Consider the following 258,884-nt stretch of genomic DNA (forward strand, 5'->3'; position numbering starts at 1 on the left):
AGGATTTTTTCATTTTTCATGGCTGCTGATGATCATTGGTTGTTTCTTTTTAGGATTTAAAACACCACTTTTCAAAGAATCAGAGAATATTCTGAATTGGAAGGCACCCACCCAGATTATGAAGTGTAGCTCTAAGTGAATGGTCCATACAGGGCCTGAAGTCACAACCTTGGCATTACTAATTTTGCACACTGCTTTTAAATGCCTTTTCCTCCTTTGAGAAGAAAGTATTCATTATACACCTTGTGATGTGAGGTTTGCAAACTTAGTGGAATGAACATGACACAGCTTGAAATAATACAGTGGAAAAAAAATCCCTGGCTCAAGGTAGTTTTAGAAACAAATTAATTTTCTGTGCCTCTGACTGATTTTTATTGTGGTGCTTTGGTGGTTTTTCCCTTCTTGTTACCCCCTTAAAAGCTTCAAGGAGCTATCAGATAACTTGTGGCCTTAGAAAAGCACAGTGCCTTCAGGTATAGCTGAAATTTCCTAAGATCTTGTCAGCTTTAAACAAAGAGGAGGATCAGGCAGGTGTCAATAGTGACAGTTTCAATCCTCCTTTTCATGGCTCCTATGTAAGTACCAGGAGGATGTGTTGTAGAATATTATTTAGGATGATGAACCTGAGTCAAAAAAGGATATTTGTAATTCACTGAAGGAGTTGTTTTGTGGCTGTGAGGATGTTTGAGCCAACATGAACCACACCTGAAACCAACTTGTTTTCCTATTGTTGAGCTGTTGGTGATTCACTTACATTTTGTGACAGGTTAGTTGCAGCCTTCATTAATGAGTGCTTTGAATCCTTTAATCGAGCTCTTTCTCATAATTCATACATTCAGAAACTTTTAAAATGTATGGAGGGGATGGGAAAGAATGTTTTTGCCAGCATTTCAGAAAAAATAAAATCACTGTCATCGAAATTTTGCATTCAAGACCAACAGGACTTTAGGGCTCTATCCTCCTCACATGGTTTTATTTAGAGACTTTTTATAGTTTCTTTTCTTTGCTAATAAACCAGTTTGTGTCCAAGTTAAATGATTTGACCATCTAGTTTTTAAAAATGCATTTTTAAAAATCCTTTGCCTGGTTTATTTGCAGTACAGGAGAATCTGGCCAGCCCAGCCTGTGCTCCAGGCTCAGCCCTTTCCGGCTCTGGGGATGAGCTATGCTGACTTCATGGGAAAGGGAAAGCTTTCAAGTGAGTGGGTTTTGCTCAGCTCCCTTCGCACTTCTGGAGGTGCAGAAAGCCAAACATTTCAGCAACAATTTGCTTCGTTCCCACTACTCATTGAAGTTGCAGATGCACTTGATTTAGGAGCGTGCTCCAACACTGCTGAACCATCAGCACAGCCCCACTGGTTCAAGGGAGGGCATAGATTTAACTTGAAGCATATGCTGAGCTGAAATGGCATGTAAACCAGGATATTATTGCATTTTTGTCAATTATACCATTGCTCTGTATTTCTAGGAGTAAAAGGGCATTTTCCCCATGCTTGGTTATTCCTCTTTTTTACATTTTAAGATTTATAGTTTTTTTTTTTTTTTTTTTTCTGAATAGGAAACTTTATAGTTCTTCCCCACTTCTGTAGTTGAACTGTATGGAAAAGACTTCACCACGATAACATATGGGGAAAAAAGTGGTTTGGGTTCAGTCTGAGCAGGAAGACATCTCAGAACATCCATAGATCAAGTGATAAGGGAGAGTTTCAGTCAGAAACCTGCCAGGTTTGAGTGACTCCACTGTGCTGACTTTCCTCTGCTCATCAAGAGATGTTGAACATAAGTTTGAGTTCAGGCCACAGCACTAGTTCTATTTTTCCACCTTCTTTCTCCTTTTATTAGAGCAAAATTTTGAAGCTTATCTTGTCTGGACTTGCCTCTTTAAATATAGATTATTTTATCTGACAAATGCTGGATTTTGGCTGCACCTTCTCTTCAGCGACTTGTGTATTTAAGAGGAGGTCACCACTTGAGCGTGAGAAAAAGTGGGTTATTGAATTGCAAAAGAGCATACTTGTCTCTTTGAATTCCTTTGAGAACAGCCTACTTTATGTGTATTGCTGTTTGGAATTGGCCCTGTGCATTTGGCAAGCACAAATGGAAATGGGTAATAGAGCCAGAGAGAATATTGTACTCACTCTTCCTTAGTGCTGCATCCTGGAGTGTCTTTAGGTTTTATTGAGGTTATTAGATTATTAAATTAGTGAAATGTGTGTTTTTGTGTATTGGAAGGAGCTTTTAGTAGTCCGCTTTGTTTCAGTGTTTTTGGAGACTCAGAATTTTTCACCCTAAAGTCACATAGTATAAATCATGGCATTAAAAATCTTCTTTTAAAATAGAATAATTTATGCCTTGCAGCAAATACTTTAGCAAGATGAACTTTTGAAATTAATAACTTTGGAGACCTGTCTCTGTTTAGCATGTTGTAGTTGTGATTTGTTTTCCATGGATGTTAGAGCAAAACAGTGGTGGCAGTTTATGATGCAAAGGAATGTCCTCAATTACAGAAAAAATAGAACAATGGGAGAATTCTCATTATTGTAGTGAAATTTAGCATTGCTTTCTGCTTCCACTGAAAGTTTTAGGAGAACTTCTGTTCAAAGACCACAGAGAAGCACTGGGCACACAGAACTCATAGAAAAGAATTTTGAATTATTACTTGGAAAAAAAATCTGTGCATTTCCTCTCTTTCCTGGCTTTCTTCCAGCTGCTGTTGGTGACATCAAAATAAACTCTGACTTTTGGGCAAAGGTGGGATTGTGGGTTGGATCAGATGCTTATTCCAGCTGCGAATACTTGTTTATTCTGGGGCTTGCAGTCGTTTTTGTTTATTGCATGAAGTTCCTCCTCCTTGATCTGCAGCTCCAAATGAGGGTTCCCACATGCCCTTTTCCTCCCTCTGTGTGTGTGGAATCTGTTCCTGCGATCGATGGAGTCGGAAATGCTCAGCACAGGCTCCAAGCTGCTCATAAAACCAAGTGAGTCTTGGAAAATGGGGCCTGGAGGCCTCGGAATCAAATGTTTCTCTGCATTACTTCAAACATAAACCTCCAGCAGCTCATCCCTTATGATTTTGCACAGCACACTTTGGGTTTTAAAAGCTCCAGCAGATATGAAAGCATTGATTATTGGCAAACTAATAGTCCCAAATTCATCTGACATTTCAAAGGCTTTCTCTAATTGAGCTGTTTAGGAAATTGGTTAGTCAGAAGATATGCAATGATAACACCCATTTTCTTTGGGGAGTATTTTTAATTCGTATGTTGTATATTTGATACTTAGAATCAAATAATGGGGAGACTAATAACTGCAGAATGTTCCAAAGGGAGCTACAAGCAAAGTATGGGAATTTTCCTGCCTAAAAATTGAATTTCGGGGCTGGCAAATGAGTGTTCTCTTTATTCCCAGACTGATATTTAAAATGTATTCAACTTTGCAGCATCATCCTTGTTTTGAGGCGTTGTCTGCCAAGGGCTGTCCAGGTATTATTACATTTTGGGATTATTTTTTTATCTAAACCACAGATATTTAACTGAAGTCAAGCACTCAGTTACCTACACCTGGCTCAGTGAGATTTTGCCAAAGAAAGGTTTCCAGAGAATTGCTCCCCAGCATAAGGCAGTTGATGTTTTAGTTCTCAGCTCTTTGTTCTTTAGTTTAAATACTACTCTTTTATACACACACACATATATATATATGAAAGTATAAAGAATCTCAAGGAAGACCTACTTAGTTGTAAAACTGCTTGAAATTATTTGAATGCTGCTTAACAGGCTGCTGCAGCTTCCAGTTTTAAGATGATTTAACAAAAACAATCTGTGGTGGTTAAGCTGCAGGAGTCACATATAACTAATCTTTCTTCCAAAGTTTTTTTGTCGTGTTTATTTTTAAATTGTTTATTTCCCAGTATTTTAAATTCTGACTGTTTGGCTACATCTTATTTTGTTCTTTTGCAGAGTATGTACACAGAATACATAAAACTTTGCAGTTACGGCTTTAGTGTAGAGCAGGAAGTGGAGTGTTCCCATCTCTCTTGCAGAGGTTCTCTGTAATGAGGTTTCCATCCACCGCCCTCCCTGGAATCAGATTTCTGTAAGTGACCACCTTGTATGTGATGGCTGGAAAAATAAATAGAATAAATAGGATAATGAGAAATTTGGGGTGGAGATTGGGGTACAGAGGTTGGTAGCCAATATTGCTGACTTGCCCCTTAGATTTAAATTGTAAAGTCTTTGACAGAGAGTAGGGATGGGGGATAAGATGGAATTTAGCTGAGCCTGGTGCTGTCTCATTTTCCTTGATTTGCATTGGATATCTGCAGAGCAGGACGCCCAAAGATGCTTTGCAGTGATGCCGTTGTGGGTTGGTGCCTCCCAGCCCTGCCCTGGAGGCACCGTGTCCTCCTCAGGAGACACCAGACACATCTGAGTTGTTATTTAATGCAAACTGAAGGTGTCTGAAGGGCCATTCCTGCTCCCATTCTAAAAAGACAAGACTTGTGAGTTTCACGGGCCAGTTGGCTTAAACTGATGCATCTTTACGGATTTTTAGTGGAGCTGAAAACCAGGTGTGCCTCTAGTCCGTGTTGTCTTTGGAAAAACTGCATCACAATAGCGTAGGACGGTGTGTATGTGTTTATAGTAATCCATTAAGAACCACAAACCACACGCTGTGAATACATTTACCTAAAGCATTGTTCAGTGTTCTGCTCTGATTTCTCTTAATGTTCCACTCTTACTTTTATAGCGTTGGTTAATTTACGATTTGTTTAATATATCAAATTCTAAACCCACTTATAGGCAGCATAAGGTCTTTCAGCTGAAGTGGCCATTATGCCTTGGAAATACTGGGATTTCATTTTGGCATTAAATTCCAAGCTTTGGCATAGGCTGCATATGTCTTAGAGATGGGTGTGAGATACTGGATCTTCTAGACCTGGGAGGCAGTGAATTGGAGGTTACCTGAAATGTTTTGACCAGAACTCTGTTCCAGATTCTGTATTTAGCTCAGGATTTTGCCATGGATGTGGCCAGGCACAGAGCATTGCTCCGGAATGGTGGAACCTGCCATCCAGTGTGTTTTCTGAGACACCAGAGGCACCTGAACCAGGATATAGTTCACTTTAGCTGTTTGTCTCTCAGGATCTGTAAACTGCTCCTTTTACCGAGGCAGTTCTTATGGGGAATAATAACAGAAAGGCTGAATTCAACTTGTGCAGTTAACAAGCACATCAGGAACAGGTGCCTTTCAAAAGGCTTTATGTCTCTCTCTAGTTAGCTTGCTTCCCTTTTCCCTTAGGTTTTTAGTTAGATATAAATACTTGGAATTAGGTTTTTTCCATGGTTTAGCCTCTCAATGGTTCTAATGGTGCTGTTGAAAATAGTGAAAAGCTTTCTGGAGAGGGATATTCAAGCAGTGTATGTGTTAAGCCTCTTTCTTCCAAGCTCTAATTCCAAATCAGCATCCTATACAGATCTGCTGCTGCATTTCCTTAATCCTAAACAGTTCAGGATTTTTCCCCCCTTCAGAGGAATTTTCATTATTTTTGGTGCCACATGTGTGGAAAAAAAAAATTAAAAAAAACCCTTTTGCTGTAGAGTGAATGACAAGTCATTGCTATTGTCAGCTCTCAGTGGGTTACTTGCATATAAATAAATTACGGGGGGGAGGGGGCGAATAATCTTTTGTTAACGTTGCATTCTGTTTCTCGTGGCTGCTATGGCAACAGATGAGCCAGAGCTGGCGTGGAAAAGCTTACTGGCACAGCAGAATGGAGTGATGAATTTAGCAGGAGTAAGAAGGGAAGAGCACAAATCCTTCAGCAGTGCTGTGAAATGAGTCACCAGTTAACCCGCAGATGGGGAAGGGCTTCCACATGTATTTACAAATTATTGAAATCAGATTTTGGCGATTGTATTTGGAGCAGGAAGAGTGACAGACTGGAACTCTGGGGAGCAGTACATTAGACGGTGTCGTTTGCAGATGATTCTGACTTCCCACCCCAGTCAGCTCCTTTATGGTAGCTCATAAAGGTGGAATTTGCTATCCTGGGTGTTTCTTAAGTGGAGTCTTCAAAGACTGCACCACCACATATTCCTGCCTCTGGACATTGCTAAGAAAAGGCAGTGAAGGACTTCTGTCCCTTGCCCTTCTAAGATTTCTGGGCTAGAAGAGGTGCCTTTTCCTGTTTTCTCCTGTTAGGCTGAAAATAAAGGGGGCTAACCCTCCTTTAGAGGATAAACAGTTTTAACTCTGCTTTTTTCTTTTACTCTTCAGTAGTAGAAAGCACCTCACACACTTCAAAGCTTGGCTGGGGTAGCAGTCTTGGTCATAAATCAGGATTTCGTTGGGAAGGGAAGGTTTTATTGGAATGACTGCAAAATGTCATCTTGGGCCATGCCTGGCTTTAGGTGATACTTTGAGCTTGATAAATGTGATGGGGCCATTCTGCTCCTGGCTGGTTCATGGCCCCTACTTTTTAAACTCACAAACTTTGGTTGTGCGGTGGGATATTTCCCCCCACATCTGTTCTGGCATGACTTATGAGACAGGGATTACATTGAGCCCTTGGGGAGAGTACTTGTCATCTCAAGTTCCTGGTGAAAAGTCAAGTGGGCATTCTAATTGCTGCTCCAGTGGCCGTGTTTGTGCTAAGGAGAAAGCTCCAGAGCATGGAATCTTCTCTGCAGAAACTTCACCCAGAGCTTTAGCACTGGGGATGGCATGTAATGGAAATGGTTCCAGAAGTTAGTAATCGGATTATTTACTGTCAGTAAATAGTGCGAGACAGTGCAAATTGCACAGCTGTGAAGTTTTTAGCAATATGGAGTTTTCAAAAACCTGGAGGGAGGGAATATTGGGCACCAGAGGAGAAGTAGAGGGAGGGCTTTGCCCAGAGAAAGGGAAAGCTTGCAGGGAAAATCAGTGAAGGATGTTCAGAAGGCTGTCAGAAGGGGGTAGAGGAGTGACAATAGGCTTATTTTTTATTTTAGTGGAGAGACAAGAACACTTCTGAAAGACTTTTAGCAAGAAAAGTTAGAGATGGATGAAGGATCTTATGTGCAGAGTGTTTTGGCCAAACAAGATAAACAAGGATAAACAAGAAAATACTTTAGGGGAAACCACTGATGCTATAGGTGATGCTTCCCTCTTGAAAACTGAAGTGCTGGGGGAGAGGGTGAAAAGCTACAGGAGGCACAAAAATGCCTTGTTCACTGCAGACACAGACTGTAGGGAGTAAAGTATCCTTGTGTACCCTAAATGGTCCTTTTGGAGATGCTGTTGGCACTTTAAAAGCTTCAATCTGTGTTGTCTCTTTTCAGATTTCGACTTCATTAAGGGGTTTGAACAATGTGGCTTGACTCTTGTCCGAAGAGGCTAAGGGCTTTTCTGGGTTGCTTTGTGTTTTTGTATTTCTGATGCTCCCAAATGCAGGCAGAAAATACCTGAGGTTGCTTTGTGGGAGTTGAAATAGATGGTGGTTGGAACAGATGGGAGAAGAATTAAATGCCGTGAAAAACCAATTTTTTTGTATTCTCCAAAACTGAGTAGAGTTGTAAATACTGGGAAATGAAATTTGTGCATCTACTATGTGCTGAGAGTTTGTTAAAATGAGTCCTCTGACCTTCCTGGGCAGGGAATGTGTCCTTGCCATCCTTTGGGAAAGAAGTTTGCTTTGGCAAAGTGAGAGGCTTTGTGGGGCCTTACCTGCCCTGCTTGATTGTCAGCCCCTCTGGGGAGAGAGTCTGTAAAGGATTCTTGATTTCCATTTCAGGACTGGCCTTGCAAGAGGATGTGGGAGGGGAATTCTCCTGGGTCCTTTGCAGCCTAATTCTGCTCGTGGAATAACCTGATTTAGTGAGATTCTGTGTTTTTGAGATGTGCCCTGAAGGATAAGGTGGAAAGGCTTCACTGTAAGTCCTGCCTAGGATGAGGAAGGAGACCCATCGTCTTGCCTGCATCAGCTTTGTTAGTCTTGGAAATAATTTTGTCATTGTTTGAAAGTCCCATTAAATAATGTATTTCAAACCGTGCTGCTGTGCAAATGTCTAATAGTAACACCTCAGATTATTTCTGGATCACCATTTCCTTTCTTAACTCAACTTGTAAGAAGTGTATTTCAACCCTAGACGCTTTTAAAAAATTATTTTCTGCTCCATAAACCAGCACAGTGCTGAATCTCTGATTTGAGCAAGAAGCACCTTGTTAGAGGTGATGGTAAACTGAAGGTAAATTTTGTTGCCTCTGACAAAGTTGTCCCTTCTCTTGACATCATTATACCATTCCTGCTAAGGCTGGCTTTCTTCCCAGATAACTGAAAAGCAAAATTATTTCTGAAGAGTTGGGATTATGGCTTTGGAAATAATTTAAACCAAACCAAATTGCAGAGAGGAATTTAAAACTGAAATATTTTTGTAGCACCCACTTCTATTACAACCTTTGATTTCTCAGCCCCTATGTGTGTGGATGTGGGATGAGCTGAATTTGTGCTGCTCTCTTGGTGGAGGACAGCGTTGACTGCCAGAAGAGGGGTAAAACCATGTATTGAGAGAGTTCAAGTGCTACAGGAAGTTCACACAGTTACTTACAGCATGTTTGATTTGATGAAGTCAGGATTTTGTAATTATTGATCTGCTAACAGTGCTGTGAGATAATGAGGGAGCTGTCTCCAGTCTGGACATGGAAAAGCAAAAGCACAGAGAAACTAATCATTTGAAGTCATTGGGAAATAAAGGTGCTCAGGGAAGCCTTTCCTGTGTCAAACCAAAAATTAGTCTAGAGTTTGAAATACTGAGCAGGGATGCCTGACTTGCAGAATGCTCTCTGTGATGTTACTGTCATTTTCTAGCAAAAATCCTGCTGGTGTCATTATAGTGTTGGTAATAAATTAAACCAGAAAATGTTCATTTCCTCCTTTATAGCCATTTGTACAGAATTTTCTCGGCTCTGAGTAACTTTTTTTTTTTTTTTTTTTTGGGGGGGGGGGGGGCGGGAGTTTTCTTGCTTTGGTTGTTTTTTTGGTTTTTTTTGCTTTTGTTGTTGTGGGTTTTGTTTCATTCTTTTTAATCTGGCTATTTGGAAGTTCTCATTTCCTGACCCTTCATACAACACTTCAGGATCTGGGTGCTTGCCTGAGTTTTGGGTTGTGGTTTTTCTTGACTGGAGTGAAGGGACTGCACGGAAGAAGTTGTTCTGAGTTTTCCTCATTTTCATAGCCAGCTAAGATCTCTTCTGACTGAGAGAAACCGTCAGCCTTAACTCCTGTGCCTGGATGTGCTGCAGTACTTGTGTTTGGCTGTTGCAGGATTACCCTCTTTAGCCTGTGTTTCCATACCCCAAATCGTCCCCAGCTGCCTGAAATGTGGGTGGACAGCTCAGTACATTTGTTTTCTGTGGAAAGGAAACAGCTACTTTTGGCTCCTTGCCATCCTTGACCTTTAATACTATGAGGGGCAAACTACAGAGACCCCTTTTTGAGCAGTGTACTGCCAGCATTGCTCACAAATGCAAAAATAATTCCTTTTTACCTGGCAATTCCTTAATATGCAGGTATAGCAGCACACCTGGAAGGCCTTAAAAAGCTTGGCAGGATGAGACACGGCAAAACCCATTTGTCTGAACATGTTTCAAATTCCCTACTAAAGAGAAAGTGTTTGTATGTTGCTCTCCAGAAACACATTATTCTCCCTGCTCTTTCTAGTGCCCCATTTGGCTTTGTAAACTCTCAGGAATATTTTGTTACCAATCAGAATGCTTTTTATCTTTATTCCATATGTTTTTCAGTGTCTGCAGGTTGTGACACTCAAGTGGCTATGGTTTCTGTATTTTTCTTAGACCTTGTGTTCACTAATCAAACATATTTGTATGGTTAAAGTGGGCTTAGAGGTGTGATGCCCTCAAGGTTTGACATCCATTTTCGCAATTAAATAGAGGATTCTACAGTTATTAAATATCTCCAAGTGCCATCAAATATGAAGATACAGGAGACAAAACTTCTCTTACGTTCTGAATGCTTAGAGCATATCATTAAAAGAGAAGAAAAAAGATACAAAGATCAAATATGCAAAATTCCACTCCAGCCCTGCAAATCCCAAAAGGTTTGACCAGCCAACTAATGTGTTCCTAGTTCTTTTTAGTCATAAGATATGAAGTCGTAAGATCGAGATGATAACTGCTTTTCCCTTTTCCTACCATGTGATTTTAGCTGTGAGAAGCCATTGCTGAAATTCTAAAAGAACATATATTGAATTATACGAAGCATTAATCTTTACATCTAGCAGGTCTACAGGTCTACTGAAATCGTTGGGATTATTAGGCTTTTCTGGTAGCACATGTACTCATGTGGATCTGGTGTTCTCAGTTACCAGGCCTTAAGGGCTGTCTCTGGTCTTGTCAACTCTTTATTTTTGATAGGCGAGAATTTCTAGCCAAAGCAGTTTTCAGGCTCTGAAGACTAAAAAAAAAAAAAAAAAAAGAAGGAAAGGATGAGACCAGTGCTAATTGTTGGTTTCTTACAAGCAGGGCTTTCCTGCAGGGCAGTGGCTTGAGGGTGTTCAGGTGAAATTCAGTGCTCCAGAATGCTGTAAGAAGCTTTCTTATGGTTTTGGGCAGGTTTTTGGAGTGTCTGAATGACCTAGCCTCCCTTTGAAAGGGCAGTTTCATTATTTAGTGTGAATTTTATGCATTTTTTAGTGAGAACACATTCAGCAGTACCTTATTATGCTTCTAATGAGGGCCAGATGTGTTTCTGTTGCAAAACCATGCAAAAAGGGACTTGCAACAGAAGTGCCTTTCCCAGGGAGAAGAGCAGATCGTTTGAGGTGAAGATATTAACTTCTATTAATAATTAGGGGGGGAATCCATGGGGATTGTTGTGAAACCATGGGCAATACTGATTTGTACAGAGACAACTGCAGGGCCCTTTATAATGAGAAGCAATGACACTGCAACTCTCTGAAGACAATTACATGGCAAATAAACAACTTCTGTCAGCTAAGTGGTGTTTATTGCCATAATGGAAATTGAAATTAATTTCAATTAAATTAAATTAATTAATGAAATTAATTTCAAGGGCTTGAGGCAAAGTGAATGTAGCCTGGCCAAGTGGGGCATCCCACAGCGAGGTGTTCCTGTCCTGCATTGCCAGGCTCCTGAGTTCCCGTGGAGGGCAGGGAGTGCAGTGCTTGCCTGCCAGGTGACATGCTACCAGGTCATTTGGATCCATGTGCTCAGGGATGTGTTAAAGACATGTTGGAGGACACTCAAATATTTTTAATTACCGCGGTCTGTGTTGGCATAGAGAGACTTGGGCTGAGAGAGTGGTCCCTGCAGCTGAGACCTTAATTTTGAACCTGCTTTATTCACTTGCCGAAGTTCTCTCTGTTACCCAGACAAACTGCACTTTTCTGTCTGTTTCTGTACAGGAGGAATGATAGCACAGAGTTTCCTGGCTGGAATAGGTGCATTTAAAAGGCTGTAGTGCTCCCATGTAGTGTGGAGATAGGGACTGTAACGGGACTTGTCAGCTTTATTTCATTTTTATTGTTCCCATTGACTGTTTCCACAGGCTTGTGCGTGGGCTCTGTGCCTGTCACCACGCTGTACTCCCAGCAGATATGGTTTTCCTTCTGCTGTGTTTTTTGAGATGCTGTTTCTGTCACTCTTCTGGAAAACTTGCCCAGGTTTCTTGGATGAGACTGAAGACTTGTGATTAAAGGGAGCATCTCTGCATTAGTGCATGATCAGCATAACTTTAATACAGAATGTAAATTCTCCAAAATGTATCTCCTTTTGAGAGTGCTGCTGACTTCCTCATGTTCTCACCAGTTGGAAGAAGTGAAAGTTGTATTTTGAAGGAGATTCATCTGAAGTAACCCTGTGTTTGATTTAAAATTGCTGCACTTTGCAGAAACCTCTCATTCAACTGATGAGCTCTTTGCAACAGGTGAAGTTCTCTCTGAAAAGACAGAATTTTGTGTTTCTGTATGAATGGTTTCATATATCAGGCCTGAGGCTTGAAACATCACCATGATTTTTCTTCAGAAGGCCATACCATAGCTATGTATTTCAGCTGTGCATTAAGCGTGTTTTGTTCTTCTAAAATCTAGGAAAAAATAGTCAGAAGACCAGAATAGGCATGTTTTATTAAATCTTTCATTTGAGTGAGTAGGAGTTGGTCCTATTTCTTCCTGTAATGTCAAGGATTTCAAACTGGGAACAGTTTAAGCTGAATTGAAGATTAGTAGCTGGGTCAGGATGCATGTGGATAACAATGTATCCTTTCAGAAAGAAGCAAACAGATGTCCAAGCAAAAATAATAATAAAAAAGACTAAAAATGACCTTTCCTCTGCATTAGCTGCCATGAGAAGAGGGGAAGCCTACACAGGGAAAGTTTTGGTCCAGAGAGAGGTATTCGGGAAGTTCAGCCATGTCCTGTTGCAGAAATAGCTCCTGTGATGGATTGGCTGTTTCCTAACTGTGTTTTCAGCAAATCTGGAATCTTGTATGAGCATTTTAAAGCATTTTCTTGAGTTACCATTTGGCTCGCAGTCCCCCCTTGTTTGTTTCTGAATGAATACCTTGATAGGAGGACTCTGGAGCAGGGAGGCATCAGGATTGTCATGGAAACAGGAGCTGCAGCACTGGCTTCCAGCCAGGAGATGTGATGATTCATGGCTTCAATGTGGGTGTCTGGAAATGAAATAAGTTCCAATTCTCAGGTGAATCAATGAAATAGTATTTGAGTTTTGAGTTTTTATTTTCCCCTAGGAGGTGTTCTGAACATCCTCCCCACATATGCTGTTTTATTTCTACTATTTTAAAAGGTAGGAAGGGTGTTCCCTAGGTATATACTCAGCATCTGAGCAGTAAATACAGCTCTGTGTGGGGAATACTCACCTGCCTCTTGTTTTCATTTTAGCTTAGCCTTAAATTGAAAAAATACAAAACCTGTAAGCTGGAATTTGGTAATGCAGCAATTTGATTTAATTCTGGATGAGTTTGGGAACAGGTTTGTGCACTGTACATGTGAATGTGGTCTCAGTGTAGAACAATGCGAGTGAGGTAATTGCAGATCAGGGTTTCTAAACGTAACCTCAATTTCTATAAATGGTATTTGTGCCCACACTGAATCCCACGTTTTGTTTGTATTCATATAAATATAAAGTAAGTAATTGCAGGGCACATACACAAGTGTAGATGTGAACTGCAGCATTCTGCTGTGAGCACACGTAGTTTGGGGCACTGCTGGTGCTGGGAATGATTGAGTGGCTCATCCCTGAGAAGTGCCAGGAGGTTGAATCCTCCTCTTGAACTGCAGGATCCCTTCAGTGCTATATATCATATATTTTCAGAGCCTCATCACATCCCTCAGTTGTATTTAATAGCACACAAATTGAGTGGAATTTTAGCCTCACATTGCATACTCAAGATGCATCATCAGGGTTCTCTTTAAAATGAAAGAAATTTATGAATGAAGATACTTTATATTGTGTTCATTAGGAAGAGAACCTCTTGCTTATCTGCTTTTATTGGTTTGTTTTTAAGTAGCTGCCATGGTGGCCAAAGAACTGCGTTGCTCTGTTTTTTGACCTTTGTGGATTTGTGGGAGTGAATGGGTACAATATAAATTTACTTAAGCTTTGGGAAAAACCTTGTGTATCAAAATTTTTCACTGCTGTCTTTGAGTTGAGGGTGCCCTATCAATTAATAAGGAATCACTCCTGTCAGTAATTAAGACTGCAGAGAAGTGATTTAATAGGTTTTACGAATTTGAGTGCCATATATTGTTACTGATTGCTTTTCTGTTTAAATCTTCAAGTCACCCATATGGTGATCTTTTCCTCCATTTCTTCCTACTTATGCTTTTGCTATCAGCTCTGTGGTTTAGGTGATCAGTTTTTCTTTTAATAATTTCTGTTGCAGTGGGCTGTGCTGTTCCCTGGGTATCTTTTTCCTACAATCAGAGTTCATTTTGTTGGTGGAGCTGTGGTTTTACCTTCTGTCAGGACTGTTAAAAATCCACATCTCTGAGCTCTTGGAATAGTTCTTTCACCAGCTATTTGTCATTACACAGGCTTTGATGTGTGGCGTTTTGGGTTAGCTGCTGCTGAGATCATTTATCCTGGAGAGGTTTAGCAGGGTGGGTGCTGCTGTGAGTTCCACACCCGTGGTGTATCGCTGCTCTTGAGGTTTGAAGTGCCTTCTCTGGCTGTGCATCAATGGGAATATTCCTGTTGCCATCCCAGGTGCAGTGCAGCAGAAGGTCCAGCCTGGGTGTCTCTGCTGTGGAGGAACAGGAGCTGGTTTGCATTGCAGCAAAAATGTGATCCAGGAGGGTCTGCTGGGACCAAATTCTCTTAGCTTTCCCATCTTGGAATCTGCTTCCAACCCTCCCCCTCTGCCTTTTAGTTTTCATAAAGCAAAAGTTGTTCTTTCACACAATTGTTTTGTTGTATTCTAAGCCTCATCTGTTTACATCATGTGGAACTGAGAGAGATTAGGTGTGGGGGAGAGGGGAAGAGAAACCTCCGGGGCCCTTGTGGGCTTTGAGAACCATCTCTCTGTGTTTCTGAGGTGCCCTAAAATGCCTCTTCTCTAACATGAGCTGCTCTGTTGGGGTTTTCTCAATCTTCTGTTAAATTAGTAGGGCTATTTTTGTTTGGCTTATTTTGATTGGGTTTTTTTTCCCATATTTTGCTCTACTGTAGATGTTCTTCATCAGGAGGCAGAGCTGTGGAAAAAAAAGGGAGATGTCCCTCTGCCTCCCTGTTTTTCCTGCACTGTGTATTGGCACTTCATTTGGCTGTTGTCTTTTATGAATATTGTGGCTTTTACATCATTGCATTTGGGAAACAGTGTGGAGGATGGGAATGAAGTAGTCCTTCCAGTCCTTCCTCAAAGGCATCTCTTGCTGCTGAATTAGTCAGTGCTGTGCTTCTGCCTCACCTGGTGAATCTGCTGGCTCATACCTGCTAGGGTGAATGTCACCTGGCACCCCGGGGAAGGGTTTAATTTTAGATATTTTAGAGTTGGCACTGAATATTCTATGCCTTTCTTGTTTTACTCAGACTCACCAGGATGCCCAAAGAAGCCCATGTAGAAATAGGTTCCATAGAATATCTGACAGCAGCTGAAGGAGATGTGTCTGGAGGACAGCAGTGTTTTATTCTGACTGCTCAGAAAACAGAAAGCAGCACAAGCATACATTCCTATCCCTGTAGTCAGATGGGAGCAAAACTAATCAGTATTTTTAGTATGAAAGTAAATTTGGGATACAAAGTAAAAAAGGCACACAAATCATGGCAATTTTTGGTTCTTTGTAGAAACTTCGGTGATATTTGATTAACATGTCTTGTTAAATGCAGACAGACAACAGAGCACATCATTCTTTTGGAGAAGAGAGCACTTAACTTTCACAGTTAGGACAAAGGGCAGAATTAGGAGGTAAAGAAGGAATTGTGTGTCCCTTGATAAGATTTGACAGCACAGCAGCTGTTCTGGAAGAAACTTCATGTGGACAAGTTCTTTTGCAGAGCTTTGTTTTTATTTGTGCCTAAGGTCACTGAATCCACCTGAGTCAGCTATTCATCCCCTACCTGTGAAGCTTTTTATACTTAACTATTATAAAACCAAATCAACAACAACAAAATCCCTGAAATGTAGGCTAGGAATGGATGTGACCTAATGGAATATTTAAAATTAGGACTGTTCAGTTGGTTTTGTATGGGATTTTTTATCGCTTCAGCCAAGTCTAAACCTTTTACATTGTACAGAGTCCTGAAATTTTTCCCAAAAATGTTCCAGTCACTGGACCAGATTAATGGGGTTAGAATACTACCTCCTCTAGTAGGATACATTTGCCCCAACATCTAGTTTAAATATTGGATGGCTGTCATCTCTGGGCTTCCTCAGTAGCTGATGCTGAGGAACAAGGACCTCCCCAGGGTGATGAAGCTGGCCTGTCTTTAATTCTTGCCTGAGGATAAGATTAATTCCCCCTGAGCAGGTGTCAGGGTTTTTGCATTGACTCTAAATGTAATCTAGGACTGAATAGTTTGCACCTGGATTTCTTACACAACTAGTAATAAGTGTTTAGCATCGCTATATCTCTGAACAAGGTCTGCAGGTAAAATATAACTTTTTAAACACTATGCACCCAAAAAAAAAAAAAAGTTTTGGAAAGGCTACAGGATTTCAATGATAATCAATGCTTAATTTTCTCATATGTGTCAGAGGAGAGGAGATATTTTAACTCATCTTGAGCTCTAAAAGTCCATGTCCCCCAGAGGAGAACTGGGGGGGGCTGCAGAGACCAGGATGTGATTGCAGTCGGTGGTGGAATTGTTCTCCTGTGCGCTGAGATTGTGTTTATTATCCAGCTCTGCAGCAGGTGAAGCACAACAATAAACTGCAAATTAGCAAACAGACCCTCTTTGCTCTTTTCCTTCTATTTCTCTCCTTTCCCCCCCCCCTTTTTTCTGGCTTCCCCTCCTTTTGTTCCCCCTTCTTCTTCCCCCTTTTCCTCCCCTTTCTGCCCCCGACCTTTTTCCTCCCTTTTTTCCCATTTCCACCTCTTTTCCTCCTTTTCCCTTCTTATTCTTCATTTTTTCCCTTCTCCTTCCCCTTCCCTCCTCTTTTTCCTCCCTTTCCACCCCAAAGATATCCTCTAGTCCTCATTCCTGAGCATCCTCTGCCCACAGCGAGCAGAGCAGGAGATGTTTGCATGCTTTGCCTCGGAGCAGCTCGGCAGGAAGGCTGTTCCCTGCTGGGGCCACCCCGCTCCTTGAAACCCATGAAATGCTTTGGAAATGACCGTGCTTGGTGCTTTTGGCTTCTCTGAATTGTGCACACTCCCGAGGGAGCCAGCCCAGGGAAATACAGAGGAGGAGTCTCCGGATGAGCCGGGCCTGTTGGGGCAAGAACTTGTTTTGCCTTGAAACTTCATGCGAAGCTTAGGCAGAGCTGGAGATGAAAGGCAGTGGGTGAATGATGAGTGTTCAGTCATATCTGACATGTATTGCTGTATCTGAGGGGCCAAAATTCAGCCAGGATGGCTTTATAACTCCCTTGCTTGTACTGGGCAAGTGAAACAAAGATTAATCACAGGGTTGAACTTTGTATTTATTTCCCATGCTGGGTTGGGATGCGCTTGTAGTGTCAGTGTTTGGTTATTTGGGGTTTTCCCCCTTCAAAACTCAAGATAAAGTTGGACTTTTGGGAGATAGGGCAGATCTTGTTAGCATGTTAAGTTGAAATAGCAGAATTTTCCAGGAGGACTGAAGTGATACTTTACTGCTGTTGTGGTTGACTCCATTGTTTCTACAATGTCTGTCCTAGGATTGGGAAGCTGCACATTTTCCTTTGCCCTTCCCTCTAAACAGCTTCTTTTCTTCAAAGAAGTGAGTACACCAGAGAGCTTCAGGCACTTGAGTTACCAGGCAGCTTCAGGTACTAAAAATGGGCAGGGAGCCACTTGTAGTTACTGAGAATTCAGCTGATAGACTTAGAAACTGTAAATTGAGACAAGTCAAACCAGCTCTGAACAGGCAATGCCACTGTTTGTGTTTCTGTGTTTAATGAGTGATTATTTATTTCCTGGGAGTTCCTTTGTGAAAGGGGAATGTTTTCCATTTTCCAGCCACAGTTCAGTGATGTGGTCAGCATGGCTTGTGTTTTGGTTGGGCAAAATACGAAGCTTGTTGAGAGCCACATGATCAACTTGGAAAAGTATACTGTTTTTCTGGGATGTTCAAAAAGGAAGCCCCTCTGCCTTCCTTAAATACACCTATAGTATGTTAAAGAATTAATGGCACTGCTCTTCTGCCTGTCTGTTGTCCCACTTCTGCAATGCCATCACTGTTGCATGGTATGTAAATCTCTACAGCCCAGAAAAACAGCTGAAAACTCACTTGACTTGGATGAAAAGGCATTTATGTGGGTATCAGTCTAAAGGCTGGAAAGATAAAAATAGTATCTTGGTTAAGATAAAGGGGTAGCTGGAATTCAGAACAGGTGGCACTAGTTTGGTCAGCTGTCAAAAAGGCAAAGTTCTGATTCAAGCTCTGAAGGCTAATGATGCTTTTTTAATAACTGCTATCTTTAAAAGAAGCTTTTTTTCTTGGTGGCTGCTCCTAGATGGCCAAAATCCCCATACTGTCCTTGGTGGGGGTCCTGGCCTGTTGAGAATGGTGAGTTGAGTGCACAAATAAGAAACAGTCAGAAATAGGAGTATTCTTTATTGTTTAGGGTAAGAAATAGCTGCCACCACAGCAGGAAAAATGGAAACCAAAGAGGAGTAATAGAAAATGGCGATGACAGCAATTGCTGCTGGTGTAAATAATTAATGCTATTCATTTTGGATAAATCCCAGTCATAGCATTTCCAAGAAAAGGATGATTCTGCCCTACCTTCTGCCCATCTACAAGCAACCACACCAAGCATGTTGTGATGCACACTCCTTGGTTCCTATCTCTGGATCCTTTTTTGCTTTCCTTCTTTTCTTATTCCAGTGCTGTATTTCTTTCCTGATGTTTTTGTGTTATTCTCTCTGGTCCCTCTGATGTGTTTGGGGTGATACTTTTGTTGTGAGTGGATATTTGGGGGACATTTCAGTCAGCTCATTGTTACTACCTGTCTAAGAGGGCTGATGTGGAAGCAGAAGCAGGAGGTGAACTGCTGGGGCATCTCTGGAGCTTTGGGGAAGATTCTCTCTCATGGTTTGAAGTTGCTGGAAAGGACAAGGAAGGAACTGGGAATAGGGCACATCTGGGTCATGCAGCTGTTCCTGTCCTGGCTCTCATTGAATCATTCCTTTCAGTTTCTCTGCACTTGCAGTGTGCTGGAAATTCACTTACTCTGTGGAGTACCAGAGCTTGGTGCCTTTTTGTGCACATCCTCGGCATTTTCAGGCACATCCCAGTGGTCTTTTCCCACTGAAGTGTTTCTCTGTTGCTGGTAGGGAGCTCAACTCAGAGCCACAGAGGTGTGGATGCTTTGGAGCCCAACCCTCTTACACTTCTGCAGTGCTCTTCTGCTCATACTTCATACTCCACTGGCGAGTTTGGGCTGTGCTTGTTTCTCCTCAGCTTCATGATGATTTTGGCTGAACATTGCCTAGTCTGGTTTGAATGAATCCAAAACTTTCTGAACAGCCTTGCAAGGTGGAAGTTGCATCTGTGTTTGCTGCATTTATTCATTTACTGTGGTGCTGGGAACTCACTCTGCTTTGCAAGGAACTGTTCTAATGAGAACAAAGTTTTCTTGGAAGCCAAAAGCAAAATGGTGCCATTTAACTTGCAGAGAGGCAAAATAGTTCTGTCTGGGCTGTAGGAATGACAGTTACCCAGGAAAAGTTAATACTTCCAAGTATTCCTTACTCTGTTTTTACATCATCAGTGACTATTTATGCTCTGTCAGCTTGAAGTTACATTATCTGAAGTGTGTCAAGTCAGGATGGTGTCATTGCTTTCATAGTCTCCCTCTTCTTGAATGTCACCTCATCTACTACTTCTTAATTCCATTTCCGTCACTCTTCCCATCCCTCATCTCTTTCCTGGCTTGCCAGACAGCACTGCAAAACTATCAGACTTGCTTTCCAATTGAAGTCACTGCAGCTTAGCTCACAGCCAGGCTTTGCAGCATTAGTCAGGGAAACTTTGGCAATGCCTGATGCTGAATTCCAAGGCAGATGTGGCTGCCTGCATCGGAGGGATGTGCTGGAGAGGAATCCAAGGGTGTTTTTTGTGCAGGTGCTGATACAGATAAGGGCATTGGGAGTTTTTCTTGTTTTCCTCCCTTACAAAAAATTTCACAGGTTTATTCTTCTTTCCTGCACAAACTGCTGTCTTGTCTCAGGAGTTACCAGAGAAATAGAAGTTTCCAACAAAGAAGAGATGCAAAGCACAGAAATGCAATTAAAGTGGCAAAAGGGAGGTGCAGGGCAGACAGATTTACCCAGTTGGAACACTACAGTATGTCAAGTTGTGATTCAGAACCTTGTGGGGTTCTTCTGGTTTGCTTTGCCATGTTGTTGGTAAAAGGGATTTTGTGATAACTACCCTACAGCAGAGAAAATTTTGTATCATAGATAAGAGTGCCTAGGAAGGAGGAAAAAAGAGAGGCCTGGATGTAAATGAGTAAGAGTTTGTTCTTGTGGTTTTTCCCTCGGGGAATGTCCACATGAGGTTCTGAAACAGGGCTTTCTTCTCTTTATTTTCACTGCTGGGATTTTGTGTGACACTGGGGGTGGCAGTGGAAGGGGAGGCTGGAAATGGTGTTTTTTTCTTGGGTAATAAAATAGGAGAGAACAGAATTGGAGATGGGAAATAAGGCCAGGTCTCACCAGATTTGAAGATCTCATTTGAACCTAAACACAATTGTGCTTTATGTCACAGCAAAAAAACCCAAACCCAGCCAAATTCTGAAATTTAAGCCTCTACTGCTGCTAAGAAAGCAAATATTAACTGCATTTTTATTAAAGGGAAATTGAGTTTTTCAGTGTATGAAATCACATTCTGTCTTTGTGCTAAGTTTGAAACACCATAAAAGCCTCTAAAATATTTACCTTGGAATTGTGTTGGAAAGATTGTTATATAGAGCCAATATACAGTGTGTTTTTGTCTGACGTTTGAACTTAAAAATAAATGGGTTTCTGACTTTCTTTAACTTTGGAAATTGCCCTGCTTTCTTTTTTTTTTTTTTTTTTTTTCTTTTTAAGCAAGCCAGTTCATGTATTAAATTGAAATCTGTACAAATTACAGTTAATTATAGTCAGCTCAGAGTGAGAGAGTGAGGCCTAAAATAGGTTGTGTGCTGTTTGGAATAAAATGTGCTGAAAATGATTAAACCTGTTTGGTTGGGCCTGAAGTCCATTCTGAGGTGTTTGATCCTCCCCTAGCTGCTGCTCTCCTATCTTCCTCCTGTCTGCTGGCTGGGCAATAAAATGACAAGATTCCTTGGAAGGAATGAAGGAGGGTGTGAGACTGTTGAGCCTTCTGTCTTTAACAAAAGAGGCTGAAATGGTTTCTCACTCCTATTCATTTGAGACCAACCAAAATTCTTCCTCGATGTTGTCACATTATCCAAATACCAAGGGGAAAGACATTCTATTTACTAAAATAAAAAAACAGCTAGCATTAAACTTACTGAATTCCTGTCTTTTCCCCCCTTGGAGTTGCATTTTGGGTCCTGACTTTCAGGGGACATTTGCTGTCCCCCCTGTTTGGAAGGGATGGTGGCAGAGCTGCCCGGTGAGTCAGCAGGGGTTGCTTAACCCCGGCCCAGTGCAGCACTGCCAAATCTGTCATGGTTTTGTTTATGGATGATACACAGTCTGTGGCTGCTTGTTGTCCTTCAGCTGAATTAGTACTTTATGCCAGTTTTTATTATTCTGAATGCTACTGAATTAATTACATTAAAACAACTTCACTAGTGACCTTGAGCAAAAGTTATTTCCAGCAGCACATCTTCCTGCATTTATGCAGTGACTTAATGAATGCCTGCACACTTCCACTGCTCAGCTATTGTTCCACATTCCTGCATGCATGTCCTTGATGGGAACTAATTATTCGTTTAATTGTATGCAGAAATATTTATGCATTACATTTTTTTGAGCATTATTGCACTAGGTACTTGTAAAATCATCTGCCAATAAAAACATGAGATCTAAAAGGGCACATGCATGTAGGGACTGACCTGCAGGTACACCTGGGAAGCTTTATGGAAAGCAAATTACTTTGCAAATAACTGTGGACCTGAGCTTAGTCATTCTGCTTCCTGACCAAGTGTGGCTGCAGTGTAAGTAGAAGGGTTTTATTCTCTACCTTGCACAAACCTGGGTGCTCTGTAAACCCAGCTGGTTTTTTTCCTCCTGTTCTCTCCTCCATCACTGGCCCAAATTTCTGTGTCATTGCTAACAGAATATTCAGCCAACTTCTGTGCTCAGGTAAGGCTGAGACTAAAAACCTGCCCTCGGTGTGTGGTGCAGCCCTGGCACATCCTGGGGGATCCGCTGTGGGTGAGGAGGTGAAGTTGCAGTTGTGCTGACTTGGTTTTGTGACTAAAGGAGGGAGCACATTTGACCTTGGGCAGCTTTCAGGAGCTGTGTTGTTTGGCAAGAGGCTGCTTGTGTGGAGTTATTTTGAAGGATAAAACTGCTTCAAACTCTGCTCTTTCATAAGAGGTACTTTCTAATAGAGGTTGAGATGTGCATGGAGGAACCTGAGGAACACACCCCACACCCCAGCCTTTCACTTCTGATAGGAGCCTGATACAGTGTGGGAGGCCTTGAGCTCCTGACTGGAGGGGGTAAAATTTCTCCCAGTCACCAGCACCAGAAGTGTATTATGAATGTTCTTCAGACTTGTCCATCCAGGGCCATGGGGCTGGTTTTGATGTATCTCAAGTCATAGAGGAAGTTGGCTTTGGGTTAATGTTCTGTCTACCCCTGAATGATTTGGGGAAGTCAAAACACAAAAAGTAAAACCATTGGAGCATCGAGGTCATTCATTATACTTTAAGTTTTGTTGAAATCTCACCAACAAAGTGCATTTGTTTTCCTTTGCTGACATCATTCTGCTTGGAACTGCCGGAGCTCCAGGAGTGGTTGGACAATGCTCTCAGGGACAGGGTGGGATTGGAGGGATGTCTGGGCAGGGCTAGGAGTTGAACTCAGTGGTCCTTATGGGTCCCTTCCAGCTTCTGTGATTCTGTGAAAATGAGGAATGACTTTCATACTCACCAAGGCTGTAGAGCCCTGTTAGTTCTTAACCAGAGCTGCCCTACCCCCCGGCTGACTGAGCTGCCATTGTTTCCCCTGTCTTTCCAGTAGCACTGCTGTGCTTCCTAGGGATCATCGCTTATGAGGTTAAGCTTGGAGGAAAAAAAAATGACTTGCCATAGGAACCAGCTCAGGTAATGAGGTGGCTGATGATGGCATCCTGTTAAAGCTTCAAAAAATTGATTATAAAAGATTTCCTATCCTTGAATGTTTCAGTTTGTGGCCTTTCTTTTCACCTTGTGTCTTTTGCCGTTGTGGTTTAGCAGGATCTCTGAGGAAACAAAGGTTTAAATTTAGGTTTAAATTAATGGCAGTGCTAAGTCTGTTGGGGTGCTCTCAGCTCAACAGGACACTCAAGTGTGGGGTTGAGCTTTGCAAGGGATGCTTGTGCATGTCCCACTCTAAAGCCATGAGCTGCTCTCTGTGAATTTGCTCAGGGGCTGCATTATGGGTATATTAGCCACTGATCTACAGTTTTCCAAGAGAACAATTTATAGCCCCTGTTTACTTAGTAGTAGGTCAAGAGACCAGTTCTGCAAATCACTTCTCATTGTAGTTGCTTCAATATGGAAAATATTTCAGGGGAGCGCATCCAGATTTTTTCTCTTCATTTTTCTGTTTCTGTCTGCTGTTCTTCGAACTTGCAACACTGGAGGCCGCAGAGACATTTTGTGGGGAATATAATCTCAGAAAGGAGCACTTGATGAATGCAACTTGTACAAATGAAATGCTCTCTGTAAAAGGAAATAATTCATGGCTTTTAGCTCTTTCAAACCCATCCTAACACTCCTGCTGGGTTCCTTTCACTGTGAAGTAATGCAGAGGATTAGTCAGCATCATCTAATTAGGCAGCGGCAAAGCAAAAATGGTGTTCAATAGCCTCTGCCCTGGTTCTGTTTCCATTCATAGGACTTGCCCATGGAAGCCAAGGACATCTGAGTGATGGCACTGGAAGTGTTGGAGCGGCTGTGAGGTGAGGTGAGGCATGCTCAAATAGGATTTCACCTTAGGTGGAAATCCAAGGTCATCCTCTGCAGTTTCTATACCAGAACAGTCATCCTGTGGTCTGAGTGAGTCTGCAGGTAACTGCAGCACCTCCTTGTTCCTTAATAGCTCTGGTCATGTCAGAGCTTTAATTGTGCTCCATCCTGCTGGAAAAGAATGGTGTGAGAGTTGCTGGACAGCAATTCCTTCCTATTCCTATGGGTCTGTGCTGCTTTGATGTCCATATTGGATTGTTTTGTGATGCATTTGTGGCTGAATTCCTTTAAAATGTGCTTAGCAACAGTACCTGGCAGGGCTGAAATGGGAGAGCTCACCTTGAATTCTTCCAGGGTGGGCTAATGGTGGAGTCTCAGCGTCCAAGAAAATTGTATTTTACACTATAACACACAGGGAGCAGGAGGAATGGTTTGTTGAGAGAGGGTTCTCTTGGCCTTTCACTTCACAGCAGCACTTCAGCACGTGGTTAGCTGTGCTGAAGGGCTCCCAGTGACCCTCACTGAGGGACGCTGGCACTTCAGCTCACTTGAACCACAGGCTGGATTTCACTTCTTTCTCAGTGGTTGACACAGGATTACTTACAGCTGGGGAATTGGGGAAGAACAAGTTGGCCTCTTCCCAGTGAAGATTATTACTATTAAGCTTTGCCCACTGGAGCATTAGATCAGCATAAAGGAAGAAACTCATCTATTTTGTATTGGGCTTTTGAAACAAGCAAAACACTTTTCTTATTAGAACATGGGAGTTTTACCAGCAATGCAGTTGACACTAAATAGTTTTAAGCAGAAGACATTGCTGTAGATGAGGATCATCTGCAATTAACTGACAATTGAGAGAGGACAGCATGGGAAAGTGTTTTGCTTATTTCTGTCCAAACTGCTTTTTTGGTGTGACATTGTTGATCAAATCAGCCTTATTGCTGATAGTTGATATTGATAATGAACCTATAAATTTTTCCATTGTGACTTTTTGTGACTCTCCCAATTTCAGTTAAGCTGAACCCACAAGCTCAGCTCCTAGTCCTGTGTGGGAGGAAGGACGTGTATCCAAGACTCCCCAGTTCATGGAATGCCCATTTTGGTGCCTGTGAGTCAGTCTGGCTCTTCTGACCATGTTACACAGAGGAGAAAAGAGGCAAAATTCCTTTCTGATACAGCTGCTAAGAAGCTCTTGGGAGGAAAGAGCTCTTGAAAAGTGGGGACTGTGAGACTTTGGTGATGAGGTGCTGCAGCCCTGGGATGGTGTTGCCTTGATGAGGGGGATGAGGTGTAGTGGAGAGGGAGCATGTAGATGGGAATCCACAGAACTGGGAGAAGGAAGTAACCAGGGCTGAATTAAAAAAAAACCAAAAATGCAGAATTTGAAGAAGTGAAAGAAATCCATTTACTTTTACACATTATAGAAAGGCTGAGTCTGGAGAAATTATTTTTCCCTGCCTCCCACACCCCCTCAGGAACACCATCTGCAAGTGTTTCTCTTTTCCAGTCTAAGGAGTACCAGAGGAGATTAGAGCTGTTTTTTCCCAGACTTTAGATGGGAGATCTCTAGGGACATGTCTGCCCAACATTCCAGCCAAGCTTCACTGCTTTCTTCCTTATTTTTCTTACTTTAAATTAATGTCCTCAATATAATAATAAAAACAACATAACAATTCACTTAGGGACTGCAGTAAAAAATGACTGTGACATGTCTGCCCATTCAAGACACCATTGAAACGATGTTCTGAATGCAGATGAGGTTTGGATCTTCCCATTCCTGCTGCTTTTGCGAGGCTGGGCACATGGCAGTGTCAGGTGGGGTCAGGGTGACAGTTTCTGGTCCAACAGTTCCCCTTTGTGCTCACCCCAGATCCCCATCGCAGTTCTGAGCATTCCCAACCTTGTGTATCACCTTGTCTTTACAGCCCTGTCACTGTCTGGGGATGAAGGAAGAGATCTTACTTTCACCATGTATTCCTATTGTTTTTTGAAGGGAAGGTGGAAGAGGAACCTTGTGCGAGGCAGTTGTAAGGTGAGCCATGTCTGTATAAATAGAAGTGCTGAGCACGTTGGCTAAGCTGCAGCAGAAATGCTTTAGAGGCAGGAGAGCTGCCTTGGTGAAATGATCACAGAATTGTGAGGCCTGTCCTTTCTGGCTGCTGCCATGGGGACCTGCACATCAGTTTTTCCTCCCCCCGGTCATCCTTCAAGTGAAGCTTCATTTAACATTATAATTAATGCATTTTAGACCCCTAAAGTTTGACCAGAGAGCACAAGGGGCGGGGATGGCTGCAGCAGAGATGGGGATGCTGCACAGGGACTGCGCTGTGCCAGGAGGAAAAGGGTGTCCTGGCCTCTCGGAGCTGATGCAGGGATTATCACCTCATTTCTACCTGTGCCTTCACTCAGGATGGGCTTGGCAGTCCACGGTGTTATTTCTCCAGTTTCCAATGATTTGCAGAGTAGAGTAGGAGAGTCCTTGACTTCCTTGGCAGTGCTGTCTGCAGAAGAGACACCTGGCAGTGTTGAGGCCCCTTCACTCAGGGTTATTTGAGCACACACAGCTTCTCCTCTCCTCTGCAGTTCAGGGTACTGGGAACAGCTCAGCAAATCTGTGTTCAGAAGCCTCAGTTTGGTCTCTTCCAGAACACTGAAAGCCTCAAGTTGTCATTGTGAAACCGACTTTGCCCAAGAAATCAGATGCAGACTGTTTTACATGCAGAGTGTCTGATCTCTGTAGCTGATCCCACTCTGCTGCTGAGCAGGTGAAATCCCATGGTAATGGAATCTATTTGTGATGTAATTCCCAAGTTTTTGTGTTCTCATTTAATTTGTCACTCAGTCTTTATTTCAGTCATCTTGGATGTACACTGGCATAAAGCAAGTGTAAGGTAAGTTGGTCCTTAAGGAAAAGGAAGATTCAGGATAGTACAAATCTAGGCAGAGCTGGGTCTTCACTTATTTCCATGGGGGGGACCTGGTGATGCCTGTGCAGTTCCTTTTCTCCAAAGCTTCACTTGCTCCTGGCCAGCTGCCTCCATGTGACCTGTCAAGGTTTGTTACCAGCCATTCACCCTTAATCATTGGGAAAATTGATCAGGGGATCAGGATGTTGTAACTGAGGGTTCTGAAAATCTCTCTTCTGCATGGAACTGCAGTTAAAAATAAGCTGGGACAGTCTGGCAGGTACCTGCTTGTTCAGGAAGTCACACACAAACAATTAAACTGAATCCACCCAAAGTGAATTGGGCAGGAGTCCAGAAATTCAGTCACAGCCAAGATGTCCCAGCAGCATTTCCCAGGAGTGCCATGGCTGGGTGCTGCTTTAGTGCTGCATTGAATGCATTTCAGCTCCAGGATGGCTTTCTTTCCCATCTCCTTTCTCTCCAGACTTCACACCACGCTGGGTGCTTTGCTAACAGCTCTTGAAGAGCCTGTTTGCCTCAATAATCTGATCAAGGAGGAACAGAGAGATTTCCTTTACTCTTTCAACAAAAAAAGAGGAGCCTGTCTTACTATTTATTGCTGGGCTCCCTTTGTTTTTTTAACTAGGCCAGCACTAAAAATGGAAGTGAAGATCCCAGAAATTTCTTTTGATTAGCTGTAAGTTTGAAGAACGATGTGCAGGGGAGAAGGTGGAGGAGCTACTGAGGATGCTGGAAAACACTGAAATAATCCATTTGGGTCCTCAGATGCCACATAAAGCAGGAGCTTGTGGCTCCAAATATGAAAACAAAATTAGTGTCTCAGTAATGTGCGCTTTTTAAAATACTTTATTGGATTTTTCTTTCTGTTTTTGCTTATGTTAAAGTGGCATTTCAAGCCTCTGTTGGAACGCATGGACTTATATATATTACTTAATTTCATCAGTCCTTCTGTACAGAAGCACTGGGAGAAGAGCAATGTTTTCTCCTTTTTTCAAGCTCTAGTTTATTTTTTTCCTCTCCCTCTTCCTTCTTCCTCTGTTTTCTTTTTTCTGTAGAAGTGTCATGATATTCAACAATGATAAAAACATATTGAATCTTACAAAAATGTAATTTGAAAATTTGGATAATTTTTTAAAAGATTCTTATTTACATGCACTGTGAGACACCCAGGAGAAATTTTTAAGGAGATGGTTACTGGCTTAAATGTTCAATAGGATTATTTGTTTGATGATTATTAATAATTATTATTACTTTTTATTGTAAATATTATTTCTAATCCCCTTGCATCTAGATCAAGTCGCAAGAAAGAGCAGGACCTCTGCCCAGCACTAAATGTGGGTTTTGCTTTCACTGTTGACAGTAGTAAGTTTGACATGGAAACAGAGGCTGAATTTACATGATAGCAATTATTCTGGAGCAGAGCAGGAATTCCATCAATTTGATTGTGACTAGGAATGTAATTCAAAATAATTCTCCAGAATGTGATTACTTGTAGTACTGTCATATATAGCCCACCTAAAAGGGCTAAATTAAATACTGCATCACTTGACAGGAAATCTGCAAAGGTTTTAATTTGAGGTCTGTGGCTAAATCAGTCATTATTATGTCCCATGCCCAGGAATCCAGTCACAGCAAGGATAACATTTGCATTAGTCTGCTCTAAAAGCTTTAGTTTAGATAAGAGGGAAATCCTGTGCCAGTAGATGGGCTGTGTGTCAGGACTGAAGGCAGACAAGGCTGATGCACCACGTTGGCTCGTGTACACAGCACTTTGTGCATCTTCCCGAAGGAAAACACTGCCTGGCACAAGTCGAGTGATCCAGGATTCCGTGCCAGCCCTGAGACTGCAGCTCCTTCCCTGGAGCTGGGCTGGGCTCCTGTGCTTTGTCCTGGCAGGCAGAAAGTCCTCAGCTGCACCAGAGTCTGAGCTCAGCTCTGCTACTGCCTTCAAAGTGAGAAAACCTCCTTTCAATCTCCAAAGGGGCTCAAACATTACTTTTGCTGCCTCAGGAATGTTCTTGGAGTAGATTTTGTTAAGAGACAGGTTATATTGCTGAATGCATCAGATCCATCAGTTTGTCTGCTGTGTAGGAATTTAAATCATGAATATTTGTAGCCATTTTCCTTCTTCACCTGTCTTTCTCCTGCCTGTAATAGTAAAATTATGCCAAGTGATTTTTATTTTATCTTCTTTGTAATAAATGTTTCTGTGCTTTTTTCTGCTTTGGAAGCAGTGTTGGGAAATCATTTGGGCATCAGGCACTGGAATTGAGATTGCTGAGGAACATAACTTACTGCTTTCAAACTTCTGCCTAAAGATGTATTTGGAAACATTGTTTTAGTTAGTGGTGACCCTTCCAAAATCCTGTTCTAGGCATGAAATGTAAGTTCTGTTCCTGTGTGGAACTTCAGATTGTGGCACATTGGTTGTTTAGAATTAACTTTGTAACAGAGAGCTGTGGATCTCCATCCCAAGAACTGGTCAGGAATGGTTTGGGTTGGGAGGGCCCTTAAAAGCCCATCCTTGCATCCCTGCTGTGATGCACCTTCCACTAGCCCAGGCTGCTCCAAGCCCTGTGCAACCTGCCCTTGGACACTTCCAGGGATGGGGTGGCCACAGCTACTCTGGGTGGAATAGACACATAAAAGGCAGCAATTCTGTAGCTGTATCCCAAGGTTGATGTGTTGGTCACTGTGTACTTTGGGAGAGGGAACTTGGCCCAGAAGTGTCCAGGAGGGAAAAAGCATCTGGATGTGCTGGTTCACAAGGGTGTGGGGTTGCACCTAGGGAACCTGCCTAGTTGCATTTTTCCATAAATTACGGTGCTTCAGCATGCCCAAACTTTTCTTTCTGCAGTGTCTGCTCTCCATTTAGAGGCAAACTTTTTCTAATGCTTTTAACTTCCACTATTGTTTGGGTTGTTTTTTCATTTAATCTCTTTCTTTTTTGAAAATGTTTTCTCCTTTTTTCTTTTCTCCCCCTCAGTATATCTTCCCCCCCTTCTCATTCACACTCAAAGCCTCTCTTCCTGAAAGTCTTTGTTTCTCCGCCTTTTTTGTGTCTTGTAGGTTACTTTGTCATGGGGTGGGAGTGAGGGACGGCAAGAAAAAAACATGTCAGTCTTTAGATCTTTATTAACACCACACTTGCTAAGACTTAACATTTTTAGAAATGCTTTCCCTGAGCAACTGTCACTTTCAATGCTCACTTCTCTAGTCAGAAAGGTATTTTGAGTTCCTTTCATTTTCATGATCTTCATTTAAATGCAGCCCCTTGAACTCCAAGAGTGATAATTGGACACACAGTTTACTAGTTCTGGAATGCTGGGTGTTTGGCACTAACAGAATTGGAATGAAATCAGCTGTGAGTCCTATTTGATCTGGCAAAGATGTGTCTGAGCTTTTCTGTAGTGATTTAAAGTGATGGGGATGGTTTTGTTTTAATTTGCAAATATTAGGCCTTCTTGCAGGTAAGCCCTGTATATAACCTATGTATAAGGTTATATATTGAAAGCAAATCCATAAGCAAAAGCTGATCATTTGGAGAGCCTGCAGTGAGCATTAGAAGACTGAGAAATAAATGTGTTCTATATGTGGTGCAATGAGTAGAGTTTAAATTTTCTTTCTTTTATAAGATCTTGATTTTCTTAAGCTTATTGCATATGTTTAGGATTTTTTTTTTAATTTCATTTGTAAAATTATTCTTTGTTTCCCAGATAATAGGACACAGAAAAAAGACTATTAGTACCACTGCAGATTAGAGGCCCTTAGCAGAGGCACCAGCTCTGCCACCAGTTCTGGTTCACAATTGCAGCCCTTAGGCGTGAAGTTGTCAGAAACATCCAAGTAATCACCTCGTGTGCTTGAAATCTATCTGGTGCTTCCCCAGATTCATCCCTGAGGAGTTGTTGGCAGTGTTTGTTTTCACACTGGAAATATGAACATATTTAACAGTTGCATAATAGCGCTGATCCTTTTAAACAAGTTTCAGAAGTCCCCCATGGAGTGGTCACAGAATCACAGGATCAGCTTGGATCTAGGCTGGAAAAGCTCTCCCAGGCCATCGAGTCCCTCCTGTGCCTGATCCCCACCTTGTCACCGGCCCAGAGCACTGAGTGCCTGTCCTGGTGTGACGGTGCTATGTTCAGGCCTTCCTTGGACACCTGCAGGGATGGGGACTCTGCCCCCTCTCTGGGCAGCCCCTTCCAGTGTTTAACAACCCTTTCTGTGAAGAAATTCTCTCACCCCGTGCTTTTGGGTGTTGGTGCCAGTGGGGTTGTTCTAGTGGTCCTTTTGACCCAGGGTAAATGTCCATCTCCATGGTCAGGTTTGAAGATGTATTTATGTTTGAAGACATATCTATTTTTGAGGGCCATGCAGAATTTTTCATCTGATGCTTTTTTTTGCATTCAAAGAGCAGTCTCTAAATCTGTTGTGGCAAATGTGCACATTTTTATAAAAATACCTGTAAATATTGATTACGATGACTTCTTTGCACCAAATTACAGTGTGCCTGTGCCAGGGCATGACTCACCTGCCACCCCACAGTTGTCACCCAGGAGTCTGACACTTGTGTTTCTTTTTATAGGTTTGACTTAAACATAGTGACTTACTCATTTCCCTCCATTCCTCTTACAGAAATTGAGTCTCAAGACATCTTAAAAGCCATGTGTGGATTGTTGAGATGTTAAAAAGGGACAGCCTGTTTTTCCTGGAGAGAAATCAGAGGTTTTGGGTTTGAGGGGTTTTTGGTGGGAAAAATAGGCACAAGGGATTCCACATTATCCATGTGTGTTCCCCTGGGAACAATGGCCCTACCTTGCCATGTCACCACATGCAGGTACTGTGTCTTGCTCACAGTAGTAAGAGCTGGTGGTTGGTGTAGGAGCTCTGCCATGGTGCAGGTCTGATTTTCAGCTGCCCATGATGTATTGAAAGCTTGTCTGCTGATGCATAACGTGCTGCACTGCTATACTATTTACAATTATCTTATATTGGGTCAAATGAAACACTCATTTCCTTTCACAGGTCTGTGAAAAAAAATTGTTACTTGTTTGGTTTTTGTGGGTTCTCAGGGATGAGGTCAAAGGGCTTGTTCTGGCTCAACAAAATGTGCAGGAGATTGTCTGCCTTCCTTGCTGGCCCAACGTGATGATTTTTCTTCCTCCTGCTTTATTGAGGAAGAGGAGTCTGTATCAGTGAGCCAGCATGGCCTGTGAGGGATGGGGAGACAGAGCTGGGATTTTGGAGACCTGACTGATATCCCACAGTAATTAACTGTGTGCCCAGACTGGTCATTTAATGCCCCATTCTTTCGTTTCTTCTCCGGCTTTTCTGTGCAGACTCCTCAGTCGGGTGAATGTTTCTGCTGGAACTCTGGAGTTCAGTCCATGCTGGGACTGCAGAGTTCAGTCCATGCTGCGACTCCCAGACACAACTGGAACTAACTCATTGAATGGAAAAGGGGTTTATTTGCTTTCTTTAATGATAGTAATCACTCAGGTGCTGGTATCTTATCCTGTATTCTCTTCTGATTTGCTGACATCATTTGTCCTGAAGTTTTGATGCTGTTGAGCCCTCATGTCCATGGAGAATAGATGCTGGAGATCTGTTTAAAATAACTGGCAATGGATGTCTTAGAAATCCTGTCCCTGTCCCCCTGAAAGACTACCTTGAGCCAAGGTTCAGGTACTGCTTTTCAGGAAAAGCTTGTATTTAGCAGCTTATGTTGGATTCCTTCTCTTTAATCTGTGAAGAATTTGATTTATGCCAGCAGCAGTTCTTTATGAATAATGAAAGTGAGTTTGTGAACCAGAAGAGAGGGTGGCCTGACCAGCGAGGTGGCTTTAAGGGAATGTTACTTTCCCATATTTAGGATGTTACAAAGGGTACAAACAAGTGTTCTCTTTTGCTCCTCAGGCTGGGTTTGTCTGCAGTCTCTTTTTTCCCCCTAGAGCAGCATCCTCTCAAGCACTGTTCATAAGCCTGTAACTCCAAGCAGTCACTGAGATCTGTGTTTAAAAGTCTGTGCATGACCAACTGCAGCAAGGCAGGCAACAGTGGAGCATCCTTATGGATCCTTTATCTTATACCTGTAGGAGGGTCTTGAATCATGACTTGGGAGCTTCAGGTTGTTGACCCGCACTCTGGTGATTTAGTCTGTTACCATTAAATCTGTGATAACCCCTGAGGGGTGTGTTGATTTGGCACAGCCTGGTTTTTTAGTAATGGCAGGGGAGGAAACCCTGGGTGGGGGCACAGGGATAGCTTCTGTGAGAAGCTGCTAGAAGCTCCCACCATGTCCAACAGAGCCAACCTCTGATGGCTCTGAGGGTGGACATGCTGCCGGCCCAATTAGAGAGGCTGGTAACGCCTCTGGGATGACGTACGTCAGGAGAAGATCAAACGGCACACGCACAGTTTTTTCTGAGGGGTGGGGAGGTGTCGTGGCCGCGAGCTGTGCCCGCCTGGCTGCCCCAGCCAGCCGTGCTGCGGGCACACGGGCAGGGCTGGTGCCAGCGGCTGCTCCTTCCCAGTGCCCGTGTGAGGAGAGGCGTTGGACAGTGCCAGCGCTGCGGCAGGAGCTGCCCGCGCCGTGCTGGTGGGGCCGTGTGGATGACGGCAAAAACGTGGTGGGCAACTCCCCTAAGCAGAATCTGCATGAAATCAACCTCTTGGTGCTGTGGGATCTGCAAGAATCTTTAAATTAGTGGAACTTGTTGGCAATAGTACCTACAGGCAGCATTTTTCTTCTAGTCAGAGAAGAGGAGGAAGTGAGGACCTGTGAGGGAAAACAACATGGCAGTACCAAGGTCAGTGGAAGAAGAGGGGGAGGAAGTGCTCCAAGTGCCAGAGCTGAGATTCCTCTGCGGGTCACGGTGAGGACTGTGGTGAAACAAACTGTCCCCCTGTAATGCATGAAGTAATGCCTGAAGTCCATGGGGGATGCAGAGATCCACTCGCAGCCCATGGGAAAATTGCTCCCACCGGAGCATGGATGCCGGAGAAAGCTGAGATCCAGTGAGAGACCCAAATAAAGAGAGAAGGCTCATGCTTCCAGAATAGACAGAGAAGGCCCTTACATCCAAACTAGAGCAGTCTAGCCTTGAAAGACTGCACCCTGTGGACAAGTGACCCACACCACAAACAGTTTCGGGAAGACTGCCCATGGGAGGGACCCCCGGCATCGCAGAGGAAAGACTCTGCCCCGAGCGAACAGATCTCGAGTGATGGACTGATCAAAACCTCCATGCCTTGTCTCCCTGTGCTGTTGGTGGGAAAGAGGGTAGAGCTGGGGGAAAAAAAGATGTTTTAAAGGCTTATTTTTTCTCATTATCCTCGTCTGACTCTGTTAATAATAATTTTACTTTATACCTTTAAATTTGAACCTGTTTTGCCTTTAGAATGTTTTCTTGTAGTCCTTATTTCAACTCATAAGCTCTTCATTCATTTTTTTCCCCTCCTCTGCTCAGCTGTAACAGAAGAAGGTAAGCAAACAACTTTTGTAGGATGTCCAGTATTTGTTAAAGAGTATAGCATGTGTGTAAAACACTGGGTTTTACCCATAACTAAATTATCAACTACTACATTGCATGAATATGGAGTGTAAAGGGCTGTGCTTAAAGTAAAACTCAGCCTTGCTACAGAGCTGTGAGCATGAAGAGAAATAGCACATGAAATCCTCAGTTCATTCCAGTTACTGAGAAAATGCTTTACATCTATTTTCCCGTTTGTGTTTAATTTTAGTTACCTGTGGATGTGGGGATGTCTAGAAGTGTTACGTCGTGGAGACAGAAGAGATGGGGTTTTAAACTGCTGTTTTTACACCTTGTGTGCTCATTACATTCTGGAAACTTACTGTGGAAGGAGCCTGGTGGGGATAATTCCCAGCTTTTTAGCCTGGTGAGGACAATTCCCAGCTTTCCTGCTGCATGTTCAGCAGGGCTTGTTTGGGGGCCTGGTGGCTGGGGCTGCCCCAGCCTTGCAGTGCGAACCAGCCTGGCTGAGCTCTCCTGACTCTGGGGTAAATTACACTGGGCACACCTTGATTTTTAGTTCTCAGACATATTTTTGGGACATCTTACTGCTCACTTTTCTAGTAGGTGTGTTCAACAGCTTCTGTTATTCCCTTTCTCACCAAACCAATAATGAAATTCCAGAATGGTTTGTGTTGAGAGGGATCTTAAAGCCCATACTGTCCTACCTCCTGCCATGGGCAGGGACATCTTCCACTAGACCAGATTGCTCCAAGTCCCATGCAGCCTGGCCTTGGAGACTTTCAGGAATGGGAGTGTTAGGAATTCTGAATGTTGGGCCTGGGGAGCAGGGCTGGAATATCCTTTTCTGTGTGTCCTTTTCCCCTGACCATTACACTTCAGTGTTTTCTGGCTATAACACACACCCAGGCTTCTCACATAGTGTTCTCTATGCAAAACTAATGAAAAATTTTCTAGAAGATTCCCCAGGCTTTTTCTCTACTATTTTCCTGTGGTGCTTTATCGGTTTATTATATCTTAAAATGTTTAGATTATACCTATGAGGAAAGCAATTAACAAAAATCTGTGCATCAATGGATTATAATGAGATAAAATTAGATTTGTCTTTCATGTTTTTTTTCTGTTTCAGAAAAAGTGTAATCTCCTTCATGTTCAAAACAGCCATTTTATTGTCATTTAACTGTGTGCTGTGTTAAAAAGCTTTCAGTGGTGTTGAAAAAAAATTGCAGAAGCTGTACTTAGAGAAAATACAGAACTTACCTTTTAACAGAAAGCATTTATGTCAAATTTTTAACAAAATCAGTGATTTTTCATGAAAAGATTAGGATAAAAATGCATTCTGTGCTTTGTTTGTGTATTTTTCTGAGTGGTAGCCAGACTTGATCCTTACCTTGGAACATCAGAGGATGAGCTAAAGCTTGGAGGTGCGCTGGTTTTCCTTGGGGGTAGGAGCAGGAGCAGCATTTCTTGCTTTGCAACAATTGTGTTATGTTGCATAAGATCTACATTTCCATGCATTATCCCCTTCTCCAATGTTTAAACACAAAAATAAACCCCCAGTAACAGCAGAACGATCCTTTCCTGGGCATCTCAGTGATCTTGTCCTTCTTGATGCAGAGTGAATGTCAGCATGAGAGAGAGACACTGAGTGACAGTTTCCATGAATATTACTCAAGCCTCATAAAACAGAATATTCATGTGTTTATAGCACTGGAATGGAGGGGAATTTGCATATACAGAGCTGAGACTTACCAAATAAATGCCCTGCAGGCCAAGATAGGACTATCCCTGAACAACGAGAAATTTCACCTGTGTTTTGGAACTTCCTGCATGTTGTGTTTCTGTCCTGTTGGCTGTTTCTCTGTGTTGAGGCAGCACCTTCTGTGAAGGACAAACTCCACACCTCATTTATTTGGGGTGTTCCAGCTACTTGTGTTTCAAAGTAATTGGTGCTTCAGTGCTGGGCGCAGGTCACAGGCTCTTCCAGAGGGTTCTGAACACTCCTATCCATGCTACTGGCTTTTCCCTGGGTTTTTCTGGGCTCCCTGATTTTCTGTGTAGCTCCAGGCCTTCCCAAGGCTGTGAGAGTCACATCCAGGTATCAGCAGTGTTCCAAGTCACTCCTGAGCTTCCAGTGTAGCTCCCTCATTTACTTACCTCCCAAAAGCCCCGATACCTTTACACAGCTGGAAAAAGCCTTGTATAAAGGTGAGTTCCCAGTTTGAGATAACCTGTGTGATGCTGCTTGATACAAAAGCTTTAAATCCAAGTTTATACCAAGAATTTCCTAATTTCCTCTCCCAGTCTGCCCTGCGGTGCAGACCTGTCTGGATTTTGTGAGACTGAGCTGATCCTTCTGCTGCTTCTTCTGTCTCCCACTTTGACAGTACAGTGTGTTGTCTCCCTTCAGCAGTCCCAGCTGATTTAACTGGATTTCTTTCCCTTCTTCAGCTTTCAGACTTGCTGTGGAGTAGGGGAGATACTGTCACCTGTGTTGTGCTTGGAGAAGGAATGCTTTGCATAGCCTTATTTCCATGGCCAGGAAAATAAATCTCTATTAGCATAACAATGTGTCCCATGTCTGGATAAATTACCTGGGAGAGCAAAGCCTGTACTTTGTCAAGTGGTCTTGGTGTCAATTCTTGTGTCAAGACCTCTGGATAATTGATTTAACTTTGGCTGGATTTTGTTAGCATTTCATTTGCCATCAAAGCAGTGGGCATAAAATGTTGGTTTAGGGGCAGTAGAAGGACAGTGTTAAAAACTAAAACCAAGTGATGTTCCTCAGCTTTTTCCAACCTCTCTCCATAGGTTTAAAAATTGCAAGACTTGCTTGAAAAAACTTGCTTTTTAAATTGTAGCAGGGTAAAGTAGTTTCTTAGAAAGCAGCGCTTGGGAAAGGAGATACAGGACATTTTGTGATAATGAAGGAGTGAAAGAAGAATACTGATAAAAGGTTGTGGAAGGGCTGAGGTAACAGGACAATGAAGGATGCATGTGGGAAAGTGGGGTGATAAGGTGGAGAGCAGGAAACAGGGTGAGAACTTGAAAAAGAGAAAGCAGTTGAGTAGGAACCTGATGAAGTAAAGCAATGGAGAGAGACGTGAAGAGCAGGGCAAAGTGAAAGTTGGATGTCAGGTTTTGGGGCATTTAATATGGCTTAAAACACATCTGAGTAAAGGAGGAACGATTCTGAAAATGTCTTCTAATAATATGAGAGCAAGGCAGAGGTCATGAGGGGTCATTTAAAGATACCTTCCTGTGCAGTAGTGTCTGTGCAGAATCCAGCTTCAGTCAAATGAAGCTTCCTGCAGGATTCACTGGCTCACCTTCTGGGATGTGTGGCCTAACTTCCTCATCAGTCCCAAATCACTGATCTCTGAGGAAATAGTGCACATTCTTTTATGGGCTGATGTGGAGAACTGGGCATGACACTCTGAGAGGTTACACAGGCAGCTTTGGGAATGTTTGAGTAATCACAGCTCTTCTGACTTTCAACTCCCTGCTTTTCACAGGGAGAACATCAGCAATATCCTTTACTAGATGAAGTGCTTGAATGCTGAGTGTGGAGAAGGAAGGTTTTACTGCTTGCACATGATTAGAAAGAACAGAACTGAGAGATTGTACAGATGGAGGTACTTAAACCACAGTATCTACAAACTTTAATGTCTGAACAGGCAAAACTACAGCCCTGTTTCAGAGAGGGTCAGTCAGAGTGAAAGGAGAATGACGGCTGTGATAAGAGCAGGCAGTTGATGCAGAAGACAGAAATTCTCCTCTCTTTCTCTCCTTGCAACTGTCTTGGAGGATATTTCAAATAAAAGCTTTCATCCAGGAGGAGGCTGAGGTGAGATAGAGGCAGAATTATTGCTAGAGCTATTACAGTATATTCCTGTGAGTCAAATAATGATTGCTAATATAAAAGCAGAGCAGCTCATTGCCAGCTTTACACCTGGCAAAAAGCAAACTGGAGTCCTTTGTAGGACTGTATTTAGACAGAGTGTATTTAGTGCCTGACAGCTACACCAGAGATGCTTAATGCAATTCCCAGCTCTTCCACGTGGGCAGCTCCCTGCTGTGCAGGTGTGGAGTCAGATCACTCCTGTTGCAGAGGAGGGACTGTGCAATCCCATGGGACACTTTCCTGCAACCTGAAGATGCAGTGCTCTGGTGGTCTGGACTGTCCATGGCGCTCACAACCAACACACATTTTTCAGTTCATAGGACAAAAGAGAGGATCAGCTTCTACTTAAAGAGTGGCTGGGCTGAAAAGGGTCTTTGGGAAATGTGGTATGATGCTCGGAAAGAGAGGGATGGACAGATGGGGGAAGCATTTGAAATTTTTCAACTCTTGTGCAGTCTTCTCTGGTTACAGATATATGGATGCTCAAATCACTTGCAGGATGTTCTTTCTGTGTCCTTGCTAGTGCAGAGCTCTTGCTCTGAAGAGGCTGCTCCGTGAGTTGCTGTCTTTTGGGTGCCAGATGCTTTTACCTCGGGGAGCTGTGACCTGGGGGCCCTGAAATGTGTCTGTGCTGCTGCCATTTGATGTGTTCTCCCACTGCTTGGACTTGGTTGCTTTCCACCACATTCAGTCTCAAACTGTGGCTCTCCCTTGTGGGCCCCTTCTGTCATCCAGCTTTAATGAACAGAGTTTCTCTCTTGGCCATGAATTTTAAGGGTGGCAAAGCTCTTCACAGTAGTGTCAGGAGCTCAAACACTTCTTTCCCCTGAGCTGCCTCTGCTCCTCCCTGCTGCTGAACCTGTTCTTGTTTTCTCCAAGGCTGGAGAAACCCAGACCTTGTGTGTGTGATAATTACTGTGCGTGCTTCCCTCTCTCACATCTCTGCTCTCCATCCCTCGGGAGTTTTTTGTCCTTGTAGCTTATCTTGCACTTTATCAAGGTTCAGTGAGATAGGTTTTCAAGTCTTAAGCCAGGTGAAAACAAGTCCAAGGAATGAGCTGCTCCTGAGCACCTGTGACACTGATGATCTATTTCTCCATAGTGAACTTGTGAAAATGTAAATTTTTAACAGAGGTTGCTGTTTACTTTGCACTACAGAGTTCTCTTTTGCCATGTCTAAGACACTTTTGAAGGGAACACCTCTGAGTGCCTGTTCATTCCCTGAGGGCAGGTGCTGAGGTATTATGGACAGCGCTGAGCAGAGCAGGTGGGTCACACACAGAGACACACCTTGGGCACAGCACCACAGGACAAGCACAAACTTATCCTGATCAGCAGCTTGCTCAGACTGTTTGGGGGAGGAAGAAAGTCAGTGTGGGAATGCTGCAATTACTCATCTAGTTAAGTGTCTGCTCCACAAGGCTAGTTTCCCTTTAGCCTGGAATAAGGTTTTGCTAACAGTAAGTTGCAGGGAGTATCTGTTTCTTCTTCTGGCAGGGATTCCACCAGTGAAGATTGTGGTTCATGACTAAAAAACACATGCTCTGTGTGCCATGCAGAACTTTGAGCCAGGCAGGGACTCCTTTGCTTCCTCTTTGTGTGCTATGTCTGGTCTGAAGTCTGAGTATCCTATTGGAGCTTGCCACTTGCATTTTAAATGCAAACTCATAAGAAAGGATCTGAGTTTTCAGTGTGGGCATGACTGCGGAATGTCAGGCTTTGCCGCATTAGGGCTGTGCAGGAATGCCACACAATGTGCCAGTGTCTTTGCACAGGTACAGCACCTGATGGCTCAGCTTGGCTCAGGTTTAGGAGGGGGAGGTGGGACACTCAGTTCCATGTGTTTGCTCAGCACCTCTAGCAATGGCTGTGCTGCTGCTGAGTGATCCTTTTACAGACTTTGTTGCAGCAAAAACTGCATTTGACACCTTTAAACACAAGGCTTGATTGGGAGCTGAAGATGTCCCACGTTATGTACCCAGTGTGAGTAGAGCTTGGTCTCCACATCCCAATCACCCTTTTGCTATGAGGTTTGCAGGGCTAGATTTTCACTGAGATTCTGAATCGTTTCTTCTCCCCTTCCCTTGATAAACACGTACACTCTGCAGTTTATGAAATCAGTAACACACCTGCAGTGAACTGGTTGAGCACCACAAACCAAAGGTCTATACCAAGGAATTCAGCAGGACAGAAGTCTGGAGATGCAATAACTGTCCTGGAGGTGCAGTAACGCATAGCTGGGTAAATGGCCCTTAGGAAGATTAGCTGGGAGGTGTGCAGCAGTGGCAGTACACTTGTGTTTAAAGTGGAACCTTGGGCACAGCTCTTGCCTGGGAGAATGTGCAGGATGTCCCTCTGGACAGGGACAGGGAGGTACCTGCTCAGCACTTCTGCCTTGATGTGGGAGCACTGCTGCAAACAGCCTTTCAGAGGCTCATCCAGCCCTAGCTGTGCCTCAGGAGCCTCTGATGTGGGCACAGCTTGAAAGGCTTTTACATATGTTTTGTCAGTCACAAAGTGCAGCCTAGTTTTCTCTTTCTTGTGCTGTGATTCACCAAGTCCTTCCGGTATAACACCACCATTTTTCATCTAAAAATTACATTAAACAGGCCCTGAAGAACTGCACTCTGTGGCTGGGGGAGGCAAATGTCCTGTTATAATCCTCAGGAGAGAGCAGTTTGTGACCTATATCATTAATTAGCAATGAAATAGTTCTCAGCTTGGGCTAGCAGCAAGATTTTCTTTTAAATATTTTAGTTTCTTGGTTCCAGCTGTCCAGTTGGTCTTTGTTTCCTGAACTTGCTTCAGTGTGTATAGAGCAGCACCTCAGCTAAAATAGTTGTTGTAAAATACCCTACAAGAATGGTGGTGCTTCAAATAATTTACTCAAAAATTTGTATATCTTAACATTGAACTATTTTCGCATTAAATTAATTTACTTTTGAAAACAAAAGTGATCCTACAGTGTCTTCTTCTGCGTGCATTATTAATGGCAATCCATTTTTAATTTAATGAAAAATTATGCAAAGAGCAAGGGAGGAAGGCTTGCAGCATCCTTGGTCTTTCCCTGCCTAGATAACCTCAAGCAATCTAAGAGGTTATATTTAAAATCCTCTCTTGGCTGGCACTTTTATCTTCTTAAATGGAATAGTGTTTAAACTCAGAGAAACTATCAAAGGTGGAAAGAAAGTACTGGCAGAGGCGAGAAATGGTCAAGAATTGTGTAATCCTGTTCCTTAAGTGGTTGACAGAAGTTTCTGTTAGGTGAGAATTGTATGAAATAGGAATTGCTGTTGCAGCTTCCCAAAATTTATTTACGTGGTAGAAAGCTGAATCATTATGTAATCAAATTATCCGTGTTAGTTCTTTCAACCTGAAGTTAAACAAATTGGTCATGGGTTCAGCCGTGTCATAGAGCAGCTTTCCAGGTTGGAGATTTGTTTTGAATTTGATTCTGAGCCACCCCCTGTTACTCCAAGGATTAAGAGATAAAATGTTTCCAAGCCAAGTCCAATTTTAACAGCAAATTAGAGTTTGCAGTTAGTGATACCTCTTTGCTCCGCTCTCCTAATTGAAAAAACAGGAACAAACCCCCATTTGAGTCACTTGTTATTGTGATAATTCAAGCCCTAACTAGAGGGAAAGCAAAGCTGACTGGAGAGAGATCTTGTCTGCATTGGAAAAAATGATCCATTACTGTCAAAACTTACCTCCAACAGAAACAACCCAGCCCATGGGCGGGAAACTTGTGAGATTACATCAAACCATAGCAGTTTTGAGCCTGGTTGTCTAAGAGACATCTTTAAGACCTTTTTAAATGTGACACTTGGACATGCACAGTGGTGTTCCTAATAACTGGTGAATTCTAGTTAGCTGTGAAACAAAATCCTTATTACTGTTTAACTGTACAGTCCTGAGCCCTGGCCTTGGAAAAAGGCTGTGCTGCACTGAAAAACGTACAGATAAAGAGCAAGAGAGGCTCTGGCCTTGGCGGGTTTGTAGCTAAAATGCAGGAAAACAGGTAGCCCTGGATGAGGAGAGAGGAGCACACAGGAGGAGCTGGAGGTGGGATCTCAGCATGGAAACACAAAGCCAGCAGCAGCGCAAAATCCTCTGCCATGCCCCCAACACCTGGCTGTGTGGGGAGTGCATGTGCTCAGTCTGTCTGCACTGAAATGCACCTTCTCTCTGCTTGTCAGAAGTTCCAGGTAGTTGGAAGAGCCTCCTGGAGCAGTAGTGATTTCCCTAATTTTTCCCCACAGCTATTTCTACTCCTCTAAGCAGGGTAGTAGACCTTAAGCTGTAGCAAATGCTGTGTGGACAGTCTCTGTTGTGCTTTTATGCTTTATCACTTTCTGAAGTGGCAGCTTGGGTTTTGCTTTGGTTCTCTTTCATTCAGCTTGGATTGAACACTGTTCACCAGGAACTGTGGAACCGGGTTTTAGTCTCACTCCTTTAAGCAAAGGTTTATCTTCTATCTGTGGTCACCTCAGGGTGCAGTCTTTTATTGTAGCACACCTGGGTGGAGAATTTCCACAGTTTCCTACCTTGTGTTCTCATTCTGTTGGTGCTTTGGGGCCTTGGACCACTGGGGACCTCCACCCTGGCTCTGTCCCCATCACTTCATGCAAATCCTACACTTCTCAGTGTGCTTCTGTTTTCTCCTGTCTTGGAATTTGAATTGATTTCCCCACTCAAGTCAGAGAGGTCATGCCCACCAGTTCAGGTATAAAATCCCTGGGATGAATCCACCCAGTATCCCTTGGTCTCTGTCACTGGGAGCTGCAGGTGAGGGGTCCAGGGGCAGGAAGGGTGTTTAACAGCTTCTGCAGCCCAGCAGCCACTGATGCAAAATGAGAACAGCTTTTTTTCCTCAATGGACATGTTGTTTCCTATTAAGTTCTTCTATCTTTAGGTTGTCCCATTCCTGCATGTGTGTTTTGGTGAAACAAAGAAAAATTAGCATTGGGAAAGAGGGATTTGGAAAGGATCATTAAGCTTTCTAGGCACAGAACGGGTATAACCTGTTTGACTTTGCTCAGCTTTGCCAAGCTTGAATCTTCTCTGTCTCCTGTAAGTGCTGAGCTCATGCTTGGCCTGGCTGTGTCCTTAGGCATCAGGGCTGATGAACGGGGTCATTGTCACTCGGTTATACAGCATTTAGCAAGCAGCGCTGATCCAACCATTACAGACTAAAAAATAACAGTTTTACAGACTGTTCTGTATAATTTGGGGTTGTGCAGCCTCTTCTGTTGAATTTTAAACCGAAAGATGTTGTTTTGGAAATAATTTTGTCTTTCTGAACATGGTGTTTTGCTGAGTCCAAAAAGCATACAGAATTTCACACACCACCCCCCCCCCCCCAATCTTCACGTACACTGATAACCCTCAGCGTCCTACCAAATTGACAGGAGTTATGTGCAAAACCTTTACCTTCCACATGGACTTTCCATGGGCTGCGGCCAGACAATAGCCAGTATTGCTACAAATTCTAGCTTGTACCTTTGAGCTTCAGGCAGGAGTAGCAGTGATAACAATACAGAAATTCTTGGGCTGTTTCACAAAAGTGAGAAGAGCTCTACATTCTGTACTGATACAGAAAGATTAAAATGACTTGATGAAGGTCGCATAACAAGATGATGGCCGAACCAGGACTGAGGGTCATCCATCATCCAGGCTTTCCTCTTACTTACTAGACCTCAGTGCCTTGGATGGAGAGCTCATCATCCTCACTGCTGCATTGGTGGTCTGGTGAAGGATTTCAGTCTTTTAATGGAAAGTTGGGTTGTAATAATTATTTCTCATTTCTGGTTTGGTGTATGAACTAGAAATTGTAATAGCAGTTTTTACACAGCTCCTTTTCAAACTGGCTGCATAAACAGAGAAATAAATTAAGGCTTACAAGTCTCCTCTGGGAATGCAGTAAATATTACCCTGTTTTCCAGAAGGAGGGAGCAGAACAGCAAACACATTAATGTGATATATCCAAGGTTAACCAGTTGGCAGAACTGGGAATAACTCCTGCTCGTATGGTCCTTACTGGTCACTTGTTTAAGTGTTATTTAGGGGTTGGACCATGCAGAGCAGGTGAAAACACCCCTGCGTGTATCCGAGGTTCGGGGATGGAGGTGATCAGGACAAAGAGATGCCTTTTCCTCCTGCAGCCGGGAAAGGGTTACAGCTGAAATGCCTGTAGCAGCCTCAGGAAAACATGAATCGGTGCTGCTGAGGGAGGGCAGGATGGGAGCCCAGACCCGCGAGCTGCCTTGTGCTTTTCCTTTATAAACACCCCTTTTTGGGGGGGTTAAACCCGGGGCTCCGGAGCATCGCGGCGAGGCTGCCGCGGGAGCAGCCGCTGCCCCTTCCTTGCCCCGGCAGCTCCATCCCGCCGCTGCCGCGGCTCTGTGCGTGCTGTGTGTGCTCCGCTCTGCGCTCTGTGCTGCCTGCTCTGCGCTCTGTGCTGCCTGCTCTGTGCTCGCTGTGTGCCGTACACGCAACATGGAGGGAGGGACCGGCGCCGCCGCCGCCTTCCCCGGCAGCCGCTCGGCCGCGGGCACCGCCGGAGCCGGAGCCGGAGCCGGGAGCGGCCTCGATGGATCGCACAGGTCAGTGCCAGCCGTACCCTCAGGACGCTCCTCCGGGACGAGCCTCCCTTCCCCTCCTTTATTTTAACCCTCATCAATGGCGTGCTGAGACCGTATCTCCGAGGGATGTAATTGTTTCACACTTGGTCAGAGCCGGCGATGCCTAATAAAAATGTAGAGCGAGATTAAGGAAGGCAAGCATGGCGTTTCCACCCAGCAAATGCAAGTTCATTTTAATATTTGCTGTATTTTTTAACCCATGTAAATGTGTGTCTTAAATGGTTGAGTGTTTGAATGGAGAAAGGTTAATTGCCCGCTTCAGCCTCGTTACACTGTGTAGCTCCCACCAGCATGCAGAAAGCAGACAGTCCAATTTTGCATCCCATCCTTTTTGTGACAGCAGTCCTTGAGGCATTTTCGGGTAAAGTGTGTAGAATGCGGTTATCAGCATGACAGAAAATGCATTTTTTTCTACTAAAAAATGTACTATATCCTGTGCATAGCAGAGAGGAGCACACAGTGTGTACTTTGTGTGAAAGCAGCAACAGTCACAAGGGCTCTTTGCTGAGAGTATTTTTTCCCTTTCTAATGGATAACTAAAACTGTTGATGGGATATGGGTTTAGGAGCAGTAGTTCTGGAGGGCTAAGTTATCTTGTGTGTGTTGTTAAAATTCTTGTGGAATGAGGCAGTGCTGATTATCTTCAGGGCAACTCATCTCCTTCACCGTGGGCTTGGGTCTGTGCTGTGCCTGATAGGAAGTATGCCTGGTGTTGCTGCAGTTCAATTGGGATTTTCTACTTCAGGGCTGAGAGTGAATAAATATTTACTGCTGAGGTAAAAAGGAGGGAGCTGTGGACCTGGTATCATTTATAATTTGCTGTTACCACCTACCTGGGTTACAGATCAAGGTGGTTTTACCACATCAGAAGCTATTTATGAACCAAGGTGCCAGAAGCTGGAGACGCAGATTCTTATTTCACTGTTTAACACATTATCAACAAAGTCTTGGTAATTTATGCTGACTCCTCCTACTTCACTTACGCTGCCAGAAACCTAAGGAGAGTAGCTCACATCAGTACTGCAAAATTTCTTTGAATTTGTCTGTGTTTTCTTTCTTCCTTGAAATATTTATCCTTAGGAAAGCTGCTGCTGAATATCTGCTCATTGTTTGACTTGGGCACTGTGAGAAAGGTAGTTGGAAAATTTTGGTTCCACTTTCTTGGGAACAAAACTGTATTTAAAAATTAACTGTGTCTAGTGTACTAATGCTGAAGGCTTTACACTCCCCGGCTTCCTTTGTCATGGAAAAAGCACAAAATGCAATATATTGGCAATATGCTGTTACCCAAGGATAGAGCCACAGTCTTACCAGAGGGAATTCTGTAAATAGCAACTGCAGGATTTGTATTTGGTGTGAATTCCCTTGGGAATGAGAGCTCTGATATTTGTGAGAAGCTGGCAATGTCAGTATGTGCAGTATGAGGTTTCTGGCTGAAGACAGTTTAGCAGTGGTTTGATAAAATCTATGCAGTTTTCCTCTAAATAGATCTTGTCATCCATGAAGTCTGCAGATTAAATAGGTTTCAGTTCTAGCAGTGACTTCCCCTTTTTTTGTCACTTGTTCAGAGAGTCCAGAGTATGACAGAACTAAGGATGAGCTTATTTTGGTTGGCTCTCTGAGTGCAGATTTCTTGCTCATGTCCTGCCTTTCAGCACAGAGATAACAATACCACAGAAATTGGTATTGTTTTTTGGAAGCAAAGCTTGCATTTAACAGGATTACAGGAGTATTTTTAACTTCCTCCTCTCACTCCAGTGCTCCTGATGGATGCTTGGAGTGCAGGGAGTTTGCTGGTTATTGATGTCAAAGTGAATGTGCTGTGCTGATGCAGATTTTCTTCAGGAAAAATGTCCTTTTCTGAGTGGCACATCGGAGGGCTGCAGAGTCCTTGTCCTGCCCATAGCAGTGGCTTTGGGGCTGGAGGGAAGAGGGGCAGAAAGCAGCAGTGCTGAGCTGGTGCCAGGGCAGTGGTTGGGAGGACAGGGGCAGAGCTGTGTATGTTCCAGGGATGGGGAATATCTTCCGAGCCAGGCTGGGGGATTGATGTTCAGGACTGGTGCTCAGCACGGGCAGCCCGGGGTGACTTGGGTGTCACAGCGTGTCCCCTGCTCACGGCTGAGCTGCCTGTCCTCCTGACCTCTGCGTGCCCTCCAGCTCCAGCACACAGCTTTCCCAGGCTCCGGCCCCTCGGGATGCTTTCCATGGAAAAAAACTCACATTTTTTCTTATGCAAGGAGGGGACAATTTTATCAGTCCATTAGTGAGCACGTCCTTGGCTCCCCCAGGTCTTTTTGCAACAACCAGTGTAACAATGTCCTGTGTGACATATCCTCGGTATTTATACCAAAAATACAGAAATAATCATTTAATCCTGCTTTGTCAAGCTTTTTGGTTTAATCTGCCTTTGTGTTGAACCGTGTTTCTCCTTATTATTTGATACTTTATGAAAACTTCATGCTCTGGTGTCAGGGACCACAGTCTAATCTTTTGATATTCTGCTCCTGATAGTTGTCAATAAAGGGAATTAAATCCTTAGTTTTTACCTATGTTGAAAAAAAGGAATGTTATTCCCAGTTTCCATTCAGTTATCAGCCTGAAGAAAAGAGGAAAAAAACCTCACAGAATCCCTGGTGAAAAGGAGAAATAAGGTGAGTTTGAAGCAGTGGATGTGATGGACAGAAGGCAGAACTGGGATGGGATCTGAGCTCCCCAGTCCTGAGGATAAAGACTAAAGCAGGCAGCTCCTTAGCTGTTGAGTCAGAGCAGGGTAGACTCCAGTGTCTTTTCATGTAAAGAGAAAAACCAGGCAGATGTACACCTTTCGTGTGGTTTTTTGAATATTGGGAATAGTGACAGGATGCAGTGGCAGGGGCTGAGAAGGAGTGGGCATTTCTAGAATTCCATCCAGCTCCTTAGGATGGAGTGGTGCAACTACTCAGCTGCTCGCTGTTGTGTATTTGTTGGAGGAGGTTGTGTGTGCTGTTTGTGGATCTTGCAAACATGCCTAAATTGGGGATCCAGAAAGAAGCTGAAGTATAGCCCTCAGCACCTGAGTGCATTTCACACTGCCAGCTGCTTCTTTGGCTGATGGGAAGATCCAGTGTGATTCAGAGTGGGGATGACAGGAGAAGGAGGAATTTGACCTTGGTACCTTGCTTTAAGGCACCATTTGTATTCCAGCTTCTCTTACATCCCATGTTCACTCCTTCTGAAAGTGTGACTGTGGAATTAGTTATCCCAGCACCTCTGGAGACACCTTGGAGGTGATGTAACACCTGCTTTTCCATCTATTGCCTCTCCTTATGCAATCCATATCTAATCTAGTTTGCTTCCTCCCCTGGGTAAAACAGCAGTAAAAGTGCAGTACTTGCTAAAAGATCTGTTCCAGTTTTCCTTCAGTCTGGTCCAAGGAGCTTTGTGATGGCAGAGGCCACCCTTGGTTGCAGTGGCTGTACTGGGCAGAGCCAGGCATGCCCAGGAACAGGCTGGATGTGTTGGATCATCTGTGTCAGATTTTACTGCATTTATAAAGGGTTGGGCCTTGCCTCTCTCGTCAGCAGGTCCCACGCCTGACTAAACTGCTGAGGCGTCCAGAAGTGACACAGCATTGCTGCTCCTTGGCTTGCAGACTTACTCCAGGTTCACTCCGAGGCTCCTCAAAGGTCTAAATTCTCCAGTTAATCCAGCTCGGGGAAGGACTTCAAACCTGATACTACCTGTAGTGTTAAAGACCAGAAAGCCCTTGTACATCAGCACTGATGAGAGCTTAACTCAGCTCTTTGTTCTTGCTTCAGACAGTTCAAGCTGGGGGCAGTTTTAGCTGAGGGATCCTGTGGCTTTTCTGGAATAAGAGATTATGTTTTCCTGGACACAGAGCTGATAAACGGGCAGTGGTGGTGGCTGCTTTCTCCTGGCAGATGGATGTAGTGCATTGTGCAGCCCTGGTAGGATTTAACCCCCTTTGGAAGGGGCAGTTTTGTGGCTGTGACTCTCCACCAGATCACTGGTTGCATGTCCCTGTTCCGAGTGTGACACTGATGAACACCAGCGGGCTGGGGTTTCTCCCTTTCATTGTGTGTTATGCAGAGATTTTCCTACTCACAGGGCTATTGAATAGTCAAGGATTTCTCAGAATTTTTCTCCCTGGGTTTATAAATCAGTGCTCCAAACCTTGTTCAGGACTGGAATGTGGCAGATGAGATTTCAGCCCTTAAGGAGTACTTTAACCGTGCAAACAGGCTTGATTCTCTGGCGACTTGTTTTCATTTGTGTATTTCAGAAGGCTTTGTCCTTTTAGAAGTGAAACATAACAAGATACCACACAAACTTCTTCCAGAAATAATAAATACAATATTTCCAAGTATTTTCAGTCTGCTGTTCTCTGTGCATTTGCTCTTACTGATACTTTAGTGGAATAGCTTTGCTTGCTGTATGAGATAAATGTCATTTGTAAATGAGCATTGTATCTCTTTGCAGTGTCACTGTGCTGGCTTCTGTTTTCGGGTGTAAATGTGCTGGGCCAGTGCATTCCATGCTTTTAAAAAAAACTATTTACATAAAATATCCAACTATTTTAAGTGCATATGCCTACAGTGGCTCTGTGAAAATCTGTTTGTGTTCTAATAAAGATGTGCTAGGAGAAAGCTTTTGACAGGCCAAAGTCCATATAATTGAGAGTCAAAAAGTAAATAAAAAGAGCACTTAACTACTTGGTACATTTTTTTTTTCATGGTTTCTGAGCAATTCTCATAATTTGTAGTGGGAAGAGGGACCAGGGCCAGATTTTCATGTTTTCCTTTAGCAGAACTTTGAATGGCATCAAGCACCCAGCAAACCCCTTGCTACAGGTGAAATAAGAGTGGGTTTTGACCTTGGGCATGTAACAAATTTGATACCTGGTGTTGGATACTCGGGCACACTCCTGTGAGGATAAAGGCAGTCTTAACATACTTCTGCATAAGCAAAATCTACTGCAAAACCAGCTCTTGGTGGTGTCAGCCCAGGGAACAGCCAGAGTGTAGGAGCAGATCTGAGCCTTTTCTGCTGTTAAATGGGTCTCATTTGGAACACTGAGAGGGGAGCAGGCTGGCTGGAGGACTTGCCTAGCCAGAAACAAGGCATGGCTTGTGAAAAATAGAACAAGAGGAAACTGTGCTAATGTCTTCATCTTGCAGAGTCTCATCTGATGCTCAGTGTTGACAGCTTCCTTTGAAGGGACTTTCCCAGCTCCATGTGGTACCGGGGGAGCTGCTTCTGGGCACACATGAAAACACTTAGATTTTCATGGGCTGGCAGTCTCCATTCACTATTAACGGTGGTGGAAACAAGGCCAGCACACACCAGATATCAATTTCAGAGGATGGTCGTTCTTAAATCCTGGTATTTGTGGTTGCAGAGAGCCATTAAATTCATGCCCAGAAGGTTAACCAAAGCTGTGTTGAGTTTTTCGTGCACAAACTAATTTGTTTAATACTGCCACAGTTGATCATCACTTTTTGCAGGAGCGATATGATGAGATTAACAAACCTCTTCCATATCTGATCCTCCAATCCCCCTGGGAAGCTGTGAAAGTGTCAGAGCTCTGCTGCTCGTGTGTGGGGGCTGCTCTGGCAAAGCCCAGAGTTGTTCTTTAGGGGACGTGTTAGGATGTGGTTGCTGGGATGATGGAGGAGCTGAGCTTCCATCTGCAGCCTCGGAGCCAGCGTGAGTTTGGGAAACAGCAAAGCTGCTGAGGCTGCCAGCCAGGGGCTCATTATTGGAAAGAAAAGACAAACACCCCCCTCCTTTTACCCGCTGGACTCTGGAGAGGGAAGCAAGTTTCATAGGGAGATAATTACACTACTGGAAAAACTGCTGTGACAGCTCCCAGCACCACAAGTGAAGTTCTTGTGGGGAAAAAGCCATGTTAGACATACCAATTCCTTCCTTTTTCTCTCACAGTTAATGTGGTGTGCAGGCGCAGTGTTGTCCTGGAGCACTTGGAACTTCCTTACCTCCTTGCCTTGGCTTTCCTTACCAGCTACACCCTGAAAAAGTTTGCTGTTTCTGATGAAGTTTGTTGTTTTAAAATGACACACTTCATGGTCTGGTTTAGGAATGCAGATAGACACCTGAATTATATTTTACCCTGCTTATAAAAGCATCCATGATTGATTGCCTCTGAGTGCAAAACGGGAAGCTTTTTCTTTAAAACAGAACCAAAATGAAGGAGAACTCTCAGCGTTCCTGTGTGTATATATAGATATGTATATATATTTATGTGTATATATAAGCAGCACAGAATGAACCAAAACTCCAACTAAGTATTGATTCTGAAGCTGTGCTGTGCTCCTGGGCTTTGTTTATGGTGTGTTTTTAGCCTTGTTGAGGTGATAACAGTTTTGTCACATACTTCATGGAAACTTGCCTGAATCTGTGTATTAGATCTCACTGGACATCTGCCCAGCTTACAGCCCTTTCTGTGCAACGTCCGTGCCTCATTTTTAATTAATTTCCCCCAATTTCCCAGTGGTGTCTCTGCAGTTGACAAAAAAGGCTCTTCCTCGGTTCTGGAGCAGTAGAACCTGGAAGGAGATGTTGCTTCTTCCCTTGTGTGCAGGACTGATGACTTGCAGAAATAATACAGCTTTTTTGCACTCTTCAGCGTTAACAAACATTAGAGACACACGAATCACACAAAAACCTTTTCTCCAGCAAATGTTCCTGGGTTTGAGCACATTCAGCCTTTTCAGTGCTTGACCACACATGGAACTTCTCAGGAGCAGCTGCTCACAAATAATTCCAGATGCTGACAGACCCTGAATACAGTGTTCTGTTTTGTATGGAGCCTGTTTGTGTTGACCTTTTCCAATTCCTTTTCTTGCTTTTTAGGCTCAGGGTCACCTCTTTGCTCATTTAAAATACATATTCAAGACACTTTTAATTCTCAAAATTCACAGACAAAAGGCAAAACTCCTTTTATTTGTTGTTCTGTTCTTCTCTCCATTTGGGGCTGGTAGACAGAGCGCGCTTGGCTGCTGCTGTCACTGTCCCTTTAGAAAGAATTTTGGGATTTGCTGGGTCTGCACAGCTGTTGGGTGTGCAGACATCAATCCTGGTCTTGGCTTTGCTGCTTATGAATTTCAGGAGAGAACTTTATTTCCCTGAGAATTTGTTACCCAGTTCAGCGCTCAGGTTGGAACCACTGGCAAAGGAAAATCTGAGCCACTTGGCACAGGACTCTTGAAGATAAAGATTTCCCTTCCAGAACTATTGAATTCAGCTCCTCGATTCTGATTTTCCTTATTTCTCGTGTCTTGTTTGGCAGGGCAGTGTCAGAGCAAGGGTGGTTACAAACGCTGTGAATCAGTTTCAGACGAGCCATCGGGCAGTCAGTGAGCAGCGGGATTTGTGCTTGGCTGCGCTGCCCGGAGAGCCCCCGGAGCAGAGCCAGCCCTGGGAGCGCTGGGCCCTGCCTGAGCTGCCTGAGGAGCAGCAGGAGCAGGGCTGCCAGCTGGAATGCAGCTGCTGCTGGGGCTGCCTCTGGTGCTGAGCCCTGCCAGCGCAGAGCCCTGCCAGCGCAGAGCCCTGCCAGCGCAGAGCCTGAGCTCCATCGGCTGCGCGCACTGAGGGCTCGCTGCGGGCTTGGCTTGCAGGGCTGGAGGGAAGGGCTTTAGACCTGCTGCTGTGAAGATGAGTTTTGTGTGGGTTCAGAAATCCAGGATGGGTTGATTTGCAGCCAGAGGACCCAAAAAGGAGTGTATTTGTGCAGAATGAACTGTTCCAGGGGTTAGCAATGGCTCTGCTCCCCGTGCTCTCTAGCACCAGTGTGCTTCAGAACAACTCATACCTCCTGAAGCACAACCCTTTGAGAGAGTGCGGTAACACTCAGGGATTTTACCACGCACTTTTCCTCTGGATTCTGTGGAGACAGGTTTAATGGCACATGAGGAGTGCTCTGTAATTGCAGATTTCAGTGGCTTTAGAACAATGGTGAAAGTACACCCTGCTGGTTCATGGGGTGGGAACCTCCTCCTGGGCCTTGGCAGCGCTTTCTGTTCCTTTGAGCAGTAGGAAGAGTGTTAAAAATTATGTACTTGGGTGCTAACACCACCTAGCTGTGATGGCAAATTGCTGGAAAAACATTATTGAAAGGGGAAAAGTTCAAGCTGACTTGGTAAACTATTTCTCAGGTTTTTATTTGTCTCTTCATGCCTTATAAACTCACCTCCTCACACTCTGTGAACTCTGCTCTTCACACTTTATAAACCATCATGGCAGAAATTAACAACAGAAAATTCCAGTGTGTTTTCAGTGACGTGTTTTCTTTGTGTTCAGTCCTCGTATCTGTGTACAGTGGGGTTAATTCTCCTAGCAAATAGCACAGCCAAGCACCAGAAGAGAAAAAGTATCTGGAGTGATATGAGGTAATCATGTATTTTCTATTCTTCCGTCACAAGTGCTGCATTGGCAGATCTGACTGGCTTTTGGAGCAGCTGTTAGATCAAGGAATGAGATAAAGCTGGGTGAGAGAGAGGGCCTGTCTCACAGCTGCCATGCAGTGCTGTTAGAATGCAGTACCTTTGGAATGGACTAAAAATTACTAAAATTACGTGTATACACGAGAGCAGAGTGAACAAGATAAAATGCAGTTGCATATATTGCACCTTCTCCCCTTCCTTCCCCCTTCCCTTCCAAAATGGAAGGCAAGTCCATGAGTGGAAGCAGTATGGATTTCTCCTTCATGTTCTTGTTTGGTTTATCTAGTGCAGTGAACTGACCTTTTATAAGTTTGCACTTGTGCCTGAAATTTATTTGGTTAAAACATGTTCCTGTCATCTCCCAGAGAGGGTTTAGGTTTTCCCTCGGTCCATTGATGTTGAATTTCCTCTGCCCAGGGTCCATGGCCACCTCAGGGGAAGAGGAGCGAAGGGTCCCTGTGGTCCGGCACTGCCTCCCTGCCCTGAGCCCGAGCAGAGGGAGCAGAACACTTCATTTCTGCACCCAAGGACTCATTTCTTCACCCAAGGACCCACTTAAAAGAAATGCTCACCTTTTGTAGTGACTTTTCATCTGTGGTAGGAGTGACCCCTCCAGCATTTAAAAAACAGCCATCAAGTTTCTGAAAATCACAAGTCTGACTTTAAAAATTATGCCTTTCAAGGTGTGCTTTGATTATAATTTTATTTGCTCTCCAGTTTGAGTTTTTATGTGCAAGATGGGTCATGTTGTTCACCTTTTCTCCACAAGATAATTTAATAATTATACTGAAAACTGAGAATATTTCATCACTGTTTGACTCCATAACTGGAGGTTTGAAAATATGAAATGCTGACAGACTTGCAGTGAAATGGTGAGAAATTTAAACAATGTTTTAATATGCTTATAATTCAAGGTCATGGCCAGTCCCAAGGACATTTGTACAGGTCTTGTAAGTCCTGGGGGTCGGTCTGGCAGTAAAAATATTTCCCCATTTCTCCTCAGCTCCTTGAAAATCAGCAGCAGGACATTTTTTTCTGAATGCATGTTGTTAAATGTGCACACACTTCTTGTTTTCTTTGGAGATCTGGGATTTCAAGTACAGCTTCACACAGATTTGTGAGGTTCTGTGGCAGCATCTCCTGTGCTGTGTAGGGCTTTATAAATATTTGCAGAGGACCAGCAGGTAACCTCATCTTCCCTTCTGCCTGGGTCAAGGGGGAGGTTCAGGTACTGGAAGAGGCACTGGGGTAACGTTCCCTGCCTGGATAACGTTCCCTGCCTTGTGGAGTTATTCTGTGCCTCCCACAGGGAAATGACAGCAACTTGGATCTGTACTTTTTGATTATTTTTGTGTATCCTGTTGAAATAACTGAAATACCACCTTGACTTTGGAGTGTGTAACATGTTGAACAAACTCCACAGTGACACTGGGAGAAAAGGTGCTGCTCTGCCTGATGCAGACTTTGTAAATGAGAGTTTGGATCTGATTACAGCTAACAAGGAATAGACATTGGATATGGCACTGGAAACAGACACCGCTGAGATGTAAAACCCTTGCTGCTGCACATACAGCATGTTTAATTAGTATCTGGCCCCTTTCTGAATCAGGACGAGCCTCTGCTTGGGAAACATTTTTGACAAATCCCCAGTGGCTCACAAAAGAACAGAAGGTAAGGGTTTTAGCCCATTCTCTCTTGTGCAGACACAGACATTTCCTTGGTGCCAGCTGAGGACAAAGCAAAGTCTGGGTGCAAGGAACAGGAAGGCTCATGGGAAATAACCTCAGAGTGCTGCTTTCTGGTAGAAAGGAGTTCTGCAATTGTGGATGAAATGGATGCTGTGGTGTTGGATGGACTTTGGAGGTGTCACCTGCTGAGCTCTGTGCTCCAGCCCCTTTGGCTGCCAAGTCATGTGTGGGAAGCTCTGGCCCAAGTGTTGAGATTCCTGTAGCAGCTGGGGCTTTAAAGGTGTTTTATCATCATCCATCAGGTTCTGAAAGTGCTAATCAGCAGGAAGCTCAGTCACCTGTGCAGCACAGGGAACAAACAGGAAATACTGGTTTGGGAAGAAGCTTTCATGTGTTCAGCACAGTTAGAGAGGGGGAATACTGAAACAGAAACTGCAGATCCTTCTGGATACTGTTGTTTGCCCACTCTTGATTTTACCTTTGCACATGTATTTCTTAAAAATTGGGATACAGATCTCTTTGGAGAAATAAGGAATTCAAAGGAAGCCAACAGCCAATGCATACGTTAGAATATGTCCAGGTGTGTACTCTCATGGCATGAAATATTCTTGCTTTTGCTGGTGCCATAAATAAAGCATTTATAAGGCTACTGATGCCTTGTCTCTCAAATATCCTTTCCCAGCTATCCTAAAACACTCCCCTAAGTCAGTAAATCAGAGAAACAGCACCCACTGATGTTTGACACTTTCTGTGCCAACAGAACAGGAAGGAAAAACAAGCACACCAAGGGATGCCTTTTGCCACTGTCACGAGCCTCAGAACTTCATAAAAATAATGCTTTTTGCTACTTGAGTGTGCTTACAGAAGTGAATTGACCCTGACTGGCTTTCTGTGCAGTAATGAGTGTGTGGAACCATATCAAGGGAAAACAGATGTCAGATCTGAGAAAGGGGCTGGTTCCCTGTTTTCTGTCACCATTCCTGCTGTGTTGCTTTGTGTGAAAGGGTTGGTGCTGGCTGTTTGTGGGAGATGGGAAAGTGGGAAGTGTTGGCATGGTGTGAGTGTGGTCTAACAGGAAGCTTCACGTGCAGACACATTTGTGTGGCAGCGCAACTTCTGTTCTAGCTGTGCACTGGATTTGCTTGCAAGGGAAAATAAAATCCTGTTATTTTAGAGAACATACTTAATTACTACTGCATTTATGATAAAACAAGTGTGTTGAAAGCTTTAATTATATAATGGGAATGCAAAAAGATTTCAGTCTCCATTCAGGAACAGAAAGGTTTGTATTTTTCATTAACTATGCTCTCTTCTATGGGTTTTCCATGACATAATGGGAGGCATCAGGTCTGGGTTGTGTTGCCTGTTCACTTACTGCTTGAAAAATAAAACAGAGCAAGCTTGAAGAGGTCACTTAGATTGCTTAGAGATAGTTAAATTGAAGATCCTGGAGTGCCAGGAGAAAGGGGAATGGCTTCCCAGTGCCAGAGAGCAGGGCTGAATGGGAAATTGAGGTGAAATTCTTCCCTGTGAGGGTGGTGAGGCCCTGGCACAGGCTGCCTAGAGAAGCTTTGGCTGCCCCTGGATCCCTGGCAGTGTCCAAGGCCAGGGGTTGGAGCAGCCTGGGATAGTGGAAGGTGTCCCTGTCTGTGGCAGGGGTTGGTACTGGGTGGTCTTTAAGCTCCCTCCCAACCCAACCTGTTTTTTCGTCTCCATGGTTTATGAAATGTTTTTCCAAATAAGGAAAAAATATTAAAAAAAACCCACCCCCGATTTCTGCACAAAGTTTGCAGAGAACATTTCAAATGTGCTCGTTTGTCTCTGGGAATGAAAAACCTCAGAGGAGAGAAGGAGCTGTGGCTTGGGCTGTCACATGGAATAGAGTCTCGCTCTGTGAGCTGCCTAGGAACAGAAAGGGAGACACCGATCGCTGAGTCACATCCCTGGGGGAAGCCACCAGCCCGTCCTGGGGAGAGCAGGGAGAGGAGCCTGGCACGGGAATGAACCTTTCCATGACCTGAGAGGGACTCAGCTCCTGGATCAGTCAGATTTCTGACGCCCGCATCATGGCCGGAGGAAATCCCAGTCCTCTTTAGCAAGGAGATTTAGGGATCAGGCTCATTTTTGTTGCACTGGACTTTGCCCTGCCCTGATGACAAGAGGAACTGTCTTTTCTGAGGGTTCTGACAGCGTGGGGGTAATGTGGGAGCAAGGAACAGGTGCTTTTCCAGGATGGTTCCTTGCCTGTTCCATGGCTCTGTAAGGCACATCCTCACCAGGAGTCTTTGGAAGTGCTGCTGTCAGGCTGCCCTGTTCGCTGAGGCTGCATTATATCTTGTAATTTTACTCCTTTGTTCACTATAATTTTACCCATTCTCTCACAGCCTTCTCTTTTTGCCGAGTTACTCATTATGCACTAAAAAGTCTCTGTTGCAGGTGTCAGTTCTAAAATGATCCTGGTTACTGAGAGAGGGTAAGAGCCTGGCAGAGCACTGTTTAGTGCCCTTTCCCTGGGCACTGAGATTAATGTGTGCTGCTTTCAGCAAGATCTCATTGCTTTGGGAAGGGCAATAGCCCAGTCACTTCATTATCCTGCTGCACTGCACAAGTGCCAGTGGAATAGAAATGCTTTCATTTTCCAGACGACCCTTTGGGTGCTTGAGACAAATGCTTTCAAAAGCTGCTCCACGCTTTCTTTTTTTTTTTTTTTTTTTGGGTTTTTTTTTTCCTTGTAAAAGTGACAAAGCTGTAAATCCCTTCATCACTTGCTCTAGCACATCACACCTGCAACCTTTCTGAATGCCTTCAGAATAATGGACAGTGTGCTTTCAGTGGTAGGTACTTAACCAAATCATTTGTCTATTTATTTGTTTTCCCAAGAGGGTATTTTATTACTGACAGCATGAGTCAGAACAATTGAAGGTTGCAGTGAAATATTCCAGCTTCTACTGTGATGCAACTGGAATGAAGTGTTACCTTAGTCATGCTGAAAATAAACAATTAATGTGCCTTATGTTTCCTTAGCCCTTCCCAGCTACTCCTTCCTTCAAAGCACAGCGTTTTGGGAGTTCCTGGGAGGGGGAGTGTTGTTCCTCAGTGTTTGTGTGCAAAGAGGTTGTCAGCATGGGTTAAAAAAGTGTCTGTGGTTTTATGGAGAGAAGGCTTTTATGGAGGACAGACAGCAGCTGGCACTCTTGGGTTTTTTTCCAGACTTCACTGACTAAGGCAATGCTGAGTCTTCTTGTGCATTATTTGTGCATTATTTACACCACTTTTAAAGAAGGAGTAACAAAAATAGCTGTTTTACAGGAACATTTTTACTTAATTGTGAAAAGCTGCATGGCTCAAGCAGAAAAATGACTTCAGGGAAAATTTTTATTTTATTCCTGTTGGTCTTTTGAAAGAGGGTTGAAAGGTGGGTTGTATTTTCAGCAGGATTGTCCTTGTTCATCCCAACCCCTGAGTCCCTTGAGCTGTACCTGAGGGCTGGAGGGGCTAGATGTTGACACAGATGTTAGGAGGATGTTGCAGATGTTGTGATTGTCCTCACCCAGGCTTCCTGTTTTTAACTGTAACTGGTTGTGATACAGCAGGCCAGGGTCCCCCTTGATCTCTCACTGCCAGCTCTTCTAACACACATAATTCTGTGTGCCAGTCGTGAAGCCCCAGCTTCCCTTGTCTTGAAGGGGTTAATTTTCTCAGTAGTTTTCACAGCTTGTGTTGGCTATCAGGGGTGGTCTGGTGGCAAAGGAGAACGTTTAGAGTGTCATTCCTAGTGCTGTTACCTTTCAGCTGCCCTTTTCTCCCCTTCCCTCTGATTTTATAGTTCCCTGCTCCAGCCAACACAATTATACAGTTATTCTGCTGTACAGAGCAGCTGTTGGCATCCTCTCCTCTTTTATTACCCTGGTGCAGAAGCAGAGTGGTGGCAGAGATGCAGAACTGACACCAGTGGAAACAGGCCAGGTGAGATTCAAAAGGCAGAGATAAGACACAGTGCTTTTCAAGGGCTTGGGTTTGCCAGGGAGAAGTGATGGAGAGGAATTGCAGTTACCTGATCCATCTCCTTTCTGCTCCTGCCTTGCAGAGCACATGAGCATCTGCTCAAATGTCACTGAATGTCACCTGGCTCGGGCCAGGCAGATGCCCAGTGCCTTGGGGTCTCTCTGGGCTCCAGACTGAAGGGACAGGGATGCTGCTGTGGTAATTTGCGGGGGTGGAAGATTAAATGTTCTTGAAAAGCTATTTGCATAAAGGTTTGCAAAGGAGAGTGTGAGTGAGAATATGTTCAAACTGAGCAGTGAAATCTGCACAGCTTGTCTTGCTCATCCATCTGGTTGGAGCATGTTATCTTTATTTTACAGATTACATTTAATCTTCCCATTCCAGGAGGATCTGTTGAGCCTCAACAGTCATGGCAGAGCCCTCCTGGAAAGTTATACAGGAGAAGCAGGAGGTGGGATTTCATGCTCAGGAGGACAGTTGAGGAGGTGCAGTGATGCTCTGTCACCTTCCTGGGCCTGGCAGGGCAGCAGGCTGACTCTCCTGCTTTGCCACACTCCTGCTCCTTTCCCTGGCTTCCCCAGCCTGGCATTCTGTCTGCTCTGTGCTTTCCTGACTTCTGGCCGGGCTGTAGCTTCCTCTCACGTGGCTCACCAAGAAAGTCACCTTTGCAGTGAGCCTGGCAGGTGCTGGGAGGCAGCAGGGGTTAAAGCCAGGCTTTCCTGCTCCTCTGCCTGCTCAGGTGTGCTGGGAGGGGATTGGAATGGATGAGCAGCAGAGACAGCTCTGTGCACATAGGCAGAGTTCCAGCCTGGGAACTCTGCTTCTGTCTCTTTAATACTTTACTTACTTTTTTATGGTACCTATCCTTACTGAAAAGACTTGCCTATCAGCTGCTGTATTTTTTTTTTCTTCCTGCTGAGTCATTGTCCAGCTCACCAGTCCTTCGTGAGCTTTGCTTTCTGGAGGTCTGACTCAGTTGTCACGTCCCTTTCTGCTTTCCTCCTGTGTCCAGTGTACCAGCACGCCATCCAAGCACTCCTGCAGTGCTGCTCCCATGGTACCCTCTGTGATCAGGGTGAGTGAGGCACGTTCTAGTGGCAGGATTTGTCCTGTGCTCAGGGACCTCTTATTCCTGTGATGTTCACATTTTGAAACTGTTCATTTTCCTTGCACAGAGGCAGCTGGTGGATGCAGACACGAGTCGAGGGCACAGGAAACCTTGTTTGCTTTTGATTTTCCATGCATGGCATCTGCTTAGGCAATTCATATTTTTCATCCCCTATAATGTATTAGAGAGGGTCTCTGTTCTTTGAGTATCTTTTCAATCTTGACTATGTTTTCCTCTTTCTTTACCCCTCCTTCCTTCTGCCTTTGAAACTGGGTTGGCATTTCAGAGACTTTCTTGTCCGCCCTGTTATAAAATTAAAGAGGTTCCATAAGCCCAAAAATTTTGAAGCAGTGCAATTAAAATGTTTTGTTTTAAAAGGTTGCATTTTCCTCAGTTTTAAAATCTTGTTCTCAGGCACAGGTTTTTTCTTTAATTCTTACATTTTGTTGTTTATAGTTTGCTTTTAAAATTAAACCACAAATGTGACCTCTCATTTTTTATCAGAAGTGTTTGTGTTTCAGATGCTTCCTCCCCAGTTAATTAGAAATAACAACCAACAAAGCTATTCCTTTTTCCTGATCTGTGGCATTTCCAGGGGATTAGGGAGTTGTTGCATGATGAGGCACTGCATGCCCCTCCATTGGGCACGGAGCTCCAGCTCCAGCATTGGCAAAGCAAAGATAAATGTCCAGATTCTCAGTTAGTAGGAGGAGACAGGCTGAGAGCAGGGCAGGATCCTGGGTCTGGTTTAGCAGCTGGATCTAGTGAGTGGCATGCTGCCTGTGACAGGGAGCTGGAATTACATGATCCTTAAGGTTCCCCCCAGCCCAGACCTTCTAGGATTCTCTGAGGTGCAAAGGATTCTTTATGGCTCATGGGGCAGGAGGTGGCCCAGGTCAGAAGGAGGTCCCTGAGGTGATGATGTCCCTCATGACCTCTCTGTGCAGCCACAGCTGTGCAGGTGACCCAAAGTGCTGCTGTGGCTGCACCAGGGTCCCCACCCTGGAGCTCTGATCAGCCCACAGCAGCTCCCGGGGCCTGGCAGCTCTCCTGGCCCAGCACAACGCCAGCCCTGTGTGGAATGGGTTCACTTTTCCTGCAGGGCAGTGTCTGTAGAGATGGGTAAGCCCCTCTGCTGGGCATCAGGTGGAGATGGGAGCTGCTCCCTGCAGGAACACGGCCGGGGCTGTGTCCCTGGAGCCTGCTGGAGGTATTGGCTCTGAGCTCTTTGGGGGTGCTGCTCTCTGCAGCCCAGAGATTCCCTGCTCAGTGATCCTAGTCAGTCCTTCTGTGCGTATTGTGCTGCTTTCTCTTCTCATTTTCTCCTCTTTGGAAGGAATTAGTAATGAGTGAAGAGGAGGCGTTGCATAAACTCTCCATGCTCAGAGGCACAGGTTGGGAAAGGGCAGAGCTCCCCTCCTGAGCCTTCTCTGAGAGAGCCTTCTCGTATTCCTCAGGAGAGTGCCCTGAGTGCCTGCTGGGAGCTGGGCTGGCTCTTGTCTTTGCTCCATCAGGATACAGCATCTCATGGCAAGGAGTGGGAGAGAGCGGGATGTGATCCCCTGCATGGCGGGGTGTTGTTCTCCTTGAGCCTCGATTCTTCTTCCTCCAGGCCCTGATAAGATATTTGATAACTCCTTATGTGATGGACTGGGAAATGGAATTTATTTCCTACTTTAGGGCCAGTCTTCCTCAGAAACACTGGACAACTTACATGAGCTGTCAGTTACTTTGGTTTTTGGAAAATGGGTGGAGATACTCTACATGCCTCTTGCCTGCTTTGATGTAGGCAGTCCTTGCATTGGTGTTTTTGGTCTCCTGGCATATCCAAGTACAACTTTCAGCATAACTGGAGTCACTGTTTATTATCAGAAGTCCATGTAATACAGGTTGCACCTGGTGTTTCAGTGTTGTGCTCCTCTGAGCAGCTTTAGAGTTAAGGTTTGGGTTTATGATGTACCATTTTTCAGTCTCCCCTCCAAAAAGAAAAATACATCTAAATTAGTCTGAAGGCTTGACTAATTATTCTTTCTGTATTCATCTGTGAGGCAGCAGGAAACCAAGCAGCAGGGTTTCCACTGAGAGCAGCCGTGTGTGCCAGCTTGGCTGCCTTTGTCCCACACTGCTGTGGGTGTTGAGGAGAGAAGGGACAGTAGTGGCTGCAGCTGGACCCTTGAGAGCCAGGCAGGGGAGAGCGAGGAGCTCTTTCCTGGTTATTGAGGGTTTTATTATTCACTGAAAGTGCTAATTAACAATTGTAAATTATTCCAAAAGCCAAAGTAAATGTGTTCCTGGTTGTTGAAGACTTCATCAGTGCTGGGTGTGTTGTCACTGAAGGGAAATGTCCTCAGAGACACTGCAGGAGGGTTTGACCGCTGTGCCCCGGAAGGTCTGCGGCTCTCAGGCACTGCTTCTCCTTGTCCCGCCTGTGTCTCTGCTCCCCTCCCACTTCCATCTTCCCATTCCCTGCTTCAGAAACGCCTGTGCAGGGGGGTGGCAGGGCAGGTCTGTCCCAGTGCTCTGGGAGCCCAGGGAATCATGAAAGGTTTGGATTCACGGCTGTGCTGTTGAGAATTAATTACTGTGTGGCTTTGCACATTCCCTGCCTGTGTGACCCCCACCTGCTTAAATCTGTCCCTGATGATGACTTGCTGCAGTTGGAGGCCTCCATTTAATTCCATTTAGCTGGTCAGGAGCTATCCAGTAGGAACAGTAATAGTGAAATATATAAGTAGTGATTTCTAGATGGAGAGAGGACTGAGCAGCCTCCTGTTTACTTTTGATACCACTGAAGTGCACTGATAATAGGAGGGTAGGAGGAGGGCTGTTGTAAATATGATGCAAGGACCACCCATCATTTAAGACTCTTTATTTAAGTCAGAGTGACTGAGCTACTCTGTTTATTTGCTTATGCTTATCTTTTATTATTTGTTCAGCTATTCAGGTTCTGGTGTCCCAGAGTTCATTTCCATTCATTTCCTTGTAAGAATTCACTAGCGAGTCTGCTTGGGGTGGATTTTTTCCCCTGGATTAACCACAGAGTGCCCCATAACCACATACACAGGCAGTTTGGATGTATTGGATGGATCGAAGGTGTGGGATGGATAGAAAGTGTAGCTCTGGGTGGGTTTCAGGCTCCATATAAATATTTTAGTTGGAGAAAGGTTTCCCTGCTCAGCAGCTGTCTGACTGGGCAGGTTCTGAACATTGTTTCATGTTCATGTTTCATGAACAGTTGTCATTTTACAACACATGGGGCTGATTGTAACTGATGAAGTGATTGCTCTTGATCATTCAGTGTGCTGAAAACATCATTTTCCAGGATGTGCTTCTGTGAGGGAAGAGTAAATTTGCTATGGCTTTTCATTGGGACTGAACTACAAAGAAACCCCAGATGAGCCCAGATGTATGTCCTGGATTAGGTTTAGGTCATTCTGTACAATATGGGGTCTCCCTTAATGTGTGCTGCATTGGAATCAGCTGGGAGCAGGTGGGGTTTGTTCCTGCTTTGTGTGATGGTGAGGTCTGAAGGGTCCAGCCAGGGGCAGAACAGCACTTGCTGGGAGAAGGGCTGGTTGGGAGAGAGCTTGGTTTTACCATGGCAAACAAAAAGAGATTGCAGAGGAAGTGCAGGGAACAGCTTCTGACTGAGAGCCTGCTGAGAGGTCTCTGTTGGTGTCACTTGGGTGAGGACGGGCAGCGAGGCTGAGCCCTGCTGTGGGATGTGGATCATTCCCACCACAGCCAGTGGGGGTGGGAAAGGCTCCAAGGCAGGACATCGCTCTGGCCCACGAGGAACCTTTGCTGACGTGCCCAAGTTCAGACTCCTCGGCGGAGCAGGAGGACAGGAGCGTCATCTTTTCCCATCACCCTTCTGTGTTGCTTGTAGAGTTGCTTGTAGCAGTTTATTAATGGTAAATATGAGGTTCATGCCCTTTTCCCTAGAGGTATTTTTTTTTTATTACTTTTATACTTGTTCCTGAGTCAAACAAAAGAAATCCAAGCCAGGGCTCAGAGATTCTGATTGTTCAGTGATTTCCTAATTATTTTTCTCATCCTGGGCAAAGTGATGAGAGAAACCTATTGCTGAGGAATTTTTTTATTGACTGTCACTGTGTTCTTCTGAAAGAAAATGCCGAGCACCTACTAAAATACCATCTTTTATGTGTTGCCAAATAAAAGAGCTGGTTTGTTCAGTAATACGTATGCAAAAGCATGAGGATTCTGTGATTATTTTTATAAAGCTTTTTAATAACTAAGAACATGTCTCTGAGCTTGCAAAAGCCAAACATTCCAATAACTTACTCTTTCCATGAAGTGCTTAAAGAAATGCCAGTTATGCAAAACCTGGATGCAGATTCTTACAGCCCAGTTGCACAAAGCTCTTAGTTCCATGTTCCAGTCCCTTCCAGAACATGGAGTGCATCTCTCTGTACTCACTTATGTACTTGGAGATGGATGGTACTGAGCTGAGACCTAAAACACAACCAGGTGAGACAAGAGGCTGCCAAAACCATGGTGGAGGGGTAGGACAGACGAAAGTGAGTCTATTGCTTTTTTCTGCTTTCAGATGTAGAGATTTACTGAAGGTGGTTTGGGGTTGACTTTACTGTGTACCTACAGAACTGTGCTTGGAGGAAAGGAAACAATCAGAAGGTTTGTTTATAGTACAGTGTTGGCTTCTCCTCTTCCATCCTCCTTCCCTTCCTTGATGGATGGGAGAAATTTTCAGTTGTTTGGTACCTTGGAACCCACCCAGTAGTGCCAAGGTCCTGCTGGGACAACCCTTTGATTACGTGAGAGCATAGGCAGTGCCCTCAGGCTCTGGAATCACAAAATCTTGGACTGATTTGGGTGGGAAGGGACCTCAAAGCCCATCTCATCCCACCTCTGCCATGGGCAGGGACATCTTCCACTGTCCCAGGGTGCTTCAAGCCCCCTCCAACCTTGGGCACTGCCAGGGGTTCAGGGGCAGCCACAGCTGCTCTGGGCACCCTGTGCCAGTGTAAGCCTTAAAGAAAAGAACTACTTACAAATATCTGATCTAAAGTTACCCTTTTTCAGTTTAAAGATGTGTTCCCCCCTGGGTTTGGGGACTTTGTTTATGCAGTGAGGGTTAGGAAGGATTGGGAGATGCTCAGTGTCAGGGACACCAAGAAGTCAATTGGGAATAAAAAGCTGATTCCCAAGGTGAGAGAGGCTGCCTGTGGTACCTGGAGATGCCTTTTTTTTTGCTAAAAGGGGAAATGCCCTGCCCAGACTTGCCCTTTTGCCCACAGGTTTTAAATTCCAGGTAATCTGGTCTTGTTTGTGCAACTTTTCTTTGAGAGCTCTGAAAATGTGGTTTAAATGCTCTTGTAAATGAATAAACAAGACAGTTTGGAAGTCTGAAACCACAGTAAAGCCCTTGAGCAAAGATAATTGTCTGACTATATTGGAGCTTATATTTAAGCATGGCCAGAGAGCTGGAGCAGGGCAGGAAACCAATATGTTAATTAATCTCTGCAGTGTCACTGGCCTTATCTGCCTCCCTCTGCAGAAGAACATACACAGTGGAAGGGTTGTCATGTCCACTCTGGCATTTTAAAAATTAATCAAGTGATAGTGCTGATTGCAAAGAGATCTTCATTTAAAACTTCCTATATTTAATTTTTAAAAAGTTTTTCTAACTTCATATATTCTTCATCTAAGAAGAGAAGTTAATGAAAAAAAAACCCCAAACCCCCACATTTCTTTTCCTTCCTTAGAGAAAAAGATTTCAGGCAGCTGAGAGTCTCATTTCACAGGTAGAGATGGACATCAAATTGGAAGTGATTATTTTCTTTAAAAAAATAATCTTTGTAGGAATAGAAACCCCAGAACTGCAAGTTTGTGTGAGGTGGTTTGTGGTGACCAATTGCCTTCTGTAGCTGAATGTCAGTAATTGGTATTGGGGATCCCATGAGCCCTTCCACATCGCCCTATTGCATTGGTGATCTCAGGCTCCCTGGGCATAGGTATGCCATGAATTTGGAATTTGAACATGGAGAATAACAGAACATTTGGTATTTAAAGTATTTTAAAACTACCTTTGTGGCTGTAACTAACATAGTTAATTTTTGAAAGCCGTCACAACCAGTAAAATGGGATTTCATTGTAACAGTGCCGATGCTGCTTGGACCTCTATTCCCATGGTTTAGAGTTTCCCAGCCTCCTTTATTTGGGCACATGGATAGATCTGCCAGGGAAGCCTACATTCCATGAAAAGGGCACATGAACTAAAGAGCTCCACAGCACAGTGAGCTTGTTTTAATTTTTTTACTCCAGCTGCTCGCAGTTGCAGTTCTGAGACCCTCACATACCCACATCCTCCAGGCTGAAACCCACTGAGCTCAGCTCAGAACCAGGCAATGAATAAATGCATCATATGAGTAGCCCTGGAGCACCCAGAGTGCAGAGGAATCCAGTTTGCTCTGTGCTGTTATTGGAATGACATTTCATTCCAGTGATTTTTAGATATCCTCTTATTGTAATATACTGTTACTCTCCTGATTTTCCTTGTGCAGTGCCTTCCCAGCTAATTGGATTTTGGCTCTCCTATGATGAACTTCCATCAAAAGTAGCAATTACAGCTTTCAACATTGTCCAATCAATCAGAGCAACCCTTTAGTTGTGCCAGGTTCTCGCTCTGTGGCCAAGGATTGGGCACAATCCATTTGGCATTATTTATGAGGTGGGCTTGGAGCTGCCCTTGCCAGGCTTTTCCAGCTTCGTATTGTGTGATCCTGGAGTCAGACTTCAGAAATCTTGTTTTATATAATACAGATGGACATAATGTAATCAGGGAGGTGTTGACAAAGCTGATTTGAAACATGCGAAATTAAATCCTCATCAGGTCAGCACTGTCAGCCTGCAGTTCCCATCTCTTCTTTCATTTTCCCTGGGGCTTGTCTGGGAGCAGAGCTATCTCTGCTTTCCATATTGTGTGATTATTTTCTTCCTTTCCACTGTATTAGCTTTAATTTCATGGACACAGAGTTTACTTGGAAAATTGGGCTGAGAGGGCTATTTGGTATTTTCCCCATCTCCCTAATGTAATTTCCTAATTTTTGTGTGTGTTTGTGGTAGAAGTCTGAGGTCAGAAGTGAAGTTACATCAGGGTTTCTCGCATGATTCCAACTTCTTGCCCAAGTGTTTATAAACTTTGGGTCAAATCTCAGTTCATGTTTAATAATTTTTCTTCCTTTCCTGGTGGCAGTGGGTAGCTCATGAGATGTGAAAAGTTGGCTTAATTCTGCTGTCATATATTGTAGAGTGACACCCACAGCACTTTACATCTTGATTGACTTGTTTCAAACCTTCTGAAACAGAGTTTTCAAGGTATTTCTCTGTTGATTCACTTCTGGATTATGTTTCCAAACTGTGATTGAGAGTAATGGGATCAAAACTCTACTTGTTACATTTGGAAAGACAGGGATGCTCCACCCAGGCTAGGATGGGTTATTTTTTGCCTTTTGTGCAAGTTATTTGAACAAAACAAACGTGAGATGTTATCAGATAGTGTTTGAAGCTCGTTGGTTTTCAATCTCAGTTGGTGTCAGCACAGGCCTTAATTAAATTGTAGCCTTTGAGGTAAAATTTATATCTTGGGAAGCATCACTTTCTGCAGAGCTCTAAATCCTCTTGAATTGTTGGTTCTGTAGGGCAGAGCTGTGCTTTTCCATCGGGGGAGCAATCTCCAGGCACAACAACAGTGTGATAGAAGTAATAAATAAACCAATAAATCAGTTCTCATGGGCTCTCACCTCTCAGCTGGAGGTCAGGAAGAAAAGTCACTGGTGGGGGGAGCAGCCAGGAGAAGTTGCAGTGCCTGATGTCCCCGGGGAGGAGAACAGCTCTAAATCATATTTGGCATTTAATCTAAGGAGTCCATTGCCTGTCCAGCTGGGATGGGGCAGGCAGAGAATTGACTCTCTGACCTGAGGCTGGCGGGGCTCTCACACCATCAGCACCTGAGGAAGGAATTTGTCACCATCCTGTCCTGCCATGAACTGGGGTGTCACATGGCACCGAAGCCATGACAATTGTGTTTCTCCTCTGCTGTGGCACTGGGGGTGTGCCAAAGAACCTGAGTAATGGGAACACACTTGTAGGGGTCCCACAATGTTTTAAGAGTTCTGTTCTTGTTTGACTTGAGGAGCTCTTTCCACAACCCCCCTTTTTGTGATTCTTCCTCTCTTATGCAAACAGAAATGTGAAAATATGTTGGATTTGTGGATGTGGGACTCCCTCAAAGCCATGGGGGAGGTTCTCGTCTAGTGAAAGGTGTATTTAAAATTTACAATATTATAAACAGGCAGTAACTGTAGAGTTTAGGGACGTCAAGCTGAATATTCATCTATTTAATACAAAGTTTACATTTACTTGAGATGAAGTTTACTTAATACAAATCACCCTACAGACCTCCTGTAGGTGTTTTCTGGCCTGTGACACAGCTCAGTGTGAACAGGTAGGACTTGATGCTTGGATAAGGCACCAGAGGGGTTCAGTTCCTGATAGGACACAGAAATACCATAAATAAGGGGAGCAGCTGGCTGGATTTGAGAAGGAGGAAAAGGACATGAGATGTTTTCTCGACACAGTTGTGTCATGTACAAATATATAAGTTCTAACTCAATTAATCAACTTGACCTACCAGAGAACTTCAAAAGGGTGGGTGTGAAAGTGGGCAGGGCCTTTTGTGAAATGTCCTGTAAACATTTGTTCCAGTACATTTGGTTCTCAATTTACAATGAAGAAGGGTTCATTCATCTGCAGGGGAATTGCTTAATGGCCTCTGTACACCAGAACTTTTATTAATGTAACAGTGTCACATTTCATTGCAAGGGCAGAGCTGCTGAGAGGTTGAGGAAGTGGCATTTTAAATAAAATTCTATTTCTATTCTAATGGCCAGGATTAAATTTTGTAGTGACTTCTCACTCATTTACATCTGCCCCAAATGTATATACCCAAATGGAGCTGTTATGGAGCAGTTCTTTAGCTGGTTTGGCCTTTAGTGTTTACAAGATCCATGTGTCGCTGTTTTGTGTAAGTGCTCCTGGGATTTGAGGTATTTTACTCTCCTGTGGAAAAGAATCCAGCTTGACACGTGTGGTGAATCAGACATATATATGTTGTGCTATTTATTATATAAATTAAAATAATGTCAAATATACATGATGCACATGCATATAAAGATGTGTGAATGTGGTTATATCTAGAGATAATATTCCAGGCTTGTCTTGGGGTGAGGCCGGAGTTTTCCCTAGGCCAGCTGGGAGGAAAGCTCCTTCCCCAGCTGCTGCTCTGAGGTTTTACATGCCCAGAGGAAACATTGTGTAAAGGAGAGTGTGCTCAGAAGCTGCTTTTCTTCCTACTCTCCCTCCTTTCTGCCCCTACTCCTCTCCCTGTTCATTGCTGCAAGTTCACAAAGTTGTTTTCCTTTCCATCCCGGGCACTGATGGGCAGGAAAATGCCACCAAACTTAATCCATAAAGGACTAATATTACCTGCAGCATCTTCAGCCTTCCTTGCTCTCTGTCTCAGATGGCATTGAATTAAATAGTGGCTATTAAAAATTAATAAGGGTGCACAGATGGTTATCAAGTGCTGATAATTGTGTCAGAGAGAAAATCTTCAGTATCATTTCCAGTGTTTCTGTGATGTTGTGACCAAGTTTGAATTTCCCTCAGCAGTAGAATATTCTGAATCTGGCAAAAGCTCAAAGAATTGACTGTTTTAAAGGCTAAATTTTGCATGTGGAGCTTTTCCAATTTGCGGTAAAAGTCCAGAACACCTTCACAGGATGAATAATGGGACTGCATTTTGGGATCTCAGTGGGAAGGGTTTGTGAAGAGTTTATCATGGAAGTTTTATAGACATAGATTAAAGAAATGATGTGAGTAGATAGATTGGAGTGTGTTAAAGAGCTGGGTGCTGTGACATCCATGTTGATCCAGTGTGGGGGTACAGACCCTGCACATGAGCCTGGTTCCCAGGATTATTTAAAATAGGATGTACCATCCTCTGCACTCACTCTCACCACTGCAGCCAGCACATTTCAGAGCAGAAGTCTGGCAGGAATTGCCAGAAGCCTGAGAAGCTGTGTAGTGAATCCATTTGTACTCCCAAGTGCTGATAAAGGTGTAAATGCAGTCCCATTATTTTCAAGTCTTTAAATGAGGGTGCACTTTGATTGCTTTAACTGCTGGAGAAGGTGGGTCTTGATCACATCACCCTTCCTTCCACTCCATCACCTCAGGGAATTAGACTGAACTTGCTGTGTGAATTTGTGTAGAATCTTTTTATTCAGCTACAATGTGGTCAAACCCCAACATCTAGAAATCTTCAGGAAAACTGTATTGAGCCTTTTTCAAAATCATGACATTGATTAAAAATTTTGAGGTTTTTTTTGCAGTTTTTTTTGTTGTTTTTGTTTTGGTTTCGGTTTTGTTGTTGTTGTTTTTGTTGATTTCTTGTTTCTGAGTTGCCAAATTGGTTTCCTCTGCTTTAAGTTAAGTGGGAAACCTCTCCTGTGGTGGATCTGGAGCTGTGAAGCCAGGTCACCTCCTCTTGATGTGCAAAGGAAAATTGAAGCAGCAAATTTTTAGTCTTTCAACCCCCAAATTCTTTCAAACGTCTATTGCAAAGGTGAGGGTCTCCTTTCTGCGCTGACATTTCACCTCTGTATTCTAAATCATGGTGTTTCCCTGCAGATTTTTTCCAGCTCTCTGCAGCTTTCCCCAGGCAGGTGCATTTCTTCCCTCCTGAGGACAGTGGGTGATGCTGGGAGTGGGAATGGCACACAGACCCCACAGTGAGCAGCATTTCCTGGGGCATTGTTACTTTCGTTTTTGAGGCTCATTTTCTCAGGGATGTGTTTTTTATTGGAGCAGAAATACGATCACAAAGCTGGGGATGAAATGATACGGGCTGTAATTCCTAACCCAGCCGTGCCATTAACTGCAGTGTTAATTACTTCATCCTTAACCCTCTTGGAGAGAACAAAGCAGAGTTAAATGATTTGGCCCAGTGTCAAGCAGCATGTTGGGGTTTCAGAACTTCACATCTTGGATCTGAAGCAAAGGAGTTTTATTAACTGGCTTTCACCAGGCATGTTTCAGTCAAGTGGTGCATAAATCAGCAGGGTTAGAAACCAGCCCTTCTTGCCCATGCCTTTGCACTGCTGATTATCAAAATGCTTATCCTAAATACATAAGTGGTGATCTATTAAGGGAATAAAAGCCTGCCTGAATATGATGTTTAATGAAACTGGAATGGGTGATACCAGACTTTGAACAGGCCTTCGGTACTTCCAAGTCTACGCCATAACCTCTGCAAAGGCACATTTATGCAAACAAAAAGGGAAAAAAAAATACATATCTGCAGAGTGCTGTCATGTGGAAGGGCTGAGGAGCTTTTATGAATTCTTTCTCAGTTTTCATTTTGAGCCTCTGATCTCTGTGTTGGCTTGGAATAACCTTCACAGGGTGTTTGGAAGGTGGCTCCGTATCTGAACAAAAGTTTCTCCTGGTCACATCAGGCTGATTTGAGGTGCTCACTCTTCAGGTAAAATCAGGAAGGGATGAGAGCTGATGGATCAGGCCTTGGGATGTGGAGTCAGACTAAGATTTGGAAGCTGTTTATCCCCATTTCAGGCAAAACCTCCTGAAAGGAGGAGGAATCAAATGTGTGTATTTCTCCGTACAAATGTGTGTTTCTCTTGCTGTTTGCCTGGGCAATAGGAGCCATTTTTCTGAAGTGGACTGAAAATCACTCCTATGCATTTTTCTGTGTTGTGAGACTTGCAAATTGTGCAGTGATTAAACAAAATTATCTACTGATTGCTTAGGAAGTGCAGATTTCTCTCCACCAAATTTACACTCTTGTCCTGCTTGTATAATGAGGAAGTGGGAGAAACTCAGGAGTCTGTGGGATTTCTGGATGTGTAAAATCATTTTATGTTGTCACATAACTGAACACTGTAACAAACTGGGTGTGAGATTACCTAGGAATTGTCAGTGAATATCCAACTTCTGTCCTTTGCAGAATGATGAAGTCCTCTGTCCATGCAGAAGAAGATGACTTTGTCCCAGAGCTGCAGAGGAGCATCCATCCCAGGGAGAGGCCGGACTGGGAGGAGACGCTCAGCGCCATGGTAAACACCTGAGCTGCATCTTCTCTTCCCATTATTTCCCATTCTGAACACTCTGCTCCTCTGTTCCATTTATACTCCCTAAGTTTCAGCTTTTTAAGTGGATTGCACAATACTTTGAACAAGGCCAAAATGCTTCCCTTCCTCTGGCAGTTTGTCAAGGAGAGGGAAGGAGCTTTCACAATGCTTCTGCCCTATTAATACGTGCCCCAAAGCAGGTCTTGTAACCAATTAAAAGGTCCATAATGTCACAACAATTTTCAGTCTGCATTAACCTCTTTTTCAGCAAGACTTCTGAGCATGAAGGGAACTTCTTGTAAAAACATGCTCTTTGAAGCGTGCAGCATTGTGAAGGAATGAGATTTTAGCAAAATGCTGGCTAAGTCTACATGAATAAAACCTTAGCCTGAGAGCAAACCTGCCATCAGAGGGACCAGAGGTGCAGAAAAGCACACACAAAGGTGCTCTTATCATCTCAGAGAAGGCACTCACGTGGGCAGTGGGCTACAGACAACTGGATTACCTTAATATAAAAGGGGGTTTTTGAAGCCACAGTTTCTCTGAGCACCCTGTGCCAGGGCCTCATCACCCTCACAGGGAAGAATTCCTTCCCAGTATCCCATCCTACCCTGCCCTCAGCAGTGGGAAGCCATTCCCCCTTGTCCTGTCACCCTCTGCCTGTATAAAGTCTCTCACCCACCTATTTATGAGGCCCTTCAGGCCCTGCAAGTGGCTCTGAGCTCTCCCTGGAGCCTTCTCTTCTCCAGGTCAGCACTCCCAGCCTGTCAATTTTTGCACTTTTCACTTTGTAATTTTTTTCTTTCCTCATGTGTGGCTGTTTTTGCCTTCTCTCCACCTTGGCCACAGTTGGGAGCAGTGTCTGTTCCCATCAGTGTTGCTCAGGCAGCAGCACCTGCTCCCAGCTCGGAGCTTCCCACACCCTGGAGTCTTGTGGGAGTCGCTGTGTGACACCTCACTGCTGTCTGTGACCTCCAGGTGTGTCTCAGAGCTGTCAGGCTGTAATTCAGTGTGCTCACCTGTGACACAGGTTTCCTGGCATATCTCATTAGTGTTGTTTTTTTTCTCCTGGTTGATTTGCAGTGAAAGCAATGTTCACCTGCTTGAGGCTGTTGTGCTCATGAACATTGCTCAGTGTTTATTTTACCCTGCATCATGCTCCTCTCACTGCCCAATTAAATCACTTTTTGGAACGTGCCCTCATGCACAGCTCTGTGCCAGCAATGCCAAAACTGACTGGTCCAGTAGAGAAGAGATTTAGAGGATGATAAACAGGGAAATTCCCAGCTGGAATTGCTGCACAGTGACTTGGTGTGATGAAGGACAGTAAAGCTGCTGAACCTGTATTTAAAGTGGCTGGATTTGTGCTCACAGGGTTGGTTTGACCTCAGGGTCCTCTTAATACAGTGTGAAGAGGAGGGAGAAAAACCTCTCTTGTTTGTGTTTACTGTGTTGAGTGAATCAAATTTCAACTTCCCTTACCTCCACTCAGGGGCAATATTCAGATGTAAATATTTGCAGGACCTTGTTCAGCACTGACAGTGTTCTCTGTTTAACCAGCATATCTTCAATATTCTGCCTTTTCCCTGATCATTTGAAGCCTGAGGTTTCTTCCCTCACTCTGTTCCTTCACTTTGCATTTTTAGCAGCCTCTGCTTCAGCCTTGTCCTGGAGATTGCTCTTTCCATGGTATGTGACTGTCTCAGAGTGCCACAGTACATCTAATTTTTGGTTAGTGGTCATTGAAGATGCAGATTTTAGGTTTTGTTGCTGCTTGAAGTCCCAGCCCCCAGGGAGTGGAGGATGCAGGGTTGGAGAAGTTGTTCCCTCCATTGGTTCCCCTGGCTGCTGCTGGAGCTCTGACAGGCACCAGGCTTTGTCACCTCCTATGAATTTCACCTTCTCCCAGGTGGGCAAAGGCTGAGACAAGGGACACTCTGGAGAGCTGGGGGAGTCCTGACACTTGTCTCCTGAACTTTGCCTTGTTACATGTTTTTATTAAGAAAAGTCAATTTATGCATTCACAGGTACATGAACAAGTTGTCCCTACTCTTCCTTCCCAGTTGTATCCATAATACTTTTTCAAGGGCTTGTTACTAATTTAGAGAAGTGCTTTGTTTCCAGAGCTTTTTCTTAATAAGAAATAAACTGAAAGTCTTTGTAAATGTGTGGAGGTTGAATGTCCTCCTAAACTGTAAATATAAGGTGACAGAAACTCTTTATTTTTAATGTTTCTGTCATTGCCAGTTCATTCTTGGTACCTGAGTAGCTTCAGTCCTTTCTTTGATGCAGCTTCTTTTGTCTTCTTTAGTTTATTATTTATACTTTCATCTGCTTTTTAACATTGCTTGTTTTGTGTTTGTGGTTCAGCAGAAGGTCAAGTGATTCTGTGTTGGAAACCTGTTTGTTTGGGGGGAATCCCAGAACTGTGAAAAAATTCAGGTTGGAAGAGACTTTGAAGTTCCACCCCATGCCATGGGCAGAGACACCTTCCACTACCCCAGGCTGCTCCAAGCCCCTGCCAGCCTGGCCCTGGGCACTGCCAGGGATCCAGAGACATCTCTGCCTCAGTATTTCTGGTGCAATTCTGTGTTGTAGGCGAGGTCCAGGCTGAAGGAGAGGCAGCCCTGGCTGGACAGAGTTCCCAGGAGCTGGGTAATGAGGCAGCTGCCTGTAACTCCTCAAGCATTGCTATATTTTGTACTCCCCCCCCGACTCATGCTCTGTATTTTTAGAATTTGGATGTATTAGACACAATTTTTCTGTCTCAGCCCCCAATTCCCACTGTGCTGCACCTGCTGGGTAACCTTCACACATCCTGGGATTTCTGCCTCTGCTCCACTTCGGAAAATGCAGTTGATGATATTGACTTTCTTCATAGAACACTTCTGAGTTCTGGAGCTGCAAAGCCCTGTGTGAGCCAAGGAAAATTGCACTTTATGGATTTTCTAACATTTCTCCAAGACAGTAATGTTATTTTAAAGGAAAGGGGTATCTTTTCCTTGTCAGGCCCTGCTGAGTGCTCTGTTTCTGAGTTACAAGAAATGAAGTTGTGAAAGAGCCTTTATATAAAATATCTCACATGAGCCTACAAAACAGCTGTCCCCAGCCTGCATTAACTTTAGCATAAATTGATATTTGTGCTTAATATTGCATTTACCACATGTTGCTGACCTCCTGAGTTCCTGCCTTCTCCTCTCCATGAGTTCAGGGAATTGCACTGTTTGAAAGCACTGAGCCCATGGCTCTCCCCCCATCCGGCTGCTGTGCTTACAGACCCTCTGTTCCTGCCTTGTCTGAATTTCGTGGTGAAGCAGGATTAAAATGCTGAGATAAATACAGAAATCTTCATTTATGCACCCATTGCAAATGTGCTGACACAGAGAGGTGCCACGTGAGCTGCATTCCTCTGACACTGGAGATCAGGGGAGTGCACTCAAAACAGAACCTGGAGCTGCTGGAGAGAGTCCAGAGGAGGCCCCAGAGCTGCTGCAGGGCTGGAGCCCCTCTGCTCTGGAGCCAGGCTGGCAGAGCTGGGGGTGCTCACCTGGAGAGGAGAAGGCTCCAGGGAGAGCTCAGAGCCCCTGCCAGGGCCTGAAGGGGCTCCAGGAGAGCTGAAGAGGGACTGGGGACAAGGGATGGAGGGACAGGACACAGGGAATGGCTCCCAGTGCCAGAGGGCAGGGATGGATGGGATATTGGGAATTAGGAATTGTTCCTTGTGAGGGTAGTCAGGCCCTGGCACAGGGTGCCCAAAGCAGTTGTAGCTGCTCCATCCCTGGGAGTGTCCAAGGCCAGGCTGGATGGGGCTTGGAGCAGCCTGGGACAGTGGAAGGTGTCCCTGCCATGGCAGGATGGGAGGAGATGAGCTTTAAGATCCCTTCCAACTCACGTCTTTCTGTGATTGTCTACGTGCTTCTGAAGAAGTCACTTTTCCTGCACTTCTCCAATTCCTTCAGCTTTGGAAACCTTCAGAATATGAGAATATGAGTCTCCAAGCCCATGGAAGGTTTATTGTCCCCCTGCTGCACCTCTGGCTGGGATCTCATGGGATCTGGGATTCTGCTGACCATAGCAGGGTCAAGAGGTGACAGCAGGGGTCAGGTGTTACTTGTGTGGAATCAGGGTGCTACAAAAGGGGAATCTCTAAATTAAAGTAGAAGACTCTGAATTTGACCAGTGCCAAGAGGGTAGCAGCTGCAGTTGGTACCCATCATTTTAGGCTTTTGCTGTTGGAATTTTCTTAGGAGAAATACAAGCTTATAAATGCTTTAGAAAGGCACAGGGTTAGAGCCTGTCCTTTGAAGTCCCTGGAATAATCCTAGTTCTTAGGTCAGAGGACTTCTGAGATCCATAGTATTTTCAGCATTTGATGCCAGATAGGGAAGGTTCCATGGCTTGTGAAGGTAATAAAGGCTTTTTAATGAGACCTGAATATATCACTGTTAAATCTGGGACATGACTGAGGAGGAAACTATTTTTAAATGCAATTATGAATGTGTGCAGAGATTAGTGCATTGTAAGGGTTTAAAGAAAGATTTTTATGTCCTTAGTATTTGTTTCTCATTCTTTGTACATCACTTGGCCAGTGCTGCCCGAGGTCTTGAGTGGGGCTTCTGCAAGAATAGATGCCAAAAATAGAATACAAGGGGCTTCTTTTTTAATTAGTGTTGGTTCATTGGTTGGTTTTTAATTCACAGAACATCAGGCCTGTTTCTGCTGCAGACTAACCTCCAGGAGTTGTGGAAAAATCTGCATAAAAAGAGAATGTGGTAAATCCATTTGCTTGGCCTTGTAAGCTGTAGTGATTTCCAAACAGTGGTTTACTGAAATGATCTAATTTTAGCTTCTGAGATATGTAGATATAATACCTTTAAACATGTTAAAATTGATATTTTGGATTTTTTTCCCCGTGTCTGTTAATGCTTTGTATATGTGTGAACCAACACCAGAATTTTACAGCTGAGGATGTGGTTGAGAGCTCTGAAGTCACTGACAGAGTTTTGCCAGGCTGATTCTCTTCTCAGATGGGTTCCACATCATGGAGAAAATTTCTTGGGGAAAAATGTGCTTTTGAACTCCGAGTGCCCAGCTGCAAGTTCTTTTTAAAAGCCTAAAGTTTTAAGCTCTCAAGTGCAAGGGGAAGTTTTAGGAGATAAGAAGCTGAAATTGTGGGGCTTTTCTGCTATCTTTTAAAGGGCTTGAACAAGTTAGTAGAAATGGACTTCAGAATCGTGGAATCTCCTGAGCTGGAAGGGACCCACAAGTCATTGAGTCCAACTTCTGGCCCTGAACAGGGGGGCAAAGGATCCCAACAATCCCACCCTGTGCTGAGAGTGTTTTCCAAATTCTCCATGAGCTCTGACAGCATCACAGCCTGACTTAGGTGGTTCTCCACCTAAATGCTCCAGCATTTGTCTTCTGGCTCTGAGTCTGAGGGATCACTGCCTCAGTGCTATAGAAAATGTTACCTGTAGGTTTGGAGGTTGCTTTTGTGCTGCTGAAGGTCCTCAAGCACTTGACTTGCCTGGATTAGTGAGTCAGAGCTGTGTTAATCCTACAGGAACTGCCGTGTGTCTGTCTTCTGTGCCCAGCACTGGGCAGCATTTTCATGGAATTGCTGCAGCTCAGGCTGGGGAATAGGGATAACAGAGGGAAGGGTGGAATAGGAGTCCAGGAAGTGTGGGCAGCATGGGTACTGATCTGACACAAATGTTTTGGGACAGGCCAGCACACCAGGCATCCATCAGGTGCAATAATATTTTGGTCCAAGCAGTTCTGGTTTGGCATTGCACCAGTAACCTGTTTCCTTTTCAATCCACATAACTTGCTTTTCTTTCTGACTGCTGCATGAATCTCACAGTATTTTCCCTCGTTAAGCTTTTGGCAAGGGTTTCTGTTGCTGTGTGAGGTTCTTTCTCTGCCTCTTGGTTAGAGGGGCCTTTTCATTTCACAGGCTGGCTCCCAGCACAGAGCTTGTCCCCGAGAATCTTCGGAAATTGGGGCAATCACTTAATTGGCACATTGGCTTCCATTTGGCTTTGCCAATTAAATAAGTTCAATTCATCCAGAATGGATACTGTATTTTTGGCAGGAAGTATTAATTCATAGTAATCATTTAGTTTTCATAGGCAAGAGCAGCAATAGTTTCTGGTTACATTTAAAGCCTTGCCAGTGTGTGCACTCTGGTACTACAGTGGTGATCCAGGAGATCCAAATTATGTTTTGTAAATATCTGTTTGAAAGTCTGTTTCTATACAGCAAAATGAAGGAATGATTTAGAATTTGCTACAGCTGGATCAGCAGCTTGTTGTGCACCATCACCCTGTTTGTCATTTCCCAATTCTGGCTCAGCCAGGCTGCTGTTGCTGGTGGTGCTGTTCCTGTGGTGCTGGAGATGCTGCTGTTGCTACTCCAAGTTATTCTCTACCCTGAGCTTTGGAGTCAGGATTACACTGTCATGACCCTCCACCTCTTTCCCTCCCACCCTGTTCCAAAGCTGGTCTCTTTCTATGCCTGTTTTGTTGTCAGATTACAGGAAATGCCGCAGTTGTTCGAAATGTACTTATTTGGGAGATAAAACTTATAATTTATTTACTGTCAATCACTTTTCCCTAGTCCCAGCTGCTTAAAATAAGGTGAAACATTAAGGAAGTGAAAGAAGTCTCTGATTCATAAGTGGTTCATTTTAACTGGCTTTTTTTTTTCTTTTAATCAGTGTCCATGTCTTCTTAGTTACCATAATGCAGGAAAGATGGAACAGTTTTTAAAGGGTATCAACAGTCTGCTCATCCATCTCCTTCCATTCCCCACCCCAATGTAAGTCCAAGAGACAAACAAATCATGTTAGAGTTTGTCTTTCTGAAGATTGTAGGCATTAATGTTTGGAGGTTTTTGCCATGATTCAGCCTTCTTAATTACAAAATGATGAATTATTCCCTGAAGATGTTGGTAATCATTAGCCTGACTTTTTTATTTAAGTCATTCCCTACATTTCTGCCTTGCTGCATTGTATTGGTCAATGCTGTGTTGGTGTAAGGCTGCACATTGTTTTTTGAGATTTGATCAAATATCATGGTTGCCAGGGCACAGATTATTCATGGAATCATGGAATGGTTTGGGTTGGAAGGAACCTTAGAGTATATCCAGTCCCACCCCTGCCATGGCAGGGACACCTTCCACTGTTCCAGGCTGCTCCAAGCCCCATCCAACCTGGCCTTGGACACTCCCAGGGATGGAGCAGCTACAACTGCTTTGGGCACCCTGTGCCAGGGCCTGCCTACCCTCACAAGGAACAATTCCTAATTCCCAATATCCCATCCATCCCTGCCCTCTGTCCAGTGGAAGCCATTCCCTGTGTCCTGTCCCTCCATCCCTTGTCCCCAGTCCCTCTCCAGCTCTCCTGGAGCTCCTTCAGGCCCTGGCAGGGGCTCTGAGCTCTCCCTGGAGCCTTCTCCTCTCCAGGTGAGCACCCCCAGCTCTGCCAGCCTGGCTCCAGAGCAGAGGGGCTCCAGCCCTGGAGCATCTCCATGGTCATCATTCACCTTCCCAGCTCTTGCAGCATCAAGTGTCCTGGTCTGACCTCCAGGTCGTTTCTGGAGAGGAGTGTCACCTCCCTTTTCCAGCTTGTGTCACCTTTTCTGGAGGGCGTCAGGAGTGAGGAGTCATCCCTGTGTGTGATCTCAGGCCCAGCTTTCCCCTCCCCTTGGGCAGAGTTAATGACTCTTCTGTTGTGTTGTTCAGAAGTTTATGGACACTGTGTGGTATAAAGTGCATGCTAGAGGCAGACACATTCCTCACATTGCTGTGTTGTCACAGGGCTTTGGGCAGGGAATGCAGCGGATCCCAGTTTTGTGTTCATGCCATTGGACACAGCTCTTCTCTATAAACAAAAGCTGAGCCCAGGTTGGCTTAACACACAGAAATACAAATTCCTGTTAATTGTCCCCTCTCAGATGCTGGGGTTGAATGTCAGGCTGCTGTTTTTTTCACCTTCCCCATCTTGCTGCTGCTGCACTGGGACAACTCCTGAGTTGCTAATCCAATTTATACCTATAACATAACATCACATTGTTATTTGCATAATCACTGGCTGTGGTCAGGGGACTTACCAGAGTGGAATTTGCTTGTTTGAGCCTGAATCTATCTCTGTTGTATTTTATGTGATGAGAAATTGCTTTCTACAATAACAACCCAAAGCTCCAATTGTCCTTTTATATCTAAGCCATAATTAGGATCCTCTCCTCCCTCTGTGCATCAAACAGTAGCTGGAATCTTTGGGGTCTTTTTTTTTACCAACAAGAGACTGGAATCAGAAGTATTGTTCTTGTTGGATGTTCTATTTTCTGTGGCTTTTCTCTATAATTTATTTTGTAGGCTGTACAGAAGCAGGACTCTAACCCTGTCTGCCTTTCCCACGCATATTGTATGTGGGATTTTTGTTCTTAAAGAAAGTACATTCCTGAGCCACTCTGCCATTGTGTGAGGTTGTGTACTGTACCCTGCAGCTCCTGGGCCCAGGCTTTGGGAATGGTAATCAGGTTTCACTATGGGAATGTCAGATCCAAACTTAGGGCTGTCAGAGAGTTATCATGCTAATGCTGCCCTCAGTAGCTGACCATTCACTTGTGCTTGGTTGCATCCCTTTCAGCCCTAAAACTTTGAATTCTGTGAAGGAAAACACAAATGTGAGACGGTTCTGCTGAAAATCCCCAGCACCCCTTGGGTGCACTGGATTCACGTGCAGAGAATCAGGGAGAATTGGGTGTCTCTTTCAGGCTCACTTGGGAAGTGTTGCCATGGCACAAACTCACGCTGCTGAGCAGAGGTGAATTTTGTGGCAGTGACAGTGGCAGAGCCAAAGGAGGTGCTCAGAGCTGCCAAGCTGCTTGTTCCATGTCTTGGATTCCACTTCAGTGGTTTTACATGGGAGCTGGAGAAGGTTTCACCTACATATCTGTGAGCTGCAGATCTTCATTTGAAAACAGAGCAGACAAATAGTTAAGAATTTGTTCTTTGCTCATTCCAGGCTGATCCTTTAAACTGTGGTAAATGGATGCCCTGGACTAACTCCTCTGTGATGCTAAGTCTCTGGAATGAGAGGTTTCTCTGTATTTGCCAGCTCATGGAAATGCTTTAAAGTGTTGGGTTTTTTTTGTTTTGCTTTTTCTTATTCCCCCACCCCCCACCCCCTTTTAATGGAGATGCTGGAAGTAGAAAAAACACGTTCTGTGTGGTCCTTTCAAGAAAAAAGAAGAATCCTCTTTTATACATGCCATGAACTAAGTACTGGTTGGAGCAGTTTGGAATTGAGAACCTGAAAAATAGAATTAAAAGTTCTAAACTCAAAAAATGATGCATATTCAAATGTCTTTATTGAATGCAGATTTCTTAGACATGGGATTAAGAATGTGCATTGCCAGTGTTAAAAGTTTCCTTACTGTAAGCACTTGTCATTTTTTCATTCCTTTTCTCTATCCCATTATCTCAGTTGCCATGAGATTTTAAAGGCATCTCTGGCTGGTGAGTGTTTCTGCACATTCCACAATCCCCAAACTGAGAGCTAGATTAAAAGGTCAGTACTGCCTCTAATTACTTAGGCCATCCTGGCCTTGACCTCTGCACCTAAAGCCCCCCTCCAGCCCGAAAGGATATGTGCACTAAGGAAAGAGCTAAGTGATGATTTCAATTAAAAAAAAAAAAAATTTAAAAGGTTTCAATATTTCTCACTCTGGAAAATGTCCTTGAGCTGGGTGTTATTGAATGTGCCCGTGCTGCGCTCTGCTGATGAGAACATGAACAGCACAGGATTAATCCTTAAAATCACAGAATGACAGGATGGTTGGTGTTGGAAGGGATCTTGAAGCCCATCAAGTTCCATCCCTTGCCATGGACAGGGATACCTTCCACTATCCCAGGTTGCTCCAAGCCCTGGAGCGCTTCCAGGGACAGGGGGACAACAACCTCCCATGACAATTAAGAAATGCTGAATTGGAGGGGGATATTTAATGTTATTTTTACTTCTTCAGTAAAGCTGCTGTAGTATGACAAGCACATATTTTTGTTTAAGATGGCATTGTCAGACCTGGGTACCTAAACTGCATGTTTCTTCTTTATTTTAAATGTGTACAAATATCTGCAGCAGCTCTGAAAAATGTAGCTGCAACATGCTAACATGACAGAGCCATGCTGTATGAAAATGCTTAAGAAATTAATTCAGTTCCACTAAATGAATCCATGGAAAGTGGTAACATGAAGAACTTGGCAAATATTTGCATTTCCATCATATTGCCCCTGTACCTCTGACATTTTGGGGTGAATGTTGTCTCTTCATACATTCCCATATATTTGTGCCATTCAAAACAGTGACCCAGTTATAGCCTTCCTGTGCTCAGTACATCTTAATCCTTTTAGGGATAAATGCTGTGGAATTGGGACCTTTCCTTCAGAATTATTTGGAGCAGCTTGGACATGGTGACTCTCAGTTTAGTGAAGCATTTTCCCTTTCCTTCTGTGATTTATTTATTATGGAGAGCCAGGGTAGTTGTCACAACATCTGAAGGAGGAGCAGAAAGGACTTTGTCTCCCTGGAGTGTGTTAAAGGCTGCATGGTCAAAGCTGGGATGACCAAAATTCTTCCTTCGTTGTGCTCCAGGTGAGTTTCTGGGCAGTAATTCCTGAGAGCAGGTGCTGAGGGAGCCATCACCTTCCACCTCACAGGGAGCAAGGAGTTTTATGGGACACTTTCTTTTTAGTGCTGCAGAGCAAACATCCTGATGGAGTAGATGCTGATCCAGCTCTGTGTAGTGAGCTGGTACCCAAAATTTGGGGTAGCTATTGATGTACTTGTACATGAGCACCCACTTCAGCCCTCTTCATTCCTCCTTGTGCCAAGTGAAGAGATTACTGCTCCCTACAGAGTAATGACTTCTCCTGTAACAACATTTCTGTTCCCTGCTGTTCTCCAGCAAAGAAGTAAAACTGAAGCAAAGCTTTAGGGTTTTTGAGAGCTATAAAGGGGGTTTAGTTTTTTTTCCCTCTCTTTGTAATTTTTCCTTCCAAGAAGATCGAGGGGAAATGAAGATGATGTAAAGGAAAGACTGTCATGGAAACCAAACAGCATTTGGAATCAGCTCTGCTGTTTTTAGAAACAAGGCCATGTGCTGACAGAATCCAGAGCAATCTGGTCCCTCCAAACTGGTTTTGTTGAGAGACTGACAGTAGAAAATTAATATATATGTTACTGCTTCTCTAATAGTTATTCTTGCTTTGTGATAGCATTGGATTAAATTCCTGCCTTCAGAAATCTCACCTGGGTTCAGTCACCTGCCAAGGTGTATCTGTGGTGCCTCCCCAGGGGTCTTCCTGTAGTCCTGTGGAAAACCAACTGTGGGATTACTTGTGGGATTCCAGGGTTTCTTGTGCATCCCAGAGTAAGTCAAAAGCAGCAGGAAGAGGGCTGTGGGTTCTTCACTGGTTCACTGTTCTTCCTGTCGAGGATACCAAGGTGGAAACTTCATCACATTGTGTTCACTGGACTGTTGTGTTGAGTTGTACACATATTTCAGGTTGTGGTACATCTCTGCACGTGAGAGAGACAGGTTGACATGTTTTCTGATAAATGCAAGGGGACATTTTAGGAGAAAATCCTTTCATATTATTCTGTGGAATCGTTAGATATAAATTATTTATGACTAAGGTTTTGTGTGCTAGAGAGCACAAAGCTGAAGTTTTCTAAATCATGTCTATAAATAAAAAGACTAGAAATTTCAAATGCTTAAAGCTAAACAGTCTGATTTGTGCGAGCTCTCAGATTCCACTCTCGGATTCCCAGGGAGATTAGGAGTAGCACTTGAATATGTCCAGGGAAGGGAACAGAGCTGGGGAAGGGGCTGAAGCCCCGGGAGGGGCTGAGGGAGCTGGGAAGGGGCTCAGCCTGGAGAAGAGGAGGCTCAGGAGGGACCTTGTGGCTCTGCACAGCTCCTGACAGGAGGGGACAGCCGGGGGGGTCGGGCTGTGCTCCAGGGAACAGGGACAGGAGGAGAGGGAACGGCCTCAAGTTGCTCTAGAGGAGGTTTAGATTGGATATCAGGGAAAATTTCTTCCTGGGAAGGGCTGTCCAGCTGCCCAGGGCAGGGCTGGAGTCACTGTCCCTGGAAGTGTTCAGAAAACGTGTGGGTGTGGAGCCTCAGGACACGGTTTAGTGCTGAGCACGGGGTGGCAGCGAGTGGTGGTCTTGATCTTAAAGGCCTTTCCCACCCTTAGCAATCCTGTGATGCTGTGATCCATGGGAGGGTTGGACAGGCAGGCAGGCGTTCTTCCTCCTCCCTAGAGGAAGGGTTTAGTGAGATCTCCCTGCCTGGCAGTCCCTGCAGGTATCTGTGACAAAGTACTGACTCTCTGCAATATTGTCTCAACTACTACTGATACAAGTCAAGCTTTTGGAAGGAGAATTTCTTGGTTTAGGGCAAGCTGCTGAAGTGGTGTTGCTCCAAAGCCTTCCCTGCAAAGGTAAGTGACTGAGATTCCTGATAAATCAATTCTCTGAGTTCTGCCTTGAGCTCTAATTTGTTTACCAAGTTTTGGAGTGGAGCAGATTGATACAGCAGTGACGTTCAGCTGTGAAAATGGGACTAAACAATTTGCATAAACAGATTTGCTCTGCAATTACCAGGTTTCCACAGCACAGCGATGCATGGAAAATAGGGAAGTGAGAAGCCACTGATGATGCCAGGTAGCTAATTTTCAGGTGTAAATAATCCAACTGTTTCAAAATGATTTTTAAAATTAAATTACTGTGACACCAAGCACAAAAGATGACAAATTTCATTTGGAGGGTTTTGTTTGTGTTTTGAGGGGAGAGTGACCTGCATGCTACATGCCAAGTTTTGCATCAAAACAGGTGCAAAATAGTGTATGAAATCTACCTTATGTAGCTGTGTATCTTTGGTTTGAATGAAAAGGAGTTGTGGTTATTTAGGAGTAATGCGGTTTCTAAAATTGCAGTAAGTTTCTCTTTTGGTTTCTGTCTCTTCACCAAGGTTTTTTCTCTTATTGGTACCTCTTAATAAAGATCTGAGCTTGCACAAGTTCTCTGCCCTTACCTTTCTGTGCTTTTGTCTCCACTGTGAACCTTGGAGAGATTGTTGTTCTGCAGCAGTCCATGGAGCTCAGATCTAATTGGAAAAGCCCCTGGAGTTAATTACTGCCTTGCATCTCATTGTGGTCCAGTTAACTGGTTGCAGAAAATGGGAGACGCAGAAATCCAGCTCAATTTGGACTTAACTCCACTGGGAAGGAGAGGATAATACAACTTTTCCAGGAGAGGTGCTGGCATTGTGGGCTCCTGGAGGTGTGAGTTTTGCCTACGCCACTTTGAGTCAGATCCAGGGAGGTCTCTGCCCACTGCTGCAAACTGGCTTGAAGCCCACATTTTCTGTCAGATTGTTTATCCATTTTTATATCCCACCAGCTCCTGCTGCTGATGGAGAAGAAAAATTACTTTTCTTCCTACAGAAATTCTGTTCCCTAGGAAATTAAGCAAGCGCATCTAGCTTGGCCTAAAAGCAGCTTATTGGAATGGCACAGTTATTCTTGTAATTAGTTGTTTTCTTATGTAAAAGACCTGTAAGGCTTATTAAATTGGTGATCCTCTTAATGCTAAAATTGACAATGAGACGCTCAAGTGTCCTATTACATCCTGAAGTGATTCTGTGCTCAGTAAGTCAGTCAGCCCAGGGTAGGTTTATTTAAGTGTATAAATACTGTTCCCGTTTTCCTCTGGTGAGTGGCTGTGCCTGTGCAGAGCTGTGGGACAGTGGGGTCAGAGCACTGGCTGTGGTCAGGGCTGTGGAAGGTGCAGCTGGCAGAGAGAGAGAGACCTGGGTTCAGATTTCTTCTGTGGTGCTCAGAGGGTAGAGCTCACTCAGAGTAGATTTTCCAAGGGCAGTGCTGGAAGCACCAGGAGCGGGATGGGTGCAGCTGCTGGTGGGTTACTGCCACTGTTGGGGTTCATCTCCTCAGAGCCCAGGCTCAACCTGGAGCCCTGTGTCCAGGGGAGTGGGTGCTTCTGTAGCCTGCTTGGCTTTGTCCAAAGGAGGCACCAGGATGAGCAGAGGGATGGAGCAGTTCTGCTGTGAGGAGAGGCTGAGAGAACTGGGATTGTTCAGCCTGGAGAAGAGAAACTTCAGGGTGACCTCATTGTGGCCTTCCAGAGCTTCAAGGGCCTGAGAAGGAAGATGGAGAGAGACTGGGCAAGGATGTGGAGTGACAGGACAGGGGGAATGGATTCAAACTGACAGAGAGTAATTAGATGGGATGTTAGGAAGAAATTCTTCCCTGTGAGGGTGGGCAGGCCCTGGCACAGGGTGCCCAGAGAAGCTGTGCTGCCCTTGGATCCCTGGCAGTGTCCAAGGCCAGGCTGGATGGGGCTTGGAGCAACCTGGAATAGTGGAAGGTGTCCATTCCCAGGGGAGGGGTGGGACTGGATGATCTGTAAGGTTCCTTCCACCCTGAACCCCAGGACTCTCCTCCTGTTGTCTAAAGCAGGGGAATGGACCCCAAGTACCAGAGTGTCCCTGGTGACTGTAGCAGGAGCCTCACATGGATAACGTGGTTGCAGCTTCACCCCTGTGCCTGTCTTGGTTCAGTGGGATGAATTCCTCCTTCTCTCTGGCACTGGTCTGGTTGATGAAAACAAGCAGGAGAATGGCACTGACTGCCTCACCACAGCTCTCGGTGATGTGGTGAAGCTCAGGTACAGGTAACCTGTGTCAGGGTCAAATGGGAGCTTCGGGGAGGAGTGACAGAGATTGTCCTGTAGTTCCTCCCACACATGGGCTGCTAGCTTGAGTTGTGGTGGTCCAACTGTAAAGTTTTGGGGGTGGAGACCATATTTCCATATTTCTCCATATTTCACACTGCAGAATGCAGCTGTGTTCTGTTATCAGTTACAGCTTTGGGACAGATCCAACTCTGCTCCGAGATCTGCTGGACCGGCTTAGAACCATTGGGACTGATGTAATATCAGGGCAATCATGTGTTTGCTCCTGTCATTAGAGAAGGGATTTGGTGGAATACTTTTTGGTTCCAGACCTGTAAGAGAAGTAACACTGTAGTGCCTTTCTTCCTCTTGGTTCAGCATTCCCTCTTTGGGACATTGTTTATGTTTTTAGTGCATTGTATAAAGCAGAAAAAGCTCCCTCAGCTGCTGTCACCCACATCACTGACAGGCAATCTCTGGCCAGCATCAATTGTTTTTCTCCTCCTTTTCTGTGAAGTCTGTGATGGTCTTGCTGTTTGATGACTGCTCTCCATAAAAGCCTCACTGAACCCCCTCATTGCTCTGGATCACAGTGGGAGAAACCCATGGAGTCGAGGGTGTCTCTTGTGATGGAGAATTCAACCCCAGCAGAGCTCATGGCTTAGGCAAAGGCAGCTGGAGGAAGGAGGGGATGGGAAAGTATGACAGAACAGAAAGGAGGGAGTTTGGAGTTCAGGCCTCACTGAAGTAAATGAATCTTAGTAATTAAAGAATTTTAATATCCTCAAGCACTTAAACCAATAGCTTCAAACATCTATTTTAGAAGTTCACCTCCCACATATAAGCAGCTCTGTCATTAACTTGTTTTCCATTGTGTGAGCAATCCAGCTTTTTGCACTGCCTCTGCCGGAGTGTAAACGCACAGATGTCTGGAAAATCAGGTACTTACTGAGGAGTCCAATTACGGGGTTTGGGAATATCTGTTTCATTTCCACCTCTGAAAATCTCCACTTCAGAAAGCAGAAGTAGCAATGAATTAAATACTGTATTTAACCCCAAGGGTTAGCAAGGCTTGGGGCAGGAAGAGATTGTCACCTCCCTGGTCCCCATCCCAAGGGTCAGTTTTCCCTGGTCAAAAGGCAGAATTGAACTTAAGCATGTCTGAGGATTGTAGCCTCATGCAGAACAGAGGGGCTCCTGTCAGCAGGCAGAGCCCAGAGCTTGCAGCCGTGTTTAACTCCTTGCTTTTCTGTCTCTTCCCTGCAGGCCCGAGGTGCCGACATCCCGGACATCCCGGGGGAGCTGCCGCTCCGCTCCTGCGGCAGCACAGCCAGCATGAAAGTGAAGAATGTGAAAAAGTAAGAGCAGACTTGTGTGATTTTCCCATCTTTCCTGGGCTTCCAGTTTTGCTGTGCTGAGTTTTGGCTGTTGTGCTGCAGTGCAGGGCATTCAGCAACAATTTGTGATGGTGTATCTTCAGCAGAGCAACCAAAATCCATGTGGAACTAAGGCAATTTGAGCTAATGGAACCTAAAACTGGGCATGAGAGATTTTGCTGGCTCACTCTTATCTTTCTGACCGTAGAAGCAAAGCTAGGTAGGGTTTGAACCTCACTGTTGCAGTGTTTTTAATTTTCTTTAGCAATTCTTCCTGAAAGTGATTAATTGAAAAAAACCCCCACAATAGAACATATTATAATAGAACAATTATTTTAATAGAACAGAAATCTCAAAAGAAGCCCAGGCAGTGTGTAAATGAGATAATTTTCCCTGTCTCCTTATGCTCTGGAAAGCTAAACCAGGACAAGTGGGTGGCCTATATGTATTTTTGATCTGATATTTTTTTCTCTTTTCTTTTTGCATTCTGCCCTCTGTAACTTCATTTGAATGGATTTTACAGTTTTCCCTTCTAAGGGATATTTTTTCTTCCCTGATCTCCCAGTTTGTTTTTTTTTTACTGTGGGCTCATGCTGTATTTCTGTCTCTGCCTGTCTCCCAGAGACTGTAAACCAAGTCATTATGTGTGCAGCAACAGGGATCAGAAATAATCAATATTACTTTTGCTAAAAATGCTGACTTGAGGAGTAGAACTCCCTGAGATTGATGGATCTGAGCCTTCAGTTCACCCTTCTAGTGCTCTGCTGAGAGGGAAATGGCTCTTTGTTCCAGTGCTGAGCAGCCAGATGCTGCATCTCACTTCCCACTTGTATTCCCGTGGGAAGAGGGAGCTAGATAATGACAATCTCATTGGCTCACCACCAGGAATATCTATAGGACTCTATAATAGCTTCAGCAGAAGCAGGAGCATGTTGCAGAGCCAGAGGAGCTCCTCGGCAGCCACCAGTGTGGCTGGAGACACTTGGGAATAATTATGCCTGACTTTTGATTTGTAAAAGGCAAAGGATAAATAGAGTTTGTTCTGCACCCTCAGATACATCCCCCCGGGACTGATGGGCTGTGATGCCTTTCACAGGTAAAGTTCTGCTTTCCTCGTGTCTCGTGTAAGGCTGTGGATGTGCATTTGTGAGGTGCAGCTGCTTGTCCCTGCTCGTGTCCATCCTGCAGGGTGTGGTGCTGCTGGAATGTCACCCAGCTCTGCAGGGATGCACTGGGATGTGGTGCTGCTGGAGTGTCTCACAGCTCTGCAGGGATGCACTGGGATGTGGTGCTGCTGGAGTGTCTCACAGCTCTGCAGGGATGCACTGGGATGTGGTGCTGCTGGAGTGTCTCACAGCTCTGCAGGGATGCGCTGGGATGTGGTGCTGCTGGAATGTCACTCAGCTCTCTAGGGATGCAGTGGAAAAGCCACTTGGCATATCAGCTTTCCTTTCTCACTTGGCTCGCTTCCCCACTGTTTTGGTGCATCACATCAACAAATCCCTGTGTTCCCTTGGCTTTAGGATGAGAAAGTCGTTGTTGTTTTGTATCTTTACCTGTTGTTTGTCTGTGTTGAGTAGTCTGCATCCATCTCATGGTGTGCTCTTGGTGTGCTCCAGGTTATCCTTTACAAAGGGGCACTTCCCGAAGATGGCCGAGTGTGCACATTTCCACTATGAAAACGTGGACTTTGGCAACATCCAGGTGAGTCTTGGATTTCTCTCACACATAAAACACCTTGTGCTTCCTGCTGGCTGACCTGGTGGGGAGGCATAGAGGGACCTCCACTGAGGCTTATTTAGTTTGTTGCTAAATATTTAGTGGTAAGAAGTTAAAGCTGTAGAGACTTTATTTGGCATTGCTTCTATGTGCTGGGGGCAGAATCTGCACTCAGTCATGTGGAGCTCTCCTTTGAGCTTGGAGATGGTTTTATTTCGACTGGATTTGGCTGATGTCGCTGTTTTAAAACTGTATCAAACATTCAGTCTTGAGTCATCTGTAATCACTGCGTGTGTATTTTTGGTTTGAGTGTGTGTGTGATTAAAAAATTGTGTGAATGTATTTATGTAAATATAAATAAATCAAATTTACCCCTTCCCTTAGCTCTGCATTGTGCATTGCAGCAGCTGTGTCATCAAAATACCAGAAACTGCTTGTCAGCCTGAGCTGCATTTCTGGAAGTGTGCAGACTTTGCTCCTCTGTGATCCCTCCCTCAGGAATACAGGCAGAAGCATTTTCCAGGGAGGGCTGAGACCCAGGAGTTTCTCACAAACAGGACACATTTTGTTCTGCACTTAGAGGAGCAGGAATGCCTCCAGCATCTGCCAGCCTTGTAGCCAAAAGGAGGTTACAACCTTTCCTTTTGTAAAACATTTCCTGTAATACCGAGTGAATTATTTACAGCCTTCCATGCTGCCGTACTTGACACTTTTGCAAGCAGAATTATGCAGCTGGGTTTTTTTCTCTGTCTCAGTAAAATTCCAGCTGGGAAGGAGCTTGGGTCCTGTTCAGGGCTGGGATCTGCTGTTGCTCACACTGTGTGGCTCTGGGAGGGTTGGTTCTGGGGTGTGGGCTCTGCAGACCCAGGCACACAAAGTACTGGGTGTGAAATAGAGGGCAAAGAGCTCAGTTCTCATGGAGGCCCTGGGAAATGGGCAAGCAGGAGCAGAACTCACTGCTGAAAACTGTTTGTTTTCATTTCCTGTGTATAGGAACAGTGTGGCTGATCCATGTCCCTGCTTTCTGTCTCCTGGTAATTTGCTGATTTGACACAACTAATTTTTCAGTAATTCTGGAGAGAAGTTTTATGTTGGAGCAGGTCTGTGTCCACACAGGTGTGGTTTTTGCATCCTGTGGTCCTCTTAGTTCTCCCTCCCCTCATCCAGTGGTGTTCAGCACAACGTGCAGCTGGAGAGGGAGCACAAGCTGCGCGTGGCACATTGTTTTGATGACCAATAATTAATTCTTTGTGGGTTGAAGCATTTCCTGGGATGTTTTCAGGATGGCAGGGCAGCCCTGTGGGGCTCATCTTTATGTTTGCAAGAGGCAGAAGTAAAACCAGGTGATACATCCTTTCCAAGTTTTCCTAAAGCACATCCTGCTGGGCAGCTCCCACAAGCAGGAGTGGTTTAGCACTGCTTTTTGTGATGTCACTGCTGCTTCTGTAGCTTCCCTTACTCTTGGTTCAGTGGTCCCCTGGCAAACCAGACCAGAGGCTGTAACCAGAGGAGGTCTGCCTGAAAAACAGAGATTGTGGAAGGAAATAAAAATTGTATTGGTTATTGAGCTGTTTTCTGTGTCTGTGCTGTGAAACCAGGAAGAAAACAGGGGCTGATGGCAGCATGAGAAGAACTGTCATAAAATTGAGACTCTGTGTGTGTTGAGGGGTCAGTTCTCTGTTTCCACATCTGCCTCTGAAAAACCCTATGTGTTTAGCTATTTGTGTACATAAAGCAAAATTTGTGCCTAAATAAGGTGACTCAGGCCCTCTGTGCCTGTAATTGCTTCCTTTTCCTAAGCAAGGTTTCTGATAAATCCCCACAGTGTCAGGACATTTTTATATGGTGAAAAATCTCTTGCAGAACAAGAGCTTTGCTGCTGAAATGCAAAAAGATCAAGCATTGCAGCACTTCCTTAGAATACCAGTATTAATGGTAAAATAAATGAAAGCTGTTAATACAACAGCAGTATTAGTTGGGAGATTTAAAAATAGGTTCACACAGGCCTCATGCATTTTAATCAAGTTGGAGGCTCCTTTGTGCTCCCAAGGTAGGGCAGAGAATAGCAGTGGGCTGGAGTGATGGGAAGTGACAGCTTGGCACCTAATAGAGAATTACTGAGTTGCATCTGAGGGGTGGTGGGTGTAAACTGCTTTGAAAATCTATTCACTGTTAGAAATTTGCATAGTAGAAAATACAGCATTATCTGTCCGTGTCAGGAATTGTGTAATGCTGTCTATTAACAGCCTGGCCAAATTTCAGGTTGTTTTGTAACGTTTATGTCATTTATAATATGGTCTTATGGGTGCAGGAGGTATTAATAGCCTGACATTTCACCTGATGAGGTAGTTTTAAATTAAATTGCTGAGAGGTATGAAAAGGGATTTGTTCTCTTCTACTCCTTGCACCGTGCCAGTGAGGCTAGGTGCATTTTGGGGGGCTTTTCCTTCAGAAACGTCCTTCCACACTGCTTCCAAAAGCAATATCTCACCCATACCTGTGGCTGGCCAGCCAGGCACGTGTGGCATCCCAGGAAATTGCTGGTTGCCAGGCAAAGGCAGTGATGTCAAAGCTGTACCGACAGGTTAAGCCTCACAGATTGCATCAGTGCCCAAAATTCACTGGTATTTTGATGAAATACCTTATGTTCATTGCTGTATTTATTTTAAGGGCTGCATCACTAATTTTTAACTTTTAATGAAAAGCCAGGTTCTGGCTCATAGATGTGTTTTAGTCTGACGTGGGATAAATATTCAGAACTGTGGTTCAGCTTTTTCATGGTCCGTCTCCCAAGGAGATGCAATGTTTCTTCTCAATTTACTTTTTTCCTAATTTAGCTTCTTCTCAATTTACATAAAACACAAGGTATCTCCCCTTTAACTTTTTTGACCTGGTTCTCATTCATTGGACACATTGATGGTAAGTCTACATAAAAATCTCTGTACAAATAGAAGGTCATTTCCAAGTGGTCAAATTGCATTTGTGCAGAAGAGTCTGTAATTACACCTGTGAAATGATAAAAATGCTCACTGTGCAACATCAGCACTTTGCATCTAGCAAGTACAAGCTTTGTTTTATATCTGTTGGGTTACTATCAGATTTATGAATAAATAACTGAAAAGAACTCATCAAAACTCTGTGGGGCCTATTGAGGCAACTTCAAATTCCCTAAGTTTAAAAATGTGAGATAGAAAAATGGATATGGAGTCCCATATCCTTCTGCTTGCATTAAGAACTTACTGAGACAGAGTTAAATTTCTTTTATAATTTAAGAAGATAATAATTTAATTCAATAACTGCATGCTACAGAAAGTCTGCCAAGTCTGTAGGAGCATTTGGACAATGCTCCCAGGGATGCACAGGGTGGGATTGTTGGGGTGTCTGTGCAGGGCCAGGGGTTGGACTGGATGATCCCTGTGGTCTCTCCCAACCCAGGATATTCTGTGATTCTATGAAATATGGTTTTACTTTACTTAGTGCTAAATGCCATTAATACAAACAGGAGAAAGAGTGATTAGGAATTCCTTAAATATCTACTTCCTGCCAGGAATTAATACTCTCTTCTTCACTTGAAAGAATTAAGACATTATCTTCAGCTCAGTAGGTTTTGGTAATGGAATATGGAGAGCTGATCAGCTCATGCTTCCCAGATAATATTCTTTGCTCCCTCGAAAGCCATTTGCTCAAGGCAAATGCTGTAATGCACATTCATATCACTTCAGCATCTTGCATTTGACACAGAATTATCCCTTCAAACAGCACGGTCTCTGTATTTGCCTTGCTGTATCTGACGTCTAAAAATAAATCGCTGTGGGAGCAGGACTGGGTTACAGATCCTCTCCTTATCAGTGCAGCCTTGGCAGGGCCATGGCAGGAATTGTGTTATCAGTGGTAAAGGAAGTATTTGAGGCAGAATCACTTCCGCCTGCGCAGGGATCAGCTGCCAGGAATTCCTGTCAGGAATTGTGTCCTGTGGGAATGCCTCTGCACCGCTGCAGCCCAGCTGATGGGCTGCCTCCAGCAGCAGCTGGGCTTTGCCACTGGAATTGGATGTTCCTGTCGTGCCTTAGCAGTTAGAAACATTGCAAAGAGCAGCTCAGTCCTTCTGTGCCTGTTGTCAGCAAAGCCTGCTGAGAAGATCCTTTTCGAGGTCATCTGCTTTTGGTTTGCCTTTTTTTCTTTTATATAATAATATTCCAGGGAGGGGGCAACACAGGGGGGAATGTGCTTGTGAAGGAGTCTCTGTAAGTTTTTTCCTAACACAGATTGCAGAGGAAGGAAAACTGGTAAAGCCTGGCCAGATGCCCTTGGCTGGGGTTAACTGGGATAGTTTCAGGTGCCACAGCTAAAGGAGCCTTGTGGGTGAGCTGGGAGCAGCAGGGATGGGGATGCTCCCTGTTCCATGTCTGCTGGAGCTGGGACAGCCTAGCTTGGATTCTCCATCAGGGATTTGACCCCAAGCCTGCTCAGGGCCCGCAGTGCAGGAGGGTTGGTTTGTCCCCAGCTCTCCTGTGGGTATGATGCTGTCAGTGCGTGGCAGTCAGGAGTAGCGCGAGTAGCTCCAGGCTGCAATATCATTTATCCCATTCATTTTGTGAAGTGCTTAAGAAGGAAAAAAGTATTGATTTTTAAAGGCAAAACATAAAACAGCAGTTCCCTGTCCCAGTCTCTCTAAAAGATGCAAGTTGTCAGTAAGAAGCATAAAAATTGGCCTAAATTTTGTTATGTGTTGGGGCGTTAAAAGACAATTTTGCTCTGTTCTGCTTTGTCTTTATGAATATTTGAGTGAGATGTAGACCCAGATTATGTGTGAAGAGGGGCCCCTTTTCAGTCCTTCATCTTTGGGTGCTGTTAATCTCCTAGAATTACCTGGCTGGATTCTGGTATGTTCCCCTTGTTTAAACTGAGGCCTTCCCCTCCCATTCCTTGTCTTCTCCATGTGATTTCTTTCCTATTGCCTTCCAAAGTGGTGCTGGGGATGTTGCAAGGGCTGTTTTAAGGACGTGGGTATATAAAAACAACTGTTCAGAGTGTAGGTGGAAACTGCCACTATTAACTTAATAATTCCAGCCACAACTCCCTGAAAATTGGCACAGCCTCCTGCCAAGAGCAACAAATTTCAAAAATTTGGAGTCTCTGGGCCAAGGTTTCTGCTGCCAAAGGAGTTATGAAAATATTCAAGTAAGTTCACCTCAGTTTTTGGATTCTGCTGTTTCCTGGTCTTGCTTCCAGCTTGCCACAGGCTCCTCAGAAAAATTGTTCCCTGGAACAAGATCACACCTGTGAAATTCCAGGTTCCCTGGTTTCTTCCCCCTGGTGAAATGGGAAGAAATCCAGCGTGGGTTCTGTCATGGAAGATAACTTCAGCTGTGGAGCTGTGGCTGATCTACAGGGCAGGAAGGAGATCAAGGCTGGTGGTCCTGTGTGGGTTTACTGCTAAGTCTTTCTGAAGATGTTTTACACCCTTTCTCCATTTGACTGACTGTTCTGAATCAGTAGTTTATCTTTTTTTACAAAGGAAGACGCAGTTGGGATGGCACTGCTCTGCTCATGGAATGGCCTTTCACAGGGACTCCATATTTCCCTGGATTTATTTATCTTGATCAGCTGTGTCTGATTCTATCTATGTTCTTTATTTTAAAAAGATGCTCATGAAGCTGTACCCATGGAAGGGTGGGCTGGAACCCACAAAGAAGTATTACAAGCAAATGAGATTTTTACCTGTTGGTTCAGTACAACAAGTATTTTTGGGACTTTTTTACCATCTCCTTTTTCTTTTGGATGTTTTTATGAGTTTATAGGGAATAATCCATATCTCCACAGGAGACCCATTTGGGACAGAAAACAGAGACCTCCTGCAGGAATCCAGTTTATTTTCCCTTCTCCAGCATTTACCACTGGAAATACAGCAAGCTTGTCTGTGGAATTGTAGGGTTTTTTGTTCATTGTGGCTATTTGATGGCATGAGTAAATCTTCAAGTGGCTGTAATAAGCCCAGCTGTTATTTTGACGTTGACCTCCTGCTGTTTGCCAGCCCCATAAATCATCTTTACCAACATCTTGCAGAAAAGTGTTAAAATCGGTTTAATTAGTAACTGGAACACAGTTGTGTTGGAAAATTTTTCTTTCCTGCAGTTTAACGACCTGGAAAAACCAGAAAGTTGTACTAGATACGTAATTAAAATATGTTATAAACTTGAAAAGATTCCGTGGGCTCCAGGAAAATAATGCCAGTTTCAGTAGTGCTTGAAGGGAGATGAAGTCCCGTGTGTTTCTGTCTGTAGCCAGCCATCCTGTTACAGGAATGGTGTTAAAATGCAGTGTAATGCTGGGCTCAGGGATCTGCCAGCATGCCAGGATGATTTAATCACTGGAGTGATTTAATAACTGCCTTGTAGATATGATCCCTGAGATTTACAGGAGCAGGGCTCCGTGTTTCCCCTCTCGTGGAGGTTTGTCAAGCCAGAGGATGTATGAGCTGTGAAACCAAACTTCTGTGGGAACATTCCTGTGCTGTGTTTAACCTGTAGCTGCCTACAGAAAGGGCAGCTTGTTCAGACCCTGCTCAGGGGCCGGAGTTTTGGAGGGCTGATGACAGAACTGGCAGCTCGGGGGCTGCAAGTCAGGCTGGGGGTGTTAAATGTTCCTTCATTAGCTCAGCCTGCCCTGGGGTGGGTGCCCTGCCCTACCCTGCCCTAGGAATGTGTTCTTTCATTCCCTGCTGCAGGAGCACAGCTGGGATACCTGACACTGGGAGGGATGGATGGGATGTGGGGAGAAATTCCTCCCTGTGAGGGTGGGCAGGCCCTGGCACAGGGTGCCCAGAGCAGCTGTGGCTGCCCCTGGATCCCTGGAAGTGTTGAAAGCCAGGTTGGACAGGGCTTGGAGCAGCCTGGGACAGTGGAAGCTGTCCCTGCCCATGGCAGAGGTGGCACTGGATGAGCTTTTGGGTTGGATGTCCCTTTCAAGCCAGACCATTCTGGGATTCTGTAATTCTGTATCTAGAGTATAACCTGATCCTGCAACATTTGTTGGTGCTCTTGGCTTTGACATCTTTCTGCTTAAGGTTTGAGCACCCCACACGTGCTCCACCTCTGTTTCCAGGTGTGCTCTGTGTCCTGACCCCTGTGACCATTTCCTCATGGTGCTTCCATGATCTGCTTTCCAGGTAATTTCCAATTTTGGAACATCAGCACTGCTTCACTCAGGACTACAGTGTTGCTGTGTTGTGATGAGCTCAGGCTTTTCTCTCAGGGTAAAATCAGGGAGGAGCTGTTGGCGTGCTCAGGACTGTCCTGTGCTGGCCTGGCCTGTGCCCAGCTGTCCTGTGGGGAGGGAGAAGAATTTGGGCTCCTGGTGTTTGGATGCTCCATGTGGAAGTGCTTGCTGTCCTGTGCCAGGGCTCTGGATGTGCAGCTGCACAGGGGTCACAGAGGGTGTTTCTAGATCTGCTGAGGCCACACTTCTGTTTGTTTTACCTGCAAAAGAGAGATTTGGGCAGAAGATTTCCTGTGAACATAAACATTCCCAAGGGGCTGGATTCAGGCAGATGTCTCTTTTCCAGAGGAGGAACAGACACACATTCCCCCTGCATGGACTGTTGAATGTCAGGCAGGCATTTGGAGAAGTCTGTGGGCTTTGATGGGTTTGTGATTTTATCCCTTGCTATGGGGTGTGAGCAGAAGGTGGAGGCTCCTGCCTCCCTGTCCTGCAGGCAAGGCGCTGACCCTCAGCTCTCCTGAGCATCCAGAGCAGAGAGCTCTTTGGTCTTGACTCAGAATTCCAAAGGTATCATTACTAGCTTGTCATTTCTGGCCATTTTCTCAGCAGAACCTGCAAACTCAGGCTGCTGCTTTCCTGGCAAAGAAGCATCAAAGGGAAAGGGAATGCTCCCATTACAAGTGGATGTGTGGCTGTGGGCTTTGAAAAGCACATACTTACAAGGAGAAGCATGAGATTATCTCACTGCCTCTTCCAGACCCCCTCCCCTGAAGTTTAACTTCTTTTATCTCTTAAAACTAAGTGAACAAACTTTGATTCTACTCACTAATTCTTGCTTCTACCCGACTAGATGAGTGAAAGAAATATTAATAAAAATTTACTCTGGAACATATTTTTAAAGTGCAAGACATTCCCTACCACCATCCTGAATTTCTTCCTTTCAAATAGTTCATTTCCCAGAAGGAGCTTTTATGAAAATCTTGTTTAGGCTGCACAGAGATGTTTCAAGCTCCATCAGATGTGTTTTGGAGGCTCAGGGCATGGTTTGGGGTTGCAGTCAGAATTGACAACTGTGACTGCATAGAGAGCTTTTGGCAACATAACACTCAGAATTATGTAAGTAATAATTTAAGGGGAAGATGGTTCCTTAATATACACCCACAAATCTGGTATTATATGAGTTGGAAATAAAAATACATAGTGCCATACATGTTATAGATGTTCAGAATCCTTGAACAGGCCTTAAAATCCATTCTGTTCTGTTGGAAAACTGATGAAACTTATAAATATGGCTATAAAACAAACTGACTAGAAAAATGCACTTCTTGGGGAAGTGGCATTGCCTGATCCTACCAGTTTATGTTTAGATCCCAACCGAAATTTTTCTGATTTACCTTGTAGTGGAGCTGTGTAATTCCTCTGTGTGGCGTTTAAGTGTGAATCTTATTTATTGCAAATACAATATGTCAAAACATTCAGCCTTTAAAATTTTGGATTTTGGACCAGGTTCCCATTTACCAGCTTGAAGTAGTTAAAATATCAAAACATCCTCTGTTATTTTTACAGCTTGAGCCCAGGAATTCACTTTGCAATGTTGCTAAATTATTGAATAATTCTTTATCTGCTAAGTCCTGCAATAATTGTAGGTGTAGCAGTGCTGGAATGGGCAGGGAGCCCACTGGGAGCTGGAGCCTTGGGGCAGAAAGGATTTGTGTGAAAGAAGGGGAATGTCATATCAGGACAGGGGTGCTGCCTTGCTGAGTTGAGGGGAGCTCAGGGTTTTTGAGGCTAAATAAAAGGTGTGAGACTTGAGAAGCATCAGAGTGGTTCAGAGTCCCCTGGCTCAAGGTTTGATTTAGTGTTGTGCTTTGCCATTTGCTTTCAGATTAAATAAAAGCTGGGTTGGGTTTGGAAGCTCTTTGTGGAGGAGTGAGTTCTTAGGCTGGTGCACTTTGAATTATTGATGGGTTTTAGCAGGAACACTGAGCTCTGATGGGCACTTTGAATGCACCCTGGACAGCTGTGTTGGGCTTTATTTCCCCTGGTTCCTCATCCCTTTGAACTCTTTTAAGCTCCTGTACCCATTACTTCCAGCTCGGTTCCACTAAGCGCGGCCCAAAGGCAGCAGAGGGTTCTGCAGGGCTGCAGGTCGCTGCTGGCCGGGGCTCAGGGTTTGGTCTGGAGCCCTGCCTTCCTCTCCCGGCTGACTTGAACTGCTCAGGCCTGTCCAGTGTCACAGAGATGCAGAACTTTGGCCATTAATCAGTTCACTCAGAGAGTCTGGAAAATAATGTTCCAAATTTACCATTTATGATTTTCAGATAACTCAGGGGAGAGGGAAGACTTGGATTTTTTAACAACAAAATACCCATGAGCTCTTATAATTCTTTGCGGTGCACTGTATGGATGAATGGTTTATTTTCCTGTTATAAAAGCAATTAAGGTGTGGATGATGTGTTTTCTGTTAGGATTATGAGTGTCTGTATCTTGTAAATTGTGATGATCAGAGTAAGGATAAAACAGCCCCTGTAAAGCAAACTGTGTCTGCACACAGACAGCTTACAGCAGCCTGTAACCCTGAATTGCCTGCAGAATCAATAATGGTCTGCATGGCAGCACCTTCCACACAGGCCCTGTGGGGTTTGTAGGCTCTGTGTGTGTGCTCCAGTGTTCCACTGCAGTTTGTTCACATTTAAATTTGCTTGGTCCCATGGCTGAAAGTGATTTGAGCTGTGAGAAGGGCTGGAGCATTTTACATCCTTTGTGTGCCCATTTAGACAAGTTATTGTATCAGTGTTTGCTATAGAGGAATGTTTATTTTACACACAACTGTTGGTAAGTAAATTCATTATTTTCTCTTGGAAACTACTATGCTGTTAGTACAAATCTTAACTGAAATACCAATATTAGAAAGCAAAAGAAGTGTTTAAATGTCTCATTTGTCCACAGTGTGGAGCAGCTTGGGAACTTGCTCTGGAAGGTTCCTGTTTCTCCATAGAACCACAGAAAATTCTGAGTTGAAAGAGACCCCCAGGGATCATCAGGTCCAACTTCTGTGTCTGTCCTGGTGTGTGAAGCAGAGCTGTCCTCTGTGACCTCCCAGATTTGTTGTTGTGACCACTAATTCCCTTGCCTGGTGATTTAAGGGCTCAGCCATTTGACTTGGGTTAATGATCATGGCTGGGTTGATGATGTGCCAGCCCAGGTGACTCCAGGGGGCTGTCCCAGCTTGGGTTGTGCCATTACTCTTGTCCTCGTGCTTGTATGTTTAAACACTGCAAGAATTGAATCCCACACTGAACTGAATTTCCCTTGAGATGTGCAGAAATTGGGAGCAGGGCAGGGCTGCAGGGTGAGGCCTCTCTGAGGAGAACAGGAGCTTCCAAGCAGTGCACTTCACAGGGGAGGGTTACACTAATCCCTTTATGAAAGGAGAGTGAATGAAATGGTTAAAAATCAGAAGCTCAATTCCAGTTCCACTGAGAGGCTTTTGGGTGGTTCCCAGGACATGAACCATTTCCAGTGTAACCCAAATTATTCACAACCCACCTTCCCTGAACTGGGAAATTTAAAGGTTAAATTATTCTTTTCATATCTCTACTATTGTATCTCCTGCCTCTGGAGTTTTGGCAGAATTTTCTAAATTAAAAATGAAAACAGAGTTACAGATCTATGACCCTTTGTGCAGTTAACCTTGTAACTCTTCAAGTCCCTCCTCTGGACATAACCAATTTTGACAGATGGATCAAAAAGCCAAGACATTGTTTATGAACTACTTCACAAAATTAAAGCTCATCCTATTTATTAAGGGTTTCCAAGATAATTTCTTTAATAACCTGAATTTCAGGCATTTTGTTGTGCTGTTGTTGCTGCCCTTCACTCGTCAACATACAGAAGCTGCATTTTTTTATCTGTGAGAGCATTTTTCTTTCTTCCCTGGGGTTTTGGATCCATACTGGATACAGTGCTCTTGCACAGGACATAAATAACCTGGGACAGGCAAATAACAGGGTAATTCCTGTGTTTGCTTGTTTCTGGAAAATGCAGCTTCATGTTGTCCAGCTTGCCTGCCTGTGAGCTTGCTGTACATTTACCTGTAACCCCTAGAAAACACCCAGTGCTGCTGAAGTGCTCATGGTATGGGTGGCACAGTGCTCCTGGCTTCAGGAGAGTCTGATTTTCCTGGCCTTTCTCTCCTTACTCCGGGGGATTGTGTGTTGTGCCCCCCTGAGTGGCTGTGAGTCCTCATTGGGGCTTATTTAGTGAACTAAGAGCGTCACTTCTAGGCAGAATTTAGCAGGAATCCAACTTTGGCATTTGTGACTGACCAGAAGAGCTCTAAAATCCCCACTGCCTTCACTTTTTGGTAGTAAGAAAGTTACAATTAGTATTTCAGAGCATGGGATGCTTTTCAGTGCAGTGTCATGAGTTTGATGTCCCTGGACTGACACAGAGTCACTGAGGTTGGAAAGACCTCCCAGATCACCAGGACCAACCACAGACAATAGAATGCAGTTTTTTCACCATATTGTCTCTAAGAAATAATATCACCAAGTTATAGAGTGAGATAAAAGATTGTGGGGATTAAAAATTTCAAAGTAAGTCTCATTTTTCCCTAGGGATTTTTCTGTGCAATCCCTTCAGTGTACAAGTATCTTCAATGCTTTCTCAACCAGAGTGAAGAAACTTGTTTGTTTAAACAAGTTTCTCCCATAATTGCTTAAGATCTAAGGTTTCAATATGATCATTTCAGTCTCTTTCCCAAACTCATTTATTTTCAGAGCTGAAAATCAGTGACCATGGTGTCAATGGTTTTATTCTTAATGCCTGAGTCAGAGCAGCTTTGTGTTTGCTGGGAAGTGCCTTTTGCCAGAATTAGGGAGGCTGCAGCCTTGTATATCAACCATTATGGAATTCTGAGTCTTACGGAGCCTCAGATGAAACATCTAAGTTTCAGTATCTTCTTAGAGATTTTCCTCCTTAATTGGGTTGAGATGAAACTAAACCCAAGCACTCCTTTTAGGGCTTGTATTGGTGCCTGTTTGGACCTCTAGCAAGATTTGGGCATCTCTGTTTTGTTAGGAAGACTGTTAATACTGATGCCCAGAGCTGTGAGTTTGCTGTTAATGCCAGATTCTTTCAGTCTGGCTGAAGTTTTTATGTAACATTCAGCTAAGGGGGGAAGTTTTGGGTTCTACTCCTAGAAAAGCTCTTGTTTCAGAAAATCAGTTTGACCATGTACTCTGCTGCTCGTTTTCCAGCCCCCCTTTCCCCTTTTTGCTGAGGGAAGTGCTTCCATGGAGTCTGTTCCTTGTTTAACACTTGCTCAAGTTGTACACAAATGGAAGTGGGTTAGAAAACATGGGTCAGATCTGTCTCAGCTGTGGGACAAGGACTTTCTGTTTCTTTGGTTAAAAAAGCAGGGTGGGGGCAGATTGGAGATGTGAGAATTTGAAGCATTTCTCATGCATGGATGCACAAACTCCTGCTTGCATCTTCCCCCAGCTCAGGTCTGGCAGAGTGGGAAGCTAAAGGACTTTATTGGGAAGTGTCTTGCTGTGGCTGTGTTCCCTCAAAATGCATCCAACAGTCAGTTTGGTCGCAGCCTGACCACTGCTTCTTGCCAGGGGGTGCAGGCACAGCCTCAGTGCCAGCAGTGCAGAGTTTCACACAGCCTGGTTTGTCCACGAGTGGTTGTTGATCTTTCCCACTTGTGGGGTCACGGGAGGAAATGGAATAAGTTTCCCCTCAGCTTTTATCACTTCGGCTGCCAGGTAAGGGGAGATTATTGTCCTTCACTTGCTGCTCTCTTGTCAGCAAGAGAAGTTGATGTTGAGCCAGATGATAAACAATGTTTGTGGTGGGGAAGAACTAGATGTAGCTGTGGTAGCACTGATCTCCCCCTCCCTGCCTTCTGCCTTGGCCTGGTGCTGCCTGGTCCTGCTCAGACAGCTGTGGCTGGAACGTGCCAGCTCTTGGTGTCAGTCACTGCAGGCTGACAGGGATGTTCATTTTTGATGGACAGGGCTTTTGGAGACCTTGCACACCCTGCAGAGATAAAGCTGTGCAAGTTGGGCCAGCATTATTTGTTACAGACTTTACTTCATCATATGAAAAAGGACATTTGCTGTCATTTCCCAGAGAGGTTCTGGACTGCACATCCCTGGAAGTGTTCAAGTGGTTGGACAGTGCTTGGAGCAGTCTGGGATAGTGGAAGATGTGGAATAAGGTGGGATTTAAGTTCCCTTCCAGCCCAAACCACTCTGGGATTTGATGATTTTATGATATGGTGGAGATGGTTCTAATAAAATTTTAGCATTGTGAACTTCCAGTGTTCAAAATTTTCATCTTGGTGCTTGCTTGGAGTTTCTTGGGAGTGAGGATGGGCTGGGGTGTGGAAAAGGGCAGGAGAAACAGTCCAAGGAGGAGATTTCTGTGGTCATGGGCTGACTTTGTAGAATTTCTGTGTGTCACAAGTGAGTTTTTGGGATTCAGAGTATGTCCAGAGGTTGTCAGGTGTTTCTATCCAGTTGTTACTGCTGTGCTTTCATGGCTCATGAGATACAGTCCTGCCTCCACACTGAGACAAACCCCTCCTGCACCAGACTGGAGGTCTTTGGTGTTGGGAAGGGAAAGTGTCCCACCTTTGGCGTGTCAGGAATTGTTGGTGTTGCTTCCTCCAGCCTTCTTTCCTCACCCAGCACTGAGTCCTGCTTGTGGAAAGTGTCTGGTGGGGCTGTGCTCCAGCAGAGCTGCTCCCAGGAGAGCCAGGAGTGCACTTCCTGATGGGAATTCAGCTTTATTCACATCCTGCACCTCCACACGTGGTACAGCCGGGCTCCTGCTCCAAGGCTGTCCATCCCTGTTTGTCTTTCCCTTGTCTGCTTTGTTAAGTTGTGTTTCCTGCCTTTGCTCCAGGAGTTCAGTTCTTGGTCCTGCTTCTCTGTATGTGAAAAATCCCAAATCTTACTCAGCACAGCACAGTTCAAATCACACAAATACCTCTCCTTGGATGACAGGAGGCTGAGAAATCACAGCATAAATGTATCTGCACTCTGAGTAGAAAAGGTGCTTAGAAAATGTGACAGTGAGACAGGACCAATGACTCCCTTTAGCCAATTAAGCTGCTCATTGCCACAGCACTCTTCCCTCCATCAGAATTACTGTTGCTGGGGGTTCTGTGTTGTTTTTTCTCCTCCCTTGGCACTCCTGCTGATATCTCAGGTATATAAGGCATTTTTTTCCAGTGACTTTGATTCTTGTCAGCATGGAAAAAAAGTTAATACTGATTTAGTTGGGGAGAAAACAGAAGAAGTGAGTAAGAGACTAATAGCTTGGAATGACAGGGCTGTATCAATTTTCACTTCCCTCAGAGGAATAATGTGCTTGTTCCCAGCAAATGGAAAAGTAGACTAGGAGTAAAACTGTCACTGGCCTCCCACAGAATGTAATGGATTTTGGAGCTCAGAGAAAAAAAGACAGTCATAACTAACTCTGTGATTTTAATGCACTTTCCCTGAAAGTCAGCAGTTTTATGAAATGCCATATTGTAGGAAAATAAAAACTGTATACATCTTACAGAGCTGTATAAAAAATGATACTCACTGCCTTAGTCTTATGTTTTTGACTGTGGATGAATGCACTTCTCAATAAGCCTAAATGTGTTATGGATTCAAGTGGTTTATATCCTTACCTAGGTCACCAGCACATAAACTGAACCTGTGAAAAAATGATGGACAAACACTGTAGAAAACCTCATTCCTGGTGCATTCCCGTGGCTTTTCTGTGGAAGTGGTCTTGAATAAGCCAAATGAATATAATTTATGGTCCCCTGGTAGGCTGACAGGGAATGCTGTGTGTCTGTGCTCATTGATTGGCAACAGCCAAGGGAAGAATCCTTCTTGGTCCAGGGGGAGACAGTGAAAGAAAGGATGCCTTTGTTTTGTGGCAAGGCCACTTCTCTTTTAAAGAAATTAATAAATCAGGCAGATCCTTTAATTTAATTGCCTCTTTGTTTTAGCCCAAAGCCACCAGGTGCTGGTTCCTCTCCCGGAGCCGTCTCCGTTGTCTTGATCCTGTAACTATTCACACCGTTGGGCTGGGCTTTACTCTCATGAGAACCTGGGGCTGCAGGGGCAGGAGGATGATTGTGCTGCTGTTCCAGGACCCGGGAGCCTGTCCTGATCCCTGCCATCGTTTGTAGTGCAATGCCATCTAGCGTGCAGAGGGCTCTCAGGATTGCCCTGCTCTGGGAATTCAGCACAGCAGCGCTCTCCTACCTGCATCTAATTCCAGGCAGCTCCAAACAGATTCATTTCTGCTCAGAGAAGCTGTGGCTGCCCCATCCCTGGAAGTGTTCAAGTGGTTGGACAGTGCTTGGAGCAGTCTGGGATAGTGGAAGATGTGGAATAAGGTGGGATTTAAGTTCCCTTCCAGCCCAAACCACTCTGGGATTTGATGATTTTATGATATGGTGGAGATGGTTCTAATAAAATTTTAGCATTGTGAACTTCCAGTGTTCAAAATTTTCATCTTGGTGCTTGCTTGGAGTTTCTTGGGAGTGAGGATGAGCTGGGGTGTAGAAAAGGGCAGGAGAAACAGTGACACAGTCCAAGGAGGAGATTTCTGTGGTCATGGGCTGACTTTGTAGAATTTCTGTGTGTCACAAGTGAGTTTTTGGGATTCAGAGTATGTCCAGAGGTTGTCAGGTGTTTCTATCCAGTTGTTACTGCTGTGCTTTCATGGCTCATGAGATACAGTCCTGCCTCCACACTGAGACAAACCCCTCCTGCACCAGACTGGCGGCATTTGAACATGGCTGGGCTGTTCCCTGGGGCCTGTTTTTTGATAGTTTGGGTGCAGGAGAAGCATTTTTTCATTGTGTGTCTTCATTAATACTTTGATCTCTTACATTCTGCACATGAAAGAAGACAGTTTTCTTGCCAGGAGGACAGAAGAATCCTCCCCTCTCCTGTGCTGAGGAATGTGCAGTGTGAGAGGTTTGATTTCCTTTTCCAGCACTGTTCTGGTGTCGTTGTGTGGTATCCAAGATGTTGGATTTTGGATGCTGCCAGGAGGGGGGCTGGGTCTCCCCTGGTTTTCACTAGACCTGCCAGATAGGATTCATTTCTGAATAATCTCCTTTTGCTTTCAATTAATTGTGAAACCAGGCTTGAATAGGGTGTGAAATGGAAATAGAGAGAGGTAACACCAGCTGCCTTTATTTACATGTGTTAATCAACACAGACCCAAACAACAACAAATTAAACTCAAGCCATTCAGAGGGTTTGAAACACTCCAGATTTGGCTGAGGACTTTGAAAAGCATGTACTTTGTGGAGAGCTGGAAGATCAGGGGCATTTTTGTTCTTTTTTAATTAGCAGCCATGGCAGACCCCAGACAGAGCCCTGAAGTTGTCATGGCTGTGGCCCACGGTCAGCTGAGCTGGCTTTGCTCTGAGCAGTGACAGCACTGGAGGCCTTTGCTGTGCCTTTGGGGACGTGGCTGTGGTGGCAGGGCTGGCACAGGAGGGTGGCCACCTGTGCCAGGAGTATCCAAGGGCCCTTCTCCAGGTCTGGCATTGCAGCCACCAGGCTCCAGCAGCCAGTGACTGAAGGACACCTGGGTGTGCTGGTGCTGCAGGGGTGCATCTGCAGTTTGTTGGGAATGTCTGTGGGAAGCAGAGCTTGGTTTGCAGCCAGGAGGAATTTTTGGTCACCTATGTTCAGCTCTGTGGGGCGAGGGGACAGCGAGTGCCTGGTGCTGGTGGTGCCGAAGGCGCTGTAGGGGTTTGGCTCTGGTGGGAGGCAGAGTTACTCCTGGAGGATACGCCCTGCTCCAACAGAGCCACTGGGCTTGGCTTCCTGAGAAACTTGTGGGTTTGATTTCTCTGGGAAAGAGTCGAGGCTGATTCAAGGAAAAATTTGCTTTGTTCCTCTAGAGAACTTCACAATGGAGACATGAAATTGGTGGGGTGTACAGCAAGCTGTGTGCACTCCCAAACTGCCTCAGCTCATCCCTAAGTCCATGGACACCCACAGTACCAAGGAGATCAAAGAGAAATTATTTCAGAGTTGGGAATTAAACCAGGCTTCTGATCTGCCTGTGCCAGTGAGAGCTGGATGTTGTTGTTTGTGAGGATGAGAGCTATGATTTCATTTAATGAACTCAATGTAGAGAATGGTCCATGTCATGGCTGGTTAAAATGTGATTTGTCAGCAGAGGGAGTGAGAATATTTTGCTTATTTGCTGGTGGGTTTTTTTCCTACTTAGAAAGAAATCAGCTGTCTGGTAGGAATTATGTGATAAAGTACCAGAACTTGTTTATCAGAAGGAGCAAAATTTATGATGATGCTGGTCTTACACTGATAAAATCCTCTTCTGCTCCGTGTTTTTATAAACCACAAATGCTGATTCTTAACTCAAAGGTTGGACTTGATGTCTTGGAGGTCTTTTCTTACCTTAGTAATTCTATGGTAATGTGTGGTAGGGAGCACACTGAGACATCTCTCTCTTGCCTCTTACAGGTCATTTCAGGATGCTTTTGACCTCAGCAAATACGTTTCCATCCTCAGAACAGATTTTCTTCACTGTCACTTTCTGTAATCCCTTTGTCCATGACAGGCCACACTGCACATAGTGATGTGTAGTGGCACCAACTCTATGTCAGAATTGCTTTCTAATTTTATCAGAAACAACCAGGTGCAGGAGGAGATTTGGAATCAGATGGGCTGAGGGACCCTGAGGGGAGAGCAGCACATGGAATGCTCATTCTTGCTGATTATACCTTGTTTGCACTAAATAAGGCTACTCCAGGGGTGGCCCAGGCTGTGTAATTTATAGGCACTGATTTCCTTCATAAACATTCCCTAAATGTTTATTTCTTCGTGCTGCAGCACCTCATAGTCTCATTTATTTGGAGATATGAGAAGCCATCTCATAAATTTTCCCAGCTTGTGATACCTGAAAATACAGCAACCAGTGACACCTTTTGATAAATTTTCCAGTGTAAAAGTTAAAGGCCTTTTTGAGAGTTTATTGCACAGGAAATTTCCAAGGTTTGGGAGAAATAGGACATTGGGTAGGAAAAAAATAGTTTCTTTCTAACAATGCTAATTTTCAGTTATTTAAACAGCTTGCATTGAGCATTAAAAATTCTCAAGGGTATTTTCAGAGCTGAAAGAACAAAGAGAAACTTTGAAGAGGGGGAAATCGCTATCAGCTGATGAAGAAGGCTTGAAAAGTTCATATTCATATTGTAAAAATCCATTTTACTACTCTAAAAATCTATGTTCCTGCACTAAAAGTGTATGTTCCTGTTGTGCTACACTCATCATTTGTGAGGAGGAAGAGCTGATTGTCTTCACAGCCATGTGAAGATGCTTTTTAGGTCTCAAGGGTGTTTGTGTTACACTGTCTCATAGGGTATGGACAAGGGACACATAAAATAGAGAGAAATTTGTTGTCAGTGTAGGCAACAAATGGGGAAAACTGGGAGACTTGCCCATGGGCAGGAGAGAGGTATCAGGGCTGAAAAGAGCAGAACTCTCTGTGTCTTCTCTGTGTTGTTAGAGAAATAAACCTGAAAAGTGGGGAAAAGACTTGGAAAATCTGTTCTCTGCAGATTAAAAACTTGTGGGAAATTCCTGCTGTGTGATATTACTGATCCACACCACTCTGCTAACCCTGCTGGCTGCTGAGGTGATCATTCCCTGGCATTTTTGGGCTGTCTGACACTGGCAGTCTGAAGCACAGTGGCCTTCAAACAGAGCATCATCTACAGTAAAATAGTAAGTGAAATACTGGACTGACTTCTGGCATATTCAGGGTAAAAGCTCTTCATGGCTTGTGGAAGATGAAGGCTCTGACAGGAACCTGCAGTTTCTGAGAACTGGCTTGGACTGCAAAAATTGCACCTGAATTTGACAAGGGACCTCTGTGACCAAATGTAATAAAAGCACAAGGTTGTGCTGGGAAAATGTCATATATTAATATTTCCATTTTACCATAATTATGGTAATAGTTATTACCATAAATATAGTAATATTACCATATTACCATAGAGAAGAGGGGGCTCATGGCATTCTCTCCCTTTGATGGTAAAATCATCACCAGGCAGGGGTGGGCTGGCTGGGGTAGAAGCACTTCCATGGCTAGTGATTCTCAAAATGCCTCTTTCTACAGAGAAAGACTAAACTTGGATGTTCTGGACTGGAAGAAGTGGTGTGGACTTGCAGTAGCACGTGGTGTGGTGTTTGTGAGAATAGTCAGTCTGTTAAATTACCGCCCAATTTTAAAAATTGAAACCCCCACTGAACCCAAGATTTTGGGTCTGTGGGGAAGGGGGTGATGTCCCTGTCAGTGCTGATCGGGTCTCGGGTGCTGAATGCTGAAAGCCAGCCAGTGAATAATGACCTGCAATATTGATGTTGCAGATGAGTCTCATTCACTGTCACACCCGGACCTCTCAGACGCGCAGACGTGTTCAGGCTGTTCACTGGCCAGGGAAGGCTTTGACAGCAAACTTTTCCTCATGAAAAGCTTGTGTTCTGTGGGGGCTGTGCAGCGAGCAGAGCCCGCGGTGCCTCGGCCCCGGGCGCGCATCCTGCAGCGCTGCCGGCCGGAGGGAGCTCCGTGGGGCTCCAGCCCAGAGCCGGCAGGGATCGGCTCGGCTCGGAGCGGGCCGTGCTGGCTCCCGGACATGTGCTGGCCTTGCTGTCCCTGCTCTGCTCTCGGCCGTGCCGCTGTGAGCACAATCCCTGCACGCATTCCCTGCCTCCTGTTTCTCTTGGCTCCCGTTGAACTGCACGGCTCGTCCCGCGGGACCTTCCCAGTGTGAGAGCGAGCGGCAGCGGCAGGAGCACCACGGGTTTCTCTGCGGTGCCAGTCGAGCATGAAATGGGCAGCGTGGCGGGGGCAGAGCCCCGGGGCCGGCCCTAGCGGCGCTCGGCCGCGGCGGCCCCGGGCCGGCCGCGCGGGCAGGGCAGGGCCCGCCGTCCCCCGGCCCCGAGCGCCGCTCGCCGGAGCTGCTGCTGGCACGGATTTCTCAGCCGGCTGCTGCGAGGCTGCGGAGAGACCCGGAGCTGTTGGACCTTGGCTAGGGAGCCCGTCCGTGGGAAGAACGGGGCGTTGTAGCGGGGGTAAGTAGTGCACAGGCTCAGAGAAGCTCCGGGCTTGCTCTGAGATCCTTTTTGTTTGCTACAGTCATCAGGATGAAATAAAAGCGGCTGGAAGGGTGCCTGCAGCGTGGCACCAAGTGCTGCTGTGGCAATAAAGAGCGATTCAGATTCCGGTTTAACAAGGGTTTTGCAGAATCTTCAGAGGTAGTTCGAAAGGGGGGGAGGTGGTTGTATTTTTGTGCAGACTGTCTTCCATGACAGATTTTAAAGCTCAGGATAATTCAACCTGTGGTTCTCCTCCCAGAGATTAACCTGTGGCCTTTGGGAAGATCTTTCTGCAGTGAGGAAGTCAGTCTGAAAGCCATATTAATGAGGTATAGGGAATTAGCTGGGAGTGGGGTGGGGAATGTCCCAGCAGAGCTTTCCTGCCTCAGGAGAAGGGAATGGCTTTTGAGAGAAACGTTTTTAAACCTCTAGTGCATCTCCTGCTAAGCAGAGAAACGAGAGGCCAGCACATTTTCTGGTGCTAAATGTGTTCCAAACTATTGCTAATAATTCCTAGGACATACCCTTTATTATGAGGGTAGGGGTAGCAAAGGGGATTTTACCATTTATTTCCTCTTCTTTGTTCTTTCATGCATCTTTAAAAAGAATCTTTTGAATATAAAGGAGTATCTGTTGTCAAAGTGAGTGTATATTGACTCTGAACTTTTACCTGGATAATTTTGTAGATCATTGTTTCGTGTTTCTGAGGTAGATCTGTGGGTATGTGAAGCAGACTTGGATAAATCTTTCATCAGGTGCAGGGACACGTAATGCTCACTTGGATGTTGAGCTGACAGGAGCCACAGTGATCTGCAGTCGACAGAGAAGTTTTAGGAGGTTACATGTATTTCTTCAGTCATAGCCAGTAAATTATTAACCAGACAAAATCAGCATCTGGACTTTCTAGGAATGACTTTTTTCTGTGTGCCACCTCTGGAGTCTGTGCCCTGGGAGCTCTTTGCAACTCCAGGCTCTCAGTCAGCTGCACAAGGGGGTGCTCAGCATCTCCAGCACTCTGCTAAACCCCTGTGAGAATTGCCCTGCTCCTTGCCCTGCCAGGGTAGGGCTCTGTAGCTGCCAGGATGTGTCCCAAAGCTCCCTTTGTGCTGGCTCAGCTCCTTGGCTTTTTTGTAGGAGAGTTGGACTCAAACCACTTCCTATTTCCTGCCTATCTTTGCTCCTTGCTTTTCCTAGGGGCCACTGAGGCTTTCATCCCTGGTACCCAGATTTGCATATGTGAAGAGAGGGAATCTTCTCAGACTTTTACCCCTCCATAAATTGGTCAGGCTGACACCTTTCATTTGGTTGGTGGTGCTGCTGATACAGCACCCGTGTCACTCAGAGCTCTAAGCTTAATGTTTACCATGAGTTAAAGAAACTGAGGGGTTTTTGTGTTTTATTTCTCTGTGTGTGTTTGGCTGAGCAGACTGAGCAGAGTAACCAGGATTATTTGGACTGGAAGCTTTCAAATTCCTGCATAGTGTGCATGGCACTGCTTTTCACACACGACATTCAGCCACTCAGAGATTTAAATTAATTACTTGGGATCCGTTTGACTTGTGGCTTTTTCTTTTGCACTGATTCCTTACAGCACACATCTGTAAATTACCAGGGTGCCCTTCTTCCCTTCCCTTCCCTTCCCTCCCCTTCCCTTCCCTTCCCCGTTAGGATTTCATGGGGAACAGCTGAGTGGTCTCTGGAGGTACCTCCAGGTACTTCCCTCCAAGTACTGTGCAGCTCAATGGGAGCAAAGTCTCAGAAGTTTGAAACAAAACAAGAAGTTCAAAATCCTCTGCCTGGTCCTGAAATGCTCCAAAAGTTGCTTTTTGTAAAGTCACTTAAATATGTCTTCAAACTCTTTTTACATCAAACCTCTCTGCTGGCCTGGTTTGTGGTACCTGGAAGTGTCTGTGCCAGGAATTGCTGTTGTTTGTAATTAGATTTTGCCAGCAGTGCAGTGTTAACAGGAGCCTGTGCCCACAGCCATTTAACCCAGCCTTGCAATTGCTTTTATTGAGGAAATGTTTCATTTATGCTGTATTTTTTAATGGAAATTGAATTTAGAAGGGATAAGTTGTGCACTCCAAGATTGTTTTCATTTCCTTGTGGCTGCACCACAGTTATTTCCTTTCCTTGGGAAAAACAAAGCCCCAGGGATGCAGAGCTCAAGGTGAGGTTGGCCAGGGGTGGAGCTCTGGGAACAAGAGCAGGACATCACATGTACTCCTGGAATGGGCTGTTTTCCCCAAACAACAACATAACGATTCCATCAGCAACTTGCCATAATGGAGGCTCTGTGTGTGCTGAGCCAGATGCATCTGGGCTGGGCTGACCCTGCCAGCTCTCCTTGGAGGAGCTGTGCTTTGCATTCCCACCAGAGGTGTGCTGGCAGAGCTCTGTGCTTTGTGTTTGATCCCATGGATGTCTCTTGGTGGCCAGAAGTCATAGATGGGAGTCAGTAACAGATTCTGCTCATTTATTTTCTAGTTTTCTGTCCCTGGAGCACGTGTCCATGCAGGGGAGCGCAGGGAGGTGGTTCCTGTGCCCTGTGGTGTTGGCAATGGGCTGATCATCCCCCCTGGGACAAGCTTGCAGGATTGTGATTGCCTGAACCAGCCAGGCTCAGGCTCTGACTCCCCAGCTGTGGCACAGTTACTGAGCACAGGCACTTCCCAAGCTCCCACTCTTTGAAACTTCCTACTCCTTGTAAGTCTGGTGAGAGAACAGCTTCCTGTGCTCGTGGCTGTTGGTTTGAGAGCCTGTGCTTAGTGTTGTATTCCCTGTTGTCTCTTGAAACCCCAGGGGAAGTTTTTGGAAGTTGTGTGCCCCTAAAAGAGAAGGAAATGGGGTTGTAATGGAAGCAAAAAAACCTGCAAGAAAGAAATCCATGAAGCAAATCTGGCAGTACCTCTGTGTTTCTCCCATGGCTTCCCAAATGTCATTCCAAGTGACATAGATTCTGTGTCATAAAAAAAAAAAAAATAAAATCCAGGCTTCACCCAGGTAGGGTGAGAAGCAGTTCCGAGCCCAGTGGCTTCCGTCTGTAAAGTTCAACACTGTTTATCTGAAGGCCATGATTTCCATAGCCTGGAATCCAAGGAGTGTGGAAGTTTCTCAACACAGAGAGCTTTAGAGACAAAAGACAAACCCAGGAAATTCCGACCAGAAACCCCACAGGTGGCAGTGGAGCCCATGGAGCAATCCAGGATGTTCTGTGCTCTGTGCCAATCCCCGGTGCCCGAGGCCCTGCTCTGCCTGCAGCCGCACACAGGGGTGTTCCTGCTTTGTTTTTAATAACCTCAGATATTTTAATTCCATGAAAACATTCTGTTTGCAGAGACTCAGAAGTTGTTTTTGCCTAATAGGGTCTCCAGTGGCTGCATCTAAGAAGTTTTTATAAATATTTCATTGCTTATGGAGATTGACCTTCTTACACGTTTAGAGGAGATAAAAGGGTGAGACCACTTGAGAAAACATTTGCAGCTTAATATGGGAAAATCTGAGGGAAGTGTCTCTGATAGAACTCTGAGATTTTGTGTCTCAACAAGCTTAGGCATCAAATAGACTTGGCTTAGGAGTTAAACAGACTCCAGCAGTTGTACAATAGTGGCCTGCGTTGGCAGCTCCACCTGGCACTGGGGATTGAAAGTGGGATCTTTCCAAATTGTGCATTTCTGACTGCACCTAGGTCAAGGTTACTCCTGATTTCATGTCCAGAGAGGCACCAGCTGGATCCCCTGTGATTTGTGTCTCAGAGCAGCTCTACAGCAGCAGCATGGGGAGGACCCTCCTGTCCAGAACAGCGTGTGAGACTGGAAAGGGTAAAATTCACAAGGAATTGCCTTTCCTTTCCTCTTGCTGCGTGCAACAGAAGTGTGGCAATGGGCAAGTGTTTTACCTGGTTTCATATTTATTCTAGATTTCTCTCTTAGCTGATTAATATTCCTTCATGTGTGTTATCTTTTATGCTGTGTCTGATGGGCCAGAGTGGACCTGTCCTGCCCCAGTCCCTGGAAATCTGAAAACCCGGCGGGTCAGATCTCGTATGCTGTGGTTGCAGTGGAGTTTTTGCTGCCACCTCAAAGTGATGCCCTTTCCCATACCTCTGGGAAGAGCTCAGGGAATGTGTATTTAAAAAGTTGCAGCAGTTTGTCCCACACCAGGAGCTCTATTTTTCCATGGGAGTCCAGCAGGCTCTTCTCAGTGTCCATACATTCCCTCTGTGCATGCCACATCCCTGGAAGTGTGCAAGGCCAGGCTGGATAGAACTCTGAGCAAGCTGGGATAGTGGAAGGTGTCCCTGCCCATGGCAGGGGGTGGAATGGGATGGGCTGTATGGTCCCTTCCAACCCACAGCATTCGGGGATTCTATGATTTTAGAGTTATTCTCTGCAGGAGTTTTGATTTTGAAGGACTTCAAGGAGTGTTCCAGCTGTTCTCAGCTCTCTCAGAAGCACCAAGATGTGTAGCACTTGTGCATGACATCACTGGATGCTTATATTAAAACAACAGTAACCAAATAGCCCAAAGGAGATGTGTTCTTGTGCTTGTAAGGCACATACAGAGCCATTGCTGCATCCAGTACCTGTAAAGCACCCTGAGGGTCCTGCTGGAGTTGGGACCTGCCCTTTTCTCTAGCTGTTCATATTTATAAACCGTGCTAGGATTTATTAGTCTTGAAGGTGAAGCTCAGATGAAGGGATGCTGACTGCTGAATAATCATCCTGCCATAGGAAGAAATTGTCTTGTGTGATTTGCAAGCTTTAAATAGTTCTGGAAGTAACTACAGGCAAAACACACGTCCCACAAGCTCTTACATTGACTCAGTGTGAGTTCTTGCATAAAACCCAACCTCTGAGTACACCTGTGATTGGATGGGAATTGTGTCTGTTGGGAAGGGGATTTACTGTGTCCAGCTCTGGGGTTTCCATGAAAGAACAACCTGGAGCTGCTGGAGAGAGTCCAGAGGAGGCCCCAGAGCTGCTCCAGGGCTGGAGCCCCTCTGCTCTGGAGCCAGGCTGGGAGAGCTGGGGGTGCTCACCTGGAGAGGAGAAGGCTCCAGGGAGAGCTCAGAGCCCCTTGCAGGGCCTGAAGGGGCTCCAGGAGAGCTGGAGAGGGACTGGGGACAAGGGATGGAGGGACAGGACACAGGGAATGGCTTCCACTGCCAGAGGGCGGGGATGGATGGGATATTGGGAATTAGGAATTGTTCCCTGTGAGGGTGGGCTAGCCCTGGCACAGGGTGCCCAGAGCAGCTGTGGCTGCCCCTGGATCCCTGGCAGTGCCCAAGGCCAGGCTGGACACTGGGGCTTGGAGCAACCTGGGCAAGTGGAAGGAGGTGGAATGGGATGGGCTTAAAGATCTCTTCCAAGCCAAACCATTCTGGGATTCCATCAATTTCACATCTATCCCTCGTATCCTCACACGTTCCAGGAACATTTTCTGTTGTACTGTGCTCAGTCCGTGGGGAGAAGACAGGGTATGACAGATCACAGAATCTCCTGAGCTGGAAGGACCCACAGGATCACCCAGCCCAGCCCTGTCCCTGCCCAGACCCCCAACAATCCCACCCTGTCCATCCCTGGCAGCGCTGCCCAAAGGCTCCTGGAGCTCTGGCAGCCTCGGGGCCGTGCCCATTCCCTGGGCAGCCTGGGCAGTGCCAGCACCCTCTGGGGAAGAACCTTTCCTGATCTCCAACTTAAACCTCCCTGGCCCAGCTTCAGCCATTCCCTCATGTGTCACTGGGCACCACAGAGATTTCTTCATGGAGGTGTTTTTGCTCTTTACTGCAGAGGTGCCTTGGAGTTTAATTCCAGCATCCAAACCCTTCCACACAATGGTATCTCACACTCTGTACAAAACAGGCAGGGGAACCAGAGAAACACAGAATGCTTGGTTTGGAAGGGTCCTTAAAGCTCGAAATCCAGCTGTCCTGGGAGAGCTGTGCTTGGATCCCTGCTCACCCTGGTGCTGATGGTGGCTGAGTGTGGCCAGGCTGGCCCCTGGTGCACCATGGACTATCCAGGGATAATGTCCAACACTCCACATGGTTCAGATGAGGTGCAGCAAGGGATTTACTCACACCCTGGAGTAGTGATTGCGTGGCATTACAGGAGACGCATTTTCCTTTTTTCTCTTATCAAGCCCTATTTGATTTTCTGTGTATTTTTCTGCTGCTTTTTGAGCACTGTGTTGGAGGTGTCAAAGGGGTGATTTAGAATAGCAGGAGAAAAAAGGAGAGTCAGATAGAAAAATACTCTTCAAACAGGGCTTTCTTGTCTTTACTTTGATCATTACTTTAGGATATTTATGCTTGGGTAAAGAAACCACTCCGTGAAGAATGTTCTTTTTCTGCTCGGAAGCCACAGTTGAGGATGAGATGGGAAAGCAGGAGAAGATGGGAAGTGTGTGGGAGGATAATTAGTACATTTAGCAAGATAAAGCTGGAGTGAGGCAAAATAGGCCATATAAATACATTTATGCTGTCAGAGTAATTAGGTAGAAAACGTTTCCCTGTTTGAGAAGATTTGCCGACCTAAAATTTCAGATAGAATAAAATCAAATCTTCACATGTATCAAAAGGCAGGTCTGGAAGATGTCCCATTACCAGACAAGATGCTGTGAGTAATGGCCTGGCTAATGAGGGTGAAGTAGGCTTGGACCAGCAGGATAATTTAGGAAGTGGTGTAGGATCTGGCTGTTGGTGACTAGAGCTGGGAGATGTGGTCAGAGCTTTTCCTTGTAATGAGGCAGTATCTCAGAGCTTAATCAGCTTTTAATTTCTTCAGGATTTGTTCCAAGGATATTTGGGTCTTAAAATTATTGGTTTTTAATGTTTCACAGGGAAATGAGCCTCCTGCTCCTTGCCCTTGGCCACTAGACAGACTTGCATCCACTGCACACACATTCCATGAAGGTGCCGCAGGTCCTGGGGCTTTGCCCTTGTTGGATTTGCTAAACTGCACCAGCATCAGAAATTAACAGACATGAAAGTGTGGTGGTTTAGGAAGGGGAAAGAAGTAATTCCTAATACTATCAGAAAAAAGTTACCAGATGTAACAGTGCTTTGGAGGATTAATGGGCTTTTGCCATGGTCGAGTGTGAGCAGCAGCAATTCCCATTGCCTGTGTCTGGCTGCCTTCCCCAGGGATTTAACCTGAAATTCCATCCTGGGAAAACATGACAAGATCATCAGCTGTCCTTGGAACAGTGACACAACTTCTGCCAGGAAAAGCAGCGGCCTTGCCACTGCCTTCCAACTCCTGGCTAAAGCCTTGGTCAGCATTCCTGCCATCCCTTGTCTCCTGGAGACTCCTGCAGATGTGAGCTCCTCGTCCCACCTGGATCACTGGGCCAGGTGCTGCCACTTGGTTGTGCTGGATCACAGGGGAGGGGGCTGCTGATGCAGCTCAACTTGCTTGTACTTTACCTTATAATAACTAAACTATATTCAGTGTATAAGTGCAGTTATACATTTCTTGTATTTTATATTATAGGTCTAGTTCATTATATGAATATAATAATATTTATTATACAGTAATGCACTCATATTGATATGCATATATTTAGATACATACCACAATATAATTATGTCTATTAAGTGAATAATACTGTTGTAAATAGCAATAATTAATATTAAGTAATTATTATTTTAAAGCATAGAGAAAGAGTTTTAGGGAGCAGCAGTGGTTTTTTCTCCAGGGGCTGGAAAGGGGCTCAGCCTGGAGAAGAGGAGGCTCAGGAGGGACCTTGTGGCTCTGCACAGCTCCTGACAGGAGGGGACAGCCGGGGGGGTCGGGCTGTGCTCCAGGGAACAGGGACAGGAGCAGAGGGAACGGCCTCAAGTTGTTCTAGGGGAGGTTTGGATTGGATATCAGGGAAAATTTCTTCCTGGGAAGGGCTGTACAGCCCTGACACAGCTGCCCAGGGCCAGTGGTGCAGTCCACATCCCATGGGGGATTTCAAATCCATGTGGATATGACACTTGTGGACGTGGATCAGTGGTGGTCATGGCAGTGCTGGAGGGATGGTTGGACTCTGTGATCTCCTAGGCTTTTTCAACCTCAACAATTCTGTCATTCTCCATAATTCCTTTGGCTGGCCATGAAATGTATGAGAAACCCTCAGGGCAGGGCCAAGGACAGGCAGGTTTCTGTCACCCTCTGTGAGAGATGCCAGAAATGCCTCTCAGCTCAGATGGTGATGGATATTTGTGATTGTCCCAGTATTTTCCTGAAGAAGCTCCTGTTCTGTCCCTGTGGCTTGATCCTGTCTCAGCTCTGCACTGAGTGTCTCTAAAGCCTCTTGCAGGAGCCAGGCCCTGGTGTGCACACACAGCATCACCTTTGAGGTCTTGGCTTTCTGCTGGCTCCCCAACCAGGGCATCATCATCCAAGGAATTTAGATGAAACCTGGGAGGTGCTGTGTGGGGGATTGAAATCAGCTCCAAGAATTGTAGGAGTTATTTTACAGGGTTTTGCTGCTCTCTGGAGTATTATTCCCTGGCTGTGTCCCAGGTCAGTGTAGCTCTACACTGACTCCAGTCATCTGACATGAGAGGGGGTCTCAGTTGGATTAATTTAATTAAAGTATAAAAGTTTACACCATTACCTGCGCAGACAGGTTTGGAGTTTGGGAAGGATGATCTGCTCCTTCTATTTGGAAACGAGATTATTTTTCTAACTTACAGTTCTCATTAATTAATTGTCATCTAATTACTGAATGCCTCCCCCATTAAATTATAACCTTAACGCTGATTCTGTTGGGGAGGGGGATTTGTTCAAGCTTTCTTCTTTCCTTTTATGTTTTGTTTTCTTTTTCTTACATGTTTTTATTTTATTGTGAGCTCTCTGCCACAGCCCTGTGTTACTCACTTGCTGTGATGTGCATGAGTGCAATCAGTGTGTTCATGGCTTTATGAAGCAGAAGTTGAAGTAAGTTCCACAGACAAATCAAACCTACGCTTCCCAGGCTTCTCACAAATCACCCTTTCACCAGAGAGCTGCATGATGGGGTTGACAACACTCAGGAAACAAGGAGATGAAAGTTAAAGCTGGCTGAATGAGCTTCCTTTGACATCTGGGGCTCAGGGGCACCAGGTCTTACCTGGTCAGGATTTGGCTCACTGTTAGTAGCCAACAATCCCTGTCCTCTCAACAGATTGGTGGCAGTGCTTTTCCTGAGATGATTTTTCACAGCTTTTGATATTTGTAAGAGGAGCACACAAAACTCTGCGGTGGTTGGAAGTAAAAAATTGATTGCACAGATCTCAAGAGTTATCTTTTAATTATTTTTAATTCTGAATGTGCCATATCATAACTCAGCCTCCTGCTTTGTCGCTGTTCTTCCGTACAAGAGGAATGACCAATAAATTTTGCTCTGCAGGAGACCCCTGTAATTAGTCCCCTTATCACCCAGCTTGCCAGAGATGAGCCTCTATCTCAGACATGAACGAGAAGCATTTTTAAGTTTAAGCTCCTTGTAGCTGTGATCAGCAAAGTCTTGGCCAGCAAGCACTGCTCTTTTGGGCAAAAAGAGCCCAAAACTTGTGGTGCTAGTTGGCTGGTAGAGAAAAAATTATCTGTGTTGAATTAATCATCAGTTCTCAGTGGGTGTGTGCAGGGTGGAGGCTCTCAGACTTGTCCCCAGCCATGTAAAGACAAATTTGAGCAATGCCTTGGCATTGCTGCCCAGAGGAGCTGTGGCTGCCCTGTCCCTGGAAGTGCCCAAGGCCAGGTTGGAGCAGCCTGGGACTGTCGAAGGAGTCCCTGCCCAAGAAACCAGATGAGCTTTAAGGTCCTTTCCAACCCAAAGCATTCTGGGGTTCCCTAATTCTGTAATGTTTCCAAGATTCTGCATTATCCATACACATGAAGTGTGGTGTGACTGTTTTTAAGGCTTTCTTTGTGTATCATGAAATGCTACCAATGAAAAGTTTAGGATACTCTGAAGGCCATTAATGAAATTTGTCATATCCATTCATCCTAGCTAAGCACACACATTCCAACAATAAATGAACCTAATGGGATCTAATGCCTCATAATTGTTCATCAGGCTCAGGAGGTTTGACAGCCAATTTCAATGTGAAGAAGGAACATTGCAGATTATATATTATAAAATATATGCTGTTTAACTGTGGTCAGTTGCAATAAATGCTATTTACAGATCATTTACCTCAGGAAAACACATTGGCACAGTTGCAGGGATATCCACCAGGCCCTGCTGGCTGCTCTGTTCTTTAAGAACACAAAAATCAATGTCCCACTTTGGAGCCAAGCAGATTCTGCCCGTGAGTCATGTTCAGAGGCCAGTAAGGTCAGGAGAGGCCTCTGCTTTGTGCTTGGATTTCAAATCAAGCCTGGGGGCAACTGTGCTTTCCAGGATGTTCTGTTTACAAGAAATGCAGCAGCAGGAAAGGCTTTTAAACATCAGGACATCCATGATTTTTGGGAGAGCTTTGGTGCATGTCTATTGACAAAGCAAAATAAAAACTGAACCACGTGGGGACAGGGAACATGAGTGAATGTTCATCTTTGGGGGCATTTTGCTGTGAGGACAGCTGGACTGCAGGATAAACCCCACAGATTTTCCTGTGTAAACAGTTTCTGTCTCTGTCTCAGCATGAGGCTGCTCGTGGGAGAGGAGCAGTGTTCAGCTGGCTTTTACAATTCTGAAATCAGGGACAGGTGCATGGACCGTGGCCATCAGTGGGCTGGAATGTCCCCACAGTGACTTTGTGTGGACAGGGACTGAAAAGGGGCTGGCTGGGAGGCTGTGAACCCCCTGAATGTGATCCTGAGCATGGTCCCCAGGCAGCAGTGCCTCGGGAAGGAAGATTGCTGTACCTCAGTGCCCTGCTCACACCTGCAGCTGATCACTGCTCCTCCTGAGCTCTGTGCAGAGCCCTGGGTGGCTGGAGCCCAGCCTGCTGTCAGTGTGGGAGGGGGATGAATTCACCCTGTGCCTTTCTCTTCCCCACGTTCTGCTGCACACTCGGGCCCTGAATTCCTTTCAGGGAGCTCTGCAGTTGCCTCTTGGTGATTTTGTTACCTGGCTGTTGTTTTTTCAGGATCTGTGGTGATGAGCTTTGCTACTGATACACTCAGTGAAGGGACACCTGAAATTCCTTTGGGACTGGGGGGTCCATGTGCCCTCAAGGAGGACAGGGGAGATTAGAGGATGGAAAACTTTCTCCAGGAGTAGGAAACCCACATGTGATTCATAGAATCTCAGAATTGGTTTGGCTTGGAAGAGCCATTAAAGCCCATCTCACCTTCCCCTACCCCAGGCTGCTCCAAGCCCCAATGTTCAACCTTGGGCACTTCCAGGGATCCAGGGGCAGCCACAGCTGCTCTGGGCACCCTGTGCCAGGGCCTGCCCACCCTCCCAGGGAATAATTTCTTCCCAATATCCCATCCATCCCTGCCCTCTGGCAGTGGGAGCCATTCCCTGTGTCCTGTCCCTCCATCCCTTGTCCCCAGTCCCTCTCCAGCTCTCCTGGAGCCCCTTCAGGCCCTGCAAGGGCTCTGAGCTCTCCCTGGTTGATCCTTCTCTTCTCCAGGTGAACACTTTCAGTTCTCTCAGCCTTTCCTTACAGAAGGGCTCCTCCAGCCTTTGGATCATCTTTGTGGCCTCTTTGAACCAGAGCTCCTCATACCTGGCAAACATGGCAAATATCTACAGTGTGTGTGAACCTTCCTTTACTGCATGCTGTGGGTTTCCTTTGGCTGTAGTTTCAAAACTCAGTAGCACTTCAGATGTGACATTTGATAGCAGAGAATGATAGTAAAGGTGGAGGGAAGGTGCAATACAGAAGCAATGGTTCTGTTTAATCACATTAACGGCAGGAGCCTACGCTGGTAATAAATTGTACAAATCTTAAGACCTTCTTTGAAGCAGGAAAGTTGTTACTTACCTGTGTACAGCCATCAGAAAAGAAATTAAAATTCCAGGAGCTGGGTTGGTGGAGGGAGAGGGCTGAATCCATGTGTGGTGGGACTTCCCTGCAGAGAGAAGGGAGATTCTGGCAGAACAAAGTTAAATAAATTGCAGGTGTCATGGTCATTTGTATGGAGAGAACTTTGCCTTCCTTGTCCCTCTTTCATGAGGTGTTTCTCACTACCCACTTCTGATTTTTACTTGCCTACATTCATTAAATACAGCAACTTGGCATTCTTGACCTCAGCTTTTTTTCACTTCTGCTTTCATTTGTTTCAGGAATTTTTTACTCTTGGCTAATTGTGATTTTTTTTTACAGCCTTTTAAGTTTTATGTACACATTTCCTTTATTTATTTGCTTTGCAAACAGTCTTAACTTGCTTAGGATTATTTGTAATTTCTGCTCTCAGAGAAGATCATTAAACATAAGCTGTTTTAGTGGGATAACAAGGCCAGGAGTGGGATGCTCCAGGCTTGGTCCATGTGCAGGAATGCCTCCTCACTGCTCTCACACAACACATCCTGATGATGCAGTTAATGACTCTGGGTGTGATGAATGGTACTATAAAACTGCTGGGGTGAATTGCTTGACAGCAGTGAAATTGGAAGATATGTTTTATTATCTAATGTCTGCCTGAATGTATAAAATACAAAAAACTTTAAAAATGTGGGGAGGGGGTATGGAGAAGCTCTGTTCTATATTCACTATCCATGAATATTTATAGAGATATTTTCAGTGAACAATTAATTTTGCAGACTTCTAAGCTGGAGGGTTTAATTCCTGCCTCAAACCATTTGCCTCCCTGTAACTGTTTTATTTTTGAACCCTATTTTTATTTTTAACCTGTCAGGTGAGCTTCCAGAATCCGGTGGCATTGCAGGGTCTGTGTGTGCTGAGTGTCTCCCCTGTGGCAGCTCCAGCCAGACAAGCCCTTCCCTGATTCCCTGATTCCCTGGGACTCGGCATGTCTGGGAGCCAGCTGTGTGGATGCTGAGCTCCATGTGCTGCTCTGGGCCTGGTTTGTTCCCTGGCTGATCCTCCTCTCTCTTCTCTCCTTCCCCCTCTGCAGCTCTCGCTCCCGGAGGAGCAGAACGAAGTGACGAGGAATGGCTGTGAGTCCAAGGAGCTGGTGTACCTGGTGCAGATCTCCTGTCAGGTAAATGCCCTGTTTTCTCTCCCCAGCCTGGGTTTCATCCTCTTTCCCACACAGCTCCAGAATGTTGGGATGTGACTCTTCCCTGTGCTGTGTCTGGGGTTTTCCACCTCTTCCCTGGCTCGGTCCCCCAGGGGTGCTGCCTGTGGTGTGGCCACCAGCACATTTTAGGAGAGGAGAAGGATTGAGGGGAGAAAAGGGAGAGTGTGAAGCAAATAATCCTCACTGATGGCCAGAGATGAGCCCAGAGACAGGAGTGGGTGTGCCCAGGCTGAGGGCACTTTGCAGGGAGCACGGACACCTGGGCACACCAGTGACCCCACCAGGGAGAATCCAGCCAGTGGTTTGTTACCAGTGTGCTGCCAGGAGCCTTGATCTGTTCCCAGACACCTGGTATGGAATTCTCATCTCAGGATGCTTTGGGAAGAGGAATCTGCTGCTCTGTCCCACGAATTCTTCATCTGCTGATCTGTGAGACTTTGTAAAATGCTACCTAATTTAATATGCTCAGTGAGTCAGCCTTTGTGGGAGATGCAGGGTGCTGGCAGGTTCAGTGTGGAGTTACTGCCTGTGTTGGCTTGTTTTCCTGGGTTCAGGACAGCAGCTCTTTCCATGATTCACCTCAGCCCCCCCGAGCATCCATCTTACCAGTGAGTACACACTGGCAGGTGGGGAATTTGCAGGGTCCCTGCTCTGCTGCCTCAGCTCTGTGCTCAGAGTGAGGTGTTGTGAGAGCTGCGGAACAGAGCGTCCTGAGGAGCAGAGCGTCCCACATCTCGAGGAGCAGAGCCTCTTGCCCTGTTCTGGAGATGGAGCCTGGCCAGGCTGAGCTCCAGCACTGTTAATTCCAGCAGGAATTCCTCTCTGTGGGCAGCTTTGGCATGTTCCTGTACATGTTTATGAATGTGCTCTTGGGTAAGAGAAGAGAGGCTCCAAGTGGACATCTCTCAGATTTGCTAGTGTTTTGGCATTTTTTGGGACTGTTGTAACCCCCTGGAGCCAGTCTGGCACAAAAGCAGCACTTCCCAGCCAAGCAGCCCAGGCAGACAGGCAGCACAGCAAACCCTGGGGGTGGCACACGTCTGTCCCAGCCACGGGCAGGGCAGTGCCTGGCAAAGGGACTTGAGGGGACTGCAGGAAATTGGAATTCCAGTGTGTTTTGAGCCCTCACATTTGGGGTGCATTTGCAGTGCTCAGTGAAGGGATGAGCCCTAGATTATTCCCTGGCTGTTGCTGGTGAGCTTGGAGAACATGGCAGTTTTTCACTAGGTCCAGAGCACATCACTTCTGATCCTTCCCCACCTGACTGACCCCTGCAGAGATGCACAGCGTGGCCTCAGGTATAATTGTGTCCCAAACCCTGCAGAGTACCCCCGTGCAGGAGGGAGGCCCAGGAGCAGCAGAGAGCTGGAATGGGGAACAGTGGAGGTGAGGCCTGATCCCGCTCCTCTGGTGCCTTGCTCCCACTCTCCATTGCTTTGCTGGGATGTGTCTGAGGGTACAGGCATGGATTTCATCTCTCTGGGGACAAAGGGGGGAGTTCTGAGCCTTGGCAAAGGGAGTTGCTCCTTTGTAGCCATTGTGCACCAGGCCCAGCTCCTGAGAAATTCCTTTCCCCTTCCCCTTCCCCAACTGAACTCAAATGGAAACCCTGGGATTTGGTCTCCTTTGTTAAAGGGTTGGTGTAGAACCAGCCACCTTTGTCTCCCTTTCTTCCTTTTTTCCCTTTTTTCATTTTATTTTTATTCACTTTCTTTTCTTTCCCTTTCCTCCTCTCCCTTTCCCCCCTCCCTTTCCTCTGTCCTTTTTATATTCCCCTTTTCCTCTTTTTCCTTTTCTTCTTTCTCCCTTTCCCTTTTTCTTTCACCTTTTTCTCTTTCCTCTTTTCCCCCTTTTCCTCTTTCCCCTCTTCTTCTTTGCCCTTTCCCCCTATTTACCTTTTCTCTCTTTTCCTTACATTTCCTGTCTTTTTTCCTCCTTTTTTCTCTTTTTTTTTTCTATTTTTCTTCTGTTATAAAGTACTCCCCCTGGCTAGCTGGAGTTTCTCCCTTCCCCAAGGCTGTGATCACCCTCTCCCACATTACTGCATGTCCCTGTCTCTCAGATCCATAGAAAGCTGAGACATTTGTGACATTTGGATCCAATGACCAGGAAGGTATGGGAGGAACTGCACAGCTGAGCATCATTTCTGCCGTGGAGATCCTTCACCCCTGGCACCCCCTGGCCTCTCCCGTGCCCAGGGACAGATTCCATTCCATCACACGTTGGACACCAGCAGTGTCTGCGTGGGGTTGGCTCCACAGGAGAATGGAACAGGAGGTGTGAAATAGCTCATGGAGTGATGGTGCAATGGGGATGGATTTTGGCAGGGTGCATCTGGATCAGGCCAAAAATACTGAAGGGGGGAGGAAAAAAGCCTGACAACCAAATTAGGCTTTCCTCACCCTTTGGATGTGCTTCCAGCACTGGTGTTTGGGCAGTGCAGCAGCCTGAGCTATGTCCTGGATTGCTCAGATGGACACAGGCATTCTGCTAGGGAGGCTGGATCCCATGAATGTAAAAGCTCTAAATTGCTGTGATTTGTTGCAGAAGCAGATAGCAAAGAGTGAGGGTGTTGCCATCCTGGCAACTTTTGTTGCCAGACTTAGAGAAATCAGTTAAGCCCTGGGTTTGGGGTCAGTGCTGGCCTTGGCCAGTCTGGGCTGTGCAGACCCCCCTGTGCTGTGGCCCATCAGATGGCATTTACTGTGCCATTCCCTCTGGAGCAGGCAGCAGAGCAAAGCTTTGGAGCAGCAGATATTTCAGACATCCAGCTCAGCCTTAGCTGGGTTTGGCAGGACACAGCTACTTACACTGAGGGAATTCTATCCCACTCCTTCCCAGCTGTAAGTATCATTTTAGTGGTGTAAAGAGAATTAGTGCTTGATGCCTGTTTTGCAAAACCTTCCCAGATAAAGTTTGAAAAAGCATTCTTTGGGAGGTGTATTTGTGCTACAAGTCAGGTTGTGGAATCCAGGCTTTGTGCAAGGTTCAGAGGAGGGGTTAAGTCTCTGCTCAGCTTTTCTTCTACTTAAAAACCGAAAAAAAAGTAATCCAGTTTATTAGCTCTTAAGAAGAAATGGGAATATATAGAGAGCTGTTTCAGAAAAGAGGAGAGATAGGATTCTTCTTTTGATTTCTTTGGAGAAATTTAAACATGAAAACTAGGAAATGACAAAGGGAGGGAATTAAATCCTATTGGGAAGAGACAATGAGGGGAATGAGGGGAAGGTTTGGTTTGGTTTTTTTTTTCAGCAATTCAGATGGATTTTCCTTTTTTTTGCAAATAAGATTGCACTGAACTTGCATTTCTAGAAGATAGATTTCAGGAGTTCTGTGGAAAGAGTGATATTATTAAAATAAAAGGGTCAAGTCCTGGAAGGGTGGTGTGAGGACTGTACCTGTGACCCCTCTGAACCTGGAGACGGTAATTGGTAATCCCTGTGGATCCTGGAGGAACACAGGGGATGGCTGAGTCCCCTGAGGAATTTGTGCTGTTCCTGCTTCTGTGAAAGTCCTTGGACAGTGTTTGCAATCCCTGGAAGTTTCCACAGGGATAAACAAAGAATTTACACGGTCTGAACCATGTTTAAAAGGGATTACTTTGTCTGTGGAGAATAAATCAGCACAATTCAGAGCCTGCAAAAGGGCTGGAATGGGCTGATCCAGTCCTTGTAAGGAAGGCTGGAAATGTGCCTTTTGGATGTTTTGGGGTTTGTTTGTGTGACATTGCTGCAACTCCCTGTGTACCTACTTAAATATTACAACAGAAGAATGCCCAGTCTCAGCTTTTGTTCTGAAAAATGAAACTTGTAAATGCTGTTTACATGTGAAATTTGTGGTGTTTGAACACCACAGGCATCATTTTTGCTGACATTTGGAGTGGCAGGGAGAGAACAAGGACTGTCTGTGGAGATGTTCACGTTGAGGGAGGCTGGAACCTCCAGCCTTTCCCAAGGCTTTGGCTGCTCATGTCCATGCTCACAGGCGGATGGCTGGGACAGGAGTGACAGGCACTGCTCAGCAGGGATGTCAGACTGCACGAGCACGAGCCAGGGCTGACACGGTCTCGGGGATTAAACAAGGCTGACTGCTGTGATGCCAGCCCAGCCACAGCACCTTTCCTGTTCCTGCTTTCTGGGGATAATGCCAGCAAAGGAAGCCTTTTTCTGCTCCAGCACTGGAGCACATTTCTAAGGCTGTTCCCAGAGCAGGAATTCTCGTGGTCCAAGCAGGGTTTTCTCCATTTTCCTGCTCCCATTTGCAGGCTGGCATGAGCTGAGGCATTCCTGTGGCACAGGATGCCCGGTGCTGTGCTCTGTTCCTGTTCTTCCTTCCAGCAGGGGCTGTTTGCTCTGGTGGATGGAGTCAGGTCCCTTTTGCACCAGAGGAAGACACTGCCCCAAACCTCAGCCACTTGTCACAGCTCACCCTGCAGGAGGTTCGAGCTGGGCATCTTCTGCTTGGAGAGCAGGATTGCCAAGCTCTGAAGGCATCCCCATCCCACACTCCCTGTGCAGGAAGGAGTGTTGGAGGGCACAGAGGGAGGCCAGGAAAGGCAGGCTCCAAGGAGGAAGGGCAGGTAGGACTCACCCTCCCAGGGTGGTTTGTGGGGAGGGGAGGGTGCAAGATCCTTCCCACAGGGACGATGTCTGAGTCAGAGGAGCAAAGGCTCAAGTGTGGTTTGCTGATTCTGGCTGCCTGGGATAGTCCAGCCTGGAACCACAGATTGCTTGCAGGAGGATTTTTGAGTCAAACATTCAAAATGTGGTTGGGTTCTTTGTCTTCTTTATTAATAGTTTCTGATTGAAACTCAAACACCTGGAGAACAGGAACTGAGTAAGTGCTGCTTTGCTCCTGTGAAAAGCTCTTTAAACAGGTGACTGAAGGACAGATTCCAACTCACAGATATTCTTCTGTGTGCTTTATATACAAATAGACTTACAGAGAGGGGAAAGCTTTCGTGTCTTTTTTAAAGGGGTATATCTATGTGGAGCACCCAGGTGGATCCTACTCAGTGCAAAATCTGTTTTCAGAATGTGTGTTAAGGTCCTTCTCCATGTTTATATAGGATTTTCTGCCTTGATTTAGGATTTTACTAAACAAAACAGAAGCAGTTAATGGGTGCTTTTCTTAGACAGTAAATTTTCCCATGGTGCAGCTTCCTATCCCTACCTGTGTGTCCTCACCCGTTGGTCAGGGCTCAGAAAAGCTGCTCTGCTTTCAGGTGCATTAAATTCTGGTCACCATCATAACCTTTCCCCTGCCTTGTTTTTTGTTCTTCTTTTTTGCCTCTTGGCACCACTTGCCTGAAGATGACTGGGGAAATGAAACTTCCACTGACAGATTGCCCACGAGTTTGGTGTCTCACGTGTGCAGGTGTTTGGAGGTGGAATCATGGAATGTTTGATTTGGAAAAGAACGTAAAGCCCATCCAGTTCCAGCCCCTGCCATGGGCAGGGACACCTTCCACTAGACCAGGTTGTTCCAAGCCCCATCCTGGGATGGGGCAACACAGCTTCTCTGGGCAACAAATCCTGGGTATTTTGTAAATCCACAAAACCTTTTCAAAACCTGCCCACAGGCCTTTCTGGCTTGGATATTTCTACCCCGTCCTTCCAGATGTTCACACATGTTGAAACCTCTGTCCTAAGCTTTTCTTGGGTGTTGAGGGCTGTTTCACATTAGGCAAAAAAAAAAAAAAAGTAGCAGAATTCCTTGTTTCCACCCTGCTAATCCATCACTCCACGTGCTGTGCTCTGGTGGATCTGAGGTCACACACTGTGTGCCTCCTGCTCCCAGCAGCAGTAAATAAAAATTAAGTGACAGTGGGAATGAGAATTAATCAAGAATGCCTGAAGCTGGCAGGCAGCCTGCAGGGTGCTGCTGGGCTGTGCTCAGACCTCAGGAGATCCCAAAGCCAAGGTGGAGGGGCTTTGAAACACCTGGCTCTGTTCCAGGTTTTGGGGAAGTAAACTGCCATCTATAGGAGCTGAATTACATCTGAACTGCTTAATTAAAATCCATTACCCTATAGCTGGCATGGTAACACTAAAGGATAAATTTCTTAGTAATTGGGATAGTAGTTGTTAAGGACAAGGGTTTGACTGGCTGGTGTTCAGGGTTTTTCTGCAGGATTGGGTAGGGCAGCATTCCCATCCAGCAGGATTAACACTGGGGTCTGCTGTGTCCTGTTCTGAGAGCAGATTCACCATACCCTTTGCTCAGCCTGGGGTTTTGGCCTGTGATCCTTTAATTCTCACACAGGTTCATGGAGTCCTTGAGGTTGGACAAGCCCTCCCAGACCATCGAGTCCACTCTGTGACTGATGCCCACCTTGTCCCCAGCCCAGAGCACTGAGTGCCACATCCAGGAACCTCCCTGGGCAGCCCCTTCCACCTTTTCCAGGAAGAAATTCCTCCTGGTGTCTGACCTGGACCTCCCCTGGCACAGCTTGAGGCCGTTTCCCCTTGTCCTGTTTGGACATGTCACGGTGGCAGTGCCAGTTCTGGGGCAGAAGGGATTGCTGTCCCTCCAGGGGCACGCTGCCCTGTCCCAGCTGCACCCCTGTGTCCTGGGGCTCCGGGGTTCCCTTCCCTGCTGCTGGGGCTGATCCTTCAGCCCCAGCCAGGGCAGATTCACTGCTCTGCTGTGGAGATCCATCCACTGCTCACGAGACATGGAAAATGAGTCATCCTTCAACTTTGCTCTTTAATTGCTCCGTTCATGGCTCTCTTCAGCTTTTTTTTTCTCTTTCTAATTATTTAAACGTGTATTGTGACAGAAATGGGGTCAGCTCTTTGTTTTCTTAACTCTGGATGCATGAGATGCAAAACTAGGGTTGTAGCTGTGTGTGGATTTTGAATGGAATAATTCATTTATAATAGATTTATAACATTGCAGAAATAAAAACTGTTGTGGAGCTGTTGGTGCTAAAGCACATTTTTTCAGCAGGTAGGTGCAGGTGCACTTCACAGTGTGCACAGGTGTAGGTGCACTTCAAGCTGTCCCCTCAGCATGCCAGGGACAGAGGCTTTCTGTGCTCAAATGCTCAGGAATTTATTTGAGGGTAGGTTTTGCTGGGGAAAGACAGTATCTGGGAATAACCTCCTCAAGACAAGAGCCTCCCACTTCATCAGACCTCCATGAGGCTGAGCTGCTGGGACATTCTTGGTCAAAGAGAATGTGAGGGATTCAGAACAATTTCAGATGGTTTTCCGTGGTGGAAACCCCCAGCTGAAGGGAAGGGCCAGGCCCTGCTCTGTGGAGGGATGATGAGTGACAGGGAAGGTCCTTTGTCAGGATAAAGTGCAGCATCACATCAAAGTGCTATCCTGAATTGGTTTTTGTGAGCAGCAGAGGCTCTCACAACTCCATGGCCATTTGTTAATGTCGTGTCCTTTGCCTTCAGGCAGAAAACAAGCTCAGAATTAGAGATGTGTGCTTGTGCCCAGACTGTGCTCTGGGCTCTGGCAGTGAGGGCCCTGCAGAAAGCCATGGGGGCTGTGATGGGTCTTGGCAGGGCTCCTGACCCTCGTGTGGTGCTTTGGAGACAAGGCTGGCCCTGGCCACAAATTGAAGGGGGCACTTGGGCTGTTCTCATGAGACACCAAGTCGTCCCCACAACTGAGCGGTGCAGATGCTTTGCAGAGGGGCCCTTTGCCTACAATTCACTTGTTTTACAACTTTTCCAAGAGCATGGCTTGGTTCAAATTCAGAATGGGAGGAGGACTGTGGTGGATATTCTTTCCTGCCTTGATGTTTGTTCCTTATGGAGAGCTTTGCCATTTTCAGTACCTGTTTACCTGGGGAGGTGACAGGCTGTTGGGACAAGTCATCTAAAACTGTTTCATCCAGTCCCATCCTCTGCAAGGCTACAGAGCTGCTGTGGTCACCAGGGGATGCTGGGTGTAGGATGCTGAGGAAGCAGCAGCAGACAGCCCAGGTAAGCAGTTGGGATGTTCAGGGTAGATGAAATTCACAGACCTTGGAACAGCATCTGCACTTCCAAATAACAAATTCATTGCACATAAAATGCAGAGCAGGCAGTTCAGGAAAGGATGGCTTCAAAAAGGCTTTGTCAAGGCATGGAAACCAAATCAAAATAAACAGTGTGTGTGTAAAGGCAGAATCATTGACTTATGGGTCATTTAGGGTGGAAAAAACCTCCAAAATCATGGAATTTAACCTTTGCCACAGCACTGCCAGGCCACCACCAGTCCTTGTCCCCAAGTGCCACATCAACACAGTTTTTTTAGCTCTTCCAGGGACTGTGACGCCACCCACCACTGCTCTGGGCAGCCTCTGCCAGGGCTTGACAACCTTTTCCATTAAAAAATTCAACTTAATATCCAACCTAACCCTCCTTAGGGCATCTTGTCCTAAAGATACTTCAGTAAATCAAAGATGCATCATCTTCCCTGTTTGTAGCAAATATTTACTGGCACAGAGCCAGGTGGCAAAACACACAATCACAACAGTTTCTGAAGTTCTTTCCTACCAGTTGCACTGAGTGCACATGGATTATTAAGCTGATACTCTGAAGATAATTTGTAATGGAGCTGTCTGGGTAATAAGAGGGCTGCGAGTGCCACTGTTGCACTCAGTAAATAGAGGTGCTTTGCCCGACCCTGTGTCACTTTACAAATAAGTTTTGTTTAGAGGAGTCAGTCGCAGAATTCTCAGGGGAAACCCAGTTTAAGCTTTTCCTTAAATTGTGGGGGCTTTCCCAGAGTTACAGAGCAGGTTTGGACCCCAAGTTTGTTAAAATGCACAGAGCAGGTGTTCATTGTCACTCTGAGTTGTGTCACTCTGAGGATGTGCCACAGTCTGGGAGATGGAGACATCAGAAATAAACACAAACTGTATTTTCCAAGACCATAGAGCAGGTTTGCTACCAAGGGCTCAGGTTTTGACAGATCAGGATTTTCTGTTTTCTAAATGGTGCATTTTTAACTCATCTGTGGGTTTAAAACTGTGCCTTTATTTCAAATGTTGTGGTTTAGGTTTTGAAAATCCCCCATCAGGGATATTAGATATTGAAGATGGTCTGTCTTAAATATTTCATCTTCTGGGTCTTGGCACCACTTTTCACTCTTGCTTTGTGAAAGTGATGGCTGCAGCTGCCAGAAAAGCAGCTGATTTTCCATTTTGACTCCAGATTTGTTCACAAAACCTCACCATAACTGCTTCTGTTTCTTGTGCTTTCAGAATAACGTTTCACCTTTCCAACCTCTGTCCTTGAGGCTTGATCAGCTGCATCTCTAGCCCCCCTGCTCACAGATCTTTTCCCTGGAAATACTCATGGTTTTTATCTGTAACCTTGCCCAGAGGCATTTCTTACCCTGTTAGTGATATTTTCCAACCACTGGTAGTGTTGCTTCGTCCTGGGGTGTCAGGATGAATGGGGCTGGAAGGGAGCAGTGGCAGATACAGCAGGGTTTTGTTATTTCTGTGCTCCTGAGAGCCTGCTGTTTGTAAATGGTGTGATGGATATCTGGCCTGTGGCATAGCAGCCCTAACGGGGTCGTGGGGGGTGTCCAAACAGGTTTTTGGGTTTGGACCTACAAAAAACCTCTTTTCTCTCTGGTAGTTTGTGTTTACAAAAACATGCTTCTGTGCTCTGATCAAATATATATATATATAAAATATACACACACACACCCATACTCATATATATAAATATACACACACATGTACATATATATATACTGATACACAAGTCAGCTGTTTGCTGCCATAGTCTGCCTGAGAAATGAGATTTAAGAAAATTGAGATCTCTGTCTGCCAAAGCTGCTGATGCTGTAGGTGACCTCAGGCAAGGAATTTAGGAAGTTTTTAGAAAAAGGAAAAAGGGTGAATGGCTTCCCACTGCTGGAGGGCAGGGATGGGGGGGATATTGGGAAGGAATTCCTCCCTGTGAGGGTGGGCAGGCCCTGGCACAGGGTGCCCAGAGCAGCTGGGGCTGCCCCTGGATCCCTGGCAGTGCCCAAGGCCAGGCTGGACGGGGCTTGGAGCACCTGGGACAGTGGAAGGTGTCCTTGCCATGGCAGAGGTGGCACTGATGAGCTTTAAGGTTCCTCCCAGCCCAGACCATCCTGGGATTCTGTGATTTTTTTTTCTTTTCTTTTGTTTGAACAACCTCAGGCAAGTAATTTTAAAGGGTTTTTGTTTTGCTCTCAAGGCCAGCCGTGGCTGCTGGCTTTGATGGAACTTTCCCCTGTGGTTGTGTGCAGAGCAGTTTGTGGCACATTTGGGCTGCGGGGTAAGGAGGGAGTTGTGTTTAATGCCTGCAAGGTCCATGCAGTCATTTGTAGCTGTACATACACCCCCTCACTGCTCTGCTGCATGGAGGATGATGGAATTTCAGCTCCCTGAGCTCTGCTCTGTTGCTCTAAAGGGTTTTGTTTGTGGCTCCGAGCTCTCGTGTCATGACTGTAATTTTCTGAAGTGCAGAAAAGCAGCCCCCCATGCTGTGCCCACCCTCCCCTCACCCCTGACCCGCTGCTCCATGGTGGAATTTTGCTAAAGAGATGATGGATATGGAAGTGTTTAAATTACAGCGTGGCAGGAGAGCAGGGATGTCACTCACATGTCGAGGGCTGTAATTCCTGGGTCGAGTTCAAGGTCTGTCAGGCTGCCATTCCAAAATGGGCTGGTTCTGGGAGGAAAAATGGCTCTTAGGTTTCAGGCACTCTGTTTATGTTGGGTTGTCTTGCTGGGCTCTTACTCCTCTGTACCTGTACAAAACCACTCACCCCCAAAGCCTGAGGCCAGTGTTTATCTACTCCTGGCAAAGCTGTTCCTCCGAGGGACACAGGAACCACTGGAGCTCATGGCTGGTGCCCCCTTCACCCCAGAGAACCACACACACCTGAGGGGTGATTTCCCAAACTGTGAGGACAGACAGGATGACACTGCTGTCCCTCAGACCCAGCCCTGTGTCCCCATGTGTGCTTTGGGGGCTCCTATCTGTAATTGGAATCCAGCAGCACAAGGAAGTCTAATTTACAGGGGAGAAAAACTGCAGTGGTTTCCATTAAAATATCTTTTTTTCCTAGTGACTGCAATTAATTGATAATAAACTGATAATTAATGCTGAGAGATTAATTTATGCTCTGGAATAAGGCTAATAAGGGTTCACCACATATTCCAGCTTTTCACCTCTGCCTTGTGCTCTGTCCATTTGTATTTTCCCTCCATCTTGTGCTTGTTCCTCCCTCATGTCCATGAGCTGTGATTCCAGGTGGAGTGCTGAAGTTTTAGTGTTTCATTCAGAAATAAAGTACTTTTATGTTGCCTTAGTGCAAGCTCCCTTTAAGTTTTAAAGATTTATAATTTCCTTCAAGTTAGAATAACACACCAGAAGTCGTGGAATCGCTTTGGTAAACAAATGTAAGTGTAGATAAAGCGACCTAAGGCACCAGCTAAAAACACTTCCTGGGTGAACTCCCCGGGATGGATTTTATCCATCTTGCTTTCTGTTTTGACTAAACCTCTAAACCATTTTCTGCTGTGACTTGAAACAGGAAAGGGCTGAAGGGTCAGGCTGGAATAACATACAGAGCCCGAGCCCCAGACAGCTGTAAGAGTCACCCATGGCAGAGTTAACCTGCCCTGCTGGATGCTGCTGCTTTTCCAGCCATTTAATCTGTGGTGTTTTCTTACTGAGGGGTCAGACTGAAGTGACTTTTGCCTTATACTTTCATCTCATTTTCTGCTCTTGCTCTCCATGTGGGCTGCAAGGTTCAGGAGAGCATCCATGTGTTCTCTCTGAGGAAATAAGCATTTGAACCAGAAGAGAAAGGTCTATCCCTGTCTTAAAATAAATAAATCCTAAGTGCTGTAGAGCAAACCCAGTCAGACTGAGGGACAGGAAGGTTGTGTGTGCTGGAGCTCAGTGGCAGCCTGGCTGGCCTGGAGAGGGATTGATGGACAGGATGGCGTCCTGCCCGCTGACACGGAGACAGATCCAGCTGGAAACAGGATTTTTCTTATGTAGCAGGATCTGTACATCTTTAACACAAAATTCTAGCGTGTAAGTTTTGTGAATGGATGGTACCACCAATCCTGGCAGCAGCTGGACCTCTCCTGCAGGCTGGGTGCCTCTCGGTATTGCTCAGAGCACAGCAGAAAGAGTTTTCTGCCAGATGCTGAGTGGAAACAGTTAAACCCACCTACAAATATTCCAGTATGGAACTGGCCTGGACTTAGGGAAGCCCCAGTTAGAAATGAGCACGATTCTTGTGCTGATAATTGAAGAGTTTAAGGGACGAGGGAGCAAAGTGGGCTTTGACTGGGGAGTGAAACTGCAGGGAATGGTTTAAAATTGCTTCCTCTCACATTTTCAGTGGGTAATGTCTGTCTGTTGGTAATGAAGCCATCACTGAGCTGCAGGAATCAGGATGGGCTTGGGAAGAATGGCAATGGGAGTGACGCTGCTGCTCAAGTGCCACAGGACTGAGCTGAGCTTAAGGGAGTGGGAAACTACTCCAGGCTCTGGCTGCTCATTGTCCTCTGCAGGCCATTTGATCAGCAGAGCTAAAAATATTCCTTGTGGAGCTGGGCTCTGGATCCCTGTCCCTCCCCATCTCCTCCCGTGCCAAGTGAAGCCCAGGAAAGTCGCTGATCTGTGATCTTGCAGTGCTGGTACCACTGATGGAGGGTTCACATCTCTGGCTCACTGGAAGTGAAATCATCAGATCAGTAGTCTCCAATCATTTCTTTAGCATGACATTTCTCCTTGCTTTGATAATCAAAAAAAGATCAGCAGCTCTGTGCAGAGGCTGAAATCTCACCAGGCTCTCATCATACATTTAATCCTACCCAGCAGAGCGAGGAAGAACAGATCAGGATGGGAAAAGAGTAGGGATGAGACCAGATTTTCCATTCTGTGAGAAATTCCAGATTCTTCATGATACTTTTCATTGTCAATGTTTCTGTAAAAGGCAACATCAAAAAATACATTGATTTTGTTTTCAAGAGGAACTTGTTTTTAAGTCACTGGTCAATTTTTCCTTTTAAAGATCCTGGAAGTACTTAATGGCATTATTGAAATCTTGACTTGATATTTGATTTTTTTATTTTGAAGAACTTTGTCACAGCCAGGTTTGTAGTTGAAGGTCTGAATCTGGGAAATTGCTTTGTGCTTAACTTCACCTCTTATGTCCCACTGGAATGAATGGGATTTAAGTTTGTGCTTCTGTAAATCAGGACCATTAATAATTAAAGAAATGAAAAGTAATTATTGAATTAGAAAATTAGAGGCTGATCAAAAATTCATTTGAGCAACAGTTTATGGAAATCATTAAAGACACGATGAAGACATTTTTGCCATATGGATGTTGAGTGCCTGAAGCCCCAGAAATGTTGAGCTTTGCTATAAAACACAGTTGACAACACAAGATCAACTTAACAGGCACTTACTTGTATCTAATATTTTATTAACTCTCTAAATTAAAAAAAAATAATAATCCTTTTGCCAAACCTTTCTGGTGCTTGAGAATTTGCAGGAAAGGGGAGCAAGATGTACAATTTTTATATTGGTAAATTGTATTATGGTTTCCAATTATATTTGAAACCTTTGTAGTACTTTGGATCCGGGATGAGGCTGGTGCTGTTGCTGCTGCTTTGGCTGTGGCTCTCTGGGAGTCTGGCTGGGAGAATCCAGACTTTGCTTTCCTGTGATTTGTGCTGGAGATCTAAGGGGAAGCATTAAGTACTGTCCAGCTCCTTCCTTGATTGCTGCAGTGATTCCTTCCTGTAAAGTTAATTGCATCCTATGTAAATGTGGCTTAAAAATTCATCACTCAGGCTCCAAATCTGCAAAAACTTGGCTTAATACAGCTTGAAGTCCAACCTGAAGCATGGGAGATTTTTGAGATAAATTATGCCAGGATTAAAATTGTAGAATATTGGTAAATACTCCCATTTAGAGTGTTGGAATAACATTCTGCTGGGTGGAAATGTGTGTTACTGCTCCTGAAGTGCTGCGCTGTGCCAGCACAGCCTGTGCACCGCCACTCTGAGTGGAATTCTGACAGGAATTGGCAACCCTGATCCCAGAAAGTGGAGGGGCAGATGCTGAGCTCTTTTGAGAGAAGTGACAGGACCTGAGGAGCAGCTGGAGCTGTGCCAGGGGAGTTTAAGTTGGATTTAGGGAAAGGTTCTTCCCCCAGAGGGGGCACTGCCCAGGCTCCCCAGGGAATGGGCATGGCCCCAAGGCTTCCAGAGCTCCAGAAGAATTTGTACAGCACTGCCAGGGATGGAGAGGGTAGAATTACTGGGGGATCTGTGCAGGGACAGGATGTGGAATGATGATCCTTGTGGGTCCAACTTAGGATATTCCATGATTCCATGAAGTAAACTATGATCCTTTTGCACAAGAGCCTGATATCCACAATCCTAGGCTGAGTGACCTGGGAATGGTGATGAGGTTCTGGCCTCCAGGCACCTACAGCATCTCTCTCCTGGAGCCTGGGCTGCTGGCAGGGACAGCTTGGGGATGGCTCAGGGATAGCTCAGGGATGGCTCAGGGATAGCTCAGGGATGGCAGAGCTCCGGGAGAGCTCTGCTGGTTGCTTAGCAGCTGTGAGCTGCAGTTTGGAGGTGCAGGAGCCGAGGATCCCGGTTCCCTGCCCGCGCTCCGGCTCTGCTGCCTGCCCTTGCTCCAGGAGCCTCCCGTGGGACCAGAGACACTGCTGCTGCTGTGGGGTAAGCTGTCCCTGCTCATCCATCACCTTTTCCTGCTGCTGTCAGCCCTGGGACCGGGATGGTGTGTGATCCTGCACACCCTGGCACAGCAGGGGCTGACCCAGCTCTGCCTTCCGGCTGCTTTTAACTCTTACTGCGCTCATTCGTGGCAACCAGGCTGCAAAGCTACGGGCCAACCTTTGAAATGAAATCGGATGGAATCAGTGACAGCTTCAGGATCGTTTGACAGATCGTTTTGTTGTTTGGGTGGTCATGTAGGAATGAAATGCCCGGTTTGGTGGCAGAGGCAGATCCAGGATCACAGGGATTTCTCAGGCTGCTGTTCCCTACGTTGGTGACTGAACCTTGAAGGTCACACTGGCAGCTCAGCAAGAGAGCAAGAATCCCTTAATTGCAAAATATGGAGAAATGGGGAAGGCTGACAGCTCCATGAACAGAATTAGTCTTGCACTCCTGGTTTTGTTTTTCTCCTATAGACAAAAAGTGAAATTACATAATATGGAAATCCCAAATCATTAATCCTGTGTAGGTGCCTCTTTGTAGGATTGTGAAATACGGTGATTTCTCATAAACTGAAAGCAGAGTCTATGAACACAGTCACAGTGTGGAGTTGTCTTAAATCATTGGGACAGAATGTAGCTGGATTGGAGGGTTTATATCTGCAATTGCCTCGCAGGCTTTGGATATTAATGCAAAACTGATGCTTAGAACTTCTCTGATAAAGAAATCAGCGTAGAGGAATCATGACTGGGAGTTCAGAGTAGGCCATGCTTTTGTATCTCAGGGGAGAGGGCACCTGGCAGAGCCCTGCCAGCTGGGCACAGCAAGTCAGCATTTACAGCTCTGTCCCCTGGTGTGTCCCCCTTACTCCCTGCTTTCTGCTTCACTTTCAGGCATCCCTGTGTCACTTCCAGTCCCTGGCACTGCCTCTGAATGCCTGTGTAACCCAGAGCAATCTGATCCCTTGTTTCCTTCCACACCCCTGGCAGTGTCCAAGGCCAGCTTGGATGGGGCTTGGAGCAAACTGGGACAGGGGAAGGTGCCTGTGCCCATGGCAGGGGTGGGACTGGATGGGCTTTAAGTTTCCTTCTATCCCAAGCCACTGTGGAATTCTGTGATTAATGACTCTTCATAAAGTGCTTTGACCTGTAAAGTGCTGCATTATTACAACATTTTTTATTGATCATAATAGGCTGTGGAGCACTTAAAAGTCATCATTAGATATTAAAAGCTTTACAAAGCAAACTGTTCTGTGCTGCCACAGTCCCTTCCTTGTCCCCTGGAGCAGTCTGTATCTTGTCTATAGTTTAATTGGGAAAATGATATGCACTCAGGAATAAATCTGCAGCTAGAATTGTTCATCATAGATTGTTTTCTTAATTCAGCTGAAGCTTTGCCTGGGGCACCTGGCAGAAATTTTGCAAGCTTCAATCCTGCCTTCAGATCTCTGCGTTTTTATGCTTCTATCTGTTTGGAATCTAATTTCACGCTGTTTATACAACCACTTGGTGATTTACATTTGTGCAAGGACACCTCACGTAGGAAAATGCTACAAAATCCTTGTAAGACAGGTCGAAGTTAAAGCTCTCATGCTGCTGGGTCACATCCAAACCCATGGTTAAATAATTAAAACAGGACCACTAATGGCTGATTTGAGCATGAATGGCTGCTGCAAATTAAAACATGAAAATGTTACCTGCAAATTAAACCATGAAAATGTTACCTGCAGATTAAACCATGAAAATGTTACCTGCAAATTAAAACATGAAAATGTTACCTGCAGATCAAACCATGAAAACGTTACTCGGGCACTTTGATCGCTTTGGGATGTTTCAAGGAGAAAGTGTTATTTGTGCTCAGATTTCCCTTTCTGGCCCGTCCGTGCTGAGGAGCTCTGACAGTGGCTGTTTGTGTGTGCAGGGCAGGAGCTGGATCGTGAAGAGGAGCTATGAGGATTTCCGGGTGCTGGACAAACACCTCCACCTGTGCATCTACGACCGCCGCTTCTCGCAGCTGGCAGAGCTGCCCCGCTCCGATGCCCTGAAGGACAGCCCCGAGGTAAGGGGCCCCTCTGGGACACCCAGGGCATGCTCAGGCATGGGATTTGTGCAAGACATGACCTCCAGGGGAGCTTTCTTGGATATCAAGGACAATTCCATCATGGAAAGGGCTGTCAAGCACTGGAAGGGGCTGCCCAGGGCAGTGGTGGAGCCACCATCCCTGGCAGTGTTCAGAAGTGTGTAGATGTGGGGACATGGTTTAGTGGTGGACTTAGAGATCTTTTCCAGCCTCAGCAATTCCATGTATTTCTAGGACACAGAGTTATAGTAATAAGTATACTTACTACTAGTAATATACTAGTAATGAGTATACTTACTTCTAGTAGAGAGTAATTTTAATGCAGCCTGGGTTACATTTGAAAATTGGCTACCACGAATAAAGTCAGTGTTTTCCACCCCTAATTTCAGTGATCTAAAGGGAAATGTCCTGCAAGTTCAGACAAATTAATTAAGCTGCTGAATCTGGAATGGTAATTGAGTGTCAAGAAAGCAGCTGTCCTGTGGTCCCTTAGATGTGAATTTGGTTTTGTCTTTGGAAACTTTGTCAGTGATGTAGGTATTTCCTGGCTTAGTGTTAACAACTCAGCATTCCCAGGGAATCGTGCTGTCTGAGGCAGCTGCACTGCAAGGGCAATCCCATTTGGAGTGCTAGGCTTCCATTTTAAACTGAGTATTCCTGGAGTGTTTTTAAGAGCATTTGCATTAGTGTGTTATTTAAATGGTCTTTAAAAAGCTCTTTTTCCTCGATGAGGTTTTTTTTTTCCTCTAAGGGATACTCATTTCTTGGCTTACTGTCTTCACCCTGAGTATGATGAACTGAAATTACCTCAGTTTCTCACTGCTGATAATTGAAAGATTTATTCATGTCCAGAAAAATCTCTTGGAAAGAAGCAGGTGAATCTTGGCTGCATCGTTTTGGAGGATGGGGACACTGAAATTAGTACCCCTTGGAATTTTACAGGGTGTTTGCCATGGAATTTAAGGAACTGATCATGCAGCCCCATCACTCAGCAGAGAGACTGATTTAACACTTGCTTTGGCTTCATGCACGGTATTTCTGAGGAGGGTTTCAAGTTTAAATTCAGCAGAAGCAGCAATATTCAGGACAATGAATTCCTGGTTTATTTTAATTTAGGCATTCCTATCTCTTGCATCCTTACTTGTACCACTGATTTAACTGGACTTTAAAGCAAGAGCCTGAAAATCTGCATTCTGTCTGCAAGCACAGAGGATGTGAAGATGCTGAACAGCTCTGCTGCTCTGCAGCTGTGGGGTGTCTCATCATATATTTTTTATTTTGAATTGGCCACGTTGGAACAGATGTTTGAGGAGAACAATGTTTTGAACAGTCCTACAGATTCTGGGCTACAATGCTGCTTTATACCACTGTCACTCGGAGACTCTGGAAAGACCTCAGTGGCTTCTCTGTAATAAAAACCAGTTCACTGTTACAAAGGGCCATGGCAAAGTGTGTTTTTAAACCCCTCTTCTACTGGCTGAAATGTTACTCTTTGGCCAGGGGGTCACTGTGAGGTGCTGCATTCTTGAGGCTCTGCGGGCGTGTGGAAGTGGCACTCAGGGGTTGTTCACTGCCTGGTTCTTAGGTGGTTCTCAGGTGTCTCCCTAAGACATGAGTTGTTTGTGTGTGTGTCCACAATCAGGACAAAGCTTTGGATTTAAGGCATCTTGACAAGGGAAGTTAGGAAAATCTGCATGAATCTTACAGAATGATAATAATAACATCATTACTTTCACAGAGAGCTGCTTCTTGACCCTTTCTTTTGGTGTAACCATCATAACCCTGTGTGTAGCTTGGTGTCCTTTGAACAACAGAAATGCATTTATTTGCAGAAGGGAACGAATCTCTGTAACTCTTGCCTGTGGCAGTGGGTGATTTCTGGTCTTCCCTAAGCCTGCAGAAGGCTCTCCAAAGGCAGGTGCACTAACAGAACCACTGTGTGTGTTTGTGTCTCAGCTGGTCACCCAGATGCTGATGGCTTACCTGGCTCGGCTCTCCAACATCGCGGGCAACAAGATCAACTGTGGCCCTGCCCTCACATGGATGGAGGTACAGCACAAACCTGGGGTGTTCCTTGTTTCCTGACCTTGGAAACACAGCAGGCACACACCTGCTCTTTCCAGACCTGTTGGTGTTACTGAAATTCTATTCTGAAAGCTTTTATTCTCCTGTTACTAGCACATAGAAGATGTAGGACACACAGAATCAGTATTAAGAGTAAAGAGTTTTTTCCCTTATAACCTGGGTTTTGTCTCTCAGAAATGGATTGTCCTGCTGGTATTCACAGAGGAGGTGGCAGTCCCAGGGAGCTGCCTGGGAATGCCAGGTTCAGGGCTGGATCTCCTAGTGATGGGTTGCAGAAGGCTCACTTACTTCAAAGCTCACTTATTCCTGCTCTCCTTTTTTGCCAAGGCGATGCTGCAACTGTGGCACATTTCTAAAACTCAGCTGTCTCTGTTAGGGTGTTTCCCTGCTCTCTTGTTTTTTTAAATCATTTTTCCCTGTGGCAGCTCCAAGCCCAGCAAATACTCTGTGCTCCTGTTGGCTCCCTTGCAGACAGAGGCAGCCTTGTGCTTGCAGTGGCACAGTTTGTGTGTTGTGAACTGCAGCTGCAGCTCTGCTTTCAGGTTTAATGGTCTTGTAGCCTTTAAACAATAGCTCTTAGTGGGGATGAGGGCAGGGGAGGCTGGAGGAGTGTCCAGCTGTCCCTGCTCAGGCTGCCTGAACGTGTGGCTTTCCATCGCTGCACACCAGGAATAGAAACAGCTATTAATAGACTTGCAGCTCTTTTTTAAATGGATCTGATAAGGATTGAGTGTGTTTTCCTGCAATTTCCCCTACTGATATCCTTCTCACCCTGAAATCCTTTGGGATGAGAAAAATCTTGGAAAGCAGCAAAGGGAGGGAGGAAGCTGTAGGGAGAAATAAGATGTAGCATTCAGAGCAACACAGTAGGCCTGGAGATCACAGCAAACCCAGTGCAGAGTAACCTTTGTGACTCACTGAAAATCCTACACAATTCTACACAGAAATCTGGGAGTTTTGAAAGTGTGCTGATGATTGCAAAGGGGGGGGGGGGTTACATGTTTTCTTTAAAAAAATTAATTAAAGGGTGGGAGAAAATGGAAAGCAGCACTAATTTTGGGGTTTACAGCATCTTCTCCTTGCCTCAGTACCTCAAGCATTAATTCCACGTCGTAGAGGATTTTTGTAGCACATCTGTATTGCCATGGAAAACCACCATGATGTGGGGCTAAAGGGAGGTGCAGACCCTCTCTGTGTCACTGTTTGTACACCAAGCTGCACCAAGCCAGCGTTTCTCTCCTCTGGACAGGCACACCCAACCTCCTGGAGCCCCCAGTGAGTGCTCCAGCTCAGCTGTGCCCTCTCTCCTGGGGCCCAGGGCTGGGCTGTCTCTCTCAATCAGCTTGAAGCCTTTGCACCACTAAAATGCCTCCTCACTTGTCCTCAGCTGCCTCACAGTCCCCTGTGCTCTTTGTTTCAGATTGATAACAAGGGGAATCACCTGCTGGTCCATGAGGAATCATCCATTAATGTCCCTGCTATTGCTGCTGCCCATGTCATTAAGAGATACATTGCTCAAGCAGCAGATGAACTGTCCTTTGAGGTAAATAAAGCACTTGCATTCTTTGTTGTCAGCTCCAAATGAGTGTAATCTGGGTGTCTGGGCCTGTGTGCCCATTGGGAATATGTCCAGACACTTCCACAATGTTTTGTGAGGTGAAGCTTGGAAGATGGAGTTAAATATTCGCTCTGCAGTGAGCTGGATACAGGCAGATGTTCAGTCATCTTTAAAATACAGCTTTACTTGGCATTAGTATCTTCTGATTAACCAGCTCCTCTGGGCTGTCCCTGAGCAGAGCCCATGTGTTTTCTGTTCAGGGTGACTGTCCCTGTGTGGACACAAGTTTTATTTCTCAGGTTACACACACCCTCTGAGCAAGTCCCTATCCATAACCATTTTTAAGAGCTTCAGCTCCCATGAGAAGTAAAGAACAAGACTGGCCAATAATTGCTGTTTAAAGGGCAGGTGATGAGCTAAAACTGGCCTGAAAATCCAGTGCAGGAGCTGCTGTGGAGTGAATCTCTGAATCTCAGGATGGTTTTACTTGGGAGGGACCTTAAAACTGATCCCATTCCACGCCTTGCCATGGGCAGGGACACCTTCCAGTAGCCCAGGTTGCTCCACATCTCATCCAAGATCTCCAGATCAGACCCTGGAAGTTTTTGGTTGTCTGGCAGTTGTCTGTTTTACCCAAAAAGCAGTGGTCTGTGCTCTGGTTGCCCTGTGCAATGGTGCTGTTTCTACGAAACGTGTGAAGGAGAACAGTGCCCTGAGGAGCTTTGTGATCACATCCTTGATGTGCAGCACAGGAAGAAAAAATAACAGTGATAGTCTGGTGCTGCCAGGGGTTTGTTCATGCTCAAATCAAGGCAAGGATTGGTGTACCCCAAAGCACTGTGTGATCAGAGGGACACGTGGGCATGGCAGCTCTGAGCTGGAATCCCAGCAGCACAGGATCCAGGCTGGTTGTCAGCTTACGAGAGCACTGAAATGACACTCCCTGCTTGTAAATCTTGCCCTGTGCAGAAGGGAAACTGAGGCACGTGTGGTTTCCAGCGGTGTGCAGTGAGACACCACAGCAGAACTGACACAGAACAGGGTCCGGGGGTTATGATGCTGAGTCCTGTTCCCTAACCCAAATTATCTCTGTGTTTATTATTCTAAATTTCTAGTAGGCAGTTGCACAAGCAGCTGTCTGGGGTTTGCTCCCCAGTTCTGAGAAACATCCTCAGTGTCTCTGCTCCTGTGGTGGCAGCAGTTTCCTTCATGGGCATTTGCTTTCCTCTTGATTCACTATTCCCTGGAGGAAATAATTTCCCCATGTCTCAGTCATCCCTGTCTGCAAATGGGTGATGTGTTGTCTTTTCTGTAAAACACTTTGAATCCATCATTGTCAAATATCTGGTAAAAGTTGGGCATTATTGGCATGAATTTTTTGCCCACCTACCTGGAATACCTGCAGTATTTATTTAGGTTCTGCCCCTTCTCATTTTCTGTAACAGAGGCCACAAAGAGCTTGATTCAAATCAAGCCAAATTTAGTATTGATGATACTGATCTTTTGAACTATTGCAGTACTACATTTTTATGGGAATGAGCAAAGCTTCAGAAAGCCTGTCTGGTGTCCTTTGCATTTTCCATCCTGTTGCTGTAGCACCACTTCTCCTCTGCTCACTTCCTAACCCTGGGCAGCTCACCTGAGGCAGTTTGGGAGCTGCAAAGGCAGCTCTTCACTGTGCTGTGAGAGGGAGCAAGGAGACACATGTCAGTGCCTGCAGACTCGTGGGTAAGGCAGTAAAAATCAGTTCAGCTACTAGAGCAGATTTTCCCAAGTGCTGACACATGGCTGCAGTTGAACCAGAACCCTCTGTAGCCCTTCCCAGGAGCCTGCTGCTCTTCAGGCCCTTTCCTCAGGAACAGCTGTATCCTGTGTGCTGGACAATGCAGGAACTCCTGCACCCCACAGCTCGGTTTTGCAAAGGCAGATGTGCAGCTGCTCCAGAGCTGTGCAGTTTTTTGCAGTGCTGAGACTGTGGTTATTGGAACTGTGCTCTCCTCCTGGCTGTGACTGATGCTGTCAACCTTTTGCAGGTGGGGGACATCGTGTCTGTCATCGACATGCCACCAAAGGAGCTGACCTCGTGGTGGAGAGGAAAACACGGGTTCCAGGTAGGCGCCAGCCCAGCCGTGGCAGTGGGGCTGGAACAAAAGCAGGAGCCTCAGTGCTGTGCTCCTGGAGCTGCTGTGCCTGCTCAGGGTGGCTCAGGGGACGAGCAGGGTGTCCCTGCCTTGGTGTCAGGGGACTCCCCTTCTCTCTGGGCTGGGGCTGGAGCAGACACAGGGTCTCCACTGGAAGTTTCCTTCCTCCCTCACCACGGGAAGGAGCTCTGGCTGTGGCCTGTGATGGACAGCTGGCCTGATGGCAGTGGAAGCTTGTGCTGCTCCCCCTCCAAGGCAGCTGACACTGTTACTCACATCATCCCCTTCCTTCCAGTAGCTAAAACCAGCTCAGGCAGAACATAGAGGATTTGGAGAATTCCAGCTGAGGAAACAGTGCTGCTGACTTAGACAAGCCACCCATCCATGCCTGTGTTCACTGTGTGGTGTCAGTGTTGCTGGTCCCTGTAAACATCACAGCACAGAGACTGAATTTTCACACAGAGACTGAATTTTCAGAGAGACATCACAGCAATGGAGACTGAATTTTCAAAAGGTCCTAAACATGCCTGGGGATTAGGTACCAAACTTTCTGTGTTGAAATGGCAGTTCTTCCAAGGAGTTTTTAATCCTTTGGATTTTGCCATTAGGAAACGTAAAAGCTTTAAAAGTCTCTTTTAACCAAGCAAACCCCAGAGCCACTGCGGGTTGGGGGGCTGACTTGTGTTGTCTCACATTTCAGCTGCTTTCAGCCACAGGGATTTCCATCTGCAGCTGCTGTCTGTGAGTGGGTGGGATGAGGAGTTTGCTCTGCAGAGGCTCAGGATTGACCAGACACTTGCGTAATTTGGCATGGAAAGTCTTCTCAAGGCTCCTCAGGTTTTCCCTGACAGCTCTTTCTGTGCCAGACCAGGCTGTGGCCCTGCTGCTGTCAGTGCCCAGTGGCTGGATCTCCCAGTCCAAGGTGGATGCAGTGCACCATCCTAGTGCTGTCTGCTCAGCCAGGGCATGTCAGACACAGCTTGTGTTGGCTTTGTGTCAGGTGTGGGAGTTCAGGTGACATCTCATTTGCAAAGTCAGAGTAGCGTGGACATAGACTACCTGCTCTGAAGTTTAATTTGTTTCTAGAGTCAACACACTGGTACTACTTGAACAAACTTCTGCTTCTGAACTGTGCTGTACCTTTGCTGGACTTGTGTTCTAATCTTAGAAACCTTAGAGCTGAATATGCTGTACTGTCATAGAATCAGAGAATGGCTTAGGGTGAAAGGCACCTCAGACTTCATTTCCAACCCTCAGTGGATTAAATGCTGTAATACTGCTTGGAATGATCAGCCTATGCCATGATTAACTTCCTAGTGAATCAGTAAAGCAAAACAAAGCTACTCTGTGGTCTGTGCCTGAGTGTGGGCACTTTGCACAGGGTTTGGAAGCCCTGTGTGGGATGTAGATCCCATTATTCAGGCTGCCTGACACTGGGGCCAGGTCTGGAGAACAGCACTGCTGATGAAAGACACAGAAGCAAGGCAGCCCTTCTGCAGTTTGTCACAGCTTTGTGCCTCTCAGATCACAGTGATCCTGTTGTGTTTTCCCAGCATAAAAACATGGTGATCAGCAAACTACCAGAAAAGGGGGTTTTCTGTGTCCCTGCACAGTCAGGCTCCTGACACAACAGATAGGAGCAGCTGCAGAAATACAGCACCATATTCTGGCTTAACAGAAAATTAGGGGTGGAATAATCTTGTGTCTTTAATGACAAGCAGGAGTGGTCACAGTGTGAGCAGGTGACAGCCAAACACACCATGGAGATGTAGCTCTGTGTTCCCACAGCTCCAGGAGCTGGGTTTGCTCTAAGTCTTAACCTGTGTGTCGAGTTTAAGGCTCATGAGCTCTGAATGTACAGAAAATGTACATTTCCTGATGGAATGAAGTCTTTAGATGATACAAGCAGTAAGAATTCACAGAATTTATCCCTGTTGCTACACCAGACCTAGAGATGAGTTACAGGCAGAAGTGTCCTTGATGGATGCTCAAAAAGAGTGTGTAGGTGAAGAATGTTGTTACAGCAATAGGTGTAGGCACAGATGAAGCTGTGCAGCCTCTAAAGCATTTGTTAGAGGCAAATAGTTCTGTTCCTGTTTAGGAACATTGCAATGATAGCAATCTGTTGATCCAGTCATTTGAATTAATAAAATAAATCAACAGAGCCAGATAGTTGTGATTTCTGAGAGCAGATAAAAGGAGGAGGTCCTGCCACCAAATGTTTGGACAGCTTGTCCTGTTATTTCTTGGGTTTTTGCTTCATGTTAAGGGGGAGCAGGGTTTTATCAACCAACCACAGCTTCCATTAGAAATCATGTCTTGATATGAGGAAAGCAAGAACAGGGAAAAAAACTTCTTGTTTTGCTGAAAGGGGAAAAAAATTACTTCTTGACTTAAAGGAACTCCCCTGTTCTTTGTGCATTTGAAGCAGCTGTGAGCTGTGTGTGCCCAGGCAGAAGTGCCTTCCTTGCTGCCTGTCCTGCATCCCTTGGGATAGTGGGAGGGCTGTGTTGAGGAACTCAAGGCAGCTCTGCAGATGTGAGCCAAAAACTGGCTCTGACAGGCTGCAAGCACCTGCACTTGGATTCAGCGTGGAAGTCAGAGTGTTCCTGGCAGCCAGAGCTGCCCTCCAGGGATGACTCACTGGTTGTGGATCCATCACACTTCCCTGGCACAGTGCCTGTGCTCTCTGCATACCTGAGCTCACGACTGCATTGCAACACACCTAATCTGTGTGAACAAAACAGCCCACGAGGCTTCTTAGCATTTGCTCTGCTTGAAGTAAAATGATTTTTTCTCTTCCAATGCCCTCAGTGTGAGTCAGTGCTTTCTCTGTAAGATTGTTACCTAAATTACAGCCACCTCCACATTAACAGCCTTCAGCCCTCTTTGTCTTTTCAATCAGCTCTGTGTCAGGGAGCTGAGTCATTGGGGACAGGCCCTTGTTTGATGCATGACTGCCTTTGGTTGTCCTGAATTATTCTGGTTTTTGGGAATAGTTTCCTGAGGTGCAGAGCTGCCCTACCACCTGCACTGCTGGAGAGGTGACAAAACCAGGGTGTGCAGCCAGGGGGGACAGGGCTGATTTTAATCACACTGTGATTGCAGCAGCTTCAGCTGATTGTGAGACTGCAGGTCCCAGTTCCACAGAAGGCCAGGAGGGTTTGGATTGGGAGGGAACCTTAGGGATCATCCAGTCCCACCTCTCCCATGGGCAGGGACACCTTCCACTATCCAAGCCCCATCCAGCCTGGCCTTGGACATTCCCAGGGATCCAGGGGCAGCCACAGCTTCTCTGGGGGCACCCTGTGCCAGGGCCTCCCACCCTCCCAGGGAAGAAGTTATTCCCAGTATCCAATCTAAATCCCATCCATCCCTGCCCTCTGGCAGTGGGAAACCATTCCCTGTGTCCTGTCACTCCGTCCCTTGTCCAAAGTCCCTCTCCAGCTCTCTGGTTTCCTAAAGTGCTGCTCCACACCAGTCAAGAATGGATAATCAACAAGTACCATCCCACACAGACATTTTTTTGTGAATAAAAGAAGTCACAATATTTTTATGGCCCAGGTGTTCAACTCCCTTTAACAGGAGCTCAGGATAAGAGGAGTAATAATCCTGTTCCTCCTGTTAGTAGTGCCCTAAAGTGAAAGGACCTCTCAGCAGGGGCTCCTTTGGGAACAAGGTAAGGGTGTCCTGCACTCTGTGTAGTCACTTGGCAAAGACTCAGTGAAAATTCTCCTCAGGAAGGCCAAATAGGCCATTAAAAGTTGCAGTTTCCCTGTCAGGTTTTGCTAGACTGTCATCAGATTTAAAAGGAAAAGAGAAAACTTTTTGGCTAAAATTGAATCCACACTGTAGATTATGTCAAACCCAAAAAAAGCAATCCAAATGTCTCAATGTTTCATTTGCCATTTAAGTTGCATGTACTTCCTCATTTTTTTGAATTTGCTCCCCATACTGAAAATTACCATTGTTACTCTGACCTTTCCCTTTAAAGCCTCTTGTATCCTCCAGTTCCAGCAGCCCCTGTCACAGAAGTGAAAAGATAAAGCTGTAGTAGGTGTTGCAGAACAGTTCTCATGCACCAGCATGTACCTTCCTCCTCTGCTGAAGGTCTGTAGTGATATATTTAACCTTTAGATGACCTTGCATTTATCTAAATATATACTACCCTGGCTATTAATTTTCCTACATTGCCAAATCCTTTAATCCTGGCTCAAGCTCTAATAGTGCCTTGCTACATCTGTTGAGATAAACTCTTGGACTAAACTCATTTATTTATACAAAATCATGGAAAACTTCCCATAGGAGGAGAAGTAGCATCTTTTAAATGGGTGGGAATGAGGCACAAGTTGTGGATTAGAACCCTGACGAGGATCTCTTGGGGATCTTGCAAGAAGTTAGAATAAGTAAGTCTGAAAATGTAGATAAATTCTAGCAGTGAGTTAACATGACGGAGCCAGCACAATTCTTTGCCCCTTAAAAATCCATTGTAATTATTGGTGTGAACGTGGCAAAAGTGATACATGGAGAGCAGGTAGAATGTTTGATTTGGGAAGGTTCTGGGATATTGGAAGCAGTGACAACACCATCCAGGGTCTTTAATTTCTGAATTCCTGGTTTGTGTTGTACAGTGCATCCGCAGGCGGGAGGAATACTGTGTTAACAGTCAAAGGCAAATGAGTTTGGATTTCATGTCCAGCATTTGATTAAATGTTCAACAGTGTGGGGTCTGGGCTTGGGTTTAGATCCAGATTTAGAGGAACAATAGAAGGTTGGGGTCCCAGGACTTCCTTTTTTTTTACAGACAATGTGGGCAGTTACTGAAAGTGGAAGAAACTTCATCACTCCAGCTGTGGAGTTTCCCAGATGATATCTGTGTGGTGGGCTGAGACTTTCCCTGGATCTGTGCATTTTTCCTAAATTTAAAATTGCCTCCTGTATCTGTCACATGGGAAATGTCCAGCAGAGACTGTCAGCCATGGTGAAGTGTTAAAGTTCAGCCTGGGGAAGAGAAGAGAACGTTGTATGGAGACCTCAGAGCACCTTCCAGTGTCTGGGCAGGCTACAAGGAAGGTGGAGAGGGACTTTGCATCAGGAACTGATGTGACTGGACATGGGGGAATGGTTCAAAATGAAAAAAAGGGAATTTTAGGTTGGATATAAGGAGGAAATTCCTCCCTGTGAGAGTGGCAAGGTCCTGGCACAGAGTGCCCAGAGAAGCTGTGGCTGCCTCTGGATCCCTGGAACATTGGGTGGGACACTGGGGCTTGGAGTAACCTGGGAGAGTGGAAGGTGTCCCTGCCCTTGGCAAGGGACTGGATGATCCCTGAGGTCCCTTCCAACCCAGCCCATCCTGGGATTTCATGGTGTAAAACCATGAAGTATTTTGTTTAAACACCAGCACTTCAGTGTCCATGCCACTCAGCCTGTTCCTTGGCATCTCCCAGCAGAGCAGGTCCCTGAGCCATGAGCTGCCAGAGGAGGGGCCTCTCTATGTGATGCTGCTGTTCATGCTCATTTTCTTGTGTTAATGGGCACATTTCTGTCTATAAACTGCACAAAAATCCCCACTGTGTTCCATAACTCCAGGATACCATGTCCTTGCAGACCTGAGGCTGTGGCAGGTGCAGCCATGCCTGGTGTTGGATTTTGGGTGGGTTCTGTGAGTCTCCTGCGATGCCCAGGCCAGTCCCAGTTACAGGGAAGCCCAGCTCAGAGCCTGAGTGCTGCTGGCCCAGAGTGCTGCTCCAGCAGGCTCTGTCCTGAGCTCAGAGTCCTGACAACAATCCTATTTTCCTGTGACATTGTGTGATGGGTGACAGCTTGTCCTTGTGCTTGGGCAGAGCATTGCCCTGTTGGATGTCGGGGTGTGGGAAGAGGAAGGTGTGGGCTCTGGTAACTGTTGCTTCCTTTGGGGAATTTGGAATAACTTAAGTCTGGACACCCCACATGTGACACTGCCACCAAACTGGTGGGAAGCTGGTGGGTGAAAATTAACTTGGAGTAGGAAGGAGATCAATCTTTCTCCATGGAGACAAAAGGGAATTGTGTAAGATGAATGAATAGAGGAGGGAGTGTCTGCCAGGCTTGGTGTTGACTGCCCCTCTGCCTCCAGAGGGTTTCATGGATGTGCCAACATGACTGGCACAGTTCTGGCTCAGTTCTGATCAGATGAGCTTGGGGCCATCCTCTGGCCTTTCCCTCGTGTTCCTGAGGATTTTGAGCAGACTTGGTGCTTCCAGCTGTCCAGTCACAGGCAATGGGACAGGAAATCTGCCCTGCCTCAGGTGAGAGTCTGGGAGGTGCTGGTGCCTGAGCTCCATCTCACAATACAGGAGCTGTGCTGGGTGAGCAACACAGAGAAAAGGTGGGCAGAGATGCACCATGGATTAAAGTTACCAAAGGTCTGCTCTGGTCTGATTTTCACCTGGGATGAAAGTAAGAAGAAAGATGCTGGGAAATAAGAGAGAAGGTGGGGATGCAGGGAAGTGCCAAATTCCTCTCTGGTCACAGCTTAGCCTGAATCTTCAAACAGGGAAAGGGAAATAATTTCGCTTCTCCCCAGATACAGCAGCTCCTCTTGAGTGGCATGGGAATGTCTGCAGGCACATCCTTCTCCAAGAACACATTAGGATCCTTCCCACAGCCTTTAACCCTTAGGCTGGTTTAGAGGGGCTCTCCAGCCTTTCTGCCTTTGAGGGGCTGCAGGGAGAAATGCTGAATTGAAGGTCAGTGCAGGGACACTGCAAATTAGCACTCAAAGTTGATCACTCCAGGACCTTGCAGTGCCTGGGGCTCTCAGATTGTTCTCTCTCAGGGTGCTGGCAGCAGAGCAGAACCTGCAGTTGTCAATGACTGCTGGTCATTTGATGCTGGATAATGTCAGGGAGCATCATGCAGGGGGAGTTGAGGGGAGATCTTGGTTGAACACTTCAGATCATAACACTCCATTTCCTCTTTCTGTTTTACTCCAGGTTGGATTCTTTCCCAGTGAATGTGTAGAACTCATCAACGACAAAGTCCCTCAGTCCGTGACCAATTCGGTACCAAAACCAGGTGTGTAAATCAGCTTTTCTTGATGCAGTGAACTGGACTGGAGTTCTCGTTGTGTGTTCTGTGTTTAATACCTCCTTCACACGTGTCATGAGTGTTGATCATCCCCTGCACATCCTCATGCCCCTCTGTGTGTTGGTCACCCACACGTTGCCCCTCTCTGGGGAGCTCCCACTGTTGAATGTCTTTCACCTGCTGTACAGACTTGTGTCAGTGTCCACCTTCTGCCTGACTTGAAGGATTTAAACCTGTCCAAATTTCAAGATACTTTGAGCAGTCTGTAGTGAGAGATTCCATGAAACATCCCAGTTCTGGGTAGTCAAGGGAGTGTTGCATGTCAGGATGTTTTCTACAGAACACAGATGAGCAGCAGTGTTTGTGCTGATCGGATGGAATAGATCACCTTGGTACTGGAAGGTTCTTTCTGCTTGAGGATAAATGGAGGAAGTTGGATATAACAGAATTTGAATGCTGGTTGCTTGTGCTCTTGGGTACATGTCTCCATCTGCTTCCTCCTGCCTTCTGGACAGTTCTGTGTTGTAGGAAAAACAGACAAATTAATCCAAAGTTCTGCTGAAAGAAGGAATAATAAATAGAGAATGGGATTTTGAATCTGACTTTACTGTCAACCTTCCCATCCTTTCAGTGTGTTCTGGAAGTGATTGGCATTAGATGTGCTGGCATAACTGAGAGCTCTGTAAAATTTACTGTTGGGGAGTGGGGGATTTTTAAAAAATATCTCTATATTCATATAGGTAAAGATATTTCTGTATATCTTTAGTATCGAGAAGTTTCAATGTGCTGTCTTTTCTTAAAATGTTAAGCAGCTGGGAAGTGGAGTTGGTGTTGAACTGGTGTTCTTCTCATTCCTCTTCTCTATTTTAATGATGTTCCTTATCTTGGCAGATTGCTCACTTGATACTTCTAAACAAATAGATGCAATTCAAAAGCTTGACGTTTGCCAAGGAAAATAACAGCATTTTATCAGCTCAGAGCTCTGGGGTTTGGTGGAAAGTCATGGATACCCAAGCTGTGAGTGTCTGCACAGTGATCTGTGTCCTTTGCTCAGTTCAGGTCCAGCTGGAGCAGGGGTGTCCTCAGCCATTGGCACTGCCAGCCTCTGGCATTCCTGGCGATATGCATCTGGAATCAGAGCACAGAGATGGGCATTCCCTGGATCCAGGGCCTGCCTGTGCCCAGGCACTGCTCCATCAGCTAAAACAGGAAAGGCAACTTGCAGCCTAAACACAAGCAAATGTTTATTGTTGAACGTGACTCAGGCAATTCAGTGTGCTGAGCTGCTGGGGAGCAGGGTCTGCTTTAGGGGGAGATAATGGAGCAGAATGGATGAAGAGATTCTGTTTGGCTTTAACAACGCCATGGGGGGTGGATTTCCCCCTTCAGCCCTGGGAAATGCTTGGTACAAAGCTGGCACCACAAGTCCATGTATCATGAAAAGTAATAAGTTGGAAGATATTGCCAAGTCACAGAGGTGTCCCCTGACCTTCCCTGATGGTTGTTCCATGGGTCCATTAAAAGGCTCCTCTAGGAGAGCTCTAACGAGCTTTGAGGTGGAAGGAATGGTGCTGCTGATTCTGTCATCCTGCCCCTCCTCTGCACACAGAATTCCTGGTGCCGTTCCTTGGGTGCATTCTCTGTGCACCTTGGGAAGTGACAGCACTTGAGTGAGGTTGGCAGGAATTCCTGAGGTTGGTTGGAATTCTTTCCTTGCAAAAGCTGCTGGGAGAGGAGTCAGGGAGGAGGTTCCTGTAGTTAGGGAATGGTGCTGGAGGACTCCAGGAACTCCTTGGCTGGATGAAAAGTGCTCTGTGAGGTGGGTGAGAGGAGGAAGGCAGGAAGGAGTTCCAGTTCCAGGTATGCCAGCACAGCCCAGGGAATGCCATGGGGCAGGACTGAGGTGCTGCCAGAGGGGAAGCTGGATCTTGCCAAGGGCACCCTGCAGAGCTGGCTGGGAATGGCATTGCTGGGATAATGCAGCAATGCCATTCCCATATTCCTGCATTTTGTGTTTTCCAGTCCACACCTTATGCACTTAAATACTCACGTTAATTACTTTTCTCTCTGTACCTGTATTTAAAACATCAGTTTGGCTGTCCCCAAGGACCAGAGACTTTCCTAAAAGTCTCACTTGGAGCTGTTGTCCTCGCTTGACATTAGCAGGGTATTTCATCTTGAATTAATGTGAAGTTTTAGATTTGGCCTTGACGAGCTGCACTTATCAACAGGCCAACTTTGATTTCTTTAATCAAAATAGGATGTGTGGAGCATCCAGGACATTGTGTATGTTCAGAGTAAAGCTCTTTGCCACGAAGGAATTTCCAAACACAGAACTCCTTGTGCTGCTTAATTGTCCCTGGATCTGGCTGGGCTGAGGAACCTAATGAAAAGCAGATGGAAAGCAGGGAACTTCCTACCCTGGGTTTCTATTATTATTTATAATTAGAGGATTTGATGTGCTCAAGGGATGGGGACAGCATTTTAATGGAGCCATAAAATATTGCAGTGGTCTCTAATGCAGGGTAGTGACTGCAGTTCCATGGAGATGAAACACAGGGAAGGGCAGAGGAGGGTTGGGTTTGAGGGCAAACTCTGCTTTTGGAAACAACATTTTCCTGGACTGTGGCAGGACGTGCTTTGTACCAGCAGTGATGGAGCCAGGGCCTGGGATAAGTGATGGAAAATGGGAAAATACAGAAAAACAGAAAAACCATACAGAGAACTGGCCTTTTTATTCCATTCTGAACAGTCAGAGTCATATGACAGAATATCAGTTTTGCCCCTCAAATATATTTGACAATAAAGTTTGGAGTCAGGAGAGGAAAGGTACCTGTTGAGAGGTATTTTCCCTCCAGTGTTGGACTAAACCTGTGCCCTCTTTTTTTCATCTTCAGTCCTGTAAGAAAATGCTTTTTTTTTTCCCCAGCTGGGATGCAAATGCTTTCCTGACTGTTTCTATTTATGTAAGAAAACCTGTGAAGATCTAGGAAGGTTCTGTGGGCTCATTAAATCCCACATTTCTTGAGCACTTTCATTTTCTCTAAATTCTCCTAGTATTCTTAGTGGGATACAATACACTAATGATAATTTTTTAGCCTAAAATATTATATTGGATTTATATCTACTGTTTCATAGTTAATATTATCAATTTAGCTGAATTTTAGTGCCAGAATAAATGGAATCAGCTCATATTCATGAGCATTTTTAGAGATCCAGCATAGAGGCTGCATTTGAATTTCAGATATTCAGAGAGAAGTGAATCTTTTAAATATTCAGTGCTGCTCAGAAGGAAAAGTGTGAATAGCTGCTCTGGATTTTCCTTCTAAGTGAACATTTGTGAGCCTCCTGAACTTAGTGCTGTGTTGACTCTCCTTGTCCCCCTCTGTCCATCTCTTTTTTTGGGAACAGTGTGTTTATGTCCACGTGTGCTCATGTTGTCCCCGCTCCTCAGTCACAGTCAGTGTCTCAGCTCTCTCTTTTTAGTCCCTTTCTTCCTCAGAATTCTGGATATTCGTAGTTTGGCAGTATTTTAACCCATATCTCACACCTTACCTCATACCTGCAGTTTGTTTTTGTCTTTTCCTAACAAGCAGCATCTTCCTGTGGCCCAGCCTCACTGCAGTGGCCTTGGCATGGTCATTTTGGGGACGGTTTTACACTTGGTCTTTGCTGGGGAGCAGCTGCTTTCAGTGGGGAAACACAGAATTAAGCTGCAGTTTGCAGGGGGACAATCAGAGCTGAAGAGAAGTGGGGGATGAGAAGGTGATGTTTCACTTTTTTTTCCTCCCCCCAAAATAAGCATTTTTAAAGCCTCAGGGGTCATTCTCACAAAGAATGTATAACGCAGCAGCTCTTCCCAACTTTATGGAGGAGTTTTCACCTTCCTGTCTCATCCATTTAATTTATGTTTGAGAGGTGAAGGTGCTCTTATGGGACACAACATTAAAAGGTCCTCTGTCAGTATTACAGGCTGTTGTGAATGACTAATTTTCTTTTTGAAACATCAGTTGATCTGGGTCAGCACACCCATTACAAATAATCCACTGAATTTTAGGAGGATTGAAATTTAGCTCTGGATCAGGCAACAGGCTCTGCCCTGACCTCCTGCAGGCTCTGGTCAGTGCTGGAGAAATTAATTTTAACAGCAGAAATGCAAATTGAGACACATTCACTGAGCTGTTGCAGTCATAACAAGGCCATGCCTTGTTTGAAACAGGCTCATTTCTAATACCTGGATAAAAAGATTGTGGTCAATATTTATTTTAATAAAAATCAGAAAGAAGGAAGTGCAAATGGAGCTTAAATTCTGCAGATGCCCAGGCTGAGCAGCCATTTGCCACTGATAAGAGCATCATGTCTTAATTAGTGCTTTTATAAAGAAAACAGAGGAAGTGAAAGTGTGCATAATTAGTACCAGTCTTGTTAATCTGAAGGAAACAAAGCACTTGTTTGGTGTTCATGCCACTGTCTCATTAAAGCTGAATTAAATGGAACAGTGCTGAGCCAAGGCAGGTCTCCATTTGCAGGGGAAAGCAGAGAGGGGATGAGCACCCAAAACTGCACAGAGGGATGAGCACCCAAAACTGCAGAGAGGGGATGAGCACCCAAAACTGCAGAGAGGGGATGAGCACCCAAAACTGCAGAGAGGGGATGAGCACCCAAAACTGCAGAGAGGGGATGAGCACCCAAAGCAGCACAGAGGGGATGAGCACCCAAAGCTGCAGAGAGGGGATGAGCACCCAAAACTGCAGAGAGGGGATGAGCACCCAAAGCTGCACAGAGGGGATGAGCACCCAAAACTGCAGAGAGGGATGAGCACCCAAAGCTGCAGAGAGGGGATGAGCACCCAAAGCTGCAGAGAGGGAATGGGCACCCAAAGAGGCAGAGAGGGGATGAGCACCCAAAGCTGCAGAGAGGGGATGAGCACCCAAAGCTGCAGAGAGGGGATGAGCACCCAAAGCAGCAGAGAGGGGATGAGCACCCAGAGCTGCCCAGCTGGAGCTGCTGATGGGACAGGAACTGCTTCCAGCCCTGCCAGGCCTCAGAACCAAACTCCTGCAGGGAATCCTGCTCCCTGAGACACGGGGATCCAGGAGCAAAGGGCAGCAGTAGGAGTGTGCAGACTCACTCCAGGAGAGCCCACGTCCATGTCCGTGGGAGCTGCTGCAGGAATTTCCCCAGCTGAGAGCCCAGCCAGCAGGCTCCAGCAGTCTGAGCCTGCTCGTGGGGTCCTTGGGCTGGAGAAGTGCCAGCATTGCCCAGCACTGCCACGTTCATCTCCATGTCCCCAGGTGCCACATCCCACACTTCTCCCTCCCTCCCTCCTGGACACAAGCGTGGGGCTGGGGCACAGCTGGGCCTGTCTCCTCTGCAGTGCATGATTTTCAGGAGGAGCACAGCAGCGAGACACAGCTCTGAGACAATTACTCTGCTTTTTAACAGGGTGAAGAGTAAGAACAGCCTCTGCTTGGTACCAGGAAAATACAGTATACAACAAAATTCAGTATATAACAAACCCTGTGCTGTTTGGTAGGACTGGGATGAGCCTTGTGCTGAAAGGTCAAACATGCAAAATGGTGGGGTGTTTTTTGAGCTGGGACGCAGGGTGGGAATTCTGGATCCTCTGAATTTCCCAGGTGTTTATGATCAAACAACTTGAAGGATTGGATGTGTTGTATCATGCTATTCATAACCCAGCTGAGCTTTGTGTGAAATGAGCCCATTTTCAGTGGAAGCATATTTTAACCAGCTGCTTTTTGTTTCTGTTTTGCTTTTTTCCTTTTTTTTATTTCTCCCTTCCCAGTCTCCCCTGCCCATGGAGCCCGTCCAGCGTCCTGGAGCTACTTCCCCCCTTGTATGTCTTCATTTATTCCTTTGTCCTTCTTTCATTCTTGCCTTGTTTCTCTGTCTCCTTTTTCTTTCCTTCTTCTTCTGTACATGCAGGTCAGTAGCACTGATGCCCTGAAGGATATTTAGGGCAAACCAAAACAAACCTTTTTTTCTAAGGTGCTTTTTTAAAAGATATTTGGACATAAAATAATACAGCAGGGAAAGCACAGAGCTGGTTATAGCTCTTTTCTGGGGGTGATAGAATCATTTTGAATCCATAAAAAGATTGAAAAGATTAAAAAGAAATTAAGTGTCAGATAACCAAGTATGAATGTCAGTGTGAAAGAAACAGAAGATAAAAATGGGTGATGGGGAGGAATTAAACACTGTTATTGAAGTTTGTTAGAACATGACAACCTGCAGAAGCCAATTTTTTTATGAGGGAATGGTGTTTGTGCTTAACATCTGACAGTGCCCAAAGTGAACTAATATGTGGCTTGTTTATTCAGAGTCCTGCTCCACGTTGCCATGGTCTTTCTAGATCCTGCTAGTGCTGGTCTAAACCTCACAGCAATAATCTGGTGTCAGTAAAACCTGGGATAGGTCATGTAGATTTATCATTTTTACAGCAAATTCCTCACTTGTACAAATCAGCTCCCCCAGGGATGTTGTTTGGATTCCCTAAGTCAGTCTGAAAACTGGATATGCAAATACTGTTAAGAGATAATTATAAAATACATAATATTCATGTAAATGTACACAGATAAATCCTTTGCCCACACGCCCACTGCCAGCCTGCTGTCTCAGACTGCTGCTGTCCCTGGAGAGTGGGGAGCAGGCAGTGCTCCCCTTCCCAGGCTCCCTCCAGCACAGGAAAACCTGGTCCTGGTGGCAAGATTTGGCTTCCTGAGCACCCTCCTGGGCACGTGCCAACACCTCCAGACCCACCAGGCAGCAGAAATGTCCAGAGAGGGAGAGAAGGGTTTGTTTTTGGGACATGTCATTGAGAGTGAGGTGAGGCTTCTTCCACTGCCCATGTCCAACTCCATAGGAGCCAGGGAATACTGAAACTGGGATGGAGGTTTTAAGAATGAAGACAGAATTTATTGCTGTGACTGGCCATGTCCACTGGTAAATAATCTGACAGAAAATTTGGGAGGAATCAGAATAGTGAATCTTGTAAGATGCAGGGAGTTCCCTTTGGGCACACAAATATGGAGAAAAGATTTTTCTTAATATTTTTCCATTTGTACAGTCAAGTTCCTTGGATCCCTGAGCGCTTCAGAGATGCAATTCCTGCCAAGGATCAGCAGCAGTTAAATTCAGATAACACAGGGAGGCTTTAGCCTGTCTGTTTTTTCAGGCAGACTTTTTTTATTAGGTTTTTAACACAAAAACAAGGAATGGCCACATTTTTGGTTATTTAATGCCAGTGGTCAGTGTTGAGTCCCCCTCCTCTCTCAGCTGTGAGAAGGAAGGTTCTGACAGCAGAGCAGCTCTAATATTTCTGCTCAAAGCTATGAGGCTTATTTGTGGTTCTGCTTGTTTTTCCTGTGAAATTAATTCCTTGTGACAGCCCTGTCCCTCTGTGAGTCACAGAATTGCCACAGAGATGACAAACTTGGCTGTGGCTGCTCTGAGAGCACTGGAGCCGGGGAACCGCATCCTCCCCTGGCTGAGCACTCCTGGGCTCTGGGGCTGTTTTATATTATTCCTGTGTCCCACAGATCATGGCTTCCACTACCAGGAATTTAGAAATATTTGTGTTTTTTAAGTATGGGGGATTTGAGGTCCTGTTCACATTTTGTGGGTGCAAGGGGGAAGTTCCTTTCTGGGCTCATTTAGGCACTGAAGTTCTTTTTTGGGCTCAGATAAATGAGCTGAGCTCTGGACAGGGAGGCTGGGGCTGGAAGGGGGTTTTGTAACTGGGACAAAGTGCCCCTGACCACAAGCCCAAAATCTTTGGTCTCCCAGCCACAGCAAAGGCTGTTCCTGCACGAGCTGTGCTGTGTTAAAAATCACTGATTTCTCCTCCAGCATTTGCCAACACAAACTGACATCTATTTTATATCATTTTTAATACTCTTTTTACAGTGAAAATTCTGCTTAGGGTGGTCTGTGCACAACATCCCAGAATCCCAGAGTGGTGGGGGTTGGAAGGGAGCCTAAAGATCATCTGGTTCCACCTGCTGCCATGGGCAGGGACTGGAATTGGAATTGGGCTGCACACACTGTGCTCACTCCTGAGCCAGCTCCAAGCCCCGTTGTTCAGGCCCCAGCACCACCCACTTCATCCCCAGCTCAGTTTTCCAGGGATTTGGGTGTTCACTCAGCTTAGTTCAGCTCAGCCCATGGTTTTTGCTGTTCACACTGAGCTCAGTGGATCAGCTCCCTCACAATGTTTGCTCCTGCTTGCACACAGGTATTGATGGGCAGGAACAATTCAGGCCTAGAGCAGCCCAGAGAAGCTCAGCTCTGCATGCCCAGCACTGAACTCTGGATTTCTCCAGCTCTGTCTCTCTAATTGCTGTCTCTCCACGCTGAATTGTTGGTCTCCTGCAGTCCTGCTGGGAGATTTTTAACGTTGTCCTCTTTCTTGCCTTCTGTCTGTCCCTGTGCCCCCTCCCCTGATTATCAGATTTGGAGATGGATAGTGTAAAACCAGGCTCTGCATTTGTTACCGAGGCTCTGAACCAGTCCCACCTGAGCTCAGGTAGAGCCTGTTCTGTGCCATCACTCTCTGTCCTAACCACGTCTAACCCTGTATGTGGTAGCAATAACCACTCACTAACCCCTAGGCTTGCTGGCAGAACCTAGCTGTAGTGTAATAAGTAGTGAAATCGAGAATTATTAATTCTTTTTATAAGAAATTTTTCTTTTTAAAACCTGTTGGGTAGAAAAGCCAGTGCCTGGTTCTGAGAACCCACCTTCTGAGGGGCAGATTTTCTGCAAGTGATTTCCAGATCCAGTGAATCCACATCTTAAGGTGATGCTCAGCACACCTGGGCCTTGCCTTGTGCACACTCTGCAGTATCAGCAGCCATGTGGGTGTATGACAGAAATCAGCTTCTTTTCTCCCTCAGCTGCTGCACTTCTAAATATAAAGCGTTCTTCTTTTCCCAGGCTTTCAATTGTGCCTCACTATCCAAAGAGTTTGCCAAACCCTCTGTGACCATGCTCTGGAGGGAAGAGCTTGCTTGAATAAGAGAGAGAAGAAATGTGGTTAAATATATAGTTTTATGGCAATGGATACAACCCTCCTGTGTGCCCAGTGCACTGCGAGAGCAGAAAACAACTGTGTTGTGTTGTCATTGCCATGATAACGTGGCTGTCGCTTGTCAGAACTGGCACTAGGTGAAATTAAAGTGTTCCAGTGGAACTGAGGAGCTGAGATGTGTGCCTGGTGCATTTTACGTAATTAAACATTTGATCCTCAGTTATTGAAAGGTATTTGACAACAGACATTCCCATTTATTCGCTTGTTGTGTTAAGTCATGCTGGACTTCTGTTTCCCTGGATCTCATAAGTGCTTGGAAATAGACTGTAGGTGGGATTTTAGAAGAGGCAGAGCAGCAATGTGTGGGAGCTTTATTTCTAGGCAGGGCTTGGCACCAAGGCAAATGGCAGAGTTCTTGCACACGCTTCAGACACATTGTCCTGTGTCCCTCTGTTTCACCTAGTCCCTTGGGATTGGGGTTGAACTGTACTTTCCTGGAGGTCATCCCAAGGTGAAAATTGGGTATTTTATATCAAAGCAATGCTGATAAAATACAGCCAGTCAGAGCTCATTTGAGTCCTGCTCTCCACAAAACCATGGAATCATGGAAACCCCTGAGCTGGACCCACAAGGATCATCCAGTTCCACTGGCCCTGCACAGATACCCCAGCATTCCCTTGTGCCTGAGAGCATTCTCCAAACACTCCTGGAGCTCTGGCAGCCTTGGGGCTGTGACCATTCCAGGCAGAGGAGGAACCTTTCCTGATACCCAGCAGCACTGGTAGAACATTGCAGTTTATGAAGGAGCCAGTGCTGGTGCAATTTGGTGACTGAAGTGCTTGGTAGGTGCCAGGCCTCTCTTCTAATTGTATTTGAACTGATTGCACATCTTCTTGTGGTTTAGGTGTAAAGCTCTGCTTCTTCTGTAGTCCTTGTCTGGATGCCCATTGTTCCTTCTCCAGTCATCAGAGGAGGATTTATTTTTAAACTAGGCTTTAGGGCTTTATTTCACTCCCATCAGAAGTGCTGAAAGCTTGCTTTAAAAAAATATTTTGCTGGTAGTGTGGATCTTGGATACATTAGGAATGTCAACCTTCACCTTCAATAATTGTGCTGTTTTGCTGGATTTCAGTGCAGTGAGCTCTGGAAAGTGCTTATTTACCCTGAATTGCTCCAGTAATTACCAGATTTCAGGAAAAGGGCATTTATTGCAGGGACTGCTCAGGACTGGAAGACTGTTTAGTCCTTTTAGGTCTTTAACTTTTAGGTCTGTACTGCAGATCAGAACTGCAGCAGCATTTTCCTGAGTTTTTAATTTAATTTCTCTTTCTCTTTGCTATCCTTCGCTTGTTTTAAGTGATTAGTCTTTTGTTCCTTCCCATTTTTTGGCAGAAAGGGATGAGAGCTGTAGGCTGATCTGTGGAAGTGCTGCTAAATACAGGATTCATCTGGTCCTCTATGAAATTTACACCACAAAATCTGAGATTCTGCTGGAAAAGTGGGAGTTGGAGAGAACAGCTTCCTGAGCCTGTGTGCTGGGAACAGACATGGCAAAAATTCAGTGTTCCCTGGGCAGGCAGGAATGGGATGTAGGAGCATCCCAAAAGCAGCAGCAGCAGCTCTGTCCTGCCTGGGATGAGGAGCTGCTCGCAGCCCTCTCTGCGGGACTGGATTTGGAGAAAGTCCTGCTGTGCTTCAGCCAGCCAGGCAGCACCACCTGTGTTGTTCTGCTGTTCCAGCACTAGTTTGGGAGAAGGAACCAGCAGGGCTCTGCATCTGGGGCTGCTGCTGCACTCTCCCTTTCCCCACTGGGCACAGGATGCTCTTGGCATTCCATGGAAGGACAGCATTCCCAGTTGTGGGCTGAAGCTGTGAATGATCTTCTAAATGTCCCATTTCCCTTTTGCAAGGGGGCAGGGCTTGGGTGTTCCTCTGGACCTGCATGGAAATCCACCTGAGGGTTCTCCATAGAGTACTATGGTAAGACTTGCAGGCACACAGGATGGCAGGGAATTGCAGTTTGGGGAGTTCTTCACCAAACTGGGACAAGTAGTGGAATTACAAGGTGCAGGTTTTAAAGTTAAAAAGTGTGAAATATTCTTTCTACTCCCTCTGCCTATGGGGACATGTTTTTATTTGTAGCTTGCTTTTGTCTTTTGCCTTCTTTTCCTAAGGAAAATCTCTAAACCTTGACTAACTCCTAAGTGAGAGATGAGCAGGAATTGTATTTCACAAAGTTCCTAAGGATGCAGAGCATTCGGGAGTTAATGTATTTCTCCTTTTTCCGTAACCCTTTAATCCTTTAACGGTGCAGATGTTTCTGACAATGGCAGTGGGAGCCAGGAGTGCACTTTGGCAGTACTTTAGGAGCACCCCTGACTGTTCCTTGCCCCCACACTGCTGAGGAGTTTCAGGTGATGTTTATGCAGTATTTGCAGTGAGAACAAATTCGTGTTTCTGTGACATTTCCTGGGTGCTATGGAAACTGTCTGGGTGGTTCTCAGGAAGTTCTGAGTGAGTTGGTTGACATTTTCTTCAAGAGGCTTGGATGTGAAAGCCTGGAGTGGAAGAGCGGGATTTGGGGATGAGTGCTGTGTGTGGAGGGCACAGGGGAGGCTGGGGCAGGGGCAGCTGGAGCAGGGCAGATCCATCCTTTGGAGAGAAGCTGAACTGAAACAAAAGGGACCCACAGGCTCAGGGACCCAGGAGCAGGAGGAAGGTACCCTTTGGTCCTGCTGCTTCACTCATATCTTCTTATCATTTTTAGCTGAACTCAAAGAGAGTTTTCTAATCTATGAAAGCTCTTCTGGAGCCCCCCCAGCCCTGAGGGAGTGGATCCTGTGTCCCCTCAGAAAGTGCCATGAGTGCAAAGCCAGTGGTCCCAGGACAGTTGGTGGACACCAGTGTTGTCCTGTAGGATCACCAGGTGCAGGCTGAGCCTGGGGATGCTCCAGGGACCTTCTGCCCTCTCTGAACAATCTCAGTAAGGCACAGGTGAAGGTGTTAGTGAATGAGCCTCTGTGTCCAGCCCCCAAGTTTGCATTCAGGTTTTTTCCCTAGCATAGATGAGTCTCCTGGAAGTATGGAAAAGATCCCACACAGAGCTGGCACAAAAAACCCCATCCCTGCCAGGGTCCAGCCTCCTGGCCTAGGAGCCCTTTAGCAGCTTCGAGGAGCAAGGGGAGCAGCAGAGCTCTGCCTGTTGAGGAGCATCCTCTGCTCCATGCCAGTATATCTACATCCCCACAGGGAGGCACTACTGGTGTAATTACAGCGCTGGAAATCAGCCTCCAGGCACAGGGAAATGCCTGGAACACAGGTAGAGGGAAGAGCCAGATTCATTCCTATGTTCCCTATTGGGCAGTTTCTCCTTGAGTGTGGTCACTGAGGCTTTGGAAAGAAGCTAAGCCCATAAACAGCAGCTCCAGGCATCTCACACTTTGACAGATAATTTTGTGGTAAGCCTTGACCATGTTTCCTGGCGAATTTTAATTGGAAAAGGAAAGGAACAAGCATGGTATGTGGATCTGTGCACAGTCTGTACACATCAGTTCATGAATAATGACATTCATCTGTGTTCTGTGCAGGTAAGAAAGAGCTGTGTTGATGTTTGCAATGAAAACATTGCTGGTGTTTGAGAGGCTGGATCCCCCAGAACAGGCGGAGTGGTGTGAAGCAGAGCAGTGAAACTTGGCCGAGTGCAGGGTGTTGGAGGCACCAATGTGCTTTAATAAGGCCACTTTCCTTTTCACTTCTTCTGTGCTGCTTTCTCACTCTGCCTGCTCTCCACTTACTCAGGTTGGGGGGGCTGTTATTTTTAAATGAGTTATTTTTTTCCTTTCTCACAAGCTCTGTCAAAATGGGACTTAACTGTAGTCATAGTTGGCTTAGCAAAACTCTGCAGTTATGCTAAAACCTCTGAAATAATGGCAAGAGGGAGTTTGTTCTGCTCTGCTTTTCCTCTTCTTTTCTCCTGAATAATTCTGTAAATTAGTGTGGGAGCCAGACTGTGGCTTGAAATTACTTCAAGCACTTTTAACCATAAATGATGGCACAAAGCTCTGATCTCTTCCTGGCCTATGGATTTATCAAGGGTTGTGCCAGTGCATAGCTCAACTCTCCTGTTGAAACTGGTCCTGGGAAGCTCACAAAGGTTGAGCAGCTGCACCACCACCCCTCTGTGCACAAAGACTTCATAAATGGAATAGCTGGAATATTTTTCTTGCAAGCCATGGCAGACCATGGCTCCATCCACCAAAACCTTGAAAACCTCGGTCACCACATGGTACCGCTGTGCCCAGAGAAGCTGTGGCTGTCTGGCAGTGTCCAAGGCCAGGTTGGACAGGGCTTGGAGCACCCTGGGATAGTGGAAGGTGTCCCTGCCCATGGCAGGGGTGGGACTGAAACACCTTTAGGGTCCCTTCCAACCCTTTCTGGGATTTGATGATTCCATACTCTGTGACATGAGATACCTGGATGTCAAACCTGGTTGCTGACAGCTCTGAATCAAATCCAATCATTTTAAGGCATTCCATGCCATTATGTGCTGCTCTGTTGGTTTTTTTAAATGCCCCACTCTGCTTTCATCTATAATTTCTCAGCAACACCCCTTATTTTTAAAGGGGTTTTTGTTTATTGGTGGAGTGTGTGTCTGTGTGTCTGTGTGTTGGGAGCAGCTGACTGCAGGGTAAATCCAGCAGAGGATGAAGCAGCATTGGAAAACCCAAAATGATGGCTTGAACCTCCTAGGGTGGTTACATTTGCAAAACCAGAAAGCAGAAGAAGCTACAGGCTGCACTAGTAAGATTCTCTGGGTTGCTTTGCCTTCCCAGTTCTGTCTGAAATAACTTTTGGAGGATAGGGTGAATTTCAGGATTTTGGAGGATAGGGTGAATTTGTGACAGGCACATGGATGGACCCTTTTTTCTGTGCTTTCAAGTGCTTGGGTTTCTTAGCTGGGTTTAAAAGATATTCATTATCTGCTTCCTCTGCTCTGTGGCAAGCAGACAAACTCCTCAAGAGTGGGGAATGCATCTCACTTGCTTAATTAAAAAAAAAAAAAAGCTTACAATTGTCTGGCAAAAGAAATTAGAACAGAAAATGAGACTCATGTGATTATTTTATTATTTTCAATCAAATATTCAGAAGTAGCAAAAGGCATTGCAGTGCTGTTCAGTGCAGTGGAGAGCAGAGACCCCTGTGCAGGTGCAGAAGGTCCCAGGTGCAGAGGAGTTACATCTTGGTTGCTCAGGTTTCATTCCTAAAAGAAAGGCAGTTTCTAAGAAGGATTAAAGATTTTCCTTTACAGGAAACAAAGTGCAGATGAGGGAAAGGTGTGTCATTTTACACCAGGTAGTAAAATACCTCCTCAGAGCGGTAATTTGAAAGGTAAAACCCAAGCCTGCAGCTGAGGCAGCTCTCTGTTACTGAGGATACAGCTGTTACATTCCTGCTCTGATTAGCAAAAACAGGATTGGGCAACTCCTGGCCTTAGTTTTGAAACGTCACCAGCAAAGTGTGTGAATGGGGGGTCACCAGCCCTGAAGAAGTCTTCCTAGCCAAGCCTGGCCTACAGTAAAAAGAAAAAAAATATATATAGGGAGCATACAGCACATCCTGGCAGCTTTGGGCAGCTCAGAGTTACTGTTCTGAAGTCCTAGATGCTGCTTGGAATTCTATGTGCATTTTGCATGTTAATTTGGAATAGCATTGCTTCTGCTGTATTCATCTGTGTTGGGATTTTCCCAGCTTTGATCAGTGGGTTTGGTAGGAAGAACGTTCTGAGAATGGTGAGTTGGTACCAGGGAAAAGGGTTTGCACTTGGGATTATTCAGAGAGGAGTGGATTTAGAGGTTGTGCTTGGCTGCTGAGGTAAACCTGGTGAGATAGCGTGCTCACTGTCCAGGCCAAGCAAGTCCAGCAGTGAATACCAAGTGTACAGAGAAGCTGGAGAACAGGATCATCGGGAGATGTGAGTCAGCAAACCATTTTGAAAACAGCACAGAGGAGAAACTGTGAGCACCCAAAGAAATGAGTTTTCCCCTCCTGCTCCTCAAGATATCTGCAGATAGAGAGGCAAATTCCTCCTTAATCCTTCTGATCCTGAGGTTGCCCACCTTTAGCTGGCAAGCCCACATTTTAAAGTGGGTGACAGCAATTACTGAGATTGATGAACTGGTGTTAATGGGGGAGCTCAAGGTCGAACAGCACAACGGTAGAACTTAGCCCACAAACCTGCAGTAAATGCAGGTAAGGTCACAGCTTCACTGGCACTAGGAAAAGGCTGAGGCTTCCTGCCCTCCTGGCTCTTGTTCCTGCTTCAGGTGCTGCTGAGGCTGGGCACTGATGGCAGTGCTGGAGTCAGGTCAAGTCTCAGGGTCTCTGTGCTCTGCCGTGGGCTGGAGTCTGGTTGCAGCTGGGTCACTGGGAAATGATCCTGTCATTTGGCTTTGCTTTCAAACAGCAGATCTCCTGGAGAGTTTTTAATTTGGTTTGTTTTCAGTGATCATTGATTCAGCTCAATGCCAACTAGCCCCTCGGACTGGGAGGGGACACTGTTCCTGTGATTACGTTATCAGGGATGGTGGGTGCAAGGTGCGGTTCCTGGGCTGTGGGGCCCAGACTATGTCACATCTGCAAGCTGGGACATGCTTCCACCAGAGCACTCAGGCCTTCCTGGTGCGTCTCCCTTCCTTCTGGACATGCTGAGACAGATCTTCAGTGTGGCCTCAGGGATTTGCAGCAGGAGCAGTGACTGAGGGACAGGGATGGTGGCACCGATGTGCCCCTGAGCTCCGCAGTCTTGGTGGGGTTGGGCTGTGGCCCTCACCACAGTGTCCTCTGTAGTTTTTGTGGCATGAAGGAGCAAGGAAGGAGAAAGTGGATAAAGGTGAGTGCAGCTTTCCTGTCCCGCGTCCTTTCCTGAAGGTGCTCACAGGCTGAGGTGATGGCACCGGGCCCATCCCCATGGTGGCAGTTCCAGAGCAGCTGTGGGTTACAAGGGACAAAGCCAGTGGTCAGACCTTCCCAAAATCCCAGGATGGGTCATGCTGGAAGGGACCTCAGAGGGTCACCAGGTCCCAGCTCCCTGCTCCAGGATTGTGTCCATGGTTCTGGAATATCTGCAGTGAGGGACACTCCACACCCGCTCTGGACAATCTGTTCAGTGCTTGATGACTGCACAGAGAAAGTTCCCCTCACGTTCAGCTGGAACTGCCCTGTTCCTCTTGTCCTATTGCTGGGCACCAACGAGCACAGCCTGATTCATCTTCTCAGCACCCCCCTTCGAGATTTTTATACCTGGGACTGTTTTACATTTCTATTTTACACCTTCCACAGACGAGCAGCCGTGTGCTGCTCCCCATCCCTCCCTGCCCACCCTGCGCCCTTTGCCCGGCCCCGGGAGGGGCGGCAGGAGGGTCACGACGGTCCCGCGGCGGTGCCGGCCCGGGGGCAGCGCCGGAGCGGCTGCGAGAGCCAGGGAGGGAGGGAGGAGGGAAGGAAGGAAGGAAGGAGGCACCTGCGGAGGAGGAGCCGGGGAGGGGCTTGGCAGAGCCGCAGAGGCTGCGAGAGCCCGGCGCATCCCGCGGATCCCGGCGGAGCCGAGGCAGCCCGGCGCGGAGCGGGCGCGGGGACCCGGCCGGGACAGGGCCAGGTGAGGCAGCGATAGCCCGGGTTACCCCGCCGGGGCTCGGAGAGGGGGCCGAGGTGTCTGCGCCACTTGTTGCTTAGTAACTTGCCAGGTACTTAATGTGCGTGTGGGGAATGAGTGGCTTTGGATGAGGATTCTTCTTTCCCGGTGGTGGTGCGTCAGGAAAGAGGCTATTGGTACATACTTTACGTTGGATATTGGGAAGAAATTCCTTCCTGTGAGGGTGGGCAGGCCCTGGCACAGAGTGCCCAGAGAAGCTGTGGCTGCCCCTGGATCCCTGGCAGTGCCCAAGACCAGGCGTTGGACGGGGCTTGGAGCAGCCTGGGACAGTGGAAGGTGTCCATGCCCATGGCAGGGGTGGCACTGGATAGGCTTTAAAATCCCTTCCAAGCCAAACTCCGTGATTTGATGGTACTTAACACCCCCTGGTTGGGCCCAGGGGTGCTGGGCTGTGCTGGGGTGTCCTGCCCAGGAAGGGCACTGCCTGGAGCAGGGCTGGTCCTGCACGGGTGTGATGCCGTCAGGGTGCTCAGATGCCTCCCTGCCTGGGATCATGTTTTCAGCCTGGTGTCAGTAATTTCTCTCTCTTCCCTGGCTGCTGGTTACAGACCTGTGCTTCTGCAGTGGGAAAAGATCTGGGGATCCGTGCACTTGGGCAGGTTCCCTGGCTTGGTGACCCAATACCGATTAAATCTACATACTTACCCCTCTCCCCCTCCTTGTTAATTGTTTTACTTTTGTTTCCCTCTAACTAATCTCTGCCTAAAGGTTTCTATTCCACCTTGCTCCACATTGGGTCCGTAGTTGTAAATTGTTTTATTGGATTTGTTCTCGGGTCATGGGTGTGTAGCAAACCGGAGCTGTTAAAGGGAGCCTCTTTCATGTCCGGGATGATTTGTGTGAGGATTCCCACCCAGATCCCAGCAGAGAAGGAATTCCGGCGTGCACACCCCCTCCACCCCAGCCGTGATCCTGGGGCTGCAGGGCTGGAGTTCAGTGCCTCCCTCTCAGATTTATACCTCCCTCCCAAAGAAGCAGCTGACAGAAGGGAATGTCTACAATTTAAATTTCAATAGATTTTTGCATATCACTTTATCTTTTTGTCTTCCCTCCCTTCCCAGACTGGCACATTCCTAAGCATTAATATTATTGATGCTGTTGGTCAGGAGAAAGGGGCTTCCTATTAAAACTGCCAGCCCATTGTTTGCTGGAGCCCTGGGGCAGGGAATGCACACTCTGGAAAATAAAATTCCCAGGGAGAGACGTTACTGTGATCACAGTAGACACTTTGCAAGTAGCCATGGCTCGTCTGTTCATATTTGTTCAGAAAACCCCCTAAAAGCCAGAGCCCATTTTAAGGATTAAATGCCCTGCAGGATCTGATTATTTGTGACAGAGAAGACAGGAGGCCTTCCCTTTCCACTCTTCCCCTGCCTCCTTTGTTCTGGGTACCACACAGGCATGATAAAAGAGGCTCATTTGAAATCAAAGCCCTGCACTGGGAAGTGAAAGGAAAAGAATATAAAGCAGGCAAAACAATACATTGTCTGCATTCCTAAGTCTTAAAAGCAGATTTAATTCACCTCAAATCCCCAAACTTTTAGGTCAAATTTTCACTTTCAGTGAAGTTTTTTACACTTTTTCAGCTGTGTAAGGAGGAGGCATGTGAAAATGTAATTTTTATCCTCTTAGCTATTGCATCCTTCTTGTGCTGTATAAAGTGACTGTAATGTGAATGAAAATTGTGGTCATGGTCTTCAGTATTCTTTTTGTTTCCACTCCAGGTGAGTGGAAACTTAACTTCCAAAGGCAGAATCATCTCAGGGGTTAATAGCAACGTATGAGCAGTTTAGGACGTCAGGACTGTAAATAGGAGAAGAACCAGAGCAGTATGGATCTGGGAAGGGTAGGTCACTGCAGTTTGGAAGTAACTGGGCTGCAAACACTGCCCTCGGGCCAGTGAAGATGAGAGAGGCAGCCTTTGGGAAGGGACTGGGAGAGCAGCAGGGATGTTGCCTGTCATACTGGGAGTACCACGTACCTCAGGACAGCCTGTACCCAGGGCAAAGGCTGTGCCATGGGCATCAGGAGCAGCGAGGCAGTGTCCCCTGACCCGGGCCTCCTCCTGTTTCCAGAGCGATCACTCATGCCCCTTCCCCATGGAATCAAAAGGGTTTGTTCCTTCCCCATGCCTTCCCAAGGCCTTGCATAAGAGTAAACACCCTCTCGCTGTGGGATCGGGCTCCATCTGCCAAACTCCTCATTATTCCACTTGTGTTGTTTGTTGATTCCTGTCAGATCCTTTTCCATCGCTCGCCCCCTCCCACTGGAGCGGGCTGGAGGAGCGCGGTGCCGCCGTCACTGCGGTGATCCCGACCCGGCTGATGCCACGCTCATGTTGGAATGGCCTGGGAAGGCTCTGGGCTGCCTGCCTGTGTCCAAAGTGCTTGGTGTGATGCAGGGTCAGCTTGGGTTACTGTCAAGTTTTGGAAGATCTCCTGCAGTGCTGCTGCCACTTGCAGGAATTGCGTGGGCGAGGCTCAGCTGAGCTGCAGCTCCGCGAGGCTGTTGGGAAGTGTTTTAATCAGGGAAGGAGCTGCATGAAGCACAGCTGGGCTGTGAACTAGGCAGAGCAAAGGCACTTTGCCTTCAAGTGAGTGTGAGTTTGGGAGCAGCCAGCTCTTGACTTCTCTTAGGCCGTGGCCATTGAAGCCAGAAGAAAAAACGTTTGGTTTAGATTGTACTGAAGGGAGGTTGAGGTTGTCTATTAGGCAGTTCCATCTGTATGGATAGCTAGCAGCTCCAGTCAGCTCCAACAGGAAATGTGTGGCATTGCCATCACTGTCTCCCTGTGGATCACATTCCTGTTGGTGATGACTGGTGAGCTGGAGAAGCTTCTGGCAGAGAGGGCCCTGCTCTGGTGTCACCTAAAGCCAAAGTGACACCTTGCCTTGTGCGTGTTGTTCCATTTCTCCCTGAGCTGCAAGTGTCTGCAGAGTTACCCAGCACAGGGCGCTGGTTGTTGGTGTTCATGCTTGCCCTTAATGCTGCTGCACCAGCTGAGGTTCCAGAAATTCCTTTAACCAAAACCACCTTTCATGGGCCACACAACACAACCTTTGAGGTCATTCTGAAATTGGGTTTCTTCTCAAACCATGCAAATTGTGTACCAGAGATACCCTCAGGTTACAGTGTCACATCCTCTTCAGTGTGAATGTAGGGTTGCACATTTTGGTGTCAGAGCTCAAATCTTTGGGTGTGGTGTGAGCTTGGGCATGCGAAGTCAAACAATTCTGACGTGCCAAAGTGAATGTGGGTAGGAGGCTGACACCATCTCCCTGATGGGCAGATCTGGTGCTCAGTTCTGCCTGTGATAGTTACCTGAGTCAGAGCAGCCTTTCTAAAGGATCCTCAGTCTCCAGGGTAGGTGAGATAAGCAAAAGTACTGCATTAAGTTCTGCTGGAACAGAGATTTAGCTAGAATGAAAGAGAAAAAAAGTATTTTAAGTGTCTCTCCAGGTATTTTTTTCCTAGCTCCATGTTTCCTAATTTGCTCCCTTTGTCTCCTAGTTTTGCTGCTGGCCCTGTGACCTCTTTGTGTCACCTGAGCTGCTGACCCCACTGCCATGTGTGCTAAATCTCTATCAGTTTGTTTTCAGCTCCCACTCCTTTTCCAGATTGAGCCTCTAATAACTGGTTTCCTTTGCACTACAGCCCCATCCATCATTATTTCCTCCCCCAGTCACCTGTCCCAGCCTGTCGCTGCTGCATCATCACTGGGACTCTGTTAGTCAGCACTGTTGTTTTTTCCAAAATACTATTTAAACTTGTTAATAGAATTAATAGATTGACCTTGCCAGCTCTTGAACCTTTGAAACCTCTCTCATGTCTGTGTTAGCCTTCAGCTGCATAAATAACTGATTTATATCTCCTGGCCATGTACCACTGCCCTGGGGAAGGTGTGCTGTCCTTCAGGGATTAACTAGGAAATGTCCTGGGGTCTGTTCAGGAGGTCAGGTATCATCTTAGTGCTCCCTTATGGTCTTAGATTCTGTGCAAAGATCAGTCATGTCTCAAGGCTGGAAAATAGCACAGATTTCTTGGTATCAGACATATGTGATAGACTTTTGTATCAGACTAACCTCGTGGTTATTATTCTTAAACCATTACTAACATTCAAAAAATTTGGCAGAAAAGCAGGGAGGGAGGTTTTGCTGTTGTACATTAGCTCCTGGTTTGCGTCTGTGTTTTCTCATGGCCATAAAGAAACTTCTCCAGGCAGTTCACACCGTAGATGATCCTCGTGCATGTCACCACAGACATGTGATTTTAGTTAAATGAAAATAGCCACCATACTGGTAGCTTCTGGATTTGCAGTGTGCTGTCTGTGGCAGAGGAGTGACCAGACCCAGATGCAGCAGAAGCTGAAGGAATTGTGTAATTGTGAGTTGCCAGGCTGGTGGATCTCTGGTGCCAGATGTTCCTGTGCTGACCAGGAGGAGCCAGTCTGAGCCAAGGGCTGCTGTTGGCAGGAATGGGGAATAGCTGGAGTTGTGCTGGGGTCATTGCACAGACACTGCCCAAAGGATGGCTGCAGGAGCCTGGGCAGATGCAAGAGATGCAGCTTCCTTATTACCAGGCTTTATAAATAAACAGCACCACCTCTTATCAATGACCTACTTTACTCTCCATATGTGTGGGGCTCTCGTGGTAGCTGGAAATCTGTCCTTATCCTTGGCTGGTTTTGTCTTAGCTAATTTGAATGGTTTTTATCAAATTACACTGAAATTAATCACCTTTAACATATTTCTTCACTTCAGAGCCCAGCCTTAGCTGATGGCAGCCTGGCACTAGAGAAATGCTGCAGCATCAGAAAACATAATTTATTTTGCTCTTGTTTATGGCAGACCAGTCAGTACATATTTATGAAAGTTATTGGAGATAGAAAGATATTTTTAGACTCTCATATCTATGGAATTTTAAATTATCTCTTGAAAATCTTTATGCCTGCTGAGGGAGCCCAGTATAGAGATTTGTGAGATTATTGTGTTGGTTGGTCCTTCTTCAAGCCCAGCATCCTGTTCAAGGACTAAGGAATGGTGCTTGGTGGTGCATGGTTCCACATTCTGCTAGGGGTTTTTAGGGCTGTGTAAATGAGCTTCCAAAATAGAATGTGCTGTGGCAGGAGGGAAGGAGGAAAATGTCTTGTTGCTAAGGAACATGAGAGAGAACTGGGAGATGTGACTCAATTCTTGGCTTGGCATCACTTCTTTTCCTCGGTGAGATGTGGGTCTGCAGAGTGGGTTTTTCCAAGTGCAAGGGGATGGATATTGAGTGTATTGGCTGATGTTTTCAGGAGGAGTCGAGGTAACTGCTCCTGTGTGGCGACCCAGCTGGCCTTGCTCTGCTCCCACCCTTCAGTGTGATCCTGAGTGTGCAGAATCAGGAGCGCAGGAAATGTGTGGCAAAAACAACCCCAGCTTCTCATCTCCTGATTCCTGGTGCTGCTCTTTTTTCAGAAGAGTCTGTTGCTTCTCCTTCTCTCCCTGCAGCAGTTTAATTTTAGAAGAGAATGGCTCTGGAGGGACTAATAGCCTAGAAAAATTTTTGCCTGGTTTGCTGTAAATCTCCTTTAAGCGAGGATGGATTTCACTTTTGTTTTCTATTGCTTTTCTTTATGACATTCCCACACCTTTGTCCATTTTTGATTTTGTGCCTGCCAGTTCAGTTTGTGGATTGCTGTCAAGCTCTGCAGCCACACGTGGTGTTGTTGCTTTGGTCTGAGCATCAGGCTCCCCTTGCAGCGGGGTCCAGCTGGGTGCTGTGACCTGTAAAATCACTGGGAATAACAGAAACAAACAGGCTGCCCATGTGCTGGGAATGTGGGTCAGCAAACACCCTCTAAGATTATTCTCTTGGAGTCCAAGTTTGCTAACCCTGTATCAGAAAATGTGGTGCTATTACCCTGGGAAGGGGGTTTTGTCAGACCCCAAATATTAGTGCTACCAACAGGGAATGAGACAGGTGCTCTTTGTGGAACAGGGGCTTGTTTTCTCTTGGCAGAGGCTAATGAGGCTGCAGGGACCAGGCAGAGGGCTTGGGAAACAGGCAGGGAGTTTGGGAGGGTGTCCTGGAGGAAGCTGCCATTGTCTTGGATGGGGCTTGGAGCTACCTGGTCTGGTGGGAGGTGTCCCTGCCCATGGCAGGAGTTTGGAACAAGATGAGCTTTAAGGTCCCTTCCAGCCCTGACCACTCTGGGATTCTGTGTCTAGAATCTTTTGCCAGGTCACCACTTGCCTGGATGTCCCCTGGCCTTTGGGAAGAGGCAGGATGAGTCAGCTGGAAGATGCTGTCCTGCTGCAGGGTTGGTTGGGTTGTGTTTTGTTCTCAAGCCTTTGTTGTCTCACGGGGCTTTTCTTGCTGAGCACAAGAAATCTGGGGACACAGTAAGCTGCATTTGTTTGTTAAAAGGGTTTTTCCTGTTTGGTCTCAATGATCCAAAGCCAAGGAATCAGAAGGAGACAGTGCTCTTTGCCATCCTACCTTTCCTTCTGTTGGCAGCACTTTGGGCAATTCGAATTAAATATTGCAGTGGTCTTGGGAAGGATTTTGTGGCCAGACATCAGTTGTGGAGCTTGGGCTGAGCCACATGGTGCTGTTGGACTGTGCTGTGAATCCCAAATAACTGCATCCCTAATGAATCCATGGAGCACAGGAGGGATCAGGACCAGGGGCAGCAGGTCGGTTCTGGGCTGTCTCACCTGGGCTGGCCCAGCTCTGCCTTAAGAGCATCAGGGGCAGCAGATTATTCCTAATCCAGGTCACAGCGGTGGCTCAGCTCAGCCTCAGGGAACGGTGTGGAGACACCCAGCAGTGCCAGCGTGGGCTGAGCTTGTGGTGTGGGGACACCCAGCAGTGCCACCATGGGCTGAGCTCAGAGGAAGGCTTGGGAGTCCTCAGCAAATCCCAAGGGGTCCCTGTGGGCCTCCAGGGGGGTGAGTTGTGCTGACCAAGAGTGTGCAGCCGATGAGGAGCTGATGGCTGGCACAGCTGTCCAGTAAAGCTGCAGAAATCATGTCCTGAGGGTGAAGGAGCCTTGCTTTTAATGTAGTGGTTGTTATTTAATAGCTTTTACCAGTGTCAGGGGGATTTGGGGCCTCACTTGCACCACCAGTGCTGGTGGTAACAGCAACAGTGCTGCCTGATCCATAAATGTTCCTGGGAGAGGTACTGGGCAGCTTCCCAAAGCCACAATGAACTACCTGGCACAAGGAATCCTTTTCCTTCCCCCCCTCCCCACCATGTAAAGGCTTTGGCCAGCACAGTTATGACAGCAAGGGGGGGGGGGGGGGGGGGGGAGATTTTTGTGTGCTCCTAATTGATATATTTGTGCCAGCAAAACTTCAAAAGTGGTCCAGACTCAGGTGGAGTTTTTCAGTTGGGTTTCATTTGGGTTTTTTTTGCAGCCAGGCACTCTCTACCGGATGGAGAATTTATCTTTGCTTCTTCAGGCCAGGATATTAAGCCAAATCTGCCTTTCTGAGGAAAGCAGTCCTTGCTCCTTCTAGGAAAGTCTCCCATTTCTTGGTAAACAATGTGTTTTATACTGGTTAAGTCTGAGGTGGAAAGTAATATGGATAAATGTTAGAATTTTTGTTTAGTTTGGTTTGGCTTTCAGTTGGTAACTTAAAGCACAGCAACCATTTGAAATTTTCTGTTAGTAATGCTGGTTCCTAAATTTATTTCTATGAGCACCTTGTGTGGAGACTCAAGCTGTGAGTGGATCAGCTCTATCATGTCCCTGCTGTATTAGAGGGACAGTAATAGTAGGAAAGGGTTAATTGTTTTATGCACATGTGCTTGGTTTGCAACACTTGTAGCTTTGTTTCAGGTCTAAACCCTGTGCCTTGATTCCCTGGTTTTCCTGCAGTCACCAGTTCTGGGTGCAGGGCAGTTACGGGTGCTGCGGCAGGAGAGCACTGCTGGCTGCTGCTGTCGCTGTCACCTGTGGGGCAGCGAAGCCTTCGATGGGTGTTTTGGAGCAGAAAACAGATTTTGCAGCGTTCCTGGCAGCTTTTGGCACTTGTCCAGAGCCTGGGTCTGCTGTGCTGCACTCACCCAAACCGGGATGCAGCGGGAGTTAATCCCTCGGGATGCGCTGGTGCTCAGGGGTCGGTAGTGCCTGAGGGTGGGGGGATCCCACCTTTGCTGCTGCTGCAGGAGGCAGCTCCTGCAGCTCAGGAGCAGAGCTCGCCCCGCTCTGACACCTACCTGCTTTCCTTCTCCTTAATAACCTGTCAGCAGGGAGGTGGCTGCTTGGGTTTTCTTGCCGTTCTCTTGTTCTCCCCCTCCCAGCAGAAGCCCGAGTGAATCATTCCTGCGTGGGTACAGCCCTCGGAGCTGGGCTCAGCCTCAGAGAGGCTTGCAGAGCAGGCAGTGATCCAGAGCAGGCTCTGTGGCACCAAGGAGCCATGCTAACACTTCCACAGGCTGGGGACAAGGGAATTTCTGGTGGCTGAACCTGCCCTCGCAGAGTCCTTGGCTGCTGCAGCACTTCTCTGTGGCAGGGAGTTTGTGGGAGTCTGCTTAATGGTGCAGAAAACAGGACAATTATTTTAACCTGCACTGAGTGGCTTAAAGGCAGAACAGATTTACTGTGTTTTAAAAACTCAGCTCACTTTTGTGGTCAGTGATGCCAGTACCAACCCAAATACATCTTTGGACCATGGAAGTGCACCCATTGCAGGTTTTTTTCTGGTTTTAGTGCTGAGGGGACACCAAAAAGTCATTTGTTGATCTGCATTAGTAGTAGAATCTCTTTAGGACTAGAATTGGATGCATTTTTCTCCACTTAAAATCCATTCTCTGATTGGCTCGTTTTTCATTAAGTCAAGCACGGTACATAGTATACAGAGTGTGAACTGATTCAAGTGAATAAACACATATTAATGACTGCTTTATTTGGATTAGTAGGTGCTCTGTTTGCCTGTTGTAAAAGCATCTGTCTCAGGTCTCTCACCTCCAGTGGTGTTACCACAGCAGCCCAAGGCTGCTAACCTTGGAAATTCCACACTAATCAGGATGAGACAGTCTCCATTTATCCTTGAGGCCGATAGGAGATGATAAATGAGCCCTTATTTTCCTGTGATGATGGATACAACCAAACCCCATCCTAACTTTGTTTGGCATGTCAGCACAATATGTTCCTTTATTGCGTGCAATTAAAAAACCCCATCAAACTGCAAACACTCCTTTAATTAAAGCCCCCCACAGCCACACTTTGTCATGCTTAAGGCTCCTGTGGTTGTTAAATAAATTGGGTTTGATTGCTGAGGATGCAGATGTGGGGTTTGGTAGGGATTTTGGGATTTCAGGTATTCAGGTAGTGCTGAGGATCAGTTTGGTGTTGTACTGCTACAGGGGACTTTGTGCAGAAGGAGACGTTTGCTTTCCTCACATCGGTGCAAATTTGTTAAGGTCAGTGGAATCAGGTTTATTATATAAATACACATATATCAGGTTTATTACATATATCAGTAGAGGGATTGTGTCAGTGTCTGGTAAAATGGAAGGAGAAATATTCAGCTGTGTGAAGGGATTAAAGCATCCTGTAGCATTGTGTGGTATAACCACGATCTTGGGACAAGGTTTTTCATGTTCCCTGCTTGAAGAACCTGCTGAGTGAAGCCGTGCCCATCCATCTCTGCTTTGCTGAGTCCCAGTTTCAGAGCTGCTCTCTGTAGTTCACATTTCATTGGGCAGCAGAGGTGACACTGAAGGGATGAACCTTTGTCCCCAGGGATCTTCGCTGCTGTGGAAGGTGTTACTGTGCTGATTGCAGTATTTGTGCAGTGTTAATGCAGGTGGAATACACGGTTCTTGTCTTGCCTGCCTGGGATGAGAGGGAGGAGCAGGGCAGGGTGATTGCTGCTGCTGCTGCAAGAGCCTTTACAACTTCCCGAGCTGCAAAGGCTTCCACAAAAGACACCCTTTGTACCCAGCAGTTTGTTCCCTTCAGTAGAGCTCTTCTGTTGAATTAAACTGCTTTTAAATTGTGTACACAATGGCACCTTTGTTGGGGAGGCTCTGAGGGCCTCTGGAGGAACATTGACATTCCAGGGCATTGTTCTGCTCCCATTCAACCTGAGCCCGGCCTCTCCTGCCAGGGCCAGGTCATTGCTGTCACCCACTGCTCTCCTTTGCCTTGCGCTGGGGTTCAGCTCCTGAGCAGGTGGTTTCAGCAGGGAGACCAGAGTTTCCCCAGCACAGCCCAGAGGGACAGAGCAGGAGGTTGGAAGGCGGCTCCTGAGCCACATCCTCCTCTCTTTGGAGGCTGCTTGTGTTCATTCTGGAGAGGACAAACTGCATCTCTTCAATCAGCTGCCTTTGTGACCTGTTCAGTGGGCTGGCTGGTGGAGTCCCCATCCCTAGAGGTGTCCAGGGGACACCTGGGTGTGGTGCTCAGCCCTCTGGGCAGGGTGACAGTGGGGGAATAGGCACATGTTGGATTTGATAGCCTTGGAGGGCTTTTCCAACCTCTGTAAGTGACTCTCTGAGTCTGTTTTTATTTTGTGATGGCTTGAGAACAGAGCTGTTGAGGCTCTAGGGTGCAGTGGGTGCAGGTACAGTGAGGGGCAGTGAGGCCCTGGTGTGCTGGGAAGGCAGGCTGGGCTCTGAGGGAGCTCTGCCTGCTCAGCCTCAGAGATTATAGCCAGCCCTTTGTTCTGCAGGGGCCTCAGGCGAGAGCAAGGGCCGGTCACAAAGCTTTATTTCTGTGTGTAGATTACACACTGGTTTGCACAGGAGATTACCAGATTTCTCAGTTGAGCCTCCTTCCCTTTCCCAGAGATGAAATTGCCTCTCCCAGGTGCTGCCCACCATCAGCCTTTCAGGTGGCTCCTGCCTGGAGCTGCTCTGCAGGAAACGTGTCTTTGTGCTAGTCCTTCCATTCCAGCTCGCTCCCGGTAACTCCGCACTAGCCAAGGGCTGGGACAAAAGCCAAGTGTCTGTTTAGTGTCAAACCTTGGGAAATCTGTTCCTGTAAATAATTGGTATTGATGCTGCTACTGTTCTCGCATGCTCTGTAGAAGTTCTGCTCAGTGGTTGGCAGGTGTGGAATGAGCTGGTTGTTCCTTGTCTTGTGCAGTGTCGAAGAAGCACGGGAAGCTCATCACCTTCCTCCGGACATTCATGAAGTCGCGCCCAACGAAACAGAAACTGAAACAGCGGGGGATCCTCAAGGAAAGGGTGTTTGGCTGTGACCTGGGGGAGCACCTGCTCAACTCTGGCCATGATGGTAAGAAGCAATCTGCTCCTGAGCTCTTCCTCTCTTGGGGATTTGTCAGGGTGACCATGGCTGTTCAGGGTGGTGCTGGGACACAAATGTGTGGCACAAATCCGTGGCTGAATGGGAAACTGAGGCTAATGAGAAGCAAACACTGTGCTTCGAGGTGGGAAGCATCATGGTTCAATGTGGGAACACTGAAGGTGGCTGCAGCTCCTGCAGATGGGTTTTCAACCTCTTCAAGTCTTCAATTTTTTTTTTTCCAGGAATATAGGCTTTATTTGTATGTCAGTGTCAGTGATTAATTAACAGGTATGTTAAGCCCCTACATTTCTCTTAACTCAGTACCTTTTTATGGTTCTAGCACAGTTTGCATGGTAAATCCTTCATCTGCCTTTTCCTTGGATTTCACAGGATTTACAGGAATTAACTGGATATTGTGTTTCCTCACAGCTGACTTTTCCTCTCTGTTCAGCCTTTTCCCTCCCCATCAACAGTTCAGGGAGGCAGAGGTGCAAACTTGTCCATTCCAAGAACAAAATTACACAATCGTTACCACTCTTACTGGGATAAATGTAGATTTCATGGGCTCTTTCCTGCCCTTTCCCTGTGCCATCTCCAGTCCAGGTTCCTGCAGTGCTGAGGAGCAGCCAGAGCACTGGGATGCTGTTCCAGATCCCCAGGCTCAGCTCTTCCCATCACCCAGGGAGCCCACACCCAGGGAGCCCATCACCCAGGGAGCCCACACCCAGGGAGCCCACCCAGATCCCCAGGCTCAGCTGTTCCCATCGGGAGCCCACACCCAGGGATGTTTGGGAATGCAGCCTGGAGCAGCTGTGGGCTGTAGGTGGTTTGCCCAGGAGTTAGGGCCGTCAGGAAAGCAGTGATGGGATCTATTGGGTGGCTTTGCAGCAGATCCCTCGTGCCAGAGTTGTCCATCTGGTGTCTCCCAGCTTTTGTGTGCAGGCAGAGGGAGAAGTGACAGGATGTGTGGAGCCAGAAAGGAGTTTCTCTGTTAAAAGTTTTCATTGAGTTTTCAGACTTTTTGTTCATCCAAATGCCTTTTGTAAAAGGCTGGCAAAGGGCATTTCTTGCTGTCTTTCCAGCTGATTTGGTTGGTAACAGAGATGTGCACTCCCTCACCTCATATAAAAGTGTTTCACTACCAGCTGGTGCAGAGCATGTGCAGTGGCTCAGTTGGAGCCAGGAGAGATCCTTATTGGGGCTTGCAAAGCACCAGAAATGGTTGGAGTCAGGAGCAGGCGCTGACCTGTAGGAACTGCATCAGGAGTAGGTAATTCACAGCACCATGTGGCTCTGGAGCTGGTTTTATGTGCATGCTGTGGGAGCACTCCTGAGGGCAGGAGCCATGCGAGCAGAGTGAGCTCACTGTTGGGCAGGAGGGAATTCCCTCCCACCCCAGCCCTCCTCCTGTCTGTCTTCCTTAGGCACAAGTCAGCGATGGCCGAAGCTTTTCCCTGCCCTCTGTGCCGACTTCTTCCCCTAGCTCCAAGGGGTGGTTTATTTACCATTCAAAGACACATCCTGAGCTGAACTAAACTGCTTGAACTCCACTGGAGGTTCTTGTTTGATGGTCTCTGGGAGCTCTGTCCTTGTCCTGGTCTCTGCCCACCATCCCACACATTGGGGTGACACTGATTGAGCTGTCCTAATGAGGTCCCTCAGCTCAGGAGTCACCAGCTGCTTTCACCCTCGATTTAATAGCCCTTTCCTAGCTCCCTGAAGTGAAGCAGATCCAATTTGAGTGTTGCCAGCAGGGGCATGACTCCATTTCCCATTTCCCACAGCAGGATTGTTGTTTTCCATGTGATTCAGCTCCCTGACCTGTATTCCAAGCCCCGGGATGGGGCTCGTGGAGACATTTCTGGGTCTGTGCATGCACAGCATTTTAAGATTGCCTCCTCCTGTAGCACTACTGTAGCTCAATCATGGAGCCTCTTGCAGTGCTGACCTGCTGAAAGGGGCCTGAGGTGAATTTAAAAAGCTGCTTCTCATAATCAGAACATCAAGTGCTTTTTCCAAGAGCTCAGAGCATGCTGTGGCTGAGTGTGGTACCTGCTGGTGATACTTTGGAATCACAGCCTGGAATATGGAAGTTCAGAAGGAAAAAAACCCATTACATTCATTGATTTGTTTAAGCTTGTGATGGTTTTGTTGGGTCTATGTCCCCTCCCCAAAAATATTTATTGGGGCTGAAGGAGCAAATAGCACCATCCCTAGTGATTGCAGTGAGTGACAAGGCATCGTGTGCCCCTCAAAAATGCAATACTGAAACAAACTGGAGTTATGCTAAGAATTTTCTTAGTTACCAGCTTTGTGACTATGACAAATTTTCAAGAAATTGCTGAGAAACAACATGAGCAGCCTAAATTCTGTAGTCAGGAATCTCTGAAACTGTACTCAATTTTAGTGAATGGGAAGCAGAATGAGAGAATAAAAGGAATAAGGACAAAAACTGCAATAAGTTTAGCATTTTTTTAATAAACCCTGCACCAAGGCAGCTGTCTCAGATTGCTTAGTGAGGAGAAGAACATGTTTGCTGTGTACCCAGAGGGGATTTACAAACGCAGAGGAGATGTTTCACTTACTGCAGTACCTTGTCTTTCTGTGGGCTCAGCAAGTAATCCCTCGTTCTGCATCCTCCGAGCTGCTGTTAGGAGGAGGATAAATTTGGCATGGGATGCACAGGAGGCAAGTGATGCAGGGATGTGCCCTGGTTTGCTGTTAGGGAGCAGGAGCCCTGGGGTGCCATCCTGCAAAGCTCCACATGCTGCACTTGCCGAGTCCTGACCTAGCAGAGCATTTTGTGGTTATCTGAGCTGAGTGTTCCAGGCAGCACCTGGCAGTGCATTTTAGGTGCCTGCAGCTGAGGCAGCAACTGCACTGCTGGGAGGTTTTCTGAAGTCCTGCCTGAAGACCCCATGGCTCAGAAAAGGACTAAAGTCCCACTGAGGATCAGTGATTTTTGTTACTTGCCTGAGAATGTGGCACTGGCAAGGGCTGTGTGCTTGGCTGGATAACCCAGGCAGCAGTTCTGGGCTCAGAGGTTCCCTGAGCCAGTTCCCTGGATGGGGCTGCAGGAATGCACTGAGTGTCACTTGCTCCCTCCTCCTGCCTTTCCCAAAGCTCCTGAGCACTGCCAGGAACCAGGTGCTGACCCAGGTGGGCCTTTATGGCTCCTAATGCAAACCAGTGTGCCATCGTGGCATTGAGCTTTTGGGATGGGCCTATGCCCAAGGTGAGGCCATGCTCTCCCTGCTGGGAGGTGCCTCCCAGGCTGGCAGGACAGAACCTGCAGCTCTGAGGATCAGGGTATGATCTGTCTGTGCCCAGGTTTCTCCCTAGGGCAGGGTGCCTGGGGAAGGCAGGAGGAGTGCAGCAGCAGGCTGGTGGTGCTGCTGCCCTGGGGAGGGTGTGCCTTGTCATTTCCCTGAGTGTCCTGTGTGGGTCTGAGCAAGAATGCTAAGCAGCTACAGGGGGGGAGGTGAGGATTTAACAGGAGTGAAGGATGAGCAGTGCACTCTAAACTCTCCTGTGTTTCTGGTGATTCATGGTGGGGACTATGGTGAGTACTGGGCAGTGTCCTGGGGGTTGAATTTGGTGTGTTTGCTTTTTAGTTCCAGTTTGGTTTGTGCTGACACTCTGAGCTGTCCAAACAGTGCTGGAGCCCTTCCAGTGTAAGAGTTGCACCTCCATGGGGTGCCAAGCAGTCCTTCCCTAAAGGCCCTTGGAGGGAAGGGAAAGAAGGGAAGGAAGCATTGCTGTCCGGTCTCTTTGGTGAGGTTCTGAGTCATGGGCAGATCACAGGATTCTTTTTCAAAATTATCTGTGCTCCAAGCTGCTTGGTAAAGAGGAAATTGGGAGTCACAAGGCTCCTGGGCATGGGGCTGGGTATGCATAGGTGTGTTGCTTCCAGTGAAAGTCTCAGCAGGGTGTCCTGTTCTTCTCTGTTGTCACATGTCAGCACTGAATGATGGGCGGGACCTGCAGGAGTAAAACCAGTTTTGATATGGGGGATTTTGGACTTCTCTGTTGGCAGAGCCCTGTGGTAATGCTCCCTTCAAGTATGTTGGTTTGCACAATATTTCTCCAGTCAGCTCCAGACACCCCGTGGAGCCTGCCTGAAGGGTCCTGTCTGCATCCCATCCAGTGCCTTACTCATCTCTTGGCTCCTGCTGGGCTTGGGATGCTTCCCTGCCAGGGAAGCGTCACTTGGCAGCAGACCAGGCTCAGCAGGGAGTTGCTGTTTCTCCATTGCCCTCAGAAATGCTCCCATTTGGGTTGGTGCAGTTGCCACCTGCCTTGCTGGTTTGTTTCACAAATTCAGGGGGCATTCCCAGTTGGGAGAGACCCACAGGATCATCTGGCCCAACTCCTGGCCCTGCACAGACACCCCAACAATCCCATGTCCTGTCACAATTTTATGAAGCTGTGAGATACAGCAAATCCATCCCAATCTCTGACTCCTGAAGAGACCTTGTTCTTATTCCTTTTGTAGGCAGAGATTCTTTTTTTTTTTTCCACCAAGTTTTTCTCTCTTCAAGGAAACTAAATAGAACTTAAATTTAGCCCGACCCCAATTAGCAGGATTGTGCTGGCAGAGGATGTTTGTGGAGTGTGGGAGCTGGTGGAGTGCTGCATTGCAGCAGCTGCACCGTGCCCTGGTTCCTGCCTTGGAATGTTTGGCCAGGAAGCTCCCCACAGCTCCTGGGGGTGTGACATGGGTGGGAGTGAGGGGGAACGTGGAGCTGGGCTGCAGGAAAGGCAGGGCTCGGGGAGCTGGGCATGTTCTTGAAGAGCTGATGGAGGGACAAGGAGTCAGATGGAGCCACGGGGAGCCCAGGCAGGGCTGGGGCTGCTCTCAGGGGTGGGATGGGTCAGCACCCAGCAGGAAGAGTCTGCACCCACCAAAAGCCACTTTGCTGTTCTGCAAGTGAGGGACTCCTGAGCTGCTGCACATGAGGGGTTACTTTACAATGTACTTCTTATTCAAATACTGCTGGGCTCATGTGCTTGGGTTGCTTGGACTGCAGAGCACGGGGACACCATTTGTTCTTCCAAGCCTGAAGTGTTCCTGTCACTTGTTGGAAATGATCCTTTCTCCCTTAGCAATTGGACTGAAGCACAAGCCAGCCCTGGGGTCCCCCAGTGAGGTGGTGTCACAGATCCACCTCCAGAGATAATCCATCATACAACCTGCTGCATCCACAGATGATTTTGTAGGCTAATGGCACAAGGCTTTTTTTGTACCTCTTTATGCATTTGTCATATTCATACATCATCAGCTTCCATCACTGGAAAACATATATTCACAAATGGAATTTTTAGTTTAAAAGTTTACTGTAGTGAAGGATCTATGCATGATTTTTTAATTGTTATAAAGTGCCTGTGCCATGTGGTCAGCAAGAGGCATTGACTTCTGCTGAAGATGTAAATGTCTGCAAGAGACAAACTTCACTAACTCACCTATCTTGCTCTGTGTCCTTCCTGTATTTCCAGTTCTCCGCATTTATTCAGAATTAATTTGGACAAGTGGGTAGAATTAAATGAAAAATAAAGTGGAAGAGAATAGCAGAAAATAGCAGATAAGGTATCTGCATCCTTTTCTATACTGTGCCAGGAGCAGCAAAGGTTTGCCAGGGATAGTTTTATTCTCCTCTGCTGGTTCTGAAGCTCTTCAGGAAGGTTCATAGCAGCACCTTGGGGTTCCTGCTGACATCATGGCTTGTTTGGGGTCCTCTGGATTATCCATCCCTTGGAGCCATCCCCACCCTGCTGCTGGGTAATGTATTTGCCTCTGACAGGAATTCATGTCAGGGTTGGGTATAGAGGGAGCTGTTACCAGAACAGAGAAACACAAAGAATGAGATCTTGGCAGCCTCTTGGCTGGCATCTCCGAAAGCCTGGTTCCCCTTAGCTGAAGCACAGGTTTGGCAATCTCTGTCACCCCTTTGGCTCCTGGTATTGATGTGAGGAGCCCCTTTTACCAGCTCAGAATTGTAATTATAGTAAAAGGCTGCCTGGCTGGCTTGGAATCTTTGCCATCCTGAAGGAAGCCCTGATTGGGAATTTGGGACAGTGGAGTTTAAATAATTTCAGTTTTTCTTGCTGTTTAAACTCCAAGAGAGTGAATGTAACCAGTTCCCATTCCCTGTTACTGCCCTGTCCCTGTCCATGGCAGGGATAGACTGAGGGAGCTTTAAGGTCCCTTCCAGCCCAAACCTGTCTGGGATTCAGTGTTCTGATGCCCCAGCTCCAATCCCTGCTCGTGATGGCTTTGCTCCAAGGTTTTCTCTTCAGAAAGACTTTGAAATATTTGCAGAGCTTCCATTTGAAGTAGCCCCTCAGTTTTTACCTGCAGCTCCATGGAGTTCTGTGGCAGCTCGGCAGCCTGGCCTGTGATTCCCAGGTATGTTTGGAATTGTCATGCCTTGAATGCTTGCCGCCACATCATTGGGTTTGTTCAGGCAATAACAACTTGTTCCTGTACAAAGGTTTATTGAAGTGTTGGTGTTGTGTGACGTGCATGTGACATTTCCCTCAGAACGGTGACATGGGCCACAGCCATTCCAGCACGGGAGTGTTGGCTCTGCATGAGGCTGGGGGTTGTGTTAGATGTGCTCACTCTGGGAATGAACCCCTGGGGCATTTTTGTGCTTTCAGTAGGTATTTTCAGAGTATCCAAGCTGACAAGTTCGGATGTGAACTGAAAAGTTTCAAACCTCCGAGCAGGTTCAGCTCTGGCATCCTGCTATCCCAGTTTTCCTTCTGTCTCTATTTTTAAGCATTTAGATGCCTGAAGCAGTTCGTGATTAGGACACAACTCAGAGTTCTGAAGTTTTTGTTTGCAATTCTCTTTTCTGCTGAGACATTTCTTGTGTGACTTCGGCAAGTCCCTTAAAGTCCCTGCCTCCTTTATGCTTGTTTTGCCTGCAGATGGGGATATCTGGAGGTGATTCACCTTGTCTCCCCTATTCCAGGTGTTTTTTTAAAAAAGGGGATCCTGACTTCTCTGTTGAGCAGGATAAATAATGCATCCTTACTCATCCCCTAATTTCTGTAATGCTTTCCTGTGTACCTGGGCTTGGTTGTTTGTATATAGAGCTGCAGTTCACAAATCGGGTGGATCTTGTTTCCTGACAAGGCCACCTAACTGGGGACACTGGAAATCCTCTGCTCTGCCTCCCTCAGTAGTATTTGTGTATCTATAAACAGTTTTCTGTCACACACGGAGGAAACACTGGCCTGTGTCAGCATTTTCACTTGCACCTGAGTCCCTGTTGTGCACAGCCCTGTGTACACGTGGTGTAAATGAGGGAGAAAAGGTTTTAAAGTTGCGCTCTAGGACAGGAATTCTGTGGAACTGCTGTGACTTCACAACCTCTGGGCTCCCAGGTAGTCTTAGCCATCCCCTTCCCTCCATCCTGCTGTCCCGGCTGTCCCGTTTTTAATTGAATTGTCAGGATATTGAAACCAAGGCAGCCTCAAACATGCCAAGACCAATTTCCTTTTGGTGTTTCCTGATTTATAGTAATTTTTGAAGTCAAAATTGATCTCCAAAGGACTCGGGCAGTCAATGGTCACAGCTGCAGTCAGAGTTCTGGCCCTGAGATGGGAACTCAAACCTGTTCCTGCCACAAAGTTGTGGCCTTGGGGAACTCGTTTGTTATCTCCCATTCCATCTCCAGGCTTGTACAATCAAACTAATAACCCATATCTGCCCCCAAGGTGCCACAAGGTAAATTCCTAATACCCAGGAGGTACTTGGGAGATTAGGAGTGGGATAGAAATATCAAATAGTATTTATCTAAGTGCCAGCACAAGTTGGCACATGACATCCAGTTGTGATTGTCTGTAAAAATTAAGAAAATTTACCTGTGTGTTCCCCCTGTATTTATTGTGTTTCTCGGGTTGGGTTTGCATCCCAAATCTGATGTTGAACTGTGTTTTGTGAAGAGTGTTTTAGGTGCCTGAAGTCCCCCTGGATGTGGCAACGAGTGTCTCTGTGTGACATGAAAGGCAGATCCAGCAGCCTGGAAAAAAAAGGGAACAGTTGACCCAAATTGGAGATGAGTAGAAAACTCCCCTTACTGCAGATGTATTCTCTGCTGCACAAACTAACTGGACACAAGTTGATACTTTCAAGGCCAATAGTTTTGAGTTATTTTGGGCAAATTTCCAACCACAACAGGCACTGTTATTGCTTCACCATCTGCCCTGTGAGTTGCTGGAACTCAAGATTATTGGGTATGGGGTCAGCATTACAAAGGGGTACATGGGATCCCTGTGGAGAATCCCTTGTTTGGGGGGACATCCTTGGGGTTGCTGGGCAGGGAACACAAGCCTTTGCTGTTAAAAAAACTCAGTTTGTCTCTCCCCTTCTCCCTTGCCCTGCCTGCAGCTGCCAGGAGAGGATTCTTTGTGCTTGAGTGACCCTGAGGACAGCTGGGAGTTGAAAATTAATTTCGAAACACTACAGCTGTGGGGGGAACAAACATGAGGAAAAATGTCAAAGGCAGTACAGGAATTGCTTGTGGTCTTATCCTGCTGCTCTTAGCTTGGGGAGAACTTTCCCCCCTCTCAATTTATTGGAGGGAGTGTAGTTGATCTAAACAAAAAAGCTCCAACACACTGGCCAAATCTGAGTATTAGTAGTGTCTTGTTGGATATTCACTGAAGGAGCTGTCAAGCATTGGAACTGCTCAGGCTGCCCAGGGATTTAAAAGCTGTGGGGTTGTGGCACTTGGGGACATGGTTCAGCCATGGCAGTGCTGGGAGAGCAGTTGGACTCCATCTTAGAGGCATTTCCAGCCTTAATGGTTCTGTGATATTTTGTATTAAAACAAATTAAACCTGAGCCCTGGGAAATGGGTGGGTGCAGCCTGGAATAGGGATTGGCTGTGCAATATCTCCATCATGAATAGTGGGCAGGGAGATCCCCTGCAGCCCTCAGATTCCAGGCTGTCCTGGCACAGCCAGGAGAATGTTGCTGATCTGCCAGGACCTGACAGACGTGGCTAGTGACCTGCCCTGCCTGGTGTAGCTCAGGGGGGTTTCTGTTCCCCAGGCCTGAACTTTGCACTTTGCTTTTCACAGTCCTGGCTGAGCTGCCATAAAAGAGTTCCAGGCTGAGGAAGCAGAGTCCAGTGCTGCTCCCTCTGTGAGCCCTGCCTGGGTCAGGGATCCGGCTCAGGGCTTGTGCTTCGCTCTGCCGTGGCTGAACTGGGGATCCCAAGTGCAAAAGTCCCACTCCAGATCAGAGCTGCGTGCGTGGGAGCAGGAACTGGGGCAGCTTGGACTTTACATGACTCATCACCAGTGTGGATAATGTCAGTGTGGCTCACAGCCTGGAAATGAGGGGAAGGGGTTGAAGAATCGTGGAATCCCAGACTGGTTGGGGTTGGAAGGGACCTCAAATCCCACCCACTGCCACAGGCAAGGACTCCTCCCATTAGACCAGGTTGCTCCAAGCCCCATCCAACAAGGCCTTGAGCATCTTGGAAAGGAAGGAAAGTGTCTGTTTGGTTGGACTTGTATTTCTCTTGGTGGTTCATACAGGAGGACAGAGATTTAGGAATGAGACAAAAGTGAGACAGAAGTCCTGAGAAGAGAGTCTTTGAAAGTTTGATGTTTTTCTGAATGTGCAGGGGCTGATGGGGTCGGTGTGCCTGTGGAATGGCATGTGCAGGTACAGTATTGTGTGACAGAGAGCTCCTTGTGCAATAAAGAGAAAATCCTTAATCTCTTTCCTCTGCTGCTTCACACCTTTGTGTAACTAAGGTGGAGGGAAGAGCTTCAGAAATGAGAAATTTAAAAGTCACAGTCACATATTTTTTTAAGGAAATATTTGGACAGTTTTTTGGAAAATGGCCTTGATCTTAGAGGTCTTTTCCAATCTTTGTGGTTCTAAAATTGAGTTAAAATAGGAAATTTTTGGAGTAAAAGCAACTGTATTTCTTCAAGAGGGGATATTCCCTGTTAGGTTTTTACATCCCTCATTAATAGCAAGGGAGTTGGGATTTATGTGGCTCATTCTAGATATTTGGAAGTTGTCAGTCTTGGCCAGGCACAGAATTCCAAGAAAGGGGCTCATCCTGCTGCAGTGGCACTGTTTGTGCTGTGCTGGGTGTGTGTCCTCTGCTGGCTTTTCCCCTGCCTGTCCTGCCCAGCTGTTCCCAAAAGCAGCCTGGACAACCAGGGGTGAGCTTCTCCACCTGCATTTGATCTGATGGCTGGTTGTTCCAGTTTCTATCCTGGTGGCTCAAAGCAGCCTTTAACCTACCGTTGCTCAGGTCTGGATTTTCCATGTGTGTCCCAAGCGTGCTGGTTGTCACCTCTGCTGAGCAGAGCTTTGGGCAGTCTGTTTTCCATGCTCCTGGAGGCTGAGCTCCCTTGTGGGTTTGCTATGTGTGGAATTCAGTGAGGAGCAGCAGCCCAGGTGCTCTGAGCCATTGTCCAGCCCCAAGGCCTGGCCTGTGGGACCTGCACCCCACTGCTGTATTTTGGGAAAATGCCAGTGCTAGACGGGGGCTTGCTGGGAGGCCTTGTGCCCCAGGCTGAACAAACACTTCTGGTTCCAATAACGTGCTAATAAAATAAAATAAAATAATACACAACACAAGCAAGCCTCTCAAAGCACAGAGAGGGAACATTACAAAATATTAAAAAAGAACCCCCCCCCCAGCAAGATGATAGGAAAGGAAATATGCCTCATGTGAGGATTAATCAAAATGTTTTTCAGAATGAGAACTGTAGAATTTCTGCTTCCTCTTAATGGCAGAGAATTAAGCAGTTAACGAGCCCTCAGAGATGCAATAAACCTTTCAAACCAGCTGAGAGGTGCTTTGGAAGGACTTGAATTAATTCCTTCGGCTGCTGTGATGATGAAATGTGCTGGAGTCCCCTTTGGTGAGGCATCCACATTTCCAGCCCTTTGCACTTTGTCTCCTGGAAGCACCTCATGTTGGAGGGAAGGAGGGAGGGGTCATTGTTTCAGAGTGGGAGGCATGTGCATGTCCATGCACAGCTGGGTGTTCCAGGCAGCACCTGGCAGTGCATTTTAGGTGCCTGCAGCTGAGGCAGCAACTGCACTGCTGGGAGGTTTTCTGAAGTCCTGCCTGAAGACCCCATGGCTCAGAAAAGGACTAAAGTCCCACTGAGGATCAGTGATTTTTGTTACTTGCCTGAGAATGTGGCACTGGCAAGGGCTGTGTGCTTGGCTGGATAACCCAGGCAGCAGTTCTGGGCTCAGAGGTTCCCTGAGCCAGTTCCCTGGATGGGGCTGCAGGAATGCACTGAGTGTCACTTGCTCCCTCCTCCTGCCTTTCCCAAAGCTCCTGAGCACTGCCAGGAACCAGGTGCTGACCCAGGTGGGCCTTTATGGCTCCTAATGCAAACCAGTGTGCCATTGAATCTGGCTGTTGTAATTGCAGGAAACCACAGTAATTAACTGCCATTAGTAGAACTTTAGTGTTGCTGGTGGTGTATCCTGTGAGAGGAAATCTCCTTTGGTTCCCTGCTGAGATACCTGTCTGGTTCAAATCTGGGTTGTGGCTTGGGATCTAGAAGCCAAAATCAGTTCCTGAACTGAGAAGTTCACCTGCAGGGGAGGGATTTCTGCAGCAAATGGACACGGTACCTGAAAAAGTCACAGTGTGGTGTCAGAAGCTGCTGTAGGTGTTGGTCTGGGCACACTTGACATTTGCAAAATTAAGTCTTGTGCTGTCATCCTGCCTTTTCCTTCTGAGGGAACAGTCACTATTCCCTCCATGTGTGGATGTACATCTCTAAAATGGGTATTAAAGGGCTGGGCATTCAAAGGGCCGAGGGAGGTTAAACACACACCCAATGGTCATCTCTGTTCAGAAATCTGAAAAATGAAGTCACCATTCCCGCAAAGGTCTCTCAGGTACAATTTTAGCCCTACATGAATTTAAGTCTCTTCTCCAGCCCTGCAGAATTCCCCCAAAATATCCATGGTGCTGGTATGGTATATTTAGCTTAAAGAACAGATCGTCCTGGTAACCAGATGAGGAAATGCTTGGAACAAGCCTGCAGGGATCTTTCCAGGGTATGTTAATTACTCTCACTGTGCCCAGGCATGACAGAAGAGAACTTTAGGCAGAGCATTGGTGCTGCAGCCCTTGCATTCCCTTTGGCTCCCCTGCCCTGCTCCACTGTCACTCCAGGTTTCCTGCTGGGAATGGGGCAGGCAGGGCGAGTGCTGTTTATTTATCTGCCTCTTGGTGTGTTTCCTTCTTTATTATTTGCTTGTTTATTATTTACATTTTGATTTACTTATTTAGCAGGCTCTACTGATTCCAGGGGACCTCTCCTGTTATTGCAGTAGGGATTATTAAGGTCTTTGGGATTTGCAGCTTTAGCAGATCTTGCCACAGCACTTCCAAGCTTGGGCAGACTCCTTTGCCCAATCCTCTGGGACTCCTGGATGCAGGAAATACTGCTGATGGGGGTTCAGCCCTGTGCAGGTCACTGGTGGGATCTGAGATCTCTGGCCCATTGTAAGGGGTGGTTGTGGGACAGACATGCAGGGATGTCTGACGGGGTCTTGCTTCAGGTGTGTCTGGCAGTCTGGGGTGTTCTTCTCCCACAGAGGACAAACACCACTGGCTGTGTCAGCACACAGAGCCTTGTCCATGTCCTTTGCCGCACGGGATGGAGCTGTTCCACCTCTGCTACAATGCACACTTCAGCCCTTTCTGGCCACTGCTTGAGCAGGATAGAATTCCTTCCCTGTCCACTTCCAGCCTTAAAAAATTTCTCCTTTAAGAGGTGTTGAACCTGTTTGAATAAAGGCTTAAGTATTGTCCTCCAGAAGTGTTTTTGAGACAGTATGAGAATTTCAGGCCTCGTGTTCCACCTGCTCTGCTCAGATCTGTCCTTGTGGGTGACTGATGGACATGTTCCCAGCGTGCCCTGGGTGTGTGTTCAGTGAGAACCTGTTGCCTTTCCCAGCTTTCCCAAGTTCAGGGTGTGTCTGTTGGTTCCTGAAGCCATCAGCTGTGGTCCTCCTCGGAGCTCCTGGATGCTGAGGCAGCACAAGGCTTCACCTCCACTGGTTTTTGTTCCTCAAAAAGCAGCACTTGGTTCCCAAGGCTCTTGGCTTAATGTTCAAGGACTCTGCTTGCCTCAAAGTCTGCCCCAACTGGAAAATGGTGAGAGCTGCTGTACATCCCAGGGAACGTAACACTGGAGCTTGGCTGGCTCAGTTCTGGGTGTCTCTGGGTACCTTGGAGCATTCCAGGTGCAGGGTCTAATCTGCTCCTGCTGAGCCTGTGGGTGACGTGCTGCAGGATTTACAGCTTTCACCGTGTCCTGTGCTCCAGCGTGCAGCAGACGTGCCTTATCCTGGATACATCTGCTGATTTCCAGGGAGCCATCTGAAATGAGCCTTTCCTCCAGCTGTGAGGGTTTGCTGCAGGCTGGGGTAGCAGCCTTGTGGAGGCTGGGGGGAGCATGGAGCATCCAAGTGCAGCAGCACTCGGGAGCACACTGCCTGGCAGGTGGCATTTGCTGTGGTGTAAGGGGATTTGCCATATGACCTCCTTGGCATCGGTGTCACGTGGCACACTGATCAGACCTGGCGTCTAAAGAACACACTGAGATCAGCAGAGGAGCTGCTGCAAAATGCTGGCTGGCAGGAGGATCCACAGGAATCCCAGCTTGGTTCATGAAAGTTTGCTCACAGGAGCTTGATCGTGGCTTTCTCTGTGTGTTCGGGGCAGTTTTAGTGCCTTTTGTAAATCCGGTGATTTGTTCCTCCTCAAGCTTACATGGATGGATACACTGCTCCAGCACTGGATGTGCATGAGCCTGGGAAGCCAGCTGGAAGGAATGGGGTGGTGAAGCGGCTGCAATATTAACTTGACACCTAATTATATCCCCTGGGCTGATTTTTCCATTCTGTCATGCCCCGCTCTGTCTGCACTTTCTGTGAATGTGGGATGCTGTGGAGCTCTCCGTATCCAGCCATGCTCTGGCAGACATTTGGGGTGAAATTATCAGTTGTAAAAGCTCTCCTGTCTGTGCCACCAAAAGTAGCATCTCCCTGATGTTTATATTTCCTTAAACCAAGCAGGACAGATTAATCATGTATAGATTTGAAAGATAGTATTTATTCTATTTTACAGCTCTTCTGGAATGGGATTTCACACCACAGTTCCCGTGAGAGTTGCCATGGGACCTGCACTGTCTCTGACCAGAACTAGCTTTTTTTGACCCGATTCATATTCTGGCATTCCTTTGTTAAAGCAGGAACACCTCTGGCCACATCAACTCCTGAAGTTAAATTTCCTACAGGCTTTCTCCCCTGAGGAGGAACTGAAGCCATGGCCCGGGTGGGAGCAGTTTGTGGCACCTGCCAAGAGGTCTGTACTAACCGTAGCTGCTGTTGTTCAGTGCCCCAGGTCCTCAAGAGCTGCACGGAGTTCATCGAGAAGCACGGCATTGTGGATGGGATATACCGGCTCTCCGGGATCGCCTCCAACATCCAGAAACTCCGGTAAGGGCCTGCTGTGAGCCCTTGGCACGGGCAGGGCACAGCCTGGGCTGCCTCTGGCACATTCGTCCTGCAGGAAGCTTTCCTTCAGCATGAAGTATCAGCATCCTGGTGTCACTATGCTGGCATGTTTCATTTCTGTTCTTTTTCTCTCCGGGAGCCCTTTGGAGCAGCTGATGTTTCTCTCTGCTGCCTTGGGCTCCTGGCTTAGCAGCAGTTAATTGGGAATGTGCAAAGGATGCATGCCTGAGTCTGGTGGGTGGCATTGCTGTTCTGCACAGGGAAGGGCCAAGAGTGTGTTCTGGTTAGGAGCTGTTCCCATCTCAGCAAACTTCCTTTCTTCTTTTATGAGGCTGTTGTCCTCCTGTGGTTTGGTGTAGAATGTTCTGCTGTGGAGCATTGATGTGCTGAGTGGATGTGACTCACCAGCACTGCTCCTGGGCCCACGGCCTGACAGAGGCAGCACAGGGCTATTTGCCATGGGCAGAGTATCTTTTTTGTACCAGCTGTCCCCCAGTTCAGTGGGCAGGTTTGAGCTGTTAATCCTGTTTCTTATCCCAGCAAGTCCCATTTTGAAAATCTGGTCCCAAGGTTTTGATATGCAGGATCTAAAGGCTCTGGCTGGAACTGACTGAATAAAGCATTTGCCATTGTTTCAGTTATATCCCTTTATTCCCCATTTCGACTTGTGCTGGTCCATCCATATAATCTCTGCCCTAGTCCATTTTTTTCCTTTTGTGTTGCCAAGACCATTTTCTCCTTCATTGTGTATCAAAGGTGCTTTAAAAATGATTTTCTAAAATTCTAATGGCATAATTTCCTGTTGTAGTGCAGAGAATGAAGTGACACCCTGTTTTCCAGGTTTCTGAGATGTTCCAAAGACAAAAGGAAGGGAGTACATGGCATAACTTATTGACAGTGTCCTGTTCATGTAAATCCCTACAGATTTTGAGTGTTTGATGAGTATAAGACACATCTTGCTGCAGTTCCCAGCTGTATAAACAGGGCATTACGCTCATTCCAAAGCTGGGGCTGCAGTATCCTTACAAATGAATCACTGTGCTTAGGTTTCCCATAGAAGAACTGGATCTCCTGGATTTAAAGGGCTTTTTGGTTGGAGAGAAGGTTAGAGAATTTATTCCACATGGGAGATTTCCATGGCACAGATGTTGGCTCTTCAGTAGGGCAGTAGCTGCCTTTATTTGGCAGATTGACAAACAGCCACTGTTGATTTGGGGTGTTGATCCCTGTATCCTGGTATCCTGGCTCTTTTTGAGAAGCTGCGGAGTTGTTCTTCACCTAACAAAATCTTTCTTTGGGTCAGAAGGATTAACCTGTAGCTCTGGAAACAGCCAGTGCAGAGAGGAGGAGGGTTAAATGTGGTGGAGCATCCCTCTCTTCCTTCCATATTCACTTCAGAAGGAACATTTGACAGAGTGTGAGCTTTATTCCTAGGAAAAACCACTGGAGTAGGACAGGATATGGGCAGGGAGTTTGAGCCAGGGCTGTGTCTTTGTGTGGGGTGGGCTGGTGCCTTCCTGGGCTTTTCTGTGGAGCCAAGTTCGGGAGCTGAGTTTCTGTCCCACATGTGAGCAAGGGATGTGTCAGAAGCTGCCTATGGAAGTGGTGTGTGCTGGACACTGGGGGTGTGGAAAACTGAATTCTTCCTTTCCTCCTCTGCTGTCTTCAGGATGAGGAAGGGATGGGCTGTTCACCCTGAGAAGGTGGGGACCTCTCCTGCTCCTTGTCTGGTGGGAGTGAAAGGCTTCCCATGAGCAGTGTCCATGTCCAGGGATGGAAGGAGTTCATCCTGATTCCAGGAGGACTCAGCTGCAAACACAGCTGGAGCCCTGGGCATGTTCTCCTCCTCAGGCAGGGTGAGCTCAGGGGTTGTGTGACCCTCTGGGCACAACCTGCCAGCTTTGGGTGGGGGACAGGACAGGGACAGGGATGGGCCACCTCACTCAGCCCACTCACTGTGGTTGCAGTGCTGGCAGGAGGAGTCCCCATGGCTGTGAGCAGCCTGAAGACTCTGGCAGGGACCCCAAGGTTCTCCAGCTCCCAGGGCCTGGCTCACAGCTCTCATCCCCCTGGAGTGTCCTGCTAATTGGAAACAGCACTTCCCAGCATATATGCCAGCAGCAAGCCAGCCCTCGGCCTTCTGAGCTCAGCTTTTATTTCATAAACATTGGTGATTGGGGTTTTTTTCTCTCTCTGAAAATCAAGGGAGTGCTATGGGGTTTTCTTCATGTGGTTCCTGGCTGTCTTCTCCCTGTAGCAGAGGCAGGCTCAGCTCACCAGCTCATCCCTCAGGAATTCCTGCACTCACTGGTTTCCATGTGCTGCTGATGGAAGTGCTGCTGGCAGGACTTTATCATTGCCATTTCCAGGCCTTTGAAATGCAGAGGGACAGCAGCTTTCATCGTTCCTATGGGCAATCCCAGTCACAGCCCTTGGGAGTTAAACTTGTGGTCTTGGAAGATGTTCTCTGGAGACTTTGCGAAAAGCCCTGATGCAGCAAAAGGGATTGCAGCCAGTTGGTTGTAAAATTACTGAAAATGCTTCATTAGAAAAATGAAAAGTCTCTTTTTGAAAAATATCCCCACTGGCTGCCCCACAGCCATGGGTCATGTGGTTTTGGTGACTAAGTGTTTATTTTTTCCTGTAAATCAGGAAAGCCTTGCTGTAATTTGTGCTGGGTTTGATTTCTCTCCTCCTTCTCAAAACCCTTTACCCATTTCTCTGTTCTCATTGCCAGCCACGAGTTTGACTCTGAGCAGATTCCCGACCTGACCAAGGACATTTACATCCAGGACATCCACTGTGTGGGCTCCCTGTGCAAGCTGTACTTCCGAGAGCTCCCCAACCCCCTGCTCACCTACCAGCTCTACGAGAAGTTCTCAGTGAGTGCCAGGCAAATGTGGGGCAACTCCCCCTTCAGTGGGCCTTCAGCTGGTAGAGCAGAGAAATCCTTGGAAGCTGGACCTGTCTTTCACACACTTCCCTCTCTGGCTGCTCTGCCTCAGTTGGGGTTTTTAGAGCCATCAGAAGGGTGTGTCACCAAAATTGCTAGCCTGACGCTGTGCTGCCCACACTCCCGATTCCACCCTGCCATTCCAGAAGGGGCTGGCAGTGCCCAGGGTCTGAGGGGCCTCTTCTGTGTCCCCTTTAGGTCACTCAGAGGTGCCTTTGTCCCCTGTGCCACGCTATGTGGGTTCCACTTGTGGGGCCACAGCAGATGGTCCCTGGCACAATTCCCATGCTTTGCAGGAATTCCCCTCTTGTTTGCCATTTCCCAGGAATGGGATTGGAAGCAAATGCTGCTCTGAGCTGAATGTCTTCCGCAGGAATTCTCTGTGCCATTAACATGCCCCAGGTCATGACTTACTTGCCCTTCCTTACATGATCCACGTGCTGCTCTGTCCCCAAGACAGACCCCCTTACCCAAGGGGGAGAAGAGCAACAAAACCCATCTCACTGCCAAGGCTGGCACATTGCGGATTTCTTTGCAGCTAAATCCTTTCCTGCCTCATTCCAGGATGCTGTTTCTGCTGCTACAGATGAGGAAAGGCTGGTTAAAATCCACGATGTGATCCAGCAGCTGCCCCCTCCCCACTACAGGTGAGTGCAGCCTTTGGGGTCCTGGCATTTTGTGAGAGGAATTCTGTAATTTCAGTTTCCTTCTCAAGACAGCCACACTGTGCCTCTGCATATTGAAATGGTTATGGCTGTAGAAAGTTGGTTTCTGTTTTAATTAGCTCCTTACCAAACACTGTGCACTAAACATGGTCTTAATTCAGGTCCTTGGAAACTCCATCTAGGAGGGAAATAGGAGCTTGTTATGTCAGAGTAAGGAAACAGTTTTATTGTGGGGGGGCACAATACCAGTGCTAAGAGCACTTTTAAAAAAAGTGAAATGTAGCCAAAAAATTGCTCAGGCCTTCAGCCAAACTTGGTCAACTGTATTTTGTCTCCAGTTTGTCCCTCCCTGCAATAATAGTAACTAGAAATAACAAAAATACTCTGAGACAACTGATGTAATTAACTATATTAGTGTAATGTATTAGAGTAGCATAATATGGTGTTTAAAAATCACCAATTAAAATACCATATTCCAGCTAATTAGTAGTAACAAGAACTCATGCTGTATGGTAATGGGTCTTGACTAAGAACAACAACATTTTAACAGTCTTCGGTACTAAAAATTACGGCAGGGTATGGTGAAAAGGTATCAGACAGATTGGTATTGGTGATTAGCTTTAATAACTGTATAGAGTACTGTATGTTAATGAGACTTAAATAGTAATAACTATTGATGTATGATTTATGGTAAGTAGCATTCACTAATTGTGAATTGTAATTGGTAGGAATAGCTAATGACAACATATAGTGGAAGTTATTTACAGATAGGTGCATATTTTAATTGGCTGGGTCAGCTCCCCTGATGTGTCCCAGTGGTTTAGGTGACCATTTGGGGTGAATGCAGGCAGTGTTTGGCTATTGATGCCTAATTAGAATATTTCATTATAATCATCAATTGATTATTGTAATGTATGTCAATCTGCAGGTGAAGTCAGAATTCTGGTCTAAGGGGTCAGGTGTAACACATGAGGACAGCTATTGATAACTATTTATAGTAATTTCTGCCAATAAATGTTTAAATTTCACTTACTGTGATGTGTGGTGATTAGCTGGACTATTGCAATGCTGCAATGAGTGGTATAAATCACTAATTATAAAAGTTAACTGGGATTTAACTGATGTGTTATAAACTACAACTGTGTTACTTGCTCTTCAAATAAGGTTGGCTGGTTGGTGCAACAGCTGCTGCTTGTAGTAACTAATTGCAATATTGATGTTAACTGAGGGGGTGTGGCCCTTTCAAAAACAGACTGATCTCTTTCTTTTCCATTCACCTTTACCCTGAAATTGTTTTTACTTTATGGGGCTGGTTAAACTGAGTTCTGGTACCAGCAGCACATGAGTCTCAGAGAGGGGGCACAGCCAACAGCAGGATGTGGAATGCTGTAGGTCACAGGGTGCTGCTCTCCTTTCCTGGGGTTTGCTTGGAGAAAGGAAAAAACACTTTATTTTTCTGCTACTCAGTGATGAGAAGTTGCAGGCAGGAGATGTCTCTTTGGTTTCCAGACGGAGCCATTTGCATCACTTCCAATCTTGTCTATTTGTGGAATTTTGAGCCCCAAAACACCCTCTCTGTTCCATCTCCCTTCCCCCAAAAAAGGATAGGCTGTGAGACAGACACAAGCCAGGGGCACCAGGAGGGTACAGCAGCATTTTCACTGCCACCGCCTGCTCCCTGCTCCCTAGCATATATTAAACACAAGAGTGCTTAATATACAAATCCCACCATTTTTTAATGTGAACAGAACCCTCTGAAGTTTAACCTTCTGTCTGCCTTACCCACCTGTGAGAAACTTGCAGCCAGTATTTTCAGTGTTCTGGGGTGTCTGAAGCAATACTCCCCCCAGTCCCTGTGGATTAGCATTCCACATCCTTCCCCACACATCCCTGAGCAGCCCCTCATGGCTGTCACACACCTGCAAAGGGTTTTTCCTGGAACTGTCCTTTTCTTGAGCCTGGACCAGTCAGAGACTCCCCTCAGCCCAGCCTGTGTCAGTATTGCCAAAGCCAGGCCCACCGTGGGGCTGAGGGGAAGGAGTTCAGCATTCCCTTCTGGGAGCTGTCAAACCAGAAGGAAATAATGAGCTGGGTTTGTGCTGTGGATCACGGCCTGGCTTTGCTCAGTGGTGCTGAACATTTGCTTCTCTCCTGTTTTCCAGGACACTGGAGTTCCTAATGAGACACTTGGCTCGTCTGGCTGATTACTGCTCCATCACAAATATGCACACCAAGAACTTGGCAATCGTCTGGGCTCCAAACCTCCTCAGGTACTCTGGGATTTTCCCATTTCAATACAAAAGAAATGTTTACATTCATAAACAACAGATACTCCAAAAAAATCCCAGCTTTCAGCAGCTGGAAAGAGCTCTTCCTCTCTTCACCCAGTGTGGTCTTCTCCTCCTCTAAAATATGGGAAATTATTCTAAGCAGGATTTAAGATCAGCTGGCGAGTTCCTGACCTAGTGATGTAAAACAGCCCCTGTACTAGCCTGTCTCACACAACACAGTTCCACTGGCTGCAGCTCTGTCAGTAGTGACAAGGAAGAATTCCCTGAACCCTCTTTTAGAGGATAGTTTCTCCTCTCCTGGTTAGATGAGACTGATGTGTCCTTGATCATCCAAGAAAATTTCTGCAGTGGCATCACTGATTTCCCACTGCATAAGTCTCTAGAGTCTAATTTGATAGCTTTTGGCTGCAAGAATTCAAACTTTCAGAAATTAACTTGGATAAATCTGTTTTGAATCTGCATGAATAGGGCACTTGAAAATTAATGGTGTAACTTAAAAATTTTGCTTTAAAAGAAAAAAATATCCTCCTGCCCTTATTGTACTGCTTTCTGACCTGCTATTGTTACCAAGCTGAGAACTGAGTGTGCAGTTCATCGTGGAATCCCAGAAGGGTTTGGGTTGGGAGGGATATTAAAGCTCATGCAGTGCCACCCCCTGCCATGGGCAGGGACACCTTCCCCAGGTTGTCCAAGCTCTGTCCAATCTGCCCTTGGACACTTGCAGTTCATGCAGGTGGGCTCCTCTTTCTGGCAGTTCTCCCACAAGCAGGGGAGTGACCTCATGTTTGAGTTGGCTTTGATGTGTCCTGGGGCATTCGCTCAGTAGGATCAGGTGGAGACACTCCCTGCTTGAGGGAAAATCTAACTCTTAGAGGCCACAGTGGATTTGTACAACATCACTGCCTTAAATTGTGCCAGTCATGGAAATGAGTTAACAAAAAGCTCTTGATTTTGGGTGTTCAATGTATTAACCTCAATTCAGACGTGTCCCACACTCCCCGTTCCTCCCAACCCAGCGTTCCTCTTGCTCCATCAGTAAGGCTTGAACCTGGATCTGAAGTTTGGCCATAAATCCCCAGAGTCAGTGAGCGTTGCTGAAATTTAACCCCAGAACTGCCCTGAAGCCCTTTCAGCCCCAGGCCCTGCAGCCCCACAGGAGCCTCCTCGCCCAGCAGGAGCCTCTTCCCTCTCCGTGTCCCTTTGCAGGTCCAAGCAGATCGAGTCCGCCTGCTTCAGCGGCACGGCCGCCTTCATGGAGGTGCGGATCCAGTCGGTGGTGGTGGAGTTCATCCTGAACCACGTGGATGTGCTCTTCAGCTCCAAGCTCAGCTCCGTCATCCGCGATGGGGCAGGTGTGTCTCGTGGCTTTCTGCACTCGGGTAGGAGCAGCAGCACTCCATGGCTGGCTGAGCCTCCTCCGGGACATGGAAATGGGTTTTATTTTAACCTGGAGGGCACATTTCTGGGTTGGGGTGTCAGAACCCAGACAGAGATGGCCTGCTTTTAGAAACTGCTGTCAGTACCTTTCTTAAAAGCCAAGGATGCCCCACAGGAATGCAGAGATGAATGTTTGGCTTCTACTTTTATGTCCTACCACTGAGAAATTGCAAGGAATCACTTCAATCTTTGTCTCCCCTGCTCCCTCTCTGTTTTAAAACCATCTTTACTGGTGCTCCTGCATACTTACACATTGGAACTAAGTCTGTCTGCCCTCATCCATACCTTAGAACACAAATAGAATGAGCTGGTGTAAAGCAGTTTCTGCATTCAGTCATGTTGAGGCTAAAAAACTGAAATCTTCCACTTGCTCAGGCTGGTGTTGCTTTAGGATGAGGAGTGAACTTGGAGCACCTGATATGTCATCCAGCCTTGGAGCCTACAAATTCCCTTGAGTAACTGAGACCATGTATCTTCTCTATCAAGAAGGAGCAGAGTTGTACCAGGAGGAAAGTTTACTCTCTGTGTTAGTGGGGCTGCCACAAGCTGTTCCTGCTCCTAAGCAGCATTAGGGCTGCACCATCTGCCTTGATAACCTGCCTGTGCCTGGAACATGCACAGCTACTGCAGTTAGCACCACCTGGGGACTGCAGAGAGCTGGCTTTCCACTGTATTTGCTGCTCCCTTCTTTTAAACAAACCTTACCTCTGCTTAGGTTGGCAGAGTTGATCCAAGTCCAGCTTTTTCTCCTGCTGTAGGGCAGTTCTAAGTCCATGGAAGCCAGAGGTTAGCTTGGCTGAGCAGTGCCAGCCCCAGCAGGCTGACTCTGCCAGGGGAAGGGAGATAAGCATGCTCAGAATCCCAGCCAGATGATTATCCAGGCTTAGAATGGCCCATGTAAATTCGGCTAATTGTTTAATGACTTGGTCATTTGCATTCAGTGGCTGTGACACAGACCTGGCAGGGAGGAGGGTCAGGCTGTTGGGTTGGCTAAGTGCAGGAATTCTGCATTCCAGAACGGCTTCCTGGGAGCCTCTGGGTGTGAGCACAGCTCCTGCACCCACCTGTGAGAGGGGGAGATGGTGCTGCCAAACCTGTTTTTAACCCAAACTTCACCCAGGACAGCATTTACAGCTCCCACACCACCCCACAGACTCTGCATCCTTCGCACAGAGCTGTGCTGCTACAGGGATAGCCATGGAACTGGACCAAGCAGGATGTTCTGCGCTGGCACATCTGCCCCAAAGCCCTGAACTCACCTGGGAATAACCTAGAAACACCTGTACAGGAGGCAATGGCAGACACAGGAGAGCTGCTTCTACAGCAGACTCCCCATAATCTCTCCACTGAAGCTGTCAGCAGCAGGAGGAAGCAGCAGCTACTTTCAGATTTTGCACATTCATCACCAAAACCAGGCACAAGCTCTAAAGGCCACGGGCAGGCCACACAGCAGATTCTGTTTGCTGTGTCCAGGTGCACTTTGGTTTGTAGCAGCTTCAGTCACACGTGGCATTTCCTGCTACACAGAGAGGTGAAGTCTGGGAATGACCCAGACAGGCTTTATACAAAGGAAAAACATCATTTTCTTCACAGGCTCTTGCATACAGATGAAGGAAAGTATGTCACAAAGGTTTCCATCCTACCTGCTTGCCTCTGCTTTTTTGTTTAATACACTGAGCCATTATTCTTTTAGTCATCACCATATTTGTGACGTTGTGACCACGTTTTGTCCACATCTTTCAGTGTCTGGGATAACAAAGATTCAGAAAAACACAGCACCTCCCTAGACACACAGAGCTGAGCTTTGATCTCTGCACTGCCGTTTGCTGACTCTCCCTGTTGCCTGTGGTTTTCCCTTGCAGGGCACAGCTCTTTATCCCGGCCCAAGTCTCTGCTGGTGTCCTCCCCCTCCACGAAGCTGCTCACGCTGGAGGAGGCTCAGGCACGGACACAGGCCCAGATCAACTCTCCCATCGTGGCAGACAGCAAGTACATTGAAGTGGGAGAAGGCCCAGCAGCTTTGCAGGGGAAATTCCACACAGTCATTGACTTCCCATCTGAAAGGTAGAGACAGGTTTCCTTTCCAGCATGTGTCATAACTGTGTTATTTTGAATACAGCAGGAATTTGCTTATATTGACTTGAGACTTGTTATATATGTAAATATTGTGGCCAGTTTTCCACCTGCTTTTGACTCTGGGAGGATTCAGCTCATATCAGTGGTCTTGGATTAGCCAAATAATTTGTGTTCCACTCCCTCTTGTTTCATCAGGGATATCATTTAATACATAAATCCATGTTTTTTGTAATGCAGAGATGCCTGGACCAGTCACACACAGAAATGTAAACAGGGTGAACACCTGCAAATGTTGGGGTTTTCCAGGAATAAGTTCTTGTTACAAATCCAGGTTCCCTTGAAATGGAGCAGTTGGACAGGCTCGAGGACACTGGAAGTTAAATATGGCAGTGGAGGAGACTAAGGTGGTTTTATAGCAGGAGTGAGAGATGCTTTTGAGCACCTTTATGGCTGCCCAGCTTCCCAGAGAGCTGGGGCTTCTTCCAGAAAATCCATTCCTTGGCTGCTGCACTGGACAAGGAAGAGCCTTTCCTCACATGCACTGCAGCTGCTTTGTGGAGTTTGGGGGAATTGACACAACAAGACTTTAGGGCTGAGCTGGAAAAAAGAAAACATCCTCAGCTGTGGAAAAGAGGGAGGTTCCAAGCAGAAACCAGGAGTTTCTGAGCAGAAAGCAGAGTGCTGATAACAAGCAGCCAGGATTGAGCTGCAGCCCACCCTCCATCCATGTGTTCCATTTTCTCTCCCCAGGAAAAGGCCTCCCAGCAAGATGAAGAAGTCTCCAGTGGGGAGCTGGCGTTCCTTCTTCAACCTGGGAAAATCCTCCTCCGTGTCCAAGCGCAAACTGCAGCGCAACCCCAGCGAGCCCTCAGAAATGAAAGCCATAGCCCTGGCAGGTGAGGTCCCCTTCCAAATCCCGGGGTTGTCAGCAGTGCAGAGTGATGTTTCCAGTGGGCGTTTATCTCCTTCTAGCGTCCAAGCTGTGCATGACACCTCCAGTAGCTCTTCTTTCCCTATGGATCTCAGGCAGCTCTGGAGCCTGCCGGGGCTCACACTCTGTGCTTTTTGGAACAGCTTTGGAAAGATAAGATGTGGCTGCTGCTGTCATAAGTCACAGGATAATTCCTTCTGACACTCTCATTATGAAATGGGACTACAGTTCTGGTTCCCCTTGCTGCTCTCAGAAGATGAAATGAGGGAAAGGCACCTTCCCACAAACACATTCCCTCCAAAAGCTGTACCAGAGTACCCAGAGAAGGCAGCCAACAACCCTTTGTAGCCACAGCCTGGATATGTAGGTGGAATTCTCAGCCTTTTCCATATATAATTTTCTGTCTCTTTCCAAACTTAAAAATAGCAACCACGTGTTTTTGCAGTAAAACACATCACAAATCCCAAAATATGGGCCTGGGAGAACTTTTATCCCCTCATCTCCCAAGGTCGGTCTTTAAATTCTTACCCTCACAGTCTTCACACTCTCTATGATGCCCTTCAGGGCTGTCTCCTCATAAACTGAAATTATACTTGTTTAGTGCCCATGAAACAGGGTCTGTAAATGTTGCTTCCTTCCCCCTTTTTGAGGGGTTTTGCTTGTGGGATGTTGCCCAGCCTGTCACCTGCAGCAGTCATCACTTGGGTTGGTTCCTGTTTCCAGGTAAAATGAGAATCAGAAACCCACCTTCAAAATAAGATTACTCTCGGGACAGTGATGTTGGTGCTAGAAATGCATTTGTGTTTTTCCTGCCACCATTATCCAGCTAAGTGTAAACCCCTTTCTAACCAATCCTTTCCCTGTGTGGTTCCTTCCCTCAGGAGGACGAGGAGACAGCGGGACGCTCCGCTCGGCCAAGAGCGAGGAGTCCCTCACCTCCCTGCATGCTGTGGATGGTAAGGCAAAATCCTACCTGCACTTCCAAGAAAGGGACATTAAGGGACATTTGACATCTCTGGCTGAGGATATTCAGCAGAGCAGGTTTTCCACCCCTCCAGGGGAAGCTGAACTTGCTAACTGATGAAGCAGCTTTCTGCTCCCAGCACAGATGGGTCTTACAGAAATGCTCTTCATGGCTTTTCCTGCTTTTAAGGTTAAAAAAAGGAAACCTCTTGCTCTGGTGTAGCTGACACTGCTTATATTCATTCCTTGGCTCCTCCCCTTGCTATTTCAAGGTTGACAGGACAGCACTGTGGAGGAAAGTGCTCTCTGAGAAAGGCCTTCAGCACATTTAAAGTGTCTTTGCTTGTGCACACAGCTTAGTTTCACACTAAATCACACCTGGCAAGTGCTGTAACAGAGTTTAAGCAAATGGATTAAGCGGTCACTGCCAACGATGTTACTTTGTGTGCAGAGATAGCCAGGGGAGCCTCTCACTGCCTTAGGACTGCTCTGACTGCCCCCATCCCCTGACTGGGCCTGGCTGCCTGGGCAGGAGGTCCTGTCACTGACCCATGATGTCTGCTCACTTCCAGGTGAATCCAAACTGTTCCGGCCCAGAAGGCCCAGGTCCAGCAGCGATGCCCTGTCTGCCTCCTTCAATGGGGAGCTGCTGGGGAACATGAACCGCTGCAACTCCTATGACAACCTCCCCCATGACGACAGCGACGGGGACGAGGGGCTCATCCACGTCCCTGCCCTCATCTCTCCCCGCTCCTCCGAGGACGTGGACCTCAGCCCGCCGGACATCGGCGTCGCCAGCCTGGACTTCGACCCCATGTCCTTCCAGTGCAGCCCCCCCCAGGCAGAGTCCGAGTGCCTGGACAGCAGCACCTCCCTGCTGGAGTCCGTCGATATCAATAAGGAGAAGCCAAGCCTGCTCAAGAAGGATTTAGAATCAGGCAGCCAGTCCCAGACCCCAGGCAGTGCCACAAGCTCTGAGCCAGTGTCCCCTTTCCAGGAGAAGATGAGTCCCTTCTTTACGCTGGACCTGAGCCCCACGGAAGAGCAGGCCTGCAAACCACTCAGCTTCTCACCCAAGACAGCCCGAAAGCCCATCAAATCTCCACCACTGAGCACAGAACCCACCTCCTTTGTGCTACCCAGCCGTGTCCCAGAGGCCATGGGAGGAGTGCCCACCACATCCAGGAACTCCTCTGCTTCCAGCTGGAGCAAAGAGATTGGCATCACTGAGATCACAAACAGGTCCCCAACCCAGATGTCCTTGCCCCTGAAAAACAGTGAAACAGGAACAGGGGAAGGAGGCCACCAAGAGCTGCAGCATCCCCAGCTAGTGGCTGCTTGCAAAGCAGAATTGCCAGAAGAAGGGGAGAGAGCCATGCCAAGCAGTCAGAATAAGACTGTACCCAGTGGACACACCCAGCCAGGTACAGTGCATTTTCCTCCATTCTTTCTTTAAGTTCCAAAGGGGAGCTGCTCTCAGAACCATCCTCCTCTGCGTGCCTTTAGGAGAGGGGATTGCCCGTCAGTTCTGGTCACGAGTGTCTTGCAGGGCTGTGCAGATCAGTAAAGTCTTAACCTCTGCCTTCTCCCTACATCACACAAATCTCGGATAATTTCCATAATGCTTTATATTCCGCTTTTTTTTTCCCCATCCTCTCATACGTGAAAATCTCTAGCATGTCCTTCTCAATCATTTCAGCCAATAGACCATCTAAGACTTTTCCTTTTTTAAATTAAAAATCTGCCAACACTCGAAGAAGGGACCTTTCCGCCTAAATCTTATGATCAAAATTGTGTAAGGGTATCTCATTCTCTGCTACCTCCTTCCTACCTCTAGAAATGCAAGAGGAGCCTTTAGACAATCTCTTGGGTTTTTTCCTCTTTGTGATGAACTGCTGTGCTGTCGAGCAGCGTTTGCCTGTGAGACACAAGTGTTTCACTTCAGAAGGAACTGCCACTGTGAAAGTGTGGAGAGCATCTATTTTTTTATAATAGTCGTTAAGGTCACTCTCCTTATTGGGTAACATAAAATCACTCTCTCTCTCAATTTTCCCCCCATTAGGAGCAGTTGCCCTCGACTCCCCCCAGGATCCTGTTCCCGTCAGTTCTGTGTCTCTTATCCCTCCTCCTCCTCCGAAAAACGCAGCGCGCATGCTGGCCCTAGCGTTAGCCGAGTCCGCACAGCAAGCATCCGCCCAGTCCCACAAAAGGCCAGGAGATGCTCATGCTGAAAGCACAAATTATGGAGAGGCTGAAGCTGGCACAGCTCTAGAAAAGCTCCATCTCTCTGCGGGCGCTCCCGACAAGCTCCACCTGTTCACTGCTCTGCCCGAGAACCGCCTGCACTTCCAGCCTGGGGCACCTTTAGAGCAGGACTGCCAAGGCACGGCCGGGGAGCAGAACCACCCGCCCGGCGCACCTGGAGGCCAAGAGCCCCCGCCTCTCAACACGGGCATTCCCGGGGACACGCCTGGCAGCAGGGACGCGGAGCAGGAGCAGTCCAGCTTCCACCTCAGCAGAGCGGGGGACAAGGAGGCCTTCCCGGCCCACGTGGGGGACTGGGAGCACGCGGCCCTCCACGGCCCAGGGACACTGCCAGAGCGGGAGCTGCCCGGCACGGAGCTGGCTGTGGAACAGCCCCACCTGCGCACGGGCCTGGCTGGGGACAAGCTGCACGCTCCCTGCACGGCCGAGGACAAGCTGCAGTCTCCCTCCGTGGGTCCCGCTGGGGACAAGGGCGCCCCAGCCGCGGTGCCGTACCTGAGCACCCTGCCGGGCACGGTGGCTGAGCCCCGTGCCCCGCCCGGGGCCGCCCCCCAGGCAGATGCCACCGTCCCGCCCGCACCGCGCACGGCCACGGCCCCGGCACAGAGACAGGAGCACCAGGCAGCCGTGGGACAGGTGCCAGCGGCCAAAGCACCCAGCGGCTCCGGGCAGGTACGTGCTGCTCCCTGCACAGCTCCTCTGAAATGCTGAGCACTGGGAATGTCAGTCCAAATCCAAATGGCATGGAAGGGGATTTGCAGGAAACCGGGAGTGATGTGGGTGTAACACAGACACAGCCTTGCAGAAAATCCTGTGCTGCTTTCCTAAGGGAGCATCCCAGAATACCCACTCTCCTTGGTTTTAAGGAAAAAAGTATCTGCAGGGGCAGCTGACAGAGGGATTGACAGTTCAGAATGCTCAGAAAGAATTTTTGCATCCTCTGACAAGGTCCTCTTCCAGCATCCTGGTTAGGCTCTTGTCCAGTCAGAGACAGGATGAGAAGACAGTCTTAAACTGCACCAGGAGAGGTTTAAGTTGGGCAACAGGAAGAATTTCGTCACAAAAGGGTGATTTGGTGCTGGAAGGGGCTGCCTAGGGAACTGGTGGAGTCCCCATCGCTGGAGGTGTGCAAGGAGCAACTGGACATGGCACTTAGTGCACTGGGCTGATTGACAAGGGGGGGATTGGTCTCAGGTAGGACTCAGTGGTCTCTGAGGTCTTTTCCAAACTCAGTGATTCTGTTAAGCAGGTCACATTGCTTGTGCAGGATTGAAACATTTCCATCAGAAATCCAAAGCCCCCAGCCCATGAAACACGCCTGGCTGCAGCCCATCCTAAGCCCTGCAGCCACAGTTAAGGCAGGAATTTCTACTTTACTGCGCTTCTTGATCTGCTCACCAGGGCCTGAGGAGGTTAAATCCAGAAGCATTTTCATTAATATGAGACATTTAAAAGCAGACCACCTACCAAAACACTGAGGGTACTGTGTGAGGACACAGCCACCTCCTCCCCTTCCTCTGGTTTGGCATTCGCAGAACACACCTGGGTGTGCTGGGTCCCAAAAAACTGCCCAGTGGCATCCTGCTTTCCCATGCTGAGAGAGGGAACCTACACATCTGTCAGTCCCCAGCAAACAGAACCGAGGCACAGACATGCTGGAATGTAGCTGATCCATACAGTTGTCTGGGATGTTCCAACTACAGAACAGCAGGGAAAAAGCTGCTTGTCCCTAACTTTGTCTGCTTTCTTCCCTGCAGATGTGGAGCACAGCTGCACCTGAAAAGCCTCCAGAGCCCACGCCTGGCTTTGTCTCCGAGAGCAGTTCCAGTGCCCGTGCCTCCTCTTCTGTGCCCGCGGGCCACCAGAGCCACTTGGAAAAACCTCGGGAGAGCACAAGGGCTCCCCCGCTGCACCTGCGCTCCGAGTCAGTCCCTGCCCCCTCCTCCTACAGCTTCACCCCGCCCGTGCCGCCCGTGAGGACACTGGAGAGCAAGATCGCGGCAGCCATGCACTCCAACAACACGGACGCCATCAACAACTCCAACTACCACTCCTTCCTGGCCTCCTCCATGCTGGCGTCCTCCGTGGAGGAGGCGCTGCTGCCACCACCACCGCCACCACCTCCCAAGCACTCGTCCCTGCAGCCGGTGTATGTACCGCACCCCAAGACAGAGAGCCTCCCCGAGCCCGTGGGGCCTGACAGCTACCTGCATGCCAAGCACCAGTACCGGCCCGAGAGCATCCCTGCCCACGGCTACCACGGCAAGGCCGAGCAGCACCAGCCCTACCCACCCCGCCCGGAGCCGCCTGTCACCGCAGGCACGCGCTACGGCTCCTACGGCACGCAGGGCAAGGGCTCTGCCACGGGCCTGCACCCCAAGCCCCGCAGCCGCACCGACTTCATGTCCTCCGTGAGCCCCACGGGGCTGCGGGGCACCGGCTATGCCGAGGAGGCCCCCCCGTACCCCACCATCCGCAGGGTGCAGTCGCTGCACGTGCCCGGCCCGGCCGCCGCCGCCGCCATCCGCTCCGTGCCCATCTCCCGCACGGAGGTGCCCCCGGACGACGAGCCCGTGTACTGCCCGCGGCCCCTCTACCAGTACAAGCCGTATCAGCCCCACTCCGACTACCACGTCACGCAGCTCCAGCCTTACTTTGAGAACGGGCGGGTCCATTATCGCTACAGTCCCTACTCCAGCTCCTCCAGCTCTCCGTACTACACTGCAGCCGACGGGAGTTTCTACGACCTGGATCCCTACAGCACCGTGCGGGTCCGGCCCTTCCACGGCCTGCCCGGCCGCGAGTTCGGCCCCTACGTGTCCCGGCTGCAGGGCAAGGGGCTGTACCGCTACCCCAGCCTGGCCGCCTACCCCCGGGCAGGGCTCATCAACCACCTGGGCAAAGAGCACAGCTTCGTGAGCAGGGACGTGCCCCCCGCCCCGGACATCAAGCACATGTACATGTCCTGGGACCTGGAGGACATGGAGAAGTACCGCATGCAGTCCATCCGCCGGGAGAGCCGCACGCGCCAGAAGGTCAAAGGGCCCCTCATGTCCCAGTACGACAACGTGGCCCCACTGCTGCAGGACGAGCTGGGGGGTCTGGACGCCGTCCACCTGCGCAGCAAATCGGATCCTGGCAAGAGCGGCCTGCTGACGGTGGCAGAAGGGAAGGAGGGCAGGTACCCAGCCAAGGCGGCCACGCCCGAAGGGGACGAGCGTTACTATGGGCAGCACATGGAGCCTGAGCTGGACCGAGCCCTCTATCATGGCGGGGGCTATGGGAATGGGCAGCCTGAAAAGCCATCCTTGCCCCAGAAGCAGAGCAGCATCCGGAACAGGAAGATGCACGAACCAGGCAGCAGCAGCAGCGAGCACAGGACGTATTTGCAGCAGGAAGCCAACCATAGGCAGCCTTCTGAACCCAAAAATGGGCCCCCCTACCCCGAGTACAGGCCCAAGGGTGGCCCGGAGCCCTCCGAGCCCATGGGCTACCAGCACTCGGGCAGCAAGTACATCCCGGCCAGCCAGGAGACCCTGAGGCTGAACCACAAGGAGGGGAGGCTGGCAGACGACAGGCCAGACCTGGAGAGGCCCCGAGGCAGGGCATCCATGGAGAAGCACTCCAGAGACTGCTACAAGGAGGAGGAACACGCCGCCCCTCCCGTGGCGCCGCCACCCAAGCCCGAGCGGAGCCAGAGCCTCCGAATGCGGGAGCACCCTGAGCCCATGGAGAGGGACTCTGCCCTGCTGTACCCCTACCAAACCCTGGGCAAGCGCCAAAGCACGATGACTGTGGTGTCCCAGTACGATAATCTGGAGGATTACCATACCCTGCCTCAGCACCAAAGAGGGGCCTATGCTGGAGCGGGGGGCTTCGTGCCCCCCGGCTTCCCCCATGTGCACAGCAGAACTTACGCCACGGCGCTGGGGCAGGGAGCCTTCCTCCCCACAGAGCTGTGTCTGCAGAGGCCCGAGACAGAGGTGCACGTCGAGTGAGCTGGGGGGGGGACGAGGGATAGAGTCTAAGCAGCCTCTGCTGGACAGTGGACTGTTTTATTTTTTCAGTGACAGTAAAAAACTCCCTGACCTTGCCCCAGTGAGCAAAGCAAACCCCCCTCAGCCCTCCCTTGGCCCCCACTCACTGTTTTTATGTAGTAGAGCTATAGATTTTCATGTAGTTTTGAGCCACCTGGGAGGACAGGGCAGGCTGTTGGCACACAGTTGTTGCCAGAGGCCGGGCAGGGCTGACACAGATGCTGTTGGGGCAGGGAGGGAAGGAATTTTCCATTCCCAGATGTGACACTGGCTGCTCCTCCCCATGCCCAGGGTCCCAGGTATGATGGGCTATGCACAATGGACTGTGCCTGCAGCTCCATCCTGCTGCAAACTGCCCATCCCAGGCTGGCTCCCAGGAAAGGGCCGTGGAGGAGCCTTGGAGTTACACAGAGAGAGTGGGGCTGGGCAGGGCTCCCCAGGGATCCTCTCCTTGCTGAGGCCCTGCCTCTCCCGTGGCTGCACCCACTGCAGCTGCTCTGAGCTAGCTGGGGGCCTGTTTTGACTTCAAGCCCGAGGAATAGGCTCTGAAGCCAGCTCAGAACACAACACACTCGTTATGTTTCTTGCTTATTAACAAGCTGCTTCTGCCTACAAGAAGTCCATTTCCTTTACATTTCTCTGTGTAAGCTGCAGGAGCCATGTAGGGCAGGTTTGCATTTCTCACACCAAAAGAAATAAACCACTAAACTACACCAAACCAAACCCCCAGAGCTGGGAACAGCACACCCATTCCATGCCAGTCCTTCCTCTTGGTTATCTGTGGCCCAGATGAGCTCACTCCATCCTGTGGCTGGCAAGACTCTGTCATCTCACTGCAAAAAATACTAGAAAAATAGATTTTAGAAAACGTCTGTAGCATTATGTAAATCAGAGCCCACCTTGCCAGCTGTTTGTGACAAGTGGTCTGCATAATCAGCTGCCCTGGACCAGGTCCTGCAGCAATTCCATCAGGGAATGCTCCTGCTGAGCTTAGGCTGGAGGTCTCCAGACTCTCTGCAGCCTCTGAGTTCCATGCTGGGCAGAGATCCCTGTGGAGTTGTGGCACACAGGGAGCAGTGATGTGCCCAGGTGCAGTTCCCCCAGGACTCAGTGAGTAGGGACAGAAGGCCAGTGCACTCTAACATACACCAAAAATGGTGTCCAAGCTATTGAAAAGCTTTGGTATTGTGAAAACAGCCTGGCAGCCCCTCATGCTGCCTCTCAGACTCCCTAGGACTCACACCCCCTGTACAAATAAAGCACATCCATTCCATTAGGTAGGGCTTGCAAGCAATACTTGAGATTTAGCAGATTTTAAATGTTCACTGATAAATTCCAAGGCCATTCCTGTTCCGTGTGGTTGAAGAACTTCTCTACCTGTTTCGAATCTCTAATGTTTTATGAAAAACCTGGAAGTCCTGCAGTTAGCACACAGCTGCTTAGGTGGGGCTGTTTGAACAAAAAGTTTCATGGCTATTTTGGGACTTTCAAATCCTAAGGAAAGCCTGCTTCTAGTTGCTGACTACTCTGTAGCTTTTTGCTTCTTTTAACCTTGGAGCCTTGTCTGGGGCTGTTTCAGTAACTACCTTCTGGTTCTATTTTATTGTGCAATGCTGGTGTTTTAAGCATTTTGTTTAGAAGAGTTCTCACATGTTATGGAACGAAATCTGGCAGTAAGAAAAAAACGAAGAAAGAAAAAAAAATAAAAAAAGCAGCACTGTGATCCAGGTTACCACAATCTCCTCACAAGGAATTCCCAGGTAGAGGGGTTGGGGTTTTTGGTGAGGGAATGCTTTTTGTAGTGTTTTCTTTTAGGGAAAACTGACAGAACTGCACAGAAAGGGACCACTGGGTGAGCCACCCTGTCTCCACTGGCAGTAACTCCGAGGCAAGGCTGAGCTGCCCTGGTTCCTCAGGAGCCAGGCTGGATTATCTGTGCTCCCCAGCAGAGCTGTGTTGTGCCAGGGCCAGGACCAGCCTCAGCCCCTGGCTCCCTGCCAGGTCTCCAGTTGAAGCAGGGATAAGTGTTTGGTTCAGGCTATTTGGGATTCAGGTAAAGAGAGCTGCAGGTCCAACCTCTCTCTCCATGAAAGCCTTAACTCTCCCCCTGCCCCGCAGCCTCCCCCTCCCTCTGCCTGGGCCTTACATTAGCCAGGACTATCCTGCCACTACGAGGGGCTGCTCCCAGCTCCTGTTAATTGTAAACGCCTCTGGATTTTCCTGCTCGAAGCCACTGTCTCCCTGTAGAGCCCAAGTGCCATCCCTGACAGCCTCTGCTCCTCAGTGCTGTGCTGCTCTCCCCGCATTGTGTCAAGTGCCAGGTGCGAAGCACCCGCTCATCCCATTGGAAACAAACCCTTCAGCACCTTTCCCAAAGGGCTTCTGGAAGTGCATACCTGTACTCCTACCCCCGAGGGCTGCTGCAAACAGCCTTTGGGAATGAGAGGAAGAAGACAGCAGAGCAGTGACTCCCAGCCATCTCCCCCTTGGCACACAGTCACAGCCAGGTGTGCTCCAAGGGTGGAAGCTCTCCAAGAACCCAAGCTCATGTCCAGCACTGCTGAGCCACAGTACAGGATTTTAAAAAGTGAAGGCACCAGCTTTTCCCAGGTAACAGACCAACACCTTTCTTTTAGCATTGCTCCTGCCCACGGCTTCAGCAGCATCCTGCATGATCCTTCCCTGCCAAGCCATACAGTGAACTATGCAGTCCTGCTCCTGCTCTGGGCTCAGTCTGCTCGTCCTACAGAGAGTTTTACATGCTCATTAACCCCAAAATTCATAGGTGAGGTTGGAAAGCATGTCATGCATCGGAGTGAGGCAGGCAGGTGACACCAGGAGTCTCAGGTGGGTGAGCTGGAGGACAGTGACAGCCCAGTCGTGTGACCCAGAGTGGAGAGAGCAGGGGGACAGCAACGCAGATAATCCTCTGATCCAAGTGCAGTTGTGCTCAGGCTCAGTAATTCCTTGCCTGCCCACATCCCCACGAGGTGACAGCAGCTCTGTTCCTCAGCAGTTCCCTCACACGGACACTGTCTGCATCTTGAGCTGCCACTCCCTCTGTTTCCAGAAGAGGGGCTCCCAGTGCATGCAGGAGGCTCCAGGAGTGTGCTCCAGCTCTGGATTTTCACCTGTGCTTTGGAGCAGGACGTGACCCACGGGAGACCTTCCTTGGGAAGGGGAGTGCAGTCGTAGGTGAGTAATGAGGACTTGGCCCCTATGAAGTCTTAAGGAAAGCATTAATTTCTGATTTTTGCAGAGTTTTATCAGGTGATATCTATATGCATCTCTGAGAACACCCCCACAACTTTGTGCCTATGTCTTTGCAGTGATCCCCCGCCCCTGCTCACCGCTGGGGGATCAGTGAGGATTGCACAGTGGTAGTAAGTTGCTACACAAAACCAAAACCGACTTGAAAACGTTCTGTTCCTCTTTGAGCCCAGAAGGGACAGAACCTCAAGTGTGCTCTGCCATCCCCCGGGCTGGTGGCAGGGCATTGACTCAAGTGGTGTGTTAAATGTCAGGAAATTGGGTGGGAAATCGGGTGAGAAGTTGTTTTCCCTCCTTTGGTTGTGGCGGCTTAGGCATGTTGCTGTTTCCCGGAGCGCTGTGAAGGGCACGGTGCGGTGTGAGCAAACGCCGCGGTTCCTCCTGCGCGCAGAGCCCTGCCTCGTCCAGCGGGGGGAGGGAGGGGGGACACAAGGGTTGTTTTGCCGTTCATTTTCCTGCTGTAGAAGACTTGATTTTTTTCTTTCCCTGAGCCGCATGAGAGAAACATCCCAGAAAGTCTTGGGTTACCTTTGGAGTTCCCTTCACTTTAATTTATAGAGTGTCTTTTTTTGTGAACTGGTGTAAAATGTATATGCCGACAAGCTCATGTATTTTTATGTAAATATTTTTTGTGGTTTCCCTACTTGCCCTTCTCTGTAAATATTTAGAATTCTCATATTCTTCTCACCTTGTATGATGCAGATGTGGTTTTGTTTCTGTTTTTTATTTGTACTGTAATGCAACAATCCAGACTGAGATGTCTTGTGGTATTAAACAAAAGCAACAGTCCCACTGAGCTCACACTCAGATGTGCAACTTGACAGCATTAATCAAGCCAGGTTAAAAACTACTCAGGTGTGCCTGTGTGTATTTTTTCCTCTGCCTCGTTAATGAACAGCATATTTAAAAAACAAAACAGGAAGAGCCAGCTTGGGGCCATGCCTTGCAGGGAGGGATGCTGGCAGGCAGCTAAGGATGAAGGAGGTGACTTTGAATTCCCATGCCAAGGCTTGGCCTTATCTGTGCCGTTCCACCTGTGCCCATTGCTGCTTCCTAACAATAAATAAACCTGCCTGGGCTGTTTGAGTGTCCCTTTCCTCTCACCCAGCACGACAGCACAAGCAGAAACAGCCTGGCCCTGGCACTGAAGGCACAGGGCAGATGAAGTCAGGACAAACAGATGGCACAGGCCACCTCTGAGTTGGCTGGGAGGGATTCTGGGCACCACAGTAATACTGCTCATAGTTAATTAATAGCAAAAAGATTATTAAAGGAAGTGAATTTCAAACATTTTTAACCCTAAGGATCTCTCATAGTCTTTTCATCCAGTAAATAATATGGAGTTTATTCCTGCTGCCAGGAATAAAAGCAGCCTGATCCTTCTCTGCATGGAGGACAGGTGACCCCACTGCTCATGGACCTGTGGGTTGGCTCCTGCTGTGCAGCCCAGCTCTGCCCAGAGGCTTTGTGTGACTGCAGAGGGGCTGCATCAGGCCTTTGGAAACCTTTGCCTCATCTGCTCCCAAATCCTCACTCCAGTCCAGATCTGCTTATTGCACATCCAAACTCGGTGCTGCTGTCCTTGCAAGGTCCCTCCAGCAACCCACCCCTCCTGCCTGAGCCAGGAATTCCTGCTCTTCCAGAGCCAGGAGCAGAGGCAGTGCCACAGGGACCCTCCTCATGGGAGAACACCAGAGCTGCCCTTGCAGGGCAGGACATGACCAGGCTGACTTGGCAAATAAAAATCTTAACTTTTAAGTTCAGTAGACAAATTCCCATCTTAACTGAAGTGTTGGTAGCTGGTCAGTCCGTTTTCGGCACAGCACCCTGGCAAGGGTGTGTAAATACGGCAGGACACTCGGGCTGGGTGGGAAAGGGAGCAGCAGGAGGATGAACCAACCCCAGGGGTGTTTCCTCAGGGAGCAGCCCCAGAAGTGGCATCCCACCTGCCCAGCTTGGCTTGGCCTGAAGTTCTCCAAAAGCAGCACCACGGGCATTTTCTTCAATGCCACCGAGATCCAGTGAGCCAAGATCTGCGGGCTGGGCGTTCCACACACCAGGAGAGGGCTCGGGGTGTTCCTGCAGCACCGGGAGCAGCCCGGTTACCCCCAGTTCTCCAGCTGCTGCTGTAAGGACAAACAGGATGGACACTCCATCCCTCTCTGACAGCCTGTCCTCGGGAGTTTTGTGGGCAGAGCAGGTTGAGGAAAAGGGAAAATGAAGGGTTTAAATTGTGCCAAAGGAGTGGCAGAAGCCGGGGCGCAGAATCGCTTTTCCTCCCGAGCAGTTTCCAGCAGGCAGCGCTGTGAGACCGCCTTTGCTCTCAAACCCGACCTGCCACTGAAACAGATGATGCTGTTCCTTCCTTTCTAGCAGTTTCTGCTCGGCTTTCCAACTCCTTGCGTCTAAGGATGGGTTTCCTTTTAAATTTTTCGTATTAGAAGGGATTTGCAGAGTGGTCAATGCCGGCAGCATCCTAAGGCGATCCTGAGGAGCAGCCCCACTGCCCCCACACCCTGAGCATCCCCACCGGGAGGTGACCTGCAGACCTCGGCAGGGAAGCCACTAAATTCCACTAAGCTCTACGGCCCCATCCCTAAGGAACACAACAATATGTTCACTTCTACACTAAAAGTCATCCAAACCCAGCAACTGATGCTGGAAAAGCCGGGAAGATGCTCAGTCCTTCCTTCCTCCCTCCAGCTGGTGCACGGATGCCCTGCTAAGATTCATTATGAGCTCACAGAACCAGAAGAGCCCCCAGCACAGGCTCCGAGCCCAGCACCTGCCAGAGCAAGGCTTTTGCAAATACATCCCCAGCCGTGCCACGGCTGAGCCTCCCTTCCCACTCCCTTCCTCCTTTCCCACAGCCGAGCATTTGTATTGTGTTTGTATTCTCACCTTCCCATCACCTGCCTGGGGGCTGGGCAGGGCAGGGGACAGAGGTGACTGCCCCAGATCCCTCCAAACTGGAGCTGCTGGTGCCCCTCTAGCAGGGCTTGACAGGAGTTTGGCAGCGTCACAGGAGCGGAGGAGGGGTGGAGAGGTCACAAAAATCCCCTGGATTGGCATTCCTGGTGCAGGAACTGCCTGCTAGCCCCTCCAGAGAGCTGGCACGGAGGGCAAGGATCCTGCCCAGGCACAGACCGGCCACTCCTAAGGGAGAATTCGTGACGTGGGGCCAACAGCAGCAACCAAAATGAATGGGAAAAGCAATCCTTCATGCTCCTCTCATCCTTCCCGGGGACAGCAGGAGCAAGCTCCCTCTTCCAGGGCTGTCCAGCCTCCTCCCACTCCTCCCTCGGGAAGAGCTGAGAGGGCAGGGTCCTGCCCTTTGCTTTGCCTCTGCAAAAGCTTTGAGGCAGCTCTGCATCAGGAACTGTCACAACACCATTTTCCTGCCCCTCTGCCGTCACTTCATCAACCTTTCCTGAAGGATTTTTGTTAATCCTGAGCCATCTGGATGCTCAGAGGCAGTGGGAGAAGTCAGGGGTGTTGGGAAGGGCTGGGGTGTCCCAACGGAGGGATTGCCCACTGCCTGATTAAACCTGGGGGCTGCTGAGCACACCCTGAGTCACGGCAGTCCTGTGGGGTGACCAAACTGCACCCCACTCCTAAAGTCATTAATTCAAGAGGCAGCAGAGCCCAAACCAAAGGTGTGACCTGCAGAAAGCATCCCTGGAATAGGGAATGAGCTGTCCTGGAAAAAGGTGGGGCTTGGTGCATTTTACAGGGAAATTAAAGCTGCCTCAACTCCATCCCGTGCATCTTAATTCTTCCAGCTCCAGATCCTTCCCAATGGTCCAAGGAAAGTCACCAGCCTCAGACAGACACCTTGAGTCCAGACTGTGTCTGTTTTATGGTCAAACTGCAGGACAGGCTCCTCCAGGATCTGCCTGGAAAGGTCTCCGTGCCCCACGGAGTCTCCTCCAGGCCCTGCCCAGCATCACAGGGGAGCCTCACTGCTCTGATTCCCTCCACAAGGGGAAGAGGGAGATGGATCCCCCCAGAAATGTCCTCCATAGAGTGTCTGAATTCATTAATTACAGGCAGATGCAGTCAGGAGGCTCCCACCTTTCTGAACAATAAAAGACGCCCTTCTAAATACCAAACGAATTGAGATTGAATGAGATCCTCATACAGATCTGAGCCTGATGGGGTTGTGCATTTAGGAGGACACAAGGATTGTAGGTGTGACAGGTGAGAAAGGAAAAACAGGTTACACAAAGGGGCAGGTGTTCAAGTAAAAATGCATTCATCCATTTTTTAAAGATGCTGGAGAAGAGTATTTGACTCCGGCAAGTGCTGGAACTTTATGCATTATTCAAACTGTGTGAACGTTTGAAGCCTGGAGACCTGGAAATCTTCAGTGAGAACAAGTCTCCTGGCACGTTCCCAGGGAGGAAGTGTGGCTGATCCTTGTCCTCCTGGCAGAATCCATGGTTTCCATGGATTGGGGCTCTGCTCTGCACTCCAGCACTTCACAGCAGCTCTACTTCCCTCCACCCCCAGACTTCACCAAAACCCCAGCAGGATGCACTCAGGTACACCCAGGGAGGAGCTGCTCCTGAGCCACCGGGGTCACAAAGAAGTGGTGCAAACAAACACACACGGAAATGCAGCAGGAAGGCAGAGGGATGAAGGAGAACACAGCAGCCCACATGAAACTTGCAAGGGAAAAAACCAAGTGTGTCCCCCCTCCAAATCCACCCTCGCCTCACAGGCAGCCAATCCTATCCACAGCAATATTCCAGAGAACCTCATTCTGCTGCACTTCAAGCTATAAATTCAAACATCAGAATAAAAAAAAGAAGAGGTGCCAGACGGGGCCAGGTTTTCAGACAAGCAGGCAGGCAGCCAGCAGCACAAACACACTGAGCACGGGCAGACATCTGCCTTGCCCCCTCCTCCTCCCCATCCCTGCTTTTTATTTATTCCCATCTTTTCTTTTTTCTTTTCTTCACATTCCCCCGGTTGCTTTCTGAGGGGGACCTGCCTCACCTTGCCCACGGGGTTTTTGTTTCAAGCCTTTAGGTTTTTTTCTCTGAGTCCAGCTCAAGCTTTGCCTTTCTCCCCTGATCCAGCCCCACAAGGGTGGGAACTGGAGCAGGATCTGCCTCATCTTCTATGGCCAAAGCCAGCTGGAGACGGATGGCTGCACAGCAAAAGCAGGGGGGTGGATCCCACCACAAACCCCGCAGATGTGGAGAAAGTGGAATTTCACTGGTAATGCAGCAACTTCCCAACTAATCTCAAATACAAAAGGCACATTCACACACCACAGAGCAGCCACCAACTGCTGCAGGAGAGCGAGAGGCTGCCTCAAACGTCCTCACTTTTTCCTTGTGGGAAAGGCTCTTGGAAAAGGAGCCCATGTTAAAGTGCCACTGCTTTATAAAATACTTTCCTTGATCAACGAAATAAGTTCAAAAGCAAAATGAACCCACCGTAACAACAGCCCCAATCCACAGCCTTGCACCTCAGGGATGATTTTAAGGTGAAGGAGGAGGGCAGGCTCAGTGTTCCCACCCACAGGGAACTCTTCTCAAGGAAAGGAGTGGAGGTTTCCCTCAGAGTCTGGAATCTGCAGGGCAAGGGGAACCATGGAATGGTTTGGGTGGGAAGGAGCCCCTCAAGCTCATCTTCTTCAGCTTAACGGAGTGATTTTCACATTATGTTTTGGAGGACAGGTGGGCCATCAGGAAAATAAGGAAAAGCTCCTTCCCAAGAGCCAGAGGGGTTTTTGCTGTTGGTGAAGCAGCAATTGATGGCATAAAAGGCCACAAGGCTCTACATTAATAATTCTCTTTTCCAGAGTAGGATTTGAGTAATAAAGAGACTGACATGGGAAAAAAAGAATATTTAATGGGGGCTGAGCAGGTGAACATGATCCATCCTGCACCCCACAAGGGGTGGATTGGCAGCCTTGGAAAGGACAGTAGAGCTGCAGAGATAAAAATCATCACAATGCTCAGGCACAAAGGTGCAGATTGGGACTCCCCAGCCATCCCTCTGCAGGCAATTCCCAGCTTTTGAGTCCCTCACCTCGCACCTCAGGATTCTTTTGTGGGTCTGTGTTGTAGATGCCCCCTCTGCTCCCTGCACACCCCCATCTCGTCCTGCCCCACCTCAGCGCAGTGTCCCTGCTCCTGCTCCCTTCCAGCTCTGCCCAGGAGGATGAAGGATGGAGCAGTGAGCACCAGGAGGGAGCAGAAATGCCTGTGTGGAGTCAGGCCAGGCACAGAGGAGCTCAGCACCTGACTTAGCAGGAAGCCCTGATGGTTTGAGTCTCGCCACAAAAGCACCAGTGGGAAGGAGGCTCTGGCAAGGCCCCTCATCATGGAAGGGAAGAACAAGAACAAGGAATTAGGTTTACATTCCTTTTTCCCCTACAGATATTGGGGCTTTCTGGGTGTAACACAGACAAGCTCAGATCCAGATCATCCATGTCCTGCCAGGTGCCATGGGCTGGAGCATCCCTGAGCTGGGCAGTGCCTTAGAGATGATCCATCCTCACCTCTGGAGGCCTTTCCCCCATCAGGGCTTCATTACCACAGGCTAATGACTGACTAACAGTAAAACCCTGCTCACAGCATCCCTCATTCATGAGGAGAAGGGGTCCTGCAGTGTGAACCTGGGCCAGCAGCACCTTCATAGAAATTCCCAGCTCATGAGAGGGACACAAATTTGTCTGTGAAACACCATTCCCTAAAGGATTGGGGAATGGATGATTGCAGGATGGACAGGGCTTGGAGCAGCCTGGGATAGTGGAAGGTGTCCCTGCCCATGGCAGGGGGTGGAACTGGATGAGCTTTGATATCCCTTTCCAACCCAAACCATTCTGGGACTCCATGAAGATGGATTTCAAAACACTCCAGTTTCCAATTCCCAGGCCTTGGGAAGCAGGTTTCACCCCCATTTTACTGAAGGAAAACCAGAGGCTGAGCTCAGTGAGTTTAGGGAGTCAAGCAGTACCTGGGATGTGACAGTGGGACCCCACAGACATCAGTGGCCCCAGGGGACCCTGCCACAAGGGACTGAGCCCATTTTCCTGGCTGCAGACTCCAGATTTATTCTCTCCTGGTTATTCTTGCACAGTGGTGGGGAGCAGGTCCCACTGCAGACCCTTCCCAGGCTCCTCAGCCCTCAAAGCCCAACTCCCAGGTTCAGGTGACACCAGCAACCAAGTCAGTACCTTCAGAGGTAATTAAGCACCCAATCACTAGCTGAACATACAAATCTGATTTATTCTCTCCATTTCAGCAGGCAGCAGAGTAGGATGGAGCACTTCCAGGAGCTGGGACAGACCTCTGCTCAGTCTTTCACATCCTGCAGGTTTGCTTTAGGACACTCCCAGGACTCCCACTGAAGCATCCTGAGCTCAGGAGGGCACTCTGCACTTGAGGAATAGAAATGTCAAAGCAATTAAGTCTGAAGAGGTTCTTTTTCTATCCATTCAAATCCTGTGAATTTCCTCCACTGTGTAAAAAACATCTCCCATTTTAAACACTCCTCTAAGTGTTTTCCCTGAGCCATAGTCAGGGGGTGAGGCAACATTCCCCTTTCTGCAGAGGAATTCCTGGGATGTTCCTGGAAACCACCCATGTGCCACTGGACACCCCTCAAACAGTGGGGAAAAGCCAAATTACTGAGCCCCAAAACTCTGAACAGGAGTCACGGGGCCCAAGGCCACCAACCAGCCCTGACTGTGCTGGGACCATCCCCAGAGTCAATTCCTGAGTGTTTCTGCCCTACCTGAGAGAAAAAAGCTGTTACTGCCCTGCTGGTCCCACTCCTCCTGCCCTGCTCTGTCAAGGACAAGGTCAGTGGTGGATGTTTCCTGCAGAGGAACATCCACTGGGGACACTTCCCAGGATCCAAACCCTGGAAGGCAGCTCTGTGTCCTTGTGGAAAGAGGCAGGAGGCACACAGGGAACAGCTGACCTCTTCCTGTGCCCTTTCAAACTTCCTTTGGCCTGGCTGCTGTGGCCACAGCAAATCCCCCCAGTCCCTCAGCCACCCCTCTCTGGGCTGCTCTTGTCCTGAGCAGCCTCCTGAGCTGGAGGGGAAATAAATGCAATTCTTCCTTTCAGTCATCAATCCAAGACTGAAACCTCAAGGAAAACATGCAAGATAAGGACATGTCTCCCAAGGCCTCTGCAAGCAGCAATAAATCCTTCAGCTGCCACACAAAGTGATTCTCCACAGCCTCTGAGGACACAGAGTGGGTTCAAGATCTGTGGATCATTTCTGGGAGGGCATTTCCACTCCCATTTCCCACCAGGAGGCTGCTGGAGGCTCAGATACCCCGGGTGCCAACAGGACCATCAGCACCCTGGCTGCCATGAGACAGCAGCTTTATAAAACAGAACTGCCTCATTTCTTGAAACAGGGAAGGAAGAGAGAGGAGGGGAGCTGCCCCAATGCACCCCAATCCACACCACCCACCCCAGTCCAGCTCAGCACCACAACAGCCCCAGCTAAGGGAGAGCAGCTCAGGCAGCCCCAGGGACAGACACAGCTCCTCAGAGGCATCTCTGCAGGGGCTGGGGCTGGCACCCCTGTGGATCCATCCTTCCCCTTCCCTGGCTCCTCTCCCAGTGCCAGGGGCTGCCTCAGGAAGCAGTGCTGGCTCCAGCCTGCACTGGGGATGCAGCTGGCCCCTTCTGCAGGGTGCAGCCAGGGGCTGCTGCAGCTCAGAGCTGAGGGGACGGGGTGGGGGCCAGCCCTGAGCCCTCTGCAGCCCCTGCATCCCACAGAGCATCTGCCTCGTCCCCTCCTTTCCCTTTGCACAGAAACGACAGAGGGGTTCCTAAAATGAACCTGAGGATGGCTCCCTGCTCAGAGCTTAGATCCCCCTTTGGCACCACAGGCCAGGACTCTCTGCTCCAGCCTGGCACAGGAGTACAAAGGTTCTGTCACCATGGAGAACCCAAAACTCAGCCTGGGAGGGAGGGAATGACACCCCAGTGCAGAGCAGAGTCCTCCTGGCACCAGCTGGAGCTCCCAGCAAGGAGCTGCCTCCTGTTGGGTTATCCTCCTTTCTGATCTAGAGATGGGGGCAGCTGAGAGGCATTTAAAAACTTTTATTCTATTTTCAGTCTTATGTGAAGGGTGACACAATACAATACCCAGTACAGATGCATGCTATATGAGCCTTCTGTCAAGCTTTAAGAACTCCCTACAAATCCATTTCCCACACCTCCCAGCAGGAGCTCACCCCAAACCCAGCCCAGGCTCAGCTGGCAGAGCTGCACCCCAAACATCCTGTGTGGGCACAAGCCATAAGCCAGCACAAGGATAATCTCCAGCATCTGGGCAGGCACTCAGTCAACCTCGTGCTGCAGCTTCTGCTTTGAATGTTGTGTCAGAATGAAAGTTGTGGTGCACAGGTACAGTACAGCACCAATAACAACAATTAAACTGTAACAACAACAGGGCCCTCTCCCAGCCAAGGGCACTGCCAAACCACACGTTCGTCACCTAAACACAAGCAGAGTCCCTTTGGCTCCAAAAGTACTTCTAGCAAGGAGTTCCATAATCTTGGAGATTAAAAAAAATTTTAAAAATGTATATTTAACTTCAATCAGTTCAAAAGGAGCTGCTTCTGTTTAAATTTGGTGGCATTCTTGTTTTGGTTTTGTACTCCACCTCTCTCACTGGCTCAGGGACGTGACATTTCCATAACACACCGGGTTCCTCTGAAATTGAGATAATTCCCAGGCTGTGGCCTTTTGGAAGGCAGGAGTCAGGACCAGCTTTCCTTCATCTCAGTATGTGTGCCCTCTCTTCCCTCAGACAACCCCAGAGCTCTGCCAGCCCAGGAGGAAAGGGCAGGAGCTGTGGCAGGCACATGCTGCTGCACTTTCATTATCACAGTCACAACAAGCTGCCAAGCTGGGGGAGTATTTTTAGACTGGCAAAGAAAAAAACCCAGGCATTTATCAGAGAATTATTAATACAAAAGCAACACTAATATTAGCAGTGCTCGCTTTTCCCTATACTTATACAAATTGGGGTTGGTTTTTTCCCTTCTCCAGCTCTTCTAGACAAGGAAATTGGTGCTTATCCACCACTGAGAGGTCTTGGATAAAGAAACCAAGACAGGGGACAGGGATGGGGGGCTCCAGGACTTAAGGGGCTAAACAGATGTCTTAAAAGGACCACTTTGACTCCTGCCATGGATGGCAAAAGCTGTCACACTCCATAGGCTTCCCCAGGGAAATGTGTGTGGCACACACACTGAGGATCCATGGACCAAGTTCTCCCCTTCTCTGGAATATCCTTGCTTTCAGAAAACTTGCTGACAGGGAGATGACCAAGGCAGCTCATCTGAGTAAGATTTGCGTAGATAAACTGGATTAAACCTTGTGTGGATACAGCTAGAAGTAATTTTTTAATTTATTTTAGCTCTGAAGTAAATAATTAAAGGCCACTTTTGTTCTGACCAAGAGCAGCCAAGCCAGTGTAGGTGAAGTGATCCACGTTCAATCCTTGCCATTAGTTAATCTGGACTAATTTTCACCCTTCAATCCTTGCCATTAGTTAATCTGGACTAATTTTCACCCTTCAATCCTTGCCATTAGTTAATCTGGACTAATTTTCACCCAAGTACCCCTGATCAAACAAAGCTGAAACAAGACAGAGAGTCCTCCTGAGCTGACTGCAGGCAGTGCTTTGGAGGCAGCCAAAACAGATCCAACACCAACCAGCAATGGGATCAGGCAAGTTGGGAACAATTTCAGCTCCTTCTGCAGTGACATTGAGCTGCCTCAATCCTTGGGGCTGAACAGAGGCCACAGCAGAGCCCAGCTGGCAAAACAATGCCAGGATCACAGACTGGAGCCTCTGGAGAGCACCAGGGGCTGCGGCAGCTCAGAGCTGAGGGGACAGGGTGGGGGCCTGAGCCCTCTGCAGCCCCTGCATCCCACAGAGCATCTGCCTCGTCCCCTCCTTTCCCTTTGCACAGAAACTCACACCCCTGAGGATGGCTCCCTGCTCAGAGCTTAGATCCCCCTTTGGCACCACAGGCCAGGACTCTCTGCTCCAGCCTGGCACAGGAGTACAAAGGTTCTGTCACCATGGAGAACCCAAAACTCAGGGTGGGAGGGAAGGAACCTGTGCTGCAGCAGGGTCACCATGGCACAGCAAGGAGCCTGGGTGGGGTTTGGACATCTCCAGAGAAGGAGACCCCACAGCATCCTGGGCAGCTGCTCTGTGGCTCTGCCACCCTCCAAGTCTGTCCTCATGGTCCAGTCCCTCATCATCCTCAGCAATGGATTCCTGCTGGATTTGCTCCTGGGTTAGTGCCCAGGCAGCACTGGGGCTTTCAGCCTGTTTTTTCTCCCAGAGCATTTCTGGCTTGGCTGTGCACAAGGTTATTTAACAGGAGCCCAGGGGAGAAGGGGGAGGGAAGGAGGGATTTTGCTTCTCCAGAGAAAGCTGCTGCTGTCAATGAGCAAAATAAAATACTGTGGAGAGAAAGTGCCTGACAGGAGACTGAGCCCCAGGAACTGTTATGGGATGGAGCCAGAGGCTGACACTGGAGAAATGAAAGGCTGAGCAGGCACTGCAAAGCACTGAATGAAGAGCAGAGATGCCCAGGACAGGCTCTGTACACGAGGCAGGAGCAGCAGCTCCTTGCCAGCCTCGGGCTGATCAGAGCAGCTCCAGGTGAGGCGGGTGATGGTTCATCCCATTCATGCTCCTACATCTCCATTTTCCACAGACAGGAATTTCCACAGGCCAGCTTCCAGTACAACAGCAACAGCAAATACTGAAGATATTGCACAGCAACTCATCGAGTTGGAAAGAGATGTTCTGGAGGGGTTTTATCAAGATAAGATAAGCAGCAGCACAGCTGCAGAGACAGAGACCCATCAGGACACATGATCTGCCTGGCCCCTGTGAGCAGATTTATATCTGGGGAAAGAACAAATAAAAACACCTATAAATATCTGAGACAGATTCTGTCCTCTGCAAGGAAGAACACACCTACAACACTGGTGGTCACAAGCTTTAAGCTTCAGGGCACTCCCCTGTACCAAGGCCACACCTCGAGCAGAGCCAGGAGCTCATGGGAGGGCATCACTTTGGAGGAGAGAAACCCCAGGGGTAAGGAAGCTCTGCAAGGTCATGGAAACAGCAGCCAGGCAGAGGGAAAGCACCCACAGCAGCAGCCCTGTGGCAGGACAGGCTTCCACAGCAGGCAAAGGTCAGCCAGGTGCAGAGGCCTGCTCGGAGCAGAGACCCCCACCCCACAGGAGCTCATTCATACAAACCCTTACCCAGGGCACTCAGCTTCTAAAAAGCAATGGAACCTACACTGGGAACCTGCAGCTGAGGAACTGGCTCATCTTTTCAAGTGATGTGTTTGCAGTTAAAGGATCTGTTTTTCCCAGCATAAACAAGGGCATGGGTTAAGTACAGCTGTTCCATCAAAAACGAGCAGAGAAAAAACCAAGGATAAATCAGTATGTGAGCTAAGAGAATAATTACTTTTACTTCTTTTGGTCACAAATGGATTGAAGCAACTGAGAATTTTCCTGGATCTATTTATGATGGGAAATTCGCAAGGCTATTCCTGCAAATAATTAGTTATTGATCCCTAAGTTTGCTTAGGGAAAAGCTCTCCTAAGCAAGTCAATCTATTATTCAAGCCACATTTGTTTAGGGATTTGTGGCACTGGAGCCACATTTTTGGTTTTCTACTGATGAAGCACAGCTCCAGGTTTCTCCATGAGTGAGGGAAGTGTTTGAAATCCCATTTTTCAGAATCAATCCTTTTTTTCTCCTTCTTCTTCCAATAAATGCTTTTCTCCAGTATTTACTTAAAAGGTTTTGAATATTTCTTGGCAAAAAAAAAAAATTATAGTCATTTTATTAATACTCTAGGAGTGTTTTCCCAGCATATAGATGTTCTAACTAATAACAACAGCATTAAGTGAATCCTTGAATTTCTCCTGACCCAGGGCACACAACTGAGGACAGAGTTTTCATTTCTGCTCAGCTTCCTGCTTCTTCTCATTAGAGAAAAGCTCTGACCATCAAAACACCACAAACACTTTCTGTTACAAAGCCACACAGATTTCACACAAAACATGCCACACAATCTTTTCCCAGTGTCAGGACCTGTGGCTGGGACTCCTCAACCCAGTGTAACAAAAAGCCCATCTCATCTTCTCGAGGCAGGGGTTTCCCTCAGCAACTGCTGAGTCCTCACCATAAACTTTCCTTAGGTGCCTTTTCCCAGAGCCGGAGGAATCAGCACTTTTCTCCTACTCCCATTTTCAAGAAACATTTATCGCACTCTGATTTGAGTTCTGGTTGGATTCAACCACCCCCAGAAAAGCAAAGCAGACTCTCACTCTGCAGCAATTAGAGGCAAAACCTGAGCAAATTAACCCTCAACCTCCAACTCTCCTGTTTCATGCTTCCCTGGGCTCTGACAGAGCAGGCTGTCCGTGCCTGGTATCAGCGTTCCACAGGAAATCCCAGGGGCAGGGGCTGAAGCAGTTTGGTGGAGCGTTCCCCAAACCTGGGAGTGCCCCAGGGCTCGCCAGGCCAGGAACACACAGGCGGTGCCTGGGGGGCAAAGCCAAGGAAAGCAGCTGGGAACGACACAATCCCAAATGCCAGAGGGGGCTGGAAAGATCCCATCACACCCCCATGGAATGTCCTGAGCTGGAGGGACCCACAGGGACCATCGATCCAGCCCAGACCCCCAACAATCCCACCCTGGGCATCCCTGGCAGCCTCGGGGCCGTGCCCATTCCCTGGGGAGCCTGGGCAGTGCCAGCACCCCCTGGGGAAAGAACCTTGCCCTGATCTCCAGCCTGGCACAACAATCCTTCCATGCCTTTACGTGCACACTGATTTTAGAGGTCTTGCAAAACTCCCTGAGCAGCTTTCTCCTCTCTGTCTGGACTGTCATGAATTCAAATGCTGCTTGAGCTCCCTCACATCCCATTTCCCTGCTCATCCCCATCCATTCTGCAGCAATTCTTCCAATTGTGTGCCACAAAACCCTGTGTTGAATGATGAAGCGTTCCTTCATCCCGCTGCACTCACAGAGATGCTGGTGTGAAATGCACCTTTTCAACTTCTCAGCGGCAGCCCCAGCAGTGTTTGTTAATGCAAACACCCTGAGCTGTCCCTCAGCTTCCCCTTCCTCCTCCCACGGCTCAGTGCCATTCCCAGCAGCTTCGGAGCTCGTTCCTTTCAACAGCCCGAGCAAATCTCTATTACCACACCATGCTGGGCTCAACAAAAAACACCATTTCCAAGGCAAAAGGAGGAAATTTCTGTTTGGTTTTGGTTGGGCTTTCATTTTTTTTTTTTCAAGGCATGTTGTGAAAGAATAAGAGCTACTCTTAGAGATAAATCTGCCTTTGCAAGCTAAACAGGAAAAGTGCATTTCCATGCCTTTGAATGCCTCAGAGCCCTCTTTGAGAGCTCAGGAGGGTGTAGGGAAACCTGGCCCTAGGCACAAACTGGGTTGGAAGGGACCTCAAAGACAATCCTGTTTAAGCCAAAATCTGTTTTTCATTAATTCAAACTGCTTTTCACAAGTGATTCATCCTCACAATAGGATGAGCACAGGAACTGAACCTAGGAGAACAAAACCACAGAACTCTAGTGTACTAATGGGACCATATGAACTCTTACCTAGTTATTAACATCCTGTAAGGTGCCTTTACACAGTGTGTCACTAGTGCAATTAGAGTGGCCACAAAAAGGCCAGAGGACAGTGACACTCGGGGCTCAAGATTCTCAGGGCAATGCCCAAACTTGGCAGTTCCATCTGCTCTTACAGGAGCAAGGATTTATTTCAGAATCAGTGCAGACAAAAACAACCCCAAGACTTTGCACAGAGGATTCTGAGTTAGCCACTGATTCCCACTGACTTCAAAAAGCCCAACAACTTTAAGAAGTCCCTGTGACCTTAAGGACTGTCACAACTCCCTGCTAATCCGAGCAGGATAATCAACTTGGCTGTCACCAGCACCTAAGGAAGCCCAGATTTAGAGGCCAGAATTCCCTGGCTGGTCAGCCTTTAACACCTTTATCCAGAGGAAACCAAGTGCTAGGGTTTTGAACACTCGTATTAAGAAACTCTTTAAAAATGAAAAATCAGCAGGTAAAGCAGAAGTGTGCTGCAAATGTGATGTCAAAGATGAGACCCAGTGAGTAAAGGATCCCAGGCTTTGGTTCAGCAGCTTCCTGGATGCTGTTTGAAGGGGTGACACTTTATAACCTTTAATGCACTTGGAAACCATTGTCCTGCTGAAAACCCTGTGAAATTAAATGGACTCCTTGCCTTGCAATGAGGGAAGCAGCAGGAGTAGCCACAGGATTACACTGCTCCCTGCCCCAGATAAGCCTGTCACCAGTGAGTTCCTCCTCCCCCTTTTCTTCTTCCCATATTAATGCCCTTCATCATAATAAGGATTCCTTCCCACTGCCAAAACTCAATTTACACTATTTACTTTAATGACCTCATTTGTCATCCTGGCCTGTGCTGCTGCCTCTGGGACCACAGCCTGTCCTGCTGCCAGAAGGTCTCATTTACAGTTTGCTCTTTCATTATTTTTTTTAAAGATTAAATTGCTTCCATTTCAAGGCAAACAATCTGGGATAGTGAGATACAGTCATGCATTTGATCAATGCATTTTAGGGTTATAGACATCCCAGTCCCAGCTGACTGCTGTCCACTGTATCATCCAGTTATTTCCATCACCTTTGGCTTTGTTATTCCTTTCAATCCTTACAAAATATACTGGTTGGGACACTTGAACATTGCCACAACAGTAAGTTGTGGGAAGAATTTAAACCTGTTTTTGGGGGAAGAATAAGAGTGTGATCAGTTCCTTCCCCAGTGCATCAGTTCATTTGCCTGTCTAAACCCCATTTTTTATCTCACAGCTTCCCTGCTCCAGAGAGGTACATTCCTTCCTATTAGATTATATTTCCCTCTCCACTCCTGACATGCTCAGTAAAATTCAATGGTAATGAAGTCCTGTAAATAGGTTAGGGAAGAGCACAATACTTCATGTTCCATTATGCCCCATGCTCTGTGCAAACAGCATCACGCAGAGTGCTGGGCTGGCCTGGGGGAGCCTCCAAACCCCCACACCAAACCCAGGCAGGGCAGCAAAGCCCTCAGAGCAGGGCAGGCTGAGAGGTCACCCCTGCAGGCTTGCAATAAACCATTCCCAGCCCGTTTGCAGCAGCTTTAAAAGGAGCTATTAAAGCCCATTTTCCTGTTTAAGTGTAACTCCTTTGCCTCCTCCCAGCTCAGCCCCCACAAGAGGTGTCACCTGCAGTGGTCACTTTTCCAGTTTGTCTGGAGCATTGGCCAGGGGTGCTGGACACTTGCTGGCCATCACCTGTGAATCCCAGCATAAAGCTTAACCACAGCAAACAGATCAAGTGCCAAACTTTGAATCCCAATGTCACTCATTCCTTCACTATTTAAAAATCTTTTCCTCAGATAAACAGAAACCTGTTTTTTAACCAAAACAAAGAGCAGTGGAACTTCCCTCATAAAAAACTTTAAGAACTCGCAGTTGTTTCGAAGTCAACAAGCCCCTGCCACATTTTGTTCAGCTCCTGCAACTACAGGACTTCTTCCTTGTTTCCTTCCACCCCAAATATTTGTCTTCAGCCTCAATAAACATCACCCAAATCCTTTGTAGTGATTTCCAATATGCTGATGTGTTTCTTCAGAAGCCTTTTCAGTGAATAAATTGGTCCCAAATTAATAGTCTTTGTTATTTATACAGACACAGCCTGGCTCAGGCTGTCTCCTAAGTAGACTTCAGCAGGAACATAAGGGATAACATCTTTTCCAGATAAATTTTGTGTCTGATATAAGTATTTTCTGCAGAAAAACATGCTTCAGATTTCTCATCAATATTTATATATAAAGCTAAACCAACCTTTTAAAGTTGCTTCTAGATAATGTATGATGGTAACTTGACAATAACACAATTTTACAGGTTATGTATGATGCATAAAAGCACATAAATATTACTTACTGTCAGAGGATCAGGTTTCTGGTGTGTGAGGAGAAGATGGAAGTTATTCCAGCACAGTCTTCCCTGGATTCCCTCAAGTGTTGCCCTGGATCATCACATGCAGAAGAGAGCAGCAGCAAGGCTGAGGGAAAACAAACGAGAATTGACAACAGCACAACAGAAAAGCATTACCAGTGTGGTCTGAAATAATCTCCTAATACAGGAGTAATAAAGCAGCATCAAAGCTCTTGGAAACATCAGCTTCCCACAAATTTCTGCAACTATGAAAACATTTTAGAGACTGTGCATTAGAACTCAGGAAAACATCTTTTGGACACAATAAGATTTTTTAAAATTTTATTTTGTACTCTTTTTACCTTTATTTGTGCAGGACTTATGTGATTACCTTACGCTGTTCACTGCAGCACAGAGTGGTGGTGCCTGAGGCTGGAAAGGATTCTTTACTGCTTCTGGAGAGCTGCTTTCCAAGGAAACATGGGAGAATTTAAATTAAAAAATACATTGGAAACCCCATGGAATTTGCATGTGAAGCAGGGAAGAATTCCAATTGTTCCTGGTTTACTGGTAGGGACAAGCACTGAAATAATTCTAGAAGAGCTACAAGCAAAGAGGAAGAGCTTGGGAAGGAGGCAGAGCTGTGATCACTGGATCACTGAGGTTGGAAAAGCCCTCCTGAATCACTGAGTCCCAAGCTGTGATCCCCACCTTGTCCCCAGCCCAGAGCTCTGAGTGCCACCTCCAGGGATGGGGGCTCCACACCTCCCTGGGCAGCCCCTTCCATGAAGGAACTCCTCCTGCTGCCCAGGATGGATGTGCCAGGGAAGCCCATCTCCCACAGCCTGGGCCTCCCCAGCCTCCAAACCCAAGGTGAAATCCTCAGCCTGTCATGTTTACAAACCAGACTGTGCTGGCACTCCCTGTCCCAGGAGTTTCTGATCCATTTAACCAGGGCAGGAGCCTTTCCTGACAGACCTCTCACGCCTGGCATCTCCCAGCACCTTCTCCAACGGGCAGAGGAATATTTGTAGTCACAGCAGGTAAATGAGCTGTAGACAGGGAACACAACGAATTTAATGGCATTAATTATTTACACACAAGCCATCTTGCTACACAGCAGTCCCAGCAGCAGGAATTATTAATTTATAACCCAACTACAGCTACATTAAACAGAACGAGGCCTCCATAAAAACTTAACTGTGGAGCCACAGAAATATTGCCCAGCAGATCCAGGCAGTACAACAGTGTTCTCCAGCAAAGCCTCACTGAAAACCCATCACATCTCTTGGGATATGGAAAACATCCACTGGATTCCAGTTTGCATCCAGGCACGTCCTTGTCTGCCTTGTCATCCAAACAATGCACCTGAAGCAGGATTTGCCTTGAAGGTTCGAAAATAGCACCAAATTTCTCCCTTTCCAACAGCAGTGCTAACACCTCCCTTCCCTAGGGAGCAAAACCTTGGAGAGGTAACAGGGAGCATCCCCCACTCCTGCAATGTCCCCTCTGGGCCCCCTCACCTGATGGGAGCAGGGAGAACATGGGCACCCCAAAGGGAGAGCAGGAGGAGCCTTTGGGGGTGGCACAACACAGGATTGGATCAGAATCTGCACAACATGAGGAAGAAAGGGAGGGAACTGGAAACACCTGAGCAGAGAGTCCAGGAGAAGGAAATGGGGCACAGAGCACAACTACAGCAGGGTCAGAATGGGGATTGGGGAATTCAGGTAACAGGGACACAGAGTGGTCCAATTCCACAGAACAAGAAATGCAGATAATAAATCTGTAAGGAGAAACCTGGTCAGCAATGAGAAGTCTGCAGACTGGGAATGGAGAAGGAAGTGGGAAGCTGAGCCTGGAAGAACATGAGGAGTTCCACAGGATCACAGGGCAGATTTAAGCAAGCCTTTAACACTGGGTGTTCATGTGATGGACACCTTCATCATGTCCTGCCATCAAGCATGGCTTTATGGAAACACAGGCTTGTCCATATTCCTAAATCCTGCTGCTGTGGTTTGTGCCTTCTGCAAAGAAATGGAACCACTCCGAGAATGATGTGTAATATTCATCCCAATAAACACATTAACAGCTGCACTGCTGCGTCCTCAACTGCTTTGTCACCCAGTTGGTGGCTGAGACAGCAAATGAATCTCCATACAGCAGGAATTCATTTCCCCTTCATGGCTGGAAACCCTCCCTACCGCACTGGGGGCAGCCTGAAAGGATTGCCCACAGCACAACCTCGTGGCACAGCAACCCTGCTAACTCTTGCTAACTCTGCCCAAGGTCCCAGGGCAGGCTGGATTGCCTGTTCCTGGTGCCTCTGGGCATTCCTGATGCCTGGTGCCTCCTGAACACGTGAATGATCTCCCTTTGGGGCTGGAGAAAAGACCCCCAGAGGCACTTCAGCCCTGCTGAGCGGTGGGCAGGGAGCCCATGCTCAGCCCAGCACAGCAGCTCCTCCTTTGCCTTCCACAGGTGAATTCCTGGCACTTCCAGGACACCTGTGCTTGACCTACTTGGGCATCACGGTGGGACTGCACCAGTCAATCCCAAACCCCACAGCTCCCTGTTCCTGGGCAGGAGAAGCTGTGCTGTGCTGTGTTGTGCCAGCCCTGAGCCCTCTTCCTGTTCATGATGCTGTGGGAAACCTCTCTGCTCCTTGCCCCAGAGTGGGGACAGGTGAAGTTTAACAGCTGCAAGGCACTAACAAGGAGCACCTGTGGGAAATAGTAAAGGTAAGATTTTTAGAAAGTTGGGAAAGCAGGCCTTAGGAACAGAAAGAACAGAGAACTAAGAGCTAGTTGTAGCTACAAAGTCTGAAGGTAGAAAAAAATTACAATAATGCAGCAAGTAAGGACATGAAGCAACAACTTGAGTTATAGGTTTAGTTAAGAGAGATCTTAAGACTGCAGAAAAATATGTAAGATAGTAGAAGGTTTTAAGCTTACTAAAGGTGTGTTGTGTATTGTTAATAGAAAGAAGACAAGCCAGCATTGTGTGAAGCAGGTGTACGTGTGCTTGTAGTAATTGGTTAAAACAACTGTCTGTAAGCTTTAGCAATGTGCTATTGGCTAGAAAGTTTTTAAATGCTCTGTAACAAAGAAACATTTGGCTGCTGCTGGCTGTATGTGAGCTTTGCCATCTCTCTGTTGCCTCAGCCATGTAGTGAGGCTGATGCTGCAATAGAGCTCAAGGAATGTACCCCAGCAGTCCGGTCCTGTTGGTGAAAACAAAACCCCCAAACCCAAATGGTGCCCTGCGAGGGGCTTCCATTCATGTGATTTCCATGCTGGCCTGAGCTGGTGCTCTCAGAGCCCTGCTGAGGTGAGGGAAGGCTCTGCCCATTGACCAGGTGGCAGTCCCAGAGCCTCCCTGAATAAATAATAGTTGAAAAAACAAACCAATCACCAAAACAACAAAGAAATTATCACTAGCTGCAAATACTGGAAAGGCAGGAAGGTTAGTGATCCTAGCAGGGTGGAAATTCTCCTGTGCCACGGATTTCAGGCAGCATAAAAAGCAGCTTTGTACTGAATTTGGGAGAGAAGAGACAACAGTTCCAGGTGTCCAGAGAATCCAGTGGGACAGAAAGGAGGCAAAGCCTTGGGAAGGTGCTGCCCTTGTGGTGCCAAATGGGAGGAGAAACCCCACAAAGTCCTTCAGTGCCAGCTATGCCAAACAGGAGAAGGATCTGCTCTGCCACCAGCATCTTTCTCCAGAAGTGCTGCAGCTTCCAGCAATGTTCTCCTGCCTGCACAAGCGGGGGGTTTGCAAACCCTGGGATTTTGTGCCTCAGTTTCCCCCTCACAGGTGGGTCACAGAGACACAGTGGGCCCTAAGCAGGTCTAAGGGCAAGGTGGGCAATACCTCACTGACTCTTTGGGCTGGACTCTTGTAGCCAATGAGGAATTCCTGCTTTTTGGGCTATCACAACCCTGTCAGCAGCTGAGGAGGAGGTCAGAGAGCTGAACAGAGGGTTCATAAAAAGTTCTCAGACCCAGCAAGTTTCCATACAAACCTGCTTTTAAGATTTATGCCATTACTTGCCTGCTCTGTGCTTCAGCTTCTCCCTCTGTACAAGTGGCAGCAGCCACCCATGGGAGCTTTGGAAACCCCTGAGCACCAGGCACAGGCTGTGCTACTGCTGTGACCTTAGGGGGGCAGGGGCAAAGGGGGCTTTGGCAAGAACCCCACGGGCAGAGCAGGGTGGAACTGAGCGAGACTGTCCACATTTCAGTGCTCAGCAAAGCAAAAAGCACCTCTTGACAAAGACACAGCTTGGTCACTGCCTGGTGCCCTCGTCCTTCACACCAGCACTGGCAGCACAGCCAGAGCCCAAAGCACAGCAAGGACACCAGACAGCCACTGCACCAGCACAATCCCACCTCGAGAAAGGCACCAGCCCTGGCACCCCTAGGACAGTACCTGCACTGAGGCCCTCTGAGAGCAGCCAGCTTGGTTTTGGCCACGGACACCAGGAGGGCAGCAGGCAAGCTCCTTCCAGGTTCCTCTCCTCCTGCTGCTCCGTGGCTGCTCCTTGTCCTCAGGGGAGCAGGGCAAGAGGCAGCACGGGACCTGAGCCTGTCCCTCCCAGCCCAAAGCAGCACCGAAGTCAAGGAGAAGCGCTCATGTCCACCAGGAGAGTTCAGCCCCTCCAGCCAAACCAAAGCTATTTTCCTCCCAGAGCAAAACCACACTTTTCATCCCAGGAGAACACAAAAGAGGGATCCCAGCAGGCTCTGCTCCCTCAGCAGCTGGAGGGAGTCCTGAGAGCCTCGGGAGATACCTGGGAGCAAAACCACATTGCTCCCACTTGGTAACTCTGGTTTTTGGGGCTTAGAGCTGAAATCCACCCAAAATAATCCAGTGGGATTTATGAGGACTTTGGAAAATGTCAACTCAATTCATAACATCTCAAAACCTTTTGTAAAAGCTTTTACATGTTTCCACTCTGTCCACAAAAATGTGTGTTGAGAATTCACATTTGCTCTCTTTTTCTTCTATTATTCCTTTTTACAGAGTGCCAGGGGAAGAAACAAGCAGATTTTATTTTCAAGTTCTTGTTCAAGACTGTAATGAAAACTCAGGGATTATTTTTTCATGAAAATGTCCACTTAGGAAAAAGGCAATTCTCTTCTCTTTCGGGAAAAAAATGGTTTCATTAAAAAACAATAAAAAGGTAAAATGGTACTTTCTAATGAGGAGCTGGAGTCTCTTCTTGACTTAAGTAGCAGCCCAAGCCACACAAACACACTTTGTTATCCTCCCCAGCGTCCACACTTGCAGCAGGGAAAATTCCTCCAGTACTTTGGAGCTACCAGCAGTACTTTAGTTAGGAAAAGATAAAAATCTGTCTGGCACACAATCTGCATTTGTGATTTACAATCAGGCCTTGGAGGCTTAGCCCAGACCAAAGCTCAGCTCTGCCTAATTCAGCAAAGGATGCTGCGAGCTGTGGTCCTGCCTTTGAGATGCAGCAGGTCTGTGAGGGAGGATGCTGGGCGGGGAATCCATTCAGAGTTTGTGCTCACAGCAGCTCTCCAGAGGAGAGGTCTGGTCCAGATGGATGCTGTGGGTACAGCACTCAGCATCCCATAACTCACAGCATTCCCAGGAAGGCTCAGCTGTCCCAGCCAGGTCTCAGTGTCCCTGGAGCACAGGGCTGGCAGCAGCAGGGCACACAACCCAGCCCCACAGAAGAAAGAGCAGGAGCATTTCTGGGGAGAGCAAAGGTGGGAAGGCTCAGGGGAAGCGTCAGGAGGTGGCTGCCGCCCCAGCTGTGGAGCTGCCCTGGGTGACACAGCCTGGGGACAGTGCTGGCTGTCCCTGCACGTCTCTGTGGATGTGATAGCCTGGCCAGAGAGCGAGAAAACTGGATCAGTTTTCCCAGAATCGGCCTGAGAGACTTTAGGGAGTTGAAGATAAACAATGATAGCTTATTATTATAAACACCCTGGAGGTGGTGTTTTCCTACTCTCCGTTTTCTTATTTTTTCAAAGATTGTTTATAAGAAAGACATCTTGTTAATTAGCCAATCAGGTGAAATGTATTGATTAATTGACCAACCAGGTCTATCTGTATTGAACGGTGTATAAAAAGAGAGGATCTGAAGGAAAGACGGGTGCTCTGTGCAAACCAGCCTTCTGGTGGCTCTGTGTCATTTCCCACTCAATGATGACACCTCTCCAGCTGGGGAACAGTTGGGAGCAGGTCCCTAACCCAGCCCAGCCACGTGTGGTCCTGCAGCAGTGGCCTCGAGGTGCAGCACGAGGGAGGTGCCCCTGTGCCAGGAGCAGGGCTATCTGCAGTGCACAGCTCTGCTCTTGGCCGCTGTAGCCTCCAGCAGAGCCTCGCCTGCCGTGGCTGGCACAAAGCCCCAGCAGAGTCCTGCCACCAGCCCTTATTTATAGCCATGGTATCAGTGCACTCCTCCTGGGGCTCCAATCCCTTTCTATTCTGAGCCCTGCAAGAGGAGAAGGGCAGAGGTCCTGCCCCAGAGAACTCTCAATTTAAGCAGCCTGCAGGCAGGAACCTCACTGTGGAGTGAGGTGGGCACACAAATATGACCTGATAACTGAATACCTGTTTGCTCCCTCTGTTGCTGACCAAAAAAGTGTTTCCATAAATTTGCAAGTCCAGAAATTCTGTTTAGAGGCACAGAATGAGTCTGTCCCTAAAGCACTGGAGGCCTGTAAGCCTCAATCAGCCATCCCCTCACACTGTGGTGTGTCAGCACAGGGGCCCTGCTGCTCGGGCAGCTTCAGAGCTGCTGCTCTCCCTCCCTGCTGACTGAAGTTCTCCCAGCACCTCATTACCACCTCTCCCAGTTGCCTGCCCCACATCAAAGGGGTTTCCTGAGGCTTTGACAACCATCCCCCTGCTTCCAGCAGAAAGCTGTGGTAAGCTTTTTTGAGGAAGAAATTATTTAAGGCAGCTGAAATAGGATTTACCCATGGAGGAAGTTTTGCATCCCACCATGCACAGTGGAGGATGATCTCTAGAGTCAGTGGGGAAGAGAATCACAGAATCCCAGAGCTGGTTGGGTTGGCAGGGCCCTTAAACCCCATCCAGTGCCACCCCTGCCATGGCAGGGACACGTCCCACTGTCCCAGGCTGCTCCAAGCCCCAAAGTCCAGCCTGGCCTTGGGCACTGCAGGGATCCAGGGGCAGCCCCAGCTGCTCTGGGTCCCCATGCTGTGTGAGCACTGGGAGCTGCAGGGCTGCTGCAAGGCTGGAAGTGCTGCTGCTGTGGAGCCCTGGAGGCTCAGGCTTTGCTGTGGACTGATAACACAATTATTTATCTCAAGTGGATGGAAGTGCAATCAAGGCAGAGCCTTTCAAAGCATCTTGAGACAGGGAAATCGGAGCTCCCAGACCCAAACAGGTCTTGCTAGGCAGTACAAGGGTGGCTGTGCAGACCTGCCTGCTCTGTGGCAGAGTTCCATCACTGCTATTCATCCTGGAGCAGAAATCTTCAAGGGAATAAATGAGCCCTTATTTCCCAGCACTGAAAATGCCTTTAGGCATCACATCCAGGGTGATTTGCCTTGCTGGAATGTTCTGTGTCTGTAGTGGGCCTTGTGACAGTCCCTGTGTGCCCTGTGGGGCAGGGGGATGGGGTGGATGTGAAGTGCTGGAGCCTGAGTTTGCCCAGCACACCCAAGTACATGCCCACCCCAAAGAGCAGGGAGCTGTGCCCCTCACATACCTGGGAATGGTCATTCCCATGGAAGGCTGCTGTGCCGAGCCAGGAGGGCTGAGCTGCCTCTGTCTGACTCCTGCTGAGCCCTGCTTCAGGCAGCTTTTCAGGGCAAATAATTAAAAATGGGCTCCAAATCCATAAATCAAAGGGAGAAAGGCCTTGGATACAGGAAAAAAAGGAAGAAAAAAGCACTTAAAAGTGTGTCCTGTGCTGTACAATGCTCAGACAGGTTCTTTCCAGGCACAATTGTGCTCAGGAAAAGACTGCTGAGACTCAGCAAGTTCCCTGGGAACACAGGTGGGGGAGGCTTTGAATCTCCGGGTGCTTTTGTGGCTCTGAATGCTTTGCTCTGCTCTTAAATCGCAGTCCTCCTTTCCTGCATAGCCAGCCAGGGAAAAGCAGAGGCTGGGAGCTCCCCAGGGAACAGCTGTGGCAGAGGGGATGTGAGAGCTGTGACAAAATACCCCGGGAGAGAGCAGGGAAATTCTCTTCCACAGCCCATGGCCACGAGGAGAAAATTAACCAAGAACAGACCTCCAGCATGACCCCTCTCAAGCATTAACCTTTCAGCAGCACCAGTGAAGTCACAGAAGAGCTGAGAGGGAGAATGCCCATTGCACACCAAAGGAGAAACCGAGGCAGCAGAGGGGGAAGGTGGAAGATCCCAACAGACATCCCTGGTGGACACTCTCCTGCAGGAAGCCAGGCTGTGTCAGCCCATGAGTGGCACCTTCCTGTGGCTCCTCTGCTGCTCTCCAGCCCCACGCCCCAGCTGCCTGCTGGGTCAGGCTCCACAGGTGATGCCCAGAGCAAGGAAACCTCCAGTCAAATGGGGGTGGCCAGGGCTCCAAACAGCCCTGGAATCACCACTTCTAAACCAGGGAGGTTTCCTGCTCTGAGGAGGCCAGACAGGTGCTTTTGCAAACTTTAGACCAAATTATCTCCCCAAGTTTGTCAGAGCTCTTTGGTGAGGATTTTCAGGCTCAAGGGGAGGGTGAGGAAGGTCTGTGGAGCCCTCAAACCACACGAGGCTCTGGAGAAGAGAGAGTGAGCCTGGCTGCCCCAGAACAGGCTCTGACAGGAGATCTGGAGAGTTCTGCCCTTGGCTGCTGCTAAGAGTGATACTCTTGTTTTCTGGGTTTTTTTCTCCTCCCAAACCTCTTAACCTGCTCTCTCACACTGCAGAGCTGGGAGCCTTTTGTTAACTATTTCCTGCTTCGGTTTCCATGGAAAACAAAAAGTCACATGCACCATCTCCCAAGAGATGACAGAAATGCCTCTGGCCTAACAATCCCTCTACCTTTAACAAATGAGGCCAAAGAGAATCAAGATGCAAACCAGGGATTTCAAGTCCATCTGCTCAAATGCAACAAACCCTCAATATTTTAGAATAATCAAGTACTAAAAAATTCCCGAGCTGTTTAGGTAAGTCCACAGTGAGGCATTCTTCCCCTTAAAAAGGGGGAAAAAAGAGGCATTAAGCCTGTATATTGCCAAAGTGCTGGGGGGAAGTGTAATATATTGTGATTTAAAGCATTTGATCTTGCTTTTCCCTGGTAACACACTTCTAATTCGCATTATTTCTAAGCTTTGGGCCAAGGTCCCATCTGTTACACCAGTACTTGTCTTTCCTAAAGTTTCAGCTCATTGCCCCAGGGCTTCTGCTGGCTCCTGGGTAACATGATCCACCAGCAGGACACCTGGCAGCATCCAAAGCCCTCTAAGCGAGAGGCTCAGTGCCCAAAGCTGGGCTGAGGTGTCCAGAAGAGGAGTGCCTGATTTCAGCTCTTTGCATTGCTGTTTGAAGCCTGATTTCAGCATTGATTTTGAGTCTCAGCTTCCATGAGATCTGTAAGAACCCCTGGATTTATCTACCTGCTCACCCCAAAACAGCACAGAAGGGCAATTCGAACACCAGTGATGTTTGCAAACCAGCATAAGTTCCTTTTCTCTGCAGGCACTCACACCAGGCCTCCTCACTCGGTTGAAAGCTAAAACCAGCTTTGTTTCAGTGGCTTCAGCTGGGCAGCATTTGCCCCATGACATCTGAAGAACGGGGGCCAGCTGAGGTTCAAGGTCAGGAATGAGGAGGGATGTCAGGTGAGGAAGGCCCCAGGCTGTGAGCAGCTGAGGGTGAGGAGTGGGAGCTCCTGTTAGTCCCTGCAGCAGCAGAGTGGAGCTGCTCTGGGGGCACATTCCATGGAGTCTGTCTAAAGTGGAATTCTTAATGAAACAGAAGTGCAGTGCTCTAAATTTAGATGCTCTATTAATGTTTTTAAAAGCCATGGAGTGGCTGAAGTCTCATTCAGAGTTGTTGCTCCTGCCAGGCCAAACCTGAAATCCTGGAGCCAGTGGGGGAAACCTCACAGGTTTGAGTGCTGAGCTCCCGTTTGCTGTCCCTGCCCATTCTTCGTGGCCCTTCCAGTGGTTGCTGTGTGTTCCTAAGTGACACAACCCACAGCTGTTCATACTTGTAATTCCATTTTATGCTTTAGCCTTTCTGGCAACAGAGCAGCAAGGCTAGAGCTGCAGTTGAGTGAGACAGCAAATAAACAACAGGCCAGAGAGCTGCCATGCAAAGAGATACCCATCTTTCAATATCAGATCTGTTAGTCTAATACCCTTTGTTTGTGTTGCAGAACAGATTCTGTCTTGCACTCCAGCTACAGCCACATCAGATGAGCCATAAATCATGGAATAATACAGGCAGGAACTGGGACTTGTCTGGTAAATCACTTTCTGCTGGTGATATGCTGATCTCTGTGGGATGGGGATGGATGAGATCCCTGGATTGGAGGCAGTGCTGTGCTATGACAGTTATACACGAGGGATGTTCATAGCAAACCCACGCTGTGATTTATTGTTTAGTCAGAAAATTTCCCCTTGATTTATAAATATTTCACCCGAGAAGAACATCCACGCTAATTCCAAGCACACAGACAAGCTTCCCAGTGCCCAGGGATGATCAAAGAGCAGCGGCTGGATGGATGCTGGGGCTCCAGGGGGACTCCAGAGCTGCAGCTCCTCCACAGTAAAGCCCATTAAAGGAAACGGGAGTGCAGCTCACGCCTTTCCACGGGATCATCGCTAGGAGTGAATCTGCCCTGTGCTCCCCATTCCGGCTGAGGGGAGGTGACAAACACTGCCCGTGGCTGTTCCGTACTGAATCGGGCGAGCTGCAATCCTCCCAGCGCTGAGAACAAGTTACAGGCTCACCTGTCCTGCCCAGCTCCGTCCTCTCCCATAAGGTCAGGAAGCTCAGACTGTTGCGTTAATAAAACAACCCCACTCCCATCACTCACTGCCGCCTTTATCTGTTCCAGACACCTCTTGCTGCCAACAGCCCCGTTCTATTTTTACGGAGCAAATGCTTTCACGGCTCCGCTTCCCTGTGCTGCCCACTTGATGTGTTGTTCACACCTCGTTTACTCTTCACACCCCTCAAGGACCTGGCGATCGGAAAGGATCCCTCCCCTAGAACGGGAGGACAAATGGGAACCAGAGTTCTGTCAGCACTTGTGGCTCTGGGGGTGGGGGCAGGAGGGAAAGGGCAAGGGCGGGCATCTTTACTCCTTCAGCTGCTGTCCTCATTATCCTTCTCTCCTTGTAACCATTCCTAGCGGGAGCCGTCAAGGGGAGCATCCCCTCAGCCAGGGCCTGAATTACTGCATCCCAGCTGGAACTTTCCTGAAATTCTCCGTGTGGGAGCACAGCCTTCCACAAGGGGTCCAACATACCCACAGAGGAAGTTTAAGACTCATAGTCCCAGATGAGTAATTTAATTACTGAACAAACTTTCCAGATGTGCTGAAGATTCCCTGTGTAATCACTGGGATCATGGGGGCCAGGCTGGGTCAGCTCATCCCAGGATCTTTAGGGTTGCCATGAGGAAACACATCCCTGTCCTTCAGCACTTGCTTAGCCTTCAGCAAGGTGTGCTGCAAGTGTGGCTACTAAAGCAAGTGTAGTCTTGGAAATATTCCCAAACCATCCATCTCAGTGACAATTAGGTAAGAAATATTAATCCCTTGTTATCAGTTCAGAGTTTTTCCAGTAACTTTCTACTTAATCTTTGGAACGTGCACTGTTCAAAGAGAGAGGACCACAAATTTAATTGGGATGGGAACAAATGCATAAGCCCAATATAATTTGACTTTAAGGAATGATCCCATTATTTAAAACCTATCAGTTTTGCCCTCCACCTCAGTTATTAATAGCATAGGTGCAAAAGCAATCAGCCACTTCTCTTGGGATGACCCAAAGCTGCTGGGGTTGTGTGGGGCTCTGGAAGGGTATTTGGGCACCTGCAGGTCAGAACACTGTGTGCAGATGCCCTGCTGAATGCAGCCTGGCTGTGAGTTCCCACTCTAAGAATAAACACTTCCTAAAAATAAACCTGTGTGCTCCTGGCTTTCTTCTTTCCCTTGTTTTCTTTCTTTGTTTTCTTTCTCTCTTTCCTTCTCCCCACCTGTCCAGCAATCTTCCCATCTGCACTTTGTGTGGATCAAATATTCAAAAAATCCTCTCTCCAGCCTCCTAGCACACAAGGAAAACTACAGCTCTTTTAAGTTCACTTTCTAAAATCTCAGATATGAAAATAAACCACTTTGGAGCCATGTGTTTTACAGCCATTTACAAAGCCTGTAATTCCATCCTCATAACCATCAGCAGACTGTGTAAGGAGTGAATCACTGAATTGATCTGGATGAGGAAGAGGCAGCTTTCCCATGTCAGAATTACAGCAGGAAGAATTTAAAACTTATTTTCAACTGAAAAACAAATGAAATGGTTCAGACTCCAGAATACTCACAGGGAGAAGATGGACAACTACTGCACTAGCACGAAGTTCAACAACATAGAGCCTTTTCCTTGTTGTCACTTCAAGTCAGGTGTCCCTCCATCCCTCAGTCTCCCTAAGGAGAACAGCAATATTGACACAAATGGCATGAGACATTTGTAAGACTTTCATTGTTTGCACCCCCACTTGCCACTCTTCCTAAAGGAAAGTTCCAAGTCCAAGGGGAAGTTACCAATCCCCCACATGTCACAGATAAGGGGTTTGGTTCTTTGTTATGGTGAGCAGGGCCAAAATCTTCATGTGTGACTGAATGGTCATTTTGGAAATCCAGCTGGATCTGGCTCAAGGGAATGTGCTTTTCCCAAGCCATCAGAGCATGGATCTCACTCACAATTATTGAGCTCCTTTTGTACTCAGCCTCTCCTCTTCCTCATGCAGAGCAACATCAGTTTGTGTTGTCATCCCAGCATTTCTCTTCCCACAACCCAGCTCTTCCACATCAGCAGGGATGGGGGCAGCCTTCCCCAAATGTATGATTTCATTGAATGTTTCCAACCAGGCTACATTCTTCATGGTCTTTATTTGGATCAATCACACTAAAAGCTGACGTAGCACTATTTAATCTTTGACAGGGGGAGAATTAAGATACAGGTTTATTCACTTACAGAAAATGTCAGACTAGAATTAGATGATCACTTAAGGGATTGAACTTAACTACTAGGAGAGCTGCTTTTTCAAGCAGAAAATGTTAATATTTTTGCCTTGTTTTTTCCCTGGGTTCTGGTGGTATGAAAATGGGATTTATTAGAACCTAGAGTAAGTTTGGGGTAAATTATCCTGTTCTTTTCATCAGTGCAAACAACTGATAGCTGAATATTCAGCACCAAACTGCACTAGGCTGGGTTGGGGAGCACCCAACTGCACACTCACACAGTGGAATTTTAAGGATTTGTGCCTGAGGGCAAGTGAGATTGGCTGTGCAGTCTGGGTCTGGTCTGGCTTCTGACAGTGCTGATTTACAGAGCCAGGACAGCTCCTCTGCAGCTGAGCCTTTCCACACACCAAGCACAGAAGGATGGAATTCAACACCAGGCTCTCCAAGAGATCATTCCATGGACAGCCCAGGATGGAACGGAGTTGTCCATGAGCCAGCACTTTGTCCTGGGGCCCAAGGAGGCCAATGGTATATCCAGGGAAGCACTGCGAGGAGCACTGCCAGTAGGTCAGGAAGTGATCCTGCCCCCCTGCCCAGCTCTGGAGACACATCTGGAGTGCCGTGCCCAGCCTTGGAGACACATCTGGATTGCTGTGCCCAGCCCCGGAGGCACACCTGGAGTTCTGTGCCCAGCTCTGGGGGCACACCTGGAGTGCTGTGCCCAGCTCTGGAGGCACATCTGGAGTGCTGTGCCCAGCTCTGGAGACACATCTGGAGTGCTGTGCCCAGCTCTGGAGGCACATCTGGAGTGCTGTGCCCAGCTCTGGAGGCACATCTGGACTGCTGTGCCCAGCTCTGGAGACACATCTGGAGTGCCGTGCCCAGCTCTGGAGGCACATCTGGAGTGCTGTGCCCAGCTCTGGAGGCACACCTGGAGTGCTGTGCCCAGCTCTGGAGGCACATCTGGAGTGCTGTGCCCAGCTCTGGAGACACATCTGGAGTGCTGTGCCCAGCTCTGGAGGCACATCTGGAGTGCTGTGCCCAGCTCTGGGGGCACACCTGGAGTGCTGTGCCCAGCTCTGGCTCCTCCTGGAGTGGGGCCAGTGGAGGCTGCAGAGCTGAGAAAGGGCCTGGAGCATCTCGGTGCCCAGGAAAAGCTGAGGGAGCTGGGGCTGCTCAGCCTGGAGAGGAGCCCCAGCTGAGAGGGGCCTCAGCTCTGGGTGTCCCTGGGTGTCCCTGTCTTCTGTCCCAGTCTGTCCCTGGGTCTGTCCCTGTGTGCAGAGGTCAGAGCAGGCCCAGGCTCTGCCCCAGGCCCAGCGATGGCCCCAGAGCCAAGGGCAGGGATTGATCCCAGCAATTCCCCTCACAGGAGGCAGAACTGCTGCCCTGGGCAGTGCCCAGCCCTGAGTAGGCTGCCCAGGGAAGGTGTGGAGTGTCTCTCACTGCAGATATTCCAGAACCAAGGGCACAATCCTGTGCCTTGTGCTCTGGGGTGGCCCTGCTGGAGCAGGGAGCAGGGACCTGGTGACCCTCTGAGGTCCCTTCCAGCCTGACCCATCCTGGGATTTTGTGAAAATCTTCTCCTTGATACACTTGCCTGGGTCAGGGGGCTCACTGCAATTATCTCTAAATTAATAGCAATTAAATATCTCAGTAATGAACAAGCAGCTCTGCAGCCCTTGGTTTTGCGCTGTGCTGAGTTCCCACTGATGAAACACGCAGGCACTGATATTTCCTCTGCACCATTCAGTGCCCAAGCAGCACAAACAGCCCTGGGAGTGTGGAGCTGGGATGGGCAGCACCAGCAGCTCTCCAGGAACCCATCCCTTCATCTCCACCCGGGCCTGAGCCACTGCTGCCTCACCTTCTGCAGCTCGTAAGGAGCTCTGGTGAGGAGGGGGTTAACAAGCAGCCACACACATTTTCCTCCTCCCTAGCCAAGTTCCCCCCAATCAAAGCAACAGCCTGTTTTCCAGCATGGATCTCCTCTTCCCACTCCAGGGTCACAGATTGCCAGCCTTGTTTTAATGAGCTGTGTCCTGCAAATTTCACAGTCACTTCCAGTCTAATAAGGGAACCCACAGGGGTGGTGTTTTCAATTTGCTCCTCTTTCCTGGAGAGTTTGTGCCATACATCACACAGAGCAGCTCACAGCTGGTGCAAAGAGAAAAGAATTAGCTTGTATTCCCCACGCAGGGGCTTTATAATTCAATATTTATTAAGATTGGGGTCCTCTCATTTGAAAGGCCAAACAGTTTGTTTTACTATGTGTGGGATAGATTACGTTAATATAGTGAACAAGGGCTTCCAAGAACTAATTTAGTGAGGGTGTTGAAAAGCCCTGCACATGATAGAAATATTATGAACAAGTAAGAATCCTTAATACTTTGTCTAACCAAGCCCTGTGCATACAAATTAAACATAATTGGAAACCCTGTTCCAACCATCAGACTAAGGGCTACTTTACAACTGAAATGACACCTAAATGTCTAATTTTAATTTTAAATTCACTCTATAAAAGCACAGCCTGATTGTTTTCCTCTCTTCAAAAGAAGATTTATGAAAAATGAGCAAATCTAAGCTTTACTTAAATGTATATGAATGAACACAGCTTTCAGCTGAAGCTCATTGCAAAGCAGAACTCCTTGAATATTCATTAATTCTTCCAGACATCTGATATTCCCCTGTACACACAGTAGCACAATACTATTGCTCAGTAAATAATACCAGAGTCCCGTGAGAAATTCAGAGATTTGGTTTCAACTTTTAATCTAAAAGCAATGTGAAATATTCCATCATTTTGGAATATTGACTATATCAATATTCACATAGAAAACTTTGTATTAGAGCCACAGAAGTGGAAAAACCCTCTACGACCATCAAGTCCAACAGCAGCCAGGGACAATAGCACTGCCAAGGCCACCACTAAACCATGTCCCCAGCTGACACAGAATGGGAATTCCACCCTCCATCCTCCCTGCCCTGGGCAGCTGTGTCAGGGCTGGACAGCCCTTTCCAGGAAAAAAAATTTCCCTGATATCCAATCTAAACCTCCCCTAGAGCTTGAGGCCATTCCCTCTCCTCCTGTCCCTGTTCCCTGGAGCACAGCCCGACCCCCCCGGCTGTCCCCTCCTGTCAGGAGCTGTGCAGAGCCACAAGGTCCCTCCTGAGCCTCCTCTTCTCCAGGCTGAGCCCCTTCCCAGCTCCCTTAGGAATTCCCCAGCCCCTTCCCAGCTCCGTTCCTGCCCTGGACACGCTCCAGCCCCTCAATGTCGTCCTTGTCAGAGGGGCCCAGGGCTGCCCCCAGCACTGGAGGTGCCCCAGCAGGGCCAGCGCAGGGGACAATCCCTGCCCTGGGCCTGTGGCCACCCCACGGCTGGCACAGCCCAGGTGCCCTTGGCCTATTGCCCACCTGGGCTCGTGCCCAGCCACTGGCACAGCACCTCCAGGGCCTTTCCCACTTCCCAGCCCCTCTGCCCCAGCCTGGAGCTCCATGGGGTTGGTGTGACCCCAGTGCAGGAGCCGGCACCCAGCCTTGGTAGCCCTGTTGGATCCAGGGCTCCAGCCCGTGCCCATCCCTCTGCAGAGCCCCTGCCCTGCAGCACAGCCACAGCCACAGCCACACCAATCCCACACCAATCCCACACCAATCCCACAGCCAAAGCCACACCAATCTCACACAAATCCCACAGCCACACCAATCCCACACCAATTCCACAGCCAAAGCCACACCAATGACACACCAAACCCACAGCCAAAGCCACACCAATCCCACAGCCAAAGCCACACCAATCCCACAGCCAAAGCCATACCAATCCCACACCAATCCCACAGCCAAAGCCATACCAATCCCACACCAATCCCACAGCCAAAGCCATACCAATCCCACACCAATCCCACAGCCAAAGCCATACCAATCCCACACCAATCCCACAGCCACAGCCACACCAATCTCACACCAATCCCACAGCCGCAGACACACACAGACACACCACAGCATACCCACACCCACCCAGCTGGGTGGCACTGACAGGGGTGCCCTCCATCCCGTCCCCTCCACAATGACATTGGGCGGGCCTGGTGCCAGGCTGAGCCTTGGGGAGCACCAGCCCTGCCCAGCTGGGTTTAACCCATTCCCCACCGTGCTGGGTGTTACCTGAGCACACCGGCCAGGCCACCAGCAGAGGGTTTCTCAGCAGAATACTCCGGGAAGTGCTGGAAGAGGCTTTACCAAAGCCCAGGTACAGGGACCCACAGCCTGTCCCTCCCCCAGCAGTGTGTGCTGAGTGCTCTTAGGGCTTCTCCATGGCTGGGGGGGGCTTGGCCACCACTGCTCCCACCTCTGGCACCAGCTGGGGACTCCTGGCAGCTCCCTCTGCTCCCCGAGGGTGCCTGGGCTGGAGCCCCCCGTGCACCCCCTCTCTGCTTTAAAACCACTCATCCCAGTGCCTTTATTTGGGATTCTCCCTCCCAGCATTTGGGAATTTAGCTGCTCTATTGGACAGAATTAAAGGATTTAATTTAGTGAGATTTGGCATTAGCTCGTGCTTCTCTGCTGTCCATTAGTGTCAGAACTGAGCTATGGATCCATTCCAAGAAATGTTTGTACAAACATGTTTGTATACAGATTCATGCAGGCTATAAATTCAGCGTGAGGCACTTCTCACTGAAACATGCACTGTGACTCACCAAAAAAATGAAGAGAATTTAATTTTTTTGAGGGAAGGATTTTTTAATTAGCCAGTAAAGTTCAGGAGACAACACATCATCCAAGAGTGAAAGAAGGCTGCTGTTAATTGGTAGGAACCTCCCAAATGAAGTGCAGCTAATGGAAGTCTCTTTAAATCTGTCTCTCACAAATATTCCTGGTTTGGATGTTTTCTGCTTAAACTGTTTGAGTTAATGTGATTATTCAGTTAAACGAGTAACAAGAAGAGATTCCTCAGCAAAGGGTGTGGCAAACGTTAAACACGGCTGGAAAACTACAACATGCCTCCATCATACCCAAATCCCAGCATGTGCTCCTGCTTTTTGCACAAACTGGAATGAGAGCCAGCCACCTGAGAACCAGGAGGCGCAGAGGGGCTTTCCAGTGACCAGTGCTCACCTTCTGGTGTACAGGAGACTGACCCACACTTGCACCCTTGCAGGTCAGCAGTGAGGCTTGTGTTCGTGCACCCCACTGTACAGTTCTCATGGCCTCAGGGAGACATTATTAACCTTAAACCCAGGTTTAATCTTCCATGTCCTGCTGGAAAATCTCAGAATGTCAAGGAAAAAATTCTCCCAAGTGATTCTGGAGTGACTTTCTGTGGCCTGGAGAGCAGGAGAAGAACACAGTGTGGAAAACAAAGAATACCAGCTTTACCTCACACCACAGTTAATAAAAATTAAATGTCAGACGGGACAAGAAAAAGGGATGTGGTAACATACAGAGGACAGGATCCATGAGAGACTCTGAGTAATGAAAAGGTCAGGGGAACCTATAAATAAAGCCGGAGGCATGTGAGGTCTGGGGAGGCAGTGAGCTCATCAGGGAGTACAGAGACTCAGGCAATTAATGGATATGTTTTATGTAAATGGAGCAATTACTGTTCCAGGTATGGAACCTGCTCTTTCTCAGAACACTACAGACCCTCCCTGCCCACCCCCAAAACACAGCAAGGGCTGATCACGGTCCCTGTAAAGATGGGACTGTGCAGGGACAGCTCAGCCCTGGGGATGGGGAGCCATTCCCACCTCTGCCAGGCTACCTTGTGCAGGTGTGTCCCAAACCCCACTGGGGATGTAGTTTGTAGACCCCACCTTCTGAATGGAAAATCCTGAGGGCCTGCAGGTTTTGCAGGCAGGAAATGTCCCAGGTTTGCACCGTTACATGGTCTGATATCCAGGGCTTTCCTCCCCCTGATTTGAGTCTCCAATTCGGTCCCCTCTATATGGACAGAGTTTTTTCTGGCTCTTATCCCCAGTATCCATGCACAGAGAGCTGTCCCACCCTGCACTCAAGGGCTGCACAATGTCCTGTGCCAGTGCCCCATCCCACTGTTGTACAAACCTGGAGGAACAAACCAATTAAATTGCAGCCATAAAGCCCCAGCTCTAAAAACCAACCTGTTTAAAATTCAGGACATGCTCATGGGCCTTCTTGAGCTGGAGACTAAACAGATCCCACAAAGCCACAAGTGTGAGCACTGAATTGTGTGGGGTCAGTGGGAGCTGGGGACAAATCCAGGGCTCAGAGGCAGCCCCTGGTTATGGTGCCTTCCCCACAATGTCTGGAGTGAGGGGCAGCTCTTGGTGCTGGGCTGGCTGCTCAGGGACACCAGCCAGGACCAGCTCCTCACAGGGCTCACAGGGCTGAATTTTGGATGTGTGATGCAGGAGGAGCTGCACAGGTGCTGATTTTCAGATGTGTAATGCAGGAGGAGCTGCACAGGTGCTGATTTTGGAGTGTGATGCAGGAGGAGCTGCACAGGTGCTGATTTCAGGGTTTGTAATGCAGGAGGAGCTGCCCAGCTCAGGCTCTGCAGACACAAGCCCGGGAGCTGAGCTCTCCTGGGAGCCGATGGGGAGAGGAGCTGGATGGGTGAAGCACAGGGCAGCGAGCAGCCCTGATCCCATAAAACTGGTCATCCTGAAACCCAGTGTGGAAGAACACCTCCTCTCCCTGTTCCAGCAGCCCCACAAGCCCTGTCCTGGCCCTGCTCCCTCTTTGTGCCCAAATGCCATTTCTGTCCCTTCATCTGCCTTGGCAGCGCAGAGAGGCTTTGCCAGGGAAGGACAAAGCCCTCCTGGGCTCCCTGGAAGGGTGAGCAGGCCAAGGCTGTCTCTGCCTGCACCTGGCACTGCCTCCCCTCCTGCTATTCTGGGAGCAGGGAAGCAGCTGAGCCGTGCTGCGGCCGGGAGGCAGATGGGGCACGGATTCAGTGTGGCTGTGCTGCTCATTTGTTTGGCACAGAAATGACGGGCACGCAATGGAACGGGCGGGAGCACACACGGGGGTGAGCACCCAGCAGCTTTCACCATCATTCATTTTCCTATTACTGCCAGATTTTCTCCTCATTCAGGGATAAATCTGCAGCAATGCAGAGGGTTGGAGTTGTCAGCCTGATTCTCCTCAGGTGCTTTTAGGTCTATTGCTCTGATTTCTTACAGTGCATTTCTTGCACTTTTGGGCGGTGGGAATGGCTGTGTCCCTGCTCAGCAAGCTGCACACCAGGACATGAGGCACTGCTGAGTACTGGGTTTTTTCACTATTATCTTCAGATCAGTCTAAGAAATTAACTTCACTCAAAATGAAAAGTCTTAGTATGCATAAACGTGGGAATTCATACAGGAGAAAGAAGCACGCAAGGCACACAGGGCAGCTTGGCCCTCACTAATAGTGGGATTGTGGAATCATTTGCTCCTCTTTGGGGTGGAAATATGTTTTTTATTAACTTTGGTTTTTATCTGCATTTAGTTTTAATCTCTAAATCACACAGGATATGAGGACCTGAGTAAAATTAGGAAAGAACAGATTTTTAGATTATTATTTTTTGACATCCATCCCCAAAACATTCATCAACCAGGACACTGAATTCAGTGGTTCTCAGCCTAACCCATAGCAGCTGTTTGTACACACAGTAAAAACACAATCTCTTTCAATCTGATGAAAATCCCATAAAGGAAAATATAATGAAAGAAAGATGGGTTAAAAATATGATTCATTTGCACTCCTAAAATGCAGGCTAGTCTTGCTGAATTTGCACATTGTAACTGCAAAAGGCATGAAATCCTTAAAATATTCCTGCAATGGTCTTATGCTGAATGAAGAGCTTTATGAATATTTCAATTACAAGATGAGGCTTGAAAGGATAGAGTTGTTTCAATTTTGAATCACCCTTCCTTAAATAACTTGCCCTATTTGGTAGGAAACGAGACTCAGTTAAATTTGACACAAACTGGGTAAGGATGGAGCTCCCTAAGCTGGAACCCCCTGGCTATCCCCCTTTGCTGCTTGGAACAGAGCAGCCCTGGCTTCATTGAGCAGACACGGAGCCCTTGTCACCCCTCGGGCAAACAAGCCCTGTCTGATGGCTCCAGGCCTCCCCTCCTCCTCATCTGCTGTTCTTTACAGCATTTGGTAAATGAAAGGCTCAGCTCTTTGCTGTGCAGTGCTGCACCTGCCCCTCTTTGCATCAGGAGGTCATCCTGTCCTTTTGGGATTTGAGAGACACAGAGAGCAGCAAATCCCACTGTGCTGAATGGATCAGCTCCTTTCTATTCCCAGGTACAGAAAGGCCCCTGATTTCCTCCCCTGTCCTACTCAGAGATGGACCATGATGCAAATACCCGTGAGTTAAAGCAGAGTTTTACAACCACTTCATGTCCTGGTTCTGATATCACCAATCCAACCAAAATACAGCTCTCATTTTGAGGAGTTACTCCTGGTTTTACTGGAGTTAATGAAACTAGGCTGGGTTTTTTTCATTCATTCTTTCAGATCATCCATCTGAACTAGGGTCTGTATTTGCTCACACCTTCAGTGCTTGCTAAACTGGAGCAGCTCTAGAATTGCATTCACCCCAACATGTGAAGCACAGATTTTAGTGGAACTTCAGATTTCACCTTCTTGGAAAAGCAGTTCCATGTTTGTGCTGTCTGGTTCCAGCTAAGCAGAACAGCTCAGTCCTGCAAGGAGAATAACAAACTTCCTTCAGCAAAGCTGCAGAATTGGATTTTACTTTTCAGCAGAAATTATCCACCAGCACCAGTTGTTCAGCACAGACACCCCTGTGTGCATTTTCTTATGCACAACAGTGTCTGAAAGTGCATCTTTCCCCTCCACTCCCTAAGGCAGGACTTAAGAAGCAAGTTCTGGTCTGATAGTTGTTGGAAAAGCTGAGAGACTCACTGGGCTCCCCTGGAACCTTTCCCCATTTCCCTGAGAGAGCATGATCATCCAAAATGAAGTAAGAATTCAGCCCTGACTTCCTCATGGAATTAAATGCCAGCATCTAGATTCTGCTGCTCCTCACAGCCACCAAAGAGACAAAGCACCCCTGGAAACGGAGCCCTGACTGGATCACTCCCAGCAGACTCTCAGGAGCCCATCATTGCTTCCCTGGCCTTTGAATGGAACCACTTTCCTGAAAACTTGCCTGGTTTCCCTGGACCTTAATTAAGCATCTTCTCTGTCCTCCACCACACTGCTGTTTAACACATCCTGGCAACCTGCCCCTCATATATTACAGGAGACATAGCTGGCAGCAAATAGAGCTTATCACTGGGTATTAATTACTTGAGCATAAATAACGTTCCCTCTTTTCTCAGGTCCATGATCCACCCTTTCTGATGGAAATATATTCACAGTAACAAGAGAGAGAAAACAATGGAGTGGTAAATTTAAGCCTAAAATGACTGATGAGTCTTGCAATGAGTGAAAATTAAAACCAGGATAATTAAAATGAAAAATAAAGGTACATTTCTAAGAGGGATATTGATTAACCCCTGCCCAGAACAATCTGCCAAGGCAGAGGCTGGGTTTTTCCACTCTATCTTCAGATCAGTCTAAGAAATTAACTCCAGTCAAAATGAAAAGCCTTAATATGCATAAACATGGGAATTCATACAGGAGAAAGAAGCACCCAAGGCACACAGGGCAGCCTGGCCCTCCATGAGCACTGCCCAAGGACAGAACAGCTCAAAGGCTGGGTCTGGCAAAGCAGCTGATCAATAAAACCATGGGGTGTGCAGGGCCCCCTCCCAGCGTATTCCCAAAGCCTCCCACAAAACCCAGCTGAGCACAGAGCCTCTGCTGTGCTCCCCTGCCTCTCCATTGCCCCCTCAGCTCTCCTCTTAGAGAGGTGCTAGCCACCCTCCCTGCACAGGGAGGAGAATAAAGCACAGGAAATACAGCTTTTGGCTGCTCCAAAGTTCTCATGGGCGATTGCAGGGCAGGAGCACACCCTGGCATCCAGCTCCTTCCCTGCTCTGCACTCTGAGGGTGTTTGTGCTGTGCCATGCAGGCTCTGCCTCTGTGCTGCTGGGAAATGCTCTGAAGGTGCAGCTTTGCCTGCTGGGGACACACTGTGTGCAGAGAGGCACCTGGGCTCACGTTTAATAAGCCAGCCCTCAGGTGCTGTGTTAAAATGCAGCGTTCAGGTGGAAATGTTTGCACACACAACACTGGCAGCTTCTGAGAGCCCCTGTTATGCATAAGTGGCTCCTACATGAGTTGTGGATGGATTCTGTTGTGACTTTGCCTTATCAGTGATACATTCATAAAGCAGATGTTTTCCATGTTTTGAATATGTATTTTTAGCTTGTTTACTGGGTCCATTATAGAAATGGTTATTCATGGGTGAATAGCATGCTTACAGGTTATAAATGTTTCTTGTGGAGTATTAGTTAACATTTTTAAAAGTACACTGATGAGTGTAGAGTTTAAATGGGGTATTTACGTGGGTGGATATATCTGTGTGAGTTATTTCAACTCCCATAAGAGATGCAGCTTTGTATTTAAATGTTCATTACAGCAAATAGCATATATTTTATGCTTTTATTCCCATGGTTTATTGTCCTGCATACGCTGGTGAACAGCAGGGAAATGGATCCAATTGTCAGAGAGGACAATTCTGGAAGAGGTGCTCCCCCTCACTTTCAGGAAAGTTCAATACACTCACTAAATTAAAACCCTTTCAGGTAAAGGACGACCCTGGGGCCTGCCTGACAGACTTTGGAAGGGGTCCCTGAACCCCCAGAAGTGGTGGCCAGGCTGCACAACCTGAAAATATGGTTTGAAAATACAGGAAACATAGGGTGCCCCCAGCTCTGGGGGATCCTCTGCTCTGGATCTGCTCAGCTCATTAGGAATGCAGGAGGGCTTCTCCATCCTCCAGAATCAGAGAAATTCCTGGGCTCAGCTCATGCAGACAGTTTGAAACCTCAATTCAGGAAGTCACTGGGGTGTATTTGCAGATTCCAAACACAAAACAAGCCTTGTGCTACCCTCCATGCCCTAAGATGGATTTGCACAACCCACCCTTCAGCAGATATCCAGCCAGCAGCAACCCAAACTCCTCACAGGAGGATATGTGAATTCCCAGACTCAAGAGTCTTAGGAAGGAGCAGTTTTGTGGGATGAGACCTCGAGGGCAATGAGCACACTGAAGAGCTTTTGGGATATTTGAAGATGGCCATTTTCTCTCTGGGATGCAAAAGCCAGGGAGGAGAAAGGTGCAGAGGGAGTTCACTGCCATTTTCCAGGCTCTGTCTCTGGCCTCACAGGAGGGACCCATCAAACCTCTCTCATGTCCAGCTGAGCTGGACAAGGCAGGGCAGGCTTTCTGTAACATCCCTTCGAGGGCTCCAACTGCCTTGGACTTGCACAGACCCATTGCAGATTTGCTTTCCATTTCCATCTCCTGCAGGAGGAGACCACTTCAGCTACAGAGGAAGAAAATCTGAAACCCAGTTTGGATTTTTGACACGTAATTATCTTGCAGAGGTTGGGTGAGAAGGTCTCAGAAAATGAACAAGCCATTCTAAGGATCTCATTTTTCTCTCTATTTTCTTCTCTCCGTTCCTCTGAGGCTCAAGATAGAAAAAGAATAATCTGAGCAGAAAAACAAAAATGAGATCTCTGGAAAAGTTCTGGCCACTCTGAGGCTGCAAAATGCTTTCTAGAACTAGTGAGCATTTCCAGTGGAGTTCTTTCCCTTGAAATGTATAACTGAGAGGTAATTCCTGCACCCTGGAGGCTGAGCTGGCTGCTGGCTCCTAACATGGTTTAAGTACAACACAGCCACATCATGGTCCTTTCCACCCCCTCAGAAAAACCCCACATATTTCTCTTTTCCCTACATGATAAGATTACATCTGTAAGTAAATGGTATCTCTGACCCCTACAGATTGTATTCTCCCCCATGTCAATAAGACCACTGCTTTCTATTTCCAGTTTATCTTGTCTTTGTATTAAAATCAAGAAGCAAAACTGTATTTCAGATCCTGAGTGTGCAGCTCAGTCCAGACAATGCACATTTATTCCCCAGATAAAGATACAATCCTTTCTCTATGAA

At 47.1% G+C, this 258,884-nt stretch overlaps 1 protein-coding gene and 1 long non-coding RNA gene across 3 annotated transcripts; one reads left to right on the forward strand and one right to left on the reverse strand.

Annotated features, from left to right (window-relative positions):
- Positions 1-72,060: 72,060 nt before the first annotated feature.
- ARHGAP32 (Rho GTPase activating protein 32) lies at positions 72,061-213,954 on the forward strand. Of its 2 annotated transcripts, XM_041480636.1 has the most exons (24): positions 72,061-72,168; positions 88,211-88,302; positions 89,375-89,416; positions 89,940-90,024; positions 123,431-123,517; positions 140,186-140,323; positions 142,301-142,393; positions 143,850-143,972; positions 146,021-146,098; positions 153,103-153,184; positions 159,003-159,053; positions 161,667-161,741; positions 181,043-181,192; positions 195,620-195,722; positions 198,478-198,622; positions 199,258-199,340; positions 201,521-201,628; positions 202,856-203,001; positions 204,949-205,150; positions 205,913-206,058; positions 206,975-207,049; positions 207,629-208,480; positions 209,119-209,993; positions 211,079-213,954. In XM_041480636.1, exons 1-24 carry the CDS (start codon positions 72,061-72,063, stop codon positions 213,317-213,319), a joined length of 6,180 nt encoding a protein of 2,059 aa, XP_041336570.1. In that variant the 3' UTR covers positions 213,320-213,954. The 2 variants fall into 2 exon arrangements, with proteins under 2 accessions (XP_041336570.1, XP_041336571.1); XM_041480637.1 differs by lacking the exons at positions 159,003-159,053; positions 161,667-161,741.
- Positions 213,955-223,891: 9,937 nt separating this feature from the next.
- Positions 223,892-244,633, reverse strand: LOC121360652. The gene is made up of 3 exons (XR_005956236.1): positions 244,586-244,633; positions 233,668-233,788; positions 223,892-224,027 (listed from the first exon to the last, which is right to left on the reverse strand). It is a non-coding gene; the product is annotated as an uncharacterized LOC121360652 (long non-coding RNA).
- Positions 244,634-258,884: the final 14,251 nt, after the last annotated feature.

This window comes from Pyrgilauda ruficollis, unplaced genomic scaffold, assembly GCF_017590135.1.
Source record: "Pyrgilauda ruficollis isolate IOZ18807 unplaced genomic scaffold, ASM1759013v1 scaffold52, whole genome shotgun sequence".
NCBI classification, from domain to species: domain Eukaryota; kingdom Metazoa; phylum Chordata; class Aves; order Passeriformes; family Passeridae; genus Pyrgilauda; species Pyrgilauda ruficollis.

Coding starts and splice junctions, on each gene's coding strand:
- ARHGAP32 (XM_041480636.1), top strand. CDS start 72,061: ATGATGAAGTCCTCTGTCCATGCAGAAGAAGATGACTTTGTCCCAGAG. Junction 89,417..89,939: donor GGCTGTGATGCCTTTCACAG/GTAAAGTTCTGC, acceptor GGTGTGCTCCAG/GTTATCCTTTACAAAGGGGC. Junction 142,394..143,849: donor CTGCCCTCACATGGATGGAG/GTACAGCACAAA, acceptor TCTTTGTTTCAG/ATTGATAACAAGGGGAATCA.